This window comes from Anas acuta, chromosome Z (genome assembly GCF_963932015.1).
Source record: "Anas acuta chromosome Z, bAnaAcu1.1, whole genome shotgun sequence".
Classification (NCBI taxonomy): Eukaryota; Metazoa; Chordata; class Aves; order Anseriformes; family Anatidae; genus Anas; species Anas acuta.
In genome coordinates, this window is record NC_089017.1 from 44,051,783 (window position 1) to 44,295,575 (window position 243,793).

At 37.6% G+C, this 243,793-nt stretch overlaps 1 protein-coding gene and 1 long non-coding RNA gene across 2 annotated transcripts; both read right to left on the bottom strand.

The window, feature by feature from the left end:
• Positions 1 to 52,536: 52,536 nt before the first annotated feature.
• CHSY3 (chondroitin sulfate synthase 3) lies at positions 52,537 to 242,435 on the bottom strand. The gene is made up of 3 exons (XM_068666399.1): positions 241,388 to 242,435; positions 239,763 to 240,046; positions 52,537 to 57,450 (listed from the first exon to the last, which is right to left on the bottom strand). Exons 1-3 carry the CDS (start codon positions 242,076 to 242,078, stop codon positions 55,885 to 55,887), a joined length of 2,541 nt encoding a protein of 846 aa, XP_068522500.1. The 5' UTR covers positions 242,079 to 242,435; the 3' UTR covers positions 52,537 to 55,884.
• LOC137847835 (uncharacterized) lies at positions 86,838 to 97,493 on the bottom strand. The gene is made up of 2 exons (XR_011091093.1): positions 95,365 to 97,493; positions 86,838 to 90,941 (listed from the first exon to the last, which is right to left on the bottom strand). It is a non-coding gene; the product is annotated as an uncharacterized lncRNA (long non-coding RNA).
• Positions 242,436 to 243,793: the final 1,358 nt, after the last annotated feature.

Here is a 243,793-nt window from a genome sequence, read left to right on the forward strand (position 1 = left end):
AAGGCCAACCTCGCTCCTCACTCCAGACCTCACGTAACCGCTCAGCCGGAGTGCGGGCACTAGCCGGCGCGGTGGGACTCTGCGCCCGCATATGAGCAGCGAGGGCCACGCAGTCACAATGCGTCGCTCACGGCTCTCACAGTGCATCGCTCGGAGACATCACAATGGGCCGTCCTGCCCCGCAGCGCTCGCTCTGGCAGAGCTCTGACCCCAGCACATGCGTCTGTGCCTAGCACAATGTCACTTACCACTCTGTCCCACAAACTGTTTGTCTTCTCGGCATCGGTGTCATGCACCAGTCACTGCAACCTTGGCCAGGTCTTTCCAGAGCACCATCAGCTCACCCTGGCCACAGCAGACATCTCCAAGTCCATTCGACGACAGTGTCCAGTCAATAAAACCTCATGCCTGCCTTTGAGGCAGCACCACACAGTCCCACAAGCTCTCCCCACCCTCCAGCTCTGCCCAGTTCTCTGAGTTGCCCTGCTTCTTCCCATGCCAAGCCAAAGGCAGCCCTTGACTTGTTCTCAGTGTTTTTCTCCCTTCTCTCACCCCTCTCTGGGGTCATCTGCTCTGCTCAGCACTTGTCCTCCTTGGGGTCCTGGGTGGGAGAGACATCAACATGCCAGAGGGGTTCAGGAGAGGCCACTGATGCGGTGGGGCTGGAGCACTTGCCCTGTGAGGAGGGTGCGTGGAGCTGGGGCTGGCTCAGCGTGGACCAGAGGAGGCTTAGGGACACCTGACAGCACTGCCTGGTGCCTGGGAGAAGGGATGACAGGGATGGGGACAGGCTCTTCCCAGCAGTGCCTGGCAGCAGGAACAGAGAAAAGCAGCATCAGCTGGGACTGGGGAGGTTCAGGCTGGAGATCAGGAAATACCAAAATTTCTGTGAGGCTCACAAAACACCTGAATGGTTTGTCCAGCAAGTTGTTGGCATCCCAGAGCTTGGAGGTTTTTGAAACCTGCATGGGCCCAACCCAGGGCACAAATGTCACAAGCTCATGAAGGGATGGACTCCTGGGGAAGTCCAGGAAGATACAGCATTGCCAGTGTGAAATCCAGCAAAGATTTCCAAATATGCAAGAAATTCCAGAAGTAACTGTTTCAGAGGGCCCATTGGCTGCAGAGCTTCACGCAGCTCAGCTTTTCCCCAGGTTCCTGCTGTGTATCTTTTCCCCAGGGTCCTGCTGCAGGGTCCGATGTGGCTCTGCCATTGGGACCTGGATCTCACTGGAGGACCCTCTAGCAACTCTTGGTGCCCAAAGCAGCAGTGTACTGTACTGGATCCAGCACCTTGGATCAGGCCTCTGGAGCCCTGCAAGAGCAGACGGCCAAGTGCTGTGGCACTTGATTCAGGCAAAGGAATACCTTCAAAACCGTGGTGCCAGGAGTGGTGGGACCCAAGTCAGGGGAAAGAGGTACAGCAAGAGCAAAGAACCCAACTTGAGAGGTGCAAAGATGCCCCCAAAGTCGATAGGGCCAGGCCCCATGATGCTCAAGAAAAGGAAGAGGTTCCCTGCAGGAGCAGAGGGTCCGGCAGAGGGCTCTGGGGCACAATATACTCGGAGCGCTCAGGTCCAGGCCCCAGGCAGGACAAATGAGGGCAGAGAAGGCTGTGCAAGTGCAGGGGGAGAAGCCCTGAGAGTGCAGTTGTCCAGACCCTGTGGTGCCTCAGACAGGGCACCTGACCACGCAGAGCTTGGCCTCCCGCAGCAGCACTTGTGCCGTCCTGCCTGGGGGTCCATGGGCTTACAGCACAAGCAAGCACCAGCAAGACCTCACTTCCCTTCTCTTCCCATGGTGGATTGACCTTGTTTGGCATTAGGACATGCAGGTCGCACACCAGTTACCATAATGGGCAAATGAAGCTCAGCTTGGCGAAGATTCATGTAATTTATATCCACTTGTTAACAGAGCACGGCAGTGAGAATGGGGGAAAACAAACAAACAGGCAAACAGAATTCAGAGAATTTTCTAGGTTGGAAGAGACCTCAAGATCATTAAGTCCAACCTCTGACCTAACACTAACAGTCCCCACTAAACCATATCCCTAAGCTCTACATCTAAACGTCTTTTAAAGACCTCCAGGGATGGTGACTCCACCACTTCCCTGGGCAGCCTGTTCCAGTGCCTAACAACCCTTTCGGTAAAGAAGTTCTTCCTAACATCCAACCTAAAACTCCCCTGGCGCAACTTTAGCCCATTCCCCCTCGTCCTGTCACCAGGCACGTGGGAGAACAGGCCAACCCCCACCTCGCTACAGCCTCCTTTAAGGTATCTGTAGAGAGCAATAAGATCGCCCCTGAGCCTCCTCTTCTCCAGGCTGAACAAGCCCAGCTCCCTCAGCCGCTCCTCGTAGGACTTGTTCTCCAGGCCCCTCACCAGCTTCGCTGCCCTTCTCTGGACCCGCTCAAGCACCTCCATGTCCTTCTTGTAGCGATGGGCCCAAAACTGAACACAGTACTCGAGGTGTGGCCTCACCAGAGCTGAGTACAGGGGGACGATCACTTCCCTAGCCCTGCTGGCCACACTGTTTCTGATACAAGCCAGGATGCCGTTGGCCTTCTTGGCCACCTGAGCACACTGCTGGCTCATATTCAGCCGACTATCCACCATCACTCCCAGGTCCTTCTCTGCCAGGCAGCTCTCCAACCACTCATCTCCCAGCCTGGAGCTCTGCTTGGGGTTATTGCTCCCCAGGTGCAGGACCCGGCACTTGGCTTTGTTGAACTTCATGCAGTTGACCTCAGCCCATCGGTGCAGCGTATCCAGATCTTTCTGCAGAGCCTTCCTACCCTCGAGCAGATCGACACATGCGCATAGCTTGGTGTCATCTGCAAACTTACTGAGGGTGCACTCAATTCCCTCATCCAGATCATTGATGAAGATATTAAAGAGGACCGGCTCCAGCACCGAGCCCTGGGGAATGCCACTAGTGACCGGCCTCCAACTGGACTTGACTCCATTTACCACGACTCTTTGGGCCTGGGTATCCAGCCAGTTTCTAACCCAACAAAGCGTGCGCCAGTCCAAGTCAAGAGCAGCCAGTTTCTTGAGGAGAATCCTGTGGGAGACAAACAAGAAAAACAACAATATCAACAAATTTGCACTGGAAACAGCTTCCCCCAACCCTCTTCCCAGGCTCAACCTCACTCCCAGTTCTTCAACGTCCTCCCCATGCTGAGTGTTGCAAGAGGATGGGGAGTGGGGGTTGTTGTCAGTCCATCAGGATTTGTCTGCTTGTCCTTCCTCCTCACGCCCTTCCCCTACTCCAGCGTGGGGTCTTTCCTAGGGAATGCGGCTTTTGCAGATCTGCAAGGATGTAGACACCATAACCTCTCTGGGCAACTTGTGGCAGTGCTTGGCACCCATGCAATATAGAAATACTCTTTCTTGTTTAGATGGAACCCCTTGTGTTCCTGTTTGTGCCTCTTGTCCTGATGCATTGTTCATAATTCTTTCTTATGAGAATGACTTCTACCTACCAACAAGTTTCACCTTTAAATCTGTGCTATGTTTGATCTTAGGAGTCATTGAACAAAGCAAAGCAAAGCAATGTACAAGGGAGATTATATATTCATGCATATTTATTTAATATTTTGACTTAGATAGATTGTAACCACCTTGCTACCTAAATGTATTTTTTTTTTCAGAGATATATCAGATTTGACATTTCACTTTATAATTTTAAAAACATGAAATAATGGAATTTAAGGTCATCCCCAAACTGTTAATGCATTAAATCTACTCATATTCATTTAATCCAAACTCTCCAATGTTATTAACATAAACCAATCTGCATAGGAGTATATTTGTCTACAACTCCATGCAAATGAGAAAGGAATTATTATTAAGAGGTCAGGACCCAATTTGCCCATCATTTTACATGTAAGCACACTGGCTGAAGCTGACTATCTGCAAAGAAAAATTCCAGACTGTGTCAAATTTTATTATCCTGTTAATAGAAGAGTTGTTATTTTTGTGGAGTTAGGAGCTAAAACCGTGAAAAAGAAAAGGCTGTAACCAATTCATAGTTATTTTCTCTCATTTTTGCACAGTATTTCTCTTATATATAAATATTTCTACACCTGTCTATATAAACAAGGATGTGTCTTAACTCCTCTATAGTCTTTGGTAGTGGCTGAACTTCTTGCTGTAAATGTAGCTAATACCTGTGATAGCTGTAGGTGATGTTTTGTGACTAACATGCCTAGAAAAACTCACAAGAGACATGATACTCAGGAAGAAATATGGAAGATTCATTTCCCAACCATACTGTAAAGGAAAAGAACAATCTATTCTTTGTAACATATCATTTTTAACTATCTTCCCTTGAAAAGTTAGGAAAAAGTCAGGATTTACCTCATTCAGATATCACGAATTTGTAATATTTCTAACATGTCAAGTTTTTCTTATCCTTAAGCCGTTAAAAAAAAAAAAAAAAAGAAAAAAGTTTTCAAAATTATTCTCTGATTTAGACTTCATAACATAAAAAAGTCCATTGATTGAAATTTTAAAAAACAGACAAAATCCTCACTGAACCCACATTTTATTTATAAATGTCATTCATTAACTAGTAACATAGCAGTCACCAGTTAAAATACTCCTTAAAAATTAAGGACCATTGTAACATTGTTAATAATGTTCTAATACTGTTATTCCTTATCTGAGGAAACACTGATAATCTGTTTAGATTTTGAAATGGAAGCAGCCTGGCACCTCTCTTCCATCCATTCACTCTTACAAAAGCTTATCATGCTGTTTGTGAAATATGCCTGCTAACAGTGTGACAGCTAAGCTAGGTTTTCTTTTGAAATTTTTGACTACAAGAGGATTTAACAATAATTTTGATAAGATACAGTACTCCTACTGATATTTAATTAAGATCATACTTTGGCAAAAATACCTCCTCTTCCTTCCTCCCCTCCCCCTTCCCCTGCCCCCTTACTTGAGAGAATTCTATTCTGATAATACCACAAGAAAATAAATCTTTGGCTCAGGATTGAGCTCAGCTCAGCCAGTGGATGGCCCTGTGTCCTTCAAATGCCCACCCACAGCACAATCCTCTTACCAAAAAGCAGACCAAGGGAAAAGGAAAGCACTCTCACTGAACCAGGGAAATTCAGGGATGTTATATTTGCAACTATTTGTGTTTACCTTTGCTACATCCTTATCTTCAACCTGTGTCCAGAAGCACACAAAGCAGTTTTTGCTGCAGGCTTTTGCTGCAAGCTACAGGCTTGGTTTACTGAAGCACTGGTTTCTAGAGTCATGAAATACACTTTGTGACACTTCTCCTTAGCTGGAATGGTCCAGTTCCACATTTCCCAACCTGAGTTCCTCCAATTCCACTTCTCCAAGCCTGGATGTTCTCACCCTGATATGCTGAAACCCACACAGACATTCAAAAGCCAAGAGGAGAAGCATCACCAGCCCCACTGTCCTCCACGCCCTGCACTTGCACTGCTTTCAGGTGTGCAGTGTCCCCTTCCAACTAGCAACATGCCGGCTGGTCATCCACAGAATCACAGAATCACAGAATTTCTAGGTTGGAAGAGACCTCAAGATCATCGACTCCAACCTCTGACCTAACACTAACAGTCCCCACTAAACCATATCCCTAAGCTCTACATCTAAACGTCTTTTAAAGACCTCCAGGGATGGTGACTCCACCACTTCCCTGGGCAGCCTGTTCCAGTGCCTAACAACCCTTTCGGTAAAGAAGTTCTTCCTAACATCTAACCTAAAACTCCCCTGGAGCAACTTTAGCCCATTCCCTCTCGTCCTGTCACCAGGCACGTGGGAGAACAGGCCAACCCCCACCTCGCTACAGCCTCCTTTAAGGTATCTGTAGAGAGCGATAAGGTCACCCCTGAGCCTCCTCTTCTCCAGGCTGAACAAGCCCAGCTCCCTCAGCCGCTCCTCGTAGGACTTGTTCTCCAGGCCCCTCACCAGCCTCGTCACCCTTCTCTGGACCTGCTCAAGCACCTCCATGTCCTTCTTGTAGCGATGGGCCCAAAACTGAACACAGTACTCGAGGTGTGGCCTCACCAGAGCTGAGTACAGGGGGACAATCACTTCCCTAGCCCTGCTGGCCACACTGTTTCTGATACAAGCCAGGATGCCGTTGGCCTTCTTGGCCACCTGAGCACACTGCTGGCTCATATTCAGCCGACTATCCACCATCACTCCCAGGTCCTTCTCTGCCAGGCAGCTCTCCAACCACTCATCTCCCAGCCTGGAGCTCTGCTTGGGGTTATTGCTCCCCAGGTGGAGGACCCAGCATTTGGCCTTGTTGAACTTCATGCAGTTGACCTCAGCCCATCGGTGCAGCCTATCCAGATCCTCCTGCAGAGCTTTCCTACCCTCAAGCAGATCGACACACGCACCTAACTTGGTGTCATCTGTGAACTTACTGAGGGTGCACTCAATGCCCTCATCCAGATCATTGATGAAGATATTAAAGAGGACCGGCCCCAGCACCAAGCCCCGGGGAATGCCACTAGTGACCGGCCTCCAACTGGACTTGACTCCATTTACCACGACTCTTTGGGCCCGGTTATCCAGCCAGTTTCTAACCCAACGAAGAATGCGCCAGTCCAAGCCACGAGCAGCCAGTTTCTTGAGGAGAATGCTGTGGGAAACGGTTTCAAAAGCCTTGCTGAAGTCAAGGTAGACCACATCCACAGCCTTTCCCTCATCCACCCAGCGCATCACTTTGTATAGAAGGAGATCAGGTTCATCAAGCAGGACCTGCCTTTCATAAACCCATGCTGACTGGGCCTGATCGCCTGCTTGCCCTGCAAATGCCGCATGATGACTCTCAAGATAATCTGCTCCATGAGCTTCCCTGGCACTGAGGTCAAACTGACAGGCCTGTAGTTTCCCGGGTCTACCCTCCGGCCCTTCTTGTAGATGGGTGTCATGTTTGCTAGCCGCCAGTCAACTGGGACCTCCCCCGATAGCCAGGACTGCTGATAAATGATGGGAAGCAGCTTGGCCAGCTGCTCTGCCAGTTCTCTCAGTATCTTCAGGTGGATCCTATCTGGCCCCATCGATTTATGCACATCCAAGTGCCGTAGCAGGTGGCCAACCATTTCCTCGTGGATAGTGAGGGACACATGCTGCTCCCCATCCCCTTTCACCAGCTCAGGGTACTGGGTATCCAGAGAACAACCGGTAGAGCAAGAGGTCCTGGAAGCAAGATCCCACCACCCAAACATTTCTATCACTATTTCCAAATTATCAAAAATTCAATCTGATATATTGTGAGTGGTCCTGCGCCCTTGGAAAGCCTCAGGAAGAGTCAAAGTAGGGTCATTGATTTCTGGTCCATGCTCTTTTGACCATGCTGAAGTGAGTTACCAACAGCTCTTGCAAGAACAGTCAACCAGATTAATTCACAGAATATCTTAAAATAGATAAATAAATAAATATATATTAATCTGGATCAGTTTTCTGGGTTTTAAGTTAACCAGCTCCTCGCTAGCATTTTTGAATTGCAAGAGAGGTAAGGCAGAAAAGTTGTCTTGTTAGGGCTCCTGAATCCCACTTAGATTCTTATTTTAAAAGCACTGCTGTTATACAATCATATAACAAAACATTTAACAATAATGGAAATTCTAATTAAGCAAAATGCTCTCTATGCTTTTGCAAATATAATGAGATTGCAGAGATTGTTTGTCCCTAGTTACAATATAAAGATAATGATTTTATATATGGAGAACTGTTGATCACCTCAACGAATATTTAAAAAATAATCAATCAAAAAAAAAAAAAAAAACAAACCTAAAACATATATATTTAAAGATTATAGGAAATGTTTCTTAAATTCAAAGGTGGTATTTAAAATGTGAAACATAGATTAAACAATTAGTGACCTGATTGTTTAAAAAAGACTTTTTTTTTTTTTTTAATAAGAATTATACTAAGCAAGCTATAATGTGAAGAGAATCAAAGCAACTGTCCTCATATTTTTCACATATATACACTAAGGCAAAAGCAGATGCTTTTATAAACCAGTTTTTAAAGGCAGAAATGCATTTAATCCTCTTGCAGAAATAAGGCATTTCACTTGAAAGATTGGACAAGATTAGAAAATCTGAGTCTGGGCCTTGAAAAGGCCAATGCATCTTGGGATGTGCTCACTTCAGTAGCACAGAGGGCAATGAACAAGCAATCTGGAAGTTTCTGCAAGTTTTTGATGGAGGGCTTTCATTATGGTGTCACAGAATGCATGGTGTAGCTGGGGGTTAATGCTGATTTGTTATAAGGCTGAATCTTCTTTTGTTTAAAATTTTAATCCACAGGTAAAACAGGTAATATATAATTTGCCCTGCTTCCAATATTGCATATTGCATATCAACATTGAAATTCTGGAAACGTAATTAAAAAAACAACAAATCAAAGATCAGTCAACACAAAGCTTTGACTATATTTTGTATGCTTAAGTGGTGTTGTAGAAGACAGTTTGTGCTTGATATTAAATTAAGTCAAACACTTGATCCTAAAAGAGTTGCAGAACTTGAATGGTGTTCTAGTGCCTCGTTACATGTAGAGCTGAAATATGGCCTGGAGTAGTATTACATGTTTAATAAATGTCTACTTGAGAAAACAAACTGACAATGAAGACAAATTTCTCATTCCACTCTATTCTGCTGAATGCTGACAGAAATTTTGATGACAGTAGACATGGATCAGGTTTCTGATCTACATTTTTTTTTTTTTTTTTTATACTTTGTATTAAGGAAAATATCTCTTCCTTTTCCAGTTTCATAAGGAAATGTTAAATCCATACATCTTTCTTTCATGATATTTAGCATAAATGGCCCAAATCTTAATTCTTTTTTTCTCTAAGATTTACTTTCCCTCAAATTGTATTCATTTTCCATATAAACAACCAAAGGATAATGCTATTAATATATATTACCTGGAGAACCCACATAAAACAGATCAAATGGTGAAAACTAATATTTACATATACTTAACCATCTTAAAATTAACCTAGCCTAATGTCTAATACTTTAGAATAGCTCCAGGATATCAATAAATGCCTTTTATATCAACAACTGCAAGCACTAAACTATATGTTCTCTTATTTTACATATCCAAAAAATACAATGAGATTAATCAAATTTATGTTTAGTTGACAGTGGACATTGAAGAAGCCTGCCCTGCCCTGCCCTGCCCTGCCCTGCCCCTTCCCCCTTCTGAAGCATTATCATTGGTTATTCCGTTTAATAATTTCTTCACCATAAATGAAGCCCTCTGATTTTAATCAAAAGAACTTGTGTCATTTCCCTCCCTTTGACTGGTCAGATGCTTGAGACAAAAGGTCTTTTCTTTGGTCTTTGTAACAGTTTACTGTATATATCAGCTTGTGCTTCCATTGTGTTTTCTGTGCCATGTTGAAATTGGAAAATACACAGGATTGGTAGAAATAACCCAATTCTCTTTGAAATCCAAGGTATCTTAAACTTTCAGGATATTTTGTTGCTCTTAAACTGCTAGACTGAAGTCAATGTGCTATTCGTTTTGAGATTATAAAACCATTCTGACCTGAATTTTAAAAAGAGAGGGTTGTTTCTGTAGCTGGAAACCTATAATGTGTTAATATGAACAAGCCTGGACACTTTGCTCTTTCGATATTAAGTAGATCTCAAAGAAATAATTTGGAAATTATTTGTAATAAGCTTCCAAACAATCTAAATCTCTACATATTTATAACAATTTACCCTAGCAGCTTCAAGGTATATGAATGGGATGACAAAAAGCCTCTAGCAAGTCACATCTTTGATTCTGGTTTACTATATACATGTACAAATAAGGAGAATTTCAATGCAGTAGTAAGAATAAAATTGATATTAAATTACTTTAGATTAGACACCTAACTGTGGAGTCTTTGGTACTGTAATACACCGCAGCTATTTTTTACTTCCTATAGCAATCAAATTGATAAACTTCCTTCCTCAAATAGCACAAAATATTCATTTGGTCTCAGTTTTTGAGCAGTTCCACTGAGGGAGTAGAGAGTTTGCTTTCTTATCTTGTAGTATTGAAGCCATAATTACAAAAGTTTCATGAGGCAAAAACGAGAATAAGAAGGGTAGGGCAAAGTTACAAAGTATACTTGGTAGATAAGGAAGACTGCTTCTACAGAGTACAGATTTTACGCCTTTCCTGTGCCTGCTCCAGGACTGTTAAAACTTCATATTCCATCTTCTGCTGAGTTCTCTGTGAAAACTAGGAGTAACTGTTTCACATCATGAAACACCAATGAAATGTATCTTGATGATTAGATGCTATTTGTAATCAACAGGTGACTGTGTAAAGTGCTCCCTGTATTTACCAAACGTGAGCTGAATATTACAGTAGAAGCTGTTTCTTATGTGACATTGAACATACATCTTAAGACCAAGTAGAATAAATGTGGTACAACATACCGCTGTCATAAATATGAGAAGAAAACCACATTCCCTTTTCTCATTTCCATGGGAGTTGGAACAGTTTCATAAAGATTTCATTGATAACTGAACAGATTCTTGATAAATGAAAAGATCTGATCCAGCATCAGAAGACAGTACTGTAAAACACAACATTTCATGCATATTTGTGGTTCCTTTCATTGGCTGCAAGCATAATTTCTTATTAATTCATTGTCAAGCCTGTCATATGCATGAATCCGTGAATGGTGGTTGAAAGAAAAAAGAAAAACATCAACCGCTATGAAACTCATAATAAAACACTCTGAAGTTCACAATAAATTGCCCCAAGTTGGCAATATTGGAAGGGATTCAAAACAGGAAGTGCTTTCCCCAGGTGTAACATTTATGGCACTTCAAAGTTCCAAGGTTTTCACTAGAAAATGAGCTAAGGGCTGCACACTGCATTTGTATATCTTTTATATTAATTTATTAGGCAAAATTATAGAAAGAAACTGCTACTGCACTTGAACACTTAAAAGTTTATGAAACTATGTATAACAAATATGTGTATTTTTTTTTCTTTTAAATCAATGTTAAAACTAGATCTGCAGTATGTGTCCCATTTGTATGGCTAAGGATGCTTTCAGCAGTAGGGATAACATCTTCCAACATTTTTATTTTCCTAGTCAAATTTTGTTTATTCATATGTAACACTAACCACAGCACTTTGGGGAGGTTTGCTTTATTTTCAGCTTGATACATTTGAGTATCTCTGTTATCAGGCTATTGCTCCAAATGCAGCCAAGTGTAACTGCAGGTATAGAAAATGACCTGATTTCATGTGCAGAAAACAATCTCTTTTCTAACGGTGTGAAATCATGCTGCTTACTCTAGATGCTGAGATTCTTGAAACTGAGTGTGCTGTCTGCCTGGGTGGATTAGAATCCTGCTGCAAAGCCGCATGGGGCCAGAGTCACTTGTTCCAGAGGGTTATTGCCAAATGCGCACAAAGCTGTTATAGATATGTAGGATGCAGCTCATCACAGGGCACAATGTAAGATGTAAACTCAATTTCTAAACCAGGATCTGTAATGGCTTAGATACTCAAAAAGCATGCACTGAATCTACCCTCAGCACATCTTTTATTTTCACTAGGCATTACCTTCAAAATGCTCAGGATGTGTGCTGTGGGATATTCCACTGCAAATGCCCCCAAAATATAAATGGTGTATAAGAATTATACACACCATATATTAGGAATAATACATCCCAGCTAAGTGGGATTTTCCTTTGCAGAGAAGAGTAGCAGTCTCCTGGGGACATAATTTTGCTCTAAGAAGTACCCATATGCAGTGCATGACTTTGATGTAAAAAGAACAACAAAGAAAAACGTATCTAGTGTCTTGCACACAATTCTGTAAAAATATATTTAAAAAAAAAATCAGAATGGTAAGGGGGTTGGTAGCAGTGATTTTTTTTGTTGCTGTTTTGTGCAAAATCAGAATGAAATATCAAAATGCCAGCAAGAACACTAAAGACTTAGGAAACTGCAATTTCTTTGTTTATTTCCAGTACACTCTTGCTCTAACTTACTAAATAGTCACTGATCCTTCTGGTTTTGTTATGCATCCAGAGCTACATTTTGGAAAACTGAAAAATCATTCTCTTTGCAAGGTTTGCTGCATTTGACAAGCTGTTCCTGTAGTGTCTTTGCAAAACAATCACTGAGGTGTTGTGTTGTATTAAGCATTCCAATGCGCACATACAGAATATTCATAGTTTGGTTTGGTTTTGCTTGTCCACATGATTTTAACACAAACCCGTATTGCAGAACTTTGCAGGCATGGTGTTATAGTCAAAAATAACAATAACTTCTACAGACAACTTCAGCAGTCAGAAATACACACAAAAGATTTTTTTCTCTTTTTTTTTTTTCTTTTTTTTTTCTTTTATTTTTTATCTTTCTTTGTTTTTCCTTCTCTCTTTCTCTCTCTCCTTCTCTCTCTCTCTGGTTGAATTCCATGGCTTTCACCATGGCTAATAAAATTATTCAAAATCAGGGTACATCAAAAGATGCAATTAACTTAAATGGCGTACTCTAATGTAATACAGAAAAAAGCAAACAATGTTCAACATCAAAGCCATTTCAGAAACAAATGCAACATTTTAAGGAAGGAATTTATAAACTTTAAACTTGGAAGCTATAAAATGAATAAAAAGCCTTCCTTAATAAAAAGTACTCGAAATCTCATCGTATTATTTTCACGAGAAATAATAAAGTGATGATAGACATTTTCCTCATATGTTCCTCATTATATATGGCTGAGGTACAGGTTTACATTTTGCTCTATTTTCTAATATCTCTCCTCCTTCCCTCCCCTTCCTTTTCCTTTTTTTTTTTTTTTTTTTTTTTTTTTTTTTTTTTTTTTTTCTTGCAGACAATAACAGTTTTCTACAGGTATACTTCTAGTCCTTTTCACTGTGATTAAATTCAGCCTAATTGCTACAGTGTAACATTAACAAAATTGAGTAATTACCATAAATTCCCATTATCTTATTTATTTATTTATTTATTTATTTATTTATTTATTTATTTATTTATTTTCTGTAGAATGATGACAGCAAGAGTGGCTTACTCTATAGGACAACATACAGTCTTTGTATCTTGAAAGGGGGATAAAAGCGGGCTGAATATGTGGCACCTGTTCTTCCATTGCCCGGGAAGACAATACTGAATTTCCCATGCCTATAAGTGAGCAGTTCAGGTCATAATGTGACTAAGAACATATGAACTGTTTTACTGTACCCTGTCCATTCTGTTCCTAACTGCCCTGATACACTAGCGATTTTGTTTCTGACTTCAGATTTTTATTAAAATGACACATCGTGCATTTAGAGTCATACAATAATCTCTCATATTCCTTATTTCCTTTAAATAAAATATTTATAGTAAATTCCAGATGAAAAAGTTCCTGGTGTTTTTATCACTCCAGAAAGGTAAATAGCTTTTATAACTTTTTGTTGCCAAGTCAATCTCCATCCTTTACCGGATGCAGAGGGAAGCTTAGTCAGTTGAGTGATGAAAGATGAGGAAAAGACTGAGGTGCTTAATGCCTTCTTTGCCTCAGTCTTTAACGGCAAAATCAGTTGTTCTCTGGATACCCAGTACCCTGAGCTGGTGGAAGGGGATGGGGAGCAGCATGTGTCCCTCACTATCCATGAGGAAATGGTTGGCAACCTTCTACGGCACTTGAATGTATGCATGTCAATGGGGCCAGATAGGATCCACCTGAAGATACTGAAAGAACTGGTGGAGGAGCTGGCCAAGCTGCTTTCCATCATTTATCAACAGTCCTGGCTATCGGGGGAGGTCCCAGTTGACTGGCGGCTAGCAAACATGACGCCCATCTACAAGAAGGGCCGGAGGGTAGACCCGGGAAACTACAGGCCTGTCAGTTTGACCTCAGTGCCAGGGAAGCTCATGGAGCAGATTATCTTGAGAGTCATCAAGCAGCACTTGCAGGGCAAGCAGGCGATCAGGCCCAGTCAGCATGGGTTTATGAAAGGCAGGTCCTGCTTGATGAACCTGATCTCCTTCTATACAAAGTGACGTGCTTAATGGATGAGGGAAAGGCTGTGGATGTGGTCTACCTTGACTTCAGCAAGGCTTTTGAAACTGTTTCCCACAGCATTCTCCTCAAGAAACTGGCTGCTCGTGGCTTGGACTGGCATATGCTTCGTTGGGTTAAAAACTGGCTGGATAACCGGGCCCAAAGAGTTGTGGTGAATGGAGTCAAGTCCAGTTGGAGGCCGGTCACTAGTGGCGTCCCCCAGGGCTCGGTGCTGGGGCCGGTCCTCTTTAATATCTTTATTGATGATCTGAACGAGGGGAATTGAGTGCACCCTCAGTAAGTTCACAGATGACACCAAGTTAGGTGCGTGTGTCGATCTGCTCGAGGGTAGGAAAGCTCTGCAGAAAGATCTGGATAGGCTGCACCGATGGGATGAGGTCAACTGCATGAAGTTCAACAAGGCCAAGTGCCGGGTCCTGCACCTGGGGTGCAATATCCCCAAGCAGAGCTCCAGGCTGGGAGATGAGTGGTTGGAAAGCTGCCTGGCAGAGAAAGACCTGGGAGTATTGGTTGATAGTTGGCTGAATATGAGCCAGCAGTGTGCTCAGGTGGCCAAGAAGGCCAATGGCTTCCTGGCTTGTATAAGAAGCAGTGTGGCCAGCAGGGCTAGGGAAGTGATTGTCCCCCTGTACTCAGCTCTGGTGAGGCCACACCTCGAGTACTGTGTTCAGTTTTGGGCCCCTCGCTGCAAGAAGGACATGGAGGTGCTTGAGCAGGTCCAGAGAAGGGTGACGAGGCTGGTGAGGGGCCTGGAAAACAAGTCCTACAAGGAGCGGCTGAGGGAGCTGGGCTTGTTCAGCCTGGAGAAAAGGAGGCTCAGGGGCGACCTTATCGCTCTCTACAGGTACCCTAAAGGAGGCTGTAGTGGGGATGGGGTTGGCCTGTTCTCCCACGTGCCTGGTGACAGGACGAGGGGGAATGGGCTTAAGTTGCGCCAGGGGAGTTTTAGGTTAGATGTTAGGAAGAACTTCTTTACCGAAAGGGTTATTAGACATTGGAACAGGCTGCTCAGGGAAGTGGTGGAGTCACCATCCCTGGAAGTCTTTAAAAGACGTTTAGATGTAGAGCTTAGGGATATGGTTTAGTGGGGACTGTTAGCGTTAGGTCAGAGGTTGGACTTAATTATCTTGACGTCTCTCCAACCTAGAAATTCTGTGATTATATGATTCTGTGACCTCAATATCCTTCTTGTAGCGAGGGGCCCAAAACTGAACACAGTACTAACTGAACACATGCCCTAGCCTTGTTCCAGGGAGGTTCAGACTGGATTACAGGAAGAATTTCCTAACTGAAAAGGTTAGTTCTGATAGGCATCAGAATGGGCTGGGCAGCCCATGGGAATTGGTAGAGGGTCCATCACTAGAGTTATTTAAGATATGTATGGATGAGGCACCTAGGGACACAGTTTACTGGTAGTTAAGTGGATGGTTGGACTTGATCTTGAAGGTCTTTTCCAACCCAAATGATTCTATGATTCTATGGGGGATTTTCAAGAATCTGAGGGAAACTCTTCAGAGGTCATTGGTAAATCATTCTTTGTCTCATTTATTCATTGTCTATGCTCTTTATGGTCTTTTTTATTCTTCAGTCATGATGTACTTTCCATTTCTGTAATAAGGAAGCACATTACTTATGAAAAATCAGACGAACAAGTTGAATTCAACAATAGTCCTCACGAAGTTTTGTGTAAATCAGTTTATAACAAGACACTACTCCCATTTCCATCACCACCTTAATGATTTTTTCCCTTCGTTACTAATAGGTAGTCTGTAAAATAAGAAATTTAGTCATAATCTGCTCAACAGTTTTTATTCCTAATAACTCATTTCTCAAATTCAAGTTCAAGAGTTATGCAAACAGCTTCATTAGAAGCCAAAACAGATATATACTTTCAAGTGTATGTCTACGCGTGTGTGCATGTTCTGGTTTTGGCTAGTATAAAGTTAATTTTCTTCCTAGTAGCAGGTATGCTGCTGCGTTTTGGATTTAGGATAAAAATAATGCCAATAACACACAGATATTTTAGGTGTTGCAGAGCAGTGCTTACACTGAGCCAAGGACTTTTCAGCTTCTCATAGAACCTGCCAACAAGGATACTGGGGGTGCATAAGGAGATGGGAGGGGACACAAGCAGGACAGCCAGCCCTCATTAGCCAAAGCAATATTCCATATCACATGATGTTATGCTCAACAACTCAGCTGAAGGGAGTTGGATGGGGAGGCTACCACTGCTTGAGGACTGGCTGGCATTAGTTGGCTATTGGCAAGCAGTTCTATCGTGCATCACTTTTTTTGTGTATTCTTTTATGTTCCCCCCTCTCCTCCTCACACCCCCTTTCTTATTAAACTCCCTGTCTCTCAACACACAATTTTCAATTCCACTCCTCTGCCCCCAGTTTTCTTCCCCATCCCAATGGTGTGGGGAGTGAGCAAATGGTTGTGTGGTGTTCAATTGCATGCAAGGTTGAACCACTATGATGTGTTATCGATATAAATAGATATAATTACCAAAGTTGTCTCCCCTGAAGGCTATCAAGCAGGTGCAGTTACCTCTCTATGATTTATTGAATATATTCTACTTATACAAAGAGAAAGCTTAATGAATTTCCATGAAATAACTGCCATGACTTTAAAAGCACTATTTTAATACATATCAAAAGGTAAAATCTGAGTGACCCTATAGACTAAATGAAAAATAAACCAGTTTTTAATTTGTTTCACATATATATTTCACAGTAATTTTGGAGCATTACAAAGAAAGCTCTCATTTTTTACTTGAGAAATAAGAACGATCATGTGCTTCTTTGCAGTGCTTGGTCAGGGATGTAAGGATAGCATGGACTGTAGCAACCAAGAGAGTCAGGAGTTCAAGAAACAGAGGGGTAACAAGGGAACAAGGCAAATAGTAGGAGAACAGCCCTGGACTTCAGGAGAGCAGTCTGTGGCCTAATCAGGAATCTGCTTGCAGAAATCCCATAAAAAATGGTTAATGAGAGCAGAGGATTCAGAGTAGCTGGTTGTTTTTTAAGGAACACTTCATCTGAGCTAAAGAACTTCATGAGTGAGAAAGCAAACAAAGGTGGCAAGAGGCCTGCATGGAAGAATGTAGAGCTCCTGGCTAAACTCAGACATGGCAAGGAAGCATAAAGGAAACAGAAGCAGGAACAGATGATTTAGGAGAAATAGAGAGACACTAGTCAAGAGTGCAGGGATGGGATTGCCACCTGGAGTCACTTGGAGTTGACCTTGGCAAACGAAGGGCAACAGCAAGGTGTTTTTACAAGGTTATTAGAACATAAGGAAGATGAGGGAAAGTGTGGGTCAGCTGCTGAATGGGTAACAGGACCTGGTGACAGAGGACATGGAAAAGGCTGAGGTATTCAAAGCCTTCTGTGACTACAAATTCATCCACAAATTTTACCGTCTGCAATCCTAGGGAAAAGTCTACAACCAGGAAGACTTACTCTTGATAGAGGAGGAACAGGTTAGAGAACATATAAACAAATTAGACATACATAAGACCATGAGACTCAATGGGGTGTACCCATGCTTTGCGAGCTGTCCTTAGGACACCACTCTCTCTTGAAGGAATTTGAAAGGCAATGGCAATCTGGGAGAGGGAAGGAGTGGTTGTTCTTGAGCACTGAAAAAAAAATAAAATAATTAAAAAAAAAAGGCAAGAAGGAGGATACAGGGAAATACAATCCAGTTACCCTCACATCAATGCCTTGGAAGGTGATGGGGGAAAAACCTTTGAAAGCTGTTTAAATATGAATGAAGGATAAACAGGTGCCTATGAGTAGTCAGCATGGATTTACAAGGGGAAAATCAGCCCTGATCAATCTGACAGACTTCTACAGTGAGATGACTGGCTTGGTGGATGATAGGAGAGTAGTGGATGTTCCTTATCTACACTATAGTAATGCTTTTGCCAGTGTCTCCCATAACATCCTCATAGATCAGTTTATAAGGAATAGATTACAAAACTTCCAAGAGTCCAGTAGAGGTCTTTGAATATGATTAATGGATTGGAGCATCTTCCTTATGAGGAGCGGCTGACGCTGCTCAACCTGAAGAAGAGAAAGCTCAGGAGTATCTCATGTGTGTGTGTAAATATCTTGTGGGAAGGAATGAAAATGGGGGAATCTTCTCAGGAGTACACAATGACAGGAAAAGAGGCATTGAGCACAAACTGAAATACAGTAAAAGCTGTTTAAACATGAGAAAACACTTCTTTACTGTGAAGGTGATTAAACACTTGCACAGGTTGCCCAGAGAGGTTATGGAGCATCCATCTGTGGAGATATTCAAAACCTGAGTGGACACAGCCCTGCACATCCTGTTTCAACTGACTCTTCTTCTTCAAGTAGGGGAATTGCACTAGATGATATCAAGAGGTTTCTTCTAGCGTTAATCATCCTGGGGTTCTGTGACTGCTGTTTTCAAACAGTGTATGCATTTTTTAAATCATCTTTTTCACCTCATTTTAATATTTTGAACAAGAATGTTGTCAAGAACTGTCTGTTACTATTCTTCAAGTATAGCACATAGCACAAGAAATTTGAGCAAAGACAATGCACAGAGCAGCACTTTGACATAAGAAAATACACATGTCAGAATGCATTATAATCTTAGAACACACTTTGAACCACAGAACATGACTTTATGCAATATTAAACATAGTCTTAAACAAAAAGAAAAGAAACATCTCATCATATGAAGTTTTCCTCATTTTAAGTTAATCATGATCCATGTCCCTAGATCTGGAAGGGTTATGCTGTTCCAATTTCTATATACTGCAGGTAGAAATTCCACATCTGCAGAGCAATTAAAACTATAATCACAGAGTCTTGTTCATCTTTTATAACATCTTACTGTGACAGTAAGAGTTGTTATACTTTGAAATGCATTGACATGAAGTACAATAGCTTGCTGGAGCATAGTTCTGTGAACAAATAAAAAATATCTATTTCCTGTTCTCTTATGCATGTCATTATACTGCTCTAAACAGATCACAGCAACCAATGGTGAAGTCATACTTCTATTCTAGTTGTTCCTTTCCAGTTTCTTCTGTTTTCCCCTAATATATGTCTTTGGGATCAACATTTTCCATACTTGGTGCCTGTTTAGGTCAAATATGTTTTTCAACAGTGGGCAACCATGGTTGCTTGTTAGGTAAGTGATGATGAAAACACTTAATCTCCGTGTATATTTCAAACCAAAATGCTCAGACAACCCTACCACTAAAGATTTAGAAACTCAAAAATAAAATAAATCTAAGTAGTTGACAGGTAGCTTATTTCACAGAGACCACTATTACCAAAGATATGGCATTTTCAACATAATAATTATTTAAATTACCTGCTTCACCATGAATAAAAATCTGTGATTCAAGGCATTTCATGCTAGTTGATTGCTGGTTAGAGAAATAGAGGTTGTCAGCTTCATGGAGCAAACCAGACCCACTAAAAATTTGGATTAAATGCTACATTTCTATGGGGAGATGGAAAGGTCTGCCAATGACCTGGAATCTCCAGCTTTTATAATTTTTGTCAGTAGAGCTATGAGATCAAGGAGTCTTTAACAAACAGGAAGATTAAAAGAAAACACAACTAGATTTCAAATCAAAATATAGCAAAATAATCCCTTCCCATTTTCTTTTTCCTGTTAGTTTTAAAAACTTCAGAGATGTAGATCCCAGAAAACATTCATATATTTCTAGATTGCTGCAATGTCAAGCATTCAGTGTAAGGCTGCACCAGAGTTTTCAGGAAAATGGTTTTGGAAAAATCATTATGATGCAGGTAAAACAAATTAATTAGTTCCATGTCAGCTATTTGGTTTCAGAAGCCAATCAATTAATCGTTCTCTGAAAAGGATTAATCCTAACGGGTTGAAATTGTTTAAAGTCATGAAGTGAAAGAAGGAGAGTAGGATTTTATTCTTCGGTTGTGTCAGAGGTTTTCAGCCAACACTTTGGACTGAGAAAGACTTCCCCCCGTGACAGTGTATTGTGAATGGGTAAGAATGGTGTGAGTAAATGTAAAAATGTGGTTTATGTTTTTTATTTATTTATTTATTTATTTATTAATGCTCCTTCTTCCTTGCTTAGCCTGACTTTTTATTATTATAAGCTTTATTTTGTACCTCCAAGAAATACAAGATGTACTCAGTTATCCTTTCGAACACTCATTTGGAAAACCCCCATAATTGTCTGACATGCAGAATTAGGGACTGCAGTGTGAAAGGTTAGATCTGATTTTAGGACCTTTGTTTACAGCAAAATCCCATTGCGACATCAAGGAAAGGAAAGGGTGGTTTATAAAGGAAAATAAGGCAAAACAAAAGGATTACCAAGGTAAGTACAAATTACAAAAGGTCTAATGAGACCCATCTCACTGAGTCAGACAATTCAGTGAATTTAAAAAAAAAAAAATGCGTTCGTAAACAAATAGAAATAAAGTTTTCCTTTGACATTTTAGACACGATTTTGATTAAAAACAGACTGCATAGTCCTTGGCTCTTTTCATTAATAGTGTGCCAGCTGACCTCTCTTTTTTTGATGAGGGGCTGCAGAAACTGGCTGAGAGCAATTCAAGGAAATAATTATATCACCCTATGAATTAAATCTTGCCACTGTTATTCCCAGAAAATCTGACAAGTAACAAGAGCAAGGGGAGCTGAAGTGGATTTTCAGTGAAAGGGTGCACACACTTTTGGAGCAGATATATTCAGTATATTTGGTTTAACTCAATGACAGTTCCAAGAAATAAAGGCTGACAACGAAGAGAGGAAAGTTGTAATAAAGATTAACCAAAAAAAATAAAATAATAAAATATAAAATAAAATAAAATAAAGATGCTTTGAGACATTATGCAAAGCAAACATGGCTATTCAGTGCCTCTGCAGAGTTCAGTTTCATGTTTTTAGAGCTCTGCTGTAAACTTGTTGAAATGAGGCTGAAAAAACTAAACTCATTCATGTTTTAATTTACATATTCCAGAGTATTGCAAGGTGGTAAGAAAAACAGAGCCATGCTGAAATCAAATATGTTAGTATGCAGACTCTAAGGCAATTTTCATAGCTACAGCTGAGTCACTAAGGCAGCTGGGCCACTCAGTGAAATTAAACATAGTAAATTAAAGGCACATATAATAGGCTGCCTGTATTTATTGCTCTCTCCCTTTTCAGTGCATCTGAATATGCTCAGGATCAATTACATAAAATCTCTTTTGGCAGAATTCCTCTGTTCTCTTTCTTCTACTTTCTTGTGAAAAAGACTTTAGTGAACATCGAAAAATAGATTATAACTTTTATTAAATTATGTATGAACAAAGTGACTCTTCAGGGGTTCTCTGGTCCTTTTTTCCTTTTCCTTTTCCCTTTCTTTTTCTCTGAGTGGGTCTTGGAGGATAGCAAACTGTCCTCTATAATCGGAGGAAATATATACATACTATTTTTTATGTTTTTTTTTTTTTTCACTGCCTTAGAAGAGGTTGGTTACGAAAACATGTATGTACAAATGAAGGCCATCTTTGACATACCCAAGCATTACTCTGACTTTAATAACTTACCCAAATCTGTCATCATAAACATTATTACAATAACAAGTTAGAAGCATTCGTGTTCCATTTAGTTCCATCTGACATATCTGTCACTGTTATGATCAGTGCCCCCTTGCACTGCCCAACTATCTCCTAAGTGGCATGGCAAATCTGAACAAGTTAACTGAATGTTAATGCAGCAAGAGCCCAGAAAAAGTAAAGTGCCAGTTTCCACAATCAGGGTCTTCAGAGCTCTGGCTGACCAAGTGGAGCTACAACAAACTTGCCTTACCAAGAAGGGTAATACTATCAGCCTCTTCTCCTTCTCCTCCTTTCCTTTCTTCCATCCATTCAGCAGCAAAAAAAGTTCCAACTAAGCTTCTACAATGAACAGCTCCAGAGATGACTCCCCAGCACCTATGCTGTTCTAGCAGAACCATTTTTTTTTTTTTTTTGTAGACATGGTATGCCTGAGACTGCCAACACTGTATTAGTGTTGGGTGGGTGGAGTGAACTTCCTAGAAAGTTGTCTGATTCCTCTGTCAGCTCTTACTTATGCAGAAAAGAATAATGAAAAGAAAGTATTCAAGCTCTAAGAGCATTTCATATGCTGCAAGGAGAATTTATCTGAAGGTAGTCACAACTCTAATAGGGTGGCATACTGATCTAAAAAAAGCCTATGAAAATTCAACAACAATCAATAAATATGTAGACAGCCAAATATATTCTCCTGTCCCTCTTTTCATTTATGTTCCTGCACCCTGCAGAATTGACACCATTTCTTTGGCCACTCTCAGTGCATTAAAAACAAAGGGTTTTAAACTGCTTTGCTAATTCACAGGCTGTCTAGAAATGGCGGTGGATGTTGCAGCTTTCTGTCAAGGCAGCATTAGCCAAACACACAGGAGAAGTAATTCATTGACTTGCACAGAATTAGACACCGTATTCTATCAAATACAGTAGTGGCGGAGGGGATTAAATACTGGGCTCTATCACTCAGCATTACAAGGGCAAGGCAGGACAGTATAGCTTTCACCACATGAAATTTAAGACAGTACCACAACCTCATCTCTGGACAGCCTTGGTTGTGAATGAGAAGTACAGAACTTTCTCTCCGTTACTAATTTTTAACAAGACTGATAAAATACATTAGTTATTCCATGATACCATGCTTTCCCCCAAAAAAGCTAGTTTCTTCTCAAGTAAAACCTATGTCATGATGTGGCCAGCCTTGCAATGACAGTCTACCCCATTCCTCCTTGCCTATGCTGCCTAGCACAACACTAATCCTTTGCATTTCAAGGAGCAAAAAAAGACTTTACTTCATTAACATTGGGCTAATTACTCCAAACAACCTCAACACACTTCACAAAGGACAGAAGTTCCTGCCATTTATAAAATAGATGGATTGAGCTGATACCAAAGTGAGTCAATCAACACGTAAAAAGCATGCAGAAATTAGAAGACACACATCTAAAAGATTTAAAAGCCCTTTTGTAAACAAAAAGGATCTTCATTATCATTAACCTAATGGAATATCAAATGTTGCCAAAAGCACAATTTTTCTGACAGATTCATATTAATTTCTCCAGTACTTACTGGAGAGCAATTAACTAATAAAGGTGCCTTTCCCTCCCCCCCCCCTTTTTTTTTCTTTCTTTTTTTTTTTTTTTTAAAGATATGATTTAAAGTAATTACAAAAAAAAAAAAAAAAAAAAGTCATTTATAATAGGTGTGGAAAACAGAAATGACTTATTTTGCTTCATACACAAAATGAGCTGCAGATGCGTCAAAAATTTGTAAGAACCATATTAAAATAAAATGAAACTGAATATTTTACCAGAAAATAAAAATTAAAAAAAATAATAAAAAAATAAAAATAATGTACATGGCTTTTTTGTATATCATTTTGTACATGCAAACTGCTTCCCAATATTATTCTTATCTCTATATTCCAGCAGGCAGCCTTAAAGTGGTCAGCTCATATTCTGATGGCAATGCATCTACAACAACATCCCACTTAACATAAACTGGACTACCCTGCTCTCAAACTGAGCTGCTACTGGCTTGTGTCAGTGCCTAAACCAACCAGTACAAGCTTAAGTGCTGACATCCTCATTAAAATCAGTTATCTCCTATAAAAGATAAAAAAACCTAAGAAACCTCAGGTTTCTCAATAGAAAAATAATGACAACAGAGCAGTGAACCTTCTAAGATTCAGAGTACCTATCTTCTTAATTACTAGAAATGTAGCCTCAGAAATAAGTACTGAGTTTGCTTTTCAGAACACATCATTCCTCCAGGTGGGGCAACCAGATCACTAGAATGGGATTAGTTGACCCTTTATTCCAATTTTATAAATATTTTGTTTAGACTATCCATGTGCATTTTTGCAACCTTTTACTTCTTTCTATTTTTACATATGCGAATATCTCCTGCTACCCTGTTTCTTTTAAATAGAAAAGGTGAGAGGAGAGGCTTCTAAAATGACAGACAGTGCATTGAGAAATGTAGGAAGGGATCCAATGGAAAAAGAGAAGGGAGGGGAGGGGATGCAAGGCAAGGCAACCATATTAGAAAGTCAACACTTCAAAGTGCAGCAGAACTGCTGAATAAATTTCATCACCAACTTTAATTCTCATAATTCATAATTTCCAAGAGACTGATTTAGCAATCTTCCAGGTACTTTGAAACATAACAACCTGATGTTATATTTCCAATGCTACCCTCAGGGTCATTGCACAGAAGGCTGTAGGCTTCCTGGGTATTCCTGGCTGACTGTCATATGGCGGTACTGCACAGCTGCACCCTGCTGTGCTTCTCTTTCAAGAATAACCAGGTAGCTTCAGGCTCCTGAGCTGTCAGAGAGGCTGACACCTTGAATTATCAATGAATTCCCTCCCCTTCTTCCTCTCCCCCCACCTCCTTTCTTCAAGAGCTGTTCAGTTGACCTGACAGGAAATTTCTCTTATTCCTTGGGGAAAAGAATTTGGTTTATTTTCATATGAATATGCCAGCCTCAATTCATGTACTTACTACAGTGCAAGTAATTTGGTGCTCTTGCTTACAAGAAAGGCATTGAGAGAGTTTAACTAACTCAATACATATTCCCAGAGGAAGGCTACGGAAATGTTGTGGAAAAGTCCTCTCCACTCCACTGTTATTCTCTGGCAGAAGGATTTGTGGAAGTCAGGGCAAGATCATGTGTAGGTATGAGGCAGGGGATGGAACTGTGAGAATATTTCAAATCCACCTGGTTCTGGGCTGGGCCTCAAGTATTCCCTTCACCAATAAGAGCACTTCTAGACCTGAAGAGGACACGTCTGCCCTATTAGCAAATTAAAGTTATTTCAAATGTATTGAATGCAGATGCCTCTTTTACACCAGCTAATACAATTTGCCAAAATTAACACGCTTAAGAGTACATTTTCAGGTGAAAAATGTAGAAAAGGCTGGAGGAGGAGTCTTTCATCAATGCTGCAACATCACAAGCCTAGAGGTCTTTGTAGCCAAAAGGCAAGACAAAGCAAGAAGAGTGGCAAGAAACAATACTCTTGCTAACCTGACAGAATAATTAAAGTATCTGGACATATAACTTTAGTGAGAACTGTTACTGTTTTTGAGCTGTAATATTCCCACAGTATGCCCTCAGTTCAATGATGGTAATTTATAATTCTGAATGTGAGAAAAGATGATCAGGAACATTTATTATGGAGTTGTTTGGCAACAGTCCCAATGCCTTATTAGTGCTTTTCTTATCGTTTCTCCCTCACCTCAACTCCACTCGTGGATTTATAACAGTGAGTGCTGAATCAAACCTGAAATAGAATAGAACCATCCTTCACTAGGAGCTAAGCATGCTCTGAAATGAATTCCAGAAATTAATTCCAGCTCTACCTTTATTTTCTTTATGGTCATATGTGTCTTCCCCAGATTCTGACTTGACAAATTGCACTCATGAGTGCTGAGAAAGCTGGCTGATTTCATATCAAGGCCATTCTTGGTAATCTTTAAATAATCACTGTGACTGGGAGAAGTGCTCAAGGACTGGAGAAGAGCATGAGCCATTCATAACTTCTAGAAGGGCAAGCAGGAGGATCAAGGCAACTACAAGCCAGTCAACCACACCTCAGTCCCTGAGGTTATGGAGCAGCTAATCCTGAAACAATGTCCAGGCATAAGAAGGTGATCATGAGTAATCAGCAGAGGTTTACAAAAAGGAAATTATTTTTAACCATTGAACTAGCCTCCTACAATGAGGTGACTATCTTGGTGAATGAAGGGATAGCAGTGGATGTTGTTTACCTTGATTTTAGGAGGGTTTTTGAAAGTATTCTATAACATCCTCATAGAGAAGGTGACAAACTATGGATTAGATAAGTAGTCAGTGAGGTGGATTGAAAACTGTCTGATCATCTGGGTCCATAGAAAAGTGGTCAATGGTGAAAAGTTCAGACTGGGGCAAGACACTACTGATGTACTCCAGTAGTTAACACTGGGACCAACACTGTTTAATACTTTCACTAATGACCTTGATGATAGGACCAAACATACCCTCAGTAAGTTTGCATGTGGTACAAAACTGAGAGGTATGATATATCAGAGGGTTTTCCAGACATTCAAAGGGACCTTAACAGGATGGAGAACCACCTGCAACCACCTTAACCACCTGGAAATCAGCTTTGAAGAGAAGGATCTCAGGTCATGGTGGACAACAAGCTAATCATGAGCCACCAATGGGCCCTCACAATTAACAAACCAACCACGTTCAGTATTGCATTGGGAACACCATTTCTAGAAGGAAGAAGGAGGTTATCCTTTCCCTCTGCTCAGTATTCATGAGATACTTCTGGAGTCCTAGATCCGCTTCTGGGCTCCCCAGTATAGGGAGACATGGATGTACTGGAGACAGCTCAGCAAAGAGCCACAAAGATGTTGAGGGAACTGGAACATCTGTCATACAAGGAGAGACTGAGAGAGTTGGGATTGCTAAACCTGAAGATGAGAAGGCCCATGGAGATTAATAATATCTATAATTCCTTGTCTAAAGGGGTGGAAAGAAGATGGAGACACTCTCATCATTATTGCCCAGTAACAGGAAAAGAAGCATTGGGGAAAAATATTAATAATAGAGAAAAGAAAACCACAACAACATGAGATTCAATCGAAACACAAGAAAAACACTTTTATTACTGTGATGGTGGTGACACCAGAATAGATTGAGCAAAGAGGTTTTGGACTCTACATCTCCAGAGATATTCAAAGCCTGACTGCATGTAGCCCTGAGCAACCTGCTCTAGGTGCACTTGCTTTGATCGTGATGTTGCAAGCATAAGACTATACTTGTAGGAGTGGCAGTTTAAATGATTCATGTCAGCTTCACCCACCAACTCAGCCATATTTAGCTTCATAAAATATCACCATCACTTAAATCTATAAAATACAATAAAACAGGATCTCAGGTCATTAAGGATACAAGTCCAGATTTAGCTATTCTCATATAATAATAAAAATATGAAATAAATTTTGAATGAAAATATATGGAATTTAGGTAGAAAGTATACTTTTCTCCATGAAGTGAACAAGAGGTGTTTTTTTGATTTCAACAATGATGGGATGTGTATGGTGGCAGCAATTAATGTAAACCCCCCAAATCTTTATGGAACGTAAAATGGTGAGGCTTCAGGCTTGTGTAGCAACCTCTGCATGGATTTTATTTCTTGTCTTACTGAAATTGAAATGTTAATGCCATTTGGGGTTTGTTTTGATTATTATTATTTTTTAATTTATAGGGATAATTGCTTTAGCAGCAGTAGCTCTAATTGTAGCAATTAGCATTGTCACTTTTTTCCACTTAAAAAAAATCCAGCTGAGAGCATGTAGAGAAATTATGCAAGAAATGAGATTAAAGGTACTGAAGACTTCCTATGATGACATATTTCATTTATACTCTCACCAAACCAAGAGACAGCAGGATGATTTTCATTTCAGAGCTTACCATGAAGTTCTAAGAATAAAACATGAACACATGAAGGAATCATAGAGACCACAAAAATTTCTGTCCAGCCTAGGAGATCATTTATTCTTCTCCTGAACAAAACCTTATCTTTCTGTTTAATAATTGTCTTTGTCTTGACGTGTTGCTTACCTAGAGGCAGGTGAGTTGTAATAGAAGCTTAGAAACTAGCTAATAAATACATAACTAAATGAATTACTGACATCTGTGGTACATTTTCATTCTTTCTCTTCTCTTGTTCCTTACTGGTGCAGCTGGTTGGCTCACTGACTGCTGAATCTTATATTCTTTCATTGCAGTGCTTGTGTAACTGGAATGGAAAATAAACTAGGAACTATTTAAATTTCCAAAGCATTTACTGAAATTTCTCTAGAAATATGTTCTATGACCAGTCATTCCCAGTTTTGCAGGTCAAATTGCCCCATTAACCACTTCATCCTCTTGAGAGGCAGGTAAAGGCAGAGAAGCTTGGTAGCCCTCCTCTTGTCCATCCTCCCTCATTAAACCAAACACTAATAACACATTGTAAAGTCAAGCTGAATAGAGGTACTCCACCTCTTCTACCCAAGTAAAATGCCACAGGCTGGCAGCAAATCATTTACAGGAGAACATCATTAGCTAGAGATGGAGCACAATGGCATGATTTTTAGCTTTTTATATTGCTTCTATCACCATTTTCCACTGAGCAAAAGGGTATCCCAGTGTCCTTAAAGTCACTGCATCTGCTTTTGTCTCTCTCTTTCAAATCCATCTCAAAATCCTGTCAATCAATTACAGGAGCATTTTGCACAGATTCTGGGCATACAGCTGAAATTAAGACATGCCAGCTGTATCAGCTGAACTGAAAGAGGAATACATTTTTAAAGGAAGGATAAAGAGACAAGGCATTTAGGTGGCGAATAGCTGTGGTAATCCTAGTGCTGTTCAAGGGCTGTTTCAGATGCCATTAATATACTATACAGCTGCATATATAAGTGACTTTTAAACCATTCTCTCAGCCACATTGGCTGCAGCTCTCTAGCAGCTCAAGTACATTTACTTCTTTTCAACCAGCACATAGTCTATATAACAGTCTATTGTAAACCCTGAGGTAGTCCAAAATAATATACAGCAGTTATTTCATGAAACATTAATTTGTAGCTTCATATTATTTTCTGGCACATCACACTGCATCTTAGCATAACACAAGATAGCTACTGACTGCATAACTTTTGAGAAAAATATTGCTAAAAGGTGGAAAAGGCAGAAATATGTAGTTTCTTGAATTTCTATCCTGAATAAAAAGATTCACTACACTAGAATCTAAACACTTTCACTATATTCCCAGTTTTCCCTATATGTTCCAAAAAGTAGAACAAGCAAAGTAAATTTAATTCTGGAGAGAAGTTCAGATACTCTGGTAACAGCACTTCATAGTGAGAAGGAAGAGAAGGTGAAAGGATGAGGTCTCACTCTTTCAAGTAGGTATCTTCATTGCAGTAATCAGGAAAGTCAGTGACTGAAGGTCAAATCATTGTGAGGAGAAAAGATAAAGGGAGGAAGGAAAGAAGAAAGGAAATCAAAGTAGTGGGGAATAAGGCATTGGCACATATATGACAGAATTATTGATTGGGAAAAAGAACAAATAAATAAATACATTCAAACCCAAGCATGTTTGAAAAGGTTAATAGAAGTCTGAATATGTATGTCAGAATCTTCCAGAATCCAGGCAACCCTGGCCTTAAGTACAGACTGGGCAACTAGACGCTGGAGAGCAGCCCCGCAGAGAGGGATCTGGGGGTTGTGGCTGACAGCAAGTTGAATATGAGCCAGCAGTGTGCCCTGGCAGCCAGGAGGGCCAACCGTATCCTGGGGTGCATCAAGCATGGCATCACTAGTCAGTCAAGGGAGGTGATTGTCCCAGTCTACTCTGTGCTAGTGTGGCCTCACCTCGAATACTGTGTGTAGTTCTGGGCACCACAGTACGAGAAGGACATTAAACTATTGGAGAGTGTCCAGAGGAGAGTGATGAAGATGGTGAAGGGCCTAGTGGGAAAGACGTATGAGGAGCGGCTGAGGTCACTGCGCCTGTTCAGCCTGGAGAAGAGGGGGCTGAGGTGGAACCTCATCGTGGTCTACAACTTCCTTGCGAGGGGGAGTGGAGAGGCAGGTGACCTATTCTCTGTAAACACCAGTGATAGGACCCGTGGGAATGGTGTTAAGCTGAGGCAGGGGAAGTTTAGGCTGGACAACAGGAAGAGGTTCTTCACCGAGAGGGTGGTTGCACATCGGAACAGGCTCCCCAGGGATGTAGTCATTGCACCAAGCCTGTCTGAATTTAAAAAGCGATCGGACTGTGCACTTAGTCACATGGTCTAAATTTTTGGGTAGACCTGTGTGGTGCCAGGAGTTGGATTTGATGATCCTTATGGGTTCCTTCCAACTCGAGATATTCTATGATCTTTGGAAGTTTTTAGTTTTAATCTCCCATTAGAAACAGGTTATTATCATCAAGCCTTCAAACTAGAAGGTGTGAATGTGAATTAAATACAGTGACAAACTACAACCTAGAAAAATTGTGGAAATTAAATTTTGGCTGTGAAAGGAATACAGGATCAGGCTGTGTTTCAGTTCTGAATTTGTTCTTAGCCATCTGTTCCACATCTTGGATTAATATCTGAGCCTTCCCTGAAGTGGTTCTGAAGTCTTAAATAATTCTGCTTCAAGAAAATGGCCAAAACAACAAAACAGGTGTGAACAGCCCCGATCAACATGAGTGATGTCCAAAGACATTGTTCTTGGTAGCAGCAGCAGCAGGAGCCACTGAGCCACCAACAATGTCTCTTCGACAAGCACATTGCAGATTAAGAAGTGTGAATGCCAGTCACAAAGAGAAGAAGAAGAAGAAAGAAAAAAAAAAAAAAGAATTTATAAGTGTTTTCACCACTGCAAATGAGAGGAGTGGAGAGAGAAAGAGAAATGCATTTTGATGGCTTTTTCTGGTAAATGAATTATTATTTTTACAAAGAAAATTCAGCTAGCTGCCCAAACATAATTTATTCTTTGCAAGTTTTCATTTTAGGATTTTTTCAAAGAAAACATTTTAAAGAGGATTACTTTCCTTAAAGTAGTTCTCAGGGGAGTGATCCAGCTGCACTAAAATGTCTAGCAGCTGAGTTCAGTTTCCTTTAAAGAGAATTTTATTATGGCAAATAAAGATTGATGGGCAAGATACCTAATACATTTGTGCTATCAAAATATTATTACAAGTTCAATTTTTCATTAACAATTCTATGCCATACATTTAATTTGTTAAAGGTCATGTGTTCTTTTCTATATACAACACCCCAGAGGGAGTTCCTCCAGGACACTATTATGACATTCCAGATACCCTCCAAGACAACTCTGAACCATTTTTTCATCCCTGGCCACTGGGCCCTCAACCAAAATCACAGAAGCAAAGCTTTAAATATACTTTAGTTATGAAATCCAGTGAGCTGCCAACGACAGAAATCCTGCAGAGGCTGACACCCAGTCCCCTTGTGACAGTAACCCTGGACTGAATCCTCATCAGAGGAACGGTGTTCTTTGATTGAGGACTGCATGGAAGTAGTACATGACATGACACTTTCCTCACTCCTGAAGGCTTTAGTCTGCAGTAAACCTTGTCAGGTTTTCTGGGGCTTTGAACAATGATGTGAAGATGGACAAATATGGGATAGTTTCTGCATTTCTTCTGAAGGTTGTTAATAACATTGCACTGCTTTTCTTAAATGTTAGGTGAATGAATACTGCCAACAACTAGAGTCTCCTGCTTTTACACTTAATGAGCACATGTAGCATTTTGCCTCTCTGTTACTTTAGCTTAGCAGTGGGTTACCTTTGTATATGCTGTCATTGTATATTCATTTTTCCAAATCATTTTCCTTGAGTCATCCTTGCCCTCCAGAGAGACTTAAGAACTATCCATGGCCTAATAATCATGCCTGTGACTCCCCCAGTTCACATCTTAACTCCAGTAGGATTTTAGCTACATTGCAGTCTGGGAGTCCATATGCTGTTGGCGGCCAGAATCTGGGGATATAGCAGTAATACAAATATACTGGATGTAGGCAATGAATTGGTGTGAATCCACCAATAGCTGATTTGCCTCATTTCTATGGGCTAGTGCTCATTGGACACTGTAATTTTTTTTTTCTGACGCTCATCAAAAGGTGTCATTGGGACTTCAGGGTGTGAATGCTGATGAGATGAGGTGTAAAGTCAGGGCCTTCTTTGCCCTGCCAAAATGCTGCCCTGTGATGTGAGGCATCACCCTGTGAACATCAGCTAGACTGCAGGTGAGTCATGACTGTCTCTTGCAGAGCAGGACATGTCAAAAGATTTTTCCTTTCTCGAGCCTGTCACATTTTCCCCGACACCTTAGAGAATTTGACTGGTGTTTGCCAATTGCTTATCAGGCCACATATGTTGTAGGACTGATGTGGGGTGCTACTCCCATATTTATCCTTCTTTTTTTTTTTTTTTTCCTATCTTCAACTCTGCAATTGCTTCTAGCCTAGTTCTCTTCCATGGCTCCCTCTGTCAGAGAGGGCCACATGATTTTTTCAAGTATTCAAACTGCACAAGCTATTTGTCTGAAACTTTTTTCACTTGTGAATTGGATGGGAGAAGCTTTGTGAGCTCAGCTACTGTTCAGGTAAGGGAAAATGAGGGCAAAACAGAGAAAATCTTTGTATGCACAGAATAAGTCCTCAATATCCCTTCATTTGGAGAGCATTATGCAGGTGGGCACCGAATTGTCACTCTCACTACATAAGCAAAGTAACTAAGGACCCTGAGGAAAATTTGGGATTATTTGGATACCTTTCAGTTGGTCTAAGCTAACATTAGACTGCTTCACCTCACTGTAGTCCTGCAGCTGTGAGCCATGTGAGCATAGAGTACTAATTAATGCTTCCTAGACGTCTGGGCCAAAAAATTTTTTCAATAAGAATTGTTTCCAGTAATTTCACTACTCTCTTCCTCATGATTGCACATTAAATGAAACCATGACTGTGAAAATAATTCATTTATCTAGAAATCCTGTATGGGATCTCTGGCCAGAGCAGCTGAAAAAAATAAAATAAAATAAAATAAAATAAAATAAAATAAAATAAAATAAAATAAAATAAAATAAAATAAAATAAAATAAAATAAAATAAAATAAAATAAAATAAAATAATAAAATAAATAAAATTTACTGACCTCATAGTAGAATTTATTTTAACAGATTTGGAGTGCTTGAGAGAGTCACATCATCACTGACATATGCAAACAACCTCTGATTTGTACACAGAAAAATGTGGCAACTTTTTAAATGAGATGTTTAATTAAAAACATAGAATTCTTCTCATTCAGTACTTTCTACTCTTCTTCATGGGAATTAAATTTGATAAGATTATTTGAATAATATAAACCATACAAATCACTAGGGACAAGACTTTAATTCCAAGAAATATATCTGGAGAGTACCTGGCATTACCATTTTGCTAAGGTCTAGCAAATATTTGAATTGTCATTTTTCTGGTAGAATTATTCTTACACTGATTATCTAAAAGTAAGGTGTATTACAGAACTTTTCACATTTTACTTGGTTGTGTATTCATAAGCTAGTCTTCATAAACCAATAAAATATTCAACTTCTTTGCCATTCAACTGGATATTTTACAATGGGAAAAGAAAAATAAAATGCTTTAAATTGTAAGAAATAACAGTTTTTTTAGAAAGTCACACAAAAACACGATCTTTTGCATGACCCAGGGACAATGCAGCATCAGAACTAAACCACTTGTCATCCTTTAAGCCTAAAGATTTCATTGTAAAGATTCTTCTGGAAGTGTGGATTAATGTTGTTGTTTTATCTGCTCAGATTCATAGTGGTCTTTTCAGAACTATTGATCTGTAGACAGCCACAGTCTTACTCATCTGCTTTTCCCAGTGGCAGGTGCTGACTGTGATGCAGTGGCAGCATAACCTGGAGACAGCATTTATTGCACTAAATGTTGTCAGTGACTTGAGACATCTGAGAAGATAGCAACTTTTTGTTTGTTTGTTTGTTTGTTTTTTAAATGCAACTCCAGATCACACTGCTAGTAACAATATTTTCTTACCTGAGGATATGTATTTCACCATGTTCCATGCTATAAAAGTGATGCTGTGAAAATGCCTACCCCTTCTTTAGTTGCTTTCCTTATGACTATGGTGGTGGTGGAATTTTGTCACCAATAGTTCTAAATGTACACACATTGATGTGTCTGAAGATGAGAAACCAGGATACAAGCAGGCAGGAAAAACAAATAATTTCTAACAGCTGTATGAGGTCAGGTTTGAGTAACATGCAGATGGAGGGTGCACTAGTATGCTTGGTACATGGATACTTCTGTGGTAGATCCAAGGTGTGTGTACACAGAGAATATCCATGATATTTTCAAATAAAAGTTCTTCATGTATTGCAGAACAGGGCACTATGATTGTTGAAAGCCCTAGAAAATATTTCAGACATACAGTATGAGGTCTTGGAGCAAACTACTATTATTTTTCTCCTGCTGTGTTTATTTCAAAAGTCACATGTAGTGAAGAACTCTTTAAGGAAAAATATTGATAGGCTGCATTCAAAGGGGCTTTTATTTATGAACATGTTAACAGACTCCCCTGCCAAAAAAAAAAAAAAAAAAAAAAAAAAAAAGCTTTGAAAATGAGACTTTTTGTTGTTTTTGCCATATTCTAATTATTATTCTTTTAGCACAAATGGTTTGGAAGTATGGGTGGCATCTCCTTGTTTCAACCAAATTGGATGGAGGAAATTAGCACTTGCTTAGCAACACCATAAAGTTTATTATTCACGCAAATCAAATTTTTCCCTTCAAAGATTTTTATAAGATATTTTAAAGACTGAAGCTGACTTTTCACAAACACAAAGCTTTCAAAGCCATGTCTGTAGATTTGAGAAATACTACTTATGAAGCCACACATAATTTAAACAAGAGAAAATATGCAATCTTTCCTGACTAAAATTAACTACAAATGACTAACTTAGTGGTAGAAATATTTGTATAACGTTTTTCCTTTAAGATGACAATGATATTTCCTAATTGTAAAGATATAGATAACCAGCAGCTAAGGCATAATTTCATATGGGTGAAGTTTTACACCTGACATTGTAGTGGCATAAAACAACTTAAGACAATGGAAACATGATATTTAAAGTAATTTTTATCACAATATTGTCATATTATTTTTAAGTGACATATCTTTTGTCTGAAGCTTTTATTTGCTATATTTTTTTCTCTCCCTCTCTCTCTCTCTCTCTTTTTTTTTTTTTTAACAGTTGCTTTCAAATATTCAGTGTATAACATAAACTATGAAATTAGTTCATAAATTAACAGCCCATGATGACTACAAAGCAAAAATACAGGAAACGTTGCTCAGACCTAGCTTACCTGTAAACTGAGAGAACACACAGGCAAACACTTTCTTCTTTATTCCCACTGCATTTCCTCTTGGTTTTAAATTTAGTCTTAATTTCAGTATTTAATTTTAATCTTTACAGTGCAAGAAAATCTGAATGCAAGGAAAACAGTCAGATACTGTGTGTCACATCTTAAAGAGACTTATACCAATAATCAGGCAATGCATTTCTGGTGAAATATAACATGCCTGCAGTAGTAATGAAAGGCAAGGGTTTGTAAACCCATGTTTACAAAAGACAGTAGTAGAGTTTTCATATAAGGGAAACACAGAATCATAGACTGCCTTAGGTTGGTAGTGACCTTAAAGATCACCAAGTTCCAATCCCCAGCCATAGGCAGAGATGCCAAGCACTAGATAAGTTGCCCAGGGCTCCATCCAACCCAGCCTTGAACACCTCCAGGGATGGGGCAGTTGAAATGAAATCCACAGTTTCTCTGGGCAACCTGTTCAGGTGACTCACCACCCTCTCAGTGAAGAATTTCCTCCTAACATCTAATCTAAATCTCCCCTCTTTTAGTTTAAAAGAGGACTAAGTTTTAGTTTAAGGAGGACTAAGGAGAATCGCCATCCCTTACTGGATGTGAGGGGAAACTTAGTTACAAGAGATGAGGAAAAGGCGGAGGTGCTCAATGTCTTCTTTGCCTCAGTCTTTAGCGGCAATACCGGTTTTCTCTGAATACCCAGTACCCTGAGCTGGTGGAAGGGGATGGGGAGCAGGATGTGGCCCTCACTATCCACGAAGAAATGGTTGGTGACCTGGTACAGCACTTGGATGTGCATAAATCGATGGGGCCAGATAGGATCCACCTGAAGATACTGAGAGAACTGGTGGAGGAGCTGGCCAAGCTGCTTCCCATCATTTATCAGCAGTCCTGGCTATCGGGGGAGGTCCCAGTTGACTGGCGGCTAGCAAACATGACACCCATCTACAAGAAGGGCCGGAGGGTAGACCCGGGAAACTACAGGCCTGTCAGTTTGACCTCAGTGCCAGGGAAGCTCATGGAGCAGATCCTCTTGAGAGTCATCATGCGGCACTTGAAGGGCAAGCAGGCGATCAGGCCCAGTCAGCATGGGGTTTATGAAAGGCAGGTCCTGCTTGACAAACCTGATCTCCTTCTATGACAAAGTGATACACTGGGTGGATGAGGGAAAGGCTGTGGATGTGGTCTACCTTGACTTCAGCAAGGCTTTTGAAACCATTTCCCACAGCATTCTCCTCAAGAAACTGGCTGCTCTTGACTTGGACTGGCGCACGCTTCGTAGGGTTAGAAACTGGCTGGATAACCGGGCCCAAAGAGTCGTGGTAAATGGAGTCAAGTCCAGTTGGAGGCCGGTCACTAGTGGCGTCCCCCAGGGCTTGGTGCTGGGGCCGGTCCTCTTTAATATCTTCATCAATGATCTGGACGAGGGCATTGAGTGCACCCTCAGTAAGTTTGCAGATGACACCAAGCTATGTGAATGTGTTGATCTGCTCGAGGGTAGGAAAGCTCTGCAGAAAGATCTGGATAGGCTGCACCGATGGGCTGAGGTCAACTGCATGAAGTTCAACAAGGCCAAGTGCCGGGTCCTGCACCTGGGGAGCAATAACCCCAAGCAGAGCTCCAGGCTGGGAGATGAGTGGTTGGAGAGCTGCCAGGCAGAGAAGGACCTGGGAGCGATGGTGGACAGTCAGCTGAATATGAGCCAGCAGTGTGCTCAGGTGGCCAAGAAGGCCAATGGCATCCTGGCTTGTATCAGAAACAGTGTGGCCAGCAGGGCTAGGGAGGTGATCGTCGCCCTGTACTTGTCTCTGGTGAGGCCGCACCTCGAGTACTGTGTTCAGTTTTGGGCCCCTCGCTACAAGAAGGACATCGAGGTGCTTGAGTGGGTCCAGAGAAGGGCAGCGAAGCTGGTGAGGGGCCTGGAGAACAAGTCCTACGAGGAGCGGCTGAAGGAGCTGGGCTTGTTCAGCCTGGAGAAGAGGAGGCTCAGGGGTGACCTTATTGCTCTTTACAGATACCTTAAAGGAGGCTGTAGTGAGGTGGGGGTTGGCCTGTTCTCCCACGTGCCTGGTGACAGGACGAGGGGGGAATGGGCTTAAGTTGCATTGGGGAGTTTTAGGTTGGATCTTAGGAAGAACTTCTTTACCGAAAGGGTTATTAGACATTGGAACAGGCTGCCCAGGGAAGTGGTGGAGTCACCATCCCTGGAAGTTTTAAAAGACGTATAGATGTAGAGCTTAGGGATATGGTTTAGTGGGGACTGTTAGTGTTAGGTCAGAGGTTGGACTTGATGATCTTGAGGTCTCTTCCAACCTAGAAATTCTGTGATTCTGTGTGATTCTGTGATTAAAACCATTCCCTCTTGTCCTATCTGCCATTCCCTCTGGTCATATCTGACGGAGCAAAAAGTTTTTCTCCATCTCATTTATAAACCCTAACACCACCTTGCTCTTGGGTTCCCAGCTAATCTGGTGCTGAAGAAACCAAACCGAGAGCATCCTCCATTTCATCCATAGCATAGCATGTGGGTCTGTATACAAAAATACACTATGAAAAATTACTCTTGAACTGTAAACACTGTGTGCAAGTATCTTCACTTTATGCTACAGAGCAATTACATTTAAGCATTTTACTTTCTAACTTCTACATTTTAAGGGAAGCCAGGATCTGTTTGTTGCCAGAAAATAGTTCAGGTATTGTCCTAATTGAAAATTATATGGAATTTATTTTATAGCATAAGAATGAAATGACTTCTGAGTCTTAGATTTTGTTATTATTTCCATTTGATATAACTGATGTGATACAAGTAGTATGGATTTCATACTTTCTTCTCAGTGCAAATGGATGAACATATATATCCCATTGATAGACTGAGTTCACTGTGGATAAAGAAATGGATGTTTATCTGTTTCTCCAGTCATACTCAATTTTTCACATATCAACAACAGAAATGTAATTAGTCCCTAGCAATACAAACATATTTGTGAAGTTGTATCCTTTTGTTAGTGACTTTATTTATTGTCTGCTTCTGAACATTTGTGCTGAAATTAATTTAGGAATTTCTCAGCCAGTGATACTGGTTGTAGCTACAGGATGTTCTGATTGTATCTGAATTTTGCAATGACTTATTATCTTTACTGTCTGCTGGTGCTGCTATATAGTTTCTTCCTGTCTTTGTAAATTATAACCACTTTCATATATCTGATTTCAGAGAAATGAAGATAATTAAATATAGCAAGACAACACAATGCCATAATATATTTCCTCTCCAGAAGCTGTGAGTCTTTTGGGAGAAAGTCTGTACTTGGGAGAATTTCAGACCAATTTCTCAACTAAAGAGCTTTGATAAGATTCTAAACCTCAAGGCATTTCACCTAGACTAGTAATCCTTTTGAGGTCTGCCATTCACTAATGTAATGGTAGCACATGTAATTCTGCTGTGACAGGGAGCAGTTTAAACAGATAAAATAGCTGAAAATACTTACCAAATAAAGGAGGAATGAAATTTTGTGAAATTTCAGGAATTTTCCAAGGAATAACATGGTATTTAATATTTCTAATGTCTGCATGATTATTTAGACATTTCACATAGGCTGAAAGACTATGTTGAACTTGAGAAACTGAAGAGATCCAAGGGATCTCTCTTTTAGTTTATTTTCCTATGAACCATAAGTAGATTAACCCACAATAATCCACTTAATATAAAGGAGAAATAGTAAATCTTGCTATCTCGATGATCTCTGATTTCAACAACCATTGTCTTCTGACTATTTCTTTTGTAATATTCTTCAATAGAATTTGGAAATTTAGATTTTCCTCCTTTGCAAAGTGCTCTTCATCGCCCAAGCTTGTGTACCTCAGGAGCACAGCCTGAGGCAGAAAAATCCTGATGGCTCATGAGAGTATTCCAGCAATTTTACCACATGTTTTATACCTGTCTAATATGTATCTCTTGGTTCAATACACTTTTTTTTTTTTTTTTTTTTCAGTGCAGCCAATGCAAAGAACACATGGAAAGCAGAATTATGGAAGCAAGAAAATGTATTTCTGAGGCTTTCTTTCATTAGAAAGAAAGAAAGCAACACTGCTCCTTCTACGGGTTCTCTCTTTTGCATGGTATGGAATAATACGTGATAAATAAACAGTAGGAGATTGCTTACAAATAGTTTCATAATGTGTTAAATATTCTCAATTTTTTCTTAATTTTTCCTTATGTGGTGACAATGAAAGTAACATAAACAGTCCGTGCATAATATATGTCAGAAACCTCTGTCAGTACTTAGAGTTTAAGTGTACTTTTGAAGGTTTTTTGCTGGTTTGATCACAACTGCTTCAAACATCTGCTCTTTTATATCACTAGCTAGAAAAATAGTTTAATTCTTTTTTTCCTCTCTCATAGAACCATTATCTCTAGGGAAAAATAAATAAATAAATAAATAAATAAATAAAGGTTGTTGAAGATCTTACTTGAACTCAAGTCAGTGTCTCTAAAGATTTTTTTTGTCTGCTTGGTCAGTGAAAATGCAAATAAATATAGCTTGTATTACGCTGATTTATCTACTCTGAAATCTGTTTACTTTTATCAGATGTACTAATGCTGAAATTTCAGGATTTGAAAGGATTGTTTTGAATATTGATTCACTCTACCCATATCTTTTCAAGTCCCATAAATGAAATAAAAATGAACCTGGCATCACTTAGAAATGTGAGCATCTCCCATCTCAATAAGATTATGATCTGCATATGGGACATACAGTCACTAAGTCTTTTTTGTAACGTTTTCCCTCCAGGAAAACTGCATTCTGGCAGTGTAGTATAATTACAAGAGTGAAAGCCAAGCCATTAATGTTACTCTAGTGATACAAAGAAGTGTGCTGGTGAGTACATGGAGGGCTTCTCATCTTCAAGCCATTCTTTGAGTGAAGAGGGACTCTGGACTCTAGCAACAAGGGCAAGTTTGGAAGCAGATTTTTCTGTCACCCCTTTTCAAGCTACATGTTTTTATGTTTCATGTGGAGATATTTCTCCCAGACACTCAAGTATCTGCTGACTGCTAAACACAGTGTTCCATGACAAAACAATTGCACGGGCTTCTTCACAGCACTCCTGTCAAAATAGGAGAGAACAGGGATATATCAATCTCACTTGCAAATGAGTGCTCTTGACATATTTTCTTATGTTCTTATTAACAGGAAAATTACATATTCAAAAGCTCTAATATAATCACAGTCAGATTACTAAAATGAAAAAAGCTAAGTAAGTCAGGCTATAAGGATTTGTCAGAGACATTCTGAATATTAAGAAAGAGTTACTTCTCTGTGGGTCATTTATTCCCCAGATCCCATTACAAGAAGCTCTGAACGCTCCCTTCAATGAGATCAGCTGAGGCACTCTATTGAAAGTGCAACATCTGTACCAGAAGAGTAGTGGCTACTCAACTTTATGATCAAAATATGACAAAGCATTATCTTTCAGAAGCAACATATGACCACACAAGCAGATATAAATTCAGAATTAGTTACAGAGTGGTCACAGATCAAGCCTGTTGATGTTATTCCTCCTCTGAGGGTCTGCTTTGTAACTATACCAAATCCTGTCAAATATCACCAGCCTACTGACACCAGAAATCTGGAACAACATATCTTCTCAGGAGTCACTTCTTGTAAATGCAGAGGCTGTCAAATTGAAGCGGAATATGTGAACACTAAAATTGCTAGCACTAATTACTATGGCAACTCTGACAATTCTGATATTAAAATTAGGCACTTTGGTTTACATCTCCCCTTTCCTCTGGAGGAAAAAAATTCATTTATTTCATTTATCTTACTTATAATGAAAATATTTTAACATATTTACGTTCTTCTCATAGAAAATCTTAAAGTTCAAAATGGAATTTTAATCAAACTGATTCAGATGTGAAATCTGTGAAACACTGTAAATATAAAGCAAATTTATTCTACAGATATTTTGAGTTGAAAAATGTGGTATGGAAAGTATAAAACAGCTATTTTCCATTCGTGCTTATCACACCAGTAATTAAAATGCCTTGTTTCTGAAATAACAAACAGCAGCTTTCTATGTGGAAAAGTAAAAAGTAGTAAAATGTCATCCATTGAAACAACTAGAGGAATGGGTGCAACTAAAAGGTGCAGAACACATTCCTCGATTATCTAGAATTAAATTTTCATTTAATAAATATTTATTTGTGTAAAGAGGGAAATTTAAAAAAATGAAAAATCAAATGGAAGAACATATTCTGTAATTAAATTTTGCTATCAAGATTTCAAAACAAAGCTATCTCAGTTTAAAACAGTGAGTTATTCTAATATCTAAGAGGGGTTATAAAAATAGTGATGTCAGAAATCTGTAAAGATTTTCATTGCTTCACTTTTTCACCATTGTTTTAATGAATGGTATAATGAAGACCAATAAATCAAGAAGCCATGCACAGTTGAGCAGGGAGCAGCAGTGCTCCTACCAGATGTAACTGTTGTGGTCACAGAGGTGGTAAAGTAACCATAAGAAAGGACAGCCCCTTCACTCTGTGCCTGCTTTCTCTTGCATATAACATGACCAGAGCTGGTCCTGGAGACAAAACCACTGCAAGAACATTGAGAAAGCTGGGGAAGGATTACTGATCCTTGCAAACAAACTAATTTTGAATATGTTATTCCATAAATTTTCATAATAAAAACTCATCAAGGAGTTTCTGGTTCCTTACAGTGTCCCAGAACAAGACAAAGATATGCTAAGCCACATTATCTGTGTAGTTTCCTCATTTACAATGCATGAAAATTGCGTGGGAAATGAGACAAAGATGGTATTCTTGACAGAGCACGTTGCTGTGCTCATTAACAGGTTTCCCCTTCCCCCTCTCACTTTGTCACAGTTGTCAGCTCGTCTCAGATTATGGAGATGCTTTCAATCTGCCTTTTTGCATTAGTCTGTCATTAGTTTTACACTTTGTTCTTTCATCAATGGCTCTTAATTACTGTAATTTTGTTCTACAGTCTTTGATAAACTCATGCAGTGTCCCTTTTTCACGTTTTCATCCTATTGAATTGAAGGCGATGACTCCAGCACTTGCAAATGGTGTTAATGCAGAACTAAAATACCCAACCACACGCAAATGATTAGAAACCCATATCATGGCTCCTACTTTCATGCAGTTATTTTGGGAGATAAGGCCGGTTAAAGAAAGGCCAGTATCCAGCACTTGTGGTAGGGAAGGAGAACAAAACAGATTTCAGTACATTTTTTCTAGACCTGGCTGTGGCTTCAGTCCAGCTTCCTGGGCCATTCTCTGCTGCCTGCTTTTGAGTAGGCTTTGGATGTCTGTCTTATCATCAGTGTCAGTGGTCAGAAGAAATAGGCTTTAGCTTTGTGACATGTACATGGTTGGACTAGGAGTGGTAGACTTCACTCACTCACAGAAGAGAAATATGTAATGTTGATCTCTGACTGAACAGAGTTGCAAACACAAATTCTGAAGATAACTTCCAGCTGACAGCTTCAGAACAAGTATAGTCAAAAGCAGGGTAAAGAATCATTATAAAACATCCTTTCCTTTCCTTTCCTTTCCTTTCCTTTCCTTTCCTTTCCTTTCCTTTCCTTTCCTTTCCTTTCCTTTCCTTTCCTTTCCTTTCCTTTCCTTTCCTTTCCTTTCCTTTCCTTTCCTTTCCTTTCCTTTCCTTTCCTTTCCTTTCCTTTCCTTTCCTTTCCTTTCCTTTCCTTTCCTTTCCTTTCCTTTCCTTTCCTTTCCTTTCCTTTCCTTTCCTTTCCTTTCCTTTCCTTTCCTTTCCTTTCCTTTCCTTTCCTTTCCTTTCCTTTCCTTTCCTTTCCTTTCCTTTCCTTTCCTTTCCTTTCCACTGGTCCACAAAGACCAGTTTTCACTGTTTCTCTGCATTCTTTTCCATACTTCAAAGATAAAGGTGTATAAAGTTTTTTGTATGAACAGATTAACTGCCTTGCTCAATAGACACTTAAAGCAGGAGATCTATGCAATGGTCTGGATGATCCTCTGTTTAGCAGACCTGAAGAATATTTTTCTGGACTCACATTTTGTCTTTGAATGTTCTAGCTATAGGCTTCTAAACCCAGAACCATTAATTTGAACTTCGAGTTGCAATGGGATTTAGCTGCAGAACTCGTTGATTTTAGTTCAAATTATATGTCTAGAAATCATGCTTCTTTTCAAATGTATGTGTAGCCATTTGTTGTTCTTTCTTAGTAAGCATTTCTACTGACTGAACTATATATATGTAAAGCCAAGCAACTGAAAGCTGCTGTAAAATAATTCAGAATCACAGAATCACAGAATTTCTAGGTTGGAAGAGACCTCAAGATCATCGAGTCCAACCTCTAACCTAACACTAACAGTCCCCACTAAACCATATCCCTAAGCTCTACATCTAAACGTCTTTTGAAGACTTCCAGGGATAAATTCAGTAATTCAAATTTCTGTAATATTCAATGCTATATTTCTATGATTAAAGTGCATCCATATTTTCTAAAAGATCTTGTGGCTAACATTTTATAGATAAGAGCATTATCTCTGTGAAGCTGGCTGCATTGGATCCTAAATAAACATATATTTTAAGTAAAGAGTACAGCATAAATACAATATAAGACAAAATCATATAAGTCATTCTTATAACTGGGGTTCATTGGAACCCATAAATGGGCTCAGAATCTTATTGTGCATGGAACAAGCACAGGCCTAGAAGTGGAATGGACCCCAGAGACCTACTATCAAAGTATCATATAAACAAGGAACGGAGCAAAGCCAGTGTCTATTAGTCAACAATGACAAGCAGAATACACTCCAGGCAGCTGCAAAAGATGCTTATTTAAAAACATAACAACAAACTTTTGCAATGGGATCATATATCAATAATGAAAGAATGGTGGTGTGTACGGCAGTAAAATAAGCTCTAAAAGTGTAGAAATGCAGCAATCTTTGCATGGAAGACGGTTGGCATGATGCACAGTTCCTAATACATATCTACTCAAAATACATCAAGAAGAAAATATTAGTGCATGCTCTAGTATGGATGTGCTTGAGTTTCTAATGGTTCTTATTCTCACTTGGATCTCTAGCATGGTTGCCACTGAATTTATTAAGCCTGTCAATACAAAAATAAAAGTATTGCCAGTTTTTTCCTCTTACTATAAATAAAATTGCCCTTGTCAAAAACGTACACTGTTGGTGAGTTGCTGTATCTTTAATAAAAGTTAAAGGAACGACATTACGCAAAATGGAGCATGTGTTGTCAAGCAGTCAAAGGTTACTCATGCCAGACAGGTGCCCTCCACAAACCATTACTATTACTAATTGAAACTGATAATGCTGAAACTGTGAGGTTTTCTACAGGGAGAATGGTGATGATGATGATGATGCTTAATGGCATCCTATTTCTAGGAAAGACATCATGATCTCATAGGTTTTAGCAGGTTGTCAAATTACATTGCTTTGATTAATCTTTGAGCTGCAAACTGATTGTTCCTATGATCAAAAATACACTAGTTGGTGAAGCTAGTCACGTTTTCTTCCTTTGGCTTTTGTTCAAGAACAACCCCTGTGAATGGAGAAGTTTTCCACCAGTTTCTGCCAGTGAGGTCCTTTTAGCAATTTCAGCTCTGACACCATGAAGTTGCATTAGATTTCCTCGAAACAGTTCCCTAGGAACAGTGACATTTGTGCCCTTACCTTTTGTCATAAACAATTTAACAACTTATTTTCAAGGGGGTAAACAGTAATTTTTTTCCTGACTTCTCTTCTTCCCTCTCTCTCTTTTTTTTTTGCTCTGGGCATGAACCCCACAGAAGCAGGCACCCTGTCATAGTGCTTCTCCAGCCACAGGGAACTTTATCATAAAACCCACCTCCAGAATCTTTTCTTTGCTCTTTTTTTTTTTTTTTTTCTCACACCCATCAGTGTGTAAGCCTTAAAGATAGACCAACCTTTGCTAGTCTGACATTCGGCAAAGTCAAATAAACTTTTTATTTTCTAAGTGAGGGGAAAGGTGGCACAACATCCACCATGGTAGGCATTTCTTTCTGTCATCCCGTGCTTCCTCAAGACATCCTGTATTTATCAGGCTTGGCATTACTAGTTGCCTGTTTCCAAATATAGTGCCGTAGTTGGATGTGGGATATCAACAGTGAAAGTAGTATTATTGAATCACAAAATATCCTGAGTTGGAAGATAATAAAGTCCAACTCCTGGTCCACACAGGACCCCCCAAAAATCAGACCATGTGTCTGATAGCGTTGTCCAAATGATTCTTGAACTCTGGCAGGCTTAGTGCTGTGACTACTACCCAGGGGAGCCTGTTTCAGTGTCTAACTACTCTCTCAGGTAAGAACTGTTTTCTGATATCCAGCCTGAACCACCTCTATCACAGCTTCAAGCCATTTTCTTGGGTCCTGTTGCCGTCACCATAGAGCAAAGCTCAGTGCTTGCCCCTCCACTCCCCTCATGAGGAAGCTGCAGGCTGCCTTCAGGTCTTCCCTCAGTCTTCTTTTCTCTGGGCTCAACAAACCGAGTGTCCTCAGACACTCCTCTTATGTCTCGCCCTCTAGACCCTTCAACATCTTTGTAGCCCTCCTTTGGACATACTCTAACAATTTTACTTCTTTCTTGTACTGCAGTGCCCAGAACTGCACATGGTACTCGAGGTGAGGCTGCACCAGCGCAGAGTAAAGTGGGACAATCACCTCCCTCTACCAACTAGCAATGCCGTGCTTGATGCACCCAAGGATATGGTTGCCCCTTCTGTCTGCCAGAGCACACTGCTGGCTCACATTCAGCTTGCTGTCAATCAAAACCCCCAGATCCCTTTCTGTGGGGCTGCTCAACAGCCTCTCCCCTCTCAGTCTGTATGCATAACCCCTTCATAGGTGCAGAAGCTGGCACTTGTTATTGTTAAACTACAATACAATGAGTAACATCATTGTAACTACCTGAAAGGAGGTTGCAGTGAGGAGGAAGTCAGTCTCTTGCTTCAGGTGACAAGTCAAGGACGTGGGGCAACAGCCTCAAGTTGCTCTGGGTTGGTTTAGATTGGACCTCAGGAAGAATTTCTTCACAGAAAGTGTAGTTAGGCATTGGAATAGGTTGCCCAGGGAAGTGGTAGTGTTGCCATCCCTGAAATTTTTATGAGATGTGTTTAGTGGTGGACTTGCAGTGTTTGGTGCTTGGACTTGATGATCTTAAGGGTCTACTCTGCCCCAGATAGTTCTAAGCTTGCTATTACCATTTTCCTACCTCTAAGCTTCAACACTTAGTACTAGAGACATACATGTATATCCCATCTTAATTTATCTGAAAATAAAAATCCCAGTAACGCAACATCAGAACAGATATTTATTCCAAGCTTGGACTTTGGCAGAGCAGACTTTGCCCTCTTCAGGGATCCGCTTGGTAACATTCTTGGGACAAAGCCCTGGAGTGAAGAGGAGCCCAAGAAAGTTGGTTAATAATCAAGGATCACCTCATTCAAACTCAGGACCAATGCATCCCAACAAAGAAGTTGGGCAAAAAAACTAGGAGGCCTGCATGGATTAATGGGGAGCTCCCGGCCAAACTCAAATAGAAAAAGGAGGCCTACAGAGGGTGGAAGCAAAGATGGATAGCCTGTGAGGAATACAGAGAAATTGTCTGAGAAGCCAGGGATCAGGTTAGGAAAGCCAAACCCCTATTAGAATTAAATTTGACTACAGACATTAAGGGCAGCAAGAAAGTCTCCTAGAGGTATGTCTGTGACAAAAGGAAGTCTAGGGAAATTGTGGGCCCTCCGCAGAAGGAAATGGGAGAGTTGGTTACAAGGCATAGGAATAAAGCTGGGGTACTCAATGAATTTTTGCCTCAGTCTTGCCTCAGCTCAGCAAGAGCTCTAGTCACATAACCCAAATCACAGAAGGCAAAGGCAGAGAATGGGAGAATGAAGAGCCATGTACTGTAGGAGAAGACCGTGTCTGTGACCATCTAAGGAACTTGAAAGTGCACAAGGCCATGGGATCTGATGAGATGAATCTGGGGTTCATGCCTTGTCTGTAAATTGGAGAGACATAGATTTGATGGATGGAACACTCTATGAGTAAGGAATTGGTTGGATGGTTGCGCTCAAAGACCTATGGTCAATGGCTCATTGTTCAAGGGGAGATTAGTAATAGATGGTATTCCTCAAGGGTCAGTATTGGAACCAGAACTATTTAACATCTTTGTCAGTGACAAGGACATTGTCACAAGGACAAGGATTGAGTGCACCCTCAGCAAGTTTGCTGATGACACCAAGCTTGGTGGTGCAGTTGATGCACTGGAGGGAAGGGATGCCATCCAGAGGGACTTGGACAGGCTTTTAAGGTGGGCCCATGCAAACCTCATGAAGTTCAAGTGCAAGGTCCTACACCTGGGACAGAGAAATCCCAAGCACAAATAAAGGCTGGGTTGAGAATGAATTGACAACAGCCCTAAGGAGAAATCCATGGGAGTATTGGTTGATGAGAAGCTCAATATGAGCTGGCATTGTGGACAGACAGAAAACCAACCATACCCTAAGCTGCATCAAAAGAAACATGACCAACTGGTTGAGGGAGGTGATTCTCCCTCTACTCTGCTCTCATGAGACTCCATCTAGAGCACTGTATTCAGCTTTGGGGCCTGCAACACAAGAAGGACACAGACCTATTAGAGCAAGTCCAGAGGAGGGCCACAAAGATGATCAGAGGGTTGATCATCTGGTAGTTTTCTGCACTGTTTGTATCCGCTCCTTCCTTTCACATTTATAAACTCTCGTTCCCTCCTTTCTCGTAACTGGCTCTTGTCTTTATGTATCAGGGTGAGTAAATTTGCTCATCCACAGACCTTCCTTACAAACAGAAAAAATAACTTTCTTGCACGAGTTCCCATACAGTTACATTCCCATTGCCTACCTGTGTCTCCTCTTGAGGCACACACATTTATGCTTCTTTTCCATAAGGTTTGGCCCATGGGCTTCCTTACCTGGTGATGAGCTGAATCCATACAGGCCTGGTAGAGCAGAGAGCAGCAACATGCCAAATGTATGGAAGGAAAAGAAGAAAGGGAATTTTCTCTTTGATTTCTTGACTGCTTCCTTCTTTGCCTAGTCCCATGTTACTGTCAGTGTAGGCTCTCTTCTAAGGGTGTTGTAAGTTAAATTATGATCACTTCTGGGCTTTTTTGAACACGACTGGCAGATTCAGGGATTTGTCCTTGTGTCCTTCCCTTAAACAACTGTTGTTTACAGTAAAAGAGATGACACGATTATAAATGTACAAACAATACAAATTTTCTACTATAGGCTGTTTTGGAGTAGAAAACACTACATTTCTTAATCACTTTTACGAGAGACATCTTCCTGTAAACTTTTTTTTTTTTTTTTTTGTCAAAGGCATTTTTATCCATTTGATATCCTCTTGTATTAGCACATGTTGAGTGCACGGCTCATTACTGCACTGCCAGTGCTCAATTTGGCCGCAGTCACTTAAAGAAATTTGCTCAGCTTTTTCAAGAGAAAATACTCTGTCATAACTCATAGTCATTCTGGTCTTCTTATCCAGCAAAGCCATTGTATCAATGCAGCAAATAAAAGCTTGTTGGTGAGCATACTCTATTTCAGCCACATATCTGGGGTTGATATTTTTACAGCAGCTCTATACTACTATCCAGACATATTTACAGAGAATCATAGACCATCCCAAGTTGGAAAGAACCCATACAAATCATTGAGTTTGACTGCTGACTCCACACAGGACCACACAAAAATCAGACCGTATGTCCAAGAGTGTTGTCCAAACACATCTTGAGCTCTGGCAGGCTTGTTCACCTGAAGGTAGATCCCATTATACTATCGTATTTTGTATGAACAGGTTTCTACTTGTGTCAGACCAAGACAGACATTTAAGAGAATTGTCCTTGCTCTGGTCCAAAACTTACACTCCTTTCACTTGCAGTTCAATCCTCATTGTAAAAGCATTCAGTCAGCTCATCTTCTCTTTACCAAAATAGCAGCACATTGATGGATGTATAAAATATAACAATTTATTGCTCCATATTAATGTAAGCCAGTGTGTGAGTCATGAAAGGTTCCCAAATACCCAAATATAATTATCTCAAGCACAAGTATGTTTTTCTGCATCACCCATCTTGTTCTATGTTTTTTTTTTTTTTTAATATATTTGTTTGTTTATTTAATGAAATCAGTTAAAGGCTATATACCAGGAATAAATAAATAAAACCAGGAAAGTTTTGTGCACCTGTGTTGGCTAGCCTACTTCACTTTTAGAAATACCTTCACGGAGCCTATGACATTGCTGGGGTTTGCTTACTGAAGGAATGTCTTCAGTGGCTGTGTACAGAAATTGTGGCAGCTGATGTTTTTGACCTATGTATTTACTATCTGAGCAGACGGTGAGTATGCCACATCAGAGTACCTCTGAATCTGAGAATCAGCCTCTCATTTGTTCAGATAAGTCTGGTAAATCTTGCTGGCTCTATGAAGCTGAAGCTGAATGCTATGCCCATAGTCACTTAAAATTATTGTTAGACATGTCTGACTTATGAACACTAACACACTGTAGGCATCCTATGTGCAGCAGGGCACTTACCCAGAGATGATCTTCCCCCCAGCACTACAAAAGAAACAAAATCCAGCAGGCTATAGTATATAGTAGATCTTTCAATCTCTACCTACATGGCTAAGGTCTTCACCAATGCTAAATAAATACTAAACCAACAAGGATGCTTAAATTTATCTTCAAAGTTCTGATAGAAGTCAAGCATCTGTTGAATACTTAGATGTCTAGAAAATAAGAGCATAAAAGAACAGTTTGTATCATCTAGTTCATATACGTGTTGTCTTACATTTTAATAACCATTTTAATATTCATTTTGTTTAAAATGATGGAATTGCTAAATCTGCTTCTGGGATTATACATATATATATATATATATATATATATATATATGTATATATATATATATATATATATATATATATAAAGAGAGAGAGAGAGAGAGAAAAAATCCCTGGAGTCTATTCATTTTCCTAGAGTTAAGAACCAGAAGAATCAGAAAGGTTTTGAATCTACTTGCCTTGATGGTAATTCAGTATAAGAGAGACCAGAGGAAGGGTGAAGTAATAATATCCAGAACACTTTTAAATTATAGTTACAAATAGTATATATTTGTGTATCGGCAAATGGAAACAATTTGAAGCACGACTGGAAATTCATTCGGCAGTTTTATATCGCAGTGACATCATAAAACCATAACAAGAATTATTGTGAAAGCTCAAAAATGTTCAACTACTGTTGCAATATATATTGCAAATGGGGAGACCCAAGGAAAGAAAAATAGGAAGGAGAGGATAAATCATGTTAAACCAGCTTATTAATCACGTGTATAAATGCTGGCAGAAGAAAATGTATAGAAAATTATTCTAAGAAATAAAAGAATTAAGAAAGGATTGATTTAACTTTATATGTTACTTACATACAGACTTAGAGAAAAAACCTTCAATGGTAATCAGATATTGTAAATAGGTAGACTCTTGTCAAACATCTTGTGCTGCAATTTTGGACCTTAATCTTCACTGCTACCCTCACCTTGTGGATGATTTTTGTATGTATTAATTACAGGCATTTCTTTCTTGTTCTTGTTTGTTCTTGTTCTTGTTCTTGTTCTTGTTCTTGTTCTTGTTCTTGTTCTTGTTCTTGTTCTTGTTCTTGTTCTTGTTCTTGTTCTTGTTCTTGTTCTTGTTCTTGTTCTTGTTCTTGTTCTTGTTCTTTCCCTTTCCCTTTCCCTTTCCCTTTCCCTTTCCCTTTCCCTTTCCCTTTCCCTTTCCCTTTCCCTTTCCCTTTCCCTTTCCCTTTCCCTTTCCCTTTCCCTTTCCCTTTCCCTTTCCCTTTCCCTTTCTTCTTTTCATTTTCCTGTTTCTGTTTCTGTTTCTGTTTCTGTTTCTGTTTCTGTTTCTGTTTCTGTTTCTGTTTCTGTTTCTGTTTCTGTTTCTGTTTCTTTCTCTCTCTCTCTGTCTCTTTCTCTTCTTCTCTTCCTTCCTTTTCTCTCTTTTTTTTCTCTTCCTCTTCCTTTTCCCTTCTCTTTCTCTTTCCCTTTCATTTCTTCTTTCCCTTTCCCTTTCCCTTTCCCTTTCCCTTTCCCTTTCCCTTTCCCTTTCCCTTTCCCTTTCCCTTTCCCTTTCCCTTTCCCTTTCCCTTTCCCTTTCCCTTTCCCTTTCCCTTTCCCTCTTTTAATTTTCCTTTTTTCCTTTCCCTTTTCTCCTCCTTCTCCTTCTCCTTCTCCTTCTCCTTCTCCTTCTCCTTCTCCTTCTCCTTCTCCTTCTCCTTCTCCTTCTCCTTCTCCTTCTCCTTCTCCTTCTCCTTCTCCTTCTCCTTCTCCTTCTCCTTCTCCTTCTCCTTCTCCTTCTCCTTCTCCTTCTCCTTCTCCTTCTCCTTCTCCTTCTCCTTCTCCTTCTCCTTCTCCTTCTCCTTCTCCTTCTCCTTCTCCTTCTCCTTCTCCTTCTCCTCCTCCTCCTCCTCCTCCTCCTCCTCCTCCTCCTCCTTCTCCTTCCTTCTCCTTCTCCGTCTCCTTCTCCCTCTCCCTCCCCCTCTCCCTCTTCTTCTCTTCAAAAGAGGTTCTTTTCATCATCTGAACCTCATCTGGTTCTTTTTTGAAAAAATAGAGCAGAAGCACAGAACAGTCCTCCAGTCAGAAACTCACCTGTTCTTAGTCCTTAGTTTTCTCCAATAATTTTAATTGATTTGAGGATGCAGGGAAAAAAAAGATGTAGACTGCGGCTGTGCTTTGTTTTTATCTTAAAGCTAGTTTTGTTTGGAGAAAAATCCCTTGTGTGGCAAGGTATTTGTTAACTAATTACCAAACCAAGAGATTTTTAAATTACTTATTTGTTCTATTTAAAGAAAGTGGTTGTTAATTCATGCTCCTTGGAAATCTCCATATTTCCTCAGGATCTGCAGTGTACTCCTAAGAGGCATATTACCCTTATTATAACTTTTGCAAGAGAAGTGTGGCACTCTTGACCACACAGTGGTACAGTCTCCCAAAGGCACTTTTGTGCTCATCCTTATAGTCTTTGGTGAGTGAGAAGACAAGTCTGTCCTGCTTTTTGGCACAGAGCCTTTGGCACCTTTTTTCCCATGTTTCCCACAATATGGTAGATCTTCAAGAGTGAAGCGTCATCCCCCAGCCTTCCTTTGCCCTCCCCAGCTGAGTGGAAGGACTGCTGATTTTGTCTTTCCTCTCCTTCACAAAGTCCTTTGAGAGGAAATAAGGAACTTGAAAGGAAGCAGACTCCCCTCTCCACCTGGGGACAGGGTGACTGAGGGTCTGCACAAGGATTCATGCCACCCCAACCCAATAAAATCTCAGTTTGACATCCTCCATTCACTCCTCCCAAGTCCTGATTATTTTATTTTTATTTTTATTTCTATTTTTATTTCTATTTTTGTTTTTATTTTTTACTTCCCAAAAGCAGCCAGCAGCAGCAAGCAGCTTCATCTGCCCACTTGTAGCTCCAAGGAAAGGCATCCAGCAGCACTGGTAGCACCAAGGAGTTGCCTTAGGCAGAAGGTGTAGACTCCTTTGGCAAAACCACTTACCTTCCCCCAGCTTTCTGCCTTTCCCCAGCTTGAGAGCAAGTATACTCTGCTGCAGGGTATATTCAGCAATTCTTAGGAAGCCCAGCCTGATGTCTTTCATTCATCTGGAAGATATAAATGCTCTGTTAAATTAAGTACTGTGAGCTGAAAACCGTGTCAGTATGGGGCTGGTGTCAGTATTTCTGATTCTCTGTATTTCTGAGATTGTTTTAAGAACAGCAGTGTCTAAAGCCAGAGTGCAAGTAGTTTGCAAGCTGCTTCATAGCAATGAAACCAGGAAACCTATTTCCAGAGTGAGCAGTTTTTGGAAGAATTGCTCATTATGCTCTTTTTTTGTGAATCCATTAATTACGCATTTACAAAGGGACATCGTACACATAGAAATTTCATTTTACAATCAAGATTATGATTCAGACTAGACAAAAGCAAACAGTTGAATAGCACAGACATTCCCATCTTAATCTATACATCCATAACATTACTCTAACACTTTTGTGCTTTTTTTTTTTTCTTTTTTTTTTCTTTTTTTTTTAATATGATCTCCATAGAAGGCATATTATTCTTTAAACAAACTAACACAAGTTCTCAAGTTATCTCAGGATAGTTATTTCAAAAGACAATGCAATATTTCATAATAAACATTTATAATCAGGTTTTTAACAAAGTAATTCATCATATAAACAAATGAACCAGTCAGACACTAAATAAATATTCATACTGGTAAATACTAGCATTTTGCTTATATCACTTAGGACCTGATCCTGCAAGCCCTCTGTATACATCTTGATCCCCATTGAATGATTGGTTCCATTTCTTGTTCTAGTCTACTATTTTACTTTGAGCTGAACAAATACTTTCTGTCCACTAAACTAAAAAATGAAATAAGCACTGGATTATACCTCAGCAGATAATTATCTCTTTACACTTATTTGTAAATCATTATTTTCATTCATGTTTATGAAATCATCACAAACATTTATCAACGGGTATTCATTTTCAGATATTTGCAATCTGAGTTGCGTCAGTTAGCTGAGATTAATCAAATAAAACACGTTTCTTGTTCTTGGCTATCTAGCTGACCATAGAAAGAGCTTTGCACTCATTCAAGCTGAAAGAGAAGTTCACAAGAATTCCTTCATAATTAATACTAAATTTTATTTTCCCCAAATATCTGAGCTAACAAAACTGAGCTAGGAAGGAAAGAGCCTCCATGAGAATAACAAGCCAGGAGCATTCCTTGGGGAGGGGAGAAAAGCATGAATCTGTTCTGATCTAGCACAAATACTACCTGTTCCAAGGCAATGGGGATGACTATGTTTAAAGAATACAAAAAGGCCACAGCCAGCCCTTTGACTCAGAGTTTACTTATTCCCTTTTGGGGATGCCTTTTTCCTTGCATAGCAAATGCAGAACAGCCACCCATAGAAAAGAGATATTAACTGACCTATGCAACCTCCCAGTGCCTTAGGAAATTTATCAGGGTATCTTCACACAAAAAGACACGTTAGTGAATTCCAATCTCCTGGTTGTAGTTTGAAAGGAAACACAGAGGAGGTCAGTTGCTCTTGAAAAAGTATTTAGCATGTGAAAACTTCAGTAATTGCTTGCGTTTTTTTGCCCAGTTCATTCTGAAATACAATTTGAAATCCAGGGTACTGAGGTTATTGGATGTACCCACTGTGTTAACTTAAGTTTGGCTGAATGCTGATGGTTTCTTGCATGACTTTGAGCTCTAACCAAATTGTAACATGAAATGTTACAAGCATGTGGGAAAAATAATTGCAACAAATCACTACCTGAACTGAAAAGACCACCTTTTGAAATGATTCTCTTTCTATTTATATATATATATATATATATATAGGGACATAAGCACACACACACACACACACACACTCACACACACACATAAATATATATCCCCATATAAACATTTATCTAAAATACAAAAAGTTGTTTTCATTATTCCTTATGTTGGTATCATTTTAAATACTTTACTCTGTCAATTGGTAATATGACAACGTCAGGCTGTCCAGAGAGATAGATCTTAACATAGTCTTACAACCTCCACTAATATAAATATATTGGCAAGGAATTTTGACCAGCAATAGTAAATTCTGAAACTTAAATAATTATTCTACAATTACTTTAATTTTAACACCAAATTGCTTCCGAGTACCAATATTCACGAAAAACATTAAAAAAAAAATAAAAATAAAAAAGATACAGCTTTTACTTCTAACACTCTGTATCAAGTGCAGCCTCAAGAAGGGAATGTAAAAGAAAATTATATATTAGAGACTCATTCTAAAAAGAGAAACGGCAACTTATACTATATGCTTGAAAAAATAATACTGTATGCCTGCACTTTATCATAAATTACTATTTTGTGTCATAGTTTCTTGCCTGCAAATGTAGGACATTGGTTCACAAATGTCCTAAAGTGTACATGAGGATTTGACTAGATTCTGTTTCTTGTGAAAATAAAGTTCATTTACACTTAGAGTGAATAATAATGAGGAGTTTGTTATTCTAATAAGACATTTAAGGACCTTGGTAGCCAGTACCAGTTGCATTCGCAAGTAACTCCTCAGTTTTTCTTTTTTTTTCTTTTTTTTTTTTAAAAATAAAGTTACAATCATAGTTATTCATTTACTTTAAAAATTTTAAAGATGAAGAAAAGTAGTGTTTATACATATAAGTCCTGATATAAATTATAAAACTCAAGTTTATCTAACAGAGTTCCATCCCCAGAAGAAGCATAAAGCACTTTTGTGGTACCTTCACCAGTAAATATTTGTATCACATCAAGTCTGAGAAATGCAACAAAAATGATACTGCATCCTAAAGTCAAAAGAGAACACTCCTCTGATGCAGTCTCTCATGATGGATGTGCTCCACGGGATCATATGATTGCCATGACTTGACTGACTTTCAAATAAAGGAAAACTGACAGAATTCACTTAACCAGTTCAGTAGGTATAAGAAACATCAGTGAACAGCAGACTCATCTTGTTTGAGGTCAACAGTCTTTGGAAGACAACAAAGAGGGAGTTTAAAAATACAACAGCAAAATAAAATAATAACAATAACAATAATAATAATAATAATAATAATGAGGTAAACTCCCCTTAAAAGGCCAAATGAGTTGATATGTCAGGAGAGAGTTCGATTGTACCTGACACCCAAATTTTTCTCTAGCCAGAGTTCCGCAAGCTGCATGGTAGAAGCAAATGTACTTGCTTTGGACCCTAAGCACATTTTATATTGTTTCGGATCTAAATTGGGGTCACACTGAACTGGGTGAAAAATATGAACAACTCCGACTTCTTGACTTCTAAAAGCCTTCAAGCCAGATGTTATCACTTTAGTATAGAGGTCTACATCCTCAAGTCCCCAGCCTTGAATTGAGGTATCAAATCCACCAGCAGTAAGTAGATCACTTTTGTAAATACAGGTTATTCCAAATCCATACTCCCTCCAAAATCCAGTTCTTTTTGTGAAAACAAAACTACTGTCAGCTGGAGGATTGCCTCCATATACTACTTTTGGATCATATTGGCTGAAGATGATAGGGTAGTAAACCTGTTCTCCCTGAATAGTGTTCTCTCTGCATCGCTGGAGGAAGTCTGGTGTGAATATCAGATCAACGTCACAGAACAGAAGCAAGGTGCCATTGTCAAATTGAGATGAGGCCATTTCAAGACCTAAACCTCTGGAAAACTTTCCTGCCATAGGAATCAGAGTCATATCTGCTGTAGGATACTTAATGTTATATTCTTTCAACAGTTCTATGTGTTTGCTGGAGTCTTGGCCTGACTCAGAACTGAAGAGAATTATTGCCAACTTTACATTCTGCCTGGGAATCAAGCAAGTCTTCTCAAAGTTATCCATAAATCTTGAGAAAATGTCAAATCTTCCCATAAGAGGGACAAGAATATGTATTTTCTTGTCACTGTGTCCCTCAATGTCTTTGGTGCCTTGGAACGATGAGGAAAAAAATTTTAAAGAATTTGAAAGAAAAGAAAAAGATTGTGTGTCAGTGTTGGTATCCTCCAGCAGGCTTCTTACATCCAGTTCTTCTGCTTCTCTGAAGAAAGGTTTGCTAAACAATTGCTGAAGGTAAGCATGACGTCTCACTGGAACTGTAACTTTCCTTCCTTTGTGCCTTTTGTACAAAAGTAGTAAATCCAGGATGTACTCCACTCCATGCATAGGGTCCACCCTACGGTAGCCATACTGTATTTCCTTGAAATCAATCAGCCTTCCTCTAGATCTTGAGTTCTCATTTATCATTTCCATGACTTGCATTACAGCATCATCCAGTGCAGCCCGCAGGACACTGCTCAGGCTCTGCCGGGGTGGCTGGTTCTCCACCATTGAGTAAAGAAATTTTCCTGTTAGGAATTCCCACTCAATTACTTCATCCCTTTCATGTGGCTGGAAATGATTGAAAGATGGTAACACTCCCAGTTGCTGATCTTCTTTATTTATTTCACTGTTACTGAGCTTGCTCATGAGGGCACGTTCCCTATGGAGCTGGATGGTCCGATAGCGCAGTTCAGAAATTTTGCGGCTCAGTATATAATTGTGAAGCCTGTATTGGTAGGCTGGTCTTTTGTTTGGATGAAGGGTTATGGCTGTGTGAATCTTGCTGTTGTGAAGATCTTGAATGTAACCCTTCCGATTATGTTCATAGTTTTCATGAAACAATTGTTGCATCTAGAATAAAAGACAGGGAAAAAAAAAAGACATTAAGTGGAAGTGTTTCTACCTACAAAAAGAACGACATTGATACTGTTTATCATTAGGAATTTTGCTAGATCATAGGTGTTTTCAGGCACAAACTTTAATGTATTTAGCAGGAACTATTGGTTTTGATTGATTTTAGTCTCAGTTTCAGCACAGTCTGCAGTAAGTAAATATTGTCCTCTAACTAAACAGAAGGGCAGATATTTTGGGATTATCTTTATTTAATCAAACTGCAAAGGTCTATAGGTACTGCAAAGGTCTATGAGTTCCTGTGTGCAGGCTGAATCATACTGTTCATCATGAAACACTAGGTCTTCAGGGACATCTGATTAGCAAAGATGTGCCTTTCTGTACTGAAAGGTTAGCATCATTGAAGATTTTTTCTTAAGAAAATCTTGAATTTACATCTATGCAGTACATAGCTGCCTGCACTTCCTACAGCCATACACAAATGGATAGTGATACTTAACATTCATTAAGCAAATGGACTTCATTTCATTACATTATTTATTTATTTATTTACTTGTTTGTTCCTGCTAGGAACCAACAAGGGGACAAAGAATTAAGGGACTGAAATTTAATCATTGGAATAAGTGTGCTGGCAGCGATATATCTAGCAATAATCTGTCGATTAAATCATAGATCATGCTAGTATAATTCATCCTGAGTAATTTCTAATGTATTCAGGTGACAAGAAAAGTCATTATACTTTTGTCAAATTACTAATTGTAATGTTTAAACTTTTTAGAAGACATTTTATGGCTGAAGCACAAGTCTAGGATTTAGAATACGTGGCCTTTATACCCTTCTGTGCTAACATCCGAAGTATGAACAAGTCATAAAACTTTTTCTGACTCAGCCTCTTCCCTAAAAGTGCACATAGCTCATTATACATTTAATGTTATGAATATTCATTCTTAAAAGGAGAGCAGTATGGAGGAGTAACACATTAAGTTCATAAATATAGACCCACAAGCCTTTGTGAAGTTCATACTTACAAACTCCACAGGGAAAAAAAAAAATAAATCAGTGAATAGTAGGTAAAGAAGAAGAAGCTGTTCCTTTTATCTGAAAACATACTGGTCTGTAATTAATACATAAGAAAAATGTGATAATTAGGTAGAAATTGTTCAAGGAGGAGTAGTAAGCTTGAGCTATAATCAGATTTGAGATTTGTATTGAAGTTTGTTTTTTATACTCTAAGGAAATCAAGAAAGGTGGCATCTGATGACACAACATAGACTAAAAATGTGTATGCCATTTTACTGCATTTTTTTCTAGAACAGAAGTCTTGTTACTAGAAGTAATAATAAGCATAGGGTAACAAATGTAAAATAATTCTTAACAGGCTAAGATCCATGACAATTGTTCAAAAGTCCATTACCATGTACAAGAAATACACATGAGAAACACAGGGTTTCAATACAAAGTTTCTAGGATCCCCCTCCCCACCCAGGCGCTAAATGACTCTGCTTGAAGAAACATTGCTAGTCAGGTCAGCATTTTTGAAGCTATGATCACAACACGGAGAAAAAAAAGCTTCCTAATTCTGCAAACTATCTTCAGTGATCTTAACTTTACCTTTAACATACATGTAGCAGATATTCCAGAGTGAGAGCACCAGTGAAAAAGATGTATATAGTTACAAGAAGACTCAAATACTCCTAATTCACAGAACACCTCCTGTCTAAACATGTCAGACTACATTTGTCCTATCTTGAGAAAGAGGTATTTTGCTTCTTGAGACGAACCAGCTACATGGTTTGGGTGATTTCCTCACTATCAAAGGAAACAGGCACCAACATTATCAGTACTGAATCCCATAATCCCATAATCCCAGAATGGTTGTGGTTGGAGGGACAACCCCTCTGGTTAAGCATGGTCACCTACAGCAGGTTGCCAAGGATCATGTTCAGACAGCTTCCTAGCAGGGAGATTCCAAAACCTCTCTGAGCAGGGTTCATCAGCAGTGCTGGTGAAATCAAAATATGGCTTTTTCATGGATGAGAGATTAACATTGGCAGGACAGGCAGATTACAGGATGAAGAACTGAACCTCTCCAGTTGTAAACTTCACTCCCTTCCCCGCACCATTTATTTAAAGCTGTCTACTGAATCTTCTGCAAGTTGACTGTGCTTTTATATTTCCCTTTCAGTCACAAATCCCAACAGCTAGATCTTCTGTTTTCTTAGGATGCCAAAATACTAGCGTTTTATTAATTGTAAAACTACTGAAAAGGTTATCTTATTTTCCAGAAAAGAAGTTGAATCTATAATTTTCACATTTAGAATTTTACATTACAATCCCCTTATAAAAGAGAAAGAAGATGTATAACTTTTTAAATGAAAGAAAGTAAGGGAAGGCTGTTTAGTTACTGGACGGCATCAACATCCTTCTCCACAATACCTGACAATCCTCTTTCCTAAATCCTCCTAAGTAAAGAATCACTTGTGTTTCTCTTCTTCATCCATAAAAATGTTGTTTGAGTAAAACTGAAACAACCATAACCACCTTTACAAATATAACTTATCTGCTTATCTGAACAGCAAGTTTCATTTAAAGAATTATATATGTACTTTAAATATATATATACTGAAATATTTATATATATATTTTACCCCAAAGATTTTTAACAGATGACAAGCTGTCACTGTAAATCTAAACACTGTCTTATTGTGCAAATTCTTCCATAACCCTTGACTAATTACAAGCTCGGCTTCACAGCAGATTCATTAGCAGCACTCATTCAACAGGAATATTCTATTAACATAAATAGTACATTTTTATTACATTCCAATTTCAGATGCCTTAGTTTATTAGATATGCTCCACTGAAATCATAGTGAGAAGATGTACTCCATTATACTAATGACTTAGCCTTTGATAATCAACAACAGATTAACAGCAGCAATGAAAAAAGTTTGCATCAGCTCCGTAATACAATATTATCACACATATAGAAAACTGTACTAATCCATTTTCACTGCTGTTACTGAAAAATTTTAATACATCTCAATAATGAGAAAACAGTCCAGAACATATACGACACTGAAACTATAAATTCTTCCTGAAGATAAGAAGTTTTCTTATTTGCTGTTCACCATTGCACATCTTAATTCCCAAACACTACTCTAATACAGAGAACAAATAAAAGAGAAGTTAATTTCTTAAAAAACATACTAACAGAATACTCCATTATTTATTTATTTATTTATTTATTTCCCATTGCAAACTGCTGGTACAATAGTCAGAACAATGAGTGATTTCAATTAATCTAGTGGAAACAAACTTCATTTTTGATGGAAATATTCTATTTTGTCATTTTCTCTCTCCCTCTCTCTCTCTCTCTCTCTCCTCTCTCTTTCTCTCTCTCTCTTTTTTTTTTTTTTTCTAGAACAAGTGTTTTATAGAAGTTCAGATTTGAAATTTGCATTGGCATCATCTAAATGTTGTTTTTCTCAACTTTTTTTTTTTTTTGGTGCCATGTAAAATATTTATTTATTTATTATTATTTTCTGTAGGAGAAAATGTCTTCTTATAATTCAAATTCAGATAAATGTGATGCTTTTCTCTGAAATTTCTGAACAATAGGTCTGTTTAGTCTGGTTCTGCCCAGGAAGCAGAAGGGAAGATGGTTAGCTTTCTTGGAGGACAGATTTGTGCAATGGCATGAACTGGTCAGTGCAGTCATAAGTGACCTGGAAAAGGAGGTGACCTGGGAGGCAGTAAGATATAATAATCTAAACTAAAATCATTCAGCATTGTAAAAATAAATCTGCCTGAAAAAGTTCTCATGATTTTGAATGGCTAGGTAATAAAATAGATTAAATTATCTGTAGAAAAAATGTGAAGAAGGCAATCCTAATTACATGAATGATAACAGACTGCGAGCCAGTTGTTAGCACTCTGGGAAGTTTTACAATAGACAATTGCATGCAAATGTCACCTCACTGTTCAGTTGTAATGAAAGAACAAGCAAACGGGACACATGGAATCACTTGGACAAGTCCAGAGTGAATCAGAAACATCACTGTACCATTGTGTAAGTCCATAGTGCACCTGAATCTTGAACAACATACAGGTACCTTGTCAATACCTTTATGTCCCATCTGAAATCTATAACATAGGAAAAGAAAGGCACTAACCAAGGTCATCAAGATCATGCATGTGTACCATTAGATGACTAGGGTGGAAGAGGGTAATCCAGAGAGGGCCATCCCCAAGACAAGCACCATAAGGGAAGTGGATAGGAATAATCACTGTCTCTTCTCACAATGAGAGCTCTGACACATACAGTGATGCTCTCAAGATTCAAAAACAGAAATGTAAATACTGACATAGCTCAATCACAGAATTTACTGGTACAACAAGTTGTGGATGAAAAACTTTTACATGCATTCTAAAGCTGAGTGGACAATTTAATGGAAGTCTTCTATCATTGACATGTTAAACACAAAGGTCAAATTTCTCTACGCTACAGATTGGTGGTGCTGAGGTTGAGGCTGTACATTAATAAAGGCACATGTACAATAAAGGCACAATATGCCTTTATTCTCTTATATCTCTCCCTACTTCTATGGGTTTCTGCAGAGAAAGCATACTTGGTCAAAGGAACATTTCCCCTGACATGACAGAATCAATTTAATCTTACTGAAAGTAGTGAATGGGAGAAATTATTTTCAATTCAATAAAGGGATGCACAACATTTTAATTTTTCATACTGCATGACTTTGTAACTTTCCTGAAGAGTTTGCTGCCTTCAGAACAATTCTTACAGCACAACTAACACAAGAGTTGGCAAGGGTTTCTGCTTGCCTCTTTTCATGCCAGCTGAAATTAGAAGTTGGCAAGAAACACCAATAATCTAATCATGCTCAAAGGAACTCTGAACTGCAAGCAGGAACAAAAGGAAAAAAAAAAAAAAAAAAAAAAAAAAAAAAAGATAAGAACCAAATTAGAATAAAGGCAATGCTTTATTATTGTGGGAGAGAAATACAATAGATAATACGTAAGCAGAATGTAATTTGTGTTGTAAGCCCTGAACTCTTTGCAATCTTAGTGTCTTAGTGATTCACTGATGTAATAAAAAAGGAAAGTTCTTGCTACACACACACAAAAGCCCAAACTAACACACTTTTATTATTGCAAAACTATAATTCATTAAAAGATAGAATGCAAATGGTCATTTTTAAATCAACAGCTTTTTTTTTTCTTTGAGCATTACTTAAAACAGTCTCTCCATAACTGTGAGGACATGATACTTAATCCCCTCCAGGTATTCTTAAATCCATAATACTACTAAACTGTCCACCACATTATCTAAACTTAGCTTTTAAAAAAATCATAAATATAATCAAGAACTGTTATTGTTTTTTTTGTTTGTTTGTTTGTTCGTTTGTTTTGTTTTTTCACCCTGCTTTTTAGAGTTTAGGTCTCCAAAATATAAAGAATTATTCAATATTTTCCGATTATTTCAATAGACACTTCATCCATATAAAAAATGTATACAAAACCTGAGTCTGGGATGATACTGTCTGGCTGAATAGCAGCAAGATAAGTATCTGAACCAAGAAGAAAGTGAAAACAAACAAAAGAAAATTCAGATGCAGGCTGAGGTACAGCTACAGGCAGAGTAGGATTTTCTCAATAATGTGTAATAGAATATAATGCAACTTTAAGCTTTCCAATGAGTGATCATAAATTTCCAGACATGAAACAGATTTCTGCAAGTCTCTTGGCATAGTGTTATGAGAAAAACCGTCAGCCTAAACAAGATACGGATTAAGACTGAAAGTACAAAATATGTATGTACTGGATAACAGAGTGGAAACAACTAGTGTTGAAATGGTGGACTGTTAGTTTAGAGGACCTTTCTCTAAACTAACAGAACCTTCTGGGTAACTAGTGCACTGGCACAAATGTGGAGCACAGCTTATGACACAAAGGAGAAGGCATCATGATCAGACAAGAGGAAGAGATATCCAACAAGAAGAGCCAGGGAACTTGAAGCAGTAGTTTCAGATATTCCAGCACAAAACCATACATCCATGGCTATAGGAGGTAGGTGACTAAACATATTAGGAAAGTTGACTTTTTAAACTGGAAATAACTGACAAGTAAAGAAAATGTAAATATAGTAAAGAGAATGTAAATATATGTCAGCACACAAGGTGAATGGAAAATTGAATGGAGTACGAGATATCAGTGTTTCCTCCACGGAAAAGAAAAATGAGATTCTGTGTTTCATTGGCCAGTGTATTTCTGAAAGACACAGCAGACAATTACAGACAAATCTGAACCTGCATCTTTATCAGAAGTGTGGGATTAAATCAATGCCAACGAGATTTGCCAGGACTGCAAACTGTTCTATGAGAAGGAGTTAATGTTATTTGGCTTTTTTAACTTCAGAAAATGAAGGATAAGGATCACAGTGTCTCTAAATAGATTCAGAAAATAAGAGAGATTAACTAGAGCAAACTAGCCACTAACATTTCCTACCATTACCTGGGTAGGAAATTACAAAGGAATTTCTACCTGTCAGAAGAAAAAGTTTTAGATCAGATTTTCAATACTGGTAATATATATAACTTTGAGTTTTATCAGGTTATAAAAAACAGATTTCTTCTGAAAAGGGGAATCTATGACTTGACAGGTCCACTCATTTTCTCCTAATGATAGAGTTTGTTTCTTAGTAAGAATTAATTACATATTAATTGGCAGCAGACAAGCTTCTTGCAGATATTACACTGAAAGTACTTTACATCCTTTCTCTATTCACAGTTCTTAGCCAACAGCAGTTTCTTGTTTCTACTTAATGTAACATCTAACAGCAGCTTTACAACTTTAAACAATAATTGTAATAGCTTTATTTTTATAACAAACCCATTTACTTGTAGTTTATAATACATCTGAGTAACAACTTTATGGAATATTTTGCCACAAAAACAGAACAAGGACTTGTGGTTTACTATTCACATTATTGTAAGGGGTTAAATACCTTCATAATATGCACATCACTTTAATATATGATGCAGCCAGATACAACACAGGGAGAACTAGCTTATAATTATAATCTAAGAATGATTATAAAATGCCGTATTTACAACAGTTATGTCTTCCTGCATAGTGACAGGCACATCTGCTAATTCTTCCTGGAGAAAAAAAGTTTGTGCCAATTAAGCAGCAGAAGAAAGTGCTGAACATTATATTCTGTTTCATTTATCATTAACAGACACATTAAATAACTCAGGCACCAGAATCAACAGTCATCCTGCTGACATTGTCCCCAAGATGAACAAAATTTGATGTATCAATTCCATCTCTGGTATGTAAGGGCTGTAGAGGAGAAAATTTACAAGTATACACCATGAGTTCAGTTAATAATGTCTTCACCATTAGGACTGCTCAGTCACTAGAATGGGGTCTAGCTTCTTATTTACAAGTAAGCTAGATATGATATGTAATGATCATAACAAAATAACAAATTTATAATTCAAAATAACAGATTTTTTGACTCTTGTAAATAGTAGAATTGTGCATTAGTTACTTATAACTCTTCTGTTTACACTCATCTTAGATTAATAAATAAAGCTTAACATCAAACCTTTACAGAGTTTGATGTTAACCACACCTCCTTTCTCACATGAGTCAAGCCATTGGTCTGAAATAAGCTCAGCACTCTTTAAGCCAAATAACGTCAAGGAAATCTGAGATAAAGCTCTCATGAAACAGTATTGCTCTACTAACAGTAGCAGATTTATTTATTTATTTATTTATTTATTTAGACATCTCTTTTTTGGCATAGCTTTACATTAAAACAAAGCAAAATAAAACAAACAATTAAACAAACAAAACCACTCTGGATCTGAAAGCTTTCCCTCAAAGTAGGAGAGACAATACAAGGATATATGAAGTCATGCTGTTCTTTTATATGATTTTACCAACTCTTCTGTTATTAGGTTAGATCATCAATCCTACAAGCCTATGAAAGCCAATGAAAAAGCCTATGTTAAAAAAGAAAATTAAATACAAAAACTTCTGGATGTTAGGAAAAGATTCTTCACCGAGAGGGTGGTCGGGCACTGGGACAGGCTCCCCAGGGTAGTGGTCATGGCACTGAGTCTACCAGGGTTCAAGAAGCATTTGGACAATGCTCTCAGACTTATGGTCTGACTTTTGGGTGGTCCTATGCAGAGCTGGACTTGATGATCCTTGTAGGTGCCTTTCAACTCAGGATATTTTAATATTCTATGATCAACCAACAGCACTGACATACAAGTACTGCAGCATACCTGCAAGAAAACAGCAAAATGCCTAAAATGACCCTCTGAATTACCTAAGTGAAACAGCTGTGGAAAATGTTGCATTTCAGAAGCCAACGGGTTCAAGGAATCTATGCCTTGACCCTTTCAAAGGGTCAAAAAACTGTCTTGGGTTTGGCCTGCCTAGTGCCACTAACCCTCTCCTTAGGCCCCAGCCAGACTTCAGAGCAGGAGCAACATGGGTAACTGGGAAGGGGCAAGGAGTTAACAAATTGGTAACAGTACAACAGCGACAATGAGCAATAACCCCCACTCATGGACAATTTTTGCATTTATGTGTAAAAAGGAGAAAGCTAAAAGTGCTGATTGTGTTATGTGTGCCACCACCCTCTTTACCCTTGCAGACGAAAGCTAGCTCAGGTGTTTTCATGATGCTGAAGATGTTCCACTCCATATTCTGGAAGAAAAAGGACAAGCAAACACAGGGAAGGTATAACTGATTTTCCCTCTGTGAGCTTATAGTTAACGTAATTCAGTGATCTTCAGATTTGTGGTTGTTCTTCCCACGTAAGTCATTGGGAGAGTTCTGGAGAGGACAGCATATCCATGCCTTCATGGAGTTACACAATGAGATACTGCCAACTGCACTGAGTCTGGCTATGTGGTCAGACCTGGGAGCCAAGCATGTCCCCTCAGCACAGATGTTTGCAGTCCAGTAGGAAAACTCACCTGCAGTTCTGCCATCCATTTGCCTCATTATTTCCTAGTTACTTACGACAGCGCCATTGCCTGCTATCCCATCTGGACAACAGCCCTAAACACACACATACTTTAAATCCTTTTGAAGATCTTAGCAGGACACATGCACTTCCTTAGGCAACACATCTGTGGTTAAGATAAATATTTCCAAATGATTTCCAAAATGTTCTTGGGTTTTCCTCTGCATAAGATGGCAACCTGCCTTCATGTGAGAGAAACCCTCCCAAGCCCTGAGGGCCACACTGTGCAAACTGTATCTCACCCAGGTTCCTTCCATGCTGCAAAGACTCTTCCAGCTCTTGGTACAACCACCCTGACCTGAGCTCTGCACCTCGCTTATCCCTGATGCCTCACATAGATTGTCTGGGAACCTCTTGCAGAAATAGGGATTCTGACTTTATTCCTGCAAGAAGGACAGATTTGAGACCTAGCACCCTGTGTGAAGGTTTAAGAGATTTCTGCTTTGGTTTCCGAGCAAACTTTTCCACATATGGGAGAAAGGAGAGCTGAGAGCCGTTCTCTACTTGTCCAAGTGTCAATGACCTCCAAAACAATTTCAGATGTGGAAGGACTGTGTCAAAGTTTTTTTATTATTATTATTATTTTTTTTTATTATTTTTTTCCTTGTTGGAGTTTGCTGACAGAACAAATGCTAATATTTATTCTCAAACAATTCTTTTTGGTTGGAGTTTTCCTAAAAACAAGCAGTTTGTTTATTATTTTATAGCTCAGAGATACTCTGTAGCATCCTACAATAGTATCTATACAGATGACTTGGAAAATACAGTACTTTATATATACAAGTTATATCTTCTAACTGTAAATGCTATGATGATTGTCCTAGGATCAATAGCAGTACAGTAAAATGCTCTCATGCTAAGCCTGTAAATAATTTGCTGTGATCAAGGTAAAGAAAATCGATTTTCTTTCCAAATGCTAAGACCTAGATTTTAGTGATTTCTCTTTTAGATACAGTATGAGACAGGAACAGAGTCGATTAATAAGCAGTATTTCATAATTCTTATGATTTTTAACTTTACAAAGGTTTCTATATAAAACTTAAACAGAGCATTTAAAAATGTTTTTATCTATAAGCCATAAGCATTTCTATCACGTAATTTAAAAAAAAAAAAAAAAAAAAAAAAAAAAAAGCTTAATCCTTAACTTCAAGGAGCGAAAAAGGTAAGTTACTTTGTTAACATCTTACCCTAAAGTAGGAACATTTCTGAAAGCATGTTAGAACTACATTGAACCATAAGAATGCATTCCTGTTAGCAAAAATAATGAATGTTTTATTGTGTCCATGAAGTTATTTATTAAAATAAATTTGAGTTACAATTAACTCTATTACATAATCAATGTATTTTAAAGTGTTTGAGTATTTTTCCTTCCTGATCTTAAACTGTTTGTCACTGTGTTATTAAAAGTAATAAAAATCTCTTGTGTGATACTTATTTCTTTCTAGACAAACTGGGGTGAATTGTCCTGATTGTGCCTTCTAGCACTGAGTAAGTGAGAGATTTGGCCATTCACAGGCAAAAACATTAAAATATTCTAAATTGCTAGTCTCCAGGACTTTTGCATCTGAAACACACAGACACATTAAAAAAAAAAAAAAAAAAAAAAAAAAAAAAAAAAAAAAGTTTAAATGTCACAGATTTGTTTAGAAACAACAAATTCCATCATTTGGAATACAGAAAAAAGATGAAACAGTGACTTGATGACTGATTATCTTCTCTGAATTGTTTCAATGTGTCTTGTGAAATGAGCATTTTGTTTAATGATAAACTTCATTAAACATTTGTTTAATGATAAACATCACTAGAACATGGAGTTGTGCATCTGTGGATCTGATCAGAGATCTGAACGTTGTAATTATTCTTGTAAGTGCATTATTAGCACAAAAGTTGATTTCACATCACAAATTATACCCAAACTGGAAACTTGCTATTTTTGTAATACATGGATAATATTGCATGGGATTAACAGCATATCCCATTTTTCAGGATTACCCCAGAAAGAATACTTCTTCCTGAAAATTTTCTGTTTAGTTACACAAAGAATATGAACAATTCCATTATTTTCATGACAAGTTAGATTTTTTAAGCTCTTTAATTTTTGGATTCTGTTTTATTACAGAGTATTTGGCAATATTCTGTGCCTTCCGAAAGATGGTGCCCAGTGCTTATGAATTCTGAGGGAGAATAAACCTAACTGAAGAATCTTCATGGTCATACTTTAGACTGTTGTCCACTAAAGAAACTATACATTTTAGGTTGTTCTGCAAAAATTAAAAAGTTCTTCCTTAATTGATTCAGTCCTAAGACTCTTTTCTTTTGAGCTAACTAATTCAGCAATTTAAATGCTGAAGAAATTATTGAGGAAAAATCACTATCATTTCTCATTCATTTGAAAAACCAACCAACAAACAAACAAACAAAAATCATAAAAATCAGCTTCAGGACTATAAACCCTGAGATCTAACTGCTAAAGTAAATTGTGTTATGTTAGAAATGCTTCTCTGTCTCACCAGTTAGCCACATTTCTGGCTAAATAAAGAGTTCTAAATAAAATCAATTATTCACATTTAATATTCACAATATATTTATTATTGCATATAAAAGGAAAATGATCTGAGGTATTATACAGCAGTGTAAGCAATTGTTAAATGCTCATCTCAATTGGGTTTTAGTAGTCATTAATAAGTATTACTGTTTGAGGCTAAAAATTGAGGCTAAAAATAAAGCAAAACCCATTTTTTTCAAGCTTTTTAGTTGCTGTTTATCTTCAGGTTTACCTGATTTATCTTGATACAAAAGACAGAGTAAAAATCATAGAATCATAGAACAGCTCAGTTTGGAAGAGACTTTAAAGATCATCTAGTTCCATCCCCCCCTACCACAGGCAGGGATGCCACCCACTAGAACATGTGGCTCAGGGCCTCATCTAACCTGGTCTTGAAAACTTCCAGGGATGAGGCATCCGCATCTCTGGGCGACCTGTTCCAGTGCTTCACCAGTGCCTGGGCTCTCTTTATGCAGCCCGGGATGAAGTTGGCCGCCTGGGCTGCAAGTGCACATTGCTGGCTCATGGCAAGCTTTTTGTCAACCAGAACCCCCAGGTCCTTCTCTGCAGGGCTGCTCTCAGTGAGTTCTTCTACCAGCCTGGGGTTGCCCTGGCCAAGGAGCAGCGCCTTGCAGTTGGATTTGTTGAGCCTCATTAGGTTCACATGGGCACAATTCTCAAGCTTTTCCAGGTCCCTTTGGATGGCATCCCTTCCTTCTATTGTATCAACTGCACCACCTAGCTTGATGTCATCTGTTCAAAAATGAACAGATCTATGCACCTTGAAGTCCATAGTAATTTGGAAAGAGTACTTTATTTTCCATGAATGCCAACAGTTATAATAATAATAATAAAAAAAATCTGTAACTAGAAGATGTCTTTATATGTCACATACCAAAAAAAATCTCTTTTTAAGCCTGAATGACAACTATTCAGTTTTTATTTATTGACTGCTAATTAATATTAACTGCCTTTCCATGGCTTTTCGTGCTTTTCATGGCTTTTCATGCATTCCAACACATCACACTGTCACCCTCAAGCACTAATCTTCCGCAAAGACATTTTGGAACTTGTTTGCCAGTACTTTTAATCCAGTGCAACCTGCTGCAACTTTGATTCTCAGCCCTGAACCCTATCTTCTTTTAAGAGCAAGGGACTGGGCCAGATGATCTCCACAGTCTCATTCAACTTAAATTATTCTGTAACTCTGCAATTCTATAATAAGATGTGTTCTGATATTAAGAAACATAATCAAAACAGTAACATGTGGCAGAATTTTCAGAATCAGTTTCCTGAGGTTTTCTGAAAAGCAACTGAAGGAGAGGATGGAAATTAGTAAGAAAGAGACATTTTAAAAATACAGAACATAAAGACAAAAAAAAAAAAAAAGCATCTTAAAAGAAATTCTGCATAGGATAAGGATGGGCAATATGCGCAATAGACCTGTTTTGAGGAGTAGTGAGGACCAGTTCACTTATGGGACCAAGAAAGAATGGAAAGAATATTCAGATATGCAGGAAGGAAAGGAAGGAATTTCTCATTCAGAAAGCAGACTTTGCCCTGAATAAGGGAATGCTGTACACTATGGGACATGTTATCTGCTACTGAAATGTTCCTGAATGGTAAAGAGAACAAAGGCAGGGAAATGCATGTAGGGCTTGCTTTGTCTGACACTGTGCTTTCTATGTCAACAAGTAACTACTAAGGAAATGCTCCTAATACCAGTGAGGCATCATAAGGCTTGCTTACACCTACCTCCTTCCACTGGATGTTAAAACATACCAGGAGCGTTTACACAGTTGAACATAGGGGATTTAGCTGTAAGGGATTGTGAGAAATAAGCAGTATGTTAATGGAAAAGCCAACATTTCCAATACTGAAGGGTTGCTAGACCAAAGATCAACTCTGACGGGGCCTAGGATGCCCTAGCCAGAGCAATGCCGGGCCGTGTCTAAGATGCCAGGAGATGAGAGTATGCAAGGGCCCATGGACTGGAGCCTGATATAAGGGTGGTTGGTGGATTTTTCAACACAGAGCTTGTTCAGATATACAAAAGAAGGAATATAACAGAATGTTTCATTTGCCTTTGCTGTTGCTTGTCTGATTAATTCTAGAGATATTTTCTCCTCAGATACAGAGAGATCTGGAAAGAATAAAGTGTTTCCATATCTGCAAATATTCATAACTCATAATAGCAAATCAGATTAGTAACAAAAAATAACTCAAGCACTGAAATGGGAAAAATTGTTTTAAATGTCATTCAGGTTCTCAGGAAAAAAAATGAGATTGGCAGGAAATTAAAAATAAATAAATAAATATATAAATAAATAATAAAAAAAAAACACGTGTATCTCTCCATATTTCAACACAATCCGTAATGATGCATCTAAAATTTGATTTCTCTTGAGGTACACAGCTTGTTTTCATCTCTACTGTTCAGCAATTACAACCTTTTTTTTTTTTTTTCTAAAGAAACTATCACTCTACTGCAAATGCACTTCAGAAAACTGCTGTTTTTACCCCTTAAAGAATCTTTGAATTATTAAAATAAAATCCAATAAATGTTTGCATAACCAATTAAGTACAAATTTATACTTCAGCATTATCAGATAATGTTTAAATGATGTATGGAGTACAGCAACCATAACTGCTATTAAGTAACACCATGAATTTTGTGTTTAAAAACTTTGTCAACCAAATGAATCGACTGACTGAAATTATTATCTACTTGTTTATATTAATGTCTCTGCACCTACAATAAAAATACTGCTGGAAAAACAGTTGGCCTTAAGTGTTTTTTTATTCACAATTAGCAATATTTCACAGAGAATTACTTCAAGTATTACTATTTCCAAATCCATTAGATCCATCTGGATAGATTTTTCACACAAAAAGACAGGTCAAACGTTATAAAGAGATATGCATAACTGAAAACCTTAAAAGCTTGTCATAGGAGTGACACTTGGTAATTTCTTTAAAGACAGAGTTTAAGAATTCAATCTGCAGCATCTGTGTTAAATTACATTCAGTCAGACAGCATCAGATAAAAATTCACTGCAACCTTTCATGCACTGCAGGTTTAAGGACAAAGACAAGAATGGGCCATTGAGGTAACACATGTTTTTAAAACTAACTTGTATAAAAGCAAAATACATTTTGAGGGCAAGATAACTGGAAAGGACTTAAAAAGCTGCTTGTAAGCTTTTTGGACATCTTTGAGAGTTAATTCATTTCCTTGCTTCAAGCACAGTACATGATGTTTGCCTTTCTGTTTTGGGGTAATAAATGCAACATATTGACAACACCTAAGGTATCGAAATGGATAAAGACCAACAGAAATTGGCAAACTGAAAATAGAAATAAGTCAGGGCCATTATATATCCAAGATTTACAAGGAGGAACATACTGCTAATATAAAAAAGACAATCATAAAAATCAGCAACTGCAGCAGAGCACTGACTTTCTGCTTAAAACTCAAAGCATTTTACGTTTATTTGATTTTATTTGAAACCTTCATGTTTATTCAAACTGCCTTTGAAATGTGGTGTCATGCAAAGGGTGTTGGGTGGAGTACATGTTCAGTTATGGATGTGTTGGAGCAGAGGAGTTCTGAAAGACAGCACCCAAACACAAAACAATCAAATAGCAACAACAACAAAAAGGAACCCTCCTCCCCTCCCCCCCAAAACAAAACAAAACAAAACAAAACACCACCAAAATTTGTAAAGCTGGCAGAAGCTACAACTCCTTCTGCACACATTTCTCTGGATATGAGGCCACAACCATCATTCCACTTCATGTGATTTCAGTGTACCTAGGCTTGACAGACAAATGACAGATGACATGAGCACTGAAGTGTGTTTAAGTACCTGTCTGTGACTTGATCTGTGTAGACCCATTTATAGGGAAGTGGTCTGAATGAGAGCTATGACAAATGGCTGCCCACAGAATGAAGTATTGCTAACTAGTCACCTTGACCTTTCTTATGTGATTAAAACAGGCATAAATTAGAGAATGACAAAATCACAGAATGATAGAGCTTGGAAGAGACCTCTGGAGATCATCTAGTCCAACCCCCCTTCCAAACAGGATCACCTACATCACATTGCACAGGAATAGTATTTCTACAGCAAATCACTCAGCAATGCCCCACTCTGAACACCAAATCTTCCAGTCCTCTTTATGAACCTTGGCATCCCTCAGCCACCACCTGAGATGAGCTGGCCTGTTGTCACACCACAAGGCTTACCTGGTGTGTCCAGACCATTTACACTTCTAGGCTCCCCCTTGGGAATGCAGGCATGAACAGTGTTCAGAGAGCACATAAACATGAAAAAGAAGATCAAAAGAGCACTTTTCTGGAGTCAAGGCTCCTCTCTTTGTTTCCTCAACCAGCAGTAGGGCTTTGTCTTTGCATTATGCAGAGGTCTTGCATTGCAAGTTAAGTTGAGTTTGGCACTGGGAGCTGTGCTCCAAAGGTGACTGGAATGGAAACCTGCCTCCCAGCCAGCTTTTTCTAACAATGGTAGGAATATTAACTTTACAGAGGAAACACGCAGTCATGCAGCTGCAGTAACACAGGAATAATTTACAAGGTAAGAGAAATCAGACATGTCTCTTTTACTAGCGTGGAGAAACTGAAAATCAGCAGACATAAAACTTTGTAAAGCAAAAAGTCTGTGTGTGATCAATTACTTAAGGAAGCCAGCACTTCTTAAAATCACTGAAGCACAGAACTTATCATGAAGTTAAAGGGATTAAACATACAGATAACAAGAGCATCAAAGATGCTATTATATGGGACAAGAGCAGTGAGGATCCTTGCTGTTCCAGGGCAAAAGCAATTTGGTAGCTCAACAATGGCACATTGCAAAATCTCAGCATGAGCGCACTCCAAAGATCAAGCCTACAGGATGCGATATTAATAACCCTTCTCAGAGAAACGTATTTAGTAAAAAATTAGATTTTGAATTCTCTCACATATATCAGAACACATTTTACATACTGAGAAGTTGAATTTTCAGTACCTTTGGACAACAAAATAATAAACACAGAGTAGTGAAAAAAGAGTTTTTCTTTATTTTTAACCTGATGAGTACATTCCAAAAATAAATATATTTCAGAGTCCCATTCTTACCTCTCATGTTAAACAAGAAAACACAAACATCAGAAGACCTGTATCACATGGCCCAAAACTCTTCATTCCATCTCTGCTGATTAAATATTCTCTTCTTAAAATTAACCGAAACATAGCATGTATAGCAGCTTCTACAAATTTTAGGAATGACTGAAACCTAATTCCACTGGCTGATCGAGTATTGAAAGTTGTTTCCGAGAAGTTTCCAATGGAGAATTAAAGACTGAGATAAAGAAATTAGAATCACCTAAATAACCAGAATTCTCCCCCCAAAACAACAGACAAAATCAAGATGGCAAGATTTTCTGTTATACTTCTCCACTCCCTTGACACAAAGGCTGTTCACCAGACTTCACACTGCTAGTCTGCACGATTGGCCAGATTTAATTTTGCTGCACTAGCACTGCATCAAATCATTACTCAGCTGAGGAACTGAACAGCATGCTCTCCTTGTCAACCTACTTTTTTCCTTTCTTGCTTTGTCAGTAAAAAAAAATTAAATGACTTAAAAAAGGATGTTCAAATTAAGATTTTACTCCTTATGGTGTAATCAAGATTAAGCAAAGCTTCCTTCCAGCTGATTTTATTAACATTAAAGTTTATGATAAATTATGAACCACCCTTGAGCTAAACATTCAATTAAAGTAACATAAACGTGGCAGGATGTCTGTTACAATGTTTTTCTTAGAAGAAATCCTAATTACATTGCCATTATACTTTTCCACGGGCATTGCTGTGTTTTCTGACTAGATGGGATGAAAATATAGCATTAATTAACATGAATGTATTCCTACAACATTACCGAGAATTAGTCTTACACTAAAAATAAACATAATCCATGTCTACTGAGTTATGTACTTCATGGGGACTGGAGATATTGCACTAAACAGTGACTCCTCATTCTCCTGGTATTATAAAATATTCTTAACAATACACTTTATTGTTGGGTTTCCGAATCAGGAACTGCTGCTGTTTAGTAAAAAGAAAAAAATCTTCCAGCTGCAGAGTGGTAATTTAAAACCCATTTTATACTGCCTCTTATGTCTTCACGGCTGAAAATGTTACTGTTTTACACATTTGAAACAAACATTAGAAAATCTATGTTACAAAAAACAAAACAAACAAACAAACAACTAAAAAGTGGTATTACCTTCCTAAAGATAATTTCTAATTCAAGCCATAGAATTCAGACTATTTATTTTTTTTTTCAGACGGTGAAAGACACAAATATTCATTGGTTCCTCAGTAATAAACTCTACCAATTTTCCTACAAATCACAAAAGCATGTCTAACCTAGTGATTAGCTTATGAAGGAATTCATAATCTACATGAACTGTGTCTTATATAACATTATGTCATACATTTCTGTACCAAATGAGTGTGACCAGTGATAAGTGATAGGACCCAAGGGAATGGTGTCAAGCTGTGATAGGGAAGGTTCAGGCTGGATATCAGGAAGAGGTTCTTCACCAAGAGGGTTGTTGTGCACTGGAATAGGTGCACATAACTCATAATGGAATGTTGTGCACTTGTGTGGTACCAGGAGTTGGACTCGATGATCCTTCCAACTCAGGATAGTCTATGATTCTATGATTTCTGTTTTATGCCAAGTCTGTCACAGCATGTATATAGTATAGTATAGCATTTCTATAGTACAGTATATATATAATATATATAATATATATTATATATATTATATAAATATATATATACTATATTTATACTATACTGTTATATATATATATACTATATATATACACACATATATAGTGTGTATATATAATATATATATAGTATATACTATATATACTATACTATACTATATATAGTACTATAGTATATACTATTTCATATGATGAAATATATAGAAAACTTCTATAAGCTAACCATAAAGATTATGGAATCATACAAATGCAAAACAAGAAAATTGGCAAATGGGGAATTGCAGTGGAGTATAAGTAATGGACGGGTTTTACACATTTGGAGAAATACTCAAGAGTAGCAAATTCCCAGTGAAAACAGTTCAGAAAATAAAATAAAATAAAATAAAATAAAATAAAATAAAATAAAATAAAATAAAATAAAATAAAATAAAATAAAATAAAATAAAATAATAAAATAAAATAAAATAAAATAAAATAAAATAAAATAAAATAAAATATAAAATAAAGTAAAATAAAGCACTTCATATTTTATCAATACAATTGACCTTTTTTTTTTTTTTTTTTTTTTTAGAAATGAGTTAACCATCACTTTTATTAAGTTGTTAGTTGTTTTGTTTGTGTTTTGAGGGGAGGTTGTAGGGTAGACAAAAGAGTAAAAGGAATGTAAAAATCCAAACAAAATACAATAATTCATTTTAATTTTCCCCCATCTCTTGCTAGAAGTGTTACAATACCTTGAAGGAATGAGACTAGAACTAGAGAGAGATGGATCTAATTCTGTAGGATAACCTCTTATTTATTTTTAATAGGATAAATAATAAGAAAATTACTCCTCTGTCTAGGTGGCCAGTAGTTCCATTTCTTATTGATAGAAAGATAAGTTCTTTCTCACTCAATTTAATTTTCTGATCATCTTGAAAAAGCATTTCAGAGCCATTTGAAACCAACGTAATAGGACTTTTACATTTGTTTTCTTGGAGATATGCCTACAGGGAGCTGTTATTTCTGTTACAGGCATGCCTACCAATTCCTATAAAGAATAAAATTAAATAACATTTATTTAAAATACTGAACAAAAAGGGGAAAACAACACAGAACTTTAGAAAGATGTGATAATAGGAATAATATCATTCAAAAACACAGTAACAAAATAATTTTTCCTGCACTAGGACTGAAGACAGAATGTGGAATGTTATAAATATAAAGCAGTTAGACACAATGGGTATTTACACTCAAGTTGCACTTAGATATGAAGGCGGGTTGAAATGAAGGTGGGTTGAAATGTTACTGTATCTGTCTCAAAACAAAACTTTGCCTTCCCAGAAAAGCTACACGTTATAACATGCAAAGGACCTCACTCATATATGGAGTTCACAAACCTTATCAAAAAGGAAGAAGGAAATAATATATTGGAACCTTCTGCCTAAAAAGCTGAAAAAGCAGTAAAACTAGGAATTGGAGACATAATTGGCTATTATTCCTACCACTAGTGTGGTAGGAATGAACTGATCAATACAGCTATCATCAGTTTGGAAATGAGTTTTGGTCTTTTCTATTTACTGTCAGATAGTAGTTTGTTAGTTTGTTTTTAACATTTAACATATTTTCCATACAGCTATCACCAATAGGTATTTTTTTCAAAGTCAGGTTTAAATATATTTAGAATAGCAACGAGTTCTTTCATCAAATAAGCATGTTGTATTTACTTGTGAAATAAAAGTAATGCTGTTAACTATGCAACAGCTACTGTACATGAACATATTTCAATCACTACCAGCTTAAATTACAGTTACACTGGTGACCTGGAATAGCTTAACATCATAACAACAACAAAAAAGAAAGCCCACCTAGCGCAGGGTCTTTCTGCTTTTATATACATCATGTAAAGGAAATTATTAGAAAGCATGTGCTCATTCCCAGATTGGTGTCGAACTGATAAACCTATTTCCTCACCTTACTTACCTCTCAGCTTATAGAAACCGTAAGTATGAACTCCTACTAGGTCCTCCCTTCTTCCAGTCTACAAAGTAATTCCTTAGTGGCCCCTAATTTTAAAATGCTCACATTAGGAGGTTTAACTTATAATGATACATAATCTATTTTTGTATATAATAAATTCAGAATCATAATCACTGAATTTTAGTCATTTTCTTAAAATCCTTCCCATAGAACACTTGGAACAAGCAAAATTTAGATGCAGCACACTGAGCAAGGAGCATTCACAGACAATTACGCTTAATCACTGCCTTAATATGGGCAATTTCTGGTGTATAAGATTTATTTTTAATGCAGTCTGAACTATTAATTTCATACAGTTGGCTTAGAATAAAAGTGTGAGAGGGAAAAAACAGAACCACTTAAAATAGGAAATGATGCAAAAGCACTGCTTCTTATTACTGTTTCTGGTGATCCTTGAATAGTAGTTTTATAATGCCTTCAAGTGCATACAAAAGTAGGCATATAACTCTGCCTTCAAGAATTTAAAATATTTGTCTCAGGAAGCTGGCAGACAGTAGCTTTTTAAAAGTTATTTCAAGTGACTTTTGTTAACCTAGGAGAGTTATAACCCTCTAGTTTTGTCAGCCTCAAAACTGTAAAATCAAAATCCTCTGGAAAAGGTCCTGCAGCAGCAGAAAATCTTCAATTACCATCTTCAGTTTTAGAAGGATTAAATAAAACAACTAAGCATACACAAGCGTACACACACACACACACACACACACACACAAAACAGACAACTTTTACTTAATAAATTCAGAGAAACAGAGGATCAGCATTTTTCATTTGAAACAAACACTATCATTGTCTTGGACAGCAGTCACATCCACCATACTAAAAAGGCAAGATCCACAAAGGTTCCCAATTTTCTCTATATAGGCTAGAACATATGCTGAGGGAAGATTCATAATCTAAGATACAAACAGAACTGATTTCATATTTTATTCTTTTTTTTTTTTTTTTTTTAATCACTTTCCATAGGCTAGTGACACAACTAGTGCATCCGACACCGTATACAGACCAGCTACCAGACAGCATTATTTGTGACTCTGTATAAACAAATACGGAAGAGTCAGAAGTCATAAATAGAATTGTTAATCCAATGTTTTCATTAGTCCTTGAAAACATCATCTGCATACTTATTGCATAATGCACAGAGAATACATCTGCGTGCCAGATCTACTAACTAGTTATGTGCAAAATACATGCTTAATGTTTTCATTACAAATAGACACAGTATAGTTCTTTTTAGAAAGGCTATGAAATGTGTCTATGAGATGCACGAGTAACTTTCTAACTTATAATCAGTGAAAATGAATCAGGAATTATCAGTTCAGACACTACTGATTCAGACACTACTTATGTAGTGTCTGAACTGATAGGCTGCTCACCATCACCAAACAACTAGATTTTCAGTACACGAAATTTTAAATCTCATGATACCAACTCTAATTTTCTAAAGCTTACAGCCACTTGAAAACTACAGTAAGCATGTCAATACTTGAAACTGTCTCCATTACCTACACATTTGCCTTCCAGAGACGAATTAGAAGTTCAATAAGCTCAATATCCCCATGTGAAGTAAGATGCAAAGAATACTAACCTTTGTAAATATAGTATTTGGCAATAAAATAGCTAAAACGTGTTTCACAGAGATGTTAAGCAAATTACAGATCACTTTTACATTAAGTATAATTTTAAGTTTGCTAACTAAGCAAGGCTCTTTAGAAAAATTTCACTATATTTTAAAAGGATTAAAACCTCCACTTCCCATACTCTGTAAGCACAAAGAAAGATCACCCATTACATAGGATTCCATTGGAATAAATTACTTTACCACCTTTCCAACTCTGTCAACACTTCCTCCCACTAGCTGCAGTTTTTCTTCAGATGAGCTAAAAGATTTCATATAATTAGATGCCAAATAATTGTTTTCAAGTTTTATTTCATTGGATATTGATGGAGTCTTGAAGAGAGCTTGTATGTCCAAATCCTCATTTTACTACCTCTACTGTGTAGCTCTAATAAATGCCATTGTGTCTCCCTACAGTCCTCACCTGATATAAAAGCTCGTAAGCATTGGTGGAAGAGAAAAATTAAACACAACCTTCCCCAATTTCTGAATGCAGGAGTTTTCAGTGCTTCTATTTTTTACTACATTCTGGATGCAATATTACTGTTCTTTGACAGAAACAAAAAATTAAAAAAAGTACTTGCTACCCATCCATATGACATAAATACATGTAATTGCTTTTCTCTAGTTTTGGACTTCACAAGACATTTCAGGATCAAAGGTAGGGGATGTGGCAGCCTAGAGCTGCAAGTTAAGACTGTCCAAAGCACACAGCTTCAAGCCTGGGCCAGGAAAAAGCAGGTAGGGTCACATCAACTCCTGACTGCTCCTATTAAATCAGTTTGGTCTTCAGGATCCCCAGCAGAGGCTTCAGCAGAGGCTTTGAATTAATGAAGGCCAATTAAAAAAAAATATTAATAATACAGAGAGTTTTTAGCTCCTGCTGACTGAAAAGGAGAGCAGAAAGGAGACCTGCTGCTGCCAGTTCTACAAAGCACATGCCCTAAAACTTACAGTCATCTCTCTCTGCCCGCATCCATACTTATGATAATACCTACTGTATTTTCTCCTCAAATCCTTGCTCCTGTCCAGTGGTCTTCACTGCCCTACTGTCTGCCTCTCTGCATTCCCAGGCACCCTGTCATGGACCACATGCTCTTCTACTGTACAGAGGTGTTTCTGCTTTGCCCCTCCAGCCACCGCACTGGCTTGCTTTAGAGGGGTAATGAGTAAGCAGTCATGTTGGCAGGTAGGTGCTGTCAGATGGCAAAATATCCTTCCAGCAGATGACAGCTTTGGACAGCATAATCGCCTCTGTCTTTCCCACAAAAACAATCTGTCTGTAGGTAAATTTTCACAATGATGGTTAGTATGGATCTGCACCTTGATCATCAGTCTGCTAGCTGATGACCCAGTAGCCATCCCCAAGTATGAATGTGAACCCATTGGTCAGTAAGAATGCATTTCTGCTTTTCTTAATGCTGACCAGCAATATTATTTCCCTAATCTTGTTCTTCAAAGATGTCATTCACATCTTGCAAAATTATAAGCAAAGAAAATAAAGCCTTTTTCCAGGAAGATTTATGCAATCCATAATTAACAACAGCATTATCAGTCCAGGCTACACGAAATAACGGCATAAACTCAGTAGAAGAACAGAGCTTCTTACACAGAATTAAGTCTACCTTCTGCTCACTAAAGCAAAAGACAAATAAAAGTCTTGGATTAAAAGTCCAGACATGTTTACATGATGTGTTCTGATTTATCCAATATTTCCTATCACTGTCTGTTACTATAGTATCTCTATTTGATAAATGACTTCAGCTCCTCAGAGTTTGTAGTTAGATTTGCAGATATTTGAGTACTGATGTCACAGTGTAAAGACTTTAAATAATCTGCTTAAGTTTTAAATACAGGATTTTTAGTCCCTTTTTCTTCATTTCCTTTATTTGCCTCTTTTTACATTGTTTCATTTCCACAGCTTCAACCACAGTCATAGATGATTATTTTTTCCCATTCAGAAAAACAATATATCCCATCACTAACTAAAATTTAGATCAATCTGATGTTCATTTCTTATCAGAGATTTTAAACATTTCAATAGGAAAGTACATCATTTTTTTTCCATCTTAGAAAATATTTTATTTGCAACTTCTCCTGCAGATTTCCACTTGCAGAAAACATCACATGTTTCCTAGGGCTCCTCATTCTGTCTAACAACCAAAAAAATGTTTTGTGTGGGCATTACATTGCTAACAGCTGACTGTAAAATTTAAGTCTTCTCCATTGAAGCCAGGCAATTTTTGATAGGAATCACTCTGGGTACTTAGCAGTCCAGCTGAGCTACACACTAGCCAAAGGTGTACTGGGTACTTCAGAACTGTGAACACACGTGCGTAACTGATGTTTGGGAATCTTTCCTGTAATGCATTACTGAAGATTCAAACTATGCTGAAAATGTAAAATAAATTAAATAAATAAATAAATAAATAAATAAATAAAATTAAAAAGGAAGAGACAGTGATAAAAAACTCATTCCCAGAATGAATTCCTACTATTTTTTATACAATTTTATATCACAGTATTTTTCCTCACTGATACTGCACATTTTCTTCAGAAGCCATGACCACAAAGACTCTCTATGACCGTCCAGTAGGATGCAACACAGGGACAGGAGCCTGCACTAATAAAAGTCTCAAATCAGAAGTGCAGCTCCCCTGTGACAAACCTTTGATGGAAGCAGTCCAACTTAGTTGCCTGCTCAGCAGTGTATTGTATTTATAGCCTTCTACTTGTATGAATGAAATCTTTGCTGATAAAAGCAAAAAAATACCATCACTTACACTAGCAAAGTGCTTTTCACAGATGTTCAAGGGCTATGAGAAAAAATTACAAGTCAAGCTGATTTTACACTTGGTTATATTTCCTTTTAAAACAGATGGATTTCTTTTTATGGCTTGTAAAGACAATTTTTATATATATTTTAATTATCTCTATTCCATCTGTACAGTTTAATTACTGATTTATTTTGCTTTTTAGTATGACATCCATCTCCATATATTTAATTGCAGTCTATATTAAGGAATGAAAATAACTTCATTTTCCTTATGAAAGTGATGATGTGTCTTTTAAGGCAGTACGGCTAGGACATATCATAACAACAACAAAACAGCTACAACAAAAAAACCTACAGAGGACAAGATGTGTAAGTGTAGTTCGTTTTACTAAACTCTATATCTTATCATCTAGTTGTAAAAAAAGTTTTGATGAGACAAAACAACATATATAGTGTCTCAAAGTCTGATTTCACCTGTTTTGCTTAAAGCTTGCTCAGAATTGAATTACAATTTTCTCTGTGAATCCAGATGCACTATCTCAGGCTCTCTGAAAACTCTCTGTCACTTTTTAAGTGACTAAGATACACAGTGTAATTTCCTAGTTCAAACTTGGGCAGACCCATTTTGATTTTGATGTAACTCTGCACATAAGGAGAAAATTAGCAGTACTTCCCTCTTCAGAATGTGGCTTTTTCTAAAGCAATAAAATACAATGTTGGTTCAGTTATGAACATTCTCATGATTTTGTAACAACCCTGTCCAAATGGCACAGGTGCTTAGGTAGTCATAAGGAAACATATGAATACAGTAAAGAAATAGTACAGTTGAATCTGCTCACAATTGGGAGGTTACTTATGTGAGAATATAAAATTTAGGAAAATGGTGTAGTTAAGTCCATAGAACTGATCACATGAATAAGTAAAACTAGCATAGTTTTAACAGATGCAATGCTATTATACACTTTTAAAAATCCTGGCTTTCCTACACATGTAAGATATTTCTGATCAAGTGGAGTGTAAAGCATTATAAGCGTTTATCACTATGCCTCATATATCATTTTCCTCTCCAAGAGCAATTGCCAAGAAATAACTGTACATTGCAATGGTGACATTATACTATAAGCAAAAACACATGCAAAGCCTACAGAAAAGCATTAATATTGCCACAGAATAGTATGTTTACCAAAGCAAATTCTAAATGTCTTTTATAAATATATGTAGCTTTTCAACATAATGATTAAAATGGGATCGAACTATACCCAAAACAAGTACTGTTTACATTTGACCTAGCAATAGTCAACAGTGATGGAGTAACTGGGAAAACTAAAAAATATTTAGTTTATATCGGAGCTGGTGAGAAGTATCAGTACTTTCAAACCACCTTGAGACAGCTGAAGCATTTTATCAGAAAGAGGAAAGAAAAAAAAAAGATCCAGCTGATCTAGGAATTAACAGATTATATATGTCAACATGCATCACTCTCCAAGAACACAGGGTTTATATGAACATTATTATTATTGCTATCCCTTTTGTTCTAAGTGTATCTAAGATGAATGCTTGACCTTAATTTTAGATTAAGATCACGCTTTCATACCATAAAGCTTTACAAAATCTTCCCAAAATAAATAATTTATGAAGCAAACTTACCTCATTTGCAACATATTTAAAGGGTGAGGTCTTTACTTGAGCAGATAGCTACAGTCATTATACCTCAATCACTCTACTTAGTTTTTAGGCTAAATGAAAGCAGTCATCCTATGAATCAATGCAGAAACCAGGGTGATTGATTATGACCTCAAGTACTTCTGTAACTCAAGCATCCACAGCTACCTTAAATTACAGTACAGTTGTCACTATCACACAGGTTTTAGGTTCCCTTTCCACATTGTGACTTGGGCTGCTTGATGTTGCTAAAATGACCACCTGACTCATGGACTTTTGTACAGAAAATGAGAAGAAGGCAAGAACAGGTAAGTAAATCCGTGTTATCCAGAGTAGTAGAGAGACAGAAGAAAGAGACTACTGTGATGATGGTGGAGAAAAAAAATAAATCATACTATACTGTATTAGGCAGCAATGGGAATGGACACAAAGCAGTGGCTTTGTGCAGAGGCAAGCTCTGGATGTGCTTCTGCAGGGGCCTGTGTGCTGCCTGCTGCAGCTCCACATGCTGCAGCTGTACCACTGCCCCACCTGGGAGTCGTGCTGGAGCAAATACATGAGCCACCTTGGCACAGGACCAGCTCTGCGCTCCTCTCCATGATCCTGTCACTGTGTAGCTCAGATAATCCAGCCTTGATTAAGTTGAGAGAGAACGTCGCTAGAGAGCTGAGGGTATTGACAAGATGACCTTTAAGCCAGCTGCATGATTTACCACATAAGACTATGAATTGCAGCAGTGGAGTCTCCAGGTGCTTGTAAAAGCACCACATTGTGCAGTGGCCATGTTAAACATGATTTCTGAAGGACTGTATGCCTTCTGTGATTCTGTGACTCACCCAAATCCAAAGGCAAGCTAGTATTTTTATTTGTGCATTAAAACTTGCAGGTGTGTTTCCTTGTTAATTGCTGCCAGAGCAATAGAAATGACAAAATCCATGAGATGCAAAGTGCAAGTGATTTCTCTGATCTTTCTGGTGTGACAATTGGAGAGCTGATTACTCAAGTTCCTACAATGCAAATGTGACTACCACAGTTTCCAAAGAGATTGAAAATGTCTTACACATTTCTTTACTTGCAACAGACTGTACATATGAGAGCAAATATAGAAAGAAAGAATGGTAAACATGACTGTTCCACACTACCTCAAACAAGCTAACTATTCAGCTGGTTTCAATATCACTTGTCTTTGCCAAAAGCACCATGCTATTGATATGTATGAGAAACCCATTTTCCCATGTGTAACTCAGTTGAAAAGGTCAGTGCCACATATATGATACTTTTATTCAGAAATTAGGATTCCTCTTACTCCTTAAGGAATTTCTACTTTGCTAAATGTTTATAAAACCAGATACTACTTTCAGAGAGTGCTTGATTGACAATGCCCTTGTGCCACTCCCTTCTCCAAGGAAGCAGCACCCGACTCAAGCAAATTATATTTCAAAAAATATAACAGCAAAAGATGGACACCATAACATTAAATGTGCTTTTGCATCACGCATAACTTTTTTATTGACACTGCCTCACAAAACGTTCTCATTCTTATTCAATTTAGTTTAGTTGTTTAAAGCTAACTGGCTTGACTTTCTGGGTTAAGTCATGTAAAATGTTACTGAAGTTCTTTGTTCCCTAGGCAAGGATATTATAGCCCTCCATGAAGGAGAATGGATTATTACAGCTAATAATAAAGCTAATTATAATAAAGTTCTTCTTATTAATTGTTCTTATTATTATATGTTCTGCTTATTTAAACAGAGGTAAAACATTCATCTTCAGTAACATTGTTTAGAAACCTCCAAAGAGGAGAATTTGTAATTTAAGAATTTCCTTAAGTCGCAAAACAATAAACTGAAATAAGTTAGCTGATCACCCTATTCACAGACCACAAGATCTAAAAGATATCTGGACATAAACAGTTTTTACTGATGACCATCACTGCAGCATCCCAAAGTAAATCCTGTGTGATGATCCTAGAGCACTTTCTGAAAAACTAGGAGCTCTTCCAGGTTTTGTTGAGGCTCTTTCAATAGCTAATGAAAACAAAAACAAAAGAAAAACAAACAAAAACAAACAATGAAACAAACAAACAAACGAAAACACTGTAATGATATCCCAGTAAACCAAATGTTCAATACCTTTTTTCCTCAAAAAGAGAGGAATATAAACTGAATATACCCCATGAAGACTATAATCAGAGGCTTACTTGATCTTCCAATCAGCTAAACGTAGGAGTAGATTTCCGAACAACATAGATGAGGTTAATATGGTATTACCAAGACATGCATTAAATTTATACTAGCAAATAATTTTTTCTGCTAATGTCCACTAGTCTGTAACTAATCTGACCACTTCACAGACTACCACACAGAACAATTAATTTTTTCCCTGTTTTTTTTTCTGCATTCTTCAAGGGAGAACCTTTAATGATTTATTGAACAGTCTGCAATTACTGTAGCTTGACCAAAGGTAAAACTTTCAAAAGATAAAACTAGTAACACTAGGAACATGCAAATATGCATAATACAATGAAATGAAACTCTAGCAAGGGGAGAGGGAATCAATTTTAACTTTTTTTTTTTTTTTTTTTTTTTTTTTCTCCAAGGTTAGTGTTTTGTGCCAGAAAGAGTAAAATAATTCAAAGAATCCAAAAATGTTCTAGTAAGAGTATAAGACAAATATGATGAGACCTGATTAAGACATAGCTTTAACATCACGTCTGGAAATACTAGCTAGTTGTGAATTTCATCGCAGGTCATAACTTCTCCTTGACCACTTCACTTTGACTGGGGATAGCTACTGTAACTGAGCTGCCTTTTAGATGGCCTTTTTTTCTTTCATCTGTCAAAAGCTCTAAAAAGAAAATTACTATTTAAGACATCGTTAAAATTGAAGAGAGGGTTTTAAGGTGTGCAACAACAGAATTATTTTGGTTTATCGTGTAGACACTGGCAATAATCAAGCCATAACACCAGACGTAGTAATCAGCTGCAGCAGTGTGTTCCACATGCAGTATAAACAACTGACAGTGTTGTAACATGTGCTTAAGCCCTAGGTCACATGCACCAATGTTTATAAATATCTTCCTCTCTCCTCCCTTGAAAACTAACTTCCTCTCAAAACTAACACTGCAGGCAGCCTAAGATACTAATTACTTTTATTATAAAGTCAGACGTACAAACATAGAAAACTATGCATTCTTGAACCTTAAATGGGATAGGCTTAAGACCATTTTTAGTATGAGCACAGATCATACAAATTTGCATAAAGGCTCAGTCAGGCTTTGACCAACCAAACCAGCCAAATTCTAACCAAAACGAAGTCAGACCTTTGAGTCTGTTGTCTTTACATATCTTTAGGCACTATGGTAAAACACTGTTCTGTGTTTCACTTAGTTCCCTTGTTCTGAATATGACCATCACATGTTTGTGGCAAACATTCTGCATGTTTTTTTAAGAAACATTTTTTGCAATACTTCTGTGGGAATTGATATACAGTGGTACTTGCCAAATTTTTTCAAAACATGACTTTGTAATCATGTTTTTCCACCTGTAATGCCTTTTCCCAGCTTGCGTTGTACGTTTCTCACATATAAAACATTGTAAGAAAGACAAAGTTTTCTGCAAACTGAATATTCTTCTCAGTTAAAAGCTGGTTGAGAGCAACTAACAGTACTGTAACAATACAGCAATCATTATTACTTTATTGCTATTGTTAATTGAAATACAGCAATCTTGTAGACTGTATTCACAACACAATTGTTCATTGACACTTATCTACAAGCACAAAGCAACACAACTTATTTTGCAAGATTGTCTTCCTTGTATTCCATAGTCTTTTGCTTCATACAGACTATGCTCCACAAAAAAATCCTATTTTCATATTAAAGCTAAGCAAGAAACACATTTGCTCTTACATTTATTTTCCAACTCTTGACAGTATTAATTAAAAAATGGTAATGGTGACAGAAGACCAGAATTCATGTGTTATATAAAAAAACTGATGTAAAGAAAATGTCAGAAATAAATAGCTGGTTTCAATATCTGCATTAGGTTTTAGAGACTGCTGCCTTCATGACAGGATAAGGATTATTCAGGGAGAAACTGGAGTTTCTATTTCAGAGTTTGAACTTCTTGTGTGCTCTCATGTTGAATTATACAGAATAGTACCTTACCTTTTTTTCCTATATTCATCTATATCTGAGTAAGTAAACAGGAAAAACAAAACCAAAAACGAACAGACAAACAGACAAACAAACAAAAAAAAACCTTCAAACCTGACAAAATAACGTGGCTTACTCAACATTTGGTTTTAAATACTTAATGATACCCTCTTGGTTATGTGCATTCACAAAATCTCAAAAGGAAACATGCTGGGGCTTTTTTTCTCTGCAATTATTCAAGAACCATTAAAAAAAATAATTGTGTTGTTCTTGTGACTTCACTGTATTTTCCTCTGGCAAACAGGTCATCCATGTCCAGCGAAAGCATCATGAATGAAATCACTGCTCTGTTGAAATACTGGGCAGCCTGGTAACTAAATGTGTCTGCAGACAGCCTGTGAGTGCTTACTCCGTTTCTCCAGGAAAGGGGTCCCAGCTACATGTGAAGATACAAGAAATGCAGGAAACTGCCTCCCATTGCCTTCTACTTCATCATCTGCTTTCACTGTGAATCTGCAGGAGCACATTCACTGCACTTCAGTTAGGGTTCCCCCTACATATGTCGTGGAAGTGAAAAAAAGGAAAAGGAATCCTTCCTTTTGTTACTTTTTAGGTTTTCTCCAACCCTTCTTATACTGTCTAACTTAAAGAAAGGAATCAAAATATTTCTGACTTGTCTTCTGAAATTCAAATTCCAGACTAAAGGAAAAAATTACTTCTATATGAAACTTGTCATTAGGCAGAAGAGAATCCAGCAAAAACACTTGAGTAGAAATCAGGAAAAACAACAACAACAACAATGAAGAGCTGTTGTTTGTTTCCACTGCCAATTCAAAGTTAAATTTCTTTTGGATAGGGCGGGTGTGTGTTCAGTCTTTTGGGTTTGTTTTCTGCAGCAACTCTGCTCTCCAACTGCATATACCATCAAGATGTAGTACTAAAGTAATTATGGGAAAATATTTTATAATTCAAAGCCTATTTGCATTGCTCAAACTGCAGAAATATGATCTAGAACACTAAGCAAATGTACAGTTCCTGCCATCACTTTTCTCTCCAAATTTGTTTAAGAGAGTTTTGTAAATACGAGCTCTCCCCACTTGCTACTGTATTTTAAAGGATGTAAACGTAACAGGGTGACCTCTGTCCATCGCTGGACTGAGGATTCTCTTTTACAACTAAAAATGCCAAAAATACAAAACCAAGGCCAGCATAAGGGTATTTATATTAGCTATCATATCCAATCACAGTTCTCTAAATTCAAACACGTCATGAGTACTTTTTCTATACAGAGAAAATCTTTCTATTCCTTTAGAATTTATCCAGAAATTGTCCCCTCAAAGTGATTATAATAATCTATCTTCAACTTTTTCTACTCATAGGGCCTTAATACTGGATGTCACAAAGGAAATTCTGAAAATTAAGCAATTATATAACACTAACTTCTACTCTAACATGCCAGAAACATATGCCTAAAAGAAGGGCCCCAATGACCCTGCAAGAGAAAAGAAAACAAAGCAGAACACCAACTTGTACAAGAATGTACACGTAATAATTTTTTCATTGGAAAGAGAACAATTCAGTTTTTCTCTAGCACTTTTCTAACAGAAGACTTCTATTTACTGTTATTTTTTTCAGCAGCTACTCTCCATTACATTTGATTTGCATGCCAAACTTGCTTAAGAACTACTAACCTCAAGTTTCCATTAGGGAATACCTTGCAGCTGCAGAGTGCTTGCCAAAATATGACACCTTGCTGCTATGTTAACACATTTTATTGTAGTCTCTACTACAGAAAAACTCAGTCACATCTTTCATTTGCTTAAGGAAGTAGACCTAATGGAAAAAATATTTCTGGTTCCACAGAAATATACTAGTGCAAGATCTAGTAGTATACATTAATCTACAGGCACAGAGTGTCATTTAAAGAAAGAAAGAAAAAAAAAAAAAAAAGAAAAAAGAAAAAAGCAGCATCCTTGTCACTTTGAAAACTAGATGTATTCATCCTAGAAATGGACTGACATGTTTGTAAAAACAGTGATCTACCTCAGATATTCATTAATTAAAGACAATAAGAATAGGTAAATTAAAAGGAGAGGAATGACAATTCATTGATTAAGCCATTGCAGTTTGAGGAACCCATACTCAGCTCCTTATGCCACTACAAACCTACTGGTGACACTTCAGATGAGAAACTTTGAGTGATGATAAAAAAAAAAAACAAAAAAACAAAAAGGAGAGAGAAGAAAAAGAAGACAGAAAGGTACTAAGAAAAGATTTGGGTCCTTGGAATCAAAAGTCTCAATGAAATTACTTTAAAGCTTCTGCTTTTACTTGCATGTATCTAAGGTAACACTTGCAGTTACTTGTTCCTGCCATGTGCTGTCATGGAGCAAGGTTGACTCCAAAAATGTATTCAAGAAATTGGCTAGATAACATCAACAACAGGCACTGGCTGGAAATATAGATTCATCTCTAGATACACCATGATACTGTCAGGTTGTCATCGGTCTGACCACCAAACATCTTAGGAGCTCAAGACCATGCAGGGTTTTTCACTAAATCCAAACTCTGGAAGTGCAAGACTTTTACTTCTGCAGTCACTCATCCCTCTGTCTCCTTCACTCTCCCCACCATGTTTCCCCTCTCTTTCCTGACTCTTTCTTCTTTGCCTTCGTTGAAAAAAGAAACAGACTTGGGCAGCCAGGACCAAGAAGTCAGCTCAAAGTAGCACGTTTAAGAGGCTGAAGAAAATCTGCCAGGGTTTGGAAGGTTGTTGCACCATTTTTCTGTCTTTCTTGTTCTCTTCCCCATTGTGCACAGCTTTTTCTTTCTGGTGTCACCTTTCTCTTCTCTGGAAGTGAGAGGAAAGGAATATTCAAGGTATTAAGACCAAAACACATCTCAGTTCAATTAAATTCATGCTCTACTCACTGTCCCCAAAACTTTCCAAATGAATGCAAAGAGCAGTTTTTTTCAGTAAAACAAAGACAAAGAAAATAAAAGAGACTGTCAAGAATGCAAACCTTACTTAAAAATTTGAGTTACAAATGCTTTCCTGGTTTTCTTCCTTTCTGTATTTTAACAAAGTTTTTTTTAAAGATTTAAGTAGCAATTTTTCGACAGAGCCAAGTCTGTGTCTGAAATCCCAAACTCTGTATGACTGCTTAGTTTTCAGTGAGAGGATCACATTAATTCAATTGAATTTCTGGGCTCATTTAATCTAACAAAATTAACATACTTGGAGTAAATAATTAGATAGTTGCAGTGTACTAAGAAAAGACTTGTTTAAAAGCACAGAAAATCTGTCAGTTATCAACAGAAATTAATGATATTTCTCTAATGTGGTAGAAAGTTCCGCAAGTGAATGATTTGAAGTGTACTGAACATTTGGAGATTGTTTCACAGTACATTTGCAGCTGTTGACATCAGCCTAACTCATACATTCTCACTACGTCAGTTTTTCTATCAGCATTTAACAAAACAGGCTTTTTTGGAAGAGCTGATTGATGTTTCCTAATGCACCCTCCCAGGTAATTTTGCCTTTGCTGTAATATGTAGTTTAGAGGCGAGTGCTAACAATGTCCCTGACTATCATGCAACCATGATCACTTGGCAGTCATGCACCCTTGGAAGTGGCATGAACAAGGAAAAAACCACAGGTTTTCAAACCGGACGATGAAGAATTTTGAGATGCAGCCATGGGACACCTCAAACAATACGTGAATATATACCATGTTGAACTGTGGAAGCCCTACTTACTCATTTTAAACTGAAAGTCAAAACCAGGAACCACTTTTCTGAAACTTGTTAAAAGCCATATTATACAATGTTTTGATGTTGAAATCCCTGAAACAACCCTGTAACTTCTGTTTGTCAAATGTTTTGAAAAGACTGTCAGTCTTTTCATTTTTTGGCAAGATGTGGCGGGAAGGCAGCATACACATCTACTGTTAAATTGTTAAAGAGTTGCCTTAATTACTATGAATTGTGCCCTCTACTTGCTTTTGTATGTAGCCAAGCCTTTGGGATAGAAAAGTATTCACCACCCCAAAACATCTTACCCGTGCAAAATTTGCAGTATGAAACGGGATTAGGAAGGACATATGTTTCATGGAATTCCAGTGCTTCCATCCAGAGTAACTTAAACAGTAATGTCTCTTATCAAATTATTTTTATGTACTTAAAACAACCAAATATTACTGAGCATTCTAAGAGTAGGAAGAAGTATAAGCACATAAGTAGAGGAATGGTAAAGAAAGAATTCCTTCTGTATAACAGAAGTGTTTAACTTTCAGTTTCACTGTTCATGTTTGTGGCTTATTTATTTCTCATTCTCCCTTATGAGTATACAATTCATAGTGTTTACAGGTATACATTACTTTATCATCTATTTGCACCTTCTGCCTTTTTTTTTTCTACATAATTTGAAAGTCAGAAAGTCAGTTTGTGTTTAATGGCCAGGAACTTTCTAATATAGTTTCAAAGAGAGCTCAGAACCAATCCAACCTGTAGAGGGATAGCATGGAAGCAGTACAATGGATTTTTAATTTTATCAAAGAACTCCATCAACTTTTTATTCAGTCAACCTTTTGGTCTTCAATGTTTGACCATTTTTTTGAAGTAATGTCAGATTGTAAGTAAATAGAACTCACTCAGTGCTTCTCAAACTAGAAGATATGTTAAATTTTGACGGGACGGGACGGGACGGGACGGGACGGGACGGGACGGGACGGGACGGGACGGGACGGGACGGGAAGGGAAGGGAAGGGAAGGGAAGGGAAGGGAAGGGAAGGGAAGGGAAGGGAAGGGAAGGGAAGGGAAGGGAAGGGAAGGGAAGGGAAGGGAAGGGAAGGGAAGGGAAGGGAAGGGAAGGGAAGGGAAGGGAAGGGAAGGGAAGGGAAGGGAAGGGAAGGGAAGGGAAGGGAAGGGAAGGGAAGGGAAGGGAAGGGAAGGGAAGGGAAGGGAAGGGAAGGGAAGGGAAGGGAAGGGAAGGGAAGGGAAGGGAAGGGAAGGACCAAATTCTACCACTGGCTCCTTTATTTGCCCAAGTTTCTATAAGTAACTCACAAGACAGGATGCATTGTTGAAATGGAGATAAGAAGGGTACAGGCTGCATAAAGGAAAGGAAGGGAAAGGAAGTGAAAAGAGAATGAAAAAGAAAAACAAAAATAAGAAAGGAAAAAAAAAAGAAAAAGGAAAAAAGGGAAAGGAAAATAAAAAGGAAAAGAAAAAAGGAAAAAGGGACTTGGAATAATGGAAAGGAGAAAAAAAAAAAGAAGGGAAAACAAATGGAAAGGGGAAAAAAAGGAAAAAAATTAGAAAAAAACGAACATCTCAAAAAGAAAATGAAGTAAATGAAGAATGTTTGTTATTTTCAGCTAAGCAGCGGAATCAGGCTCAAGAACAAATCCAAGAGGAAAAGAGGAAAACAATAATAGGTGAAGCTGGAAATATGCTTCAATGCATTCAGACGAACTCATAAAAGCACTCCCCAAATATGGACTAAGCTATAAAGAAACTCAAATCTCATGGGTTTTGCTAGTTAAAATGGCAGATGTTTTGCTTTTAAACTACTGCTGGGCACTTCATATATATGTGTGTATATATATATATGTATATAATATGTATACATATTTAATTTCAGATTGGTATTTCAAATATGACAAAAAATATTTTTTTAATATGCCTTATTTTCAGGTTTTCTTAATGTATAAATAGTATAGGAAGTCTAAACGTAACAGCCATATAATCTTGACATATAAAAAAAAATAATAATTTTCAGCTGTTAGAATAGCTTAATTTCAAAGAGTTTCTATATATATTACTCTAAGATGCTGGTGCAACAAACATGATTTGACTAATGATCTTTTCATCCACAGAAAACAATGCATTTTCCTTCTACATTTTTAGGAACTTAAGATTCATAGAGCAAAACATGCTTTGGAAATTACCACAATGTAGTACAGAACAGAAATATAACAAAATTAAAAAATTAAAATAAATTATAGAGAAATGACTATATAACTAGCTAGTAACTGGAAAATATTAGGATGCTTACACTTTTGGTTATTTTTACACCACTAACACAAGGCGTTGCCTTGCCAACATTGGAAGAATAACTAACCAGTATATATACACATACATATATATATTTTAGGTATCAATCTCTGAGAAATTTCTGGTTTCTAAAAGCAAAAGAAACTCTAGGTAACCAAATTCAGAAATCATTCTAATAGAATGTAATATGGTTCAATACTGTACCTAAAATGTAAATACCTTTTGATTTTAAGCATGGACTTATAATTAATATTTAATTTCAACCATCCATACAGTTTAGTCTCTTTCTACATATGATACTTTCAGCACTGAGTTTTCTGTTATGATATATACCCAACAGAGAAATGCCAAAAAATTTGAATTGCCACCATCCGTAAAAATGACTATACATAGGTATATCATAACAGAAATGAAACAGTAGTTTTCCTCATTATTGCCTCAATCCCGGCAATTATTGGGGGGGGGGGGGGGAAGGGAGGGAGTTAGAAAGATTTGCATTATTGTTCTTGAAATATTTTTTCTGGATTTATTCTCTGTCGTAGAAATATCGGAAAATCTAAACTGTCTCTTTTTGGAATTTTGTTTTTAGAAATTTTCAATTGATACAGCAAGACATTCTGTGTTTTCTGCCTTTAGTTGGAGATACTTGGATACACTGAATCTTTAGCAAACACATAATTTATTTAATCTTTCTTGAATTGTAATTGAGCTCAGCAGGTGTTAAAATACAGTTTTAGACACTATGAACAAAACCGTTTCCTTTCCTCCATCACATATTTGTTCCTTAATTTGAAAAATAACAAATTACATGGCCATACAATGAAAAAGACATTCATTTTAATGCACGGAATGGGAAATTTTTGTATACTGCATAGTGTTAAAAGAAGCAAATGACTGAATTAATAAATATAAAATATTCTGTATATTTTATAAAAATGCATAACTTTACTATATGAAGTTGTATATATATGTTTAGTATATTCCGTATGCAACATGTAATACATTAAAGATTTTACCATGGTTAATTAGAGAATACCTACATAAATTTGATTTACTCTACAAATCCAACCCCCAGTGTCTTAATGCTTAAAGTCATGATTTAAGATAGGCACAAATGTAAGACTGCTCAAGTAAAACGTACACACAAAGATGACAACCAATAATATCGTTACATAATCACTACCTGGCACAGACAAGAAAAAAACAGAGATTCTCACTTTTGGATATGTTCAAACAGACGTTTCCCTCTTCACATGGTGTGGAAATCACTGAGGAGCTCCTCACATGAAAGGCACTATGAAAATCCTGCAGTTAGGGAGGGATGACTCATTTATTTTCTGCACTGCCTTTGAGAAAAGTCTTTATGTGTCTTGATGAATCTACTAACTTCTTCTTAGGCTGGAACCATTCACTGTGAATTTTTTGACCTGTCCATCATTTGGACCTCAGTCTGGTAAAATGGTTTTCAGTCTAAATAGATGCTGCAATAAATGAAGCTACCTCATGATTTCTTGTAATCATCTCACTTAGAAATGTCCTTTTTCTGATTTGGAACAATACACTCTTAAAAAGCTAAAGGTTATTTTTTCATTTTGTTTTAATGGAATATATTATTGCTGCTCGGGGCCTATTTTTATCATCTGTTAGCTGCCTCACAGATTCTTATGAGTGTAGTAGATTTGAACAGTTCCTGACCGCATCTAGAACAGAAAAGCTGAACTCCACTGCATCTATTCATTATTTATTTATTTATTTATACAGCCATTTAATCTTCTTGCTCACTTCACCTTGACATTCCTTCTTCCAAGCTCAGAGCGGCAACAATGAACAGCATAGCACAGATGTCAGCTGCTGTCCAGACTCGCAGAGTAAGACATTAAAAGGAGGAACTAATATAAAACCAGGTTCACTATTGCAAATGAAGAACTCTCCACTATGCCACAGCTGCCTGTTTGGGTAATCACAGCAGCAGCACACAGAGTCCAAATGAACAATCTTCATCATCTTGTGTTATTATTTTAGCCCACCAGGAATTGTAAACCCACAGCTGAGTTGATCAGTATGCTCCTTCAGATACTGTTAAAATCATTGCCCTGCTTATACCCATTAGCAACAATATTTGTTGCTGTTAGAATTGTTTTAAACACCGCTCCTGAGAACTCAGCGTTGTTCTTGAAGTTCCTCTCTTTATAAAGTGACCAACCTCTCCCACACCGCACCTCAGTGCAAGTCGGTTTCCACTAGCTTCCTAAGTGCCCCTCTCTCTTCTAATTTCTCCACTTTCATGTCAGCACTGTATTCTCATTTTCTGCAGTATCATGCATGCTACCATTCTCTCTCCTCTGCCACAGCTCCTGGAAGCATTGTGCACTTTCTTTATTTCACTGCAGAAAGACACCAGAAATTCAATTTAACTAAGTAACACACCCAAGAGCAGCCTGGCAGCAACTATGCCAGAAAGGGTCATCTCTTTTCATGGACTAATAGACAGGCTAATAGACCAGAACATCTTTCATAGTCAAACTTACATACCACAGACCCTTTCATACCTTGTATTTGAGCTTCACATTAAAGTCTATACATTATTCTTGGCAAAGAAGTAGCTTTTCAAAAGCTGATGTGAAGGAATCAGAAGGAAGATAATCTGCCATTTGCCTCAACAGTTGTTTCAGAATTTACACATACTCCCTTTAAAAAATCTGTTAATTTTTCAGTTTGACTTTCTCTGCTTGTACCTTTCTGCCCTTTTTGTTCTGTCTGACTTTGCTCTGTCTGAAAAGGAACCACCTAGTAACAATATTTTCACTTACCTGTTCAAATAATCTAGTCATACCTCCATCTCTTTCATATAAAATATACCACCAAAGTCTTGCGTTTAACAATGACATTTTCTCTAACTCTAAAACAATTCAAAATGCATATGCTAGACACACCTCCAGGTAACAATCACAGGTTTTACTGGTGGAAGTAAAAATTCCTCCTTTCTACTCTACTATTCCACGTTTTCAAGGATTTTGCTAACTCCAGTGGCCACACTGTAGGGTCAGGCTCAACTGTTTGCCTGCTCTGCCGGCTGAACTTTGTATGGAGTTCTTGTTTTCAGGAACACAAAGCCTTCCACCACATTTTATAGGAACAGCTTCCTTTCCACGTTCCCAAGCCACTAACTCTTGCCTTGGTTAAAGGCATACAGTGTTCAAATTAACCATGTAACAGAGATTATCCTGCTCCCTTTTAACCTATCTCTCCATTGTGCCTTTCATGACAGTTGTCAGGTCTAGCAGGGGATGTTATTCTTAGGAAAAACTTATGAAGATTTCTCCCAGTTGATAAATATGTGTAGAGACCTCACATATTGTTAGCTGTATCTTAATAACTTTAGCTTGTACTCTCTTTATAGCACATAATGCTGTTAAGAAAAATGATGCCAAGCAGTATTAAACAGTTAACAAAACCCATTAGTTCTACACAATTTACCTTTATTAAGCAAACCTGAATCTCATCAGGGGACACCAATGAATCAGGCAGAGAGTTTTTATTTTCCATGTAACAATTGTGATGAACATTAACTACATTCTTCAGTTTTAACTCTAATTCATTTTTCTTCTAATTGTAACAAATAGTGGAAAGTTGCCACTTTCCACTTGCCACTGGAAAGCTGACCTAAAGATATTGATCTAGTTCCAGAACCAGTCTACAGAAGTCAGTTATGAAAGAATTACAAACTGGGACAGCAAACTGGGACACACAGCCACCAATGTATGGGCTTGCAAAATATCTCTGAAGCAGAGCACAAAAAAAAAAAAAATAAAAAAAAAATCAAAGCAAGCAATCCTTCTACGGAGATAGATGCAGGCAGAGAGGAAGTCAGCAGTAACACATGATAAAAGTATCTGGCAACTGCAAAACTGTCCCATTGTATGATAGACTTGGTGTGATCTACTACATTAAAATAGTTTACTACATCAAAATAGTTCAAAAATTAATCATTTATAAAATTCTAAGGCACACACACCACTATTCCAATGGCATGCCTAACAGCATCCAGACAGGCAGGCAGGCAGGCAGAGATGGAAGTTCTGATAAAAATTTAGATGAAAATTACACTTTTCTGCTTTGGTCAAAGTTTTTCCCTGCTCCTTCTCCCCATTAAGCATTGAATCTGCTTAGATTACAGGGAATGCTGAAAACATCAATTGGGTTTCAAGCATAGTAATCTCTCTCTTTTTTTTTTTTTTTTCAGAAAAACTATCATAAAATATCCATGTCAGGGAATTCTAAAGACCAGTGCAAACAGAACGTCCACACCAGAGAGGAGGTAGTAGGCATTTTGTGGACTGCAACGTTTCACTGAACAAAGTTCCTTCTGTCTACTAGCTCAGGCCACCAGCCAAAATAACCAAATGGTCTAGTAACTTTTACAGTAAGTTAGGTAATTCCACAGTTGTGGATCCTATTACATCATATTTTTGAGCTAATGGTTAAAACTCCTGGCTTAAATCTGTGATTGTGGATGTTTTGTCAAAGAGTAGGTAAGGTATGTCCTGAAATCTTATACTGCATTTTACAGTTCACCATTTAATGTAATTTTATTATTATAAAATAGCAAAATGCAGTAATATAAAAGCTCCATCTTATCCATAAAATGAAGTATTAGAATCAGATATAAGCTACTGAGAAAGTAATAGGAAAAACATTTAAACCACCAAAAATGGTTTAAATTCAGCTAGTGCTAGCTCCATATGTTAGTTGGGAGAAAACAGAAAAGACAATCTTTTTTTTTTTTTTTTTTTTTTAAATAAACTGCACTCTAATTGAAAGGGAACAGGAAAACATTCATCAAATGCATGGAATATTTTCATCAGGTAAGATCTTATCAGGAAAGGCTGACTCAGATGATAAGCTTTAGTCATAGTACAAGCAGTTTGCCAGTGATCACGCAAAATAATTGTAAGAACAAATTTTAGCATACTAGCCAATCCTTCTACAAACCTGTTTTTAATAGCTGTACAAGTCATGCTATAACTGAGGAATTATTTCTGTAAATAAGTACATTATATACAGTATCCACTGGAAATCACAACACTTGAACATAGGCTGCCACTAGTGCCTCTAAATATAGTGATCAAAACTCAATTCAGGAAAGAGCCTAGTATGGGAATATCTGAGTCTGTATTTCTAAGAGACATATCAGATTAATCTAAAAAGTGTAACTTACAGATTTTAACATGGCTCTTACAGTGAAGAATAGTTAAAATTGGGAGAATTTTACCAGAAATGAGAAAAGACTGGAGGAACTGAACAAGCACAGATACTTAAGAAAAAGAATCAAGGAAAAAAAGAATACAGCATTAGGAAAAAGGCAAGAAGATACAGTACTGCTTAGCCAGATTAACCTTTACGGTACATTATGTAAACAATTCTGAATAATATAAATGCATGTTACAGTAAAGAAGATATTAAGGTTCTTAAGCTTGTATACACCAGTTGTCACAAAACAACAACAACAACAACAACAACAACAACAAAATGGCAAAATAAACAGGCTTACTAAAAATGCATTTCAGAAAGTGGTGAAACATAGACATATTGTTCATCTTATTTCCATTTCTAAGAGAGTTTTCAAGATTGAATGCAAATCTATCATCTTGGTTTACCATATTTGTAAACATAGAGCAGGAGTAAGTAGGGCAACATCTGCCAGAATTTACCACCAAATGTTCTTCCCAGCCATAATTTGTAAATAAATCTCCTTGGGTTTAAAAATTTAGATAACTGATCTCTTCTGGATGTAACATCCAGTGGTGTCAGTATCCAACAAGGACAAAAGCATGTTTTATTTCTTTTCCAAGACTGTGGCAACAAATAAATAAATACTGGGTGCTGGATTTTGTTGTTGTTGTTGTGTCTCTCCTCTTTTCCCCTCCCCTCAGCATATTTTAGTTTTCTGCACTGATTACTTTGCAGTCCCATTAAAGCAGTCATTAGTTTGACTGTTTCACCCAGATTTCTTTCAAAGGAATCTAATCTTCACATAATTGGAAGTTTTTCTGAACTGGTTAGATTTCAGGCTCTAAAAGACTAGGTTATACCTTAAACTTTTCACCTTACCAAGAAATCCAAGTATGCTTAAAGATAAGCATAAAATAAATTATTAAAAATAATAATATAGCTAATGTTGTAAGGAAACACAGATAAAGAACTGCTATTTTAGGATAGTATCACTAGGGACTGAGAGATTCAGCTCTCAAAAAAAATAATAATGTGTATATATATATATATATATATATATATATACACCTATATATATATATGAACATCTCTTATGTTGTTCTCTTTCTAGAAAATGAGCTCCTGAGAAATATTAGCCATAAAATTACATTATATATATAAAGCTTCATTGTGAGAAGCACAATATTGATTCTGTGTTTCTCTCTCTTTTTTTTTTTTTATTCAATTTCAAATCCATGGATAATCAAATCTGCTTTGCTGTCAAATACATGATGCACAGAATACCTATCACTTAAACACACAAAACAAAACAAAACAAAGCACTATTATTTACAAGCAGATGATCTAAGCAAGCAGAAGCTTCATAAACATTGAAGCCACACAATATTTGTGGCATATACATTTCCCCTAGATCATTCCTTATGCAACGGGTAAGTAGCAGTTTATCCCAGATGTTTTTAATTTCTTCACTCTCAGGTACCAAGTAGTCGTTTTCAGTGCAGGGAGTGAAAATTCTCATGGATCACCCAAATGGCTTAAATAGCATGTAACATCCTTGCATCCTACACATCATGTCTCCATGACTAAATACATCTGCCAAGTATATGTCACAGGATAGGACCTGCTCAGTTATGCTCCTGTAATCCCACTGTTATGCTGCTTTTTCTAGCATCTGCCACTCACAGTTCTCCTCCCTCACAATTTCATTCATCTTGGCAGGCAAGCTCCCCAGGAATGACCAGCAGCTGCTATGTCTGCAGATCCCAGCAACAGATGACAACAAGCAGTAACAATACATGCCAGAGATGCAAATACTGCTGATTTCTGCATCCTCTCAACAGGCTCTTCAGCCAAGAAACAGTCAGGATGTGGAAGTTTCAATTATTTAAATGAGCTAAAATAACAAACAAGAGATAAAATGAAGTCTTGCTCTGCCTTCCAGCAGAGACAAGGGCATTCCAGCACAGAACAGAGGTCCAGCTCATTGAGAACAGAGAGCTTGATAAACCAGTTAATACCTATTAAAAACCATCATTTTAAGTCATTAACAACACTTAAGAGTAATCTTAAAAAACAGGCTTACAGAATGTCTTATAAACAGTAACAAGCCCTAACAGAATTATTAGCTATGATATTGGTGGAGAGCATCCTGACAATACTCATCCCACTGCTAGCAGTATGCCCACAACTACAAATAGATTTATGTGAAGAAAGTGTGAAATACTCTAAATCAATGTGTAACAATGTCTTCACACCACACATCATGGTCCAGGTGCTGGGTGTATCAGGTTCTCCTGTCACAGTGTTTGTGGAGGAGGCTGACCCTGTGCTGGTCACCTCAGAGCCCTCTGGCCATGGTGATAGCACCTCAATGAAAACTTATTTAAGAAAGGGCAAAATACACTGAACAGAGAGAAGATGAAGGAACAGAGTCGGAAACAGCACAGAAAGCACCAAGACCAGAGAAGGAGGATGAAGAGGTGCCATTTGAATTGGCAATGAACAATATTACTCTTCTCCCATCCAAGTCTGTTTGCCCCTGATGGGCAATTGTGAAGTGATCTCCTTCTCTCAATCTTGACTGGTGATCAGCTTTCCTGCTTCCGATTTCCCTGTTTTCTCTCCACTTCTCACTAATGCAGGGGAGTGGCTGAGTGGGACTTTGGTCTTTAGCCAGGGCTAACCCACATTGCTTAACTAGCAGCTTCTAGCTTACAATGGCAAGTACCAGAGCAATAGTGTCCAAGCCCCTTTTCAGTATGAGCAGCTTGCACACTGCAGACACAACAGAATATTTCATTACAAGGCCTGTTCTGTGACATAATTTTCTAATTTTGTCTGGACAGAGCTGCCAGGATACATATGGCCAAGGACACTGAGCCAGTAAGCTGCAAACAAGCTTGAATGCAGAATTCCAGACTACACTATCACAGCACCACTTGTGAATATATCCTTAGGCTCAGTAAGCTCCATGAGAATGCAACCAATAGCTAAATCAGTATCTGAGCAAGGATGTAATTTTCTCCCAGTGCAACTAAAACAAAGTACAACTCACTGAGTACCTGACTGATACAATATACTTCAGGGAGAAATGATAACACAACACTGATTTTAGGCTGAAAGCATAAACTGAATCTCAATTAGTCAAAGATGTAACTTGTATTCAGTCTGCATCTTCTCAATATGCCTTCTGAGCAATAGGCTGACCTTCTCATATCAAAAATATGCAAACCAGCAGAGCATTAGTCAGAGACAGAATTCAATGACACAAAACGATAGGTAGAAACTAACAGTACTTCCTTAACTCTTCTTGGAAAACAACTTTTTACTCAAAATCCTCTAATGGAAGATTCCATGCATTCAGTGCTCTAGACCTAATAAAACAACTGTTTCCTAATGTCAATCTCAAAATATAAAAGCACCAAGCCACTCTGAAATCATGCCCTACTCTTTCCTTTCTAACGTAGGACAGCTGTATGTCATCCGGAGCTAATCTGATTACAGTATGCAAAAGTAATCAAGAAGAAATTAATAGTCTAGGAGCAGTGAAGAGTACATGACTTCTTAGATTTTAGTAAAATTGTTTTTTGTTTTGTTATGAACCTAAGGCCATGAGCAGCTAAGTCTAAAACTTAAGTTCCTTTTTCACAGAATCACAGAATCACAGAATTGTCTAGGTTGGAAGAGACCTCAAGATCATCGAGTCCAACCTCTGACTAACACTAACAAGTCATCCACTAAACCATATTACTAAGTTCAAGATCTAAACGTCTTTTAAAGACCTCCAGGGATGGTGACTCCACCACTTCCCTGGGCAGCCCGTTTCAATGCCTAACAACCCTCTCCGTAAAGAAGTTCTTCCTAAAATCCAACCTAAAACACCCCTGGCGCCACTTTAGCCCGTTCCCCCTCGTCCTGTCACCAGGCACATGGGAGAACAAACCAATCCTTTTTTTTTTTTTTTTTTTTTTCCCTCAAGATGCTATTATGAGTGCAAATGAGAAAGCATTAAGAAAGTCATTTAGGCAAGTGGCAACAGAATGATGACAAGGTCCTTCATGCTTGTTGAAAACTGGAAACCATAATAAAGGAAGCAAATGACAAGAGTAGTAGACAACCACCACCAAAGAGGATAGAAAATCAGAACAGGGTATACAGATACAGATACAGCATCAAAAGGAGATAAGAAGCCAATATATCTTGAGCTCTCTGCACCATCATTCCCCATTCTCACTACCAACACTCAGTGTCTCATCTTTTCATAGACTCAAAAGGGAAAAAGAAAGAAACAAGCTATTTGGAGATCCAGGTGCAATTGCTTTCTTCTTTCTATTATACTGATAATACTGTTTTGTAATAAATCTTTCAGAAGTCTCAATGAGAAAGAGTAGAAAGTAATTCCTATAGGAAAAAAAAATCAGAAATCCTAGTTGAGACACAATCCCTATATTTAAGCCTTTTTTTTTTTTCCCAGAGGATTCTTTTCCTTCATTTCTTTGTATCATTAAAACAAACTCTCAGTTCCTCCCAGCCAAAAAAGTGCTGAAACATGACAAGGAATTGCTTCAGTTTCACTTAGCTAATCCAAACAGAAGATGTTAGAAAAGTGAAGATGGAAACCTAGTCAATATGACTAATAATTGGGTATAACATAAATAATAAGTCTTCCTCTGAGCATTATTATAACCTCTTTCTCATTCAATTCAGGCTTCACTTGAAATACTAACCAAGGATAATAATGAGAAGTTTTGTGTCTAGAAGATAGAAACATTGAAAAGTGACTGAAAGACTTTGGGATGCATATTTTAGAAGAGAATGAGAGGAAACATGCTGTTCAACTCGAAGAGATGTTCTTTGTCTCCTGTGGGATTTCACAAGTATCAGTAGTTAACACTGCAGCAAGAGAGAGCAAGGGAGGAAGCAGTTAGTAAATGGAAATTTAGTTAATACTGAAATAGACTGCCTAATGAGGTGATGGTATGTCTATCACAGGAGGTTTTTAAAAAGAACATAAGCACCTGTTTATCTGGAATGACATAAGTAAGTCATTCTGAAAGCATGAACTAACTGATGTTGTGAGATCTGCCCAAGCTGGATTTTACAAAGATTAATGTTAAGGGCTTTCTCTACTGCCAATAGCAATGAATATAGATGATGATGGAAGAAGTGGCAATGTATAGATAAAATCTATGTTGGTCATTTAAGAGAAGGACAAAAGAAAATTCAGGGGTTTGGTTTGAATTTAAGCGAGTCGTGGGTAAGATGACACTTCATTTACTGATACTTAGAGCTTTCAGATGACACACAACATGGTGACCATCACATTTAAATGAAGCTAAAGGGTGTAATTTTTTTATGAATATATCAATAATCTATAGAGGTTGGGAAAAGCATAAAAATGCTGAAAACAACATCTAGGTAGGAAAAAAGAAAAAAAAAAAACAAACACCGAAAACACCGTGAAAGAATGAAAAGAGGGGAGGGGAGAGGAGGGGAGGGGAGGGGAGGGGAGGCGAGGGGAAGGGAGGCGAGGCGAGGCGAGGCGAGGCGAGGCGAGGCGAGGCGAGCAATCTTCCACTATTCAAAAAAATCACTATTGAGATGAACTGTGCAGTGATGAGCTTTTCCACATGTCTGCTGGGTACCCAAGGAAAAGGATACATGTATGTGGAATGGGATTCCATTTGGAGCAAGATTATTTTGCTTGCATGGCAGAAACTAATATTTTAGCTATATACTGAGGAAAAATCCAGTTGGAAATGTCAGAGTGTCCGATCTAGGAGGCTTTTAAGAATACATTTGACAAATTTATATAAGGGATAGTCTAAGCAGATTTTAGCAGGTTGCAGTGCACTACATCAATAGAATCCAGATGACCTTCACGTAGCTATATTCCTGCATATCTAAATACCCCTGAAAGTTAGACCCACATTTTAAATTTAGCAAAGACTAATGTATCAGAGGGAGCAAGTCAGAAATTAGATTTTATCATTTTATCATGAAAAATGATCCTTTAAAAATTTATGTGGATTCATGAAATAATAGTTTACATGCAGAAACATCTACTTTCCATACAGATGTAGTCTAAAAAATTCTCTATTTTAAATAGTATTGACAGTTAAAAATCCCAAACTTACAACTATTGATATAGTATCTGTAAGACTATCGTTATCTGGAAAGATACCACATTGTGTCTGGAAAAATTCCAGTAACCTTGGAGTTTTCTAAACTGCTAAAACCAATGCTCCACAATAAAAGTTCAGTTCTAACTCGAAGGCTATGTTTTGTTTGAATCTAAAATACTAAGATAGGTCAAAACATTCACGGTTTCCTCAGAGGAATGCCTTTCATGTACTAACTGAAAAGTGGTATATCTACTCTTGAAAATCAAAGCTTTTATACATGTCAGGCAGAACAAAGTCTCTCCCACTTAAATTTGTCCTGTTGAAGACTATTACAAAACTTTTGCTCAGAGGTAATAAGGATTATTTTATAACACTTTTTTTTTTATTTTTTTTAGTACTGTTTACTGTTTTTGTAAAGAGAAGAAAACCAAAGTTTTCTTTTTAAAACTCTGCCAAGGACAGACAACATGTGGCCACTCATAATCAAGCATTAAAAAGGGTACAGTGCTTCACAGAAGACAGAAGAGCTCAAGGTCTCCAGCATGTGGCCAGCAGCCGTATGTTCCAGCACATTTCTGTTGGTCAGACCTCAGATGTCTGAACAGAAGCAGTACAATGTAAAGGACAAGTAACAACCTTCCAGGGATTGAGATGACTCACTCATAGCTCTTTGCAACTCACGTTTGGAGAGGTACCATTAAGTTCAATTTGGGTGAGCAAAAAACACATCCACTTGAGACGGCATAGCTACAAATCCCACTGTAATCTCATTACAGTGCTAGCAGCACTGTTATCTCATTTCATGATTTTCTAGCATTTTAATAGGTACTCTAATAGAAAACACATTTTGGGACTAGGTTGTCATCAAGCACAACAGATAGAATTTTATGAACAAAAAGGACAAGGATAGAGAAAGTAAAAAATGTCACTCCTGATCAGTGATTACTCTCCTAATCTGCCTCTATCTATTTACAGGAAGAGAAGTGGACACAGAAGAGGAAAGAAGGGAGGAGATAAACAAGAATACTTATGAGGAATGTGAATGAAGAAACCATGGAAAAAGGAAAAAAGTGAAAAATTATTAGCAGAAGATTCTGTCATTAATAACTAAAATACAGGATGGCCTAAAAGTAGCTGGATGGCAACATCAAGGACATTACAGCATTTTTATGAAAAGTCAGGTGGGCAAATCAAAACTTTCCATGATGCAGAAAAACAAACAAACAAACAAAAAAAAAAACAAAACGTGAAATTAAAATCTGTGACTATGAATAAGAACAAACATTTTAAGTACTGATTGTAGTTATGAAAATGTAGTTATGAAAAAATGTTCCATGATATGGTATGCTGGTATGCTGATTAGCATACTTAACCGAAGATGAAGTCTTCTGAGGAAGAAAGAAGACAAGAGTTTCAAAATATTTGGAAGACTGTATTCATAGTGCATTATAATTATGTAAGCATTTTGTTTACTTACTTTTCACTCTAATTTATTATCACAGACAACTGAGTAAACAATGCTAAAGTTACTCTCAAACTACTCTGAAGTTGTTCTCACTATGCATTCTCACTAGTCCTGTTTTCGCCTTTGTGAGATGTAAGTGTGCGCATTCTCCTGTTTCTTTTTCATCATAAAATGCAAACTCTCACCTTTCCTACCTTGTCTCCAGCTCAGATTTTCACTTGCTTTATCATAAGTTTTTCCCAAACACTATCATTCTCTTCCCACAATACATACACGCAGAGCACATCACTTGACATATTAAAGGTAACAAAGTGATCAATCAGGATAGTCAAGAAATACAAGGTAGAAGTTGAAACACTGGGCATCATCCAATTGATTATATGTCAGGTAATACCTTGAATAATTAGTTTCCCTCTTATCCAGAAGTTTACACTGCTCAATCAATGCTCATCATCGGTTTTGTCTTGGCCATTAAATTTTAGTCACATCAATGACTGAGAGGTTGAAGAAAATCAGTGGTGGTGCTTACAACTCATCTGAAGCATGACTGATCCAAAACCCCAGCTGAACACAGGGCAGCAGGGACCCAGCTAGCAAGCCGGCCTGCAGCAGACGGGCTGCAGTGCGAGGCTGGCATCACGAACACTATCGCATGTGTTTACAGAGTCAGGTTTGAGCACGATGGTCAGACTACACCTTTTACATAGCATTTCTATATTGAATGCAAATTTTCACATACATACTGCAAACTCTGCTAGCATGTGAGCTTGTTTATTGGAGCCACTATGCAATGAAATACTCACTAGGAATCAGTATCTTTCCATCTACATGTGAAACAGAGCTAGGAAAGATTCTGACTCAGATACAACTTTCTCTTGTAAATTTTTATCTATGTATGCCCATTTCCATGGCTAACATGACCTACAGCCCTATAGGTGGGATCTGGATTTATACCTACATGATCTCTAACCTGCACCTTCGTCCTCCACTCCCCAGGCATGCTTATTCAGACTGCATTACACACACTACTACACCAGATGCTTTTAATAAAAGTTTTAAGAATTTGGCTAAAGGTCCTTTAAAGTCCCCAAAATACTAGCAGCAATTAAGCTAAGCTTAGGCAACCCTATCTAAATAAACTTATTAACACAAGCTAAAGGAAACTGAACTGCACTAAAACTGACGTATCCATGGAGGAACTTCCTTTTTGACTAAATTGGTTTTAACACTTTAAATCAATCCATGAACACCAGCAGGTCTTAGATTTCTTAACCTCTCACAATTTCAGAACATTCTCAAAGTAAGTAAACACTGACCTTCAATACAATTCAGCTCTGCACCATGCAAATCAGGGTGACAGCTAGAGGAAAGGGCCACATGTTCTCAAAAGATGCCAAATCTTGCCTTTCTAAGGTCTAAGAGAAGTTTCACAAGATAACATTAATACATTTTGCTAGTATTGACATATTTGTCAAAAATGCTAAGGTTTGGAAATAGGTTAAATAAGATGTTGCCATCTTTGTACTCTGAGCTTGTGCACTGAGTTACCTAAATATGTGTAGAACCCTTTTACCCCTTGGATACAACTCTCTGTAAACATTCTCAAATATTTTCAGGAAACTGTGATTTTCAGGAAAGCAAATATTTTTAAAATTGTATTAAGGATGCCTACATAATGTAAGAGCCTGCATAATGTAAGAGCCTTAAGAGGCCCCACAGGACTGGGATGTAGTTACAACAAGCCCCATGTCCCCCCTTTGGCAAGACCCAGCAGCAATATGAAGGGATAGCATGAGTCCGTCAGGCAGTAACACACCATCAGCATCCAAGACCTTGTCATCCTTGATTGGACAGATACCAGGAGAGATTACAACTTACACAGAGGTTAAAACAGGATGGGAAGGACAAGGGGGGGACCATGTGACAATGGAAAACAAACATCTGATTGAAGAACCTAGAAGAACTTCTGTCCCTGACCCACCTTTTTCCACTTTTCATATAAAGATCCAAGACAATGAGTTGATAAAGCTGATATGCAGAAAGCTGATATGAAGATTCACAACTATGTAAGCACAAAATTCTTTTCTGTAACTTTCTCTCTAGAAGCTATTGCCCTGTGCTTATTAAGCATATCTTTCTGCACTTTTGAAAGGAACTCAAAAGGAACACAAGTCATTGTTTTAAAAAAGTAGCCTGATCACACTCTTGAAGTCTTACATCACACCGTAAGTCACATAATCCTGATCTATTAAGCCTCATATTACATCACATTATCCTGATTTATTAAGCCTGCAGTATTAACTCATTCTTAAATTTCACAGCTCAGACAGATACCTATAAAAATAGAAGAATACTCGGATACTAGTAGGTAACTTGCGTACAATATTTAAAGGGAAAATATAATTTGTCAGGAAATAAAATACCATAAAGACCTTGAATATTGGAATTGAATACCAAAATTAATAGAAATACAAAGCTAATAATGAAGATTAGATTCACAAGATCACATGTGAAGACACTGAAAATGATTCTGAAACTTTTCATAGGATAATACCACCAGCAGACTGCAGTAATGTTTTGTAGTGTTACTTCTACTCCAAAGTAAGTATCTGCCAAGCTGTAAAGCACCTGAAGGATTTAAACTCCAAGCAAAGAAAATTGGTGAAGGTATTATACACAGATTCCAAGTTACATAAATTTAATGCTAAATACAATAAATTCTTCCTCTTCCTCTAGCATAACAGCCAGCTGCAACTCCTGGCAACTCTTTTTCTTTCATTAAAATGTAACCAATAAATACAAAAGAAAAGTTATGCTACTAATAAAAAGATGCAGGCATTGCATGATATCAGCAAATTTTGCTGGTTAGGCAGTTGTAAATAGGTACCCCAGAAAAAAAGAAAAAGCAAGTTTTATGAAAGAGTATAAAGGAGAACAGGTATACAGCTTCAGCAAAACAGATTAAGAAGATGGTACTGGAGAAAATGCCAAAAAGCAGTTGAGGCAACTGATTTTGTGTGTCCTAGAAGCAGTTCAATGGTTAGCAGAAAACAGGAAATTAAACATGACAATGAGTACAATCCCATCTAGAACCAGAGGGATAAAATAAACATCACTTCACAAGTGTGATTTTTTCTCTCTTTCACTTTGCACCACTAGCAAAATCACTCAGAATTTTTATTCTTTTCTGTGAATCTCAACATGCAATTTAGAGCATCAACAAATTAAAGCTTCAGGGTTCTTTTTAAAATGAAGTATTTTATTATGCAAGACCTTGTTCAAGGAAAATGCGTTGTAAAACTATCTGACTTCAGTACATTCTGTTAAAGAAAATAAAAAATGGACTATGCAGTATATATTGCAACAATTTAGAGCTCATAAAGCCATTTGAAATTCTTCCCAGCAAGTATTTTCAGGCTCTTTTGCTCCCTCAAGCCATTATAGCAAAACACTTAAGATGCTATTAATAAACCAGCAGTGAATCTTTCTGAATTCTAACCAAACACACCAAAACTGAAATGTAGCTTTCACCTAGGGCAATTTAGTTAAGGCTGGTATGACTGTGCTGTATTAGAATCATTTTAGAGGTATGAATTCAAAATAAATTTTCTAAGTGATAGTACTCTGTCCTTCACTTGCTAGCTCTGTCTTCCTTGGTACGTTACCATGAGCTGCAGATGCAGTGGACTTGCTTGACCTGTGTGTATAAATAGCAGGTGCTGCTTTCCACATTTAGGATCAAATAGAGCTACAATTAAATCAATGACCATAACTCTGGTGTCAGCACTATCTAACTTCACACAGGGATTAGAATTCATTCTAAGCACCAGCAGCTCTATTAGTGTCAATGGATAAAAGGGCTCCTTCAGCAAAAATTTTAGGAAAGGTTGACAGCAGACGTAAGGGTGAGAGTTGGCCAGACTCTGGACATGCCACATGGCTACAGAAACATGTTTCTACCTCTTTTCTAAAGGTCTAAAAAGAATTTTATGAGCTACAAAAGAATTGTTTGCTCCTTAGTGAATAGTGTTCCTGTTTGTGCACTAACAGTGAAAGCTGAAATCTTTCTTTTTTACTTTGTTCAACAAGCAAATCTCTCTAATCCAGCCACAAGCAGGTATCTGCAATTATATGTCATGCAAAAACTTGCTAAAGGAGACCTACTAGTAATCATAATAAAACAATCTGTTCTCTGCTTCATGACATGCTGAGGTCTGTATTGCAGAGAGGGTTTGCCGTGGCTTTAGGGAGAAAACAGGCAGATGGAAGCAAACAACTTGTGTCCTACACTCCTGCTGTTAAACTGTCTTTTTTTTTTTTTTCCTCCTGCTGAGTACCTTGCAAGGATGCATTTCCAAAACTTTGACATTTCATTTGAGAACTTTTTTATGTCTTCCTCACAAAGGACAAAGGCAATTAATTTTGTTCTTTTTATGAAATAAGTCTAAATTATTTATTTGAAATAAACAGTGCATGCTATACATTTTGGTTCATATGCCACCAGAATTCAGCAGTTTGATATCAGAAGACTATACAGAAAATGAAAGAAAAATAAAATAAATAAAAGCAACAAACTAGTTTACGAAGAAAGGAGAGGGGAGGGGAGGGGAAGGGAGGGGAGGGGAGGGGAGGGAGGGAGGGGAGGGGAGGGGAGGGGAGGGGAGGGGAGGGGAGGGGAGGGGAGGGGAGGGGAGGGGAGGGGAGGGGAGGGGAGGGGAGGGGAGGGGAGAGGGAGGGGAGGGGAGGGGAGGGGAGGGGAGGGGAGGGGAGGGGAGGGGAGGGGAGGGGAGGGGAGGGGAGGGGAGGGGAGGGGAGGGGAGGGGAGGGGAGGGGAGGGGAGGGGAGGGGAGGGGAGGGGAGGGGAGGGGAGGGGAGGGGAGGGGAGGGGAGGGGAGGGGAGGGGAGGGGAGGGGAGGGGAGGGGAGGGGAGGGGAGGGGAGGGGAGGGGAGGGGAGAGAAGGGAAGGGAAGGGAAGGGAAGGGAAGGGAAGGGAAGGGAAGGGAAGGGAAGGGAAGGGAAGGGAAGGGAAGGGAAGGGAAGGGAAGGGAAGGGAAGGGAAGGGAAGGGAAGGGAAGGGAAGGGAAGGGAAGGGAAGGGAAGGGAAGGGAAGGGAAGGGAATTCTTTTCAATCAAGAGTAAGAGGTCTCCACACATTCTGTTGATGATTACCTTCTTTATTACACTAGTACTTGAAAAGCAGAAATATTGTTTTGTGGATGAAGGTGTGCAGGAAAGTATAATGCAGTTTAATGTTTAGTGCTCATACTTTAACTAGACATGTCAGTTACACTTTTTTTTTTCCCCCATAGTAAAACATAACTTAAAATATCTTGATTCTGGAAATCAAGATATATAGGAAACTATACTACTTACTGCATGGATCAAGAAGGTTTACTCAGAATAATGAGCAGTACTGCTCTAATAAACTGATTTCAGTTTCCAATCTGTGGACTTCATTACTGGAAGAGTCCCACTTTCACATCTTAAATATATGGAGGTAAGTACTGAGAACTGTCACACCCTTCCAGTTTAGTGAAACTTGTCTCCCACACAGAAGTGTCTGAAAGCACGCATGGCGCTGTGCTTGAGCCACTGAAGGTGCTCTGCTTCCAGCTCTACTGTTCTGTACCACAGTGACAGCCTGCTGTCTGCTTTGCTTCTGGCTTCAGCATTACACTGTATAAAATCCAGACAGATGTCTCAGCAGACAAAGTCACATTATGGGACAGATAAGCGTAACTTAACTCTCCTTTTTTTCAACCTTCCAGGTAATGGCACAGAGCTCATTTGAAAATTACTCAACATAAAGTTCTCTTTTGGCTATGGGCTTCAAGACAATATGTTGTAATTTAGACTTACAGGCTTGTCAGACCTAAAAATAAATAAATAAACAAATAAATAAATAAATAAATGCCACAATTGAGACAGTTATTTAAAATGTCTTCTGAAATAAAGTAGAAAATAATACATTCATTTCAGGCCAACCCAGACGCTAAGGTATCCTTAGGATGGCTGAATCCACAGCTAAAGTTTGTGCCTCCAACTTTTATAAAGATGAGTAATAAGCAAAGGCAGTATTCAGCTGTGGAGTAGTGCAAAACTGCTACAAATATTAGATATTTAGAAGCTATATATTCCTATAAAAACGTACTTTATGAAACACAGTAAAGTTAGTATCATGATAAAAAGTGATGCCTTGATGTCTTTCATATTTCAACTGTATATGCATTAAAATTTATTTCTGTGGAAAAAGCTCGTGAAAGCCATAGAAAAGAGTTTTTACTGTGTTTAATGATTTAGAGGTCATGTGAGAATCTGTTCAGCATGGAGAGTGATGGCCATGACTGGAAGATTCATTTTACAAGCACAACCTTCTCCCAGTTAAAGAAATTAAATCTGTTTAACTTTAACTTTCTCATTATACTGCTTGAGTAGTACTAAATATCAAGTATGATAAGCTTTTGGGGCATTTTGAAAGTTTGGAGGAATTACTTCTAAATCTTCAAGTGCAATGAAGACAAGGATTCCCTCAAAGAAGGAAAAAAAAATACTATGTTAGTACATATTTACATTGTGTTGAATTATTTTCTTGCAGTTCTCCTGTAATTATTAGAATGACCGCCGCTGCCTTTTCCAGAATTAATAGCTTAGAAGCATTAAGTGTCATGCATGCATTTGGAAAAGCTCCATGTATTCAGTAGAAAATACATTAGACTCAGTAACAATTTATTTCTTTCTCATGTAAGTATCTCACAACCAATTCTAGAAAACTGCAATCTACTCATTTGTTTTAACTTGCAGTAAAAGATATAAACACTGGTACCATTTCAAGTTTTTCAAATTTTTAATATATCCACTTTTTTATTCTATTGCCACATACAGAATAATGAATCCAGGAAATTCCTATTAGCTGCTTTTCTTTATGGGAACAGAAACTGGACAATGGATGAATTGAATCTGAATGCAATTATTGGATTTTGTCTGTTACTAGAACTAATAATATACTGATACAATACATTATCCATAGCAAAGTATAAACCAGAAACTTGTACTCTTTTGTTACTGATGTTGCCCACCTGAAATTAATTCCTCTTTTTCTTGCTAAAACATGAAATTATTTAAAAATGTTAATCAGGAATTGCTCTATGACATGACATTAAAATAGCAAGTTTCTCATGCGCATAGCTCACTGAAGAAGAAAAATTGAACATCCACTTGAGACAGCAGAGATCCCTCAAGGGAATGCCAACCACAGGGATATATTTAATTCCTGGTTGCAACAAATCACAGAACACATTAAGAGGAAAACCAGGCCTCAGTTTCCATGCACAGAAAATTAATTCAATCCCACAGGGGCTCGTATGATTTTCAGTTGGTGGAGAATCTAATTGGAAGTTTTGTAGCTGGTATGTGTGTGGGTGTGTCTATGTGCATAGGCATCATTTCTGTGGAAGAGAAAACCATAGCACACAAGAAGAACAGTACAGTTCAGTCATTATTAGCGTAAATACTGCATTTCTCTTGTGTTGTGTGTTGCCCAGATAAATAAAAAAATACATACTGCATTTCCTATAGACAGGCCTCAGTTGCCATCTCCATACGCTAGCATGGTTTTCACAGTGAACAACATTGCACCTGAGCAGTCATCCTCAATGAGAATTCTGTTGGCCATGCCCTAGCTTGCAGATATGGGTTGTGGCAGCTTGGGCAGAACCCAAAAAAACAGCATGTAAGAAAGCCACCAGGTGCTTTACAATTAATTGATCAATTTTTCTGTTCTAACACAAGAAACAGCTATTTCCACCCTGTTAGTATAATTTTGATGCCGAACAATGTACACCATTCTTCTTTCGTGTAACTGCTTTCTTATACTTCCACTACATCCACTACACAATGCTCTTACTGCATGTTACCACTAATGCAGAATAAGATGGCTAATAGCATTATCGCTGCATTAGGCAAAGTATTGCCAGCAGGTAAAGAGAGGTGATCCTTCCCCTCTACTCAGCACCGGTAATGTGACACTAGGAGTGCCGTGTCCACTTTGTGGGCTCCCCAGTACAAGAGAGACATGGACATACTTGGAAGAGTCCAACGTAGGGCCACCAAGATGACCAAGGAACTAGAGCATGTCTCCTGTGAGGAGAGGCTGAGAGAGCTGGGACTATTCAGCCTGGAGAAGAGGAGGCTCAAGGGACATCTCACCAATGTCTATAAATACATGAAGGGAAAGTACAAAGAGAATGGAGATAGGCTCTTCTCAGTGGTGCCCAGTGCCAGGAAAATAGGCAATGGACACAAACAGAAATACAAGAGGATCCATCTAAACATCATGATAGATGTGGGGGTGATTTACTGTGTGGGTGACTGAGCAGGCTATCCAGAGCAGTTGTGGAGTCTCCCTCTTTGAAGATCTTCAACAGCCACCTAGTTGCCCGGTCCTGGGCAACTTGCCTTATGTGCCCCTGCCTGAGCATGACGGTTGGACCAGATGATCTCCAGAGGCCCCTTCCAACATCAAGCTTTCCGTGACTACGTGATTCTGTAGTAATAATGAGTGATTTTTACCAAACTGTAAAAAGTGCTGTTGTGGATGAACTCCACTATACTATAATGGGTCCCATGGTGAACGAAGTGGGTGTCCTACTAATGGGAGATGCTGAGAAGGCAGAGATACTGAATGCTTTCTTTGCTTCAAGGACTGCTCCCCAGGACTCCTTGACCCTGGAGGGAGGAGAAAAAGTCTGGGAAGTGGAGATCTCCCCCCTTGTTGACAAGGGAGTGGTTTGGGAGCATCTGAGTGGGCTCAATGCACACAAATCCATGGGTCCCAATGGGATGCATCCACGTGTGCTAAGGGAGTTGGCAGAGGTGATTGCTGAACCACTCTCTGTCATCTTTGAAAGGTCCTGGAGAACAGGAGAGGTGCCTGAAGATTGGAGGATAGCCATTGTCACTCCGGTCTTCAAGAAGGGCAAGAAGGAGGATCTGGGAAAATACAGGCCAGTCAGTCTCACCTCTGTCCCTGGAAAGGTGTTGGAACACCTTGTTCTGGATGCCATCTCCAAGCAATTGGAAGAGAAGAAGGTTATGAGGAGTAGTGAGCATTGATTCACCAAGGGGAAGTCGTGCTTGACCAACCTTGTTGCCTTCTATGATGGCATCACCAGCTGGGTAGATGAGGGCAGAGTAGTGGATGTCATCTACCTTGACTTTAGTAAGGCTTTCGATACTGTCTCCCATGACATCCTGCTAGCGAAGCTGAGAAAGTGTGGGATAGAGGAGTGGACAGTAAGGTGGGTTGAGAACTGGCTGACTGGACAAGCTCAGAGGGTGGTGATCAGCGGCACAGAGTCTGGCTGGAGATCCATGACTAGCGGTGTTCCCCAGGGGTCAGTTCTGTGTCCAGTCTTGTTCAACATCTTCATCGACAACTTTCATGAGGGAATAGTGCCTGCCCTCAGCAAATACGCTGATGACACAAAGCTGGGAGGAGTGGCTGACAAGCCAGAAGGCTGTGCTGCCATTCAGCCAGACCTGGACAGGCTGGAGAGATGGGCGGGAAGTAACCAAATGAGATTTAAGAAGAGCAAGTGTAGAGTCCTGCACCTGGGAAGGAACAACCACATGTATCAGTACAGGCTGGGGGATGACCTGCTGGAGAGAAGCTCTGTGGAGAAGGACGTGGGGGTCCTGGTGGACGACAGGTTGACCATGAGCAAGCAGTGTGCCCTCGTGGCCAGGAGGGCCAATGGGATCCTTGTGTGCATAAAAAGGAGTGTGGACAGCAGGTGAAGGGAGGTGATCCTCCCCCTCTACTCTGCCCTGGTCAGGCCTCACCACTGTGTCCAGTTCTGGGCTTCCCAGTACAAAAAAGACAGGGATCTCCTAGAAAGAGTCGAGCAGAGGGCCACAAAGATGATACGGGGCCTGGAGCATCTTCCTTATGAGAAAAGGCTGAGAGAGCTGCGTCTGTTCAGCCTGGAGAAAAGAAGACTGAGAGGGGATCTCATCTTTGTGTATAAATACTTGAGGTGTGGGAGACAGGGATTTCTCCAAACTCTTATCAGTGGGACAGGACAAGGAGTAATGGTCACAAGATAGAGCACAGGAAGTTCCGCACCAACATGCAAAAGAACTTCTTCAAGGTGAGGGTGACAGAGCACTGGAACAGGCTGCCCAGGGAGGTTGTGGAGTCTCCTTCTCTGGAGATATTTAAGGCCTGTCTGGATGCCTACCTGGGCAGCCTGCTCTAAGGAACTTGCTTTGGCAGGGGACCTGATGATCTTTCAAGGTCCCTTCCAACCCCTACAATTCTGTGATTCTGTGATAATAGCATGCTCTGTTACAGTCAAAGTGCAATTCAAGTGCTATGCGGGGCTGCAATAAGTATACATCATCAATTTTGCTTCATCAAATTAAATTTAATACCAAGTAACCACATGAAACCTACAAAATTTTCACAACAGTCTCCCCACCAACTTTCTTCTGCCCAGGCTTCATCATCTCAAAATCATCCATGGACATGCCCCAGCTATGTAGGAGGGTCATTTGGGTTGGTTTTGTGTGGAACTACTAGTTTGAAAGTATAATTTGCCAAACAAATCTTCCATGTAAAATATTTTAAGAGTTTTTAAATATACATTGGGCAATCTGTAAGAAAACAGTGCTAAACAAAATCATCACATTCATTTTCATCACTACTACAATGTCAAGCACACAGTGCAGATAAATACTTCAGCTACAAAACAACAGGAGCTCTAGATGTAACTAATTTTAAAATTAAATTGCTTCGTTGTTCTTCAGAAAACACATATTACACTGATTTTATTTTATCTTGTTTTTAAAGAAAACATGTTGGAGAGCTTGAGTATGTTGTTTGAGCTAAAAGAATCAGCAAAATATTTCAATATTCAATTTATGACAACTGTAAAAATCCTTTCCAACAAAAGTGAAAGGACAAATGGTATAAATAGGAACCTATTTACTTATTTCTACTAATACATAGGGATGTACTGGAGTGACATGTTTATGTTGACAGACAGACAACCTATCTGCCAGCAGCAGATGTTTGTCTCAGTGAAGATTTACATATACAAAAGAAATTGTATTTCAGCAAAATTAATTCCATTAAATTAATTCAAAAATATTTATTTCAGTATTTAATTGTAGTTTCATTCTACACTGGTTCCTGTTACATTCAGTAAATTTGCTCTCATTTAATAGGGTTCTTTATTTTCTCACCAGTTGCGTTGCCTTTTGTTTCCTGAGGCTACTCTCTCCATTTCAAATTTCTTGTTTTAGATTACTGCTCATTCCTCTCACTCTTTGTTTCTTTCACAGTTACTTCTGCCTGGATGGATTTTTTCTCTACTTACTTTACCAGATTTTTCTCCATGAGAGCAAATATCTGATGACCAATTTTATCTTCCATTTATTTCTACTCATTCACCTTCTTGATCCCTTAAATTCAGACTATACATTTCCATTCCTGTTAACAGTACAGATGTAATTAGAATGTACATTGCAGAAAAAGAAATAAGAAAGTATGAAACAGTATTTCAGTTTTAAAACATTGCTGAAAACAACAAATCCCTCCTGTAAAGTCATAGGCCAAAAGTATTGCATTTAAAGGACCTGTAGCCATGAAAAGGTGAGAGAATATGGTTTTGTACCAGTGCTATACTAAAGACATTTTATGTTAGATTGATTGCATCAAATCATTTCCCACTGCAAGTCTGAAAATGCAAATGCAACCATTCCATGTAGCATTGTTTTTAGTCTCTCACAAAACTCAGAATTCTTCATTGTCTGTGTGATACCCACTCCACTCATGGTATACTGCTTAAGTGGACATATTTTGTCCAACAAAGTGGTTTCAATCATCTCTATAGTTGTTGTAAATCCACCAAAATTTAATAACATCTCCTTTTGCACAGGGAGAGAAAATAAACTTTCATTCATCAACATAAATTGTCTTAATCTAATGACATTGTTCACAGTATCCAAACTAAAAATCTCTATTTATTTTATTTTTCTTTTTTGTTTTCAGATTTGACGTTCACTACTTCTGCAACCTGATTTTTTTTTAAATTCCATACAAGAGGTATTTTCCATGTATTATTTTAAATCAATAGTTCCACATTCACACAGGACAAGACTGATTTCTGAAAGTTTTTTAAATTCAGAAATCTTTAAAGTTAAACACACACAGAAGTGTGTATAGGCTAACCTATACCTACATGGAAGAGCAGTACTAATGACAGTCTTTGATTCTCAAACATTACTAATACTTTTTACCCATACAAACACTGTAGCATGGTTTGGCTAAAGCAATACTTTGTTAATTGTCCAAGTTGTAGAAAAATTACTATCAATTCAAAAGCAACTGTGATAATCTAATATTTAGACTTAGGAGGGTTGACTGGATTATTTGGTTTTATTGTTTTTATCTGAAGCTCTAAAAGATCACATAAATCACATTAAGATCACATATTAAGTTTTAAAAACATAAAAAAATGCTTCTACTTAGCTCTCACATTTTAGGCATCAGGTGAGTCAAAAATCCTTCATGTCTGTTTCCAAGCAACACAGGAATATTCGTTTACAAAAGTTATGATTTGTCTACAAATTTCTTAGTACTCTTTCTACAATACTTCACCAAACAGAAACCAACCATTAAACAAGACACCAATAAGAAAATAAAAGAGAGAGAGAGAGAGAGAAAAAAAAAAAAATTGGCAAGTTTTTTTTTTCCTAAGTGTTCTGCCAGGAAAGGTTACAGTCAAATCTTTACTTATTTTGACATCAGAAGATTATGTTATTACTTTCTGGTAGAATTATAATTCAAATGTGTGTATTTTAGTATGAAACAACTTAAGACACTAGATAGTAACTATCCAAAATGAGTTAAATTGAACCAGTGATGGCATGGTCATGGAACATAAAATTGGTACAGGTATACTTACATGTCTACTTGTACAGAAGACCTTTTCTGCAATAATATTTAAATATACAGGTATGCTGTTAAATTACATGGTCATATATGCACACACTCCAAATTTAAAGTGACACAGGGCAGATAAAAATTAAGGAAAAAAGATGAGTTCAAAGAGAACTTACTGTTAGACTGCAAACAACATTTAAAAACTTGAAAGATGTTTTATTTTTTAATGGACACAATTCAAAGTTGTCTTAGAATTACAAGTGAGCAAAATGTATTAAAAAGTATAACATCACCATAGTACTAAAAATTGGAAAAACATATAAGACATTTGTAGGGAGACTACAACCCCAAAGAATAAACATTACTGTTCTTATTATTCTTATCATTATTTACTTAAAAACAGGACAATGTCCTGATTAATTCCTATTTAATTTTAGACATTAACGTTAGGAGCCCTAATATAAAAGGGACAATTTGTAGGGAATGGCAAAGACATTTATTAAAATAAACAGAAAGAGCAAGCCTTAGGTGCTAATGTTAGCAAGCCTCAGTACGCAGATATTCAATATATAGATCTTGAATCTAACTAGAAAGATATATATAATTCCTCTTAACATTTCAGAAGTTGTATCTATTAGCTAGCAATAACACAATTGATTTTGTTCCAGCTGTAAGGTACACTACATTTTAGCATTTAAAACACTCCCAAGAATGTTGTCTTTGAAACCTTAAAATTTAATATAAAACTGGAGAAGATATTTCAATTTACTTAAATAGATTTAGTGTGCTGTACTATATTAAGGCAAGTTCTCCAACGAATGTTCCAGTAAAATTTAGTGAAAACTAACAACTGCAAGACAACATTGCACTACAATTAAGACGCTAAAAGTAACTGTAACAGCATAATCACAGTCTTAAAAAAAAAAAAAAAAAGAAAGAAGCATTTCAAGCAACCAGCTGGTGAAGGATGTCATTACTTAGGGAGACATCCATTTCTAATGAAAGGCACCTGTGAAAAACACAAACAAGGCTTAACACAGAATTCTGATATAATTGTATTTTTACTACCATGGCTTGCAGTAAATCTCAAATACCCATAGTCAGTACAAACCCTGTAGGAAAAGTTCCTAGTTAAATCAGGCTTTTAAAATTTTAAATCCACAGGGCTGCTTTGGACAGATATGTCAAAACTTCAAAAACTTACAGCACTATGTTTGAAACTTACTTTCACCATTTTATTTCAGCTAGCATGAGAGTATTTCAAATATAATGCTCTCGTCAGTGACAATTTATCTTTGCTAAAAATGAAATTAAAACGTTAACAACATGGGACCACAGCAGGAGGAAGTCAGCATATCTGCAGATACAGTTTTGGGTTGCAGAAGCAGTACTTGTCACTATCCAAATGAATGAATGTCACTATACCAAATGAATGGTTTTTGCTTTCAGCAAAAGATGTGATGCTTACTTATAATTTAAAATAAGAATAACAGCTGCACATGATTTTAACTGGAAATACTTGTTGATGGAATGCACCTTTTTTTTCCTTTCCAATCCTTAATTCTTTTTAAAAGTAGTCTTAAAATAAATAATAATAATGAAAAAAAAGAAAGTCACATCTTGAAATATGAAGCATTGTTATCCAAAGGAAACTTATCTTTCAATCATTTTCAGAGTTTAAAGCATGTACTGGGAGAGATTTGTTCCCAACTGAACCTTTCAAAATGATAGATGAAACAAACTTAAAAATGTAGTCAGAGCTTTTCTAAACGTGTACAAAAATCTGTAAAATGTGTATGTGTATGACATTAAAAGAGTAGGATGTAGCATTACCTGGATACTTTAGAAAAAAGGATTTTATTACTGAGTTCAATCTGTTCACACTTTGGCAGAAGTTTCCTCTTGCACTGTAATTCTTTATAATGACCTTTCACAAAGTTCAGCATGAGTGAGAACTGCATTTTTTTTTATTTTTATTTTTAATATTGGTGATTTCAGTTTGTATTTTGAAAAGAGAAGAAAGTCCTGTTATGAAATTAGCTGTTACAAGACTCATAAGAATTTGAGCAGCCAAGCTGCATCAGAATGTTTTTTCCTTACATCTACAACCCACCCTTTAATACAATTCTGCCATGCGGTTGGTCACCAATCCATAAACATGATCAAACTGTTTAATCATTCTAATAACACACCTAGCATAATAAAGTCAGACTCCCATAAGAAGAGATGTATTCAAGCATAAGACTACATTGCTTTGATAGTAATTCATCCCCACCGAGGAAAATCCATGTCAGTCATTGCCAGAAAAAGACAAAGGCAAATTTTTATGAAGTAGCTATCTATCACTAATACTTAATTTTTGTTTCATGGTGTATTGAAAATAATTTTAATATGTATATATATATATGACTGTTGGTTCATTCAAATAAAAAACAAACAAACAAACAAAACCTTTCCTTGATTTCTTGTTCTGAAGTAAATACTTCGGTACTACTAAGTTACAGTAAATATTATATTTGGTTAAATTTTACAGACCAAAGTAGTCTTTACAGGTCTGTTTGGTTTGCAGCTTGGTAATGCATTACATTGGTATTCTGCCTTCTGCAAACTAGCACATTAGTTAAAATGTCATATATGAACAGCAACTTTCCATGAGTGTAGACTGTGATTTTCCAAGGCAGATAAATCTGATGAACTATTTGCTGTGGAAAATACCCTAGACTGAGAATATCATTAAAAAACAAACAAACAAACAAAACCTATATATTTAATAACTCCTTATAATTATTAATATAAATCTGTTAAAATCTTACAGTCTAAGCATTTCCACCAGGTATAATGTAAAGTTACTGTACAGACTTTTAATGTATGAAACCTATTTTTTCCACTGTGAATCAAAGGAAAGTACTTTTTATCCTTTCTCCTTTTGCTGGAGCTGAATTAGTGCTCCTGCACTTACTAACTTTAGTTATGCTTTTCTTTCTTTTTCCTTTTTTTTCATCAAAGGCACAGATAATCCACACAACTGATATGCAAAGTTAGGTTTAGAAAGCAATACACAATACCACAGCAAATTCATTGCACAGAAGGACAAAGATAATTGATTCCAAATCTGTCTCAGCAAAAAGATCTGAAGCAACAATAAATTATAGCAGTAAGCATACAGTAATTACACAAGATGAAAACTGGACCTTTACTGATCTGAAATTATCAGTTAATCATATTAGTGCTTTTAAAATAAAATTTATTAGTTATTTCCTAGAGAAGTTACCCCATTATTAATGGCACTGCTCAAGTGCCATTCTGTTCAAGTCAGAAAGTCACTCATCAAGATGTGTGAAGATATGTATGTAGGAATTTTTGAAACAAATTTTCTTCTAACACTCGAACTCTCGACCTTTTGAAAAGTCATGTAGAGTGCTCAAAATCCTGACAGCCCACATTACGTGCATGAATGCGGTAAACAGTGTAGACTCAAACACAAAGCATGAACTCCCTCTTTTTAACAAAGCCAACAGCCTCTTTCCCTTCTCACCTACCCCGTAGTATTGTAAAGAAGCATTACAAAGGAAAATAGTTAGAAAAAAAGTCAAAAACCCTCAAAACCATCCCCTTTCATATCTGACCACACAAGTCACCCATCATTCCATATTCTTACAAAATTTTCCCAAAGTTCAACTAATCTGAATTTTAATTATTATTATTATATTTTATACAGCTTTCTCTATTTTTGCATTCCTGTCTCATCTAGCTATACAGAATTGTTTCCAAGAGTAGACAGGCAGGTTGTTTGTTTGCTTTTTGTTTTTTTTCTTTCTTTTTTTAAAATTCCTTCAACAAAGAAGAATGGAAAGATAGGAACAACTGTTTGGCTAAGTTTAACACTGAAGATAGTACATAGAGGTCACATACTGGAAAAAAAGTATATACTTAGATAGTACTCCATACCTTATAGGTTCATCTGCAAGGCACCAATATAGGATATATTATAACAGTTTCATTATGGTAACTTACTCACTTTTGGATACTTGTATTTCATTACATGCAAATAGGGAATTGCCCAAAACAAAAGTCTGTTTTCTATGGATAATCTCCAGATTTTATTTAACATGGTTTAAACATATTTAAACAACTACCTGAATATTTGCAAAATGCCAACAAATAAGTACCTAGATTAAAGTAATTTTTTTTGGCAACAAAAACCGTAGTACATTAACTGAACTGCATTACAAGAAAGTTTATTATCACCAATTACCTACATTTTTGTTCCAGATAATAAAACTTGGGCTTGGTATTAATTCTATTTTATTTTCAGCAGAAGGCGTTATCAACAGTCTGATAACCGCAAGTAATGCTTTATCTCAATAAAAGAAATAGGACCACGTTTCTTTAATTCCTAGACCAACGATATAACTTTTCTTCAATAAAAGCACAGTTCTCTTGATCTCTGTAATCTAGACTCAAATGTAAATAGAATACATACCTACAATTTCCAAAGGGCTATTTATTCACAATATTAGCACTTGTTTACTCATAATATGCCTGTGAGACACATCACATTACTTTAGCAGGACACTGACCATTGCTAACACCAGAGACATCACTGAGCAATCATATTAATTACATTAAAAATAAATTCAACACCACTTTTAAATTTATTTGCATGTAAACTGCTAATTCAATTTCAGGATCTCAAACCACTTGAAAAACATTAGCTTTTAGCTTAACAACATATTTGGAAAGAAGCCAGCTGTTATTGTTCCTTTTGAAATTACATATGCCATAAAAAAGACTTGCCCAGAAATACCTGGTGTGCAATAAATCCTAATGCTTAATCCATGACATATTTCTTCTTCTCACTTTTGTTTTTCCCTGTCATAGAGGAACTTTCTAAAAACCAAATCCTTAGACTGGAGTCTGTGGAAAATTCAGTAAAGTTTCAGCCTACCACAAACACTAGAACAGCATTCCAACCTAGCCACCAAAAAGTGAAAACCAAGAACATTGTTTCTAGATAGGAAAGGACAGCGAAAAAAGATAGGTTCTGAGTTATGAGTCAGATGAATATTTGTATTATGCTTATTCCCAAGACTACATATATCTCAATAAAGATGGCTTCAGGGAACAATATGTGTAAAACTCACCTGCGCCTTCTTGTTAAAACCCACATATAATGGTACAAAAATGTCAGAAATGTATGAAGGACTTCTGGAATGAAGAATTCAAACACTTCTTCTTTGAAGAATTAAGTTATACTAAGTTATTCTCAGGAATAACATTTTCTTCTTCACACGCTAGCAGAGGTCTTGGACAATGTTCTCATCTAGTACAAACACAGCGCTTAAAAAAGTATTTTCAGGATTTCAGCTGTTGATACAAATAACTCATATCTCATGACCAAGACAACACAACTGAATGGCTAAAGTAAAATTCAGTCACATGTCCTTTAAACTTCTCCCTTTGCAATACTATCTGCTAATTTTCCTCTTTTAATAAGGTACTGCTATTTCTACAAAACAGAGGATGCTCAAAACAATTATATATCAAAAGAAGCTAGAATCAGACAAAATGAGATAAGATGAAAAAAATGCCTTCTTAATTAAACAGACCAAGAAAGTCTTCCAGACCAAAAAAAAACAAACCAAACCAAAACAAACAAACAAACAACAACAACAAAAAAAAAAACAACACTCTTCCTGGTAGTGTTCCAGCCTCATTAAAATTTATCTTCTGGTAAAACATCAATTACAAATATTCCATAGCAAGACTGCCAACTGCATTCAAATGTTGATAATCTGGAAGGTGTAATTGCCATCCTGGAAAGTGAGCCAGTAAAGTTCATGCATTTTACACAAAAGGGGTGTCTTACAGAATAAAATGTTTACTACTAGAGTACTCTCAGCTACATAAAGTGTCTACTTACTCTACCGTATACGCTAAAGAAACTCATATTTTACCATTTTTCACATACACCAATCAATAGGTAGCTTTTGAAGAAAAAGCAAACAAAACTGGAGAGAGAATGGTGGAGCTTGTCATCTTATTGTAGGTTACAAAGGATCTCCAAAAATATTCCCTACCTGTAGCAATTCTACAATACCTTACAAACAATTCGATGACAAGGATCTTCCTTTCACTAGATGGCTGAGGACATGCAAGAGCAGCTCAAGATTCCCAGATCTATTCCCTGCTCTGCACAGTTTCTACAGCCCTCATGTGGAGAGTCTCTTGTTTTCTTCACTACCTGCTCAAGACCCCAAAACCTGCCTTAAATTCCTTTATTTCCCCCTGAAAATTTGCTCTGGTACTCTGAGATCCTGCTTGAATTACCAAGTGATTTGCTATAAGTAAAACACAGAGGAGAAAGTGGACACATTGTGGGAAAGAAGAGACACTAGGCGTCTTTACAAACAAAGAAGTTAGAAAAGGTAAGGAATCCCGCATTTTTGTGAGGCAATGCTGCTGTTGGAGTGATTTGGACTGACTGAGATTTGAGTCAAATGATATAGATGTCTATTGTTTATCACCATGGAAATTGACTCTTGATATTTATAATCATATATATATTCTTTGTGGTACATCATTAAAGTTACTTTTAATCAAACCATTTCATTAAACTACAGCAGACTACTCCTGCAAGTACAATGGGAAAAATTGCAGTTTTTCAATATGCTTTATGAGAATAAGTTGATTTTTTTTTTTCTTTTATAAAAGAAGAACTGTGGCAGAGAAAATAATGATAAGGTTTACATTAATTTGGGGTGTAAACCTATTTTCTACTTGCAATTGCTTTTCACACATTATGTACTATCCTTTATTCCATAGGCAAGAGCTTCATCTATTTATTTATTTTTAAGCACTATTTTTCTGTACCCGAGCATAAAAGTATATAGATATAAAAATGGAAATTGAACCATAATGCACATGAATACGGGAAACAAATTAAGCTGTTACGGCTAATCTTCAAATTGACACATTTTTAACTGTGACTTTGCAACAAATCTTTGAATACAGCAACTATGCATTTAAACAAGTAACTGCTCATTTTTATACTTTATTTGCAGGAGTTGAATTCTTAAGTATAAAATTCCAACTCAATAAAATGTGCACCAACTTCTAAAAAATACAGCTACAAATATTTTAAAAACAAGGGCAATTCTAACCTTATTTTACCAAAGCAAGGAGATACACTCACACAATTGTGAAATTGCAACATGTTACTCCGACTAGTGTTTTTGTTTGTTTGTTTGTTTATTTTATATATATATATAAAAAATATGCTATATATTAGCATATATATATATATATGCTAATACTGCTTGAGAAAAGAAGCAGTATCCTGGACTATCCAATTCTAAATTAATATCAAAGCACTCACAGCCAGAAAAGAAGCATAACTCTAGTTAAAAAAAAAAAAAAAGATACCTTTTCCATTTGATATAAGTATACATTAAAAGTTTTCACAGTGTAACAGTTGAAGTAACAAATGCTATCTATCCCTGAATGTTTCATATTATATTAGTGAAAAATATTTAAATATTAAAATTACAATTTTCTTCAACTGAGTAGGGAAGTTCTACATTTTACCTTCACTTAGAAGAAACCTGGGCTCCATGTAAGTAGCTTTATCACAGAGATGATAAAATGATTTCAATATTATGTTGCTGCTTTGGACAGTTGATAGAGTAAGATGTATTTTCAGAAGGTCATGTTAAAGTATCACTGAAACAATTATATTAAAATCTTGGCAGTAGAAAAAATTAAAGTTTTGTGACAATTTGATGATCAATAATATACTTGCAAAATGTAATAAATCATTCATCTAACATCCACTGGGAAATGTCCCAGTGTGAGAAATAGCAAAGTTAATTCAAAAATAACAAAACATACCCTCTGGAAACGGAAGCAAAATTATGTATTGTTCATTCCATACACATCATATGTGACTGGTATGTGTACTTTCTGTAAATGGTAGAGGCTGATAGTGGCCAGCGCCGCCATAAAGCACATCCAACAAAGCAAGATAACCTGCATATAACCTACCTGGAAATCAGCAGGAAATCTGGAGCCAACATAATCCCAATAGCTGAAACACAGATTTCTGCAAACATTCCACTGGGATGTTTTGTAACAAACATCTTATCTCCAGCGTTTTTCAGCACTCTGGGGGGACCTTTCCAATTAGTGAGGGTTGCCAGGTAGCAGCCTGGGGAAGCCATTTGCTTAGTGGCAACTAAGCAGTGGGCACTTTGGCTCTCCATAACAGAGAATGAACATGAAGAAAGGTGAAAGGTGTCATACTGCCCCCAGAAAGGAAAAATAGCTCCTTATCAGAGTTGTCTTGGATGAACATAACCAAACAGCTATGACCTCCAGTGAAAGAAAATGACTACTCTTCCCATCAAATTAATATCAGAGGAAAGATGACCTTGGGAGGTCAACCAGAAAGAAATATCACCTAAGGGTTTGAGTATGAGCATGTGGGTGTTGGGTGAAGGTGCCCAGGCGCTGGCAGCAGGGGTCTGCAGGGCCTCTGTGAAGAGAGGCCAGGGCTGCCCCATACTGCTAACATCCAGCTCTGGCCCACCCCAGCTGCCCCACTGCAGGGCACAGGTAGGCCCAGCCAGAGGTGAGCACCTTATGGAAAAAGGATTTAGGACAGGATAAAAATACCATACAGCAGTGAGGGAAAAAAAAAAAAAGAAAAAAAAAAGTGAGAAAATGAGGATATGAGAATTACACAGAAGTTCTCTTCTTGCACAACCCATCGAATACATTCTCCAATATCTCAAAAATTTACTTGGAAATGAAATACTGCATTAGAAAGAGAGAAGCTCAGAGAAGCTTAACACTTACACCCCTACCCTCCCAACCCCCTCATTGCTCTGGCAAAGCTAGGTATGGCTGCAGAAGGACAAAATTAGAAGTGATTTTTATTATTTTAGTTCCATTATCAAATTCAGATACCTTATTCATCTCCAGCCTTTTCAGCAGAAGGTGGTCATCACTGTTAAGCACATCCTGCTCTTCCTGAGCATCCTCAACACTCCAGTGTCTGCAATGAAAGCCAGGCCTGCTTTCATACATACAGTCCAGCTGCAGCATCCACACGGCAACTCAATCACAAACAAAAAAAAATAGATGTACTACAGAATCCATTGCATACCTGTGTACTTAGTAACATGCACAACATACATTGGATTTAAACAATTTTAAATAGCCTAAATTTTTAAACAATTTTAAATGGATAGTCTAAAAATCATCTTAAAAAACAAACAAACAAACAAACAAAAAAAAAAACAACACAAAAAAAAAAAAAAACACTTCTACAAATGCAATTCTCTTCCAACTGTCCTGTCTCTAATACGTTTCTTACGTTTCTACAGCTCATAACAACCTACACCAGTTTTCATCACCAACATACTTCATTTCTTTGCAGTGTTGAGAACAAATAATACCAAAGGAAGTTCATAACGTGACTTAAAATAATATGCTTTTTCCTTGTTGCAACAACAAAAGCAACAAAACTAAAAAACAGAAAACAAGCTTTAAGATATGCAAAGAGAAACTTAATATAGAGTTTTGATCTTCTGATTTCTCATTTTCCAATGTCTTACAGATCATCTTCACTTACATTTAACAATCTAACATATGGGAGACTGCTTCAATAAGTTCTACTAAATCTCATTTTCCTTGCTGAAGGGAGCTCACAACTGCTATCTGTTTCATATTTCAAATATTTAATCTTTATTATTGGTAGATAAAGGCATATACGTACACATATATGTAAGTGTGTTCCACTGTGCAAACAATAGAGAATTGTACTTATTGAAGACAAACTTTGTTTCTCCTTCATATTCCCCTGCTCAATTGTCTTTTAATGTACACGAAAAAAACTATTAAGTACAGATTTAAGTATTGTTAATATGATCTAAAGTAGCATATGAATATAGAGAGAATGTTGGATTAATGACAGAGAAAAGAAAATGTCACCATATAGTTACTGCCAAATGTCTTCTTTTTGCTGTTTTAAATCTCAAACAGACAAGGTAAATGAATAAATTGGGTAACTCTTTTTTTTTTTTTTTTTTTTTTTTCCACGAGACCAGATTTAATCCCAATGATTACTGTTAAATTCAGTAGAACAAGCTTCCCCAGCTTTACATAGCAGGATCATTTCATTTCTGCTTTTCTACACATTATAAGGGATTACATATAAAAGATTACAGCAGTTACAGCAATATTCATTGCTAAATGGAAGACACTAAGGCCAAAGTTGGAACGGTCAGCTTTTCCACCTTTTTTTCCCTGCATATTCATTAACCTTCAGTAGTACTATCTTAAGATCGCATTCTCCTAAGGTCATAAAACTGACAGGCTGTGAATTATTACTTTGAAATGGAGGCAAGGGGAAAAATTAAGCAACTGCAAGGACACAAGAATTGATACGGCTTTCACATTAGAGAATCCATTTGGAACTACAAACATCACTGGCACGTCCAGTAGGTTTGCACCTGAACGCCAAGGTAGACGTCTTTTATTCTGGCCCAACTGCACTCTGTGAGAGGCCTCTACAGTAATGCTGAAAGCACACCAATGGATGACTTTGAGAATAGAAGAGACTATACTATCCTTAAAAATAAATCACTACAATTAGCAAATCCCATTTAACTGCTTATGAAACCACAGAATCACAGAATCATAGAACTGTAGGGGTGGAAGGGACCTCGAAAGATCATTGGGTCCACCCTCCCTGCCAAAGCAGGTTCCTCAGAGCAGGCTGCCCAGGTAGGCGTCCAGATGGGCCTTGAATATCTCCAGGGAAGGAGACTCCACAGACTCCCTAGGCAACCTGTTCCAATACTCCATCACCCTCACCGTGAAGAAATAATATACAGGACTATATCCTAGAAACATAGATGGCTTTTATCAAATAGGGACAATTGTATCCACTTCTGCTTCAGAAGGAATAACACTCGCAATTGTAATTCCTGATTTTATTTTATTTTATTATTTTTATTATTATTTTGTATGAGAATTAACATATATTCAGCATCAATGCAAGTTCATTAGAGGTGGATTTTCTGTAACACAAAACAGTAGTATTATACTAGGTAGTCTGTCTTAGGTAAGGATGCTGAACTGTTAGCAGATCATGAAACATACAACCACCTTAAAAAACAAACAAACAAACAAAACACTTTATTTCTTTCCCTGGGTGTATTGCTCCAAGGTTTTTTGTTTGTTTTGTTTTGGTATTTTTGTTTGTTTGTTTTCCATAGGGCCATTGTTTTATTTAGAAAACCAAACCAGAATATTCAAAATAAGATTTCACGAAAAACTTACAGAGATAAAGTGCAACAGCATAACATTTCAGGATTCAGAAGGTGCTTCAATTAAAGTTCTCGGTTTTACAAACAATATAGTGAAAGATGGCAGAATAGTGATTCTAAATATTACACATTTGCATTACTGATAGAGGGAAAAGCCTAGACAATACAGTTCAACAATAAGCATCTCTAACTTAATTATAAAATGATCTTCTAATGTTTCCTCCACAGATGAACTGAAGAAGAAAAGCTATTTGAAATTTGTATTGGTGCTCTGAAAGATGCTGAAGGACTTTCTTCTGTTTCCTGTATTTGCTTTTATAATGAGGATACAGAATCATCTAGAATATTAAACCATTAAGGATGAATTAATCTTGTGCTTTTCAGAAAAAACTGTAACAAAAGACCTCTCAAACCTACCTACTGAAGGTACACTGCACATACCTAATATAAAGAAAAGGAAAAGGTACAGTTATACTATTCAAAACACTTCATGTTTGAATACAATCAAATCCAATGGCCATTTATTACAAGGTTAAACAGGGGGTCAACAAAATCTCTTTTTAATAAAAGTCTTAAAAGTCTCTTCCTCTTTATACGGGTGAGTCTTGTGACAGAATCTTGTGACATCCTATTTCCATAGAGACACTATTTTCAGAGACACTATGGCATACAAAGATCAATGTGATATAGCTTATAAGCAAACAACAACACAAACTCTGTCACAACCTTTCTCTCCACCCAACCAACATGGCACATACAGTCTTTTTACACTAACATTTCAAGTTTTATTAATTTATTAATAAGACCGAAAAACAAAGCAGTCATCCTTTTCCATGAAATATTTACAATGTTAACATTTTTAACATTTAACATTTTAATGAACCTCTAGCATGCTGATGAAATGATCTGTCAAACAGCTTTCAAACATATAAATGCAAAAAAACAGTATAAAATGAGAAAAAATATTTATTTATTTAATCTATCTAATACCAAAACCATGGGAAGAATTATGATTCGTTTTTACTTCTGTGTTTTTTGTTAGTTAGTTAGTTAGTTTGTTTGTTTTTAAGACAAACTGTTGATAAACTTGCAGAGAAAAGTGGAATAGCAAAATTTTCTCACTGAGATTGGGAATGGTCAATATTCCATGTATTTCTCCATTGTGGAGTCTGAAAGGCTAACAGAAAAATAGTTAAAGGAAAAACAGACGAAGCACAGCCCTGCATCTGATTTAATGAAAGGATTTTATGAAAACCCTCTTTACGAGCTTCTGAATTAGCTCACAGGACTAACAGGATGCTTTAAATATGCATAATCCATTTCTAATTACAGGTAGGCAAAGTTTGCAGTTATCTTTTAACCACTTTCAAGAACAATCTCTCTTAATAGAAATGTGTATTAAATTATATAAAAACCTACAAAGGGAAAAATATACATTTAATTTCAAACTTTAACAATAATCAAAATATCTACTTTAGAATCATCTTGCTGAAATAATATTCTCAGACTCCTAAGAGGTGATTCCAGTCAACATCTGTCCTTTCTCCTTGAACAAAGATTGTCACTACCACAGCTGAAAATACAGGCTATGCAAACATGCATGTAGTCACACAACTTTAAAACAGACATGCAATAATCTTTCACCCTTGTTTTCTAAAACCAAGGTGCTTCTCTGGAATAGTTAAATAGTTTGTTATTCTTCATGACTTCTATGTAAAGAGCTCTGAATTTAAGGAGTTCCCGTCAAACAGAATGTACAGCTTCCACTTAAAACATCTTAGAAAGATTACTCTTTAGCGTAACTTTAGCATATTTGACATACTCCTCTCAAACGTAAATTTATTAAGGATCATTTGCAGTGTATTACATACTGCAAGCTCATATTGTTTATCAGTACTCAAAAACCGTCTATGCAGTGACTTTTAATGTATGCTCTGCAGGAGGATATAATCAATTTCATTGCTTTTGTCCCTGTCTTAAGGAAAAGTAGCTCCCATTGCCTTCACACAAGAAAAAGTCATCATGCAAATCTGCAAAGAGAAGAGACAAGGTATTTTCTGCCTAAATTTGCTGACAGCTGCTAGAATGCTTTGATTAGAAAAATAAATTTGACCGCAAGCCAAACAATTATGCAAACGCTATTTCTGTAGACTTAACTAGTCCAGAAGAACTAGATGTCACCCTTCTTATATATAAATTGCAAAAAAATGTTCTTAAGCTTGTGGTGATTTTACTCTACTGAGCTACTAAACTCCACCACAATCGCTCTCTCACTCCCCCTCCTTAAAGACAAAATGGAGAAATATGTTAGAAAGGGCTCAAGGGTTGAGATATGGACAGGGACATCACTCTGCAATTATCATCACAGGCAAAACAGACTCAGCATAGGGACATTAATATAATTTATTGCCTACAATTAATATAATTTACAAACTACAACACTGAGAACTAAAAGCAAACTAAAAACACCTTCCCATCACCCACGCTTTTTTACCTTTTCCCCCTGATCAGAGCAGGGGAACAGGGTATGGGGGCTGCGGTCAGTCCATGACACTTTATCTCTGCTGCTCTTTCATGCCGCTCCTTCACTCTCTGCCCCTTCTCTATGTGGGATCCCTGCCACAGGATGCCATCCTTCCTGAACCGAGCCTGCAGGGGCTGCCCACAGGCAGAAGCTCTTCAAGAACTGCTCCCACATGGCTCCTTTCCACAGGGTCCATCCCCCAGGAGCAAACTGCTCCAGCACGGGTCCCCCACGGGTGGGGGCAGCTCCCCCCAGACCCCCTGCTCCTGCGTGGGCTCCTCTCCACGGGCTGCAGCTCCGGCCCGGGGCCTGCTCCTGCGGGGGCTCTCCATGGGCCGCAGCCTCCTCCAGGCCACATCCACCTGCTCCAGCGGGGGCTCCTCCACCCATGGGGGGGCTGCAGCGTGGAGATCTGCTCCATGGGGGACCCATGGGCTGCAGGGGGACAGCCTGCTCCACCAGGGGCCTCTCCCTGCACAGCCCGCAGGGGAACTGCTGCTGCCTGCCTGCAGCACCTCCTGCCCTCCTGCTGAACTCACCCTGGAGAGCTGCAGGGCTGGCTCTCATTCCTCACTCTCCCAGCTGCTGTGGTGCAGCAGTTCTTTTCCCTTTCTTAAATATGCTCTCAGAAAGGCGCAAACAACATCACTTGTTGGCTTGGCTCTGGACAGCAGTAGGTCTCTGTTGGAGCAGCTGGAGCTGGCTCTGCTCTGATATGGGGCAGCTGCTGGGTTCTGCTCACAGAGGCCAGCCCTGCAGCCCCAGTTACCAAACCCTTGCCATGTAAACCCAATACAAAACTTTGTTGCCACTTTTATCATCTTTGGAAAACAAAAACAAACAAACAAAATATTTCTAGCAAAAAGACCCTCAATATCCCAGACACAATGTTTGTTACAGTTCTGAGTAATGAAGACTCCTACTAGGCTGTATGAGTTGGCAAACTTCTAATACACAGTTATTAATTAAACTAAATTAGTGCAATTTCTCGAGCAGACCTCTCTTTCACAGCCATTGCATCATACCACTGGAAGCTTTGAAGATCTGAAATTTATACTATTTCTGTTACCTATTGCCTGTAGCAGTACCTTATCCTTACTATGCTCAACTGTCTCTTTCTCTCTTTTGACTTTGTAAATTATTAGACACACATTATGCTTTCTTAGTTTACAGGATTCAGCATAAAAGATATGGTTGTTCAAAATGATGCTCACAAAATAAAAAGAGAAAAGAACTGATGTAACAGCAACCACATGTATTCTGCAGGCCTCAACTGACAATTACTGCTATAACCATTATAAACAATAGTTTATAGCCTTTAAGAGTGGTGAGGAGGGGAAAAGAGAAGAAACCACTTAAAAGTTCCACACTAATACAAAACATCTTCAAGTAGCAGGTAAAATATATCAGAAATCATGCTGATACCTTTTATACAACAGCAAAAATGCTATCTGTTTTTATTTAATGAGAAGTTCAGATAACCTAGATGCATATGACAGGTGAAGAACAATTACTTCAAAATCGATGAACCAAGTTCTTACAGGAATATTATTGGTCTCCATTAATATTCTTTGTCCAATTTTAAATTAGCTGTTTCCTTTTTCAAATTAAAGTATGCTGATGTCTTATTAATGGCACATATTAATTGGACTGCTAAACATCGAGCAAGAAGATGAAGCTTAGGTGAAGGGGTACCAAAGACAGCAAATTACTTTTCAAGTGTGGCCATTTTATGCTATGCTTGCTGGCAGTGTTTCAGTGCAATATAGTTAAAGAGCATATCTAAGAGGTCCCTAATGCATATTATATATCCTATGTATATATTCTAAGTATAGAGTGGAGATTATCCAATTCAGAATATTGTTCCTGGATTATTCCTTAAGTTCTGTGAATGTTCTTGTTCTTAAATTTTGAACCCTCCCTCCCCCCCCCTCCTAAATTCACGTGTTTTCTTTAATATTTTATTTGCCTAAATATCATCAAGAAAAAATTCAGTAGAGTGTATGTGAGACAACGATGATGTAATATTACCATATATAATTCATCACAGAATTTTAAATTACTCAATGGCCAAACTTTGTAACACCCGGTTCCAGAAGTCAAAATTTAGTCCTTCAATAGAGTAATAAGATAATGGAAATTATATCAACATGAATAAGATTAATCTCTCTTATTAAACAGCATAGTAAATGAGATATTCATTCTAGCTATTTTATAAAAAAAGCAGATCTTACAGAAACGAACTCTGCAACAAAAAGATCTGAGCAAGAAATAATAGTGATCTGGTGGATAAATTCAAAGACACCTTAATCTGACATACGAAGCAAAATTATCCCATGTGAGGGGCATGGCTAGGATGTAAAATTTAGGCAATGTACAAAATGTCTGAAGTCTTAGGATAAAACACTTAAGGAAACAAAGAGTAGAATGAATAACTGCAACTGGCGTTCAATTTTCTTATACATACCAAAACAGAAAACATGTGGAAGGTCTTACTGACATTGAATTCAAATAAAATATTTTTTCACTAACTTCATCTCTGTAGGTACAAGGTGAGGGAGGAAAAGATCAGTACACTGCAGTCAAAGGCAAAAGTGGTATAGAGTGATGAGGAGAACAGAACTGATCTGAGTTTTCAAGCGATACACTAGTGGGGCCAACATCAAATTATTCACATAAGTCCTGTCTCAGTATCTGATAAATAATAGATAGGACATAACACAAAAATCTGTGCTAACTTAAAAAGGCCATGGGCTGCCAGGTAGCACAACGGATGGGATTTTATACAGACAAAGAGATATAAACAAGCCTTACTGTAGGTCAAAGTTTTGCAGTAAATCTGAAGTGTTTAAAGTCAACATCAGAATCTTGAAGAAATCATTAATTAAAGGGATGGGATTATTTAGAAAGGATATTCTATCTGTAACTTAACATACAGTCCTCATGCAACATTTTCAGTGTTCAATTTTAAGTCACTGCTTTGAATGCATTTTATGCTCACACAAGATTTTTTTTTTCATTTAATGTGGTGCCCTCACAAACTATTTGTGCATTAATCATTGTTAGGAATTGATTTATATAAATAGAATTCCAAGGCTACAGATAAAAGAATTTTACAAAGAACATAACAGCTATAAGCTAAACACATTTCTTAGGCAGTTTATCCAATAACGGAATAGCTAGTGTTTCACAAACAAATTATATTCACTTTAATATTGTTACTGGAAAAGGAGAGGAGAGAAAGGAGAGAAGAGAAAATAGACTGAAGAAAGAAAAAAAAAAAAAAAAAGTTGTCCAAGAAAGAACGTATGTATTCTGAGGACAACTTTCAGATGAATATTGAACCTGTGCTAAATAAAATTGTTACACAGGTCAAGTTCTATTTACAATACATAATAATAAAATTAGTCAAAGAAGAAAAATCTTGCAGTGCACTTCTGTTCAATGTCCAATGCCTAGGAGAAATAGAAGGCATATATACACGACCCTGTTTACAACATTAGTTAATGAGATATCTTCTGCTGCCTACAATTGCTTACACTGATAGGTCTGTAAATAAGCAAAGCTGAAAAAAGAGAATATCTTCATTGTCATTGCAAAAACATTTGCCAGTCTGGGTCATAAGGGTACAGCCAGTTGCATTCATTTAATCCACAAGTCACCTTTTCATTATCTTTCATTACACGAGTCACCATGAAATGAAAATCAAAACCAAATGAAAATCAAGTTTTTTCATTAGAGTTTAATTGGTACGTTTGGAATTTATTCATTTAAGTTCATTTATTCATCTTAAAACAAAGAAGGAAATAATTCCAGCCCTGGTTCTCTTACTGTCTTTCACAATAAAATTTCAGAAGGAAAAACAAATAATAGATGCAGTTTGTTGGAACCTCATCTTTTTCATCTTCCTTTTCTCTCTATGGTAAAAACAATGCAGAACTATCCATTATGCTGGAAGAGCAAGGAATATTGTCTTTAGAATTTTTGTCTTTTGTTTTTATCATTAGCATGAGTATTTTCATAAGGGAAAAGAAAGAGGAGGAGGTAAAGAGGAGGAGGTTATATGTTTTACACAGTAAAGTGTTTCTTTTTTTCTTTCAATACACATTCTTAATAAAAAAAAAAGAGAGAGAGAGAGAGAGAGAGAGAGAGAGAGAGAGAGAAGAAAAAGAAAACATGGATTTTACCACTAAAATCAAAATTTTATTTTGTTTGTAATCAACTATTCTAGAAGGCTTAGAGAAAGAAGTAAGTCTGAGGTTGAAAAAAATACCCTAACTTGTGTATCTATCCTAATGGGAAAGACATTTGCTTCCAGCAACTCTTCTCAAAGGAATATAAAAATACAACCTTAATTTAGTGTTACAAGATTACGGAGGCCACAGTGATGAACTATGTATCAAAAATAGAAATTAATTATGTTAGGAAATTCTAAGAATATTTTAAGATTAATCATCCTCTTCATTCACTCAGTGAAGTCAATCTATGCAGCTTATGTTCCTTATGTTCCAAATGTGCAGTTTACACATCAAGAGGATAAACCAGCTGCTACAGTAGAGACAAGAACAAACATTGATTTCTATCAGTGTTTTGGGTAATTATGTTATATTCCAAGATTAGAAAAAGAGCAAGGGTGTCATACTTATGAAGACAGTAGTAACAAAGTCGTTAGTGCAGACATTATTGGTTGCAATTTATTTTTCTCTTATTTCTGTAGATGCTTTTTACATCAAAAAGCTTTTTCATTATGTGATGTCTGTTCTTGAATCTCTAGAGCCTTTATAATATTGCTGTTAAACATAAACAGCCTTTTTCTAATTGCTATTATTAAAATCAACACAGCTTGTTTAATTTCTCTTAGAAGTAATGGGGACTTAATGTTTATTAATAAAAAGAACTCAGTTTGTGAAGCTGCTTCCTAAAAGTGGGCTACCTCACCAGAACACTGATAACTCTATAAGCAGATTTTTTTTTTTTCTGAATTAGGTTGCTGCTAAAATCTAAAATGTAGAGATAACATATAGTTGAAAAGGATCTGCAAATTGCTTGCAAAAGAATATAAGATGTTAAAAACAGACAATACTACCTTTTGAGATACATTTTTTCCATTAATGATAATTTTGTAAACCACATTATAAACTATAGCTTCAGGGTCCTTGCTGTTTGGAGATAAAAATGAGATATTCTAAACAAAGCAGAAAAGGAATAGCATAAAATACAAAGATATTATTGCAATTCTTATAAATGCCACACAATAAAACAAAAAAATTGATAATGGAATATTGCAGATACTGATCAGATCCTCTTCAAAGAAGAAATAATTCCCAGTTTAATACAGTGTTGAAGCCTGCCTACACAAGTCAGTCGAATGAAATAAAATTTAAATCAGAAGAACTGAAATAACTTTTATATACTTACACACACATATCTATATGAATAATAGCCAAACTCCAAATGAAATACTTTGAAACTGGATTAAACCAGTGCAAAATAAATGCACAGACACAAACAGGAGGAGTTAATTAGGAACTTCTCCTTTAGAGACAAGATCTTGAAGCATATTTTACATCCATATATCAGAATCCACAAGGTATGCATAATCAGAATTGCTATTTGAGCTAATTGCCAAATACAGTGACTATGTAATTTCCAACACTATTTTTATCATAAGTAATTGCTTGGACTGTATGCAAGCTGACAGTTGTTAATGATTACATTATACAGATATTTTAAATAAATTACTTAAAACCTAAACAAGGATATGCCTAAGTGCATTTGTAATATTAACAAACAATTACTAATCTGTAACATTGGCTAGAAGAACCATGTAACTAACTACAATTCACAGCAAACTGGCTTCACTGCACGAATTCCACTTATCAAGTGTTATGCATATTGTTTCTAATTTTCCGTGTTTATTTTTGAAGTCATCTTGGCTAAAGAAGATCACAGTTGCTTCCACATTTAAAATGTTTACTGAGCTGGCCTCAAAAGGACAGCTTTCCTGTTTGTAAGTAACAGAAGATCTCAAGTTATATGCAATGTCTCTCAAGAGAAATTATTCAATGGTACGGTCCATTAAGTGTTTTTATGCTAAATGATCCTAAAGAGAGTTTCAAAATCTTCAATTCGCTTTTTTCTGCTGTAACCTGAAGAAATTAGCTGCTACAATTATTACAGGCTCTTAGGAAGCACAAGGATTTTTTTTTTAATTTAATTTCTTAATGTTTACACAGTGTCTAGCAAAAGGAAAATCAATAACCTTCTAAGTAGTTTCATCCTGTAAGCACAGTATAATTAAATATATCCATTTATTGTGCTTTTTACATCAAATGTTTGGTGACTGACAATGCAAGTGGCCACTTTAGGGCTGGACCATAGATTTCCTTAAGGGGTAGCTGTTTCAGCTGACATAACATCTCATCATTGCAAGAGACTTCTGCCCCCTTCATGTATTAGTCAGGCTACTTAAGTTAAACTAAAGTTTAAATGAAACCAGCTCATTTTCATTATAACAGGACAGGGTGCCATTCCAGGGACAACAGTGGCAGACAGAAGTGACCTCCTTCCTTGGAATGACAAGGGTAGTAGAGTGCAATGGCCTTCAGCCTGAATATTTATAAAAATCTCAATTTTTATTTTAAATATTCAGTATACTGTTTTATCTCAATGAAGAGGCACAGGAAAATCATGGACAAGTATAATAATCTGAAAAGCCTTGGTACCAGATTGTCTAGGGCCAAAGTTGTGGTATGGCACTGTAAATTTTTTGTTGTATCATGACTTTTATTTGTAACTTTAACAATTCTGGATATTTAATTCATGTTTAAAAACATAAGTCTTGTGACTGAAGCAAGTAGACTCACTGAGATGAAATCTAAAGATGAAGCCAAAGTGCACTTCAAGAAAGCTTCCCTTAGTTACCTTGAAAGTAGTCTTTGAAGAGTATGCTTTCCCACAGAGTAGTCCTAGATGTGGGCACAAGCATTTAGCTGCACATAATTAAGCTATAGTTAATATATTAACTACATCAAACAGTTCTTATATTCAAGTGTGCCCATTTTTATTACATTAATATCCTATGCCTCTCATGTTAGTAAAAACAGCAGTAGAAAAGAGGAAGGAGAGAGGCCTTTAACATCAAAAGTAACACATTGCTATCTTTTATCTTTCCATCCAACACCCCTCTGCCAGGCTTTTTGTTGTCATACATGATGGGGCACAGCTCTAACCAGTGGAGTTAGACAGTTTGCTCTGTGTCCCGTAGCTGCCATCAGACACTTTCTGGGTCAATGAATTGTGTTCACCGTGCTGAAGGAAGGATGCACAAACAAATTAAACTTAATCACAGGATTTTCAAGGTAGCAACATCTTAGCACATAGGTAACAGTTCAACAAGGTCTTGCAAGGCTGAAGAAAGGTATTCACATGGAAATACCTGACCTTATGCAAGGTAACCATGAACTAAAGTGGTGTTTAGCTCTCCTAGATTTTGAGGAAAATGAAGTCAATTCATTTCAGAAGCAATGCTAACATATGCAGTTCATCTCATTTTGATGACTTACAAACAAAGAAACAGTTCTCCTATGGCAGTAATCTAAATATCACGGCCTCCTCATCTTCTCAAAATGTTCCTCATTCTAATCTCAACCTCAAAAAAACAAGTGCACTTAATTTGGGGTGTTAACACTCTGGATGATGCTTTGATTGGTGTTCACTTTAAAAGAAGGGGAAATGCAGCGATGTGGCAAGATCAGTGTTAGAGGAAGCCTTGCTAAAAGACTCATTTCTCCTCTATATTAGTCTGACCACATGGATGGTATCTAACAAGTATGTGGCTATGGTTAATTTTGGGAGGAATGTTATTAAATGTTTCAGAGCATTTCAATTAAGAACATTTTGGCATAGGTACCTGTAGAGTGTGATAAGGTCGCCCTTGAGTCACCTCTTCTCCAGATTGAACAACGCCAGCTCCCAAAGCCATACCTCATAAGACTTGTTCTCCAGACCCCTCACCAGCTTCATTGGTCTTCCCTGGACTCGCTCAAGCACCTCCATGTCCTTCTTGTAGCGAGGGGCCCAAAACTGAACACAGTACTCGAGGTGCGGCCTCACCAGAGCCGAGTACAGGGGGACGATCACCTCCCTAGCCCTGCTGGTCACACTGTTTCTGATACAAGCCAGGATGCCGTTGGCCTTCTTGGCCACCTGAGCACACTGCTGGCTCATATTCAGCCGACTGTCCACCATCACTCCCAGGTCCTTCTCTGCCTGGCAGCTCTCCAACCACTCATCTCCCAGCCTGGAGCTCTGCTTGGGGTTATTGTGCCCCAGGTACAGGACCCGGCACTTGGCCTTGTTGAACTTCATGCAGTTGACCTCAGCCCATTGGTCCAGCCTTTCCAGATCCTCCTGCAGAGCCTTCCTACCCTCAAGCAGATCAACACACGCACCTAACTTGGTGTCATCTGAAAATTTACTGAGGGTGCACTCGATCCCTTCATCCAGATCATCAGTAAAGTTATTAAAGAGGACTGGCTCCAGTACTGAGCCCTGGGGGATGCCAGTAGTGTCCGACCTCCAGCTGGATTTAACTCCATTCACCACAGTCATCATTCACAATCAGTTCATCCAGTCATGTCTAAGACTGAGTATTAAAAAAGCCTGCTGAGTATGTGTCTTTGGCATTTATTTGAATTTTGCTTTAGACAGAACTGAATTTTTCTCTTAGCTTCACAGCTGGACAAAAGTTCCACTCCTGGAATCCTAGATAAGGATTTAGGCACATGCCCTGATTACATTCAAAATATCAACACTGCATTAAGATAATGTACAGTTCTCAGCACGACATGAAGCTGATTATTTAAACTACTATTAGTAAACTTTGTATTTTAGAAATATGGGATAGTGAGCTCTATTACTCAGCCATAGTACAAAAGCTTCAAATCACAAATATTGTTAGGTGAATACTATACATGTGTGCATGTTTCTTACATAAAGCTCCCAAACTTACCTTGACTTTCTTTTGTTCTTTGTTTGTTTGTTTGTTTTCTATGTAGAGAGTGTTGTGATAAAATTATTTAGGCAATATATGTATATAAAGATGTTGTGACAGATTCTATAAGAGAAAAAGGTAAGTGTTATGAACACTCAAAAACTCATTGTAATGTTGGATGGTGTATTCTTCTATGGGCACCTCTTCTTAGTATATTTTTTTCTTATAGTACAATACAAAAACTTTACAAGAAAATCACAGAATCATCTAGGTTGGAAGAGATCTCCAAGATCACCTAGTCCAACCTCTGACCTAACACTAACACTAACCTAACACTAGAGCTACCCTAGCAATTGCAGGTCATGACATCCATGATATGCACTGGGATTTCTTTCACATGACAGAAAGAGAGCAGAAATTATGCATTTTAGCCACAAGTCCTACCATCTTGACAGAATTCTTGAGGAATCTTTGCTACCATCTAGAAACATTAGTGACAAACACAGAAGTACCAGTTACTTTGTTTTGATCTATTAAAGAAAAAAAAATAAAAAGAAAATGTTAAAGAAAGTTACTGAAAAAGACTAGTATTTCCTCAAAAATAAACAGCTATCACATAGCTGAAATAATACCTAAGATTCTTTAAATGAATATATAGTGTAGTAAGTATTGGCAGTAGCTTCTATACTTGTACTACTACTCCTTGTAATTTCTATCAGAAGGAGCAACATTTAAAATTTACACAAATTATAGCTATAGATTGAAAATAAAATCATGCATTACTCAGCAATATATTGAAAGGGTGCAGTTAATATCTGTGTAAACAGATGTCTCAAAACCCATTTTTGTGTTTCATTTAATGTACTTCAGTAAAATGACACCCTAATTCATTCTGAAAGTTTTTCATTCTGCAAATGTAAAAAGAACACTGCTGGGAAGCAGAAAGACTTAGCAGATCTTCTGAAGTGGAAAAAAATATTACTTGCTTTCACTAAGAAAAATTAAATAAATTCATCTATAGATTACAAATGTCTGTAGTAAATCTAAACATCACATACATCAGACTGCTAAGAGTTACCCAATCACAGAAGAATAATGCATATAGTACAAAATACATTTCTTTTAATTCTTTTCTAAAATTGTCGAAGTCTGTCTTGGAACATCAAAATTCTTATAGAAATAGTCTTCTTATTTCTGACTTTTAAAATTCAAACTGAACTCACCGTAATTCATGAGACTGTATTTTGGAATTTTAAGTTTAGAAAGTAAAAGCCTATCTGGTTTAAGGAAAATTGCAAAAACAAAAACAATCAACCTGGAAGTTATTAGATTTATTGCAAGTCTGTGCAATAAACTCAAAACAAACATAACTCTGCTTGAGAAAAAACACATTCACAATGATTTTGAGAATTTATTCTAAAAGTAGACGCAGGAATGATACTGTATTCACAGAGCATTTAAAGAGTTTTCCACAGTCCTGCGCTTAGAAATTTTAAAACGTTAGTTTAGTGTAGCCAGGGTATGAATATCAAGCTTGCAAATCATTTTAATAGATGATGAAATTATATTGCAACATAGTAGAAACTTTCAGCTGTGTTTCAAGGAAAACTCTTCTTAGTTAGTTTACCATAGAAAAATAGAGATGCTACGTATGCATCATCAAAATGCTTTCCAGAGAGCAGCATTCTAACTGAGAGGAGCAGAAATCACCCACCTAACTCAGATGCAGATTGATAAAGCAGAAGTAAAATGGAAAGAAGAATATCATTTTTATTCTCTGTTCCACCAGTGCCTTTAAGAATTGCAGAAGCCTGAATAAATGAACTGAATATTAACCAGATCGTTGATAATTTTACAGTTAATAGCCATGACTTCATGTAAGGTAGCTGTTGTGGTTTAACCCAGCTGGCAGCTAAACACCACACAGTCTTTCGCTCACCCACCGCCCTCCCTCTCTGGGATGGGGGAGAGAAATAGGAAAGTGAAGCCTGTGAGCTGAGATAAACAAAGTTTATTAAGACAGAAAAATAATAATAACAATAATAGTAATAACAATAATGATGATAATAGTACTACTAATAATAATGTGTACGAAACAAGTGATGCACAATGCAATTGCTGACCACCTGCTGACCGATGCCCAGCCCAACCCAGAGCAGTCCCACCCCTCCACCCCAGCTAGCTACCCCTATATATTGCTTAGCATGGCATCAGACTTCGGCTAGTTTGGGTCAGCTGTTCTGGGTCTGTCCCCTCCCTGGCTCCTGCTGCACCCTCAGCCTGCTCGTTGGCAGGACAGAGTAAGAAGCTGAAACGTCCTTGGCTTGGTGTAAGCACTGCTCCGCAACAATTAAAATATCAGCATGCTATCAGCACTCTTCTCATCCTAATCCAAAACATAGCACCCTATCAGCTACTAGGAGGAAAATTAACTGTCTTAACTGAAACAAGGACAGTAGCACTTCCATTTTCCTTTTGCCTTAAGAACATTTTTGTAGGCGGCCAAAGAAATATAAACATTTAGCAAATCCCTGGATACTTTCATTTTCTTTTATTTTAAACTGACTTTACCTGGAATTTCAGTTGATTTACTTCACCTGTCAGAAAGGTTTCCTACAAGATTGTTCATTAACTCCACCTAAAATCCTGATGCTCTATTTTCTGTAAAAGGCAGCACACTAATTTGAGAGAGATGAAATCCTGCAGTACGTTTAGAAGTCACTATGTGAATGGTCATTACAGCTCATGAGTGATTCACCTACTATATCTACTTCAAGTTCAAAAAAATGTTCTGTCCCTTACAACATAAAACAGTGAAAATGATAAAAGTTCCCTGTTTCCATAATGATGTATAGAATGATGTATAGAATAGTTCCACTTGAAGGGACTTTCAAAGACCATCTAGTCCAACTGCCTGACCACATCACAGAATCATAGAATGGCTGAGGTTGGAAGGAACCTCTGAACATCATTTAGTCCAACTCCCCTGCCAAGCAGGATCACCTAGAGCACGTTGCACAGATTGGCATCCAGGCAGGTTTAGGTTTTGAGTATCTCCAGAGAAGGAGACTTCAAGACTAAACAAAAGTTAAAGCATGTTATTGAGGTTTGAACATGAACATTGACAGACAAACAGCTCTCCAGGGAAGCTGTTCTAGTGTTCCACCCTCAAAGTAAAGAAATATTTCCTTCCATCTATCTGGAACCTCCTGTGGCACAGCTTTGTGATGTTCCCACATGTCCTGTCCTTGGTTCCCAGGAGTCAGAGGCTGGCACCTCCCTCTGCCCTTCCCCTCCTCAGGAGTTGCAGAGAGACTTGAAGTCACCTCTTGGACTCCTCCAGAATGGACAACCCAAGTGTCCTTAGCCTTTCCTCACAGGACATTCAGGAGTTAAGAGAGCACATATAAGCTATTCAGAAATCTGAGTACACAAAGACCTGTTGAAGGAAGGCATTAATTCAGTTAATCACTATAGTTTACGCAGATTAGGACAACTACACTTAATTTGTGAATTTAAGTTTGGATTTCACAGGCTGGAACCAGCAACACCTGCTGAATTAGATTTTGCCCAAATCAACAGGACTGACCTGAATAAATTACTGCTTTATTTAGGTCTAAGTTAGCAACAAAATCTGTATCATTAAAACCAACACAACCAACAAGCATCTTTGAGTGATTTGGCCTATTCACAGTTCATTTGCTACAGTAACTCTGTATGACTACTAAGACCAGAGTGGCAAAACTGTCCAAATGGCCAAGGAACCCACATGAAGGTGTTCCCCACCAGCTGCAAGGCCCCGCAGGCCACACCACCATGGCAGTTGCGCCCAGATCATTTCAGCCCTGTTCCTGTCCATGTGTGCCCATCCCATAGCAGCTCTGGCAGTGACCCCTCCTCTGGGCACCCTCACCGCTGGGCTTTCCATCACTCTTAGAGAAGGATATCTGTTTTAATATCTGTAAAGTTGCTAAATAACAAATAAATATTTTCACAAACAAACACTTTTCATTTTTTTCTCTAAAAAGAGACATAGCGTGTTCAGCTTTCCTACAGATATGCAACAAACACTGTTTCAATTCTCTTTACTAAATGGTATGACTTCTGGGAAACACAAATGCATTTCTTAACGCTATTAAAAAAAAAACCTGGCATATGGCCCGGTCTTTGACCAACATATAGTATACGTTTGTTTCATCCACCATTTGGGGCATGTTATATTAGAGCAAAAGTAGTAATTATAAGGAGGCATACACAGGTTTTAAAAACTGTCTTCTCAAATCAGAGATTCTTCCATCTGAAAGGACTCATTTAGATATATTTTTTTTTCCTAACGTATCAAATAATGTCTCAGAGCTGATTCCATCATAATAGGAAATTGATAAAGCAGTCAAAAGAAATATTTGAAGATGATGCTTTCCAGGTGCAAGCAGAAGCTATCTTTTATGTCATCTTAACAAAATGGTAAATGAGGAGATAATGAGATAAAGAGATAATGAGGAGCAAAGGGGAAGGCCTATCCATGCCCTCAGTTTCTCTTTACTACAATTTTTAAATATTAGAACATATCCCACTATCCACTCACTAGTAATCTAATTGCCCAGTCCATCTCCTGCCTTAAGTAGCACTCTGCAAGAGACCAACTGTGGGTGGAAAAGGCATTTTCAGAATTGTGTTGGAAAATTTCATAAAATAGCACATCATTATTAACAAAAAACTGAAATAAAACAGATACACACAAACATCCTGAGATCACCACAGGATGAGTTGATTCAATTTTCTTTAGATGACTTTTAGACTAGGTACTAAATTTTATGAGGAGGGACAGTGTTCCATTCTGGATAATCCTGATCCCAAACATCACACTGGATACAGATGGTAGCTAATCAGAAAGCAACTTACGTAAGAGACATCATTTACAAACATTCACCAAAATGCCAGCATCTGAGATATCGACTGCAGAACAGCAAATTGTCCATTTTCACAGAATGCAGTAACCACAGATTCAAAAACTAATGGTATTATAACAATACAATAGGACTATACACGCCCAATGTTTGATGGCTGTGTAATCAAAAAGAATGTAAAGACAGACCTAGCACCAAAAATTCATATGGTGTGTGGTTCAAATCCATGTCTATAGCTAACACAAATGCAAAAGTTTCATCAGGCCTACCTCCATGGTCATTTATAAACACCAGCGCACAAGGATGTCAGGTATTAATATTGGGCAGCAAAATAGTCTTTATTTACTTGACAAAATACAGATACATTCAAATCTCCTAAATATATATATATGTATATATATATATATATATATATTTTTTTTCTGAAAACACTCCCTACTTATTTACCTCAATTTATGGAATAAAACCAAATTTCAAAGCCTTGAAAGTCACCATGAAGTGAATTCTAATCCTCTGAAACAGTATCAAATACATTCATCTCTGTTGAGAATGTTCAGGCTACTCCAAAGATAAAAAATGTAATTTGTAAATTACAGCCATACAATTTCATGAACTGCATTCATAAAAAGTGGTTCAGAAGAAATAATTAACAACTGAAATGAACAATTCAGTTTAGCTGAACAAGATATTACAGGCTTCATACACAGATTCTTTGGAACTGATTCTTGACTACGATTTGACTAGATTTTAATAATGCTTTCTTTTCAGACTTAAAATATGGAGACTCTATCAATTTGCACTTCTCTGTGCAGAAAATGTTGAGACTTTTCTATCACTTTCCTCCAAAATTCCTCAAGGCTTTTAGGAACATGAACATACCACACTTCAGCATTTTGAGGATGACATAGAGAATCAGCAATATCACTGGCAGCTATTTCTATATGACACCTGGGACAGAAAGACAGGTTTTTTTCTCTCATCATGCATGATGCACAGCCACACTGAGACAACAAAGCATCTATGGGGCTTTGGGTTGCTGAATTGGGCCCTGCTTAACAACAAAAGGGGATCCAGTTGACATGAATAAAATCCCACTACTTATATGAAGGAGGTGTTTCCATGCTCACTTTCCACTAGAAGCTAGAGGCAGGAGTAGCCCAATGGCCAGGGTTGCAAGCCTCCCTAGGTACAGCAGGGTGTTCCTACCACTTTCTCACACTGCTGAGGGACCTGCAGCAGTGACTCACAGTGCATTACCTGCAGTGGGGGGCAAAGCAAGACATTCCCTTTTGCTGCACCTTCTCTAGAAACACAGCAGAGATCAACAGAAGTTCTTTAGAATGACAGAAAAGCATCGAAAGCTTTATTATTTTCCACCAAACTATTCTACTCTCAATAATAATTGTAATATATACACATTAATATATTACACAATAATAACAGTAATATATACACAGTTGTGATTTGACATATTCAGAGCCTTGTAAAATGACCCTCAGAGAAAAGTTCTGGCAGATTATTCCTCAAGATGCACAATTAACTCCAGCCTCTGATCTATGCCAACTGCTTTCCCACACAATATTCATACTTAATTTGAAATGAAACTATTGTTTTCACACAGTCCTATAAACACCCATCAAATTTAATAAAAGTATCTACATTTGTGTGAACCTCTACAGAACACCTCAGCAACACCTATGCAAAAGAAGGTTACTTTCACGTTGCATAAGGCATTTGAGATTCTCTACTGCTAGCAGGGAGATCCCCTGACTGCTAGTTTCCCAACTGTATTATTGTGACTTTCATGTCTGAATGTGGGCTCAAACCTTGCCTGACAAATCTGTCTACCTGAGCTTTAAGAAGTCCCTTGGTTTCTTTCATATCTGTCTCTTAACAATTCTATCCATACAAAAATCTTTAGTCTTACTTTTACCAGTCACTCAACAAACAGTGCAATTTGAAAACTTTGTTTCCTAGCCTGAACATTGACAATTAAGACTTTTTAAGATTTTTGTTCATCTTGCAACCTGCCTGAATTTTCAGAATCAGGTTATATTTATACTTTCAGAATAAGGTTACTCCTTGGATCTTCTTAACCCATCTGAGGCACTGCGCTATTTAAAATGTATGCAGGGTAACAGATGTAGTCCTGCTCCATTTTTATTACCACCTACACTCATTGAAACTCTGCTGCAGTCAGCAATTCTGCAAAATGTCCCCATATACCCTGATCCTAGATCTGTGATGACGTAATTTTACTAACACCTCCTTCAGGATTGGAACCCCACTGAACTGGGCACTGTACACACAGGAAGACATGATGTTTTTTCACTTTTACCTCCAAGTCTCTTCATAAAAATATTAAGTTAAATACTTCTTTACTGACAAATATTCAGCTTGCTTCCTCAAGAGCAAGAAGATGAAAAAACATTGCATAGCAATAGATTATGCAAAAACAACATACTCTTTAATCTTGCCAGAAAGAACCAGAAAAGGTAGCTGATGCCCAGGTTTAAATTTTCTGGAGGGGTAGGTTAAAATTTCCAAGGTATCTCTAATAAGAATAGTGTGCACACACTTTTGCTTTACTGCTGTAGTTACTCATTCCAACTCTGCTCCATGATTTACTGATTTACAAAGCCTTCCTGTACAATAGATTGTCATTAACAATAGGAAACACTGATTTTTTTTTAAATGTCTTTTAAAATCCATGGTTAGAAATACTATTAAAAAAGTGTCTTGAATATTTTGCTCAAGTTTTTCAGCTTCTTCCAATTAAGAACTGAAGAACAAAGCATTATTAATGAAGTGTAAATTTAGAAATAAAATTCCATCTTCCTATCACATCTTAGCACAGGTACTGGTAATGTATACCAGTACTTAGAGAGGTAAAAACAAGAAAAGTTTTTCCAAATGTGATTTCTCTGATTGAAGATGAAGGTCTTAAATTAGCAGTTGCTCTCGTATTTTTATCTCTTTTTCACACATGGATGAGCTGGAGAAGTGCATTTAGTTTTTAAATACATACAGCTCTTATTTCTAATTTTGAACCTAGTCTAACTTCAGACAAAAGAACAAACATTTCATTCCCACTTTATTTAATGTAAGCTACATTTTGAAACTGTCTACATATGCCTACATTATTAGTAGTCCTTCTGAAAGCTTAATTAATTTTGAAATGCAATTTTTTTCTTTCGTGTACTTGCAACTTTTTTATACATTACAAACCTGAGTGTTTATAAAACTGTTATCTTTTAGTCAAAACTCATATGAGTTTACTTTCTACGCCATCTAAATCCACATAGAACCAACCACAGTTGTGTTTTTTTGTTTGTTTGTTTGTTTGTTTTTCTCTTATACACTTCTACATCACTTAGACTTTAAAACATCAGTTTCAGCTGTGTTGGAAAACACGCCAGTTTGGCTGATGAACCTCTCTATGACAAGAGAATGCTAAGACTTATGAAACTTAAATCATAAAAACAAAACAAACAAACAAACAAACAAACAAAAAGATCTTATTTTATTAAAACTATCTATCTAATCATCCTATTTGTGACATACTCCTACACACACATCTTAAAGCCTTTATAATTCTGTGAAGTGAGAACTTTGGATGTGACAGCTATGGTGACATTAACAAGTAGAAAGAACCCATTGTGTTACTTGACTCAGTGTATGCTGTCTAATAACTTAAGGTAGAAATTGCAACACATTCTTACTGAAAAGGATAAGAGTTCAAGACTGAAAATCAAAATTTGCTTTCTTTGTACGAGCAGTATTTGAAGGGTTGCTGTCAACTTTTTTTTTTGTTTCTTTTTCCTTTTGTCTGGCAAATGCTGGATCCCAAGTCCTTCCCCAAAATAATTCTAAACCATGTCCTCCAGACTGGTTGACAGAATCAAAGCCTGGCTTCAGCTTCTTGCCGATTCCTAAAGCCTCCTTCACAATAACAAACATTCTCGCAGATTCTCAGATTCTCAGATACTGAGATAGATAGCAAAGTTTTCCCGGTCAAGCAAACTAAAATTAAAAATACTAAAATAAATAAATAAATAAATAAACACATTTTTACATTGATATCCTAAACTACAAAAGAATAAATATATATATTTATTGGTTACAATCAAAGCTATTATGAACAGATCATCTGATGTTAATATCAATAGCTGACATGTAATTACCAAAAAGGTTTCCTATTCATTTGAATAACATAACTGCTATGAAGATCCAAATCAGTATTCAGCTGCTCCATAGAGTAAAACATTGCAACTTCCTTTCTTTTCCTAGCACTATTTCGTCTTTTTCTTACTATCAAAACTAATCATAGGAAATAATTCCATTCTCCTAAGTCAAATACTGTTTTCTATTTTTTTCTTTTCACTTTTTTTTTCTTTTTCTTTTTTCTTGGTATCTCAGTGCTTTGGCTTTTTTTTTTTTTTTTTTTTTTTTTGTCCCTTTCTATAAGCTTTCTTTTTGATTTTTCAACTCTGTTCTATAGAACTACTAATTTTTTTGTTAAAGATATTCCATTCATATTCCATTCAGCTTCTACATTTAGCTATTCTGTTGGAAACAAAACCTTGATTGTAAGAGATCGATGAAAAAAAAAAAAGCAACCTGTCCTTAAAAAATAAAAAAAGGTAAGAATAAAATTACTGCTATTAATATTAAAGCATATTTAATTAAAATAGAAATCGGAATAGGAATGATTTGTTTCCTTTTGGGAAGGAGGTACAGCACTTGTTATTTCAAGAGATAACAACCGTACTTGCAGATACTAAATGATCAGATCCCATGATCAGATCCTCCTCTCCTAATGATAACTCTGTATACTTGCCATTTAAACAGCAAACATCCAGATTCTTTCCTTAAATACAGTTTGATGCAATCAGCACTATATAACTCACTGTTCTTTCAAATAAGCTTTCGTTAAGCAGGACGACATCTGGCTCTGAAATCTTGGACAAGGTCAGAAACAGGTAAGAAAACCTAGGTTTTAGTTTCAGAAGTGTCAGAGAAGAGAAGCATTTTTCTTCCATCAAAAGTGAAACAGTTCGTTTGCATTTACCTGGAACTCTGCCAAATCCAAATCAGAAAAAGAGTCTGAAGTTTATTAATGGTTAGCCAAAGGGGTAAGTAAATACACATCAGCTAATCTTCTGGACTACTACTGAATCAAGTAATAACCTAAAACATAAAAAGTGAATTTAAATTCATTGATGAGAGCTTCTTTTTTGCTTCTTTATTTATAAAGGCTTCAGTAGAAAATATGGTCATTGGTGTAGCCATGGCTCAGTTCTGAAACAACTGAAGCTTGCTTATCTATTTAGCACTGCAAAAAAGCTAAGAGTATGAATAGCAAGTAAGATTCAAGGTGAGTCAACACACAATATATTTCTAAGTACATATTCTCAAACTGGTATTATCATTGCTGTTGTCCAATTCTGATTATGCTAAATTCTTTCAACAGTGCTTTTCTAAGATTTCATTAGCAGATGTATTATTTGACAGCATTTAAAAGATTTTTATAAATGTTATCGAATAGAAATCATATCTTTGTTTCCAAATTAAACTGGTAAAATCTTTGAAGGAGAGTAATATGCACAAGGATTGTCTAAACTCATGCTTAGTATTTTGCTGAATAATGTTCAAGCACAATGTAAAGCTTGCAGTCCAATTCCTACCGGGACTTCTTTTAAGACACTATTTCAGAGACAATGTGCTCCTTAAAGTCTCAACATACAAGTCTGAAATCCCTTGCCCCAAAAACCAAACCAAACCAAAAAAAAATAAATCTTACAAACAGTTGAAAGATATAATTCAAAACATGCAATAATGAAGCTTATGCAAATGTGTCATTTTGAACATACTGCCAAATTAATACGGACTGCTCTGGAGAGCAAGATCTCAGAAGGCCAACTACAATTTTCAAGGGGAAAAAAAGTCCAGCCAAGCTGTGATGTCTGGTATATATTTCCTGACACGTTATTTGGAGGTAATTGGGATAAAGTGGCTCTTAAAGTCAATGCACATCACTCAAGCAGTTACACAGCAGCTACTGTACCCTTCCTTTTCCATGAAAACACTTCCTATCCACTTGTAAGAAAGGGATGCTCAGAACTGGTAAATAGTATGCATCTAGACGCATCTATCCCTAAAAAGGAAGATAGCATCCGTTACACATACTAGGATGAAGGAAAAATAGAATCATACATTTGTAAGGAAAAACTCCAAACATTTCTTTCTTTTCCTTTGCAATTTTCTCATGATCACATCGATAACCACCTTTTCTGATTTACTGAATTCCATGCCTATTTCCTTACTATAAATCAGTGACTTCTTAGAATGCTAATTTGCCATCTCCATTACCCGGCTTTGAAATATTCCAATTATGACCTAAGAAATTCACACATTTTCATTTAAGAAAATGAAAATGCAAATTCTAGCTTTATGGTACTTTCCACATGTTTAATGTAAAAGAATAAGCAACCCTAAGCAAACTAAGCTACTAGAATTAATCAATGAGATATTTGTGTTATAAGAGGTATGTTCAAAAGATTTTATATGTACACACTTTTTCTATGGATAATAAGACAATAATCAGAGAGTTCCATACAGAGAAACTGCCCATATATTGATATGCATGATACCAAGTTAGATTTTTCCACATCAGAATTCATTTCTCATATTAATGTTACAGCAACAGTGATGGAAAAGACGCGTACATTTAATAGCTTCTTGCTCCAATCCAGCATTTTGAACAGAACTGTTCAATAAAATTAATCAGTTATACCTCTGCAAAACGAAGAAGCCGCTTATAAATTGTAATAATTATTGAAAAAAAGTACAGAATCACTTTTCCATTTTTCCTACAAAATCTATTTAAATTGAAGTTTATATAACCTTCTCAAAGCCCTGAATCAAATTAATGGGCCTATTATTATTCAAAAGACCAGAACCAAACAACAACAGAAATTTGAGTGCTTTATAAATTGTCTCTTATTTACTATACAAGAAAAACTAACAGATGGTATGTAAAAGTATCATGAATGTATTTCCCTAATTTTGAATATTGCTATTATAATCTGGATCTGCCACAATACTTTATTCAGTATATTTTATTTGCTTTGTTCAGTTTTGGATCTGAAAAAACTCTGGACTTTTTGTCCTTAAACCAGTTTTATGCATATGTGCTTGCTACTTGCATCAAATGAGGAATAGTAGAAATCCTAAATATCTGTGCACCCTGTCACAGTTGACCCATGCACTCAACATTGCATCCCATCCATAAAGAGAACCAAAATTACAATAGCTGCTTATTTTATATATATTATATAAATATATAAAAATATATATATATATATAATATATATTTTATATATTAAGTGAATACAGACACAAAGCAAGATGGTTTTTCAACAGCATTCATAGTCATACAACTCTTCAAAAACTTTTGATTCCCTAAGGAGGAGTTAACTAATACTAAATGATTAAATATGCCTCATTCTGAAACATTAATACAAGCCAGAATTAGTGCTATAGCTAACTCTAAACAACTAAAGCTATGATTTAAGGTGCAGTGAAAGGGTACTGCAAGCTGATGGAAAATGTAAATACTGTTCAGTGGCAAGAACATAAATGAAATATGAAAAGTTAAATAAATGTTTCAGGGAAAAAAAAAGCATATTCAGCTGCAATCTGTGGAGATAACCTTTATTACATCACATACTAAGTTTAAAGAGTTTGTTTCTGTAGATTAAATAAAAGCTATTTATTTATTTATTTATTTGTGGTCTTGTTTTACAGAACAGGGTCCAGAATTAGAAACCATCTGATGGAGAATTATCATGAATGATGAAGTTCATATTCAGTTTTCCAGCATATAGTACGATGAAAACCTCTATTGAACTGGCAACAAGTCAGGCTCTGTCTTTATAACTCCATAACCAAAGACTTCAGTTACTCAACTGTATTCTCAAAGTCTATCATTCAACTATATATGAAGTCTCACATATCCCAACTTTTATTTTCTGTCAATTGTGTCCAATATTAGCAACAGCATATTAAGTGTCAAGTGTCAGTATTTTCTTACTGGCAACATTACACATATTCCAGGGACTGTGAACCAAAAACACACACTTCCTGCAAACCTGTATTTCCAAGCATTAATTGCTTTGGAACCAGTATACTATCTTAAGATGCTACGGAAATCAAAATGGTTAAGTACTAAATCAGAATTTAAAGATCAAGCAAAATGCCCAAAGAGATAAAGCTTACATCATATAACATATAACATATAATATATGCATTTTTTTTTGTTTTGAAACATGACATTTGAATTTTTACTCCTATGGAAGCTCACTTTTAGATCTAAGATATTTTAATATTATGGTACGATAACAGGTAAAGCAAAGAGTAACAAAAATGTAATACATGCTATTTCTATCTTGCCATAAACGGAACACTGCCAATACCATTCTTTCTAATCAATAATTCCACTGAAAAGTAATAAAAAATGATGCTTCTGAGCTTCTTCAACCACACCTGGAAAAACAAATTATACAACAAAAAGACAAAAACGGTATTTCATTTAAGCTAATAACTAAGAATAATTTTTCCACCTTTCAGAGACAATTTTGTCAAGGCATCAGGTTTTGTTGTTTGTTTATTTCTTTGTTCGTTTGTCTATGAGGAAGAAGAAACAACGCAAAATAGACAGGGATGGAGGCAAACAGGTATACTAAAGACATACATTCAGAAAGGCAGAAGTTAGCCTAAAAAAAACTCAGAATGAAAACGTTACGTTCACTGCTTAATGTTTTACTTGTAAAACTTGATCCAGCCATTGGATGAATGAATAATCCTCCAGCCAGCTCACTTAAACTCTGCTGCTCACATATTCTTTCTATCAGGAGAGTGTTATTGTAATTTCTTTCTATAGCTACCACAGAATTTCAGATGTACTTTCTGTGTGATAATACTCTTAAACAAGATGTAAAAATCTGATTTATTTCATTAATATTTTTAAAGATAATAATCAAAGGCCAAACTAAATCACAGGAACTTTTGCTTTAAATTCAACATGTATTTAAGAAATGACTCACCTTGCAAACTGCCTTTCAGAATAATTAACTAAAGAGTGAAAACCCACTCCTTTTTGATCATTTTCTAGGATTCAAATATACGAATACTTGAAAAATAAAAAAGAGATAGCTGCAAACTGATTTGTCATAACTCATAGAAATCTTTGTAGTGAGAAAACAAAGAAAAGATAAACACTTTCTCTCTGCCGAAAACAGAAACAGATGAAGCAAAGAGAACAGAAAGAGTAAATGTTAAAATATTCATACTTCAAATGTTGTACATAGAGAATATGTTATACACTTAACAATATATTATAATTATCCAGAGAGGAAGTACCGTAATTAGAAGGAATGAGATGATCTGACTAAAACAACACACTACACAAAAACAGATATAGAGCAGAGCCCAGACCTCAACTTCATATTGTTAAGACAATGTGGTTCTCAGAATGTGTCTGAGGTTCTCAGAATGTGTCAGGAAGATTCAATGCAGCCTTCAGTAAAAACCAACAGGTATTAAAAAAAAAAAAAAAAAAAAAAAAAAAAAAAAGCTTGATAATGCTCTTTTGAAGCTATGCAACAATGTAGCAAAAATACTTCCAGAAATTCTAAACCTTCAGAAAACAAAACTATTCAGGAATAATACTGGAGGCCACACCAGCGAGAGCAGAAATAGAGGACACTTCGACACTTAACAAAAATGTAGATGGATGCGTTTTCAGATAAGCTCTCGGTCAAGAACTGTCAAAAGTGACAGAGGCTTAGAGTTTCAGTAGATTTGTAAGAAATTTCTAAAGGAAGGAAAGAAGGAAGGGAGGGAGGGAGGAAAGGAGGGAGAGAGGGAGGGAGGGAGGGGGAAAGGGAGGGAGGGAGGGAGGGAGGCAGGAAGGCAGGAAGGCAGGAAGGCAGGAAGGAAGGAAAACATTCGGTCTTGAGAAGTGGGCCCACATGGACCTCATGAGGTTCAAGTCTAAATGAAGGGTGTGCACCTGGGCTGAGCAATCCCAGACGTGAGTACGGACTAGAAGATCTCATTCAGAGCAGCCCTGCAGAGAAGGACTTAGCAGTTCTGATGGCTGAAAAGCTCAACATGATCCAGCAGTGTGTGCTTGCAGCCCAGAAGGCCAACTGTGTCCAGGGCTGCACCAACAGAAGAGCGGCCAGCAGGGAGAGGGAGGGGATTGTCCTCTCTGCTCCGCCCTTGTGAGGCCCCACCTGGAGTGCTGCATCCAGGTCTGAGGCCCCCAGCACAAGGATTTGGAGCTGTTAGAGCGGGTGCAGAGCAGGGCCACGAAGATGATCAAGGGGCTGGAGCACCTCTCCTATGAAGATACACTTAGAGAGCTGGGGCTGTTCAGCCTGCGGAAGAGAAGGCTCCAGGGTAACCTCATTGCAGCCTTTCAATACTTAAAGGCATCTTAAAGGATGGAGAAGGACTCTTTACTTAGGTGGATGATGATAGTACAAGGGGGAATGGTTTTAAACTAAAAGAGTGTAGATTTAGCTTAGAGGTTAGATGGAAATTTTTTCACTCAGAGGGTGGTGAGGCCCTGGGCAACCTGATCTAGTGGGTGATCTAGTTCCAACCCCCCTACCAATGCCAGGGGAGTTAGAACTAGATGATCCTTGAAGACCCTTCCAACCCAGGCCATTATATGATTCTATGATTTTTTTTTTTTAATTTAAACAGATACTTCAGTTGTTCTAATATATTTTCTAGTCCTCTCCCTCCTCCTTCTGCCCTATTTATCCTGGAGCAGGAGAAACAGACTTCTCACTCTTCTGTTTGTCCAAGGTATAAGCATATCTAGAAATTCAAACCAAAATACTAGATATTTATCATGATCTAACAATTTCTGCACTTTCCCCTCTGTTCTGGTAGTTGAAAAAGGAAGGCAGAATCTTCAAGCACCCCAAATTTTAGAGTAGGTAAAAATACGAATGGTAAGCCATATATTTTTCCAGACTCTTCAGCAGTTCCTTGAATTTACCTTAAACCTAAAATTTCTTCATATTTAGAACTATACAAGATGACTAACACTGCAGCTATTCAGCAGCATCTCAACCTAGCTCAGAGCTGCACTCTCACAGCTTCTTGAGGTGAATTACACACTGTTGAAGGAACATTCAGAGCAGGCATCTCCCTTGACAGTGTTTACCTACCTGAACAACGTGCTGCTTGTTTTAGTACTGCCCCTCATGCCTGCCATCTCACACCTCACAACTGCCAGCTAAGCTATGCTACGATAGTCATACAAAATAACCAAACAACCAAACACAGTGGCAAGAAAAAATAAATAAATCTAGCTCTATCTTAACATCAGAAATGAAAATTAAGTAAAAATCTAACTGACTTCCACCCACCACAGTGTAAAACACATACACCAAGAATGCTTTAAAAAAAAAAAAAATCTTCCTGAAATACCATGAGACCTTTTACCATTTTATGAAAGCCTCAGTATAAAGCACTTTGCTGCTAAAACTCATGGCTACTTACAATTAGAAAAAGTTTTCCTAAAATATATATATTTTAAAAAAATTTAAACCTTTCATAAAACAGCTTTCATTAAATTCTATTAAATCAAACCCAGAACATTTCAGTATAACATGCAAGTTTACAATATATTTTTAATGAACGATATTTCAATTATATCTTTATATTTTCAATTTTTTCTACCTAAACAATAACCGAACATTATAATACTGTGTTATGTACTGCATTAAGTACCAATATATTTCAGAAATACAAACTTGAAGGAGTGAGTGGGAAATACAGTAGGAAACTTTTGATTATTGCTCATATCCACAAAACTTTAACCAGTGCTAATTTCCTTCAGTGCTCAATTAATCAGATATTATTAGCAAAGTATTTAATTCATATTCTTATCCATTTACATTTTTCCCTGGGGCTAGTCATAGAATTTTTGCATAACTGAGGTATCTTGCATAGGGTAATAAACAAGATCATGTACGACAGAGGACAGTTAAAAATCTAGAAAAACATTGACAACTCCTTATTTGTCATTTAAAAACTACTCTTCAATAACCATGACTTTTCTTTTATGTGGGGCTCAGACTGATAAGCTTCCTCAGAGCTCCTTTAAAATCCACAGTGCTGTTGGAGAAGTATCCGGGCAACCAACTTTTAGCATGAGCTTTATTAAATTTCTTGTCTGGTTGCTCTGACATCAGCTAGTTGGGAAGAACATGACCCTGATTAAGCCACTGGAAAAACAAAACTAAACTAAACAAAACAAAACCTGTCAACATTTTTGTGATTCAGTTCCTATAAGTAGCAGTTTGTCAGAGTTGATTAAAAGGACAACTCAGAAAGGAGTGGCATGGAATGCTTAATTAGGCAGTCTAAAAACCAAATTACTCTGTCTCTCACACAGTACTATGAATAGTCTCATAGCTAAATTTTCAAAGAAACAGCAAGCCAGATGATATTTTTTCTGATGAGTCAGAGCTAACATCAAAAAACAGAAACACACCTAAATATCTAGAGTGTGAAAAAAAAAATATCCCAACAGTTCTAACTGTGTTTTGGCTAAAAATACCATTTCATTGTAATCTACATTTCTGTGAAGAAAAAAAAAAAAAAAGAAAAAGAAAAAAAAAGACATTTTGCAGATGGCAACAGTGTTTGCAACTAATGGTGGTAATCACCACAGGGGAGGCATCAGAGAGAAAAACCTTTAACTCCTGTCATTACTACTAAATGTGAGAACCCACTACAGAGACTAAACTGAAACTCCAGCTCCTGTTGAAACAAGCATACGAATAAACAACCAGTGATTAGGATATAAGGATATTAGGATGTAAGTTTGAACATGTTGTCAAATCTCAGGCAGTGTTACACAATACATAGACTTACAGGGAAGGTGTGAAAAAACTATAATCACTTTTCAATCCTATTCACTTTATGGGAGAAAAATTAGATTAGATAGAAAAGAAATTAGATTAATATCTAATTAGATTAGATTAGATAGAAAAGAAACAAAAAAAAAAAACAAAAAAAAAAAAAGACTTCCTAGAGATCAGAATTCAGAAGATGCATAAAATGCATAAAAATGTATTTTTACATGTATGTATTTACATGCATGTATTAACAGACAGTTGTGAAAATGAAAAGCAGACTTTGCAGGACATAACAGATGAAGAATAAAATAGGCCCTGATTCTAGAGAGGGGCTTTGATGACTTGACTTATCAATAAAAGGAACCATAAGTAGAAAGAAGGACCTTGACATAGGGATAAAGATTTGCAATTAGAAGAGAACTTGAAAGTCATGTGAAATTAACTAAAAGAAAACTTACTGAGAATATGAGAACATTTAGGAAAATATGGAAGAAAACATATTCTAAGAATACAGGTATTCTCAGTCAGTATACCAAATAAGAAATACTATACAATATTTATATCAAATCTACTTCCCCTTTTATGAAACAAATTAAAAAAAAAAAAAAAAGACGGGGAAACTATTGATGGAGTAGATCTCTTTCTTCTGGTCTCCAAATGGAGGTATATGTATGGACTCCACCAGAAAAGACTGATACTTTCCAGAATGTGAACTGAACAGAATGTGTGCTGATGCAGACCACAAAAAACAGACATAATATAAAATGGCAAATTGTTCGACTTGAGAGGGAAAACATATGAGAAGAGAAGATAAAGAAAGCTGAGAGGAGAAATCACAAGACACTGCATACTGACAAGGTTTCAAAAAAGACTGACACCGTTATGAAAGAATAAGACAAAATTACAGAAAAAAATAATTGGGAAAGATAAGAACAAACACAGGCTAATAGGAAAGTAATGACTAATGTAAATATGAAAGTGACTGAAGGAAGGACAGCTGAAAAATGACTTTGAACAGCTCTTCTTAAACATCAGCCTCTGATGAAAACTATATTTTATGATAAATGAAGTATCTCCGTTTGCATGTTTGACAAACACATCTGAGACAAATACACCTGAGACTGGAATAAAGAATCATCTTAAAAGAAAAATCCAGGGGAAGAGGAAGGAAGAAAGGGGGAAAGAGTAAAAGGGTGAAAGGTCAAAAGGGGGAAAGGGGAAAAGGGGATAAGAAGGTTTCTACATAGCAGAAAATAGTGATGGAACAAAACAATCCACCATTGTAAAATAAATAAAAAATGTAAAGCAATAAGGATAATTTAGAGATGGATAGGAAATATGACTTGATGAACAACACAGAGTGGAAAGGGATGTGAAGTCCCAAAACAACTCCCAAAACTAGAATGTAAAGAATTATATATACATGGAGGACCTAAAGAAACGGGGAGTATGTTAAAACAGAGAAGAACAGTATTAGAAGTCACCAAGGATGTTACCATACATGTCTGAACACAGACTAAAATGAAAGGCTTAGAAAATTCTGTTAGTTAAGGGAAACACACTTCACTTACATGACAAAACAGATGGAGAGAGTACATATGTTATAGAAACAAAAGTGATGGCCTTTTTCTTGGGCAAAAATAATAAAGGAGCAGACTGAAATAAACATACCTGACAAAAAGGAGTGTAAGCATAGCTTCAAAAGAGAAAGCATTATTCATTTAATCAGATCACCCACATATTCAAGCAGATAGCAAGTACCTATACTCTTAGAATTTTGAAACTGCAAACCTACCACAACTCTGTCTCTGAGAATATGCCTATTTTAAATGTCATTTGTTAAAACAGAACACAATAGAAATAACTCACATAAACTAAAATATTTGCATTTTTGTGGCACATAATATTCACCAGTGAATAAATGAAAGGTATATTATATGCACCTACCAATAATATGGGAAACAGTATTACCAAAAAACTCTAAAGTGAAACCAAACCATAAAATAATTTCCATAATTATTTCAAATGCAACTGAATTTTTTTTTCTAATGGAGTGCAGTTATATCTTGTTGTTTTCAAAATACAGTGATGCCTCTGGGAGTAGAGCAATATTTCTGTTTGTGGTATCATTGAGAACGAGCTCCCCATGTGATCAATGTACTGTGAGTGGTGCATGCGTTTCTTTCCAAAGCAACAGTTTGAAGCAGTGGTCCAGAAAGTCACCATAACCTGATAAAACTCCATCCAGTTTCATTCGGACATATATATAAAAAAAAAAAAAATCTCCCTGTTTTTATAATTTTAGCTTGTTCTGTCAAATTTCTTATCCAACGCCAGCTCATTCTGACAGTATAAACATGAAAGAATTCTAGTGTACCTGACAAAGTCAAAACACTACGGTCTTTCCTAAATTAAATGCTGTTATTGCATTTACACAGCTAAGGAAATAAATGTGACAGCTCAGACAACCTGAAGAATTGTAAAATAAGCTGTATTTAATTGAATGTTAAACGGACCTTTGCATATCCACTCAATGATTGCACTAGTTCAGTCACCTTTAAGAACACTGAGATCTGTCTCTACTGTCTTTACTATATAAAACCTCACTGTGTGGTAGAGCAATAATATAAATGCTACGTTGTCTTATAATTGCTAAAGTCTCATGTTTCACAGTAAATTTATCTCATTATCTATCTCTAAGTCCTTTCCAGCAACACTACAACAACAACAAAAAAGTATGAAATCTTCATGATTAGAAACCGATGCAGTAATTGTGGATGGTTAGAACAGAAAATCTTCAGTATTATATATGGGTACTATGAGCGGTGGATCTAGCCTGATTGCTGCCTGAGGCTTTATTACAGTGCTCTGATAGAAAGAAACACTTCTGTCCACAAAACAGAGGCTGACAGATGTGATGAAATGAAGAAGTCACATTAAACATTACCTGCATCTTCGGTACTAACAAAGTTACCATAGGAAGCCTTCTGTATGTATACTCCCTATTTTGCAATGAAATGGACAAAGAAAGGCAGTCATCCTGCCAGCACTTAGCAGTCATCATTTTGAAAGCACATGTTTGTTTTCCAGTGTTCAAGTGCTTCTGTTCATCAAAAGGAAGACTGGAAATCATCAGGATCTTTTTGGCAGGCAAGAGACTAAACTGTTGAATGAACAAAGCAATGCCCTGTAAAACTGAACTACAACAAAATGAACAATTGCCTCATTACAAAACCAGAATACTTGCAAAAGATCTGCTAGTTCCAGTTCTGATACAAATCCAGCATAGCTACGAAGCATATTCAGAATGTCTCACTAATTTAAATTGTACTGTACATAATGTGAAAAACAAACTGCTTTTAAATCAATAATCATACAAACTGGATTAATACTAAAAAAGTTATTTCATCTTCAATGAATCATAAATGATACTGTTGTAGCATATCTCAGTAAAGTTTAGACATTGTCAAAATAAATTAAATATAGACTTAAAAGTAAAACTAAGTGAAATGTACCTGAAACTATTACTGTGCCCAAATACTCACATACTTGCCTCCCAGTTTTAAGCCAGAAATCACTTAAAAGATATTCAGTGAAATGTCACTGCAATTATACTGATTTTAAAACTTGTGGTTCTTCTGACTCATTACATATTCTTCTTCCTTCCCATATTTAACCGTTTTGATCCTGTCACTGTTCAGTTTCATATATTGCAGAAATACAGCAGTTCTGCACTACTGAACTGAATTAACAGTTTTCTACCATCAAACAAGGCCTCTTTCTTTCTCTTCCCCTCCAAAACTCACCCTTACCTCTTCACTGTGTGTACCCGCTGTTTAATTCTGATGTGCTTCAAAACAGAAGGTAAGTTGACTGAACTCCACTAACCCATTTTAAAATATTAATGTTTCTGGGATCATTACTTTGCTGCTTTAGTAAGTAGTCCCAGCTTATGACTGTGAGGAACAGGACCTTGTCTAGGAGGGAATAGGACTGCCACCACGTTAATGGTGCCTGTTCAACTAGAGCTTTGCATACATGCAACCACATGGTTAGGCTGCAATGGTACAAGAACATTTTCAGCAAAGCCCTATTTTCAGTAACTTCAGCCTAATTCTAAAAATATTTCAGAATAATATTGAAAATAAAAAGGAATGTTATTTTCCTCTTTTTCTAAAGAAAAAAATAACCTCAATCTCTACCTTATAGAAAGATTTTCACCAAACCTTTAAGGAAGACCCTCAGATAACTCAGGAGTTAATGATGTCATTGTGAGGCCACTGCTGATAATCTCTGAATGATCATGTTGACTGGGAGAGGGGCCAAAGGACTGGAGGAAAGCACACATCACTTCTATATTCAGGAAGCAAAAGATGGATGAGACAGGGTACTAAAAGACAGTCAGCCTCACCTCAATCCCTGGAAAGTTGATGGAGCAGCAGCTAATGCTGAGGACCATTTATAGGCAAGTGAAGGACTAAACAATGATGATAAGTAGTCAGAATGTACTCACCATGCTTGATGAACCTGATAAGCTTCTACAGTGAAGTGACTGGAGACAAGGGGTGGATAGTGGATGTTGTCTACCTTTACTTCAGTAAAACTTTTGACACAGTGTCCAGTAGAGAAGCTGATGAAGGATGGGCTGGATCAGGAGACAGTGAGTTGGATTGAAATCTGGCTTAACAGCTAGACTATTGTGTTGGGTCTGTCTGAGCTGGAGTCACCTTTTCCCTGCAGCAGCCCACACAGTGCTGCGCTCTGCACTTGTAGCTGTAACAGCACTGATATCACTCCAGTGTTGTGTCTATTGCTGCATAGTGCTGGCACAGCATCAGGACATCTTCCAAGCCCCCAAGAGCCAGCAGGCTGGGGGTGGGCAAGTGATGGGGAGGGGGCATTGCCGGGGCAGCTGACCTAAACCAACCAAAGGGATATTCCATAACACCTGATGTCACACTCAACAATAAAAAGGGGGGCTCTTGTGGGGGAGGGGGCTGTTCCTCCTGAACAACCACTACATGTTTTGAGGCCTTGCTTCCCAGGACGTGGCCAAACATCGTTAGAGAATAGAAGTAGAGAATAATTTTTTTTCCCTCTCTCTGTGCTTCCGTGCGGACTTATTGTTTCTTTTGTTTCTTTTTTCCTCCCCATTCCCTTTTCCTTTAATTAAACCTTTCTCATCTCAAACCTCGAGATTGGACTGTGCACTTAGTCACATGGTCTGAGCTTTCGGGTAGACCTGTGTGGTGTCAACAGTTGGACTTGATGATCCTTAAGGGTCCCTTCCAACTCAGGATATTCTATGATTCTATGATTCTCTGCGTTGTATTTTCTCCCCCTTCCTTTTTGAGGAGAGGGGGAGTGAGAGAGCGGTTGTGGTGGAGCTTGGCTGCCCACCTCAGTAAAACCACCACAGCTATTAAAACAGGCACTATTAAATATCTTAAATGCCTACAGATTACTTGCCATCAATACAGTGGTTGTTCCACTCTTATACATTTAAGCAATCAAACTGAACAGAGGTAAGAAATGAGACAGCTCAATTACATTCAAATCCTGGCCTAAAGGGCTGCTAATTACACATTTTTAAAGAAAGACTATTCTAAGAAGCATACTCATTTAAATACTCATAGTACTTTTATTGTAAAACTACCTGTAAAAATGTCAAGATTCTTAATATAATTTCTTCAGTATAAGCTTTTTCCAGAATGCAAAAAAAAAAAGAGTCTTGTTAATTGAAAAGTGCAGGAAAACAGAGTAAGGTGAGAAGCAGGATATTTCAGTTTAGCAAATAGTAAACGTATCACTGATCTATATTAAAACTAGCTGCTTCATACAGCTAGTATTTAGAGTTTTCGTTGTTGATGCATTCTTCCTTTGCTCTTTAGTTATTTAAAGGCTTGTAATCCTAAAATTTATATATAATTGTATATATAATTTATATATAGTTTATATATAAATCAACTGAAATTCATTAAGAGTACTGAACACTATCATTTCCAAAGCCCTTTTCATTGGAAAGAAAAGCCTGGAATGAGGTGTGTATAAAGACGGATGATAAGGCTATACAATAATTTAGAAGTCCTTTTCTGTATTGCATGTGGGGATTGATTCTGTTGTGCTGTGGACTAAAGGCCAATACAGCCACCTGGCTGCCGCCATGCCACTTACCCAGTGGCATGCATTGCCAGAAAATACTAGTAAGCAATTTGTTTTTTTACCCACCTCTCCTTTCTTTAGAATATAATTTCACCAAATTCTTCCATGTTTCAGTTTGTAAATCATCAATGTCTAACCTCAGGATTAAGGTTATTTTCTGGGGAGGAAAGGAGGAAGGGTAGACAAAGAATAGGTCATGCTAACTAAATAAAACATTATTTTATCATATCAGAATTCTTGAGAACTGTTCTTGCAATGTTGCAAGCAGCTCACTTCACAAGACAACAGATAATTGAAATCTAGCAGAAACTGAGTGAAAAGGATGTTGCTTTCTGCTGTCCTCTTGGAAATTTTGCTGTATAAAATGGACCTCCTAAAAGACAAAACATATTACATAACACATACAGGACTGAAGTTGCAAAGCCCAACACTCTGAAGTGTAGTTTTAGTTTGGATCACACAGTAGAATGTGATCTTGTAAGAACTGAAACCAAATATCTGTCTGGTATTTCTGCACTGCTACCTGTAAAAGGTCAGTCCAAAAACAAAAGCTACACATTCTTCTAGTGTATAAGGCATATATATTAAGGCCATGCCCCTCCCTTTGCTGTTTCTCTCCTTCCCAAGGCAGGTGAAATGTAGCACCTTTCTATCCATGGTGTCAGAGCAGTCCGTTGCTTCTTGCCACTGGCACACAGATTTGGTCCTGTTAGTTTTGGAACTGCTTCAAGGTAATAGTTCAGCCCTGAAGGATTCAGATCATTTCAAATCGATGTTATATACTATAATTCACATCACATAAGCATATATTTATATACTCATATTAGTATCTGCAAACGATAAAATAGACAGTTACATTCTACAATACATGATATGTGATTGCATTGTACAATGTATTACATATGAAAAATCAAACACACTGTACAGCAGACTCTCTACAAACCCTTAGCTTATGCAAATGTAAAGCAACGTAAAATGACATGCCCTTTATCAAAACTTCAATGTATCCAATCTATCAAAGGCTACTCTTAGTAAGAGTTGAGCTGATAATTATTACTGTCTCCATACTGCTGCTCAAGGTGGTAGTTATGGCACACCCTATCACAGCACATCCAAGTGCTGAAGCAGACACTGACAACTGTCTGAACTGTATGCTTCAGAGACAATACTTAAGAAAAAGAAAATAAAAAATGACGGGTTACGGAAAAAGCTACATTCACCACAACAAAAATTAAGCTCTCTTTTTCAACCTATATATCCCTCAGAATTGAGTATTTTTACAAAAATAGGTAAACTTTTGTAGCAGCCCAAGCAAATCTTCAGCTCATCATGTTCCAGCCACAAATAAGGAATGCAGAGAGCCAGTTACCTGCTTCTTGGATATCCTGCATAGCTCTCTGCCTCACCACATCAACACAAATATAGCCATTATTATAAGTAGTTTATGTATAAGTAGTTCAGCATATCCAACTATTGCCAGACCTTAGCAGACAGGGCTTTTATTTACTTTTCTATCTTTACTAACTTTTATGGCAATATTGTGAAAGGGAGTTAGGAGAATCTTATCAAGTTGCAATAGAGCGTTGACAGCATTAAATTAGGATGCTAGTGTCTTTGCTAACTATGGTGCATTGTGCAAATTAACTAAAGCAAGAAGCCTTGGGCCCCTCAGCAAGGTGGGTTTCCTAATAAGAGTGTGAGCCTATCTTAAGAAACTGGTAGAAACTGGTCCTGCAGATGGACAAGAGCCAAGGAGCAACTGAGTCTACGCAAAGACAAGAGGTCAACTAGCGGTGACGAGGAAGAGTCATCTCCCACGACCCCCGATGATCACCACCAGAATACACTGCGCAAGCGTAGATGGGAGTCATTTATGGAAATAAATGCCCTACAGCCCTACAGGCTGACCGATAGAGCAGTCAAGGGAGATTTGGTGACTGACAGAGTGGTCAAGGGGGATTTGCTGACCTACAGAGTGGCTGCTAGCGATCTTGGGAGTAGATCGAGTAAATCCGAGGTTACTGCTGCATCCCAGTTTTGGGAGCCAGGACAGACCTGCTAATGACTGTGTAAGAAGCAGGAGAAGGGTAAGCGGGCTTCTCAAAATTGTGACAAGGTTATCTGCATAATATTTGCAGCTGCTGGAGGGATACTAATTGGAGTGTTAATAATTGTATTTCTTATTCGTGGATGTCTGGGTATCTCATGTTGAAAGCATTTGTGTAAGTGTATGTGTTTGAAACAAAGTATTGTGAATTACTCCACGATGAATAGGATCAGAGAGGATACAAACAAGTTTGGTATTGTTTTAAGTGATATTCTTGTGGTATGAGCGAGAAGTGCAAGGGGCCTCTCTGTGTGATTGCGTGATTGTGCGAAGCGAGTGCGGAGTTCCGATCCGCAGTTCCGTATTCTCCGTGAGGGGAGTGGCCAGAGATGAACGAAGCGCATGACAGACCAAAAAGAAGTGCTGTTTTATCCAGGTGTTGATTGGTGGTGCCCAATATACAGGTGCGGCAGTGCATCTTGTAATCCTATTTTGTTCTTAAATGCTTTGAGTGTGACAAGGAGGAAGGCGGGAGCATTATCTAAGTAATAGTTTAGAAGTTTTGTTGTATTCACAGTGGTATTTGGTCAGTTTCCCAAGTATCAGGGGAGTGGGGCTGACTGATTATCAAAGCGGTAGAAGGGAGAGTCACTTCTTTGGTGTTTTGGGCTTGAGCCCTGGGAATTTTGTAAGAAGGGGGAGAGCGAATGTATTTAGGCCTCAATACCTTTTAAACCCTCATATTGATGGATACACAGGAGTGATTCCTTGTTTTGTGTGGGCTTACTAAGTGCATGAGAAAAATTGGCATTCGGCTGAAATTCAGTCCTGTGGAACTGTAGATTTTGTGGAAAAGGTGGTATTGTTTGTCTAGAAGATGGAAGTCTGAGTGCTTCAGGTGTTTTCCCGAAGTCCTGTGGATTTATGATTGGAACGGGCTCATTAACAATCTGAAATAGTAAAGTTTGTATGTGGAAATGAGAGTTTAATCCCAGAGAATTGGGACATTTGGGAAGAAGATTAGGAAAAGATAGTAAAACCTGCAATAAAAAGGTGTGCATGGAAATTGAAACAAGGGACAGTAACTAACATAAATAAATAAAAGGAAATGGGAAATCAAGGAAATGGGTAATATCCAAAACAAAGATGTTTTAAAGAAAGCCTCCTTGGGTGCATATTGGCACATTGGAAGGATATTATTAGAAATGAGGGGCACAGAAAGCAAAAGGACTTCCACCAAGTATTGCAGTCAATGGTGGCCACTATATAAGCTAAATGGCCACTTTATGGATCAATTGACTATAACACTATCTTGCAATTAATGTTGTTTTTGAGGAGAGAAGGAAAGAAGAAGAGATTGGACTGAGATTGGACTGTGCACTTAGTCACGTGGTCTGAACTTTTGGGTAGACCTGTGTGGTGTCAAGAGTTGGACTTGATGATCCTTAAGGGTCCCTTCCAATTCAGGATATTCTATGATTCTATGAAAATAGGATGAAATGTTGTATACTGATATGTTGTTTCAGCATCTTAGAGGGAAAAGGTATGGAATTAAGTTGGCCCCTGACTGAGCCTTTGGTGTTGGCATTAAAAAGGTACAGGCTGGAGAAAGATAAAGGAAGTGTTAAAAGGATTGTTGAAGGTGTTAGAGGTTGTGTGGCATGTAGTATTTAACAGAGCTGTTTGAAGTTGAATGAGCAGGGAAAGGGGATGTAGGAATGTTAATAGTTCTACCTCAACCAAGGCTGAGATCTCAAAATCACAGGTGTGAGCCCTCTGGGGCAGAGGGACCATGATGGGTCTGAGAGAGTTGTCATGGAAACAGAAAAGCAGCTAACTTTTAAAACAACCTGAGTTTATGTGTGAATTCGGATTGCCAGTGGGACCGCTCAGGGAACTGTCCACGATTGCATTCCCTTGCAATCCCCCCACTGAGACCCTCATCACCCTAGAAATAATAAACAGTTATGTAAATATCAAAATCTGGTTAAATTGGGAATTGAGAATCTGTTCCAACAAGGTCCAAAAGAAATCCCTATGGAATTTTTGGACCAACTTTGAAATGCAATGGAAAACAAAACAAACGAAACAAAACAAAACAAGAAAACAAACAAAAACAATTTGGATCTGGCTTCAGAATACAAACAGAGGAAATTGGCTAGCCTCTTTCTAGGGAAATTGGCCCCTGATATCAGAAAGAGATTGTCTTAGGCTACAGGATAAACTTACAGAAGTCAGGAATGACGGGGACCTGGGGCATCTACCCTAGCAGGTCCACTAGTTGAAATAAAGCTAGGAAACGAAGACAGAGGCTTGAAATTTTTGTTGGTTACAGGAGCTTCTTTCTCTGTGTTAGTTAGTCTGTAAATGTAATAGGAGCAATTGGCCAACAGGAAAAGGAGTTTTTTTTGCAATGCTTGAAATTTAAACTGGAAAAAATTATTGGAATTACAAACTGAGAAAAACAGTCAAGTTTGGTTCATAGTACTAGATTTACAGGATGCTTTTTTCTGCCTGTCCGTGGCAACTGAAAGCCAGAAACTCTTTACCTTTGAATGGGAAAATCCTAATAGAGGACGGAAAACTCAGTTTACATGGATAGGGGTTCAAGAATAGCCCCACTGTGATCTTGAAGCTTGAGAGACCCCTTCAGGAAAAGGGGACATTGTTGCAACACACAAATGATAGCTCCTGAAGAAGAAAAGGAATGTGTATAATGGACTATTAGTTTACTAATTTTTTTTTGGCACTAATACTGTGAACCCAGCCTCTTTCCTTAGTAACAGAGTTTCCAGATTGCCCATTCATGATTTCATTAAGACCACAGACACGGTGTACTCTAGCTGACCAGACTTAAAGGATACAACCCTAGAAGATGTGGAGGATTGCTTTATAGATGGCAGCAGCTTCGTCCGCCAAGGACTTCGCCTCACAGGATAGGCGGTAAAAAACAGCCCAAAAGGTGGAAATCATCATCATGATAAGAGCTTTTGAGCTGGCAAACATTTTGGACAGATTTGAAATATGCCTTTCGTGTGGTGCATACACATGGGGCAATTTGGAGGAGAGAAGACTTTTATCTTCCTCGATTAAACATGCCAAAGAGATATACTGATATTGAAAGAGGGAATAGATTGGCTGATTTAGGAGCCAAAAGGGTGGCAGAACAGGTATCAGAAAGTCAAATTTTGACACTAGTACCAGGAACAGAAAACCACGCATTAACAAAAGCTTTAGAAAACAAAGTAGAATATGTAATGAAGTATGAAGATGTAAACGGAAAATGTTACCTACAGGTTTAAAATAAATAAATGATGGGAGGATTGTGATACCATATTAAATTGAATGGTGATTGGAAAACATAATAAAGCATGCTGGGGAGCTGCAGTAGTATAAAAGTTTTTAAACAGAAAATGGATAGGACCTAATTTGTATACCATTGTTAGACAGGTATAAAAGCAATTAAGCTCCAAACAGTGGTAAATTATTTTTTTTCAACTCCCAAGAAAAGGGAGGTATCAGTATGCGTCAGTATTAACTGACACCTGTTCAGGATGGCATTCCTGACTAGAACAGCCAAGGTTAGGGAGATAATACAAAAGATACAAGAAATAATACCTCGTTTTGGAGTTTCAGCACCTATAACCTCTTACAGGGGCAAAAGTGGTACAACAAATTAGCTGCCATTTGGGTATAGACTGGCAACTTCATACCACATATCACCCTCAGTCCAGTGACCAAGTAGTAAAATGAACCTTGATGACCCCCGATGACCATGACCAGAATACACTGCGGAAGCGCAGATGGGAGTCATTTATGGAAATGACTCCTTGGAACTAATTTTGATATGAAGGGGGGACAGGTTATGAATATTTATAGGCGCATTGTGAAACTTCATGCATATGTTACTACTGCATATAACCAAGGCAAGTTGCCATGTCAGGTGCGCACGACTTTGGAAGGACTACTCCCCGTGCTGCCCAGCACTGAATAAACATACATGTACCTACTTTACAATCTTACTGATTGTGGAGTCTGTTTTCCACAGGTCAATACAGCGCGTTTTTTGATATACTCCTTGCAGAAGCCTTTCTGGTTTAGATCACAAGGGTCACATAATCCTGTTTCTGACACCTGAAACCTGGTCAATAATTTAGACATCTATGTATCCTGGATGAATAGATGCCATGGCAATAGTACTAAGGAGATTTTACATATTGCAGTAAGTACTGGCAAACATTTTTTCTCGGCTCTTCCATCAATTCCTGTATAGCAAAGTATTGATTCTTTTTATTAAAACACATTAGCAAAGAACAATAAAATTAATGGTTGCTTGGGAGAAGAGACTGACCCCCACATCACAACAGCTTCCTTTGAGGTAGTTACAGAAAGTGAAAAGGTCTCCCCTAAGCCTCCTTTTTTCTATGCTAAATAACCACAGCTCACACAGCCACTTCTCATCAGACTTGTTCTCTAGACCCTTCACCAGCTTCATTGCCCTTCTTTGGACATGCTCCAGAACCTTAATGTCCTTCTTGTATTGAAGGGACCAAAACTGAATACAGTATTTGAGATGTGGCCTCACAAAAGTTGAGTACAAAGGGACAATCTCTTCCCTAGTCCTGCTGACCACTTTATTTCTAGTAAAAGCCAGTATGCTCTTGGCCACCTAAGCACACTGCTGGCTCGTTTTCAGCCAGCTATCAACCAATACCTCCTGGTCCCTTTTCACCAGGCAGTTTTCCAGCCACTCTTCCCCCAGCCTGTAGTGTTGCATGGGGTTGTTGTGCTTCAGGTTCAGGAACCAGCATTTAACCTTGTTGAAACTTGTACAGTTGGCCTCAGCCCATTGATTTAGCGTATCCAGGTCATAGAATCATAGAATCATTAAGGTTCAAAAAGACCTCCAAAATCATCTAGACCAACTATCCCCTACCACCAATATTACACACTAAACCATGTCCCTAAGCACCACATCCAAGCTTTCCTTAAATAGTCCCAGGGACAGTGACTCCATCACCTCCCTGGACAACCTGTTCCAATACCTGACTACTCTTTCTGAGAAGAAATGTCTCCTAATTTCCAACCTAAACCTCCCCTGGCACAACAGGAGGCCATTCCCTCTAGTCCTATTACTAGTTATCTGTGAGAAGTGGCCAACACCCAGCTTTCCACAACTTCCTTTGAGGTAGGTGTAGAGTGAAATAAGGTCTCTCCTGAACCTCCTCTTCTCCAACTTTTTCCATTTTCCACAGCCACTACTCATGGGACTTGTGTTCCAGGTTCTTCACCAGCTTCGTAACCCTTCTCTGGACATACTCCAGGGCCTTAATGTCTTGTAGCGAGGTGCCCAAAACTGAACACAGTACTTGAGGTGTGGCCTCACCAGAGCAGAATACAAGGGGACAATTGCCTCCCTGGTCCTGCTGGATACACTATTCCTGATACAAGCCAGGATGCTGTTGGCCGCCTTGGCCACCTGGGCACACTGTCGGCTCATGTTCAATCAAGCACTGACCAACACCCTGAGATCCTTTTTCTCTACATGCACAGCTTTCCAGCCATTCTGCCCCAAGCCTGTAGCATTGCATAGGGTTGTTGTGACCAAAGTGCAAGACCCAGCATTTAGCCACTTTAGATCCCTCTGCGGAGCTTTCCTATCCTCTGGCAGATCATTGCTCCCACCAAACTTGGTGTCATCTGGAGAGTTACTGAGGATGCACTGAACCCCAGTGAACACCACTTGTGGCTGACTTCCAATTGGATTTAACTCCGTTCACCACAAGTCTTTGGGCCGGGCTACCCAGCCAGTTTTTTACCCAGTGAAGCATATGCCCATCCAAGACATGAACAGACAGATCCTCCAGGAGAATGCTGTGGAAAAAATTTGTTAAGGTCTAGGTAAACAAAATCCACAGCCTTTCCCTCATCCACAAACAGGTCACGTTGTCATGAAAGGAGATCAAGCACAGCCTGCTTTTCATAAATCCATGCTGACTGAGCCTGATCACCTTGTTGCCCTGTATGTGCTGGAGTACTGGCATTCAAGATTATCTGCTCCATAACCTTCCCCAGCACCAAAGTCAGACTGCCAGGCCTGTAGTTCCCAGGGTCTATCTTCCTGTAGATGTGCATCATGTTTGCTAGCCTCTAGTCAACTGGGATCTGCCCAGATAGCCAGTACCATTGGATGGATTCCATTTGGCCCCATAGATCTTTGTCCGTCTAAGTGTTATAGCTGGTTGCTAACCATTTTCTGTTGGATTATAGGGGCTTCATTCTGCTCCCAATCCATACCTTCTAGGCAGGGATCTTCTTCCTGTTTACAAAACTAAAACAAGGACATCTAGACAATTTAAAAGTAATTTGAACAAAATTATTTGCATGAAAGTAATACAGCAAAAAGAGCAAAACTCCCTAGATTCATTATATTAGAAAATATCTAAAGATTAATTCTGCCTCTGAGGGAGAGAATATCTCTGCTTTCAAATCACTCACTATCTCACTATCTCTGCTCTCAAATATTAATAAATCAACATGTTGCAGGCTAATTTGGATTTCCAGAAGGACACAATTATTAAATTTAATTCTGTAAATAATTCTTTTCCCATAAGAAGCAAAATCATATACTTCACACTTTCCCTACCATGTAGAAGTATACACATATGACTTTCACATAATGAATTTAAGATGAGAAAAGTATAAACCAAGAAACTACCTTTCTTAATCTGATGTATATTAAACCTCAAAATCCCATAACAACTTACAACAAATAAATATCTTCAACTGGAAACCTTTCCTGGTCCTCCAATTACCTGACACTTATTTGCCACCTCTTTCCCCACCCACTTCTCTCTTTTTACATACACCTTCAAAGTTGTAAATCTCCTTTTTTTCCTCCTGCTCCACACCTAGAGTTCATCTCATCTCAAGAGCATCTTTGTGTACTTCATGTTGTTTACAGTGCTCATAACTGATTCCTGGAAGCATGGGATAACTTCTTGCAAGAGAATGTATGTGACTGTGTGCTAATTAAGGCAGGTGGGCTCCAGTAGATTCCCTCCGGTGTAGTAGAAATTCTATTGTTGACAGTAATATGTAGATGAGGTGTGAGAGAACAGAGCCTAACAACAGTTACATAAAAATGCACATTATTTCCATTCTGAATATACATTTGAACAGATTGAGTGGTGTCATGGGAAACAGATAAAAACATGGGTGTTTGGATCAAGTACATTGAATATATAAAATATTAAGTTAACAGCAATAAAAATATTAACAGCAATAAAAAAATAATAAAAATCAAATTGATTCTGAAAAAGACACTCCTTATTTCTTGTGTTTTAGGATTTTGACTCAGAAGAGGGCAAAGTAATATTACCAAGTGTTTTTCCATTTCATGTGCAATACATTTGAAGTATAGGTAACTTAGACAGTAGGTAGAGAAATATATTACAGAAAAAAATATTTAATGTTCAGCAACAATCATAAAGATTGAAACTTGCAGTCATTCATGTTTAATGGTATATTGTTTACACAATAACGAATAAGGTTCTGAGAGGTAACCATTACAGAATTCATTCAGACAATACTGTTGGGCTGTGCTGATGGTATGTATTTAAAAAGACTAAATTCCAGGCAGTTAGTAAGAAGGCACTAAAGAAGACACTCATAGACTGCAGGATTAAATTTCACCTTCTGGAAGCAATTACAGTACTGATGGAGAGAGTCAGTTTCAGATGCAGAAGCTCCAATCCATAATATGCATTTTTAGGTAAAACAAAAATAGATCAGACTGTCAGTTCTTAACACTAAAGCTTCTTTGAAGTGCTCTGTTTCCAAAAAACATTACATTGAACTGCAGCTTTAGAAAGTGACAGATGAGTTCACTGTGGAAAAAAAAATATTAAATTGCTCAAGGAAAAAGAAACATGCAAAGTATTTTGAAAGGATGCCGGACTTTTGCCCGTTATGATAGAACTGGAAATGCTTGCAAGGTGTTATACCCCTTTCTAGCATGCTAAGTCTGAGAACAAACACAGGAAGGCCTAAAGGCTACTAGGAGTGCTAAAGCAGCACCGTCCCTGAGGACATTTAAAGAACTTGTGTGATGATGGCTGAATTTCAAAACCTGTCCAAACATTATACTTGTATTCTGCACAACAAAATGACACCTCACAAATGTGGTTACCAAGACTAAAACCTCACAGAAGTGGTCTCACCACTCCTGAGAAGCTAATATTATCTAATCTTGCCCCGGGTCTATCATAGTTTTGGAGACAAATCACCACTACATATTTCTCATAAAAAAAAAATACTGCATAGCTGTGCAACTGCAACAGCATGCCTGGCAACAAAGATTTGGTGGACTCTTTGTCAGTGTCTCATCCATAAGAGCAATTGCTAAACCCAGTGAAGCTCATGCTTTTCCTTATGGATGGTCCAGTACCTCTGCAGACATAAGCTCCCGTAAACTTCAGTTTACTATACCTATCCATCCTACTGCTATATGGGAAAAAATAAAAAATAAAATAAAAAAAAGGAATATCAATTCCTTCTCCTCTCTGTCCTCAAATTGGCTGTGAAAGAAGGTGATAGAAGTTAAGCACTAAGCATCATTGCAATAAAGAATAAAACTATGTATCCTATTTTATAAAACGGCTCAATTTCTTATTCTATTTTTCCATACTTCTGTTTCTATATTGCCATATCACCATAAAAAAAAAAAAAAGAAAAAAAAAAAAAAGGATTTCCATGATTTCCATGGCTTAGAGCTCCACAGTTACAGTATGCTGTATGCTACCCTCCAATAGTTTTCTTCTAGACAGAAGAAACCTATTGGTATTGAACAGATAAATGAGCAAGTATTCCAAAAACTAGTAAAAACTGACAATTACTTAGGAATCTGGAAATACTGGAATATGGCAACAGGATTCATATACCGTAATCCATGTGATGCAAACTACATTACTACATGCAAATTTCTTGATGCCATGTCTTCTGCACTTACATTCTCTAATCTGCTTTGCATAGATTCATGTTTTTTCATTATCCTGAAGTCTGCGGTAATGGAAAACCTATATACCAACTGATTTGAAGGGAACTGGAATGTCATTACTATCATTTTGTAGTACATATAGTCTTTATTAATCTTTATTGCACTGCCATTAATATAGTTTTGCACTGACCTGAATAATCAGATTCTCAAAGAACAGCAACTGTACAACTGTGTCAGAAGAGAACTCTACCTCATTTTAACTTGCAGTAAGATTAAATAACAGGATTACTTAATTATATTTAACAATGTTTTTATATTATTTTTCTGTTAAATCTTCTTCATACTTCATCTAAACAAGACTTAAGTCACTAATATTCAAGAAATAGTATTTAAAAATTAAGAAATTTTAATTTTCTATCTGGCTGAAATAATCACATTATTTAACCCAACTATGGAGCATTCAGTTACAAGCCGTAGTTACTGTACCACTACCAATCAAAATGTTCAAAATCTATATCTTCATTAATATGGGAAGTCAATACCGACATATTACAGTGATAGAATTTGAAGTGGGATGACCCTGAAAATACAAGGGTTGAAAATGCTATTAACATAACAATTACAGGGGGATGTGTGAAAGACCATTAAAGAGGAAAGTAAAATACCATTCTTACAGCAGAAGTAGATGCTTACATCCAAGAATAAGAGCAGCTCACAAGCATTTATGACTTCTGAAAAGAAAACTGATATGTACATATCTAATACAGTAAATGCAAAGACTTTTTGAATACCATCCTCTCACACTCCTACTCCCAAATGAGGTCTGACCACTTCTTAGAATCAAAAAAAAGGCACTCCAAGTGCTGGGTTGACAACTGGGACAAAACAGAAAACCAGCCAAAACAGAGAAACATAAAAAGGGAGAAAAAATATCCCTTATTAGTCTTTAACAAAAGACTACTCGCCTACAAAATCATTTAATCCATGAAACAACTGAAAATCAACACCCAGCAACCAACTGGTATTGGAAAGATCTAGTTCCTTTCAAGAAACAGCAGTAGCTACTTGATAAAAATAAATACATAAATGTTTACCATGTTTACAATATCCACTTGTACCCATTGTATGCACAACAAAATTAAAATTTAAAGGCTCATGAGTAATTCAGAGTAATTTCTGATGTGAGAACAGAAGAAATGAACTCAACATTTTAAGTTCCTACCCTACTCTGTTTTACTGATTAAAATTAATATTGTATTGACCTGAGCACAGGTGACCAGTGTTACGTCACAAGCTACCCACCACAGCTGTACACAGGCCAGAAAAGGGCTGAAGTTTCCTGTTTAAAGAATACTGTATCTACGGCTGAGATAAAGCAGGTCAGAGAAAGACATGGACCTCCTTCCAACCTGATTCCCTGAAGAAAGACGATGTTAGAGAGGAAGATATTGAGAGTCAGTAGGCTGAAAAGAATATGGAGAACAAGATCCAAGATCTAGGAGGCGTAGGTAACAACTTTTTTTTCTCAGGTTGTCTCCCAGACAGCAAAGTCAAGAGTAATGCAGGAATCCAGGTTCTTCACTATCTGATTGCAAGCACTGTCTAGGGACCTTGCAGAACATTAACTTTCTAATTACCTTCTGAACACACAGACTTCTGATGGATAGCAAGCTGCCACTGCAGGGGATCTTTTGCAGCAAAGTCATTGCAGTCACTCAATTTTTTCTTCCAAATAACAAAGAATAGTGCAAAATAAAGAAAAAATACTCCCCATTGCATCTCAATCCAATCCAATCCATTCCAATCCCAAAGGATACAGACATCAAGGGAAAAAAAAAATTAGCATGACACAACATTTAAAAAGGAAGTAAGTATATAAACAGAGAAGAAAACATACATGCCAGATGCTGTTATAAATGGCACCTCTAAATAATAAATAAATAAATAAATAAATAAATAAATGTAATAGAATTAATTCTGGTTAGTCTTCAATCCTTTCAGTTTTACTTTTTTCCTCTCCAAATGTATAAATGCTAAACTGGCTTATATCTAGTATATACAACAACAAAATCATCACTGCAAAAATAAAAGTAATATAAAACATTTGCATCAAATAATGGAAACTGTTACTAACATATTTTTTACTTCAGAAATATTGTGGAATAGTTGATCATTTTTCCCATTTAAAATAAATTCTATAATCATTCACTTAACTTTTAGTGATAAAATTTGCTGCTAACTCTACTAATGCTTGTTAAAACAGAGCAAAAACAACTTTGATAAACATAATAACAATAAAAGGGAAGTTATTTCAAGCAGGGAAATGCCTAATAATAATTAAAATTCTATTTCTACTTAAGCACTTATAAGAGTAAAAGCAAGGACAATCAGGATAGGTGACACTGACATACTGCTCAGAGAAATGCCATAGTCATAGCTCTAGTATAACTGCTAATACAACAATGGCAGCAGGTAAGATTACAATTGCAAAATAACACTCCAGGAAAAATAAAATTTTGAAACAGACCAAGCAGCAATTCCTGTGATAATCACTATTACACTAAACCTAACCTTTTACTTACCAAAGCAGAAATTAGAAAACACTTACTTCAGGGACAGAAAAGGGAAACAGCTTGACAAATTCTGATGAAAGCTAGACAGATTTAGTAACAGTCTTTTCTATGGGGTCTTGCTGTCATACAAATACTCAGAGATTTTATATTTATTCTCTGTTCTTTCATCTGGGACAGTTAACTCATATTTCTATGAATGCTGAAAGCCAGCATGAAAGCTAAAATCATAAAACTTATTTCACAAATCAATTCACATCTAAATTTTGATTCTATATTTCTCATATTTTATTCCATATTTTCTAATATTCTATTTTATGCTATATTTCTAATAGCATCATATAATTGTTATGTGCAATGATATTGCATATATTGCAATTGTATTGCTGTATTTGTGATGTCATTATATATTTTTTCTGCTTTAATGCTTGAACTGGAAGGCAAAAAAAAGCACATATATCTTCTTTCATTTTTTCCCATATTTCTCGATATTCATAATACAGTGATTCGTATACAGATAAAAGCACTAAATAAAGGATGCAGCAGCTATTCAGTAAGTTCTGCTACATATATTTTTAAAGGTCACCACTAGTTATCTGAAAAAATGAGGATTATTACTAATTTGTACTAATTTGTATGAGATGTAACAACACATTGAATTAAAATCACATTATACACTAAGCAAAAAGACAAAGGAGTCCCTTTGTCTTTTGCAGTCCCTTTATGTCAACATCTATCCTTTACCATAACCCAAGCAGAAAAATTATATTACACTAGTTAAAATAAAAAATCTTACTCCTACAAAAAAACTCAAGTGCTCCTAAACCTCCCATAAATGTATTTTTAATTAAAACAAAAATTTAGTTTAATAACTCTCACTAAAAAAAAAATATTGCTAAGCTAATGTATCCGGAACACTACTTAAGATTTGAATTTCAGCTTTCCTGAGCTCGAAAGATTCTTGAAAATTTCATTTTTCATCTGTTGTATACTACTAACCTGATTTGCTTCAGCTGGACTTGTAATCGGTATGATCTAATAACCCATTCTCTAGTACCAACCAAAACTAAAGGTGATAGAAAAATCCACATTTCAGAACCTATTTTCATGAAATTAACGACAACAAAACAAATCTCATTCAAGGAAATTACTAGTAGTTACTCACTGTGTTGCACTACTATTATCAGAAAGTAACAATGGAAACATTTCTGTTTTAAGATCAAGGCAAGTACTACTTAGTAAAAGATAAACTGTTTTCTTCTTCCCATTCAGTACGTCTACTCTAGTTCAAAATGTCTCCAGTTTTCAATATAAAAAATATTTTGCACTACATTAATTACTTCTGTCATTTCTTCAAACCATTGTGGAAAATCATGGAATTTCGGAAAATGCTGCTCTGTTTTGGAGCTGTGTTTTCCGGCCAGACCTCACGGTTATTATTTACTTGTTTGTGTGTTTCTGGAAGCACCCTTGTACTATTCAAGGACAGCCTACATCATCTAGTGAGTGAAAGCACAAGGTGTATGTCACAAGAAATTCATTCTGTGCAAGTACAAAGCTTCAAATGAAAAAAAAAAAAAGTAACAGAGCAGTTAAAAAATCAATGAATCTATTTTTTTTTTCATTTTATGAAAATGTTCTTAAGATTTTAGGGCAAGAACAAAAAACTCCATCCAGGAAGTAGCCTCAGCATAGAATAAACTTTCTTCCTTTGATCCTTCTTTCACTCTTTTTAGTTTTTCTACACTTACAATTTAAGAACAACTAGAATTTGACACATTTCACTCACTGTTAATTAGCAATTATCTTGAAACATAATGAACCAAATTTAACATACCATATTCCTTTCTTTTTTTTTTTTCTGTTTTTTTTTGTTTGTTTGTTTGTTTGTTTTTCCTGCAGTTTTGAGATATGCATAGCATATTTAACATCATGCAAGGAATCAGTAGTCACAAGACATAGCTGTAAGACTGCCACTTAAAAAGTCATTGTTTTAGAACCTATGTATCTAAAAAAGTGTATATGGTTGACATATGGAAGTATTAATATCATCATAAAGTACATCATGAAAGAAGTCTAAAAGAGAAAGGTATATTTTCCCAAGAAAACTCAAGACTAACTGGAAGCACCAATAGGAGTAGCAGCTGTTAATAGAGAAAACCATGAAAGTGTGTTTCACAATCCTCAGGAAAGTTTAAAATTTAAAAATTGCTTCAGATAACAAGACAAAAGGGCCAGGTTTAAAGGCATATCTTGAAGAACTTCACAGAATCACAGAATCATCTAGGTTGAAAGAAACCTCCAATATCACCGAGTCCAACCTCTGACATAACACTAACTAGTCCTCCACTAAACCATATCACGAAGCTCTAAGTCGTAAACATCTTTTAAAAACCTCCAGGGATGGTGACTGAACCACTTCCCTGGCCAGCCCATTCCAATGCCTAACAACCCTTTCAGTAAAGACGTTCTTCTTAATATCCAACCTAAACTTCCCCTGCTGCAACTGTAGCCCATTTCGCCTAATCCTGTCACCAGGCACGTGGGAGAATAGACCAATCCTCACCTCGCTACAGTCTCTTTTAAGGTACCTGTAGAGTTTGATAAGGTCGCCCCTGAGCCTCCTCTTCTCCAGGCTGAACAAGCCCAGCTCCCTCAGCCGCTCCTCGTAGGACTTGTTCTCCAGGCCCCTCACCAGCTTCGTCACCCTTCTCTGGACCCGCTCAAGCACCTCCATGTCCTTCTTGTAGCGAGGGGCCCAAAACTGAACACAGTACTCGAGGTGCGGCCTCACCAGAGCCGAGTACAGGGGGACGATCACCTCCCTAGCCCTGCTGGCCACACTGCTTCTTATGCGAGCCAGGATGCTGTTGGCCTTCTTGGCCACCTGAGCACACTGCTGGCTCATATTCAGCCGACTGTCCACCATCACTCCCAGGTCCTTCTCTGCCAGGCAGCTTTCCAACCACTCCTCTCCCAGCCTGTAGCTCTGCTTGGGGCTATTGCGCCCCAGGTGCAGGACCCGGCATTTGGCCTTGTTGAACTTCATACAGTTGACCTCAGCCCATCGGTGCAGCCTATCCAGATCCTCCTGCAGAGCCTTCCTACCTGCAAGCAGATTGACACACGCGCCTAACTTGGTGTCATCTGCAAACTTACTGGGGGTGCACTTGATTCCCTCATCCAGATCATTAACAAAGATATTAATGAGAACTGGCCCCAGTACTGAGCCCTGGGGGACCCCACTAGTGACCGGCCTCCATCTGGATTTGACTCCATTCACTGCAACTCTTTGGGCCCAGCTACCCAGCCAGTTTTTAACCCAATGAAGCGTACGCCAGTCCAAGCCAATACAGTCAGCTACTGGTACAGTAGTTTAGAATAGCTCCTTTTGTACCATATCCTTTTAGAAAAACTACCCAAGAGCCTTCTAGCTCATACCTAGTAGAAGGCTCCTAGACTGAGTTTCCTAACTCCCTTTTCCTCTGCTTTTGGGGCTTTAATATTTTCATTCCTAGGCCAGAAGCTAACACTTCTAATATTGGTGATCACTTACCCTCAAAAAACATAGCTACAAAGAAGTCTGTGCCAACTAATTATGTACATTAGGAGGGCCAGGGATATGGTCTCAGGGGAAAGACTTTAACACTATGCTTTAGTCACCAGGCTTCTGCAAACAAAGTTTTAGAATCAAAAACACAAAAAAGAATATGAGGACTTGACGAGTACAGACATTCCTGTTCAAAGTAGGCTTCTGCCAACTCAAGGCACAAGTTTTCCAAAACTACACTGTTTAACTCCCTAAACAAATCATCAAAAAAGCAAACAGCTTAAAAAAAAAAAAATCAAGCAGCAACATCTAACATCTCTGCCCTCTTCCTGCATTAATATGCTGATTAAATCAGCCTAATGAAAGCTCAGAAAGGGATATGCCTGATCTTACTGTTTCCCAGGACTTTGAGTATCAAATCAAGTGTCATTAAGAAAATAAATAAATAAATAATGAAAAAACTCACCTGATAAGAATAGAAAGGGATCATAGTTCCACGGCTGCACTGGGGACACCTACTTGAGTAGACAGAGACATAAACTCTATCTGTGCTTGGCATTAAAACTTACATAAAATTCACAGTGTTAAAACACATTGTTAACTCCAATTTCTCAGTCTCAGATACAAAACAGACATAAGCTAATGTCTGGCAAAATAAGTGCCTCTGGACATGAATAATAATAAGACTCCAGACACCGGGTGCTTATGTTGTTCCACAGACAGAGAAGGGTAAGTAACAACATGCTTCTCAGTCTTGAGCATCTAACTTCTTTCAACATAAAATCTGGACCTGAGTTTTATTTGCTGAAAATCACAGTCAATGTTTATTGTCAAGCTCTTTGAGAAAGAAATCAACAGCTGTGAAATATCTGTTGTTGAAACAAGCCTTGAATAACTACACAAGGCCAAGGATTTGGAAAAAAAAAAAAAGAAAAAAAAAAAAAACACTTTTATTTTGTAAGTCCTAGGCAGAAATCACCAGAATAAAATCTCTACAATGTGTAGAGATTCTGTTTATTTCTACAAAAATCTATGTTGCAATAAAGAAGAATATACTAGATTTTATACTGTATATACACAATACACAAGACAAACATCAAATTCACAACTAAGAAACAAATAAATGAATATAAACTTTCTGGAGTTAACATTTGAAGTAAAATTATGGCTTAAAAAGATAACAAGAATCCTACAATTGACTGTGTATTTGCTCCTTAACTCATACATTTTCTTGAATCAGAACAAAACATTTTAAAATACTGACCTCTTATTACTCCCCATCATGATATTAAATAGTGCAGTTGGAAATTCATGTTGGGTTCTGATTGTTATATCCCCTGTACATTGTCCAGTAAACTGACCAGTAAATTTACTGTGTTCAGGCAAACACTTTGAACACAATGGAACATGTGTTAACTGAAACTTTTAGATTAAAGTACAATGATTTACAATTTTTCATGCAAACTTACTACTAACTTTGTGTTTTAAATTGCGCATTGTCTGGAAACTACTGCACAAGTTCATAAAAGCCCACAGAAAACCAATATTTGATTTAGTACCCAAAAGACCAGTAACAAAGCCCTAATTTATAAAGCTGACTTTTCTAGTATAAAACTCCAACTGTCACAGTATATCTGCACTTAAAAGATGAGTGCCATATGGATGATTCACACAATTAATACTGTGATTTGTTCAGTGATTCATGAAGGTTTAAAGATCTTTAATTGATGCCTTTCCTGAACATACCCATATAATGTAGGGGATTAGATAATTCTACTTCCCAGATTACAATGGATTTACAATTGATTTACAGACCATTGAGCACAGATAATTCCAGTTAAAAGCAAAGTGGTTGTGGTTGATTGGCATTTGTGAGGAAAAGCCCCCAAGCTTTTAAGAGTAAAATGTAAGCTCGAAACCTAACTGCGCTAAAATCAATCTAAAAGTTCAATAATGTACCTGCTTCCATCTCTATTTTAATAATCCTGAGGTTTTATAAATCCTGAGTTAACTGTTCTCTCTCTTTCTTCTGCATTAAGATCAAGTACTGGAAACTGCAGTTGCTTCATAGAAGTCATAGTAAAATTTAAGTTCAAAATTCCTCTTCTAAAAGCAAAATTCAAGACAGTAACAAGCCATCTGAGTCAAGGTAGGCACTACTTGAAAGAACAAGCAGTTACTCACTTTTCCAATAGTTATTTTGGGGTCTAATTATCACTTCCAGTTTATCAGAACAGAACTCCAGCGTCACAAACCCTTGCAAACTTCCTAGTTTCAAAGGTTTTTAAAAAGTTTTTTTATTTTCATATATAAGTATTACTATTTCTCTTTGTACATCTAATCAGTAGGGTAGACTGGAGATCAAAGATAACTTCACAAAATTGTACAAAATTGTACATATAAGTGACTACCTAAAATAATCTTAATCTGTAACAGTTCTTCATAATTGTACAGGCATTTTTTTAAATCTTACTAAGATATTTTCATTCATTTGCATAAAATAAGATCTTTTTCTGACATTTCAGTTGGACTACCCAGATTCTTCAGCATCTGATATTGCTACTCCTTCTTGAAAGATGTGAATTCTTTCCTCTGTACTCAGTTGTGGTATACTAATAATAACTTACTGTTATTTTTTTCACTATTTAAGGCAGAGCACTCTATGGCATATTGGAATAAATCCATGTTAATCAAGATTAGTATACATTCTAATGGATTAGTATTATATGTATATATGGTAATGCATATACATGTAACAATGCATAATACATTAATATATAACATACATAATAAAAGTATATATGTATGTAGTATACATCAGTATACATACACGGAAGTCCTCTCCTTTCCAAGGAACTTTCTCTTGTCATCAGTTCTGCAAGTTTGCTACTTGTTACCAATTTTAATTCTGCCACAGGTGACAAGCCCTTACAACCCCACAATAAAAACAATAAAAGCATACCCATTCCTTCTTTCATTTTTTTCTTAGACATTTTTGTCTTATCTTGATCTTCTTGATAAATACCCAACTAGCAACATGCAATGGACAACAAACACAGATAACAATTGTGACATGTTACTTCAGTTAAGGTATCAAGAAACCCTCTGCAGAACGGTACAGGGTATATTACAGGATTAACTTCCCTCTGCAGTCAGTACCAAAAGGTAAGTCACCATGATATGAACATGCCACAGAACAGGCATCTCTTTGTAGCTACACAGGATAACCTTTTTGTCCCAAGCCAATGCTTGCAAATAGAACATTTGTCTTAGGTTTATCTAGTAGTCTAATACTGAAAGCATTTAACTGCTCTGAGTGTGAAGTTACAGTGCCTCTGACCAAAGCACCAATGCCCTGAAATAGATGGTCTGCAACCTGTACAAGCAGCAAACCTGCTAACTGCTTTTTTGCAGTTGTTTCTAAGGGCAAGTTTCATCCCATGAAGAACCTCTGTTCTGTACACCAGTAAATTGATGTGACAATCAGTAGTATCACATTGTGCTGGTAAAATTAATAATATTCCAGATTTGAGAAGTCTGGCTGAGAAGTTTAACCAAAACAACATACCTTTCAACTAAAAGCTAGCGGTCTGTGATTGTTTCCAAACCCCTCTTTCTGGGCCAATATAACACTGGTTGTTTCACTCCTACAGGCCCCACCAGAAGCCATCTCTCCATATTGCCACATATTCTCAGAGTTGTGGCAGTCAACAAGGGACTTCAGGAGTATATGTCTCTCACAGACAGTTGTTTGGCCTTGTGAACATATAAAGGATTTGCTGGAGCTTATCCCTCCCAAGGATGGATACTTGGTTTTGTTAATATTGGAATGATTGCTTCTCCTCACCTCCTTCTTTGTTTCTGAAAAAAGTATGTAGGTCTGGTCTCTGCAGTCACTGGGCAGAGAACAAGGAAGCAGAGGCAGAGATGCTGTCCAAATGTGCTTTCACTATGGTTATACTTAATAAAATGCAAAAGAAATGCAAACGTGTTCTCCCTTGAGGGAACAGCTTTTCAGGACTTCAAAGAATAGCTGTGCTTCTCCTGTTTGAAATACTCTCATAAAAACTTGGTTTTGTGCACCTAACTAAGGATGTGAAATGCAAGCAGGGAACAAATTTGAGACCATGCATGTACAGTTCTAATGCAGCTTTGCATATCTGTGCTAAGGCAGCTGATCAGAAGCCAACTCTGTGTCAGTGCATCTCCTGCAAATAAGCAAGGCGTGAGGGCTGGAATTCGCTCAGGCCCAGAAAGCCCAGGTACAAGCACCTCCAGAGGCAAGCTTAGCACAAGCAACAACAAGGCGGAAAGTGCAGCTCCAGGCCTTGTAAATATTACGTGCAAGTACTATACACAGTGCTATCTTTTATATTGAGGCAGGCAGTTATTTCACATGCAGCTGTATTATAAATAATTGTCTGTTTCTGTTGCCTGGCCTTTTCCTACCAAATTTGTTTTGTTCCGAAGTTGATTTTCTAACTGAAAGATCAAACAAAACCCTTACTTGTTTCTGTTGAAGCCCATACATGCCGTCTTCTAAAACTTTGCTGGCATGTTTAAATTCACCACGAAGTGAGAGCTGGATTAAACCACTGGAGCATAACAATACCACACAGGTTTATGTACTTATAGTTCCTTGTGAGCCTTAAACAGACTTAATAAAAAATAAATAAATAAATTCTCTGTGACTGTCCTTCTGGGAAAAATAACTAGCTACTTTGGTCAATTACAAAATTACATTGTACAACTCTCTGGTCAATTACAACACAAATGCTATAAAGTGTATGTGTATGTTTACCAACAGTCACTGTTTGAATGTTCACCACCCTATATGCAATGAAAGAATATAAGATCCTGGATTTGGAAAATTAGCATAACCCCACTTATTTAGAGAATAATATTGGTCTGTTACTGCTGTTAAGCTTTTTGGAAAGCAAATCTTGAAGACATTACACTCTGCTCAGCAGAACACATGGAAGGAACAGTGCAACTGAAGTATAAAATACATGTATACATATACAGAATTTCGAAAACAAATGTGTGTCACATGCACACATATTATCATAGAATCATGGAATATCCTGAGTTGGAAGGGACTCATAAGGATCATCAAGTCCAACTCTTGGCACTGCACATGTCTATCTGAAAGTTTATACCATATGACTAAGTGCACAGTCCAGTCGCTTCTTAAATTCAGACAGGCTTGGTGCAATGACTACATCCCTGAGGAGCCTGTTCCAATGTGCAACCACCCTCTCAGTGAAGAACCTCTTCCTGATGTCCAGCCTAAACTTCCCCAGCCTCAGCTTAACACCATTCCCACGGGTCCTATCACTGGTGATTATGGAGAACAGATCACCTGCCTCTCCACTCCCCCTTCTGAGGAAGTTGTAGTTGTGCAATATTCACATGTTGCATATTGTAGTTGTGCAGTATTGCATATGATTGGGCAGAATTGTCCTGTGTGTTTTGAACAGAAATAGCATTCAACATCTGAGATGTGTAACATGGGAGAAATAACTCTGTTCTCTCACTCTCCAACTCTCTGTCTCTCACATAAAGGTAAATTTAAATCTACTTACACTTAGCTATATTAAAATTTCAAATTAAAAAAAAATCACCAAAGCAATATACTTTTAAAGGTCTATTATAATTCCAATTTAACTAATGCTAGCTCCATTAAAAACAAAACAAAACACAGAGCTTGACAATTCTCGTAATTTCTATTTCAAACTGTCATAGCCATGTGACTGTGATACTGCATAATTCTTCAAATAGTCCAACTATTATGTCATGTTTTTTTCCAAATTAGAACAAGGAAGTTGGGCTCATGAAAACTTTGATAAACAGATATATGATTCATGTAAGTTAGCATCCTGTCTTTCAATTGGACATATCAGTCACTTAAGCAAAAGGTCCAGAAGTCCAGAAACATATATGAAATGCATGCAGAGAAAGTAAATGTCTTCCTTAGTTTTAGGCAATCAAAGCTGATTTATGCTATGACATATAAGGTTTTAGTTTTTAAATTATCCTTAATGTAATGTAAATGTTAATAACCCATGAAACATCTTTTTTTTTCCTAGGTTCTTGACCTTGATCTCTCACAGCTATAGGTTTCCAAGCTGACACACACACTGCACCAAGAAGTCCTTTTCTATTTTAAATTTAACACTTCTCAATTTCACTGAGTGACCTCTATTGAAAATATGAAAGAGGTTAAAAAAATTTACATTCTAATTATGTTTTATTGTTTTATCTACATATTTAACTCAAAATTTAGTAGAACTTACCAAGGTCAGTGGCAATCTTTTTTTCTTCAATTTTCAGTAAGAAAAAAAAAGCTTCAATAAGATTTTTTATTCTATAATTTTTCTTCTTTTTTTTTTTTTTTACACCTAGTATGCACTTTCACTAAGCCTATCAAGGGGCACAGGCACCTATTTAACTATTCTATTTTAATATGTTACATCCTATTTCTTAGCAACAGCATTTTTTTTTCCTATTTTAGTCCTAAAAGTGCCTATTCACAATGATAAGGCAGCTGAGAATCTTCCCAGCCTTGGCCTGTCTAGTGGCAGCAGCACATTTAAAACAGAACAAAAATGTAATTTGCTCATTCCAGTAAAATTACCATAACATTTTTCACAAGAGCTGTGCCTGCCAAATGACTTTGGGATCAGTGGAAGCTCTGGCTTGTTTTACAAGTGACAAATCAAGAATAATAACTTTCAGGCATACCTGGTTTGATTGAAAGTTTTATTTTGGCACATGAATTATCTTTACACAAAGCTGAAATTAATTTCCAAGTGCAAAGTCATTTGGGAACATAAGAACTAAAATATTACAAATTTCAGATTTTGGAGCAGAGGAAGGTGTTTCTCCTATTAGCTCTACTACCTTACTGAAACAGATGTGAGCTCACCCAAAAAACAAAAAAAGACACCATTTTTGATGCTACAGAAGGCATGTATCTGTGGCCTAGCTGCTTGATTGAAAAAGCATATAAGCAGTTCTGACATGCTCAAGATATTTAGATACTCTTCAACTCTTTAGAGTATGCTGTGCTCTGCTTTTGAATAATGTGGCAGGAAAGATTTGCTTATGTTTCTCTATTATGGTAATCTTACTCACCATGTCAATCAGTTCCTGCACTTTAATTTTTCTATATTTGTTCAAAACGTAAATGCCCCAATAACACCATTCTGTACAGAAATCATGAGCTATAGGTTATAAACTTTGCTTTAGGTCATGTGACTATCACATAAGTTAACATATGAAAACATTCCCCACTAAATGGTATTGAAACATAGGTTTATTGGTGTTGCAGGAAAAATGAGGGTCTAGTCAGCCAACAATCACTGCAACTCCAACTGCAAGTGAACCTAGTATGCTACTCTGTTTCCCACATGCACTTCAAATTGACCAAATTCAGACTTGCTTAAAATAGACACACATTTGATGAAAACATTTTTCTTTCCAACTGTGGAATTGCATTTGCAGAAAAAAAAAAAAAAAAAAGTTTTTCCAACACCATTTATATTCCACTTCACAGAGGGTGAATCTTTCTTACCACTTTACAAATATATGTGAATTCAGAAGTCACCAACTGCCAAAATGCAAGTGGAAGGAAAACTCAAGAGTAGTCTATGGCTTGTGAATGCCAGTGTGTCTATGCTCTCTGTGGCTCGCTGAGGTAGGCGTTAGCCACTGTAGTAGTAGTAGTGCTAGCTCAACACTTTGTGAAGAACCTGGATGATGCAGAGACTCCTCCAGGGAAACTGTCCCTTCACCTGACATGGAGTATCTCTCCAGTACAGAAGTCTTCTTCAACCAAGGAATCACAAAGGCCATTGCTAAAAGGCCATGGAACACTTACATGATTGTTACCTGAAGCAACACTAATAGCAATTTAACAATAAACAACTTTTTTCCCCCAGAGGGAAGATCATTCCCTTTGCTAGTTTTTCCATTTTCAGTACTTGCATAGACTTCCTGCTATCAAACTGGGACTTAAATCCCAGACAGAAATGTCAGTTTTGTTGCTCAGAGCTGCAGTAATGCAAATGTAATAAACCTAAGCTATGCAAGCTCCAAAGCAAACACCCTGTCAGTAGGAGAAACATTTAAAATGTCTGCTCTTTGGAAGGACAAAGCTTCAGTGAAGGAAAATAACTTTACTCTTCACAGAATCAAAGTAACACTATTGATTTCAGATCTCTAATGCAGTATTACATTACAACAATCACAATTTTAACAGCATCAGAAAAAGTATTACATTAATCTGATCTTTTGTACAATGTCAAATAACCAAACATTACTACAACCTTGATTTCAGTTGCTGTACATACATATGTCTATAAGTATTCTTTAATAGAAAGAAATCTAGTCTCCATTATATTATATTATATTGGCCACCTAGGGAGGTGGCTAAAATGCTTTGTTTTTCTTCTTTCATGGTATGATCTTAAATCTTACTTTGAATCCCAGTTTGTATAGTGTTTGTTTTCTTATTGTGATTCAATTATGCAATTCACTAAGCTTCCATCAGTCTCCTTTTCCATATAGCCATTCATTAATTATAAAGAGATCTTTTTTTTTCTATTGTTGTTATTTTTTTTTATGCACAGATGCAGATGAGATATGCTTAAGAACTGAAACAGAAATGATGCCATTCTTCCCACCAAAACAATTTCTGCAATATCAAAACCAGACAGTTTTACTCCAATATAAGTTTTTACAATGGAAGACCACATGAATTGAAATCGTTACACAAAAAAGTAAAGCTTAACTTGCAGTCTTCTTAAATATACATGCTTTGGAAAGAAATCTTCTTCAGGTTCCAAAAAGAGACTCAGTTCCAAAAGACTCCAGTAAAAGCATTTGTGAGTTTACTGTTTAAATGTTGCCTCACTGATTCTGTGCAAAATTTGCTCAGGTGGTAGACAAAAAGCTCTCCTAACTGGCAATACTGTAAATTTGGATTTGCCCCAAACCCAAAATAGATGCTTTCCTTCTCAGGAATTATCATTTAAATGTCCAGTTATACACTCAGCAACATTTATGCCATATACTTCAATGTCAAATGTCAAATCAAGAAACTCTTTCTCCCAGAAAAGACAAGGACCTTAAAACCAGAGTCATATTTTTCCACCTTGATCTCCAGAGCTCTCTCCTAAGTTTTCAGGCCACAAAGCAGTCTTCGCGCAAACCATGTTCCATGCAGATGTGGCTTTGGTATTACAGAGAATGCTGGCGAGACCAAATCCAGTACTCAGCTGCCATACCAATACCTTTGAGCCTCTGTCCTGATCTAGATCAGTGAATAACAGCCAGTCATGACAGTATTCATTAGACTTAACTGATAGACTGCGTGATGCTCTAATTCTTGACCAACATTTGAACTTCATAGGATCAATGTCAAATGTCAACAACAATTTTGATGACACCAGGATGCTCCATAGATTAAAATACAAAATCTTTTATTTTAAGGACTACTTTACTTAAAGCTATTCTTTTGAATATGTGTGTTTCTTCCAAAACATGAATTCCTCATGTTTTATACAACGTAAAAGATTGCACTATTACTACTGTCTTATGATATGGAAATGATGAGAGAACAATTGCATCTCCATCCATCCCTCATTTTATTTTGAAAAATAAAAGCTGGAAGGGAAAGAGAGGATTGTCCTGTCCTCTGCTGCTCCTTTCTTAGTTCTTTGACTTTTTGCATATTTTTCTCTGTAGAACAATAGCAGCAAAAGTATTATCAAATCTTCTTTCAAGCTTAAGTAGCATATAATCTGCTATTTTGTGAGTTCCTTAATTTTAACCTGTTAGTACATAACTAATTAAGATTTCGCTACTTTTTCATAGAGTACACTGCTGCCTCGTTTTTTTCTTGTCAACAGACCTGGTTTGTCTAGAATTTAAACGAACCCTTTCTCCGTTTATTATTGCTGCCTATTCTACACCACATCTCATCTGATCCCTCCTCACATGCATTGAGCAGGACAGCATTAGCAGATCAAGGCTTAAAGCAAGAATATTTTCTCATTAGTGCTTCCAATCAATAACAAGATACCTTTGCCCCTGCTTTAAATCTTTCACCTCTCTCCTAATGCCATGCCACCTAATGATTTGAGACTTTCAAGACTGAAAGTAGGAAGATGGCATCAGTCAGTTCTTCCCCAAGCAGAGAACAAACTGCCTTTAATATGTGTCCTCTAAATTTTAGTTGAATAGTATTTTATATCATTTTCCCCTAAATTCATTATAAGGCTGTTGAAAGAATATATTTTTCTCTTTTTAAAGCATGCAGTCATGCATCTAGCAAACCAAGTTTGCTAGATAACCATAGCAAGTATGAAATTGTAAATTTTTCATAAATGATGTGGTTAACAAGGCACAACATACTCGTTGACACATCTTTATAAAACGTGTAATTATATCCTGAACTGCATGCCTTTACAACACAGTTACATATTAGAGTATAAATCTCAGTGGCACTTTATAACAGCTGTCAGCATAATTTAAAACTTGGGTAGGATTTGACATTAAGAAGGATATCCATTTTTATCAGATTTTATTCAACCTGAACTCTATTTGCTGCTTTCTAGCTATCATAGTGTCCAACAAAGACTTTAAGGTATATAACTTGGCAATAGACCAAACTAAAATCTTTCCAGATACAGTATTCCAAATACCAGCAACAACTTCGGGTGTGGCCTTTAGGCCTTTATCATGGCAAAATGTAAACACTTGGTTTAGACCTGTCATATAGAAGGTGTAATTCTTACTGGCAAAACAAGAAAAAATTATTTAAGGACAGTTTTGAAGACAGCCTGTCTTTGAATCCTCCCTTATATTCATTCTGCATCTCTTATATAATTAATAGCCATTCTAGAAAATCATGAGCCAGTTAATGTGATGCAGATAAAGGCTTAAGCATTTCTACTGCAATTCTGCCCTAACGACAATCAATATCATTTTCCTGAGAAACTCCAAATACATTTAGCCCTAATAAACAGCAGGACTTTATATCAACAGAAGACTAGAAATGGGTGGCTAAGAGTACATATCCTAAAATGTCATCAGTTAACAAATTCCAGAATAAATCTTTCAAGAGTGACTTTATATCTAAACCACCTATTTATTACATGCAGCACTTAAGAAATGAGAGCTAATTTTACAATATGAAGACTTTCTTTGAAAATATTCAGGATCATGCTAATACAAACAAGACTGATACATTATAGAAGATATTCCTCTGTGAATAACAAAAATGACTGATAGAATGTATAGCATTGTTCATTTCAGGGTATAAAGGGTGCCAAAAGTTATTTTTATAAGTTTTAATGTGTTAGACATCCCTAGAAAAACTGTTCTTAGATTCCACAACAAAAAGCATTAAAATATCTGTAATGTTTTTGCAACTTACCACAAAAACAGGTCTTATAACTTAAGCTAATACCACAACTGCAGACAGATAAAGATTGTGCATCAGCACAGTGCAGTTAGACCGGTTATATCTAAGTTCTTCTCATCACAAATACAGAAACAAATGGAATTTGTATCCAGGCAGATATATGTATATACATATATGAAAACATATATATATATGTCTTTCATATACATATATATATGAAAATATACAGGATAAGACTAGTTCTTGAAATTTAGTATGGGGGAAACTGGAAAAAAATGGAAAGGATTTAATTCTTGAATCAATCCAGATTACCAGATGCTAGCTAAGGAGGGTGGAGGAAGAGGAAAGAAAGTGGGATCCCACAAATATAGCAAGAAGGAATCAAAGTATCACATCAAGACCTTGAATAACTTTAGACATCTAATTGAAAGGTTAAGACAGACATACAAAAGGAGGAATAACACCGTGACTACATAGAGGACAAGTAAAACTACACAGAATGCTATGAGAAAAGTACGGAAAGAAACTGGGCAACATGTCTGGCAAGGCAAGCTACAGAAGATATTCTTGTAAAACCATCTTTTTTCACGACTTCGTGATGTTGCAGTATATGTGTGTCATGGTCCACACAGGACATGGGACTCTCAAGAGAATTACTAGAGAATTTCTTGTCCTCTGTACATGTTCTTGCGGGCTAGGAATGAATACAGATGAAGTTTTGTGGGGTTTATCTCATAAGAATACTGCACTACATAATGAAGGATAGATAGTTCATCAACTTGTTTCTGGTATAAACTGGGCGGGACAGGGGGAGGTGGTGAACAGGGGGATGTGGATTGCATTGCGAAGTATTCTTAACTGTCTTATAAATGCCAGTAATTCAAACGTAAGAGATTCTGGAACACCACCATTTAATTGAAATCAACTCTAAATCAACTCTAAAAAATGTTTTTTTGAGGTATATTTTTTTATTATTTAAATTGATGTGAATACATTTCATGGAAAGGGTCAGGATAGTGAATTTATTGGACTTTAGCATAAACATTTGCTCTAAATAGTTGGAAAACTGTCTTCAGCATGAAGGTATATTTGTTTGGTGTAATACGATTTCCCTAGAAAATTCAGTGACTCAGAGCTCCATCACATTGGCTCACTGCATGTGCTCTAAGCACATGTAACATCCTGTATTATAGGACAGCAAATATTAACTTAGTATCAGGTCTGCACCTTACTTAATACTGTAGTCAGAGGCACAGGAAGCACATGGCAGACATCAGACACTCATACACTCTATTCAGAGAATGACTTGAAGCCAGCCCAAACCAGTAACAGAAGCAGCTTGCAAACCTATGAAACAATCCCAGTGGTGCAAATTTGGATTTTCTTCTAATCTCTTAGATGTTATAAAATCAAATAAACAAAAAACATGTAATTAAACCTGCAACAGTGAATACATAAACTGAAAACAGTTTAGCTGAGGGATACTTCTGACAAGTATGACCGCACAGCCAGCTACCTGCTCAGATTCAGCGAGGTGCATCTACTTAAAAGGGAGCATGTGTAAACACTTTTGTACCACATATAGTACAAATGTACGATAGCGTAAGTGTACAGATCTTCTTAACTGACTCCCTGCCTGCCATACATTATGCACAATTACCCACAGATGCCTAGAACTTCTGAACACCTGGCAGCTTCCTAACACCCCCAATTACATAGCTGTGTTGTTTCACTGTCAAAGTTTTCTCACCTAATTCTAGCAAATCTTCAACATTAGTTCTACCTTGATAAATACTTCACATGAAGAAGTATCATCTGGAGAAACAGTTAAGTGAGACAAACTTCATTTTAATCTTTGCCGCTGAATAAAATGCAACTTTCATGAGCTTCATAAATCTTGTCACTGAAGTGCCTCTGTCTTATTCTAGTTCTTGGCATTCTATGAATTTTTTGCACAGAGCATTTAAAGCAAGTTAAACCTGGCACATTTAACTCAAATTCTTGCATGAGCCTTAAGGTTGTCTACTAACAATACAGTTTGTACATTCAGATAATACGCAGGTTGTGCTGGCTGTTGTTAGAGGAAAAGCAGACTGATTCTTATTTAACATAAGAAACTGCTGACAGACAAATGCAGAGAGGCAGTGAAACAGATAATGAGTGACAGAAGACTGGATAGTTCAGAGATGCATCTGAAACTTATCATCCTTTTGGCAGTGGAAGAAGAAAGAGAAGACTATCAGTACTGTTCACCTTCCTTAATAAAACATAAACCTGAAAAAAAATATTTAAGTGACAGTGCTGAAGACACGCCAAGAGAAAAAGACATTGAGAACAAAGATAACAGAACTTGTTGTGCTACTGTAACGGTGACTGTTCTGAAGATGAAACACAGTAACCTCAATGAAGACTTCTGTATTCAATGTGAAACTCTTCCAACAGCCTTGGAAAGAGGCTCACCATACCCCTATGGCCAATCTGCTAACAGATAACTAATCATTCAGTCATGTAATGCGATTGCTATTCTTCCTGCCACTGTTCTCTTCTGCCACTTTATAACAATAACAGGTAATAAAAAAGCAGCAAGGAGAGTGGGTCACTCAAGGGAGTCCAAACTGAAGATTACTAGTTGCAATAGAGCTGTCACATATCTACCTGACAGTGCAACAGTTTGGCTCAGGGAGACTTTTTGAAAAAAGGGTGTTTTATTTACAAAGGTAGGCAGTCAAATGACACGAGTATCACTGCACATGCACCACCTCTTCTCAAAATTGCATAAGGTATGTTGCTACACCCTCAAGTAAGATGGGAATCAAATTCAGAGAGAAAACTACCTTCAGAATTCAGTTGCTTATCGGGAAAGAAGAATATATATTTTTTTTCTACCTCATATAACTTGTGCTTGGCAGGGGCACCTACATCCAAGGCTACAAAGCACACAAAAGGGGACAAAAAAGATGGAGAACCATATGAATATGCTGTTGACCTAGCCAACTTCTAGCTCTGGAGCTGAAGTGGTATAAGCTGCCTCGGTGAGATTTTCTGGCTGCAATAGACATTTAAAATCAGAAGTCACCAGAGCATGACTTTTTGACTGCTTTTAAACTGCAGAGGTAGCAGCCTTTTAACTTTCTCACATTTGAGGAAATTCAAACTGCTACTTTAGGCAAGAGTGTAACATGAAATAAACATTTTAATTGACTACCTCATTAATTATATGAACATTTAATTGGGTTTATTTTGAACTTGCCACAGAAGTCAAAAATAAATCCTTAAAAAGAAGAGTAGAAAGGAAAGTGATAGCTACACTTTTTACATACATGCATTTTAGTATTCCTATCCTCATTTTTTCCTCCTCTGCATATCATACCTGTCTCCACATGCAGTGAAGGCATATTAATTACTTGGTTCATTTGAAGTATCAATGTGTTTTATGCTTTCTACTAAGACCAAGGTACCTGATGGTATTAAGAGGAAAGTGAAAACATTGTTGCTATAAATAACAATTTTCACCATTTGTAAAGATTGTTTTTTCTTCTTTGGAAGTCTACTCAATGGAAAATTCACATGAAAAATGTAAATACTTCTGCTTCAGATGACTGCCTTCAAAACAAGCTGAAGCATAGCCTTGACTGCTAAGGAACAATTTCTAAATTCCAAATATGGGAACAAGTAAAATAAATAAATAAATAAATAAATAAATAAATAAATAAATAAATATAGTTGTCAGAATACAAAATGGCATAGTCTTCACATAATCTTCAAATAATATTAAAAACAGTGATAGAAATTATGTAAACCAATACTCAGAGTAAACAGTTACTGATGCACCTACTATGAAGGATTTGCATACCACAACATTCCTAGGACTATGCTGAGATCATATAAATTAGACACTACAGACAGGTTTGCTGATCACTGTAGTCCAAGTAATAATTGCCAAATTTAGCCCAAGAGTGCAGCCTTACTGCTTGAAAATAAACTTTTTGAGACAATCTCTTTTCAGTGCAATTATAATTTAAGGAATACCCAGATTTGTCAGGATTTTTTCTCTCCCTCAGAAAAGTTTATCTGAATACACTATTCCACAGATGACAGAAAACTTCTACATGTTACTGACTTGCTCAGCATTTGACATGAATATTCATCTTCCATAATTCTGCTAAAAATATTGTTTAAAAAAATGAGAATCTGAAAAGATCTGAATGCGAGAAAAGTCTGTGCAAGAATGCACAGAATTCTGCAGTACTCATCCCAAGAAAGAACATATTCAAATAATATAGATATGCAAGATGTTCTACAAATGTGACATCAAATAACATCTTTCAAATTTAATATAATAGTATTTGTCTTGCCAAAAACGTAGGTGAGTCAGACTGTGCTAGCAGAAGAACTTCTTAATCAGTGTAATGTGCTGTTGTCATCTTAGCTTTCTGAAATAACAAGGTGACACAAAGAGAAGTTAGAGGTAGAAACACTGTAGAAAAATAATTAATCATCTTCTATATGGCAAAGAAGCTGGAATCTTCTTTCTCATATTTTTGGTCAGTAATTTTGGAGAAAAAAAAAAAAAAAAGGCTTAAGAAAAAGTCAGAGAAACAGTATGAGTGCCTTGACTTCAATGCAACTGAAAAGTTTAGACCTTCAATGAGTTTAGGTATCAACAGATAGACATGTTGTAGATCACAGAATCACAGAAAGGTTCGGGTTGGAAGGGACTTTAAAGCCCATCTAGTTCCAACACCACCTGCCATGGGTAGGGACACCTCCCAGCAGACCAGGCGACTGAAAGCCCCATCCAGCCTGGCCTTGAACACTCCCAGGGATGGGGCACCCACAGCTTCTGTGGGCAACCTGTGCCAGGTCCCCACCACCCTGACAGTAAAGAATTTCCTCTGAATACCTAATCTAAATCTACCCCCTTATAGTTTAAAGCCATTGCTCCTTGGCCCATCACTACACTCCCTGATACAGAATCCCTCTGCTCCTTTCTTGTAGGCCCTTCTTACATACTAGAAGGATGCAATTAGGTACAACTTCCAACCCAAACCATTATATGATTCTAGGATTACCACTTACTGTTTCAGCTACCAAAAAATCAGGGGGACAGTAATTCTGAAACATGTATTCTGAGACACAGAAGTGAATAAAAGTCTTAAAATTTGTACTGCTAAAAATCACAACTTTAAAATGTATTGGTTCCTTAGGACAGTTCAGCATACAGATTTTAAAAATCTATAAATTATTTATCTTCAAGACTATTCAAAACAATAAAACCACACTTACAGCTAAAAGGATACACAAGCCTTTTCACTGTCAGGCAGTAATGTTTTAATTCATTATACTAATGCCGTGCAAAGTCATTATGAATTCATTTTATCTTTGCTATCCCTTTTGAAGAAAGACAACTAAAGCAAGGAATCCAGATGTACTGAATATGACAACTATTTAAGTGAATGATCTATACCTAAACTAGCATTGAGTAGTAGCACAGAAACCATTAACAACTTGAAAATACCTCAAGGCTATCTGTTCTGACTTATATTAACAGGAAACAGATGTCACATCAGAGAAGTGGAAGAGTCATTGTACAGTCCTCCATGGAAAAGTGTTAAAAGCAACTATTTTCTCCTTTGGTGATGTGTGTTTTTAAAGGTTTCTGAGAGCATAGCTTAAAAGCAGGATGAAAATAGAACTCTAACCTTGTCAACGATCTTTAAGTATATCTCATGTGCAAGGAAATAGAGAAATGTATTTTCATCTTCTTGAACTCTTCTCAATAATGCCTCTCTTTTGACCTGTCTCTAAAAGTTTTATCACTTCATAGTTCCAGGTTGGACATTGAGAGAATTCCAAAATGAAATAAAATAAATATGCAAATGTTTGAAGATACTGCTTTTTGAAGTGATGGTTTCATCCATTTCAGAATATTGTACTGTCATAAAAAATGCTTACTTTCCTCTAACTTTTAAAGCATGATCTGCAGTGCAACTCAGTAGAACTGAATGCAAACAGAAACTATTTTTATCATATATCTTCAAGATGTAGAGGCCTGAAGCCTTTCAGTTTTACACTGCCAGCAAGGATTGCCTGTTATGTTTCAATGGAAATAATTTTAGATTATTTAGCCTGTCAAATCTAAAATGTTTTTGAATGTTCAAAGCAAAGTAATATATAACATGCAGGTTCATCACAATAAAAATGAAATGAGCAGGCATTTAAGAGAACATATTTAGATAATACCATATGAATTTTCTATTCTACTCAAAGATGCAGTTGACTACAAAATAACCAATGGTCCATAAAACACTTGGCTGGTGGTCAGAAGTACTCCTGTCTAAAACATCACTGAAGTCTGGACATGTTTAGTAAATGTAACATATGGGAAATTAGAACACTTTCCTACATGAATGGACTCCTACGTTATTCAAACCTATTCAGAAGGCATCTAGCACTAAGCATCATCAGCCACTACCTATTAGCACTCAGCCAAAATTGCGTCTGTGTTTACACTGGACCAGAATAAGCATTCCTCAAATCTCTCAGCTACCTACCACTGCATTCTCCTGTGTATGACCACATCAGAGGCACATTGAGCTGCTCAAACCCACCTCATAAAGTCATGACATATTTATTATTGTGTTTTGGTAAACCACTTTGCACAAGATACTGCATGGCCATTTGACATACCAGATCACAAAGAAAGCATGGGGCCACGTTCTGCTTCCTTTAGCTACAACAAGAGGTAGCTGAAGCTAGCAGACACACCACCACAGGCTGCACTTATAACTTTTCTTTAAAGGATTATTAACCTGTGTGCCATCTTGTATTTTGAATTCACTTTTATATAGTTCTATCCATTGAAATGTATAACTTCCGTTCGAATTATAATTATTTTGTTTTCTCATCATAAAGTCTTTTTCCAATGCTTTACCATTTTCTAAAACAACAGTTGAGTTGCAGTATTATATCAACAGTAAATTTCAAAATAGTCCAGTATCAAATCACATAAACTTTATTATACCAGTCTCACTAATATGCTTCAGGCCACGTTTTGCTTCTCCTTCTATTCCTTTTTCTTTATTTTACTGAAGTTTCAGTAAAATCAATTTAAGGACTTTCAAAATAAGTTTTATGAAAAAGTTTATGTCCCAAAATGGCAATAGGGGCAGGGAAGGAGAAATGCATGCAGTCATTTAACAAACAAGCAAACAAACAAATAGACACTCCACACTCTCAAATATGCCACTGTCAAATCTGGGACTTCAACTTCATACATACAGAGTTACAAGGCTACCCTATCTATTCATTATCTGTTCTTTTGTGTATAAATTTAAAACATAGTACATGGTTATGCTATTAACAACTGTTTTATATGATACAAAACACATTTATAAGGATTAGGAATATGGATTAGGAAGGAGACTGAAGCTTTATTCATCATACTACCCCATTTGTAGGATTATATTCATTTGTGACAAAACCTGTATTAGGCTAGAGACAAGAAATCATGATCTGTCACCTTAACAAGGTCTCTACATACTATTGTACAGCAATGAGTTCACCACATTTATGATATTAGGAAAATCCCCTAAAGCAAAATTTTACATTTAGCCACTGAAAGCACTTCTGCATGCAACACTGTGATTAAAAAATCTATTTTAACACAAGCAAGACACATTTAAATTACATCCTAGCACTTTAAATTTTAAGTGCTTGACATAGCAACCTCACTGCTTTGAAATACACAGGGTTTGTTTGCTTTACATATACATTCTTTTAATTCAGTTCCGAATGGAAAATCATTTTAGAAAGAAAACTAATTCAGTAGCTCCCAGAATCAAATTTCACTGAACAACTTCAGAAGGATGTCCAATTAAGTACACTCAGTTGTTTCCTTTCACTGTACTGACATCAATTTAACAACATACCATGATAACTGGATCTAGTGTAGAGCTTAAAAGTAGAAAAAGAAAAACAAGCCTTGTCACACAGATTTCTCCCTGAGATTGGTAGCAACTGAACACTGCCACCAGGGAGCAAAACACCATATTGGCAGTTACCTCTACCCTTCCCTTCTATCAGCAGGTGGCAGAGCTGGAGAATTGCTCCAGCCCAAAACAGGACCATGACAATTTGTTTTACCGCATCCTGAACTCTGAATTCCTATTATACTATACTACATGTTCTTTCTATCACTCTTCTAGTCAGATGGCCCTATTACTCTCCTACACTCATAACAAACATATAACTGGAATGCTTAAATATAACGGCAATTGGCTTTTTTCTCTTTTTTTTTTTTTTTTTAAACTTGGGTATATATGTCCCCTAAAAGGTTCCAGATATTTTTATATTATATGTAGAAGTAAAAATAAATTAATCACTTTTTGAAACACTTGTACATCTTCAAGTCAGACAACTGATATTATTAGTCATATCATTTGACCACACTTCATTATATGGTCTTTTTTTTATAATACAGCTTATATTGAAGGAAATTTTTTCATTGATCAATAAAAGAGGCAATCTGTAACAAAGGAGAGTAATCCCTTAAATTTTTTACTGTCCTTAGAAGTGTACAGTTTCACAGCAGAGTCTTCATTTCATTCTTCTGTTTCACCACACTCTGCAGAAGGGTTATGACTACAACTAGTGCAGATAGTATAGCTACTGCATTGTCTGTTTTTATTTCAGGAAATGATGTGTAACTCTATCCTACTGCAGATCTAACAGAAACAGAATTAACCAGAGTAACTCTCAGCAACTAAACCACATTCAGTCAACAGTCTTCTCATAGACTTCTCAAAGTATTATAAAATATTAATTTGTTTGGACATATTTTTGCATACTGTTGTTATCTTCAAATAAGAAAGTGATCTGAATGGACAGACCAACTCCCAAATAACTTTCAATTAACTTCCACATAAGTTCCAATTTGCAAGAAGCTTATAAAAAAAAAAAAAAAGAAAAAAAAGAAAAAAAAAAACTTTCCTTCAATAGGGTCATCTCTTAAAACACCAGAGTGTTAAAACTTTCAAAAGTCTGAAGTACAAGGCAGACAGAAGTAAAAGAGTCATCTCTGTACATGTATGTTTAAAGTTACACAACTTTAAACAGTCATGGTAAGTTTCATATGGACAGCAATTTATGTTCAGTATTATATATACACACAAACATATGCATACACGAATTTTCATCTATTTCATTTAAAAAATAATAATCAGGTCAACACAACTGTTACACGTCCAGGGCAGCTAGCCTGCCACCAGAGGACAACTGCACAGTGTGAAGGTTTGTAAAGTTTACTGAGGATAAGATATTACTCAAAGTATGCAGAAACACTGAAAAGTTTACACCATGATAAAGAAGTCAAATCACTCATCTGAGCTTAAGAAAGCAACAGCTGAAATTTACAGTGTCCACCTGTGGCATATAATGGCATGAATAACATATAAGCAGCTTCAAACAATTTAAGAGTACTATAGCTTTGAAAAACTAAATGCAATTCAATGTGCTCTATGAAAAAGCTTCAAGAATAAACTTTAGGTAATCCCATACCAACTAATTAATATATTCGTAAAACATACTGAATACATGCAACTATCGTTTTTTGTAAAATTGCTCAGTATTCCTCAGACTATTTTTTAAATATACATAAATGAATTAAAGAAACAACGCTGTTTCCATAATTTCCATTAAATTTCCATAATTTCCACAAAAAGAACTCCTGAAAGGTGCCATAATTCTATTTTACGCCTGCACCAAGTGTACAAACATAAAAATAAAAGGGTCCATCAATACAGCCAAACAACACATGCCACTTAAAACTGTAGTCAAAAGTTAGATGTTTTTGTATGTTTTAAATAAGGCTCCACTGTGACTGAAAACAGTATTTAGCCCACTGACATATTCTGCCTTTCTCTACCTTAAGTCTTTCTTTCCTCCACTCCTTTTTTTCAGCAAAAACTCAGTTTTACTAAATATTTTGGGAAATACTACTCCCATGAGTTTATTATCATAAACTGCTAGAAACAACATGTTTTTCCCACTATTTTGTTGTCAAGTAAATTTCTGTCTACTTTTTGGAAGGGTAAATGTGCTTCAGGAAACATATTACTGAACAGATACTGCTACAGCATGGTGTGATAATTAGGAGTCATCCAAACTTACAAAAGATGTGATAGGTGTGATGACACATCACCCAAGCAATTCATAACCTGGACAGATCTCCCAAGCACCAGACATCATCCAAGAATAACTACTGGCAAGGATCAGCATCTTATCCTTTTGGTACAGATCAAAATAGTTCCTATATACCCAAATTGTTGTCCATTCATGATAATTCTCCAAATTCTCTAATTGTAGATCAATATGACATAGAATCATATATATATATATATATATATATATATATATATATATATATATATTATTACTGAGTATTTAATGGAAAAAATGAAAATATCACAGAGGCAACAACATTCTGCTAAGATGTACATACTTAACGTTACTATTGCCAGCAATGCCTAAAAGAATAGGTAAAAACTTTTATATTCTTTAATATTAAAGAATTAAAACTACCGAAATAGGATTACTATTCAGTTGTTCAAATTATACATTCAACATATTTAATTTGACTTACTTGAAGGTCTTGTCACATTAAATAAAGCAGAGAAATACACATTATTAGGCCAGTAAGCAATAAAGAAGAGTACATCTTTCCTTCGTCAAGAAATAAAGAGCTGTTATCTAGAGACTATGAAAACTAACATCAGTGACCTACAATACTTCGTTCCTACTTTTTACCGTTTAAATAATAAATATCACACCTGCATTTGTAACCCACAGAACAGACCTTTCTCATCTACTTAATATTTTTCCTTTTGAAAAAAGTACATATTTTTGCACACTTTTTCTACACATTACTTAGCCTAGAGTACTTCCCTCCAAGCAGTATTGCAATCCAAGCTTCCTGAAGTTACTTAATGTTTTGTTGTTCTTCCCATTAATTCAGCTCAGGTACAAAGAGCAAGCCTACTTACACATACAGTCAAAAGCACTTTTCATACTAGATTAATTTACTCCCTACAGTCATAGGCATATACTGTGTATACAAGCTGATAACCACAGCACAATTTTTTCCATCTTAAACGTTCTGCCTCTCAACCACACAAACCTGAACACCTTCACCAAGTTTCAGTTCCCTGGAGAACCACAGTAGTATTTTACTGGTGTCCAGTGTTATTTATTGGACAAGGAAACTGACAGTGCATTGAATTAATTACCTTCTATATATGGACCTAAATTACCATATTGAAAAACAGCAGTCAAATAAATCCACCTTGATTTACATATTTTTCAGAGACTGTAAATTGTCATTACAAGATCAAAACCATTTTTAGCATAGATTTTAGAATAAATGTGCTTTCTGAAAATACACAGAAACTGTATTAAACTATCCTTATTGAATACAAACATTGTAATTTTTATTTAAAGAATGCAAATTCTAACTTATCATCATGGTTCCATGTGAATTATATCATCTGCTGTAGCTTGACAGCCCACAAAGCAGTTAATGTCCAGTATGTTAATAACATAAAAGTATATTCTAAAAACATTTGCAATTAGTTATGCAATTCAAAACACCAAGAACATGTCAAGCATGGCAAAAGAGATCAACTTTGACAGAAGGTTGAAAAATAAAAGAAGAAAACAATTTTTGGAAATAAAGAGCTACATTAATCAAAATCTCTTTCCACTCCCTTTTCATATTCCCACACTCCCTCCCAGCCTGATGTTTACTTTGAAACTAACAGTAACTAACATTATTTTAGTACTGAAATTCACAATTAGATAGGTCTTTATTCAAAAATTAGGTATATATATATTTTTATTTTTTTAACAAATGCTGTTCCAGGGGGAAACAAAGTGAATTGATGCAGGAGACTCCAGAAGGTGTTTGGATTAGTTTCTGTTCCGGTACTACAGATGTTTAATAAAGTTATAATTCTGTTAGGAGCAGCAAATGTATAAAGAAACAGCCTGCAATTTTTAACACATCTCGCACACACACATCTTCGGGTCCTGACTATCTGAGGTACTATACCACTGAGGGTGGTCAAGCACTGAAGCAGGATGCCCAGGCAAGTGGTGGAGCCCCTATCCCTGGAAGTATTTAATGGACAATGGATGTGGCACTAACAGATGTAGTTTAGTAATGGGGCTTGGTAGGTCATGTTGACAGTTGGATTTGATAATCTGGAAGGTCTTTCCTAACTTTGATGACTTTACAATTCTATGATCTCACCAACATCTACGATGCCCTGTTTCTTCCCTGCTCTTTCAAAGAATCCTTTGTTGACATTCAAGATTTTCTGCAGGGGCTTAGGGGACCACCCAGCCCAAACTCTGGCTTAAAGTGCATCTTGGAAACTTCCCTCCCTGGAGACTGCACAACTCCCTGGGAAACCTATCCCACAGGTTTCCCTGTCCTCCTTGTGGAAAAGTTCTAATGTCCAACCTGAACATTGCATACCACAGTTTAAAATAGGATAGAATAGTGTGGTTGGAAGGAACCTTCAAAGATCATCTAGTTCCCCTGCTTGACCACTTCAGGACTAACCAAAAGTTTAAGCATGTTACTGAGGATATTACCCAAATGTCTCTTGACACTGACAGGCATGGGGCATAAACCACCTCTCTAGGAAGCCTGTTCCAGTAGTTGACAACCCTCACAATAAAAAAATCTTTTCCTAACAACCAGTCTGAACCTCTTCTCAGTGGTGCAGCTTTGTGCTGTTCCTTCATATTCTATCATGGGTTATCAGGAACGACTGGCACCTTCCTCTCTTTCCCTTCTCAGGAAGCTGTAGTGAGCATTGAAGTCACATTTTCTGCACACTTCACAATCCAAGTATCCTCAGCTCCTCCTCACAGGATGTGCTTTCCAGCCTTGTTATTGGCTTTGTTGCCCTCCTCTTGATACTTTCAAGTACCTTAACATGTTTTTCATATTGTGGAGCCCAGAACTGCACAGAGAGGGAGAATCAACTCTTTGGACTAGCTGGCATGTTTAATGCAACCCAAACTGCTTTGTAGTATCTGTTCCGTTGTTATAGCTGTCTTAGCTGTCTATACCTTACCTGTCTATAGAAGAGCTCACTTCCATCATCTGTGTAATGCCCTTCTAATATCTATAGACTACTCTTAAATTTTCACTTAAAATTAGTCATAATCCTTCCAGCATGGAATTAAGGGTAATAAATCTTCCCTCAGTCTACTCACCATGCTCTTCCTGATGTATACAAGTGTGTGGCTTGTGTAATTAGCAATAGGAGCATACTTTTGGCTGATTTTGGCATCCCGTATAAACCTCGAGTCTTTTTCTGGCTCTTCATCCAGTCCCTTCTCAGACTGTACTGATATAGTAGACTATTCTGCTGTCTGTGCAGAACTTTGCAATATTTCTTGCTTAGCTCATGAGGTTTCTGAAGGCTCAGTCTTCATCTGTCTCAAAGCTACTATTAAAATTCTCCTTAAAATTGTACTGTACTGCATGTCACCTCTTTCAATCTGTCAGCCCCTCATAGAATCATAATTTCAGGATGAAAGAGACCTTAGAGATCACCTAATTTTAAACCCCCTGCCATGACCAGGGACACCTCCCACTGGACAAGGTCCATCAAAGCCCCATTGAATCAAGGCCTGAACACTTCCAGGGCTTGAACACATCCACAGCTTCTTTGGGCAACCTGTTCCAGTGCCTCAGCATTCTCTGAGTGAAGAATTTCTTCCTTATACCTAATATAAATCCCCCCTCTTTTAGTTTAAAGCCATTACCCCTTGTCCTTTCACTACACCCCCTGACAAAGAGTCCCTCCCTAGCTTTCCCCTAGGTACTGGAAGGCCACTATAAGGTCTCCCCAGTGCCTTCTCTTCTCCAAGCTGAACCCCAACCCTCAGCCTGTCTTCATAGGAGAGGGGCTCCTGCCCTTTGGTTATCCTCATGGCCCTCCTCTGGACTCAATCCAACAGGTCCATGCCCTTCTTGTACTGGGGTCCCCCAAGCTGAACACAGTGCTCCAGGTGGGGTCTACTGAGAGCAGAGCACAGGGGCAAAATCACTTCCCTCAACCTGCAGGCCACATTTCTTTTGATGCAGCCCAGGATACAGTTGGCTTTCTGGGCTGCAAGCACGTGTTACTGGCTCATATTGAACTTCTCATCAATCAACACCCTCAAGTCCTTCTCAGAGCTGCTCTCAATCCATTCTCTGCCCAGTCTGTATTTGTGCTTGGGATTACCACAGCTCAGGTGCAGGACCTTGCACTTGTCCTTGTTGAACCTCAGGAGGTTTACACAGGCCCACCTCTCAAGCCTGTCCACGTCACTGAATGGCATCCCTTCCCTCCAAACTGTCAACTGCACCACACAGCTTGGTGTCATTGGCAAATTTGCTGAAGGTGCTCCCAGTCCCACTGTCTGAACTGATGACAGATATTAAGCACCACCGGTCCCAATACCAACCCCTGATGGATGCCACTCATCACTGATCTCCACGTGGACATCAGGTTGTTGACTGCAACTCTTTGAGTCCAATGCAGTGCACTCAAATGAAGTGTTCCCTGCTAACTTGTAAAGGGTACCTTCTTCTTGTTTCTTTTTTGTTTGTTTGTTTTGTTGTTGTTTTGTTTTGTTTGTTTGTTTTTCCAGCAACCAGGTCCTCGGTAAAGACACCAAACAATATTGTATTTGACACCTTGGGTACACCACTTTTCCCCAGACACTAATCACAGAATCACACAATTGTCTAGGTTGGAAGAGACCTCAAGATCATCGAGTCCAACCTCTGACTAACACTAACAAGTCCTCCACTAAACCATATTACTAAGTTCAAGATCTAAACGTCTTTTAAAGACCTCCAGGGATGGTGACTCCACCACTTCCCTGGGCAGCCCGTTTCAATGCCTAACAACCCTCCCTGTAAAGAAGTTCTTCCTAAAATTCAACCTAACACAACCCTGGCACAACTTAAGCCCGTTCCCCCTCGTCCTGTCACCAGGCACGTGGGAGAACAAACCAATCCCCACCTCACTACATTCTCCTTTAATGTACTTATAAAGAGTGATAAGGTCGCCCCTGAGCCTCCTTTTCTCCAGGCTGAACAAGCCCAGCTCCCTCAGCTGCTCCTCGTAGGACTTGTTCTCCAGAGCCCTCACCAGCTTCATTGCCCTTCTCTGGACTCACTTGAGCACCTCAATGTTCTTCTTGTAGCAAGGGGCCCAAAACTGAACACAGTACTCGAGGTGCGGCCTCACCAGTGCCGAGTACAGGGGGACGATCACCTCCCTAGCCCTGCTGACCACACTGTTTCTTATGCAAGCCAGGATGCTGTTGGCCTTCTTGGCCACCTGAGCACACTGCTGGCTCATATTCAGCCGACTATCAACCAATACTTCCAGGTCCTTCTCTGCCAGGCAGCTTTCCAACCACTCAAAGTAGATATTGAATTATCACTAACCATTAAATCCAGGAATCCAGGTATTTTTCAGGCTACCTACCACCCTGTTCCTCAAGCTTATACTTCTTCAGCTTACAAATCAGAAGGACTCTGAAGCATAAAGCTGTCTTCTAAAGCGAGAGTATACTCAATCCAGCCCTCTCACCTCATCTGCAAAGCCCGTTGTTTCATGAAGGCAATAAGGCTGATCAAGCATTACTTGCGTTAATAACATCACCTCTTTTTAAAGACTCTCTTTTTCTTTGGGTGTTCTCTTCACTATTTATCTCTTGAAGGGAATGTACTGCAGTCATCCCTAAGGGTTCAAGCTGCCTTAGTAGCTTGAACCTGCTTGCAACACCTGCTTATCCCCAGACAACTGGAGAGCTCCTTCCTGCTCTGCACATCTTGTAAATTCAGTTGTCTCTGGGTTTTCTGTGTTGTTTTGTTTTTGTAGCTTTTATATTTAGTCCATCTAAACATAGCACATAAGTAAAGAGACTACTCAAAATCACAAAAAAGCTATTTAAAACTAAAGGAAAGGAAGAAGAATGCCTCCAGGGAAAACATTTCATGCTGACTTTCAAAAGAAGTAATAACTAGTGCATAAGAGACAGAGTATTAAACATTACTATTCAAGTGGTAGTGACAGCTTTCAGAGTTCATACCCATTACAGAAAAATACTGATGTTATTTAAATGGCACAGGAGTAATAAAAAACAAAACAAAACAAAAAAATTAAAACCAAAATTTTGACAAAATGGAACTTGCAAAATGATAAAATTAAGAGAATTACAGAAACCTTTTTTTTTTTTTTTAATTAAAAATGCCTTTTTTCAGAACTACAAATAAAAAAGCATTTTCTTTTACAATCGGTATTAGGATTGCCTGAAACTATTTAACCACTGAGAGAAAACATATAATACAGGGATTATCACCGTTACTGTTTTCATGATGTGGTTTACTGTATTTTCTGCAATAACAAAAAATCGTCAAAACAAATACATGAAGTAGGGTTTTTTTTGATCCATCTTGCTCTTCTGCCTTATTAACGAACTGGAATAAAACTCACTTTGTATATGTAAATGAATGCAAGATACAACGTTTGTAACTAAGAGTTTAGAAGACATTATAAATAATATTTAAATTAATTTCAAAGCATATTAGCTGCCTTTTGGGAACAAAGTGTACTCCTCCACAATCGTGGCTGGATTCTGATGCAGACAAAGCAAATTGTTTGCTTTGCAACAACTCTCTGAATATACAGAATTCCATAATGAAGGGCATTTCCAGCCTTAGAGATCTTTCAGTTGGTTTTTTTTTCTTCATTTTTGAAATTTTCATATATTTCCATCTTCTCCAGTAATAACACAAGAGAACTACAAATGTATTGAAAGTATATGTATTAAAGCATTCCTTCATTTTAAAAATGCTAGTTGCGAAGTGGGTTTTTTTGCATGGCTATAATGTGGCTAGTAAGAAAAAGTACAACACAAACACAAGGGCTTGCAAGGAAAGTAACTATTGTTGTATAAGTACAAGAACATTGTATAAGTAAAACTAACAGAATAAGATTTTTTGTTTTGTTTTGTATTGTTTTTAACCAATCTTTTCAGAGATCACCATCATAACACCGTTTTTCAAAGAATAAATGGGGAAAAAGACACAGGAATTGTTGATTATAACTGAGTGCACTAGAAACAAACTAACCTAATTTGAACAGCTAAATCACTGCCAGTGAATTAATCTGATTTTTTATGTAAGTCTGTCAGAAACCAGGAGATTCCACCACTAAAAATATAACACTACAGGAAACGTCTATCCAACTCTGCTAGTGTTCAATAGAATTTAGTACCAGTTCACCCTCTGCATACTAGCCAAAAGATTAGTATTATTCTCTGTCCTTCAAAGCTAAAAAAGTGAATCATTTCATCTTTCAACAATTGCATAAGCTAATTATTGTTCTTAGTCCACCAATCTCCACTTTCTTTAATCACAAAATGATTTTACCCCTCATTTTTGACCAAGTAAATAAAATCAACATCTGCCCAAATAAAATCTTGATAAATCCTCAAGATACCTCTGAGAAAGGGAAGTCTGTTAAATCTTATCTGGTATTCATTATTGCTTAAATTGCTATAATAATAAATTCTAGGCCATTGGTTTACAAATCTCAGGAAGCTGCTGGATAACTATCATATTATTAAGTCTAGTGGGAGAACATTGATAATTTAAGAAACAACAGGAACACTTCCACCAGCAGAGGGAGAAAGTTGCAACACTTTAGCCCAAGGATCAATAGAAGTAATTAAGAAATAATAATTATTATTAGAGCTATGCTGTCATTCCACTATGGTACAACTCATGGAAGCTATGACTAGAGCAGTCACCATGAGTAGAGCATGCCAGAGCATACTGTTCACAGATGCATTCATCAGAGCACATATTCATAAGTAGCGAATATACATATGTATATACATTCTTACTGCCATCTGCATTAAAAAAAAAAAAAAAAAAAAAAAAAAGCTACAATTTCTAGACACAGAAATCCTGCATTTAATAATATTGGTTTACTTATCAAAGAAAGACAAGTTGTGCTAACTCAAACTCAAAGATGACATGGTTAAAATTAGTAGGAACTTTAAATAAAAGGGGCAAGTAAAACATTGCTTCCATGAGTGAAATGGTCTGGTTTCATTTTTTTTTTTCCTTCCATGCTTCTTAGATAACAAAAAAAAAAGAAATAGATGAAAGAACCAAGCATTTTCTACAATTAAAGAAATTACAAGCCTCTTTCTTTTAAATTTTGTGGGACAAAAATACTCAAACATGTTTGCGGAGCTGCAAGGAGTAGTAAGACCATGTTGCGTCACATATATCCTAGGTATTGTAAAATATCGAGAGATGAAAATTTAGAATTAAAAAAATATCCTACTTAAAGGGCTGGCAAAGCACAGTCATGAAACAAATCTTTGGCATGGTGAATATGAGAGAATATAGAAAAATGCTTCCAATAAAGCCCCTATCTAGCAATCCTCCCCACTCCCTTCACAAAGGGACACATTATTTTCCTCCTATATCACATTGACTGAAGGACCACCTAAATGCAGCAATGCTTCCATACATATGCAGGATCCCAGAGGATGACAATAAGCAGGGTGAATGGAGGAAAACCTACCAGAGCTGTACCAGTTATATACCAGCTAATATATATACCAGTTTCTGGCTAATTGCAGACAAAAAGGTAAAACACGTTCCAACTCCTCTCCGGCTGCAAAAAGGCATCAAAATCTCCTGCATCAAAAGCAGCATGGCCAGCAGGTTGAGGGAGGCAATTCTTCCCATGTTCTGCTCTTTTGAGAGCCCACCCGGAGCACTGTGTTCTGCTCTGGGGACCCCAGCACAAGAACGACATGGATGTATTAGAACTACTCTAGAGGTGGGCCATTAAAATAATCAAGGGGCTGGAGCCCTCTTATTAAGACAGGCTGAGGGAGTTGGGATTCTTCAGCATGGAGAAGAGAAGGCGCTGGGGAAACCTTATAGTAGCCTTCCAGCATCTAAAGGGGGCCTAGAGGAAAGCTAGGGAGGGACTCTGTCAGGGGGTGTAGGGGTAGGACAAGGCGTAATGGCTTTAAACAAAAAGAGGGGGGCTTTATATTAGATATAAGGAAGAAATTCTTCACTCAGGGAGTGCTGAGGTACTGGAACAGGTTGCCCAAAGAAGCTGTGGATGTGTTCAAGCCCTGAAGTGTTCAAGGCCAGTTTGAACATGGCCTGGGCTACCTGGTCTAGTGGGAGGTGTCCCTGCTTATGGAAGGGGGGTTGGAGGGAGATGATCTTTAACTTCCAACCCAAAGCATTCTGTGATTCTATGATTCTATTAAGATCTGAGTTGCCCTTCAGCAAGCTTACTACTGAAGGTTAAACCTTTGAAAGAAATGAACTGCAAGTGTGGTAGTTTAAACTGAATACATTTTTTGTTAAAAAAGATTATATGCAGCATAAGATAATAGTGGGTTAAATATAATATGTTGTGCCTCACTCCCACCCCAAAAAAAAAATCTAGTTAAATTAAAAACAAAAAAATCTAGTTAAATTAAAAAAACACACAATCAAAAATTGACTGGAATTTCACAGTGCAGCAATACATTAAAACTGACAGAATAAACAAGAATATATTTTTCAGACATTTTTGTTTTTCTATAATAATTTTTGCATAGAAAGAGAAAAAAACAGCTGAAAATATGTATTCATGAAAGGCAGGACATGTCAGATTAGTAGCGAACAAAAAAATACACATGGATGTGAAAATCTGAAAAAACATGTTTTTTCTTTTCCTTTAATAACTATTAGAGTGTTCATATATATCCTAGACAATTCACAAAACATAAAATAAAATTTGGTCCCAAGAATTATATCATCTAAACTCTTTGCATTAGAAGCTTATTAGAAATTACCATCACTGCAACTCTTTTTCCTGTATTGTCCATTTAGAATAGAACCACACCATGAATTTTTACACAAGGAAAAAATCCAGTCCCTAACAAGGGGCAGTCCTAGTTAAAAGGAAGCCCTCAGTGACTGGGTCACCAGGTGCTACAACTTAGTATTTCAAACCAGCATTTGACAAGAGAACAAGATACAGGTGAGCATTCTAAAAGTGAGAAGATAAACAGCATCATCAGCACACCACAAAGACTCTGCTATGATTTTATTTTATTTTTTTATAGTGAAACATTACTCCATTAGACTAGGAAAGAAACAGAAAAAAAAAAGGAAAAAAAAAGAAAAGAAAACAACAGTAATGGCAAGTCACTGTAAAACATACCTTCGTTTCATGAATTTAACTTTAAAGTCGCGTAAAGTACTTTCATTCACGGTTCATTGATTTTTTTTACTATTATTTTTTTTTGTACAGCTCTATTCATTCTGTGTTGATCTGGGTGGTCTAACACCATTGCTGTTAAAAATAAATAAATAACATCTTGAGAGCTCTAAAGAAACTCCCAATTTGTTTAAAGTTGCTTAGGGAGATTGTTTTTCTTTTTAAACTACAATGAACTAAACCCTTCATTCATGTTTCACTTATATTAGGTATAAGCCCTTAATAAATGGGATCATTTAAAGAACAACAGACAGCGCGTTAGATTCTTCTGCCATGTCTTCTGTCATGTTTTAACTATTCAAACTTTAACTTCACTCAGAATATCCCATCACCATTACCATTATGTTTTAAACTGATTGCCATTTGAAGTTATTAGCATTTAGTCTTTCTTCCAGTGTATGATTTCTTCAACTACTTAACAAGAAACCCAGCTGGATCTCCTTTGCTGGAAACAAAGTCATTCAGTCACAGAAAGCCTTCCTTTGTTACCAAATCTAACAACATTTGGTTAGGAGTCCTCTTCAGGGCCCTGATGCAAAGCTACACATTTCACCCTAGATTTGACGCCTTTCTTTTTTATCCCTTCCTAGAAGACATTTTTTCTTTACTGTCTGCTTGTCTCTTTCATGCTCTCACTTTGTTACATTATGCTCCTCTGACACTGCAAAAGATAGTGATATTCTTGTTGCACGAAGTCCTCCTTTTTGTCTTCTCAAGAATTCCAAGAAAACTTTTCAAATGAGCATCTGCCCAAGCATCCTTATTCTGCCCGCTGACAGTATCTTACAGTCTTGCCTTCTGTCTTGTCCTCAGCTCTGACGAAGAAGATCACACACACTCCCACAGGGTGCTCTCAACCCCTCCAGCAATTTACTACTGCAGGGCTTTCATATCACCCAGTAACCCAATGGGTCAGGGTCTTCTCTCCTGGATGCCTGGGAAATGACATAATTCCTTGTATCTTAACTATTATAATTTCTTTTACTTTCAGCAACATTCCTCGCATCTTAACTACGATGATTTTTTTTTCAACACCACAGAACTAGCAGTAAATACAAATGCAAAGACAGTTCATGGTGTGAAAAACAGAATTCCTGTACACGCCCCTAAATCATCCAAATGACAGTGTCTATCAGTTTAATGGCTATTTCTACACCTACAAATATGGTAAAATACATTATATAACTGTATATTGTATAGATCTTAGCAGAAAAGTTTATTTTAAATATTCTTTTTCTCCAAAAGTTTATTTATGCATGCATACTTGTGTGTGCGTATATAAGTATACAACGTATTAACTTGTATGATCTTAATTCAAAGATAATGAATGGGGTTTCTTTGTGCCTTGACTGTGGATCTTAAAACATCTTTCCTTCAAAATAAAGGTTTAATGTATTTTTTTTCTACAATTGCCTTCAGGGGCACTTGACAATACTATTACATAAAATCTGCAGCCAGGGTGAACCTAATGGCATGCACTAGTCATTCAAAATCCAAACAACCTGTTTGGCTTTGCATGTCACTTACTTTTAAATTGCTCACCCAGCACACAAATGAAAGAAGTCACATACATGCAGGTGATTTGAACACTTAAACATTTTGTAATTACTTGGATGGAAGTCCATGGAGTTCAGCTCCTTTACAGGCCAAAAATTCATCTAGCTAAAAAAAAAATGAAAATTAATGAGCTGTCTAATAACACTTGGCAATACTGTAAAATTTTGCAGAGATTTATGTAGGCTGACTATAGAATGACAAAAGTTAGACAAAGGCTGTCACATAGGTTAACATGGGATTTCTTTGGGTCATTACTGTGGGAATAGAAATGTTTTTGCAGAGTTACATTGTTTAGAGGAAAGGCATATGGTATTGAGATATGCTTACAGTGATAAGAAAGCTTAGCAGGCGACCTTGTAAAATACAGACAACCAGACTGGTTAGGACAATTAGGTGAAAATCACGGTGTTAAGTCAAGTCAGATAAGTGAAGAAACATTACCGCTTCAAGCAGTAAAAAGAAATTTCAAAAGAAAATTTTCAAAAAGTTTCAAAAGAAATTTGAAATTTAACAGGCTGGCAACTGAAGGCCATGCATTGTTTATGAAGCATCAGATAGATTGTGAACCTGGATTACCCACTCAGTGGGGAAACAGGGGAGGGTCCTGTCATCAAAAAGTATATAAACTGTGTTTTGGAACTAGTAGGGGCACTCTCCTGCTCGTGGAGCGCCCGCCATTGCAATCGTGAATAATTTACTACTTCACTGAGATCCTCGTCTAAGTTATTGGCTACGGCGTGTTTCTCACAATTTGGGGGCTGGTCCAAGATCCAGTCACCTGCTGGGGAGCCCCACTGCTGCAGCAGCAGGAAGGCATGCCCCGCTGATTTCTGTGCATCGACGGTGGTGGTTCTGCGGAGAGCTGATACAGGGCCCGAGACTGATGACAGAGGCAGGATCCGTGAAGTAGTGGGGAAAGGAAGAAGGTAGGCACTACGGGTTTTAAGAATTGATCCGGTCACTCTGTGCACAGACCAAGGTAAGTAATATTAAGTATTGCCTTGGGGGTCGGGTGAGACTCTGTGCAATGTGTGATTGAGACGTACTTTTGCGAGTGTGGAGTTTTACTGATCCGTGGTTCCGTAGCTCTGCAAGGGGCGCGGCCGGAGACGGACAAAGCGTGAGATAAGGCAGAGAAAGGAAGAGTCTCGGGAAATTTGGTGTACAGTAAGCCCTTGCACAGTGAAGTGCTTGGCAGTACACCAGCGAATCTGGTAAACTCATAGGTGAGTTACCCTTAAAAAGGGTTACTGAAGGTGTTAAAGGTGTGGTATGTAGTGACTGACAGAGCTGTTCCAAGTTGAATGAGCAGGGAAAGAGGATGTAGGCGTTATCTAAGTAACAGTCCAGAAGTTTTGGTGTATTTGCTGTAGTGTTTGGTCAGTTGCCCAAGTATCAAGAAAGGCGGGGGTGGGGGAAGACAGCCTGCTCCACCAGGGGCCTCTCCACAGGCTGCAGGGGGGCTTCGGCTCTGGCACCTGGAGCACCTCCTCCCCCTCCTTGGTGTCTGCGGGGAGGTTTCTCGCTCCTCGCTCTCCCAGCTGCTGTTGAGCAGCAGGTTTATGTTTGCTTGGTTGTTTTCGTGGATGTGCTCTCACAGAGGCACGGACTGTGTTGCTCATGGCTTGGCTCTGGGCAGCGGTGGGCCCCTTTGGGGCCAGATGAGATTGTCCCTTGTCTGCCACGGGGAGGCTTCTGGATTTTTCTTGCAGGGGCTGCCACTGCAGTTTCTCTCTCCTCCCCCCCAAACCTTGCCATCGAACCCAACACACTGGGGCAGCTAGGTCATTACTGGCTCGTAAAGTATCAGGGATTAAATTAACCAATGAAACCCTCAAAAGTGATGGGGGTAGAAGGGGCTGGGATAACAGTGCCACTTTTGGGGGATACCAAGCTGAGACTAGGGGATAAAATGATCACTGGGCAATTATTCTATGTACCCAAGGCAGGGACTAACTTGTTGGGAAGGGATTTGATGATGAAATTGGGCATTCAAATAGAAAATTGTTAGACTGGAATAACAGTGTTATTAATGGAGTGCTCTCAGGCCCTGAGAGCAAACATATATTCACCTCTAACTGGAAAGACCCTGAAATGGGGGTGGAAGCACCAATACAGGTGGACAGTTTTAACTTGGGTTTACAAGGTCACCAATTTATTTGGGCAAGTTCTAGAACAGATTTTGGAGCAACTGAAACCTCCCGAAGAGGTATTACTGTTACAAATATGTGCATGATTTTTTATGGTCAGGACAGAAGAAAAGAGTAGTGAATGAAGCTACTAACACGCTATTCAACTTTCTGGGAAAGCAGGGTTTGGGAGTATTGAAAAATAAGAGAAGTCAAGTATTTAAGGTATTTTATGTCTGAAGGAAAATGAAGAATAAATCAAGAGAGGATTCAGGAAATTGTTGAAAATTAAGAAAAAAATAAAAAGTTTTAAAAGATTTTTTTAAGGAATCAGGAGCCATGAAGTCTGAAGGAAAATGGATACTCCCTGATGGGAGAGAAATGCTGAATAAAGCACCAATGAGGCAAATATTAATTGTTTTACCTCAAGAGTCAGTGGGAGGTGCAAGCAATGTGTGATGTTGTGCTAAGAAAGTGTGTCTGTGTATTAATATACACTTTAGCAAAGCAAATATGCAGAGGATATACCATATATCAAAAGGTAAATAAAAAGGTCATCCGTAACCCACCTAGAGGGGGACGGGAGGCAGGGATCCTACATTTTCAAAGTATACAGGTAGACTTTACTGAATTACTTGTTTGTCCCAAGTGACCACGTGATTGTCTGGGTGTAAGCTTTACTGCAAGGGTTAAAGCAGGCCTTAGAGACTGAGTGGGATTTTCACACCCCCTGGCACCCCTCCTCTTTTGGGAAGGTGGAGTGAATGAACCAGACATTAAAGAAGCAATTAACTAATTTAGTGTTAGGAACCCAACTTCCTTAGGTAAAATGCTTATTCCTACAGGTTCAAACAGTACCAAGAAAGGATATAGGAATTTCACCATATGAGATGCTGTTCAGATTGCCCTATCTGGGCAGAAGGGATGAGATACCACAATTCAAAACAAGAGTTTTCTTAAGGGTAAGAGGGGCTGTCCTCTTTGTCATCTCTCAGGACCCGTGGACTGTTGGCTCAAACCCCACCTTTGGAATTCCCCATTCACCACCATCACCCAGGAAACTGGGTCCTGATTCAGACCTGGAAAGAATCAACTCCGGCCTGAATGGGAAGGACAATTACTAACCACTGAACCAGCCATAAGAACTGCAGAAAAAGGTTGGACTCACTGTACTCAAGTGAAGGCATCCGTTGACCCTAGTACCTGGGAAGCTGTTTCTACAGAGGACTTGTTGGAAGTTGAAATCAAAGAGAAAAATCTCATAGTGGAGTCTGAGCAGGATAAAAGCTCACAATTGTAAACTAACCTTTTATTTTCACAAGTAACTAATGAGTGTGGCTTGCGAGTGAGAGAAAGGACTGGCCTATAGCAAATCGAAGTGCTCCCAAGGGGGTTTTGTTCTAGTAGTACATATATCTTACTCCTTGTATTGATAATTATTTGGAAAACTAAAGTTTAAAAATAATGACAGGGAAAATTCAACTGTTAATTTTGTTTCTAGTAATTGTAGGCCTTAGAGAAGGCCTTGGTCGATTAGCAATTTGGAAAAGGCATGACCAGATAATAGTAATACGGGATACCCCATCAAAATATGGGTCACCGTGACAGAGGGTTATGTACCACAATCTGTCATGTTTGATGCTTGTGAGGTGTTATCTTGTAGAGATTTAAATGCCCAGCGACAATTGAGCAGAGAGAACAGATAACTAGGAGAACCCAACAGCCAGATTGAGAACAGCTGTATGGAAACAATCCTCTATTGCCATCAGAGAAAGGGAGAAACTCAAGGAGAAAACAGGAGAGAAAACAGGAGGCCCTCTGAAATGTGGCAGTTCAAACATTTGAGATTGAAACAGGGTATGTGGATGTGAAAGCCTGGATAGAATGGGTCAAGTATACTGTCCAGAGTCTCAACCATAGCTATTGCTATGCTTGTGCCTCAGGGTGACCGATTGCCCAGATAGTGCCCTTCCCATGGGGGTAGACCAAGGATTCCCAGGAGATGCGATGCATGATTGCATTGTACCAAGAAAAAACTGCCTGGGGAAATGAGGCCTGTAAGTCTCTCTTTGCTGTTCAATTATCAGGGTTTCCCCTGCATTCTCTACAGCTATAGGTAACCATACTGCTTGCCTCTCATGGCGGGGTGTGAGTGCTACCCAGTATCTGGTAGCCTTGTGCTACCAAGGACTTGATGGGAAATTGCTCAAGACTTGAGACCCCCAGGGCAGATCTCTGGTGGTACTGTGGAGGGAAGATCATACGGTCCACCCTATCATCTAACTGGGGAGGCACTTTTGCACTTGTTCAATTAGCTATACCCTTCACCCTGGTATTTGAAAGAGAAACATCACAAATACCCAGAAGAAGTAAAAGAAACTCAGGAATATCATTTGATGATAGATACATAGATTCTGTTGGGGTGCCTACAGGAGTTCCCGATGAACAGAAAGCCAGGAATCAAATTGCTGCAGGGTTTGAGTCACTGTTCTGGTGGGTAACAATCAATAAGAATATGGATTGGACTAATTATACTTATCATCAGAGATTCATAAATTATACAAGGGATGCGATAAGATGAATAGCTGAACAACTAGATGCCACCAGCAAAATGTCTTGGGAAACCAGAACAGCATTAGACATGACGCTCGCGGAGAAAAGGAGGTGTGTGTGTGATACTGAGCAACCACTGTTGCACTTTTATACCCAACAATACTGCCCCAGACGGCACAGTAACTAGAGCAGTGCAAGGGCTTACCACCCTCGACAGTGAATTGGCAGAAGAATTTTGTATCTCTTCTGAAGAAATTTCTCAAAATTTCTCTACCACAAGTGCTCTGCTCTTCAGCATAGTCTGAAGGCATTCACTAAGTATGGATTCAGGAAACCAAGAACTGTGTAAGTTATTACTAGGATCATTTCTTTCAAACACTCAAGATCTTCCATAAGTCTCCCATCCAGATGATCTTGAGAAGTAACCACATTTAACTGATTAAATCTGAAAGATTTGGAACACAGAACACGGCTGCCAGCATTCAAGAAGAAATTCTAAGAAAACATAAATTACCATGCTGAAAGCATTTTTATTGTTGGGTGATTTTATTATCTAGAGAACATTAGGGTAATTAATGCATATGAAATTATTAAACATTAAAAATGCTTTCCAAAAGCTGTTCCTTCCTTCAGTTTAGACAAAACCTTCAGATAAGTGCCCCATGATGATCACATTATTCAGGTTTTGAAAACTCATGACTACAAATGCTACTTATCATGAATATTTAATAGCTGAAGAACTTTTGATAATGAACAGAAATAAAGGGTGTGTTCAAACTATGTGACCTTATGAATTCAGGAACAATGTATACAATTTTGGGCATCAGAAAAATTGTACCGAAATTAAAGATAAGAAGATAAAAAAGACAGAGGTGCACAGGTGTACAGGACTCTCTAACAAAATTGACTTTATCGTCAGACATGCTTGGTGTCAAAGCAACACTTACACCAATGGCATGTAAATGCTCAGCACACAGAAGTGTTATCCATGGTTTCCAGTGCTTCTCTCTGGAAGAGGGAGCAACAACACTTAAGTATTCTTATGAAAATGTGCATATTGATCAAAAGAAAAAAAACTGGGGGGCTGGCAGGAGAGTTCAAGTGAAAATCTGATGAAGAGAATGAAGGTAATGTAGCTGGAGAGTGTCTGCGCATGTATTTCTTGACTTAGCAAGCAGAAAGAAAAAAGTTGAGCTGCTTTTCTGGGACTCCAGGAAAAAAAAAAAAGTTCAAAAATGACTAGAAAGTTTGTATTTGCTCCTCAATAACCTCCTATTGATGTTTCATGCACTGAAAATGACATCCCTCCTTCCCAGGTATTTTCAAACCACTGAATGAAAGCCTTAACACCTCACAACCTACCGTTCATAAATGTTTGACTTGCACATCTATTTCATTAACTAACACAATTATTTTCTTTTCATAGACAGACTGTAGTTTTTTCAACAGTTTTGCTCCCACAGTAACATGGGGCTATACTTTATGGATGTATAGGTTTTCCTATTACTTCAGTAGAAGAAACAAGAACCACAGTATACATTTTGCATGGGTGGAGCACGAGCCCTGTGCAAGGAGGTGACTTCATGTCAGAAAATCAGTCACAACATTCAGTAGGTGGCATGCATCTGCATGTAAAACTGAAGAAACTTCCCAAGACAGAGGCTAAAAGCGATCACCTTTCTTTAGTCTGAGGGTGGTGAGGCACTGAAATGGGTTGCCCAGAGAAGTTGTGGATGCCCCATCCCTGGAAGTGTTTAAGGCCAGGCTGCCTGTGGGCAACCTGGTCTGGTTGAAGGGTTTGAACTAGGTTATCTTTAAGGTCCCTTCTAATCCAAACCATTCTAAGACTCTATGATTAGAGGAAAGAATGGAGACTGCATATGGACCACACAGGAGGAAATGCACCACAGAAGACAACATTTTTGTGCTACTCCAAAGCAAAACACAAAAAAGCCACTGCTGCCAATCACAAACTCACAGGCTGTACCTGGCCCACAAGCCAAAGACTTCATACTGCAGCTACAGGAAAAATATATAACAGGATGGGAATTTTGATCAGAGCAAAGTGAGCAGGTGGGCTGCTCAGCTCAGACCACTTGTAGTGGATAGCAGCTTTAACGCCTATACATGCTATGGAGACCCAGAGCTTCCCTTGAGTCTTACGACTATTCTCACCACTCTAATATCAAAAGTGCACCACCAATAAAAATTCTCATACCTAAAGATTGCATGTAACAGAGATCACAGCAAAAAAGACACCAGAGCCAGTTTTAGATCTACAACTAAAATTGATTTATTTACTTAGGAAAAGCTGGGTTCTGCAGAAATTAGTATTTTTCTTCCAAGAAAGCTCACAGAGTTAGCAGAAGAAAACCACTTGTATGCTACACAGACTGCGTTATTTGTTGCTTCATATTAATTAAAGGACTGATGCCAACCTCAAGATGAAGGCATGATCTGAGCTGCTTAAGAAATATAAGTACACATTAGATTTAACACACATATATTTACTAATTGCTGAAGCTGAAAAGCTCAGAAGAAGCAATGCTGGAAATAACTTTGTATAAATAAATTAACTTCACATTTTTAAGAACTAATTTTAAAAATATAAACACAGAGGTAAATTTAAATATCTACAACAAAACTATGACTGGACTTTTTCTTGAGGTGAAATCTGATACAGGCTTCTGAATGACTCTATTTTTTCCTTAAGCATTCTTAAGATCATGTAGCATCATCTGCAAAATGGTGTATACCTCACGCTTCAAAAAAATCCACACTAAAGATGAAGGCTAAACTGTTTCACATACTTATACATTAGTATTTTTATTGAATACATATTTAAATGAATTACACTAATTTGAACGTTTGTTGCTAAACTTGAATGAGAACAATCATATCACACTTGAAATTTTTGAAACAACTCATACACTGTCAATTGAAAAATAATCTATACAATTACATAAACAAATAAGTTTGACTTTATTACGTGTTTTAAAAAGAAAAAAAAAAAAAGAAAAAAAAAAAAGGATTTTGGTGTACTGGCCTCAGTATTGAATCAGAGATTACTTGAATATAATGATGGGTTGGGCAGGACCTTAAAGATCATCTAACTCCAACCCCCCTGCCATACACAAGGAAGTCACCCACCATATCAGGTTGGCCAAGGCCCCATCCAGCCTGGCCTTTAACACCTATATATATATAGGTGTTGAACATACATATATATATATAAATATTGTTGTCTCGGATTAGGGATTCATTATCTTTGGAAATCACTTTAATCACATGATAGTTACGGAATGACATGTTGGCTCATCTCTTCAGAATACACAGTCAACCTAATTGTGTAAAGGAAACGCACAGTCATCATAGACAGAAAGCACTGCTAAGTACCATTATAAAAGCTAAAGCTGAAAACTTGCAGAATATACCCATTCAGCACCCGAACTTTTCATTTTGTGATTTACTTCATCCACCCTGTCTGAATGATGTTGAAACATCTTTCCTAAATGATGAATCTTCAAGAGGTGATTTCCACCATACATATACCATTTTCTTGAAATCCCTTAATCTTGAAAACACCACATGTATGGAGTTCTTCTTTTCATAAGAACATATTTGTAAAAACACAGCCAAAAGTCTCTTTTAAAAGAACTTCATTTACTTCATTTCCAAGAAATTAACTCAAGCTTCCACATTAAAAAGTACTGTCTTGCTCTCCTAGGATAGTTATAGTATCTGTCTATAAATATATGCACACACATGTATATTTACATACACACATGCACAAATTGGAAACTACTGCATGTTTATCTTCCACAGATACTCAGTTTTAGATTTTAGTAACTGACTAAAAATCAAGTCCAGCATTCAAAGACAATCGTTCCAGATCCTTTGGAGATCTAGAGTAAGTTATGTGTTAACTTGCAGGATTTTCTGCAACAAACAAGATCTAAAAGGAAAATGGCAAGTAACAGAGGATAAAGACCAAAAGGCAACTTTCCTGTAAGATGTACTGAACAGCTTCCTTTAGCTACATTGAAAGCACTTAACAATTCACATCATGTGTGATTAAACTCTTTGCAAGATGAAATCTTTCTTACTTTCTAATCATTTCTCTCCCAGGAGGTACAAGTAGACTTGGAACAACTGTGAGCATTTTCCATGTGGAATGTGATCACACAATGCAGCACAACCCCCCTTCTATTGCCACAGTGTCTGCCCTGCTGTTGCCTGGATAAGCTAACCAACCACACTCACTTTATATGGGAAAATGGAATTTTTATCTGATACAGAATCAAGTTTAGGAAAGCACAGTTTTCCACTCACAACAAGATTAAACATATGATATTATTATACCAATAAATAATATAACTTTAAAAAAAAAAGCATTTAAAAAAAGCATTATAATATTGGTTAATTTTAACATAAGTAAAATACTCTTCTAGTCAGAAGCTAAACAGTTGAAAATGGCTGAAGATGACACTGACCTAGTGGTACCAACCAAATGCAGGATGACAATGAATGTACAGTGTGATGAAGCTTTATAAATGATTAATATAAATCTGAGTTGCAGGACTGAAGCTGTTTCCAGTAAAAGAAATATTGTGTGTCGTTGTAAAAGTTGGTGACTTCTCATATACAGTACTGTCTATACATAATCCTGATCACAAATTTAGGAAAAAAAAAGCGACTGAGGCAGATGAAAAGAAGGGTTACTGGTAAAAGAAGAGGAACAAAAAGCATAGATTTGTGCCTAGCCAAATAAAAAGTCTGTAGTATTTATCAGTATGAAGGGATAAGTACAAGGCAAGAAGCATGAGCTTTCTAAGTTAAATAAATAAATAAATAAAGATATCAGTACAAGAACATATGGAAGTGTATTTGTCATAAAGAAGTTAAAAGTGAAAGTAAAGTAGCCACTTATTAAAGCAACAAGATTTTTATAACAGTATTTCAGTGGCATAGCATAGGTAAAAAGGAAAACCCTACTATTTTAGATGGAGTACAATGTTTATAAAGAGGAATGCTGGGAAGTGATACTTGTACTAGACGAAGAATGGAAAGTATTCCCAGGAGAGTCCTTTCAGTTCCACAAGTGAAGAGATAGAACATGTCTCTAGGTGTAAAAGCTACAAAGCAATTCAACCCAAGAGCCATAAAGTAAATCCTGCATCAGCAAATCTGAGAGCTGAAAAGGCTATCTCATTTTGAAAATATGATGGAAAATCTGTGCGCTTTAATAGAGAATATATATTAAAAATAAATAAATAAATAAATGCAAACGTTACTCATTAAACAAGTGCTTTAGCTATGAACAAGACAAAAGTACTAAAGTAAGACAAATCCCTCAGTACTGTACTTTAAGCACTGACACAGCAGAATTTTAAAGGTTGGATTTTATTCATCAAAGTCAGTAAAACCTTTTTGGTAAACCTTTTGTTTTAATATATCTAAGACAGAAAAGGAGGGAAAATCCCTATAATTTAAATGGAAGTGAAAAAAGAAATAGGAGTTATGGTTAAAAATGGTTGATCTTTGATGGTACTTTTTTTTTTTTCCCTGAAACACTATTTAAGAGTCATTTCTGTGTAAGTTTTGTTTTACCCAGGACACCAAAGAGCTGCTGTGTGTATAAACACATTCTACAAACAGTGTATGATATATTTAAGCATAATTTTATTTAAAAAAAAAATACTCTCAGTCCTTAGCTTATTTTCCAGGGAAGCTGAAAGCATGTAACATCTTACAGCAACAAAGCAATTTCACTAGAATAAAAGCTTCAGTTATAATAGAGTTAACTTTAGAAGAAGAAAAAGAAAACCTACAAAAACGTTTACAAAGGAAAACTTATAAACATGTAGTCAGATCAAATGCTCCAATACACACATTTTAGGGCAATCAACATCAGAATACATCTCATCAGAAACACATCTAGAACACAGTCCTAGATAATAGTAACTAGTCACTAACACCAATGTAAATTGAACACCCAAATGAAAAATTTGGCTTCTTTCATCAGGTAGCCGAGTTGTCCTTCAGCAACCAATTAGCTCTTAAACAATTAGGAAGAATAAAAATAAACACTAAATTCTCTTAAATATTTCCTCAGAGTGTGTGAGTCAGTGGAAGTATCAACCAGTTAAATATGATAGTATTTCTGTTTTCACATCTGTACTGATGAATAGATGCCAACAAAGCTCTACTGAAACTCACCTTATAATGTATTTACCTCCAGAGAACAAAGTGTAATAATTATACTATAAAACATATAGAATTTTTCTTGAAACCATTTAAAAGAATAACAGAGCAATGACACAATTCTGTCCTCATACTAGTCATTAAATCTTCTCTTAATATATAACTAAAATCCCTAATCTAGTAAGCATTTCAGTTACCTACCTGCATGACCATAATGGATGTGATAAGGAAGAAAATAGTTATTTAGTTTGTATAGGGTAGTATCTAGTCTGCAGACAACTTATTTTGACCAAGTTGACTAATGTAATTACGGCTAAACATAAAAATTGAATAAAAATAAGAAAGAAAAGTGCAAATCCATTTCTTTCCCACCTCCCTCCCAAGCATCATCTTTTGTTTTCTTTCAAGTTTTATAGACCACACACTGTACCTACACTGAAGATAAGATGAAAATTAAACCTGGTGAATTATCAAGTATTTTGTTTCCATTGTTCTCTCTACGGACTTAATGCAGGACATCCAGACAAATCTTTTCAAAGGAAAACAGTAAGTCTCAAAATGATGTTTAGCAATGGAAAATAAACAGTGAAGTTATTTTACTAAAATTTTGAGTTTAGTACTAAACTAAACATTCCAATTGTCAATGTCATAGTTATTTTAAACTGTCCTAAAGGGAAGCTCCTGCCCTTCTGGAGTTACCTGCAGAAATACTGCAGGGTATTTTCAAATGCTAAAGTTAAGTAACACAATGTTCAGAAATATGAAAAATATATATATGATTAAATATATATATATATATTCTACTAAAATAGCATAGAATATAATATAATATCTAAGAACATTCTTAGATATTTAACATGGTTGTTCTGAGGGCCTCAGTTAGATTTTCCCCTTCTGAACTAATGAACTTTTACCAGCATTTTATCAAAGCATCCACGGCTAATGGAAATCCTATTCAGATCAATATGGGAGCGTAAGAGCTTTCACATTCCTCAATGAACCAGCAAACACATTCATGTTATGGAAAAACAGAATGTTCAGTAGAAACGGAACAACTCCATTTTGGATTCCATTACTAGAATTTCTCACATGGGTGAGGTTTCTATACTCCCAGGTGTTATCTGTATATAACAATTGCTTATTTAAGCAATTTAAGCAACTTATTTAAGTAACTCCATTAATAATAAAAAACTTCCAGAAACAGCCGGTAACAAAGTAAATGACATAAAACTGATGGTCTATTTGATTATGCAGTGCTCAAAGTGGAGCAAAAAGACAAACAGCAATAAATTGTGGTGTTTTAAAAAATACACACATACAAACTTACACACACAACACACAGAAAACATCACCATGAGATCCTATATTAAGCCAAAAACTCATGAGAGAAGTCTTATGAGGATGTAACTCCCAGTCATGAGGCGCTGATTCACAGAAGCCATTTTCTAACATGCCAAACTCCATGAATGCATATCAGTCTGTTATTCCAGCCTACTTTCTTTGAAGATGTCCCTCTCCTGCTTCTCCATCACATGCAACTAAAATAAAACCATCACTACTGCGGTAAACATTCTTTTACTGATGAGTTAGGAAGCTTGGGTTGGGACTGCTGATGATTGACTCTAGATAGATATCCAGCCACTCTGTCCTTTCAGCTCCAGGTGGATGGTATGTCTCTGGGATCAGTCTCCCGTGGCAGATTGCATACGTGCCAACAGTACAACATGGACAGGAATTAAGAAGAAAATCTGTAGCTAGGCTTAGTACACTAAAAACTAAGGCTAAGAGACTTGGAAGACAAGCAAATACTAACTTCTCATGGCCAGGATGCAAGCAGGAATGCCCAATGACTAGTTTCAGAGAAGAATTCTTTCTCAAAGGTACAAACAACAACCAATTTTTGCAGAGAAGTACAAGACATTCTGCAGCTCTAAGCAAACTTCAAAGCATCAATGTGCCACAAAAGAAATGTACATACACTTACACGGCCCTCTTGGATACAGTAAAAATACAGTTACCAAAATTACTATAGCAAAATAATAAGAAAAAACACTTTTATGTGTGTTTTACAGTATTTTGCATTTTTGTCCTTTCATTCCAGGCAACTACCTTCAATAGGTGCAACTATTTTCCCCCTAGCACAGGAAGAAAAATATCTGCAATTATAAAAATGTCAAGTACAAGAAAAGAGGAATCCAAAATACTGATACCTGACTTCATTTGTTATAGCAGGATAGACTTATACCTAACAAATTATTTTTAAAAAGCAATTAAAAACTCTTAGACCATTTAATAAAACTGTTTCATTTGCCAAGTTAGGAACTTTTCCTAATCATTTTGTCATCAGCTACTTTCAATCCTAGCTAAATCCCCTGGCTACTGGAACTAAGATTCACGCACTTTAGCAAATTTTGCCCAAAGCTGATATAAAGTTACAGAAAAACTCACTGTGCTTTATCATAATCAAAAATAGGAAGCTGTACACTTCTAGCAGGATAAGAACTGGTCTGTAAGATAGTCCCCTTTGGTGATGAAAAGTTATTTGATAGTTGGTGCACTGCAGTCTGTAGCTGGAAAAAAAAATCTTTCAAGGGAAATGAAAAGACGAAAGCTAAGTTTAATTGAAGCTGGAAGCAAAAATACATATATATAAAGGACAGAAAGGCACTGATGTAACTATGAAGAGAAATGAAGAACAAACTGAAAGCTAAATTCCTAAGCTTTACAGAAGCATAACTGCAGTAAATGTGTAGAAACACGGCTTAAAAGCTCTGAAGAAGCTTAACTTACATCCCTAAGGAGTATTGCTATCAACAAGACACAAGTTTTAATGTGTATTCACATATAAATGTGTATTTCTGCTCAAACAGATTTACAATGTACAGCTCATGTAGTAGTTAAGGCCACGCATACTTCCTCTGCATTGCAGCCTTGTATACCTTATTTCTTTAGTACATCTGCTTTCATCCTAGGAGTAGGAAATAAAGGAGCTCGTTTATACATGCCATACCCAGAAAGGGCTCCATGAACGTACTTATATGTAACAACAGTAAATTAGTCATCCTTCAGATGTTAACTTGCTCTTGACTAGTTGTTAAAAAATTAAAAAAATAAAATAACAGCTTGGTACACAAATGCAATTTAATGTAATCTTGAAAATATGAAATCAGTTTTAAGTGTACAAAAAAAAAAGGCACAAAATGATAATCCACTTTGAAAAATATTAAAATGAATGCTGCAAGTTTCTGAATCATATTTCACCCTAATCTGAAAATTTAAGAAAAAAGTCTGTTCTGTCTATTTTGTAAGTCAGTAAGTGTTTAGTCATCAATATTCTTCTAACTGCTTAGTTAAACTAGCATAATCTAGAAGAGACTTATTTTAGACTTTTCCTGATTCTATTTGTTTAATTATTCATTTTTAACATACAAAAGGGTTAATTTACCAAAGATGAACTCCAAGCAATGTGGAAAATGACTGTGGAAAATGTGATTCCAAAGCACTCAGTTAAAATAAATGAAAAGGTAACCTCCACTTTCATGGGTTTGTTTCAAGACTAAATTATACATAAAACAGCACTCACAAAGTCCATGTCAGTTACCAGACCTCTTATCCTCCTCCAGAATTTTCTGAAATTATACCTCTAGTTTAAGATGTTCTTTGTTTCCTAAATAATAGGTATGTTTTAAAAGAAATCCCAAAAGAAGGACAAAAATTTCTTCTAAGTGTCACTTTTCTAAGTGACCTAGAAAGTCAAGAACACTCAGGTGGAACTATACATTTATTTGTTGTCCAGTTTCAAATATGTCCTAAAGAGTAGGACTAACCCTGTGGACTAACCCTGAGCTTAAAACATTAGCCAGTACTGCACAGATGGAATAAACTCTTCAAAGCTCAGCAGTTCTTGCTACACTTTAAATTGATACCTGCATTTTAAAAATATTTAATGTTTCATAAAGAAATAAAATACATAAATTAAAACAAACATATTAGAGCATCATATAAGAAAATGACTTAAAATATACCTTCTCATAAAAACAAACAAACAAACTGAAAATAGGTGGAAAACCAGGCTGGTAATGATAACCACAGAATGAATAAACATAAAATGGTCCAGCTACACTTTATGCCTATTTGTCTACTTGTAGAGAACTCCCAAGAAACATACAAAAATAGAAAAGTGTCTAACAAGCTTATTCTAAAAAAAGACCCATATCCTATTTTTATGTCTAATGAAATACCACAGTAACTATAAGTATGTTTAATTAGTGCTTATTTCAAATACTTTTTTTATGGAAACATTAGGGTATTTTGTTTCTTTGTTTGTCTAGCTCTTCTATTTTACAACTTCCAGTTTCTCTCTTTCTGAGAATTTTCTATTTCATCAGCATCTTAGTATTCTGAGTTTATCAAAGCATATAAAGTTGGAATCAACTCATCAGCTCTGGGAGAAGGGAGAGAGCAGGAGCAGAGAGACTCTTACTATCATAGCCTGTAAAGACAGGCTTTGCTCACACTCTTTGCTCAGTTCCGTACTCTTTGCCTGGTAAGTCTGCAAGATACTACTCATCTCCGAAAAGGTTCAAGTAATACAGTCAAACAAAAAACTCTGTCAAAGTATGACTAATAAACTTGATCAAACCTGTAAGTGTGGAGGGGAAGTTTATACTTCAGAACACCAAGGAAATAACAAGACTTTGAAAACAAAGAAAATTCTAGAAATACCTTTAGGAAATGCTGATTTCCACATGTTTTGGTTTCTTTGATTTTAAGGTAAAAGGCAGAAAATAATTTCAGGGTAAAACTTAAACATGTCAAGGTTTCCCAGTGCTTTGTTTCATGGATTCACTTACAGCACTGAATATACTCTTGACCCTAAACCAGGCAAGTTCTTCACCTGCAAGCATATTTTTAAAAATCAAGCTTACTCCTTGCATAATGTGACAGGCACTGTCAAAAAGGTTGATGTGACGGTTTCAAATGAGATGACTGTCAAAATAGTTGTGTCACAATTGCATTGTCTCTATTTTTAAACACACTAAAAGCTAGCCTTCTGCACTAGACTCTTATGAAGATACCACTCCAGATATACCAATTGCACAGAAGTTTTGAGAAAACATTTCCAATAAAACTAGAACAAACATGAGAAAAAGTTGAACGTATTCAGGTTTAAATTTCTGTGTAGGGTGAGAGATGATTCACAATACCCACATACACAAATAAAGCCAGTTTGTAATCATTTTGGAACTTTTCCTCATTTTTTTTCATCGTGTTTGTCTGTGAGATGTTTTGGTAGTTCAAAAAGGGTCTTATTCTTTACAAGGAAAACCTTTAAAATGTACAAATATTCAAAACAGACTAGAAAGCTGTCAGCTAGCCAACATAGTCCTGCATATAAATACCTGCTGGCATCTTAGAGGAAACCATGTTACAAGGAATGCTCCCACAGACTTTTCACATCATGGACATTAAACCACACAAAGAAGCCAGCTAGGACTTTGAAAACTCAGCACTGGCAGTCAGAACTACACAGGTATCAATTCAAAAAAAACCACATTGAACAGTATTTCCTATTGGGGCACAGCCAAAAAGACAAGGCATCCAATTGGCAAACAATCCAGAAACCTATGAACAACAAACTCTTCACCAGGCTGAGAAGAAGCCCCCTCAGCACTTGCCTCTGTAGCTCACATGCCCTCCACCACTGAAGAAGCCACAGCTGTGGCCTTGCATGTGCCAACACACCCCTCTTTGTTGGCTGTGGGTAACGCCACCTGAATCCTTCACAGCAGAGATACCAGGATCTCCAATTCTTGCGGTTCTACTGAGTGAGCCATATGGGTAAACACTGAAGACTTCCAATAAATTTAAGTACAAGGCACAACTGGTTTCACATCCTGAACCATCCAACTGCCAGCCAAGATGACCTTGCAAGATGATGTGGGGCAATAGAGGAATGACCCAATGTCAGCACTATGATTAGTATTGCATGTGTATGCAATAGCATACACATTTAACGACTTTTTTATTATTTGGTATCATGTACACACAGAAACATTGTACAAATGGAACGGTATGGATATGGATAATGATATGGATAATGATATGGAATGGTATGGAAATATAACTCATTTTTCCAACGTGGTGAGAACTGTATTACAGTTATCATGTTTGATAACTACCATTACCATTGCTGTAATGAGGTAGCTTTTAATAACAAGTAGTTAAGAGAGCAGATACACAATTCTGTATCAGTAATTGGCCATTTATGCAAATAGTTGAGGCCTCTGTGATCATCCTGTTCCTCTTCTCATGCCCTCAGAGATGCTGCTACAATCTTAATGATTCACTATTTCATGAATTGTTATTCAAGGGTTACTGATAGCTCATTCTACACTTTTTTTTTTTTTTTTAACACAATCATTGCATTTATATTACTATTAAATGTAGCTGCCCAAAACCAATGTTTAAGTATGGGTGCTGCTGTTTCAAGATCAAGCATGCCAGTACCCAAATGACCAAACACCATCTTATCTTCACCAAAGGCAAATATACCTCTAATGCCTACGTTTGGTGTAGTGTTCAACTGAAAGTTTGGCTGTGAGGTAAAGTACTTTCAGAGGAAGCAGAAGATGGCTTGTAAGGGTTCCAGAACCCCAGAAGACAGTCACAGTGCCAGTCACACTGTAAAGGGAACCTTTCTGAGCAAGCAATTTGATCTAAATAGACATTTTCACAGGAAAATTGCTGTAAATACTGTGAATCAACAACAAATAGGATATTAAATAGCTGTTTTATTAAAAAAAAAAAAAAGTCAAACTACTGAGACTATTCTTTCTATGGTTTTCATAGAACTTTGTAGAACGAAAAAGACTACAGGAAAATGCAAACAGCCATTAATGTGGACTGCCTGTATGTACAGTCAAAGTAAAACTTTTTTTCAAATATCAAAGCATGCATTACCAAAAGATTTAAAGTATAAGGGACATTTTGTATGAATGCGTATTTTCTCCTGTAGAAAGGGGAAAAAGACTACAAAAAGAAAAGCCTTACTAAATTAGCATTACACTGTGTCCCATCTATGTTGATGAATGGTCTTTAAACGTGTTTGTGTTGAATTTGTCATTTTTCAGTTTCTGAAGAAATCCTTCTGTTTTGTTGATAGCCAGTATTTATACACTGACAATGTTTGATTTCTGCTAGAATTGTTACAGTCACCTAATTTATGACTTGTATTTTAGTTTGCCCTTTTGAGAAGTACACTATTTATTCTTTTATACACTTAAGTTACAAATTACAAAACCATCTTCTGAAACCAGAAACGTCATATAAATAAAAAGGAAAGTGGGAGGAAAAAGCAACCAGCCTTTTTTTTTTCCCAAATAACCAAGAGTCAAGGCCCTCCTAAAAGGCAAAGCAAGAAACATGATCTCAGTTTTTTAACTATATTTTTGTTTTCTAATGAATAAAGCAAGTATGAGTCAGTAACACCAAGCTAGCCGTTTCATTCACAGAAAAGCATTTCTAGGCTTCAAAATTAGTGGAGGAAAGAGGCTCGCTTGAAAAATGGACTCTGAGAACACAGAAGGCCCTCTTTAATCTCTATTATTATTGATTTGGGGAAGCAAAAGTTGTTAACACATGAAAAAACAGCACAGAGACTTTTCAGAGAGGCATTTTACACCCTATTATATTACACCCTATTCGCTAAAGGTGTAATAAACCTTGCATCACCAAAACTGTAGAATCAGTTAAGAAACACATCAGAACAAAGACCAATTTTGTGCAGAAAGCAGGAGGGAAATGACCTGTGCATGGCACAAAGCCCCCACCAGGCTGTTGGGCACTGCTCTGCAGCTAGGCTACAGCTGAGAGCTTTTGCTCTTGGCCAGCTGCATATAAACTGCTACTAAGGCAGCAGCCTGTTGCTGTCCTCCCTGGTCACTCCCTGGCACCACCACCCCTTTGTTCCTCCATCAGGCAGAGGTTTGGGCAGAGCACCCCCAGCCCAGAGCACCACAGGCCCACATAGCAGAGTGGCACAGAGCAGGATGGCCTCTGTGGGCAGCCGTGATCCCTCAGGCCGTGCCACTGGTAACACTGACTGAGGGCATCTGCTCAATCGTAGCCACAGGGCAGACTTGGGCCTCCTACTCCACACAAGTGCCTGAGAAACCCTGTTATTAAATTAATTTCCAAGGAATCTGATGACTACTTTAAATTGGAGGAGCCCTATCAGGAGAGAGAGCAAGACGGATCACCTCAGCCATAAGACGTGGCACATGGGAAACCATGCCTCAGCCCTGGCTTCCAGCTGAGCACAGTGAGGATTAAGCTCTAGAAAATTACTCTCAGAGCAAGAGTGGATCACTGTGGGTTTGTACACCTCTTCTTTTCCTGTTCATTCTGATGGAAAAAAAAAAATCTTAAACCAAAACCAAACCAAACCAAAACCAAAGTTGTAGCCCTCTCCTTGCCAGCCAGTATAAGCATATAAACTAGCATACACATAAAAGCAAACACACCATACTTGCTATATCTCCACAGTAAAAGCAGAACAAAGCCTGAGAGGCAGCCAGGCTAACCTATACCACCACAGCCACCTGTCAAAGATCAAGCGCCTCAGGTTTTCTCAGGAGTTCTTCAATTTCTTTTATCCTCACCAAAAAAAAAAAAAAAAAGGTTTTCAGTTTCTTGGGAAAGAAATCTAGTAACTGATGCCACACAGATTTAATTTTTCTACAGTTTTTCTATTTCTGTGAATCTGAATGGAACTGTTTCCAGTTTATATCAGTCCTCATGCAAGACCCAAAACCCTCCTTGATGTCAGAAAAAGTGATGGTCAGAAAAATATTGCAGTTGAGCAGGTCTCAGTTTAATACTTCAAAACAACAAGAGGACTTCAAGACAAATTTGGAACTGGATATGCAGAATGCCCAAGCAACAGTCTTTGGTTTTGCACATACACCTATAAAAATAATTCCCCTTCTAACACCGAAATAGTGTGGAAAAGAACAAAGTGAGAGTTTTAATAACCTAGGGAAAAAGTAAACCCCCGTCACAGTCTAATTTAACAACTTGCAATTCTACAATCAGTTCGGTACCATATTAGACCACACTAAGTAACCAGCTTCACAACACAAGGGGATGAAACTATGCCCAAGCATGAACTAAACCTGAGGACCTTTTGGTTTATCAGAATATCCAGAGCTTTTCTGAAACCAAAATATTAAATTTGCAGCTCTGCATCATAGCAAAAATAAAATTTGTTCCAAAAGACTCTTGGAAAATGCATGTCTAAAATAATTTGATATTTCAAGTTTTTTAGATATAAAGTGTAGATATTTTAGAACAGCAATCTTAAGTAAATCAGTAAAGTGGCCTGCTATACTTCTGGTCTGTTCCATATCATTGCTAAATTGATACAGACGGGAATCACCCACTTTTCATGCCTCAAAATAGCTAGGTTTGGGCTGCTCTCTCTCTCCAGCATACCCTACTTCACTCAGATTTAATACTAGGATAGCACTCTAAGCAGCTTTGTCTTAATCATCTGCATCTTCTGGAGGATCTGTTGCACAGGCAACAAGGTTAGAGATTCTTCTAACAGACAGAAATACTAGCCAGAAAAGAGAAGCAGCTATTAAAACGTCCAAAACCTTTGTTTACTTTTGTTTTACCGTTCTTCATTATATAGACATAGGTCCTCAGGAGCAACTGACAGTCAAGACTGGTGTCACTCTGCGCCAGACCCCATAAAAACACATGGTCCTGTTCCATTAAGTTTGAACTTTCAGGCTCCAATCTTACCACAAAGAGCTGAGGTTCTGAGGAGTCTTATAACTCAGGTCTCCAAAAGAGAAAAAAGCAGACTTTTTTTTTGCTCCAGCTATTACACTTTGTCTCTATCTCACACTCAATTTCCAGAACAAAAATTTCCTAATGTTCAACTTCAAAATAAATTACAACCATGGTGATAATGTTACCTTTTTTGTTCTCTTCCCAAAAACTCCTCCCAAGAAAACAAAACAGGAAAAATAAACACAACAAAAAACTTCCAAAATACTCCTGTCATGCAGAATCATATTTCTGCTACTGATACAGATCAGCAGGCATCGAATGCCTGTAAGGATTTTTAAATGACCTTTTACAGACAAAGCACAAATATATCTGAATGTAAGATTAAGCTACCAATGTAGCACACTGTTTAAAAGTCTGATTAAGAACTGCTAGCCCAACATCGATTCCCATCTGCACAATTAATACCTTCCCAGCTCTAATAGTGCAACTGGTGTATTTTTTTTACGTTCTAATTTACAATAGTTGTTGAAGTAGTCTCTAGAAATACCCCTCTGTAGTGGAATAAGGGATAAGATTTCCACACCCAAAAACTGAACCAAGTACTAACTATTCAAGATTTATTGTTCATTCACTATTCATGCACTGCAGCCTACCAAACCCATTTTTAAATGGCCACCTTTTCCCAGGCCTCTCAGAAAAAAAAAAAAAAACACACTAATGCACAAAACCAATTATTTTTCCTGTCTTTTTGTCTTTAATAGCACATAACCTCTTTCAGTGGCCCATTTAAATGATTTTCCTGCTTAATGAGGTAATGCCACAAGGGCGAGCATACATTAATATTAAAGAGCCAGTCAAAATAACCAAAACTGTATTCATCATATTAGCTATCACCCTTCACCCTTTCTGTCAGTTGCACACAGTCTATTTTTATCTACAAAAATACTCTTGCTATTAACCACAATATTTTCAGTGAAATAACCCTGAATTTTAGTTATGGCATTGCAAACAAACTTTTCTGGAACTGCAACACATCTTTATTACTTCAGAAAATGCTGCTACTGAATGAAGTAATTTGTTCTAAACCAACTGCAGCATAGTAAGATTTGTTATACTGTGTGTGTCTGTAATAAATTTAAACACTGTCTCTACACTAAGTAAAATACTGTTGAAAGTATATCATAGACACGGGCAGTGTAACAAATTTTGTATCTGTACAAGAGAAAAAATAGCCCTATTTCTGCTTTTGCCTGTAAGGAACTCTGTTCTGAATAATTAAGAAAATACAGGCAATTCCTCTTCAAATACCACAACATATTTTACAAACCTGTGGTGCAGAAGAAAAAGATATGCCACATGCTTATACAGAAATAATTTTTAAAGGGCTCCAACCTTTACAGCATACATCTAATATGGCAGCATCCTGCCAAGGATTATATATAGAAACCCTAAAGGTAGCAATGATTTAGCAACTTATAGCATAGCAATACTTACAACATGGCTGCTCACAGATACAAGCTACAGTAACTGTCACCAAATGAAAATTGAAAAATACAAGTAGAAATAAATATGCTTGCAGCAACATGCTGTGAATGTTTTCCTATCTTTTTTCCTTGCAGTCTACAGTTTACAATCTGATGCACGCATTAAAGCATAATTTTGGTGGGAAGAGATGGCAGATAGAGCTACTTACGTTGCAAGATGCAAAACCCTGTAAACAAACACCACCTTGCAACAAATACTGTTACTTACCTCATATGACCAAACACACTGTGTTCCTCCAAACCTTCGGACACACCTTCCCACCTCCACGTCCTCGTGAGTGGTGTACATCTCCCTAAGGCATTCACCTATGTGTGGCACCATCCTCCTGAGGACCTCCCGGCTGAAGATCATTCCTGGCCCTCCCATGCAGAAATTCTCTCCAGGCTCAAGCCCCAGTTTTCCGAGTTCTTCAATATTGCCCAGACCAGTCTGTCCCAAGTACAGAGGTTTACTGCTGTTCAATGAGCGAAGAAACTCCTCCAATTTTTCACCTGAGAAAGATAAAAGATTACTGTTATTTCTCTGTCTATTCTGCCAGCCATCTGTTTTCCTCTATCTCAAACTTTTTTTTTTTTAAATGCAAGAAGCACTTCGGACTATCACAGGAAACAACTTCCAATCCAGTATTACACGCCTACTTGAAAATATCCTTGAACAAGATTACATTTCTCAGACTTATATGAGAATATGATCAAAACCTTGTCCTGTTCAACCAATACTGATGGAAAACTGTCCCCTGCTTGTTTAAAACTCCCTAAAGCGCGACGATTTGTCAATATAGTTCTAGGCTGAGGAGGACAGTGAGGGGAAGTGTCAGGTTAATTTAATGTGATTGATTTTTGTAAAGACAAGAACAAACCTAAATTAAGTAGCATAGGGTTGATACAGAATAATTTCCTGTACTTCCTCTAGGATCCTGGTGAAAATCAGGCACTTTCCAAACTATGTCTTGTGCTACATTGTTTACACACACTTCCTCTACAAAGCTTACCTATTTTTGCAAGAAACTGTGATTTAATATTTACCTGAAATTCAGAGTTGATGGATAGGTTTACTTTGGATCCAATTAAAGAGAGGTTTTCTACAACTTGGAAACGAGCCCCAAGAAAACGGTGACACCTTTTACTTCTTCAACCAAACACATGTACATGTGTGTGTGTAGTTCACAGATGAATGACTGCTGACGAACAAGCAGTCTATTAAATGATTCAGACAAACCAAGTGACAAATAGGCAAGTGTGCTGTTACCTCAAGTTAACTTTCAACAGTTTGTACGATGCCTCTAACCTAGGTTTATGCTTATAGCCTTTTTTTTTTTTTTAACCTAAGAACAGTACATTTCACAAGTAACAGCGATTTTACTCTTATTACCAGAACACAACCTTTTTTCTGGCAGCAGCAAACACACACCAAAAGGAAGCAGGTTTCAGAACATCCTTCCTAGCGCTGCTACAGAACCCTGAGACGGCGTCGGGGCCGCGGCGAAGCACACCCCCAGCTTTACAAGTCGCCTTTCAGGGGCCGCGACGGCTCAGCTACGGTGCCAGCGAGCCAACCGAGAGAACTTTTACGAGCGCTGATTTCCGCAGGGCACCAAACCGGAGCCTTCGGGACGAGTCCGGCTCCCGGCGGCGCCGCCCCGCCCGAGGGGACGGGACGGGACGGGAGAGGAGGGGACCCACGGCGGAGCATCCCCGAGGATCCCACGCCCGGAGCACCCGTATCCCACGCCCACGGGGGACCGCGCACCGCCTCCCCGGGGGTCCCCCGCCTTCCTCCCTCCTTCCTTCCCTCCCCCCTGTCCCTCCGGCCGTCGGGGCGCCCGCGGTCACCTTTGATGTAGACGTCGTCGTCCGCCCGCATGAACCACTCGTACTTGTCCAGGTAGTGGTCGTGCATGTACTTGATCATCATGAAGGACTTCTTCTGCGGCGGGTACGAGTCGTCCACGCCGGGCAGGGCGACGACGGGCAGCGGGGGCAGCCCGGGGGGCGCGGCGGAGCCCTGGCTGGAGAAGAACTCCACGCGGCCCGGCACCGAGGGCGCCCACGTCCTCTGGGCCGCCACCGCCCGGCTGCCCAGGTACTTCTGGGCCGTCATCACCCCCACGTAGAGGAAGTTGCGGGGCTTGGCGCAGCCCCCCGCGCCCCCCCAGTCCCCGCTGCCGTTGTGGCTGCCGCCGGGCCGGCCGCTCCGCTTCTCGCCGCCTTCCTCCTCCTCCTCCGGCTCCCCTTCCCCGCCGCCGGCAGGGCTGGACACCGTGCCCTCCTCCGCCCAGGGGCTGCTCCTCACGCCCGTGCCGCCCAGCACCGCCGCAGCCGCCTGCTGCCCGCCCGCCACCGCGGCGCCCCCGGCCGCCCCCGGCCCCGCCGAGCGCCCGTAGTAGGAGCAGAGGCTGGCGCCGCGCCTCTTCTTCTCGCTCATCTCGGCCACCCGGGGGGCGATGAGCCAGGAGGCGGCGGTGAAGCCCAGCACCAGCCCCAGCACCACGCTCAGCCAGGGTCTCCGGGACCGCGCTGCCATGGCGCGGCCGGGGCGGCGTCCCCCCGCCGCGTCCCGACGGAGGCGACCCCCGGCCCGGGCCGGCGGCTCCCGGCGCTGCTCCCTTGCCCCGCCGCGGCGGCCCGGGCGGCCGCGCTGCTCCCGAGGCAAACTTCTCCGGGCGGGCGGGCGGAGCACTAGCGGCGGCCCCTCGGCTCCGCTGGCACCTTGTCACCGCCGCGGCTGGTCCCTCCCCGCCCCTCCCACCGCTCTGCCTCCTCCACACGGCGGCGGCGGCGGCCCCGGCCCCCGCTGCTCGCCGCTCCGCCGCCTTCCTCCGCGGCTTCCGAGCGCCTCACCCCGGAGGGCGCCGACGACGACGCCGGCGGTCCCCGCGCCGCGCCGCGCCGGGGAAGTCGCAGCCGCCGCCGCCGCTCCGGAAGGAAGCGATTTTTTTTTCGGTCGCCGCTGGCGGCTCCCCCGCGCCGCCGCCCCGACGCCCGGCCCGGCCCCGCCGGCCCCCGGCGCCCCCCTACGGCCGCGGGGCGCTGGGGGACGGGGGCGACCCCCGGGGGGCGGCGGGGGGGCGCTGGGGCTCCTCGGGCGCCCCGCTGCGCCTTGACCGAGGGCGGCCGCGGGACCGTCCCGTCCTGTCCCGTCCCGTCCCGTCGCGGTGTGTCAGCGGCAGGGTGGTCCCGGCTGGGCAGATGGAGGGGGGCCGTCCTCTGCCCCTGCTCCCCGGCACGGAGCAGCTGGTAACTTTGCGGGCGAGGACGGCCGTCTTCCCCGAGCGCATCTTTTTTATCCCGTATTGCCGCGGCCCGGGAACGTGATCGCGAACTCCAAGATGCTGGGGCAGATCCGCATCCTGCCGACCTACCCCCCCCCCCCCCGGCTTCACCCCGACTGCGCTGTCCGCAGGCTGCCAGCTGGGTAGCCTACACAGACTGCAGCAATTCCGGTGTTTTAAGATCTCCCTCTGATCTCCTGTGTCTATATTCAGTCCTAATGTAATTGTGTGAGATCCATAAAGGTAAATGGTTCCTAGCACCCAAATTGCAATTTCACTGAAATTAATCCAGGTTACTGGAGCATATGTTTAATCGTTTGCCAGCAAAATCACCCATTTTTGTAGTTCTCTAAGCCTATGGCTGTCTATTACTTAACCTTTTATTAATTCTCACATGAGAGGAGGGGGATGAATGCTGGTATTGTGCGATGCTAGCAAAAGCGATGAAAGAATAGTGAAAGAAAAAGATTCGAGCCTTTTTCCAAATAGATAGAAATTAGTTTGCACACCTAACAGAAAAAAAATAAGCTCGATGAGCGCAGTCCTTAGCTATGAAGAAGTCACTTACAGAAGTAATTTTCAGTTTTTCCTGGAAAATGCAGTGAATGGACTGTGTGTTCTTTGTGTTTTTGATTTGTGCAAGCATCAGGCACAGAAAACATACCCTCCAGCTTCCCCAAGGCAGAGCCTCCTTTCCAAAGCTGCCCATCGTTCATTTCCTCTCCATGTGTAGGCAGGCTGGAGCATTTATCATGCCAAGAAGCAAGGCTGTGGGTAACGGGCCCACGTATGTGTTCACTCACAGCTGTCACCACTAAAAATGACAGCCCAAGCAATGTGTCCATGCACATAAATTCCCCCCGAGCTGTCCTACTTGCAACAAGGCAGCAGATCCTGGGTCTGTCCTACCTGGGCTAGTAGCAGGCAGAAAGCTGAGAGGGCAGGCTGCCTGGGTGATCTCTTTTCT

Bases quoted from the DNA above. Each gene is read 5' to 3' on its own strand.
- CHSY3 (XM_068666399.1), bottom strand. From the start codon at position 242,078: ATGGCAGCGCGGTCCCGGAGACCCTGGCTGAGCGTGGTGCTGGGGCTG. The intron at 240,047-241,387 runs GTGACCGCGGGC...TATCTTTCTCAG, and splicing joins CGACGACGTCTACATCAAAG to GTGAAAAATTGGAGGAGTTT. The intron at 57,451-239,762 runs GTAAGTAACAGT...CTTTTATTCTAG, and splicing joins AGTGTGTTTGGTCATATGAG to ATGCAACAATTGTTTCATGA.